Source organism: Zalophus californianus, chromosome 11, assembly GCF_009762305.2.
Source record: "Zalophus californianus isolate mZalCal1 chromosome 11, mZalCal1.pri.v2, whole genome shotgun sequence".
NCBI lineage: Eukaryota > Metazoa > Chordata > Mammalia > Carnivora > Otariidae > Zalophus > Zalophus californianus.
The window spans coordinates 63,996,339-64,240,131 of record NC_045605.1 but is presented as its reverse complement, the minus strand read 5'-3'; the positions used below and the strand labels follow the sequence as shown (position 1 = coordinate 64,240,131).

General features: G+C 42.9%; 2 protein-coding genes across 10 annotated transcripts; both read left to right on the top strand.

Moving 5' to 3' along the window:
• The first annotated feature begins 892 nt into the window (after nt 1–892).
• Nucleotides 893–42,426, top strand: TRIM66 (tripartite motif containing 66). 3 transcript variants are annotated; one of them, XR_003517382.1, is made up of 21 exons: nt 906–1,561; nt 7,721–7,824; nt 9,359–9,506; nt 10,361–10,493; nt 10,813–10,929; nt 12,214–12,328; nt 12,886–13,032; nt 15,175–15,292; nt 16,682–17,583; nt 18,961–19,122; nt 30,157–30,678; nt 30,839–31,031; nt 33,075–33,135; nt 33,554–33,728; nt 34,004–34,293; nt 34,799–34,925; nt 35,253–35,327; nt 35,695–35,847; nt 36,261–36,479; nt 37,210–37,447; nt 42,285–42,417. XR_003517382.1 is itself a non-coding variant. In XM_027578977.2 (20 exons), the coding sequence occupies exons 2-20, from the start codon at nt 7,816–7,818 to the stop codon at nt 37,267–37,269; spliced, it is 3,726 nt and encodes a 1,241-aa protein (XP_027434778.1). In that variant the 5' UTR covers nt 893–978; nt 7,721–7,815; the 3' UTR covers nt 37,270–42,426. The 3 variants fall into 3 exon arrangements, 2 of the variants coding, with proteins under 2 accessions (XP_027434778.1, XP_027434777.1); XM_027578977.2 differs by having other exon boundaries at nt 893–978; nt 37,210–42,426; XM_027578976.2 differs by having other exon boundaries at nt 37,210–42,426.
• A 13,187-nt stretch (nt 42,427–55,613) lies between these two features.
• Nucleotides 55,614–201,973, top strand: STK33 (serine/threonine kinase 33). Of its 7 annotated transcripts, none has more exons than XM_027579009.1 (14): nt 55,617–55,886; nt 55,993–56,079; nt 130,784–131,170; nt 132,285–132,398; nt 136,169–136,282; nt 138,525–138,629; nt 142,975–143,113; nt 145,531–145,619; nt 147,474–147,558; nt 154,204–154,279; nt 159,121–159,233; nt 159,878–159,963; nt 185,730–185,936; nt 201,134–201,973. In XM_027579009.1, the coding sequence occupies exons 3-14, from the start codon at nt 130,946–130,948 to the stop codon at nt 201,344–201,346; spliced, it is 1,566 nt and encodes a 521-aa protein (XP_027434810.1). In that variant the 5' UTR covers nt 55,617–55,886; nt 55,993–56,079; nt 130,784–130,945; the 3' UTR covers nt 201,347–201,973. The 7 variants fall into 7 exon arrangements, with proteins under 7 accessions (XP_027434812.1, XP_027434813.1, XP_027434810.1 ...); XM_027579008.1 differs by lacking the exons at nt 55,617–55,886; nt 55,993–56,079 and adding exons at nt 60,783–60,919; nt 61,248–61,337; XM_027579007.1 differs by lacking the exon at nt 55,993–56,079.
• The last annotated feature ends 41,820 nt before the right edge of the window (nt 201,974–243,793 follow it).

Genomic DNA, 243,793 nt, shown 5'->3' with positions numbered 1-243,793 from the left:
TACTGGTCCTTGAGCCAGTGCCAGTCTGAATGCCTAAGAATCACTGGGGTAACTTGCCAAAAATATAGATTCTTGGTCCCACACCCACACCTGAGAGATTTGGATTTGGTAGATTCAGGATTTCTAACAGACCCTCCAGATTGGTGAATCACTGGTCCAGCAAAGCAGGATGCAGCCTGACCTAAAGAGGCTATGGATGCCAGAGAAAGTAGGGCACATGTGAGACGAGGTTTGGCAACCACTCTCCCACCCTCTCCCCACTCTTACCTCTGGTTCTGACAGCCCCTCCATTTGACTTTCTTTCCATTGCTACCCTTGTTTGGGATCCCACTACTGCTAAACAGGACAAACCTTCTCCCTGACTCCCCGGGAGTCCCCTGTGCATCAAGATAATCATAAAGCCCAGCTCTGTCCCTCTCCAGAGCCTCTGCTTTTAGGATAAAGGTCAAGCTCCTTAGCTTAGCATTCAGGGCCCTTCAGGGAGCTTACTCTCCTGCCAGTCTTTCCAAGCGCATTCCCTGCCATTCCCCACCCATGCTTTTGCAATTTTCCTGTGCTCTGTGCTTTTACAATTCTCCTGTACTTGTAGTTTTGCCTGCTCCTAATGTCTTCCCTCCAACTCGACCCTTCTTTTCCTTCCCTTTTCTCTCCTTGCTTGTGTTCAACTGTATCTCCCCAGGGTGGGGGCGGGGAGGGTAGAGTTAGCTGCCAAGGGACACCTCCAGGACCTTTGTGCATCATAAATGTGTTTCTTCCCCATCCGAAGTCCTAATCCTCCACTTGTGACGGACAATTGGTCACTATGGCAACTGATTGTGACGTCACAGAATAAGGACTTCAGGTGAAGTGGCAGGAGCAGGTGAGTGTGTAGGAGATAGATTTTAATGTCTGTCGAAGGTCTCCCCCCCACACACCCTCCTTCTGTGCCGGGGGCACGGAGGGCTATCTCGGGCTCCTGCTGATTTTTAAAATGATGCAGTGAGAGCGTGTGCCTGGCATCTGCGTGCTGCAGCAGTGTGGGGCTGACAGAGTGTGTCAACTTGAGCTCTGGGTGTGCAGGCACCGCTGCTGCGTGAGCCTGTTATTCCGTTCTGGATTGCTATTTTGATACCCAGATTGCATCATTCTTCCTACGTATAAACAGGGGGTCCCCAGGGCCCTGCAGCTACTCACTTCTCCACCAACACTGTTGTTGTGATGAGCTCTATTTAAATGAGCTACCGGATCGGGGCAGATTCCAGCCATACATGAGCACTGTCATTTTGGGGAACATGGAGGGCTGAAGGATTTTTGGATCGAGTCCTAAAAGGCTGAGAGTGATGGCCTCCTGAGCCGTGCAGAGGGCGGCAGAGCTAGTTCCTGAAAGTTGAAAATCTCGTTTTCTTCCTTCTGAGCTTCTATTCCAAGGCACCCAGAGGATTAGGAAGGAGATGCAGCTAGGAAGAGAGTCGCCTCTTTGAGGTCTCCCTCTTGCTGTTCAGTTTGGGAAATTGCTGCAGAGCCTTCGAGATAAACAGGAACAGGAGGAGTCAACCAACCTTTTCTTGCAGGAGCGTCTCAGGTGAGCTGGAGAAATGCAGCCCTGGCTGAGGATGCATCAGAGAAAGGAGAGGACCCAGGGTGCTCCCCTTACCCCATCCAGGACCCAGTTCCCCAAGGGTTAGGCCCTGCAGCCCAGTTGGCTGCAGCACGCAGGGTGGGTGTGCCCGGGCACTTGGTGAGCGCGGTCCTCTGGGACCTGTGGTGGTCTCACCTGTCGCTCTTCTGACTTCTCTCCCAGGTGTTGCTCTCATCACAGGGCAGCAGGGCCACGGGTAAGCCTGCTGGCAGCCAGGGGCAGGAGCAGCAGTCCCTGTAGGATCGAAGTCTGTCTTTCTAGCAGGGACTAGGCATCTCGGGAATGGGTGCAATGTGTTTCTAGACGGGGGTGCTGCTTTGAGTTACGGGCTAGAGGAAGGCTGCAGGGGCTTGTGTGGTGGGGGACTTAGCTGGTGCCTAGTACCCTGGGCTACCCTTGGGTGGGAGGGCAGGAATGGGTAGTGAGGATGGCCAACATGCCAGAGGCTACCACCAGAGGGTTTTTTTTTTTTTTTTCTCCCTGCCTAGTGACTGACAGAGGCATGAGGAGGTAGAATGTCTTACTCGTGGTTACAGAGGTAGGTAATCAGGGACTGCTCAGTGGTTCGAGGTAGTACCTATATTTTATAAGGGCTCCGTGGCTTTCAGCTAAGTCCCTCCCTCTCTCTGAGCCTCCATGTCACCATCTGTATGGTGAGGGATCTGGCTACATGCAAAAAGCTAGGTCTGTCCAGCTTTGGTTCTACAGGTGAGACCTGGCAGGGAGCGTGTCAGGCTGCTTCCGAGGATGCCACTGCCCTGTGGGTGTCAGAGCTTGGGCCCCAGCTGTAAAGTTCCTTGGAGTCATGGACAGGAGCTGTAGAATGAAGGACTTCTTAACCCTTGGTTGGCTGTGTAGCACCGGGCTCAGGCTTCTGTGTCTGGGGTTTATGGGTCCCTACCTGGTGGGCTGAGCTGACCCAATGCTAGCTTTCTTAAACCTCCTTGGGATTTCTCTCCCAGCCTAGGCCCCTGGTCCCCAGGTTGCCTTGGCGCTGCTTTCCATGTCTAAGGGTGGACTACCCAGTCTTGACCCCCCCTCCTTTGCTGCCCCACTAAGTCCTGAGCTCAGCACACTCTAGGCCCCAGCAGCAGTGGTTGTAGTGCCAAAGCTCAGGCAGCCTCCCAAGCCCTTAGACTGTGGGTCCTTCAGTGGAGCTGGGAGTTAGGGGAGGCAGGATGTGTCCTCCAACTCACCACCAATCCCCAGGGTACCCAGGTATCAGGACACCCTGCTGTCTGTCAGGAATCTGCCCTCTTCCCTTCCCTGCCATAGGGGAGATACATCACAGCTGCATTCAGTATGTTTCCTAACTTTGAGGAGCCTCTTTAAAACTGGGTGATCCAGGCCTTCTCAGCTGCATGGTACGGGGAAAGAGCTATCAGGCTCAGGTACAGGGGCAGGGGATGCTCTAAGGTGCTGGTTCTCAAACATGGTTGTATATTGTAATCACCTGGGGAATTTTAACAACTACTTATGCCTGGATTCCACCTCCTAAAACTTCAATTTAATTGATATGGACTGGAGATCAGGATGTTTAAAGTGCCCCGTTGGATTCAAATATGTAACAAAGTTTGAGAATCACTGGTTCTATAATATGAAACTATCCCCAGATTTAGTACCAGGTGGAAAAATCTTCTTCACCTACCTTTCCTCAAAGATCATATTTCTTAAAACTTGAAGCACAGATGGGGCTGGCTCCCAGCTCCTTCCTTCTGGATCCCATAATCCAAAGTTAGAGTCTGATCATTATTGTGGAATATTTTACTTATAATAAAATTATCAAATTAATTAATTTGTTTACACTTGAATTAGAGAGCTATAGCATAATGGAAAGGGCTGGATTTTAGAACTAGAGAGACTTGGATTCCAGTCATAGCTCTGCCCCTGTTTTGTATGATCTTTGCCAGGTGGCAACTTCTTAGAGCCTCAGTCTCCCCAGCTATGAAATGGGGATAATGCCTGCTTCTCAGAGGTGATTTGACGATTGAATGAAATAACACACATAGAGGTCTGGTGCAGGGACTGGTGGTAAGAGAATCATCTGCCCCACACCTCCCAGGGACCAGAGTGCTCACTCTTATGACAGGCAGACTGAATACCCTGGGCTTTCAGAGCTTCTCTCTCAGTCCCCTAGGTCCCCAGGAGAACTCTGGTGCCTGTGACTCCTTCATTTGGGAGGCAGAAGCCCCACTTCCTATAGGGATGGTTGTGTGTGGCCTTTGGATCCTGGCTCTACATTGCTCAGAATTGATATTCTTGTGTATGAAATAAAAGCGTAAGGCTATCATTTGAATAATCCAAACAGAGAAAGGGAAGTGTATATAAATATTTTATGTAATATGTGATTTAAATATGTATTAATAACTAAGTATTAAATATGAAGCATTAAATATCATAAGCAGATGTTTGGTTATTTTATATATACATCTGCAGCCCTACGGGTTCACGTATTCCAGTTGTCCCAAATAAAACTTTGGGGGCACTTGGGTGGCTCAGTCAGCTGAGTTGACTCTTGATCTCAGCTCAGGTCTTAATCTCAGGGTTGTGAGTTCAAGCCCCGCATTGGGCTCCACACTGGGTATGGAGCCTAATAAAAAATAAAAAATTTAAAAATTAAAAAAAACCCACTGTTTTTGGTATTCATGTTGAAGAATGGGGAACCCTCTTGAAACAAAAGCTCAAAGTTAACACAGCTTGTTGGGGGTTAGGGACATTCTGACGGAAGATAAGCATTTCTGGACAAAGATGCTGTGACCCGGGGCACCTGGACGGTGCAGCTGGTTAAGCTTCCAACTCTCGGTTTCAGCTCAGGTCGTGATCTCAGGGTTGTGAGCCTGAGCCCCGTGTCAGGCTCCGTGCTGAGCACAGAGGCTGCTTGAGAGTCTCTCTCCTCCCTCTGCCCCTCCCACTTATGTGTGCACCCCCCAACATAAATAAATCTTAAAAAAAAAAGAGGTTGTGACCCAAAGAGAGCCCATGTCCTCTGTGTCCACTCTGGGCCCCACAGCCTCCCTGGGACCTGCTCGTATTATCACTGCCATGGTGCTCCAGCTCTGCTGTTCGCCGCAGCTGCCCCTCTTCAGTGGGATGAGCTTTGAGATGTATGCCTCTCCTAAGCCATAAACCTGTCCCCTGACTGGCTCACAAAGGTGATAGGCAGGTCACTGTTTGGCTCTCTGCCCCATCCAGTCTTGCCCAGGGGAATACTTCTGATACTTGGGTGCAGGAAGCAGAGGAAGAGGGTTGGATAATTCACAATTCCCTGCTATTCCCATTCCCTTAATTTTAAGGATGTAGAAAGTAAAGTTCAGGGGGAAAGGGGTCACTTACCTGAGGTTACACAGATAATGCCAGCCCTGGGCCTGGAAGCCACATCTCCCAGTTCACAGCCTTTCCCAAGCACCACAGCCCTGCTCTGGATTGGACCTGATTCTTTATTACACTGGCTGGCTTTTTTTCTCATCACCCTGAAAGCTTCCAGATGACTTTTTACCACTTTCAGTGGCTGTGAGTGCAAGGAATACGCACAGGATACCCAAACCCAAAAGGAGTATAATTGTCCAATCTGCTAAAAATCATGCAGTATCCTTTAGTGCCAATTGTGGATTATTTTTGTATGCAGACATATGAACAGATAGTTAAAATGCAATGTGATATTTGTCATACTAGAAGGATGTTCAGGGTGCTGTGGGAACCCAGAAGAGGGAATAATTAACTCATCCTGAGGGAAATCAACCCTGCTTCTCTGAGGTAGAACATTCAAACAGGTTTGAAAGGATGAATAGGAGTTTATCTGAAAAGGAGGGGAGAGGGAATAGAGTTAGGCAGAGGTTTGATATTCAGAAGACAGCAGAGATAGTTGCCCTGGCAAGGACACAGGGTGTGCGGCAGGTGAAGTGGAAGATGAGACTAGAGAGAGGTAAGTCCAGCTTGGGAGGGGCCGTGAGCACCAAGATGAGGACTTTGGCATTTAAGGCCAGGGGCAGTGGAGGATTTGCTATGAGGCCTTGTCTGATGTCTTCAGTTATTTCTCTTTTTTCATGATGCTCATGGAGACTGATGTTTGGGCATCTGCTGCCAGTGGCTTGTGGGAATCATTTTCAACAAATAGAGCAGCATTTCTGAATCCAGGGTAGATGAGGAGGGTCTCCCCGGGACGAGCCAAGGGGAAGGGAGGGACGGTCACCTGATTCCCCAGGGAAGAGCATTTTTCTTCACCTCTGGCCACTGTTCTTGATAGGCAAGAGACTATCTAGGAGATGGCTCTGTGAAGGCTGGGGAGAGTTTCTTCAGTGGGGAGGTTAAAGGAGGGGTAGGGGAGAAAGAGTATTGAATTATTACTTTGCATGATGTTGTAGATTTTGATTTTTGCAGGATAGATCAGTTAGCTTTTGCTGCATTATGAGACACTCAAGAATTAGTGGTTAACAAAAACTGTATTTTATTGATGATTCTATAGGTCAGCAATTTGGACTGGGACTCTCCGGGTGGTTCTTCAGGGCTTGGCTAGGCTGGGCTGGGCTTGGCTAACCTCGGTTGTGTTCACTCCTGTGTCTGTGTTCGGCTGGCGAGTCAGTTGGGTCTAACTGGTTTATGAGTGAGCCCCTGAGACAACCAAGGCATTGGTCTGGCTGGTCTCTCATCTTACAGCAGATCTAACCTGGGGTTGTCCATGTGGACAATCTTAGAGTTCTGAGAGCAGAGCAGAATCATACAAAGCCACTTGAGGTCTAGGCTTGGAACTTGTGCAGTCTCACTTCTGCTGTGCTCTGTTGGCCAGAGCAGGTCACGAAGGCTGCCTAGCTTCCAAGGGTGGAGGATAGACTCCACCTTTTAATGGTTAGGATTGGACGAGCATGGATGCAGGGGCGGAAGAACTTATGGCCATATTTTCGCTCGACCTCTCCGACTCTGACTTTGATCACCCGGGAGAGTTGATAATTGAGGTCCTGGCCTTGCCCTGAATGGGATACGAGAAGTCTTTTTAATTCAGTCAACATTTGTGGAGGATCAGGTGCATTCTCAAGTATTACAGAATTTAAACCTCAAGGCAACTCTTCTTTTCCCTTCCGATTTTACATCTGAAGAAACTGGAGCACAGAGGAGCTAAGTGAGATTAACTGACTTGCCCAACCAAGGTCACTGGTTGATAAACCTGGTATTTAGACTTTGGTTGGTCTGACTGCAACTGCCATTGTATCATTTTGATGATATGGGGCCGAGAAGATTGTGGTGGTCGTGCTGCATTCGCTACCATAGCCACTGCTTTCCAGGTGGCCCTCATGCCTGGGTACAGGCACCTGGCCCTACTCAGGAGCCTCATCTCCTTGCATGCAGTGGGTTTCATGCTCTTGAGGTGGCCCAGAGAGCACTCTTGTCTCCATGATGCTTATATAGTCCCGGTACCCCCTATGCTGAGGAAAGTGTTGGAGACAGTTACATTTCTCTAGGGAAAGGGGGGGTAGGACAAGATGTTCATGTTCACAGGTGAGAGATACACATGTGCAGTGCATGCAACATGGCTGGATGGAGAAGGCCCAGCGAAAACTCTCTGAGCCCCATGGGGCAGACGGATTGGTATTGACAGTAGTAAGAGAAAAATACCTCCTAGATGAGCAGGCAGGGAGACCTTGCTTTCTCTGGGGAGAGCTTGCTCGAAGCTCTAGCTGTGAGATCCTTAAAGTTGTTCTGCTGTGTGGGAACCTTAGTGGCTGGATCTATGCCCTGGGCTAAACTGAAACCCTGGAACTTAGGCAGTAACAGGAGCTGGGCTCTCAGAGCTGGGGAATGAGGAGTGGGAGCAGCAGGAAGGCACCCAGGTTCTCAGAACCAGAACAGGGCTGGGCCTGTGATAGAATAGCTTGTGAGGAGGGCAGGAAAGTAGGACTAGTGAGGAGGTCTGTAGGGCTGGCCCCTACTGGGATGGTCATGTCCAGAGTACCCAGATGGTAAGTGCAGGCCATGACGTCAAATGTAGTTCATTTTGGCATAAGTGGTATTGGCACATACCTTGGTGTTGTGTGTTAAAAAGCCCTGTGTCTAGGCCTTATGTATAATCTGCCATATTGCTCTGACTCTACTTTTTTGCCCCTCTTCCAGAACTCATCTCCTGTCCTGGATGTAAGCGAGTATACCTTACCAGGGATGTAACTGAACATTTTTTTCTGCAGTGTGTTTCTACTGGGTGATCCAAGATGGCCAGGGTAAGTCCAGACAAGTAAAGAAATAGCTGATCCTTTTCAGAAATCTTTGGGGCCCCTGTTCATAAATTCACCTGTTCACCCATCACTTCATTTGACTTGTTACTCCTCCATCAGTTTGCCTAATCATCCATCCATCCACCCATCGATTCACCCATCCAAAGACCCATCCATCTACCCCTCCATCCATCCACCCCTCCATCCATCCACCCTTCCTTCCTTCCTTCCTTCCTTCCTTCCTTCCTTCCTTCCTTCCTTCCTTCCTTCCTTCTTTCCTTCTATTCACAGAGTATCAAAATATTTGAGTTGGGGAAAGTAAAATGGGGGTATTTTTTCTCTTTCTTATAGCTCTTACTGGAAAATATTAGTACTGAGCTTTTATTTCCTTTTTCTCTCCCCCTGAGTTGAAACTTAAACACCAGCTTAACGAAATGGGTTCATCAATTTTGCCTGTATTTAGCAACTAATAGCTTCTTCCTGAGTTTCTAAAATTTCACATCACTTACTGACTAGCACCTCCTATTCCTCTCCCCTTTGGGGTGCCCTTGCCACTGCATTTGATCCATTTGGCCAATCTACTTACTTGATCCTGTATCTAATTCTTATTGAATGTCTGGTACATGCCGGGCCCTGTGCTAGGTGCTAGGGAGATGGACACCCATGTTCTTAACTCTCAAGGAATTCATAGTTTAATTAGTAAAACTTGTATTTCTCTTCTTTTTTTTCCCCCCAGTGTGGGCTTGTCAGATGCCAGTACGAGGGCACTGTCAGAATCCACGTCATTTTGATGGCCTGTCTTATTTAGGCCCAGACAGGCCAACTTTTTCCAAATCTCCTTTTTTACTCATGTTTTTACATCAGCCCTGCAAGATATTTGCTGACCGAATGAATGAACATCTGGACTAGGAGAGGACCAGGTTCTCTTGGGCGCAGCAAGCCCCAGCTGTGGAAGCACGGCTCTGAGAGTTGGTCTGTACTTGTTCTTTCTTGGCCATATGTGATCATCTCTCTGTACTCCCACAACTGTGGCTGCCCCCTTTTTGCAGGCACACGGAATTTTCTGTTTTGCCTGTGCTCTCCCATCTCACTCTCTCGTCTGCCTGGCAGACTTCCACTTGTCATGCCCTATCCAATCAGAAGTTACCTCCTCATGAAATTAGTTCCTGGCACCTCCGAGGCTGAGCCCCTGGGAAACCCCACTTTGCTCCCTTAGCACTTGCTGTGGCCTTTTATCACAGCATCTCCCACTGACCATGACCGGCTGCCACTCCATGTGGGCTGTATGTGCCTGGGGAGCCCCCCTTTGCCTTACTTACTCGGGTGTCCTCATCTGCAGCATGGGACCTGGGGGGAATAGCCCCTGAGGCCACTCTTGTTTTAGCCACAGAGGATGCTTTGCTTCACAAGCCGCCATGCGGCTCTCCAGAATTGACTGCCCTCCAGGGAACAGCCCCTCCCAGCCCCTCACAGAGGCCGCCCCCCCACCCTTGCCCTGGAGGAGGATCAGGTCAGTAACCGCAGACCTCTGTGCTTGCAGAACTGCTCCGAGTGCAAGGAGAAGAGGGTGGCGCACATCCTGTGCACCTACTGCAACCGCTGGCTGTGCAGCTCGTGCACCGAGGAGCACCGGCACGGCCCTGCCCCCGGGGGCCCGCTCTTTTCTCGGGCCCACAAGGGACCGCCAGGTAGCTCTCCCTGCAGTCTTTGCTGGCTCACGCGCCCCGAAGCAGCGCCCGGACTGCAAACTTCTGGAGAGTGGCTCTTTCTCACCTTGTTTCCCTACTAGGGGTGCGGGTAGGGGTGGCCTCCCAGCCTTTCCCAGAGGACAAGTTCATGCTGGGCTCTCCCTTGGAGGTGGGGGAGGGGGGGTGTGAACAAGATGTGCAGGGAGGAGTAGTCATAAATTATCATGGGAGCTAGCTGAGTTCCCTACTTTCACCTCCATTTAGAGCAGTCATGCCTCACTTCTGTTTAGTGACTTGCCTAATTAAACAGCCCAGATCAGGGCTTATCCATTTGTCCATCCAGTGCCTCTTGTAAATGACAGTCTTCTTGACCGTCTTTGCCCGGGGTCTTTGAACTGTGGGGGCGGTTTAACCTTTGTGACCCCCACAGGAACCAGAGTTAATGATCCATGTGATCTGGCCTGGAGCCCCCCCACTCCGATTCCACCCCCCACCAGCATCCTGGTGAATGAAGAGGTTTAAGTTGAATTTTAGAGGATTCATCACTCTGTAGGAGATCTGTGTGCTGCTGCAGCAGCAAGCACCTTCCTCAGCTGTAGGCAGGCAGTGGGGTGTGTGGGGCTGGGCGATGTGTGAGTTCTGCACAGCTGGGCAAATCCTGCCAGGCTCAGCTCGCATTCTTCCTTGGGCTTCTAAAACCTCACTGGCCCAGAGAGAGGCCTCTCCTGTCTGCACCGCCTTCCTTCCGACTCTGGGTCTCCCCTGTGTCCATTGAGGGTGAGGGCGGCTCAGTGGAGCTTACCTGAGAGTCTTCCCCAGCAAGAGAAGCCCACTTTCTCTATCTTCTCTGGCAGGAGTGAGTGGTGGTTCTGGAGACTTCGCCTTGTACTGTCCTCTACACACACAGGAAGTGCTCAAGCTATTCTGCGAGACCTGTGATGTGCTCACGTGCCATAGCTGCCTCATGGTGGATCACAAAGAACACAGGTGTGGCTGCCTGGCTGCCCAAAGGGGGCTCAGGAGGGCTCTGGGCTCCGCTTTGCTAGCGCTGGGCTCCCAGTGTGTCATGTCAAAATGTTCTCCCTGCTTATGCCAGTCTGGGGCCCTGAGGCTGAAGTTTTTCCTCTGTTCCCGCTGTGGGCCTTCTCTGGAGAAGGCTCGAAGGGCCAAGACTCAGCACTTTCCCCAGATGTAATGCTAGCTTCTGTGCGCCTGGCTGAGACAATACACAGTTGGGGGTTCTTGCTTGGCTGGCATGCTCAGAAGACTCGGCCCTCTTCAGCTTTTTCTCTGTCTCCTTCTTTAGGTGCAGACATCTTGAAGAAGTTTTGCAAAACCAGAGGATGCTTCTAGAAAGTGTGACTACACAGGTGGCTCATAAGAAATCTAGTCTACAGACATCTGCAAAACAAATTGAGGACAGGTAACACACACTAGCCCCTTGCCAATGCTGGAAATGCTACATTTCCTGACATCCTGGATCCTGATACCAGGCTATGAGATGTAGTACTTATGAAGAATGCCGGAGGTTAAGCAGATGTGGGCATATGTCCCAGAAGGCATATGCCTTGGAACTTAGAGGTCTTGTGGCCACTGAAAGGGCTTTGGGTCATGACTTGGTAGATGGAACCAAGCTCAGTCAGGATGATCAGTGTGAGTTTGGGCCTAAGCACATGCCTTCTGAACGTGGCCATGACATAGCCAGAGGTAGGTGCTCGAGAACGAGGGCATAAAGCAGATTCTGGGTTTATCACAAGGATGCAGTAAGTCAGTGGCAATCTGCCCTTTATCCACCCTTTCCCAGTGTGTTCCATATAAATCTACAAGTGGTATGGAACCATTGATATTTAATGTGGGAAAAGGAATTAGTAGGTACTAAGAGCTCTCATCATGTGGTGGGCACTGGGTAGGGCACCTACATGCATGACTTTGTACAATTCTTATAATTCTTTGAGTTGGATTATCTCCATTGCACTGGTAAGGAGACTGAGGTTCAGAGAGGTCAGGTGATTTGTCTGAGATCACACAGCTAGTCAGTGACTGAACTGGATTTGGAAGGCAGATCTGTGTAACTTCAAAGCCCATGTTCTTTTTTAAAAAAAACTTTATTGATATAAGTTATATACCGTAACATTGCCCTTGTAAAATGTACAATTCAGTGGTTTTCAGTATATTCACAGAGTTGTGTAAATCAGTATTACCGTTTACTTTTAGAATACTTTATCACTCCCAAAAGACAAATGATACACATTAGTAGTCCATTCCCCATTCCCCGCAATATCCCCAGCCCTTGGCAACCATTAGTCTACTTTGGTAGACTACTCTAGCCCATGCTATTTTTACTGCATGGCATTGTTTAATGGATATCCACCTTTTTAACACAACAGATGACATGACTCACTCTCTCTGTGCTGTCTCCAGTGCTGTGTAACCAGTGAGCTGCTGGGTTGACCTGAGTATGGACCTGAGCTTTACCTAGAGAAAACCTGGTTGAGTTTCGGGCTGTTGGCCCACTTAGATCGAGTGGGCTGGGTTGTACCAAGGTTAGGATGGTGGAGAAAGGTTCTCATTTCTTTATATTTGGTGCCTGCTGGGCCCTGATCTTCATAGGCAGCCTCTAAGTTGTTGGCTGTTATGTTTTCTCTCTCTAGGCCCTCATAGGCCTGGAGAGAGGAGCTCACCATGCCCTGTCCCGTTCTGTTTATAGGATTTTTGAGGTGAAGCATCAACACAGAAAGGTGGAAAACCAAATCAAAATGGCCAAGATGGTTCTGATGAATGAGCTGAACAAACAGGCCAACGGGCTCATAGAGGAGCTGGAGGTAGATGAGGACAGATGGGTCACATGGATGGGCTGGTGTTCTCCCTAGGTCAAAAACCAGGCAAACTAGTCCCAGGGCTCAGAGATGCCTGAGCTGGATTTGGATGTGCAGTTTGCATAGCTCTCTGCTGTTCCCTATGTCTTAAAGTGTCCAGTCTCATTTGGGGAGCATGGCTCGTTAAGGGCCAGAAAGTCAGTTCAAACTCCCATCAGTGCTATAAGGCAACTGCCTTCCTGGACTGTGCAGGCTTCTAGCCTCAGAAGAGAGGGTCGTGAAACAAGTTATGCCCGAGAGATGTGGACATTTGTTCATGTCCTCATTCATTTATCACCCATTCCCTATTGGCACTATAAAATCCGCCCACCATGCTCCCTTCCTTCCTGCGTCCCTCTGCCGCCCATGGCAGCAGTCTGTCCCACTGTCACCCTCTCAGGGGCACAGTCTTGTCTGACCCCATCAGGGTTCACGCTGAGACACGGGGCCACCAGACTCCCCAGACAGGTGGACTGAAGTCCAAGAACAGGATGAGAGACTCTGTCTTCTCTGTCCACACGCAGGGCATTACTAATGAGAGAAAGCGGAAGCTGGAGCAGCAGTTACAGAGCATCATGGTCCTCAACCGTCAGTTTGAACATGTGCAGAACTTCATCAATTGGGCCGTCTGCAGCAAAACCAGTGTCCCTTTCCTGTTCAGCAAAGAGCTGGTAAGAGCTCCAACTCATCAATCACTGCTTTTGGGTTAGTAAGTGAAACCTATCTTTTACCAAACCCCGCAGTGCCAAGGACAGGTGCTGAAATGGTCTTGCTTTCCGCGAGGCAAGTCAGATGGGAAATTTTGTAGTTCTGTGTTAGGTCATGGATTTGGGCACGAGCCTGGACACTAGCAGTGTTCTGGACATCCCAGGGACAGTTGTTTGTATTTAAATGGGGGCTAAGAGGGAAGGAGGCATGGAGGATGATGTTGAGGTATTCGGCTTGTGAGGGTGGTGAAGACCAGGAGAAGGAGCGAGAATTTTGAAAGAAGTTGGTGGGGTTTATATTGGGATATGTCGAATCTAAGGTGCCTGCAGGGCATCTCAAAGGAGATGTCCAAAATCTGTTTCAACTGATGGGCCTGGAAGTCAAAAGGAAAGTCAGGGTTGGGGATAGTGATGTGGGAGTCACTGGGGTATTGGTGGTGTCACTTCGGAAGAGTGTGTGAAGGAAGAAGACAAGACATCTGGAACCGAGGGAAATAATAGCATTCTCAACAGAGACAGAGGAAGAATAAGAATGAAGGAGGGTGAGAAGCAACAGTCCAAGATGGATTGCAGGAAAAGTAGGAGGGGGTGGTGCATAGAAATTAACAGAATTTCAGATTTCAAGTTGTCAATGTTATCGTTGCTACCTAGGTAAAAGAGGATGAGTAGTGAAGAGAAGCTTTGAGATCTGGGAATCAGGAGGTCCCCGGTGATCTTTTGAAAGAAATCCCAGCAAAACAGGAGGGTGAAAAGCTAGAATGGGGGGGACCGAGGGGAGGGGAGGAAGTAGAAACAGAAGTGAAAAGAAAGGACATAAGGTAGCTTGAGAAGCAGACAGAGTTGGGGGATTGATTTTAAGTATGGAAGACATTTGCACAAGTGCATTTGGGAGAAGAGGTTGATGATAGAGAAAAGAGATGTGTGGTAGAATGAGTGTGCTGAGAAGGCAGGGGGAACCAGTTGACCCTAAACATAAAAGGCACTTCCTCTGAGGAGGGAGGACAGGAAGGTCTCCATATAATGTTTGGAGGTAGGCAGGGTACGAGTTTGGGGCAGTTTGTCTTTTGTGTCTCTTGTCCTTTCTGAAGTAGGAGGTGATGAGAGAGTTAGGCACTGAGTAAGTGGAACTGAGGAGAGAAGTGAGGACTTTAGTCATTGAGGATAGTGGAAGAGGAAGCCAACAAGAAAAGAAATGATAAGAGAAAGGACAGCAGGGTGCCCCCGAGGTTAGTGGTCACTGAAGCGACCCCAGATAGCATGGCTTTGGGATGGCTGGATTGACCTAAGGGTAATGGACAGGCGTGATGCGGAGGGAATTAGGCCCTAGTGATACTGTTACTGGAAATGACGGGAAGCTGGGCCGGCCCTAGGGACTGATGGAGCGGGGCTTGGGGAGTTCAGTGAGGCTGGAGAGCATGCTCAGAAAGAGCGAGAGCTAGTTAGAGTGGGGGTCAGTCGTTGCGGATGAAGGTCTCTAGACGGAGAAGAGGTCTGGGTACGGTACGCGAACTGAAAAGAGAGGTGAAGGTGATTGGCACTAAAGAGATGGAGTAAGAAGAGGCCAAGACGGTGACTGGGACATTGGTTAACTAGATGCTGGCAGGGCGAGTTGGACATTTGCCCAAGTCCTGGATGCATGGGAGAGCTGATGATAGGAGATGGATGCAAGGGATGAGGGGAGAGGAGGGCAGTTGATGAGGATGGGGGTTTTACATGTGGTGAAAGGACAGCAGTGGGGAGCTCAGAGAAAGTCGGCCCCCACAAGCTTTCTCACTGAGGTTATGGTAGAATGAATGGAACTCTTGACAGGGCCGCCAGGCAGGTGATCCTGAGGGAGAATTACCAACCATTCAAGGCCCGAAACAGATAAGAGTATAGGGGATCCAGAAACCTGGATGAGAGGAAGGGAATCAGCTGGTAGGGGGAGGGGACAAGAGCAGGGGAAGGGAAGTGAAGGTACCAAGGTACAAGGAAGTGAACATATGGGGGACCTGAGGCTAAAGAGCCATGGCTCCCAGCCCTTCAACCTGTCCGAAGAGTGACAGAGAGGGAGTTGTCATTCAGATGCAAGACGTCCACAGAAATGACCTTTTGGGCTGTTGTCAGATTGTGTTTCAGATGCAGCGATTGCTGGAGACAAACTGTAACACAGATCCGGGCTCCCCCTGGAGTATCAGATTCACCTGGGAGCCTAACTTCTGGACCAAGCAGCTGGCTTCCCTTGGTGAGCCAGAGCCCACCCTGTGGGCTTTTACATAATTGCTAAAAATGAGTAGAGCGCATCTGCTTAGCTTACTGGGTAGGTCAGCGTAGGCCCAAGAGAAAGCACTCCCTGAGACTGGAGCCACTCACAGACCTCTGCGTGTGTGTTTGGGGAGGAGGGTGTTGGGGAGAGGGGACAACTTCAATAGCAGTGGCAACCCAGGACTCTTGTAAACAGGACCAGTTGAAATCTGAGCTTTCCATTCTGCATGAGTGCCCTGTTACCTTGGTTTCATTGCTGGAGAGGAGACAAGACAGTGGCCCTGTTCTCCAGAATGCTGGATGTGTGTCTCTGTGGTCCTACAGGGGTATTCGTGTGTGTAGGCACAAAATGGGTATCGGCATTAAAGAGAGGGAGGGAGGGAGGGAGAGGGGCCATGTCACCACCCCCACCCCCCCTTGGAGCTGAGAATGTAAGCAGATAATTTCTGAGCTTCCCTGCTGCAGTGATTTCCTGGTGCTCAGTCTTAGGCAGAGTGTAGACAACTTGAGATTGTACCTGTGTGGCTGGCCTGATGTAGGTTTGTTATGCTAGTGGCCACTGGCTGCCGTCATCCGGGTGGTTAATGTCCAGGAAAGTTTCTTGAACTTGACAGAGTGCAGCATAATATTTAGGTTTATTTTTTGCTTCCCTTTCCCCTTTGATTTAATTCAACAGACCTTTGGTGGGCCCCTGCTGTGGGCCCGCACCCCATGCTGGGCGCTAAGGGACCAAAGGTGAATAGAACACAACTCTGGCCCTCAAGTTGCTGAGTCTTCCCCCAAGTAAGCCTCATTAAAACAATGAGCTGAAGAAACCATGAGACTGAGCTGGAGACTCATGCACGAGGGCCAGGAGACCTCAGGACGAAGCTAGCACTTGTCACGGACATGATGTTGGGGCTCCCTGACTCCTTCCGTCCTCCTTGCCCAAAACACAACCCCCCAGACCTATATTTGGAGACTTGGTCTTTTGTCCCAGGGTGGGCTCTCTCTCCTTTGCAGTTTCCCAGCATGCTACCTCCCCAGCCCCAGCTTCGATTTTGTTTGTTTGTTTGAGTCTGTGTTCAAAAGGAGTGGGTGCTGTTTGAAGGAGCCCATGGTTTCTCTAGCGGGATACAAACAGGGTGAAGACTGAGCATCTGGAAATAGCTGAGCTAATTTCTCGAATGCCCTGGCCCCCACAGGTCCACACCCGTTCTCTTGCCGGCAGCATTCTAGGCCGAATCTCGGAGATCAGGGTTGAATTTGCTAATCTCTGCGCCGGGTACAGGTTTATTGGATAATGTCCTTTGGTCCCAGGAGCAGGAAGCGGCAAGCGGGCAACAAGTGCAGATTACTTTTGGAAACACTCTCTGTTCTGAATTTCCAGGCTGTATAACTACTGAAGGCGGACAGCTGTCCCGGGCAGATACTCCTGCTTATGGAGGCTTACAGGGACCGTCATCCTTTTATCAAAGCCACCAATCCCCAGTGGCTCAGCAAGAGCCTCTTAGCCACCCCTCGCACAGGTTCCAGTCTCCAGCACTGTGTTCCTCCTCTGCGTGCTGCTCCCGCTGCTCCCCAGCCTCACCCTCCCTCAAAGGCCAGGTCACCCCCGCCAGCATACACCCAGCCCACGGCTTCAGGCAGCCCTCTGAGATGGCACCGCAGCAACTGGGGTCTCTGCAGTGCTCTCCCCTGCTGCCCAGGGAGAAGGAGCTGGCTTGCAATCCTCAGCCCCCAAAGCTGATGCAGCCCTGGCTGGAAAGCCAACCACCTGGGGAGCAGGAGAACCCAGCCCAGCGGCTCGGGCCGCAGCTGACTTCCCAGCCCGTGTGCATCGTGCCCCCACAGGATGTTCAGCAAGGGGCCCATGCCCAACCCACCTTGCAGACCCCCTCTATCCAAGTGCAGTTCGGCCACCACCAGAAGCTGAAGCTCAGCCACTTTCAGCAGCTGCCGCCGCAGCAGCTGCCCCCTCTACCCCCTCCGCCACCTCCACCCCAGCAGCCGCCACCACCTCTACCTCCACCCCAGCATCCGGCTTCTAGTCAGCATGGCAGCCCTCCTGGGCCTGCCTGTTCCCAGAACGTGGATATAATGCACCACAAATTTGAGCTGGAGGAGATGCAGAAGGACCTGGAGCTTCTCCTTCAGGCTCAACAGCCCAGCCTACAGCTGAACCAGACCAAATCCCCTCAGCATCTTCAGCAAACCATTGTGGGGCAGATCAACTACATTGTGAGGCAGCCAGCGCCCATCCAGTCCCAGAGCCAAGAGGATGCTGTGCAGGTGAGCCTCAGGGTGGCTTGGGGCCGGGTTGGGGGGGCGGGGAACATGTCTCGGCAAACACAGCCTCCCCAGTCACGGGGTGGCACGGGAACATGGTTTCTTCATCTGAGGGCGGCCTTGAACTCAGCACTCACATTTCAAGTCCTCCCTGGACTCCACTGCCCATCTCAGGAAAGCTCCCGGAAACACAGTCGTCCTGGCAGAGATCTGGGCTCAGTACTCTCCATAGTAGCCTGGCTTAGCCCTGCCCTCCTAGATGACCCTAGGGACCTTGTCCATCAATAGAACCTTCTGAGTTGTGCCAGACTCCTGCCGCTGTTGGGACAGAAGGGAGGCTGTCTCTTATCTTTGTAACCTCCCACTTCCCTTGCTGGGAACTTAGGACTCTCAGATGGAAGGGGAGAGCTGAAGGAGGGGAGGGAAGGGGTGCATCAGATACCAGTGGGCCGCATCTTTGTAACACCACACAGCTATAGACTTAACATTTGTTTCAGACCTCCTAAGCTAGGTATGTTTTGTATACACTATATTATTTATCCGACCAACAGTGTTAGGCAGGCATTGCCATTTGTTCTTTATAGGCACAGAAGTGAGGGTTGGAGAGGGCAAGCACTTCGCCTAGAGATCATAAAACATTGAGTGACAGAGCCAAGACTTGGATCCCGGTCTGCCGACTGTAGTTCAACAGGAGAGGCCCCGTTCTCCCCCTGGGGGGGTGATGAATGCTGCTCCTCTCTTCTCTCTGCTAAGAGCCAATTGAGGAGGTGCAGATTGTACCTCTGGGATCTTTGCTGCATTCCACGTCCTCATCCGTAACCTGTGCTTTTCTTTTCTTCCAGAGTTTCCCATTCTAGCCCCTTCTCCCTATCCTTTCTCACTTTTCCCCCCGTGGTGTCTCCTTTAAATCTGTAATCACATTTATATCTTCAAAGCAGCTCTGTGGACTTTTACTTTATTATAAAATATAAGGCCTCCCATTTATGCTTTAGCACCGACAATGTCAGATCGTGCTTCAGATGTCTCCCTCTGAGGCTCAGTTCCTTTGAGGAGATAGGAAATCATCCTGAGGATGGCAGAGAAAGGTCCAGGGTTCACTGAGGACCACAGGCGAAATGTAAGTCAGACATGTTAGGATTACTTTGGTGAATATGACAGAGTTAGCCCAGAATTCTCGGGCTGGGTTCTATCCTAAGACTGTCATATTAAGAGGTAGTCTCACGAAGAGTTTAGAAGAGAGGGTCTTTCTTTCTGAAAAATTTTCCAGCAGTTCACAATGCGTAGTTGGTGACAATAGGCAATGCAGGGTGGGCATCAGCCTTTGCCACCGCTCTTGCTCTTTGAGGGAAAACCCACCCAAGTTCTTATTTGCTCCTTCAGGCTTCAGAGGAGCCCCCAGCATCGGAAGGCCCAAAGCCAGCTGTCCCTCTTGACAAGAATACGGCTGCTAGCTCGCCCCAGGCGCCTGGGGAGGAAACCCCTCCTGGTGCACCCGCACTGGACGGCACCATCCGGCACCCTTCTCCGAATGTGGTGAGAAAGGTACTAATGGAGCCTGCTTTTCCTGACTGCAAGGGACCCACTGCCAGCCAAGACCCCAGGGACCTGGATGCAGATGACTGGGTCGGGGGAGGAGTGTCCCCGTTCCATCCCTGGGTATTACACAGCCCTGACTCAGGCCTTCTGGCCTAATGAGTCAGCAGCATAGGTCCTCCTTCAGGCCCATTTCCACTTCCCCACACACACACTTAAAACGGGACCAACTGGGCTTCATTTAGAGCAGAAGGGGGAAGGAAAAGGGAAAGAAAGCCAATTTATGACACGCTTACACTGTGCCTGGAATGGTGCTGGGGCTTCACGGTTCTGTGAGGGGGCCGTCCCCATTTTCTAGCTGAGGAAACTGAGGTCTGGGGCCCTATAGCTAGTAGATGAAAGGGCTGACATTTATTTAAAACAAGGTTTGTCAGAATCCAAAGACTGAACTGTTTTTTCTCTGCAACACAAATGAGGAAAATATTTTATGTGGCTGCACGACCCAGAGTTGATTGGCTTGAGAATTTGAATCAGTGGAGTTTGTCGGGTGAGTGGTCTGCAGGGATGTCCTGCAGAGTGGCTGAGCAGCTAGGGCTGCTGAGAGCTCTTGAAGATAAGCTGCTGGAGCCCTTCCTATCCACTGATTTACCTGCTTGCTACAGGTGTTCATTTACTCTGGCAATCAGCCAGAACACCACAACTCGTGGGCTGTCCTCCCCTTATCCCTGCCCTTGACCCTCACCCCTGTCACCCTCCTAGCTGGAACCGCACTCTGCCCTCCCTGTCTCCCTTGGCCTTGTTCCACTGTCCTGTTGCCTTCTCCGGTCTGGTACCCTCAGGCCTCCTGGCGCCTCCTCTTAGCCATGTACTTGAAGCTGTGTCAGGTGTTGGGTACCCCTCAGCCTGCACACTCAGCCCTGCACAAGGCTCTGGCTCTGCAGCCCCAGTTCCACAACTGTTCTGTGTACCTGCCCCTCACCGTATTTCCCCCAGCACCATCGCCACGTATATCTTAGTCTATCCCTGTGATACGTGAGAAGAGACTTCAGAAAAGTAAGGGGATGGCAAAGATGAAATTGTAACTTGGAAATCCCTGGTGGCTCTTGAAATCCGGGTAGGCCTCTGGTATTGGTGGGTTTTGGTCTGTGCTGGGCCTGTCCTGCCCTGTAGGAAACGGTTTGGCCTAGAGGCCATAGAGATGCTGTAAATGGGCCCTTTGTGGCTCTCATGAGTTTAACTTCTTATACTTGGGCTACTTACCTATCCACCCATCCAGTTATTTATTCACTCAATATTCAAAAAATATAGATTCGTCTCCTAGTATGTGCCAGATGTTTTCTTAGGGGTCAGGCACGTATCAGTGAATAAGAGCCTCACACTGGAGCTTACAAACTAGTGGAGAGACAGTTAAATAAGCAACAATGTGATAAAGGGCTGGAATAGTCACTGGGGTGTAGAGAAGGAACACATAACCCTGGAAAAACTGTTCACAGAGGACTTCCTAGGGGACATGCATGATTTTAAGCTGAGGTTTGAAGAAGTTAGGCTACTGAAGGGGGATGAGGGAGAGGGCTAGACTAAATAATCAAAGGGAATGGCTCCTAGGAAGGCCCAGAAGTGAGAGAAAGCCTGGGGCACTTAGAGGGGGTTTCAGATAACCTGGCCTGGTGGAAACACGAGGTGGACTGGGGAATGGGAATGGAACCAGAGTACTTGGAAGGCCCTGTAAATTATGCTCTAGGGTTTAGCGTTCAGTCTTGGGGGTTGTGAGGGGTGAAGGGAGGAATTCTTAGCAAGGAGGGGATACAGTTTGAATTAAATTTTAGAAAGGTCACCTTAGCTGTAGGAAGGGAGACCAAAATAGTACAGTGGGGAACCTGTAACAATGGGTATAAGGAGGAAGCGTGGACTTCAAGAGATCAGATCACAGGAGCTTTTGGACTTGGAGTCTGATTGGTGATGGGAAATGAGGGAGAGAAAGTCCTTTGGCTTAACACCCAGCTCTGTCTTGCCCACTGGGTTGCCGTTCGCTGAGATGGGAGCATGGGAAGAAGGGCCTATTTGGGGGGAGGAAAAAGTTAAATTTGAATTGTTGGTGTTCTCCTGTGGAAGCTACATAAGAAGATGCCCAGAAGGTAGCTAGCTCTGGATGTCAGTAGTTCAGAAGGAAACATGGGGATTGCCAGTGCTCAAGGGGTAGAAGCCATGCAGAAAATGCCGCTGCTTCTTTAACGGGACTTGCTTCTCTTCCTATACACAGGACAGAGGAAAGGAGGTGAGCCATGTGCAAACATGGAGTCTGTGCTGCCCGTGCGGGTGGCCCACAGGGCTCTCTGAGCATCAAGGGGATGCCGCCCTACTGTGTGGCTATGGGTTGGCAGTGGGGTTAGTCAAGGTCCTAGGAACTCTTAACTTTTCTTTTTGAGCCGCCCCTGACCCTTATTAACCTGGGCTCAGGGAGAGGTTCAGAGGGACAGGTGCCCTGGCCCTTTCCTGATGTTTTATAGGCCTCTTCATGGTTTGGACTCCCCAAAAAAGGAACCTCAATGTTGCCATCCTGGCCCAGAGGAGCCTTTGGGTCTACTTGGCTGAGAGAGGTACTGGTTAGATCCAAAGCTACTAAAATAAGAAAAAGGGCTTTCTTTTTGAGGGAATTCATTGCCTTGAAGCTGGGTTTGGGTATGGCTGAGGGCGTGATGATTGAGGACACCGAACAACATTTTGAGCATCTTATCATTGAATGATAATACTTTGCATAGCATTTTTCTACCTGTTCCCTTAGATTTTTACATGGATTATTCCATTTTATCTCTTTGTTTATCCTAGAAGTACTATGAGGAAGCCACTTTCATATTCCCCTTTGAAAGATGTGGAAACTGAGACACAGAGAGGTTAAGTGACCCACCTAGGAGCTATACAGCAGAGCATTGGCACAGTTAGGACCAGAGCACGGGTTCCTGACCGTGGCCGTGCCCCAGGGGCTAGGTTAGATTGCCTCTCCTTGAGCACTGCAGTGGGGGAAGCAGGAGGACTCCATCTGGCCTCTCACTTGCTGGATTTTCCTCTTTACACTCGTTGGAGTAGCCCGAGGCCCTGCCAGGGAGAAGGCTTAGGACCCAGCCTCGTCTGGTTATCTCTGTGTGGTCGAAGTGTTTTAGCCTCCAGCCCGCTCCTGAGCCTGTCCTGACCTGCGAGGACCAGGGAAGTCAAAAGTCTGTGTGAAGGCCACGGACCGGAGGAAGCTGCGGCACCAGGCTCCTCTGTGGGTGTTCCTCAGGGACTCCTTCACGCTCTGAGCTGCCGACTGACGTTCCATCTCCATGAGGAGGACTTCAGTTACCGCACAGCAACTGTGCACACGTACTTTCGAGTTGGTGCTAACTGAGCTGCTGGTGAAAAGTGAGATAGGGAAGTTTTCGAATGGGTTTTCTAGTGGCTTGAGCTCTGTAGTCTCAGAAGCAGCTTCCCCCACTACCTTCCCTGCGTTCAGCGGGGTGTTCTGGAATAAATTTTGACATCTGTCTGGCCCTCGTGGTTGCCTCATCTTGGCTTAGCCACTCTGAAGAGAGACCATGGTTACAGCGTGACAACAGAAGGTCTTACATCCCGGGGGAAACCGGAAGACATTTTGATGACTTCATCTGTACTTCTGAACAAGTCAACTGCTGAAAAACACACACTCTCTCTTCCTCAAAGCTTTCGTGGAGTCAAGGCTGTAGGCATCACAGAGAGCCTGTCTGAGCCCTAATTCAGCTGCGAGGGGGACCTCTCTTCTGCTTACATGTGGTCCACATCCTCCACAGGGGACTGAGAGACCACCAGGATACTGCTTATGACTTCAGAGGAGTCTGAGATGTATTTTTAGCAAATGATGCCTAAGCAGTAGGCATTCCTGTGGTCCATGTTAGTAAGAGTGATGCAGAAGAGGTTGGGATAATGACTCACACGAAGAACATTCACATCATTACCAAAGCACTTTGATGCCTGAGCTCATAATCTGATTCTTACAACTCAGAGGTACATTAACCTGTGGAGGAGGAAATTGAAGCCCAGAGATGGGAAGTATCTTGTTTAAACTCATACTCTAAATCCTGGCTTACGTGAGGAAATACAGGGTGTCCTGCCTTCACAGTCTCCAGATCCACGTCTGTGGGCCAAATCATGGCTTCTCAACTCCAGCAATGATCATTCCCTCAAAGCCTGGCCTCAACAGCAGAGCTTGCTCAGAACCCTCCCAGGCCTCGGGAGGCTTTCTTAGGGCACAGCCTGGGTTCTGGTCAGCAGTTGCAGAACTGTACAGAGATCTGCTCTGTCCTGTTCAGAGGCCAGCCAAGTATTCCCCAGGTCTGGCTCCCTGAATTTTACAGCCTCTAGGAACTAGGCTCTTTCTTCAGTTCTAGCCTCATTTCACTCACTCATTTCGCTCACCCATTTCACCAAATCCAAGATCTTTGTCAAGGTCTCCCGGTCCATGAGAAAACAGGTCCTTGTGCCCGGGCCCTAAATTTCCTTACATTGGCCTGGCCAAAAATATCTCTGGTCTCATTCTCCTAGGTCTCCCAGGCTTGGGTTTTGAGGGTTCCACTCATTCTTTTCTCTTCCTTCCCCCTCAGACTCTGGGATCCTCTTTGCTTTTTCTGTCTTCCCTGAATCATCAGGGTGCTGGGCACCCTTCAGTTCTTCTCTCTTCACCGCCCATGAATATTTTCCCATTTGACTCTGGTCAGTTAGCATATATTACCATAGTTGCATCCACAGGAATAGCCTTAATTTGTACAAGAGCTTTTCATTCAGTTGGGGGGAGTGGTCACTGTCATTAAGAACAACAACTTTGCTATTAAAAATCAACTTGTGAAACCACTTGCTAGGAAAGTTAGTTCTTTCCTCAGGTATCTGATTCAGTTGTTTGAAGATCTACTAATGTTCAGCCAGTCTACCTGATCTGAAGCTGTCAAAACACTCAAATATTCCAAGATTTAATTCACAAATCTGTTTACCTCAATCCTTGTCTCCTTATCTGTTTCCTTCAACCAGAGTGAAGGCCTTTAGTGTGTTTCCAAGACACAGTTTCCAAGTCATTGCTCCCTTCTTCTCTGTACGTTTACAGGGTGGTCAGTCTGTGACAATTCTAACTACTGGGGCAAAATCCTAAAACCAGAAGTGAGCGGCGAAGCTTCAGAGCAGCAACGAGAACAGAAGTCACAAACCCCAAACATTCTATTTGGCATGAGATCATAAGTCCATGCTCAGGTGTCTAGTCAGAGGTCTTGACCACAAGCTTAGTTATATAGTTTCCTCTGGAAATTTTCATTTTTCCTACATTAGAGCAGTAAGCAGAGTAGAAGCAAGAAGTCAGGACTTCTGTAATGGCAGCTAATGACAAGGGAGAAGACAGGAAACATCACCTGGACAAGTGCCACTTTGGGAGGTCATTCGGTGAAAGGACAGGCTCAGCCGTACAGGCCTTAAAGCATCACTGAACTACAGCCCACTCCAGCGATAGAGGTCTATCCAAGTTCCTTTATGTCACTAAGGAATGGTCTCATGAGGCTCCCTGTACGCTGTTTATTACGACAAGGTGGTGTGTAAAGTTTTAGAAGTACTCCTATTCAAGATATTTTAAAGCCAATTGCATTTTGTTACTGAAAGAGATATGTTTCAGATATTTGGAAAATTAATTTCTGTGGAACACCACCCTATTTGTGCTACTTTATCCCCAGCAATATTATCTTGCTGTAAGAACCTGGAATTTATATTAAACTCAGGGTATGTGCTTTAAGTGTCTGTGTATTGACTTCTCTATCATGTCTTACTAGACTGCTAGCTTTCTGGCTAATGGCACAAAATCAAGACCAGCCAGTAGATTTTTAAGGCTGGGCCCAGATTCCTAGTCTTGGGCCTATATAAGCTTGGGAAATCTGTGTCATCACTCTGTGTCTCAGTTTCCTTTTCTGTTGAAGGAAGGAACAGTGCTTTCTCTGAATTTTGACAACACCATGCGCCATATATCTCAATAATGTAAGCCCACTGAATTCCAGAACAAGATCTGAATGATGAGGATGGAGAGGGAGGCGGCAGGTAGAAGAGCAAAGGTCAACAGAAGACAGGCCAGGTAGATGAAGTACTGCATAATGACCAATAGAAGAGGTTGAAGGTCTGGCGGTTCAGGGAGGTCACAGGTCAGGCAAGCTGTGGAGGCAGGTGGTTCAGACAGGTCACAGGTCAGGCAGGTGGCAAACAGAGATCAAGGAAGAAAAAGAAGAAGAGGACAGGGACAGAGATAAGAACATACAAGTACGGGGGAAGGAGAGAAAATTAGGAGCAAGTAAGGAGATGCAAGTGAGGAGGGTCAGGGCAGCTCCCCTCGTACCCCAGCGATGACCTGAGCTGATTATCAGAGTGAATGTTTTTGGCATTTTTGACTTCTCTTCCTCCCCTGAACGAGAAAATAGTTTATTTTCACTTGCAAACTTCAAAATACATATTTTTCCCTCATGAAATCTGTAGGTTTTGTATGTGAAGAAGGCAAGGTGTCTGTTATGTAGCTGACAACTTGGAAGTGGTTGCCTGTATAGACCTTAGAGCTGGCCATATCATTTTGCCTCCTCTCATTTGACCTCTGAACAATCCTGGGTGCTAGAGAGGGCAGGCAGCATCATCTCCATGGACTGATGAGCTCCTCCTGTGTGTGCAGCACCAAATGATAAGTGTGGCCATGTTCCCAAGCCTGGCATGCTCTCAAGAAGCCCCATCCTTCCTTCCAGTCCCTGGAGACCCAGCCTCCTTTCCTAGCCCTGAAATTTGGCCCTCCCCTTCTCCCTACTCACCTGGTAGCCCTGGCAGCAGGGTAGGATGGAGGTTCTCGATCCTCTCTTTCCTCCTGCCCAAGAAATAGTTCCTTCACTTTTTGTATTTTGTACCTCTTCACTCCAGAGAGCCAAATGAAGTATCAAAAATACCAACACACAGTGTACCTATGTTCCCGAAATGCCACTGTATTTGTATAACCTGTAGAAATAGGGTGGGGCTGGCACTTTCCTTGCACTTTCTCTGCGATCCTTCTCAGACTTCTCCCATGGATATTTCTCAGGTTCTTTTTACCACTACCAGAGCCTCTTCCCACCTCCTGATAGCCTTGGTCTCCTGGAGGTTGGCTGTAGATGTGGACATGAAGAAGACTAGTCTAGTCTACAGTATCTTAGGACATATGATTGACCCTGTGCTGTGTGCTGTGTGTTATAGGAGCAGGTTCAGCAGGCCCAGCTCAAAATAAACTGTTACAGAATTTCCATAGTTCTTCCATGGCTCAGTCTGCATGCCCTCCTCTATCATTATATTATGTCACATTTCGTGATATGCAATAAGTAATCAGGACAAGGGAATTGATATCCTACAAAGATATCATGCCTCTAATCTGGAGATAGAGGTGGAGACAGCGTACCTCTAATCTGGGGCGTTTTTGTCTGTGGGAATTTAATGTTGTGTATTTTGTGACATACAACACCTGACCATTATTACTTGGGATTGTCCCAGGTAGACCTGGGTGCCCTTCATACTTGGCACCAAGGATCTCATAGAGAGAGTCATCTATGTCATTGGCAGATGAGATGACCACCAGAGCTGCAGGGAATATACATATCAAATGGGGAAAGGGTAAAAGAAACCAGTTCAAAGGATTTAGACTGTCATATATTACAAAAGGGGTTGCAGCCATCACTGGGCATTTGTGTCCATAGATAAGGAAAGATAGTATCTTCGAACAGCTGTGGTGGCATATAACCAGGACAGCGGGGATGCCAAGGAAGGCAGGTCACGGCACGTTTGAGATAGCTCTTCCATGCTTACTCTACCCCATTCGCTCTGAGTAGTCTCCCGGACCTCCTTCTCCTCGATATTCCTTATCTGGGGACTTAGACTGTAGAGCAGATTGGAGCCGTTTTATTGAACACTATTGAACTGCCAAGGAACATAGAAAAGACAAACTTTTCTTTGGGGAGACAAAGGGCATTTATATTTAGCTTGTCTGCCCTTTGAAATTGAGAATTAAGAATAGAACATAGAAACTTTACTAAAACAGTGAAATAATAAGGGAAAAGCGTTGGAAAGAGAGAAAGAGACTGATAAGGAAAAAAAAAAAAAACAGGAGAGGAAGAGGGAGAAAGTCGAGGAGAGCAGGCGAGGGAAGGACAGAGCCTGAAGTGCAGAGTGTGGGAGGGGGGAGTTCGTACAGAGAAGGACCGAGACAGACAGGCCAAGGTCAAGAGTGTGGCGTAGGCGCCGGAGATCTGGATTCTCAACCTGTAAAAATCCCACATCACATGTCATGCTTAGTTGGTGAACTATTGAAAGGAGCCCCCGAGGTCAGGAATGAGACTAGGATGGCTACCATCATTACTTCCATTTGACCTGGTCCTGCCGTACTTAGCCGGCAGAGTAAGGCTGAAAACACATGCAGGGAAAGGAAGAAGTAAAACTTAACTGGTCACGGATGACATGATTTGTGTGCACAGAAATTCCCTGAGCGACTTCAGCAAGGTCTCTGGGTACAAGGTCAATCTACAAAAATCAATTGCGTTTCTATGTGTGAGCACAAATAAAGGGAAATGGAAATTTACGAAGTGATGTGTTCACTTACATAAAAAACTGCGGATGCCTTACTGAGTTCGGGCCACAAGAACAACACTAACAGTCACGATACTGGGGGCAGCAGCAGTAGCTGGGGGTCACTGAGTACCTGCCATGTGGCAGACAGTGTCCTAAAGCTTTACCCTGGATTCATTCTTGTCACCTTCACAACCACCCCTGTAACATTTGTGATGAGGATTCAGTGAGGAAATGTACCTAAGACACTTAGCAAATTTCCTTGCATGTAATAAAAGCTCAATAAATGTTAGCTATATAAAGACAAGCATGATTTTAGAGAGATGCATACACCCTGTTAATAGAACGAAGCTGCTATTTATCCGGTTTAAGATTTGTAGAACAGTCACACATTATTGTTGTGTGTGTGTGTGTGTTTTTTTTTTTTAATTTTAAGCAGCTCATGAATTCATTTATTCAGCCAGGTACTGCTCCTGGATCTAGAAATACAATGGGTAACAAAATAGGTAAAATCCATGCCCTAGTGGAGTTTACAATTTATGGGGGAAAATGGAGATTCATCAAATGGTCTCACAACTATGAAAATACAGCAAAAAAAAAAAAAAAAAGGAGTTAAAAGAATGTAAAAGAGAGGAATGAGGTCTGGGCCACAGAATGAAAAGGGACTTTGATACAAAAAAATCACAGGTGAGCTGAGTTTAGAAGGATGTAAGTGGTACAGGGGCAGGGATAGGAGAATGTTCCATGGAGAGGAAGCAGTCTGTTTGAAGGGGATGAAGGTTGTAGGTGAAAGGAGAGCCTGGCAGGTTTCAGGGTTTGAAAAAAAATGTCTGAGTGGCTGGAACTCAGAGAACGGGAGGGTTGTTGCGTGGGTAGGACAGGGGATGGGTGGTCTTTTTCACAGTTGTCCTAAGAACGGTGGAGTGCCCTGTGGGGCTTCATGCAAAGGAATGATGTGGTCAGATTTGTGTTTTGAAAATATTTCTCCACTGAGGAGGCTACTGCTGTAGTCTGGAAAAATACGGGAGTGTAACCCAGGCTCGGGCACCAGCAATAGAGAGAGGAATTGGGGGAAGATGTGTGAGTTGTTTAAGGGGTAGAATTGATGAGGTTTGGAATTAGCTTGGGTGAGGGAGGAGGGATGCCCCACTAATACTTCCCCTCCTAGCATCTGACTTGAACTGGTGACTAGGAGTGACATTCACTGAGGTGAAGACAGCCTTTTCTTCACCATTAAATGGCTTTGCTAATTTTATAGTGAAACTTGAGAAGATATTTGAGGTATTTACTTTCCTGTGGAAATTTGAATATGTTACTCATAGGGAAAGGCTGAAGACATTGATTTTGGAAGCTTAGAGATGTTTACTCTTTGTTTCCCCTTTGACTTTCAAAAGCTGTCAAATTGTTCTATCTTTAGTCTTAAAAAAAAAAGGCAGGGATATCAAGCTTCTAAATTCCTAAAAGTTACATTTAGAACCAGTCTCTCACTGTCCCCCTTCCATCAAATATATTTCTCCAATCTGAGAAACGGAATGCATCCAGTGCAGAAATCTGTACGTCTTAACTTCTCTTTGTGAACCTTTAGGTCTCTTCTCCCTATATCACCAAGCAGTTAGACAGGAGAAAGTAATTCTTGGGGTTGGGAAGTTATGGCCTAATCCAGTGATTGTCCAGACTGGGCTATATTAAGACCTAGCTGCTCTGATGTTTTCTGCCTCCGGTTAGAAGGTCTTTGGCAGATCGAGTGGGGCTAGGAAAGACTTTCACATCTTCTTGGTCAAAGCCTTCCCTTAATGCTGATGGTTCTGGAGTTGATCTGAACAGGCCTGTGAAAAGGGCCGAGTTGGCCCAGGTTCCCCAGCGCTGATTGGGTCGCCTCGGGCCTTGGCATTATCTTAGAGAAGACCTGAGGCAGATCAGAGTTTGAGCCTTCTGGACTTCCTTCCATTTTTATGTAGCAGAAACTAGTCCGCAGGAATGCCCAAAGGGATGAGAAGGCACTTAATGATTTAGTCAGAGGGGAATGTGAAGTTGGAGGGCAATCCCACAGTCTGATCCTTTGCTTAGGTACTGGATAGGGGGTGAGGGGTGTGGCCTGATGGTGGCTCTTGTGTGTGTGTGTGTGTGTGTGTGTGTGTGTGTGTGTGTGTGTGTGTGTGTACCACCCTCAGGGTCACTCTCCCACAGTTTCATCTCTGTCTCACAAACACACATGCACACGAGTGTCCTCAGTCTGTGTCCGCCTCTCTGTCAGAGCCTAGCAGCCTCCTTGGCATAGGGGAATGGTAATAGGACTTCATGTGTTGTCTGAGTTTCCTGCAGCTCCTAGACTCTGAGGCCAGAGTGAAATCTGAGCATGGGAGCTCTCTCGGGCTGCATCTCTCAATCCCTCCCCCCATCCCCTGCCAAAAGCCTGACTCTGCCCTGTGTTCCTTCCTGCAGCATTCCACTTCGGTGAGCATCATGGGCTTTTCCAACACGCTGGAGATGGAGCTGTCATCTACCAGGCTGGCAAGGACCCTAGAGCCACAGATCCAGAGCACGAGCAGCCTGACTGCTGCCCCTTCCCACATGGTCCCAAGCCTGCTGAGTGGCACGCCCACCACTGTGTCCAGCCTGATGAGCGGTCAAAACCAGGCTATGCCCAGCCTGACAGCCAGTCATCTGCAGACCATACCCAGCCTCGTACGCAGCGTGCCCCAGCCCATGCCCAGTCTGATGAGTGATTCCTCCCAGGCCATCCCAAGCCTAGCAAGTGATCACTTGCAGGCCAGGCCCAACCCGATGTCCGGTCTCACCCAGACTATGCCGAGTCTGGCAACTTGTCCTCTGCAGAACATGCCTCCAGCAGCTGACATGCAACCAGAAAGTGGCTCCAGCTGCAGTCCTGGCTCTGGCCGAGCTGGAGGGAGCCTGTGCCCTGCTGATGTGGCTGACCCCTCTCTTGGGAATGCCCTGTGTAAGGTAAGTCCCGGGGAAATGACATTCAACTTCCTCTGCTCATCACTGGGCAACAGGGTAGCCCCTGAAGGGCTTATCCTGGCCTTAGCTTCATAGCTCTATGACTACTAACAGCAAAACCGCTTGATCTCTTTGATTCTTGTTGGCCTTTCGCTTTTGAAAGTTGGAAAATGAGGATTCTACCCGCTTCACTGACTCTCTGGGACAAGACCTGACAACCCTGGGTCTGGAGGTTTCCAAGGATTTGGCTATGCCTGCAGAATTGGAGGAGCCAATTAACCTCTCTGTGAAGAAACCTCCACTGGTCCCAGCGGTCAACACATCCATGGCTCTGCAGCAGTACCGGAACCCAAAAGGTGAGGCACAAGTCAGCAAGCAGCCTGTCACTTGTGGGGGCCATAGATGTGAGCTCAGCACTCCAGGTCAGATGCAGGTCAGGAGACAGGCTCGAGGCAGGAGGGAGCAGCGTTTCTCTCAGGCTCAGTTCACTTCCTCCCTCCAGAACTGACTTACTGGGACCTGTTCTGTTTCCCTCACTGTGGCTGGGACTTAGCCTTGTGTAACATTTCCATGCAAAAAGTTCTGGAGGTCTGGGTCAGAGGTGGGGGAGGCAGGAAGCACTCATCTCAGAAGGGCTAGCCTTGGCAAAATATTTTAGGGAAAAGAGCATATCTGACTTTGGAGTCAGGTATATGTCACTTAGAAAACCAGTTCTGTCTTTTTATGTTTGACCTTTCTGAGCTGGTTTCCTTCTCTGTAAATGGGGCTAATCATAGCTACTTCATAGACCACTGGGACAAACAACTACAGTGAGACCATTTGATGACTTTCTCTGTAGTAAGGAGAATTGGCCTTGCTTTCCCTCGTGCCCGGCAGTCCCGTGGATTTGTGTTGTGCCCCAGGGTTAAAAGGAATTTGGACCAGTGGACACTGGCTCTGATTCTCTTCTCAGCTTCCCACACCACCTCCTCAAGTGGGGCTTCCTTTCTTCTGTCATAGGCGAGGGCTAGTCAGGGAGTTTGAAAGCAACCACCGAGTGAGGATTTGGGACTTTTTCTGTTTAGTGTATGATACGTGTTTAGTCTGTAATGATCACTCTATTTCCTATACCTTTAATAAACAAAAATGAAATAATTTTTCTCCATGTTTTTTCGCACTGACTGAAAGACCAACTGAACAATATTGATTCTTATTAACTGCATAGTAATGGGACCCTAAATTTTAAGCAATTAAATGTTTTGGACCCTGCTTGCCCATGGAAAGTGCTGAGGACAGGGCCTGGTGCTTGGTAAATGCTAGTTTCCTCCTTCCTCCGCACACCGCCTGCTGCCCATCTACACAGGCTCTACCGCACCACTCAGGGTAGGGCTGCAGGGAACCTTTTGCCTATGGAGTCTGAACTGGACTCTCAGGCAGTACTAAAATCCCAGCACTTGGTTGAAAATGCAGAGGCTGGACAGAACCACTGCTGAGAGCATGTAACACCAGTATATGGAGAACAAGAGATTTCTGAACTCATTTGGAAGGTGAGGAGCTGGCCCCTCAGCACCTGACCCAATACTCATCCCTAGATAGCCTCTGAGTATTATCTGTTTTTTTTTTTATTTTTAACTTTTTATTTTATTTTATTGTTAAAAGATTTTATTTATTTATTTGACAGAGAGACGCGGCGAGAGAGGGAACACAAGCAGGGGGAGTGGGAGAGGGAGAAGCAGGCCTCCCGCCAAGCAGGGAACCTGATGCACGGCTCGATCCCAGGACCCTGAGACCATGACCTGAGCCAAAGGCAGACGCTTAATAACTGAGCCACCCAGGCACCCCGAACTTTTTAAATTTTTAAATATTTTTTAAGTTTTATTTATTTAAGTAATCTCTACATCCGACATGGTCTTGAACTCACAACCCAGAGATCAAGAGTCGCATGTTCTTCAGACTGAGCCAGCCAGGCACCCCATATCTGTTTCTCTTTTTATTTATTTATTTATTTATTTATTTATTTATTTATTTTTAAAGATTTTATTTATTCCCATTTGAAAGAGAGAAAGAGCACAAGTAAGGGACGGAGGTGGTAGAGGAGAGGGAGAAGCAGGCTCCCCACTGAGTGTGGAGCCTGACGTGGGGCTCAATCCCAGGACCCTGGGATCATGACGCGAGCCAACACCAAGAGTTGGATGCTTAACCGACTGAGCCACCCAGGTGCCCCTGTTTGTCTTTTTAAAAGAAGGTGACCTTCTTCCCCTCTCAGGAAGGAGAGCCATGGTAGGATTGCCACCCTTATGAATGATTACAGTGTGGGTAACAATTGTGTGACAGGTGTGTGGCCAACGGTATGAGTAGGACATATGAGTGGAAGGTGTGGGTCATAAATGTACGTCACAGGTATTTGTCTTTCGCCTTAGAGCATGAGAGTTTTGAGCAAGGAGCCCTGGAGCTGGATGCAAAAGAGAACCAGAGTATCAGGTAACAGGCTGTTGGCCCAATCTCCCTCTCTCACCCACCAACTTCATGTCCTGGGAGGTTGGCACAGGAAGTCAGCAGCCTTGATGACTTAACTAGAAGCGGAAGTTTACTTGCAACAATCTTCTTCAACTCCCAGATGCTCGAGTAGGATCTGTGTGGTTGGGAGTCTGGGATCTTGTGGGAGGGTATCCTGGCTCCGGCAGCAGGGGGCATGTACTCCGTGTGAGGTCCTCCCTCTTTAGGAATTCCCCTTTCTTTGAGCAAAGCGCTCCCCTGGGGCAGGAGAGTGAAACGTGGGCCTGTACAGGGTGGGACTGCGATCTGGAGTACTGGCATGTGGGATCATGGAGGAGCTGACTTAGAGGCTGGGGTCAGAGGAGCCTCCTCCAGAGACCCAGGGGTGTCTCTCTTGCCACAGGCCCTTCAGTAGTGAGCCTAAGATTCCCTACGTGCGGCTGGAGCGGCTCAAGATCTGTGCGGCCTCCTCGGGAGAGATGCCAGTGTTCAAGTTGAAGCCCCAGAAGAATGAGCAGGATGGGAGCTTCCTGCTGATCATTGAGTGCGGCACTGAGTCCTCCAGCATGTCCATTAAGGTACCACTCTGCTCTGTCTTGTCCTTGAACTTGGCCCACCCTGGAAGCCCCTCTTCTCCCTCTGCCTCTGTCAGAATTCCGGCTCTGGCACTGGCCCTTTCCGGAGTCTGATGTGCGTGGGGCTGCAGCCTGGCCGGACTTACCCCTGGCTGTGAGGGGGCTGTCCCAGCGTTCCCGGGGCTCGGCTGGCCCGGGGGCCTGGTGAGTCCGTCCTCTCCCACCCTCCACAACTTGTTGGTGCTGTGCTCTGACTGCGGACTCCCTTCTTCTCCAAGGTCAGCCAGAACAACCTGCCTGATGCCGTCCAGGCCCCAAGTCTGGGGGGAAGAAAGGTCACTGTCACTTCTCTGGCTGGGCAGCAGCCTCCAGAGGCGGAGGGTGCATCTCCTCAGGAACAAAGACTCATTCCTCGGACCCCTGGAGCCAAGAAGGGGCCCCCAGTACCCATAGAGAACGAGGACTTCTGTGCCGTGTGCCTCAACGGGGGGGAGTTGCTGTGCTGTGATCGCTGCCCCAAAGTGTTCCACCTCTCCTGCCACCTGCCGGCCTTGCTCGGCTTCCCGGGGTGAGCCGTGTGGGTCCTCGCGGGCCGCTCTTCCGGGAGGCCTCTCCCAAGCCCGCGCAGCTCCCTGGGCTGGGCTTCCTCCCTGGGCTGGGCTTCCTGCCTGGTCTGGGCCCCTGTGAACCGCAGGCTGCGAGTCAGCGGCCCCACTGCTGTGTGCCTTGTGCGCACCGACAGGCGATGTTTGAGATTGGAGTGGCTTCCTTTCTTCCTCTGTTCCCAGCTTCCTCCTACACACACAGATTTGTCCCCATACTCCTGTCGCAGCTCCTTGCTGAGTCCTGTGATTTTCTGGATTCACTCCATCCCGAGTTACTGAATTTCTTTCAAGCTGGTGGTTAGGAAGCCATTCCGTACAGGGCAGGGCTAGGGACCGAGTCTCCAAGCCACTGCGCCTCTGCTGCCCGCCCCCACCACCACCCGCCCCGGGTATCTTGGAGCAGAGGGACAGGGGAGGTGGCTCTGGGCCACGTGCTGAGGCCTCACTGGGCCTCACCTGTCTCTGCAGGGGAGATTGGGTGTGTACCTTGTGCCGCAGCCTGACCCAGCCCGAGATGGAGTACGACTGTGAGAATGCCCGCTATTGCCAGCCTGGGATGCGGGCCACCCCTGGCCTGAGCATCTGTGACCAGAAGGTAGGGAGGGGTCTCTGGGGACAGTGTTCCCTGCCTGCGGCAGCCTCCCTGTGCCAGCAGCTGAGGTCTTTCTGAGGCGATGGGAAGCCTCTCCAAGGTACCTCTCTGCTGGGCAATGCCTGACAGCCTGGCCCGTGGGCATTTGCGGGGAACCCCCTCCTGCCAACTATTTTCCTCTGGTCTGGGAGGCTGGGCCCTGCCTTCGCGTGGGGGCCCATGCCCTGCAGGACAGAGCGGACCCTGCTGGAGTTTCCAGGGTCACTCTCTTCAGTCCTTCTTGAGGTGGGGCCAGGGCGAAGTAACCTGCTGCCCTTCTGGTTTCTGCAGAAGTGTGAAAAGCTGGTCCTGTCGTTGTGCTGCAATAGCCTCAGCCTGCCCTTCCACGAGCCCGTTAGCCCGCTGGTAAGGAAGGCTGCCCATTTCTGCCAGCTCCCGAGGTCCTGGGCCCGGGGCGGGTCCCGGGGGTACCCAGGGCGGGCTCAGAGCATGGCCACTGGAAGTCGGGTTAACTCGTGCCCGGGCTAGCGGTCCCAGCCGTGGCCACCACGGCCCCCCAACCCCCCGGCCGCTGCGCCACACGTGACTGGACAGTGAGCCAGTCCTCCTTTCCCCTTCCCTTTGTCTTCTCTCTCCACTTTTCTTCCTGCTGCTGTTCTCTTTCTTGTGTTCTTTCACTTCTGTTCCACCTCCTTCTCCATCTGCCCCTCCTTATCTGTACCTCCCCTTTTTCTCTCTTCCTGCTTGGCTTCCCCTTCTTTCCTCCCCCAAGGCCCGGCATTACTACCAGATTATCAAGAGGCCCATGGACCTGTCGATCATCCGGAGGAAGCTGCAAAAGAAGGACCCAGCTCACTACACCACCCCAGAGGAGGTGGTGTCCGACGTCCGCCTCATGTTCTGGAACTGTGCGAAGTTTAACTATGTATGTCTTGCCTGTCTTCCCTCTCCCCTATCTCCCAGGGACCCCAAGACTCCTGGCTGGATGGGGATATCAGGTTTGGTCCTGAATTGCCATGAGGACCTGGGAACAGGCTTTCTGGGGCCCCCCCTAGTGAGTGTTTATAAGCGCTCTCCCACGGTTGGTTCTCAGCGTGGACTCAGGAGGAAGAAGGGGGGAGTGCTAGTGGTTGGCCATCTGTGGGTAACTGTCAGGGCCAATTCTGCTTTGAGAGATGATACTAAACTGGTTATCTTGAGTCTTCAGGAGAAAATGTCCCATTCTAGACTTCCAGGAAACCAGCCAGGCTTTGTGCTCTCTGTAGAGCTCTTGAGGGACCGGGTAGAGATGGGCTGGCGGAAATGGGCCGGACCATCACTGCTCTCCTTCCCCTTCAGCCTGACTCAGAAGTTGCGGAGGCCGGCCGCTGCCTGGAAGTGTTCTTTGAGGGCTGGTTGAAGGAGATCTACCCGGAGAAACGTTTTGCCCAGCCAAGGCAGGAGGACTCAGACTCCGAGGAGGTGTCTAGCGAGAGTGGGTATTCCACTCCTCAGGGCTTCCCATGGCCCCCCTATGTGCAGGAGGGCATCCAGCCCAAGAGGCGGCGACGTCATATGGTAAAGAGTTGCTGCCAGGTGGTGGGCAGGTGTGGGGGTCAGTTGGGCAGGCAGGGGGCACCCAAGCAGCACATACAGGGCAACCTAAAGCTCGGGAGGCACAGGAGAGTGGTGACAATGAACCCTTGCTCCCAGCCCCTCAGTCTAAGGGGAAGGGAGGGCAGCGTGCGGCTCAGTAAGTTCGATTACTGCTGAGGCTTGAAACTCAGAGAGGTGGATGTACCTGCCCAGGTCACCCATCAAATAAGCAGCAGAATCAGGGCGAGAAGCCAGGGCTCCCGACTCGCAGCTCAGGGCTGGTTATTCTGCACTGTGATCCCCAGGAAAGGAGAAACACCTGGTCTCAGTGTCTGATCTCAGCTTAGGTTTGGGAGGAAGGAAGGCATATTTCCGGCCCCTTGGTGTAGAGAAGGAGGGAGAGGTGCTGCTCGCAGCAAAGAGCGCTCCTCTGACCGTGGGTCTGGTCCCACGTGGGCAGACTCGAGACATCACTTTGGCGCTGTTTTGTTCCACTGAACCGCCCCGCCTGGCTGCTGGGTGCCAGGCCCGATCAGCCACCCCCTGTGTGTACCGTGCTTGGCACACCGTAATGTGTGGTGGCTGTTGCATTCCTGGGCTAGAGCAGAACACCTGGGCTCTGGGGAGCCCCAGTCTGGACACTGGGCCTTGTCACGTTGACAGGTGTTACACTGGGCCATGTTACTGCCACACATTTTTTTTTTCCTTTCAGGAGAACGAAAGAGCAAAACGAATGTCCTTCCGCCTGGCCAGCAGTGTCTCCCAGGTGTGAGCAGCCTGGCGGCTGGTGCCCCATCCTGTCGACCACTCCTCCCCACCTTTCAGCTCATTCTCTTTGGATCGTGGATGTGAGACGAGTCTTGTCGAGCTGTGCAGTGCTCTTCTTTGCCGTTTGCATCTTACAGCATTCATTTGAGAGCCATAGTGCATCCACTACAGAGAAGATTTCGGTAATAAACAGCAAAGAGGGAGGTGTTCCCGATTACCAGAAAAATCAGATGTGTAGGGTCCACTTGACGAGCCCACGCCTGGTCAGGCTCAGGAGGACCTAACTTCCTTGGTGACTCTCTCTGCTGAGGAAAGCAGACTTTTCTCACCTTTCAGCGTGCAGGGCTCAGGAGCAGTGTATATATCTGAAGTCCTCCTGGGCCCCGAGGGGAGGAAAAGAAGGGAGAGAGGTTCTGACATATGGCAGGCCCGTGAGCCCCGGCCCAGCACAGCCAAAGACTGTCACTGTTTGCCTTTGCTAGGCCTGCCCGGACAGGACGCTGCCTTGCGCAGGGTAATGGAGGCTTCTAGAGGCCAGAGGTCTCAATTGGTGCCTATTTGGGTTCTGACGGTTTTCAGGGTATTTGTTTCTCATGCCCCCTCTGCCAATGTTGACTTAGGTGGCTGCTGTGCTCTAGGTGGTATGGCCTTCTCGATGGGGCCGGGTAGCTGTGCAGGGACCGCTGACAGCTTCAGACTCGGATTTCACTGGCAGGGCCTGTCCTCTGTGCCACTGACTTTGGGTTCATAGATCTTCTTCGATGTCAGAACCTGCCTTCCTAGGAGTGACTGTCAGTGGCCATCTCTTCGGTGTCTCCACTCGGAGGTCTGGACCCTGAGTTCTGCCTGGGAAACCTGAAAGGCAGGGGCTGGCCAAGGAGGCTGACCCAGAACCAGCCCACCCTGCTGGGCTTCTCCTCCCTCTTAGAGACCCTGGTCCCCAGCTTCCCCACTTTCACAGAGCCAAAGATCAGAGGCGAGTGCTCTGACTCGCCTGCCCCCCGGCTGCCCGCAGCCCAGAAAAAGCTGAGACTCTAGTGGTAACCCTTTTCTGTTGGAGGCTGGAGAAGGCCAGAGGGTGAGCCAGGAGCCCTATCCAACCGCTCATGGGGGGATGTTCTGTCTAGGGTGGAGAAGGGGAAAACTGAGAGGTGAGGAGCCAGAGTCCTTCGGTGACCTTGAAGCAACTTCAGGACGTTACTTTTCTAAGAATGCAGAGGGAAGTGTTCTGGAAGCCACAGGCATGGGAATTCCAGGCTGCATCTCGGATGGAGATGGCTCTTCATGGTCCTTGCAGGGTGTTTGGGAGGAGGAGGCCCAGGCAGTTGCTGGGGGTCAGGCTACTTCGCCAGCAAGGACTCGGTTGAGAAGGAAGCTACCGCTGATGATGCTGGGGACGCTGCAGAGCCGGCACTCCCGTGGCCTGGCCTGCAGACGCTGCTGTTTCTGGTCTGGTCACGGCTTGGCTAATTTCAAGGGAGTCTTGGGTCGTGGCTTTATTTTTGCTAAGAGATGAAGTATAAGGAAGTTCTTGTGTGTAGGGCCTTTGTCAATGGGAACATTCTGCTCGGAGAAAATATTTCTTCTCTCCTTGTCAGTTGGTGGTACTGCTCATTTCCTTCGACACCCAGGCTGAGAGGCTGTCTTCGCTTCAGAGCCAACCACGCCCTTGGCCCGCCATCCTTTCATCAGCCCTTGCCAGGCTCTCCTGCACAGACGGGCTTCCATAGTCCTGTTTCCGAGTTTGGGGTAACTAAGTCTTTAATGCGCCTGTAGCCAGGCAATCTTTAGACCTAGCCCTCTGCTCCTTGGGGTGCACATGACTCTCTGGATTGGGCACTGGCTACTTCCCCTTCAATTTTTTAATCTTTTCCCCTGTTTAGTTGACTTGGCAAGGTTCCTTCTGTACTTACCTCACTAATTCATGCTCTTGGTCACCTTTCCTTTGTTTTGGCCCCCACCCCCACCTCCCCTGCGTGAGCATCATGGTGCTATATGCCGGACAGCCAGGTAAGGGCCGTGACAGCCTCAAATCTGATTGAGATCCTTCCACAGAACCAACTAGAGGCCACAGATACGAAGCAGAATTGCCTGGCTAACTGCTTGGCTTCCCTTCTGTTATGTATAGCGTGCTGGGCCAGGAGATCTTAGTAATGTGGCGGAGAGTCACATATTCCTTTCCCATCGCAGAGACCCTGCATGCTGAGAGGCCCACTTTCAGCACCTGAGCAGTCGTAGGGTGTCCTTTCCTGCAAGGGAGCGAGGTCCTGACCCACCACACCACCCCTGCGCTGGTTACCCCACACCACTGCCCCCACCCCCACCCCTGGGCTTTTCCTATGGACTTAACACCAGCATTTTGCGTCATGGTCTTGTTTTGTTTTTGCATGCAGAAAACAGAACATGACATTTTAGAAATTAAAAGAAAAAGCTGCTAGCTGAGTGACTGGCCTCATTGGCTCTTTGCTAACGTCTGAGCTGATCCTGCTTTTGACTTACTCCCGTAATGGCCCCTTTTGAAGTCAGTCAAGTCCTTTGGCCCTTGACTAAGTCATGAAATGGAAATACAGTGAGTTCTGGGTCCTCACAGTACAGAATGTAGTCCTAGTGGAGAAATGGGGCTCCTTGGATGTGCTGAGAAATAGGAGAGCAGAGTGGCTTCAGTGAATATGAAGGGGATTTTCGTGCAAAAACTGGTGCAGGATGAATTGTGGAGTACTGTTCCAGAACATGGGTAGGCTGGCCCTATCTGACTTCTGGCAGTTGCCAACTACACCCCCTCTGCAGGTCCCCTTCCCATAGTGGCAGCTGCCTGACCCTCTGTAGGCTCTGCTCTAAGATTTGGTGGGTTCTGGCTCCCTGTAGCAACAGGTCTTTGCCTTGCTCCTGAGACCTAGACCTCTCCTCGTTTGTTCCCAGGCTCTGCTCTGCTCTCTCTCACTCCATGATGTCATGTCACCTCTAGTCTTCTCTCCTGAATTCCCGAACTGAGACTTTGCTCCTTCGGGGTCACCTCCCCCATGCTTCCTCTTCTCCCACTCCTGCGCTGCTGTTTACTGAAATTGCCTGCTCCTTTAGCCCAGTTCCCTGACCTCCTCTCTTTGTCTCAGCCTTCACCTGGGCTGCTTCCTCTCCCTCGCCTAAACCCGTGAGCCGTCACCCATGGACATTTTTATCAGGATCCTGACCTTTCTTATCCTCCCCAACTCAAACCTTCCCCTAAAACTGTCAACCGTTCTCCATTTTTGGCATCTGCTTATTTTCTGATTCCTCCTCTTGGGTTGCTAAGCATGGCAGCTTCATAGTTGACACCCTCAGCTGGGCTGTCAGCCTTGATGGGTATATCTTTGGCTTGTAATTGCGCTGCTATCTGTCCATGCCCCTCGTCTTTGCTCTCAGCAAGTGACCGACCCCATTGCCTCCTTCACAGAACAGAGTCCCTAAAGTGAGACCCTCCCTGCCCACTTGCTCTTCTCTCCCTCCCGTCTGTGTCTGCATCCCTCCTCAGACCCTTGCCGTCCGCTCCTGTTTGGTGCTCTGTTTCTTGAATCCTGCTCTATGGCCTCCAAGACTTATCCCTCATCCCACCACTCGTACTTCCTGGGCCTCAGCCTCCCTCTCCATCAGTGGCTCCACAAAGCCTCTAAGCAAGCAGAGATCTCCCCCAGACGAAAACAAAAGCTTCTTAGAGTCGGTTGCCCCTTACCCATTTTCCTTATTAGCCAAGTTTCTTTAAAAAAGGATTTTTCCTGTTAATCCTTTTCACTTTTCAACCCTCTACAGCTTTTCCTAAGAGTCACCAGTGACCACCCAGTTGCCAAATCGAAAGAATACCTTTCAATCCTCAACTGTCTTGATGTCTCCACAGCATTTCACGCCACCCACCCTTTGCTCTTTGAGATAGCCCATTCACATGGCTTTTCTGACACTGCAGGCGTCTGGGTTCTTCTCTTACCTCTTGGCCATACAGGCTGAGCCTTTCTTGAAGTCTTGACAAGGGAACACATCTGCAGCTCCTTGCGGTCTCCCCTCTTCAGTCCCTGGGCCGTCAGGAGGAAGCCTGGCTGTTCCTGCCCCCCACCCTCTGTGTCCGCCTGTTTTCCTTGAGTCCATTTCTCTCCCTGGACTCTGTTCTCCCCATGCCAGTTATGTTTATAAGCTCTCCTGGGAGGACAGCATCTGCAAGCCTTTCCCTCTGCCTTTGCCAGTGTAGCATGGAGACAGATTTTAGCTACGTTCACCAAGAGGTCCCATCCAAATCAGCCTAAGAATGTGGATTGAGTCTTATCAAGAAGCAGTTTGGTAAACGGGATTCCCAGGCTGGTGGGCAGCTCATCGCCATGATCCCCCTACCAGTTAGAGCCAGCCACAGTTGGCGAGGCGCTTGGGATCATGATAAAACATGTTTCCATGCATGGGTCATTGTGCTACTGGTCAGGAGGAGAATCCTGGCAGGGGTGGCTGTCTGCCACTGGTAACGGTCTGGTCAAGGGAAAACTGAGAAGTGCTGGGATTCATCCCTTGCTTGGGGCTCAGCTGAGGTCAGCTGGGCCTCTTTTGGCCAGGTCGGTCCCATCTGTGCTGGTATCAGCCCCTGCATGCTCCAGCTGTTCCTTAGAGCTGGACGCAGGTGTCGGGTGTTTTCTTGGAGATGGGGTGAGATAGTAGAAAGTGACGTGATTTGAGATGCTGAACACCTAAATTTTGGCTCTGCCAGTTATGAGCTATGTGACACTGGGTATAGTTTCCCCATCTATGAAGTTGGTTGGGGGAGGGGGTTGAAAACAGTGATCTCTCAGAGGCCGTGCTACTGGAAAGCTGGTGGTAGTGATTCTAACTCTAAAGCTCAGGCCCCACAGGGAACAATTAATGGGGGTAGGACATAGCTGGGGAGTCTTGGCCAAGGTAGGACAAAGGGACTCACAGGCTAGACTGAGCTGCTTTGAGGAAAGCAGCTTTGAGCTGCTTCTGGAGCCATATGCCCATTCCTCAAGCTGCACCTCTTTCTTGGATATCTAGGGTGAGTTCCTCTTGGGCCTTTTCCAGAAGCGGCCATTGGATCCAAAGTAGTTGAGGGCAGGAAGGAGGAATACTGTAAAGGGAAATGTCACTGATCTTAAAAGGACCTACACATTCAAGAACAAATTAAAAAATAGCACTTTTCTTTACCAATAATTGTGTCCTGGAGTGTTTCTTCGGTAATTATGGTCGAACCTACTTCATGGTCTTCTTGCCCCTGGACTCCACATCATGAAGAACACAAGATGGGGAAGAATAGACTGGGAAACCTTCCATCCAGGGAAGAACTCAACTCTCCGCTTCTTGTTGCATGAACACAGCCCATTCCTCAAGATTCAGGCAATGAGTCTGGGGGCAGAGTTAGGGGAAAGCCATCTTCTGAGTGCCCACCACTTCTAGGCACTTCATACCTCAAGAATGTCTTTTATATATATTCCCCAGTCACCTAGCCTGAGCTCTCCTCTCTGCCCGGTCTATGCCTGTGGTTTCTAGCCATCTGGGGGAGAAGGATGTTGTTTTGAATATTGTTCATTCATTTGGACTGCACAGAATCTGAACCCCTTTCCTATTTGGGCGGAATTCCCCACTTCAGGAGTCTTGGGAAGCAGAGCTCACTCTTCACTACTGTAGCTAAATATATTAAAATCTTGATTGATCAGCATGCCCTGTAGCTAGGATACAGGTCTAATGGTAGTCATTAAAAACAAAAACAAAACAAAACAAAATAAAAAAAAACAAAAAACAATAAAAACACCAGGGACCACAGAGACTTCTCTGGTGATGGTATTGGTTGCAGTGAGGCGAGGTTTCCATGGCAGCGAGAGCAGCAGAATGAGCTGAAGCCCCTGGTGCTTGATGGCAGTGCTGGTTTCCACAGTAGACCCATTAGCTCCTAATTCTCTCGCCTTTCCAACAATTCTGTGAAATCTCTCAACAGATATTTTATAGAATCATTTTCTGCTTAAATGAACCAGAACTGGTTTCTTTTCATTGGAAATAAGCGCCCTAACTGATGCAGAAATCTCAGAGAATCTTATCAAGTCAGCGACCCACTCTCTGAGCTCCAGAGTCCTGCGGTCTATTGGACACGTACACTTCGGTGTCTCGACGTCACCTGACATACTAGTCAGTCCCCAGCACCCTTAATGTATTCTTCCTTATGTAGTCTCTATCTCGGAAGCTAGGAAGAAAACCAGGGGGATGTGGTGTCAGAGAAGTTTGTGTTTCAAGGAAGGATGATCATTTTTAAAAAAATATTTATTTGGGAGAGAGAGAGAGAGTGAGAGCATGCACATGAGTGGGTGGGAGGAACAGAGGTAGAGGGAGAAGCAGACTCCCTGCTGAGCAGGGAGCCTGACATGGGGCTTGATCCCAGGACGCTGGGATCATGACCTGAGCCAAAGGCAGACGCTTAACCCACTGAGCCACCCAGGCGCCCCAGATGATCATCACTTTTAATGCTTAAGATGAGACCTGGAAGTCTTTCGGACCCCCACCCTTCCCAGAGTGGCCCAAATACCCAAAACCTTACCCACACCTGCTCCGAGCTTTCTGCTGTTTGTCCTCCAATGCTATCCTTCTCCAGGTCCCAGGGACATACAGCCCGACTACTCCCCACTCCTCAGCTTCCACAACAAGCTGCTATAGCAAGCCCACTCCCCAGAGCAAGCCCACTCCCCAGAGCAAGCCCTACACTGGCAGGCAGGCCTGCAGCAGACCCCTTCCTTCTGCACACATGGCCTGTGGATTGTTTTATCCACTGGTAGTATAGGAAGAGTATGCAGGGCCTGATAAAAATAAGTCCTAAGAAAATTTAAAAATAACAAAACCTAAATAAATACTCAGTATCTAAATGTTAAACCCCTTAATTGTTAATTTTATAACAATTTCATAACATTTCTCCTGCACAGCTGGAGGCCAGGGGTGCAGCAACCCCCAGGAAGCTTAGGAATATCCTTTCAGTCCAGTGGGGGAAATAAAGCTCTGTTTTCAGTATAAGAGTATAGGTTCCACTGGTGTAATGACAACAAAAAAGATCCAAAAGAAGGGGCTTAAAAAATAGAAATGTATTTCTTTTTTAGGTTAGTAGTCCCAGAGGTAAGCAAAGATTAAGGTAGGTAGATGGCTTTGCTCTGTGAGATTGTCAGAGCCCACATTCTTTATAAGTCCGTTTTTACCATTCTCTAGGATATCACTTGCATCTGTGGGATTGAAGTGGTTGAGCAGTAGCTTATCCGTGTTCCTGTCTGGAGGAAAGGTAAAGGGAGAGGAAGTGGAAATAAGCAATTTCATTCAAAACCCGTGTCTTGGAAGTTGTACACATCACTGCTTCTGACATGCAGATTCATGAAGCATTCCATATTTTTAAGTATGAGCTCTGAATCAAGATTATTGTTAGATTTCTTCCATGCATCCACATGTTCCATGCTAATGGGATGGTATTACGATAGAGTTGCATGGATAAAACCTGGTTTAGAAAAGAAAAAACAAACAAAAAACCTGTGTCTTGGAAAGTGTCATATACATCACTGCTTCTCAAAATCGCTTGGTTAGCTCTTATTCATAAGGCAACAGCCAGCTCTAGAGGAGGCTTGGAAACACGAACTCCATAGCCGCAGCCATGCTTCAGCCAAAGAACTAAGGCCTGGGGCTGGTGGAAACAGCTGTCCCTCACTAGAGCTCTAGAGAAAGGCTCTGTCCTTTGTTCCAGTGAAGTCCCAGGTGTGGTCCGCTGACAGTGTCCCTTCATGGCAAAGGCTGGGCCAGGGCAGAGCCTCTGTGACTTTTCAAGTTTATTAATTAGCTTAATGGAGCATTTATCCTCTCTTTCCTGTATGAAATGTATCTCTGGGTAACCAAATATTTGATGAGGGGAAGTGTCTCTTGCAGAAGTATTCCAGCTAATAATTGAAGGGTTGATAGACTGGAATATTGCCATTTTTCCAACCCCTAATGAATGAATGAATCTGGGTAATGACCATGCACGGCCACCCATATCACAAAAAGGAGAGATGTCTAGACATTACATGTCTCCTGATTGAAGAACACATTATCACCTATGAAGTGTTTCCAGACAAATATGTTCTGACCCTAACCAGACCCCTGGGTCTAACTGCCAATTAACAGATGTAGTTCCCAAATGACAGGAAATGCAAAGAATAGAGGAACACCTTGAGTGACATCACAAGGATACAATCAGCAAAATCCAGTCTGTGGAACGTATAGGACAGATGATCCGGTTCCTTCAACGAATATATTGCATGGGGGGTAAAAGTGGGATGGGCAGGAAACCTATAGATTAAAGAGACTTAAAAAGCAGGGCGCCTGGGTGGCTCGGTTACTAAGTATCTGCCTTCGGCTCAGGTCATGATCTCAAGGTCCTGGGATCGAGTCCCACATCGGGCTGCCTGCTCAATGGGAAGTGTGCTTCTCCCTCTCCCACTCCCCCTGCTTGTGTTCCCTCTCTTGCTGTGTCTCTCTCTGTCAAATAAATACAATCTTAAAAAAAAAAGAGAGACTTAAAAACCATATAAACCCATTGCAAAGTATGGAACTTACTTACATTCTGATTTAAACTAGAAATATCACGAGATAATTGGGAAAAGCTGAACGCTAACAGGATATTTGATGATATTAAAAACTTATTTTTTATGTTATTTGAATTTGTTATTTTAAATTTTTATTTTTTAGGCATTATAAAGGTTTGTTATAGTAGAGTATTAGAAACAATGAAAAGCCTGTAGAAGATGGTTAAATAATTAATAGAATATAATTTTAAATGATATTTAGGAGTCTGTAGGGCATATTTTAAATGAGACAAAGATTCTCAAAGTCTTTGTTTGGATTAAGAATCCAACAGAGTAATGGGATGCATAAAGGGAGAAGAAAATTCCAAAGTTCTTATTTCTGAAAGCAGAGACGTCAGTTTAAAAAATTATCAAAAGAGGAATAAATCATTAATACAAGCAAACAGATTTGCAGATTAGATTACCTTTTATAGAACATCATAACACCTTCTGAAGCACAGGCCTCTTAAAAGATGCTTTTGTATGAATAACATTTCCAAGGCTCACTGAACAATCCTGCTCTGTTTTTTGTTAGAAACTCTCATGCAGTCTCTCCCCACCGGACAGGAGGGTAACACTCTCTTGTCTTTAGTGTTAGTTAGACTGGGTTGATTTTCACTAGCAGTTAGAATGGCCTAAATTTTCAAAACTGAGCACTAAAATTCTATCATTTCACTTTAAGACAAAATTTCCTGTCTAAGAAGTTTTAAGTGTATAATATAGAAAAGAACAACTACATAAAATACCTGGTACTTAGATCAAATACCAGATACTAGATCAAAAAACAAACAAACAAACAAACAAACCCAGTTGTAAAGGACATTTTTGGGACAAGTGGGAAAATTTTAGTATGGGTCCGTAACTTGTATTAATATGAAATTTCCTGAGCGTGAGAATTTGAACTGTGATTACAGGGGAGAATGGCTTTGTTCTTCAGTGATACATGCTCAAGTATTTAGGGATGAAGGGTCATGTTGCCTGCAACTCTTTAGGGTTCAGAAGAACTCTGTGTTGTATTATTAAAGGAAATGTGGCAAAAAGTTACCAATTGGTAAAGGTAGATGAAAGTTATGTGGTGTTCATTACACTGTTCTTGGGAAGCAAAGGGCAAATTTAATAAATGAAATATGAAGCATGCCCCTAGAACAGCATCATGGAAAATACTTATGAGATGATGCCAATTTAAAAAAAAGCAGAACACAGAATTACATGTAAAATAAAAGAAAAAAGATATAAATATATTAGAATGTTGCCAGTGGTTGTCTTTTCTCCAAGCTTTGCACTAAAAAGTTATATTATATATATATATATATATTTTACATATATATATAAACTTTTATCATGGAATGTTTCAAATATGATCTTGTGTGTCTTAGCTCAAAGCCCCCTCCTCAGAGAGCTTGTCCTAACCAAGTGGACCCCCAGCACTTTCTCTCACAATCTTGTTTTATTGTCATCCTAGCACTTACTACTATATTATTTATCCTTTTATGTCACTTGTTTTCTTGCTTATTGTCTGGATCACCCCTTATCTGATGTAAGCTTCCCAAGAGCAGAAATCTAGCCCAGACCCTCGAACAGTGCCTGTAGTTGCTCAATAGCTATGTGTTGGATGAATGAGTGACTCAGGTCTTAGTCATCCAACCTCCCATTTTACCCGGCACTCCGAAGTCTTGAGAAGGTGAAGAACTTGTCCAAGGTCCCTCATGAGTTCGTGGCGATGTTAGAACTAGAACTCAGGCTTTGTGACTCAGGTCTCTATAGGCTCCTCTTTCAAAATGTCTCAGGCTGAACTAGCTTCAGGGGCACCAGGCAGGTGGCAGGAGTGAGAGAGGACGCACAGTGCATTCCCCTTGTTGCAGTGTGCCGGAAGTCCCCTAGGTGGCGCCAGCGGCACTCATTTAGCTCTAGGGAAAGGGAAAAAGTGGGTACAGGCAAACACCAGAGGCACACTTGGATGAGAAGCGGGATATTTGACAGTCTTAAGTTGTCTCTCTACCGACTGCTCATTAGTTGTGAGGGAGAAAAAATGTACAGTAATTAGACAGTGGAGAAATCCACGCCTTGACTATGTGATCAAAAAAACATCACGGATGAGGGACAGATGGACGTGTTGTGAGTCCAGAAGTGATACACTGTTAAGGACACAACATCACTTATACAGTATTGAAGCTCGGAATGTACAACCTGAATCTAATGAGAAAAACATCAGACAAGCTAAAAATGAGAAATGTTATATTAGGGCCAGGGGATAGGGGACTGGATTTTTTTTAAAAAATGGCGTCACGAACAACGAAGAAAAATTGTGAAAATGTCCCAGATTAAAAGAAGCTAAAGAATTGACAACAGAATGCAATACCTGAGACTAGACCGGGTCCTGTAGTGGAGGGAGATGCTATAAAGGACATTATCAGGTCAACTGACAAAACTGGAATATGGACAGTAGACTACATTCGTGTATTGCTGTTAAATATACTACAGCTGGTAACTGTACTGTTGTTATATAACGTTATATAACGGAATATCCTTATTTTTAGGGAATATGCACTGGAGTATTTAGGAGTAAAAGGCCATAGTGTATGAGACTTACCCTCAAATGGTGCAGGAAATATATATATATATTTATTTATATGTATATTTAAATATAGAAAGTATGTATTATATATTGGGAGTATATACTTTATATATTGAAATTAGAAAAATATATATTTGTATATATAGGTATAAATAAAGCAAATGGGGTAAAATGTTAATAAGTGAATCTGGGTTAAGATTCTTTTTTACTATTTTTACTTTTTAACTATTCTTGTTACTATTGGATGTTCTTTTTATTATTTTTATCTTTGCCACTTTTCTGTAACTTTGAAATTATTTCCAGATAAACATGTAAGAAGCAAAACCAAAGTGAAGGATGGTGGTTGCAGACACCTCCTCTGCCGCCCTTGTTTCTGTTGCCCGATTCAGAGCTGGCGTCCTGCCTCCCTCGAGCGTGTCTTCTGCTGTCCCTTGCTTCAGTCATTCTCTTCTGAAAGGACTGAGTTTGGCTTCCAGCCCCTGAGGCTGAGGCTGAAGCTGAAGCTGCAAAGGGGTAGAACTACTCTGTGCATGGCTGGGAAAGGCACTGAGGTCTCTGTAAGGAGATGTGGAGAAGCAGTGGAAGGCTCTGAGTCCTGTCTTCACTCCGACTCTGGCTTCTGGGGCCTGAGGCTATCTGTGGGATCAGCTCGTTGGAAGCCATCGGGCTCAGGCTGGGTTTCCCCAGCCATTCTGATGAGGCATCTGGTACCTGGGGGGCTCAAGTGGGCTGGGTGTGGGAAGAGCCTTGGCAGTATTGGGACAGGGAGGGCCTCACGATCCTTTCCCTCTGCCGACAGTTTCTTGGAAGTGACACAATCCGTTTTCTTTCCTGAGTCTGGCATGCTGGACACCCCTGATTCCTCAGGAGTCCTTCCAATCTTCCAATGATCTCCTTTGCATTAAATCGGCAACATGGGATGTCTGGTGATAGGGAGGTAGGACGCTGACCCCCAAGTCTGACCCTGCACTTCTTCCTGGGATGACTTCTGGTGGTGTTTTCCCGGGCTCCATACACTTCAAATGTGAATAAGAGGGCCTTCCTCCCTTCATCCTCATGCTGGGACCTGCCTGGGCCTGACTCTCACCCAGACCTTCTCAGAGGAGAGGGAGGTCGAGTCTGCGTTTTCATCACCATAAAAAGAACCCCATACCTGTTAGCAGTCTCTCACCATTTCCCACCTCTTCACAGTCCCTAGCAACCACATAATCTACTTTCCCTATATATAGATTTGCCTATTCTGGACATTTCACGTAAGTGGGATCATACAATATATGAACCTTTGCATCTGGCTTCGTCCACTTAACATAGTATTTTCAAGATGCATCCATGTTGTACCGTGTATCAGTACTTCATTCCTTTTTATAGCCAAATAAATTCCATTGTATGGATATGCCAATGTATATGGCCTGAAGTACAGGTTCAAATTCACTCCTTTCCATGTAGATATCCAGTTTGCCCAGCATCATTTGTTGAGAAGACTATTTTCCCCCCATTGAATTATCTTGGCACTCTTGTCAATTGACCAGTGATGCATGGGTTCATTTCTCGACTCTCAATTCTATCCATTGGTTCTATATCCTTATGCCAGTCTGGCAGTCTCTCTCTTTTTTTTTTTTAAGATTTTATTTATTTTGAGATACAGAGAGAGAGAGAGAGAGAGAGCACAAGTAGGGAGGAGGATCAGAGGGAGAGGGAGAAGCAGACTCCCTGCTGAGCAGGGAGCTGGATGCGGGGCTGGATCCCAGGACCCTGAGATCATGACCTGAGCAGAAGGCAGATGCCCAACTGAATGAGCGACCCAGATGCCCCTAGTCTGGCAGTCTTGATTATGGTAGCATTATAGTAAGTTTGAAATTAGGAATTGTGAGCCCCCCAACTTTGTTCTTCTTTTTCATATTGTATTCCCTGCTCTGGGTTTCTTGCATCTCCCTCTGAATTTTAGGATCAGACTGTCAATTTCTGCAAAAAAGGCATCTGAAATTTTGAATTTGTAGATAAATGTGGGGATTATTATCATCTTAACAATATCAAGTCTTCCAGTCCATAAACATTAATTTAGTTTTGGCGTGCACTAACCTGATCTTTAATTAGATTTATTTGATAAGGAGTCTGGGTCAGACATCCTCAGTCAATCAGAAAAACTGAGTTAATTGTCAAATGTTTCATTTTGAACCGTGGGGATAAGGTACACTTCTACTTTTGTGAAGGTAGGAGAAGAGAAAAGATGGAAAGACTTGTATAAATTGGTAGATCATACCAATAATTAAAGATAGATCTCATTAAGAAAAAGTTACATTTTGCATTATATACTTTTCAAGGACATGTACCCATTCAAGAAATCTTAAGATAACACATGATGATCTAAACATCTCTGAATTTATCTTATAGAACAGAAAAATTATAGGATGGTTTTTGTGATGTTGAGTGTCTCAGAAATCTTTTGAATAACAGAGATACATACTAATTAATGCATAAAGCAACTCTTCTTGTCTTAAGAAAACTGAGGGCCATCCCTTCCCCCAAGCTTTGGAATTTTTACTGACAGGGCCAGCAAACCCTGGAACAAACTGTACTAATTGCTTCTATGTTTTGTTATGGTGACAAACTTCAATTCTGATTCCTCTTCCTTAAATGACAAGAAACTTGATATTGCACTTTAACAATGACGTTACCACATGGAGGGTTTAAGTAAACAGCATATAATGCTTGTTGCCAGCAGTGACATTAATAATTACTGGAAGAGACTGAGAAAAGATTGTTGTGTAGTAATGACCCCTGCAATAGATTGAGTTCCCTTGGCAGTATCAAGAGTTTGTCACGTTGGTGGTCATGGTGTTGCAATCCATTACCTCACTGAGATCTGATGACTTCAGCTATGGTAACTAACCATAATATTTAATGTAGCTGCCTTGAGCCACTTGAAAGCTTCGAAAAAATTTTTTTCTCTAAGGCATTTACATCAAGTGTTCCTGGGAAAACCCAGTACCTCTATGTACACATTTTAGGGAGTTGTGTTTTATTTCCTTGTGTAGTTTCTCTGAGTCCTCTCTACAAATGTTAGTGCTATTTGCACACTAGAAATGAATATTTGTCTATCTGTCCAGTTTACCTATCTACCTATTTATTCGTCTATATTTTACCATGTTCTACAAAGTCTTCCTCCCTCCCTCTCTCCCTCCCTTCCATTCCTTCCTTCCTCTCTTCCTTCCTTCCTTCCCTCCCTCCTTCCCTCTCTCCCTTCTTTCCTTCCCCTTCCTTCCTTCTTTCCTTCTTTCCATTCCTTCCTTCCTTCCATTCCTTCCTCCCTTCTTTCCTTCCTTCCATTCTTTCATTTACTAATGCCATGATATTTTATTAAATAACTATTAAGTGCCAGGGACTGTCCCAAGCACTGGGAACAAGCAATAAGCAAAGAGGTTGGAGCTTAACTTCTGGTGAGGAAAGAAAGAAAATAAACAAGCTTGTTTTAGGTGGTGTTAAGTGCTCTAAGATGACAACATAGGGTAATGTGATTGACTTTCGAGGTGGGACTACTTTAGATATAGGGATCAGGGAAGGCTTCCCTGAGGAGGTGGCTAGTGGGCTGAAATCTAAATGATGAAAAAGAACCAGCCTTGGGGAGGTATGGGGCAGATCCTAGTAGGTAGAGGAAATAGTACATGCATGGTATTGGAAGCAGCTTAAAATAATACAGTCAATACAAGGAAAAAATACAAAAAGACAAAGGTAGAAATGAGGGAAAATGGAGGAGAGAGAACACAGGGAAGTCATAATGCTGGTGGGGAAGTCATAATGCTGGTACGCAAGCCATAATATTCAGCAAAGTTATCAGAGTTGAGCTGCAACTTTGGTTCCTATCTTCCTGTAAGCCAAGGTGAGACGGGCAGTATGACCGATTTCATGGTATGTTTTCTTCATAAGGAAAAGAGGTGTCAGTGTTTCAAGGGGAAAAAGATTTTTTTTTTCCTGGCACTCAGGATGGAAATATATTTCTTGTGTGGACTTTTCTATAAGGAACATAAAGTGATTGTATTAGTTATCAACTTTATGATAATTTGTTACAACAGCCATATAAAACTAGTATAATTAGATCCATCTTGGATGCAATAACAGACACTCAGCCACTTGAACTAGCTTAACCAAAAGAGGGCACTTTAATACAGAGATTTGAAATATTCCATGGAATTCTAGGAATGCAGCTCATTTCAGGAAATACTAGGATTGCGGATAGAAAACTGTCAAAACTCTTTTTGGTCTCTTTTCCTTTCTCTTTGTGGATATTTTCCATCCTTCCTATTCTTTTCACATTTCTCCTGCAGCCTGGTCTTCTGTATTTCTACAGGTCATGTGGTGGGAAGCATGTCTGTGGACATCAACTGATTTTCTATGTTTCCATGTTAGCTACCTAGAGAAAAACTGAAATCTCTCAGTCCTAATTCCAAATTCCTGGGAGAGAGAGATGATTGGCTCAGCTTGAGTCAGGTACCTACTTGGAGCAATCGACTGTAGCCTAGTGGCCTAGTTACCTTGTCTGAGGATCCAAGGCTAGGTTCCAGAAAAAGACACCATTCTGCTGTTTTTTAAATACACTCATGTAGGGGGTCAAGAAACTGTTTAATGGGTTTAAACCAACATTAAAAAGAGATAAAAATATCAGGGTGCATAGCATGTGGTATGGATATTTTATAAAACATTTCAGTTATTAAAGGTATAGGTGCATATGTATTGGATGATAACATAAAATGTATTTCTTTGGGTGGATTATGGTCTAAAAAGTTTGGGGAACTCTGGGATGGGCAATCTGGTAGGATTCTGTTATAGAGTTATAAAATAATGTCATGAGTATTTTTTTTAACAGCGTTTCTTAATATAAGCAGATGGCATAAGGATAAAGCATGACTTGGTACAGGCAATTTTGCAAGGGTGATGATAAAGTGGTCTTTGTCTGGCTTAATTCAGGCTAAAATATAGTCCAGTGGTTTCCAATCTGGCTTGACATCACGCTCACTTGAAGACCTCTTGAAAATGATTTCATGGGATCTATCGAATCAGAATTCCTGTAAGTGTAACCTTCGAACTTGAACCTGTATTTGAATACAAGATAAAGCAAAACAAACAGAACTCCCCAGATGTCTCTGATAGGTAGTCAGGTTTGGGACTCACTAACCCAGAGATGATATAGAGGAAACGTCATCTGCATACCTTTTAAATAATTGTCCTAACTGCAGTTTCTCTCAACCAGGCTTTTCATTGGGCAGAGTGGGGAGAATTCTGTGACACAGAAGAGAAATGCCATATTCAGACTGGTTTCTCCTGGGTACGTTGACACACCCTCTTGGTATTGCTGAATCTTTATTTGAAGGCAAGGAGTCTTCATGTAAGGTAAATTCTGGAGGTTTGAGAGTAATCCAAACCTTTTTCTCAAAGTCATAAAGTATCCCCAAACTGACATTGACCCCAGAGGATATTCTTGAAACTTTTATTTAATATAAAAAATTATTTTGCTTTATGACAACAACACCTTCATGCTGGGTAAGCTCTGAATATAACACAGAAATTAATAAGTTAATGAATACATAATTGACATTCTCACTGTGGCTAGGTGAATGGGGGTGTTTATGAAATTCAGCTATAGTTTGTTTATTCAAATATAATAAAGAAACTGAATTTGTAAAAAAAGAGGTAAACATTTCAAATGTATTTCTTGGTAAGGATCTGGAATGTAAGGCTTTACCGCTGCTGATTAAAGAGAAATAAATCTGTACACTTCACAGTTAAATGAAACAGATGGCCAAGTTCATCTTCTTTGGTTGGACGTTGTGCCACTACTCATGCTGGGATGGGGTAGCGTTGAGGGGTAAGAACAAAGAGAAAATTCTTGCAGGCTATTCCAGACCCTTGTTAAACAATAGTTCTGTATTTCTCCAGAACAAGGCCCCAAAGTTCTACAGTTCAGGATATGGTGGGGATTATTTACGCTTCCTAAATTTGCAAAACTGAAGTTAAAGTTACCCACCCTGGCCATTTTGAGTTTTCTAACGAACCTGACAGCGTGAACCAGTGGCCAAAGGTAGCCCCACTTCTAAGCAATAAAATGAATGGACCTGCTGTACCAAGTTATTGGCTATTAATCAAATAACTTTTACAGGATGTCTGCCTGAAATAATTAGGCCAGTAGTAAGAGAGTTGCATTTCTCCTCCCCCGCTGCTAGAGAGCAGGACCCACGTCCACAGGAGCCATTCCCAATGCAGGTCAAGAAGTACATTAGCGTTCAGCGGGAGCCCCCACTTCTAGCCACTTCTGCAGGGGGCCTGCATTCAGACGGTTCCGCAGAGGTTTGTGGCTAAAACTTCTCTCTGGGAATTGTCCTTGGGTCAGTGAGGAGCGCTACTACCCTTCGCCCCGGGCCTCCGCGCAGCCCTGACGTTGGGGTCATCTCTCCATCTTTCGGGGCCAGCTCCGCACGCGCCGCAGGGCGACCCGGGGGCCGCCGCCGCCCGAGCTCCGCCTGGGAATAGCCGCTGGGCCTCACCTCGGTACCGGGACGGCACTGTTAGCAAGCTTTCATTTCGTGTGTCACGGGTGGCCGCTTCTCTGTCCCTGAGCCAGGATTCCTTGGCCGGTCCCTGAGAGGACTGCTTGCCGGGCCCGCGGGCGCCTTCCCTCAGTCCGGCAGCCGGGCGAAGAGGCTTTGCCTCTGCCGCCGCGCTGTATCCCCGCGCGGCCCCAGTCCACCTTCCCGCGGCCGCCGGGCGGGCCGCCAAGTTTCTCCAGGGGCGGAATTCCGCGCTCGCCCTCCCCGCCCCCGGCTCCGCCCCCGGCTCCGCCCCCGGCTCCGCCCCCGGCTCCGCCCCCGGCTCCGCCCCCGGCTCCGCCCCCGGCTCCGCCCCCGGCTCCGCCCCCGGCTCCGCCCCCGGCTCCGCCCCCGGCTCCGCCCCCGGCTCCGCCCCCGGCTCCGCCCCCGGCTCCGCCCCCGGCTCCGCCCCCGGCTCCGCCCCCGGCTCCGCCCCCGGCTCCGCCCCCGGCTCCGCCCCCGGCTCCGCCCCCGGCTCCGCCCCCGGCTCCGCCCCCGGCTCCGCCCCCCCCGGCTCCGCCCCCCCCGGCTCCGCCCCCCGCCGGCTGCCCCTCACTCCCCCCCCCCCCCCCCCCGCCCCAGCGCCGAGCGTGCGCGCCCCTCTGCGGCTGGCCGGCCCTTGGGGCCGGGTGACTGGTCCCCCGCGTCGCCGCGCCGCAGGGTCCGGGCCGTTGCTGTGGCAACGCGCCGGCAAACGGGCCGCAGGGCCTCCCGCTGCGGGCGGGCCCGCCTCCCCTCCCAGTGTCTTCCCGGGCCCAGCCGTTGGGACCCCATTTTCCCTGGGGGTCCGAGGTTTGGGGTGGTCCCGTTCAGCTCCACCTTCACACCTCACCCATCCTGGGACCTGACCCTTTTTGGAAGTTTAAAGCGAACTGACTGTAGGGTAAGTGTGATTTGGGGAAAGGAGCATGACCTTACAAGTTTCTCTCTTTTTTAATCTCCTAGCGCCTGGCTCCTAGTAGGGCCTCATTATATGGTACTTCTTACAGCACTGGATCTAGTCTCTTGCACACAGTAGATGCAACTCGAGGAGCTAGTATGGCCTAAGCGCAGCCCCTTACTGGCTAGGTGGAAAGGTAACTTCAGCATCTTCTCTCTTTCCTCGTCCGACAATGTAGATTGTAATTTCTGACAAAGTTGTGGGCTCGCTGGAGCTTGTCTGTCAAACTGCTTTGTGAACCGTGAATGTAAAGCACTTGAGAGTTAGTCATTAGGGATATTTGCATGCTACCAGTGGTTTCATCCTCCTGGTCGCACAGCACCAGCTAAGACAGACTTTTTTTGTTTGACCACCAAACAGCTCCAATATCCAACCGGAAAATAGGGTGATCATGTGTCGGAGGAGGGCTCTGTGAATGGAAAGAAACACCAACAGGTTTTGAACCTAAACTTCTCCCTTACTTTCTGCACTCCGCCAGGCCCATGGCTTCAAGTTACAACCAGTACACAGCTGCTTCACACCTTTAAATTTCTAGCCCCTGTAAATCTCTAGAGTTTGTTTGTTTGTTTGTTTTTGTTTTTTTCATTTAGCAACATTTATTTAGGGTCTATTACATGCTTGGCATTGAGGTTACAATTGGCACTGAGATTACAAAAAAAGTTGGTCCTTTTTAAAAAAATTTATTTTATTTACATTCAGTTAATTAACATATAGTGTATTATTAGTTTCAGAGGTAGAGGTCAGTGATTCATCAGTCTTATATAGTACCCAGTGCTCATTACATCACTCGCCCTCCTTAATGCCCAATACCCTGTTACCCCATCCCCCACTTCCCCTCCCCTCCAGCAACTCTCAGTTTGTTTCCTATGGTTAAGAGTCTCTTTTGGTTTGTCTCCCTCTCTGATTTCATCTTGTTTTATTTTTCCCTCCATTCCTTTATGGTCCTCTGTTTTGTTTCCTAAATTCCACATATGTGTGAAATCATATGATAATTGTCTTTCTCTGATTGACTTATTTCGCTTAGCATGATATCCTCTAGTTCCATCCACATCATTGCAAATGGCAAGATTTCATTTTTGATGGCTGGGTAATATTCCATTGTGTGTGTGTGTGTGTGTGTGTGTGTGTGTGTGTGCGTGCGTGTGCGTGCACGCGTGTACCTCATGTTTCACATTTATCTGTGGGTGGGCATCTGAGCTCTTTCCATGGTTTGGCTATTGTAGACATTGCTGCTATAAACATTGGGGTGCAAGTGCCCCTTTGGATCACTACGTTTGTATCTTTGGGGTAAACCTAGCAATGCAATTGCTGGGTCGTAGGGTAGCTCTATTTTTAACTTTTTGAGGAACCTCCATACTGTTTTCCAGGGTGGCTGTACCAGCTTGCATTCCCAACAGCAGTGTAACAGGGTTCCTCTTTCTCCACATCCTCATCAATATTTGTTGTTTCCTGACTTGTTAATTTTAGCCATTCTGACTGGTATGAGGGGGTATCTCTTGTGATTTTGATTTGTATTTCCCTGATGCTGAGTGATGTTGAGCATTTTTTAATGTGTCTGTTGGCCATTTGTATGTCTTCTTTGGAGAGATGTCTGTTCATGTCTTTTGCCCATTTCTTGATTAGATTAATCCTTGAGTGTTGAGTTTGATAAGTTCTTTATAGATTTTGGATACTAACCCTTTAACAAATAATCCTAAAATTTGTATGGAACCAGAAAAGACCCCAAATAGCCAAAGGAAAGTTGAAAAGAAAACTAAACCTGGTGGTATCACAATTCCAGAATTCAAGCTCTATTACAGAGCTGTCATCATCAAGACAGCGTGGTACTGGCATAACAACAGACACATAGATCAATGGAACAGAACAGAGAACCCAGAAATGGATGCTCAATTCTATGGTCAACTAATCTTCAACAAAGCAGGAAAGAATGAATATCCAATGGAAAAAAGACAGTCTCTTCAACAAATGGTGTTGGGAAAATTGGACAGCCACGTGCAGAAGGATGAAACTGGACCACTTTCTTACACCATACACAAAAATAGACTCAAAATGGAGGAAAGATCTCTAGCGTTTCTCTCCTTTCTTTCTTTCTTTTTCTTTTTCTTTTCTTTTTCTTTTTCTTTTCTTTCTTTCTTTCTTTCTTTCTTTCTTTCTTTCTTCTTTCTTTCTTTCTTTCTTTCTTTCTTTCTTTTTCTTTCTTTCTTTCTTTCTTCTTTCTTTCTTTTTCTTCTTTCTTCTTTCAAGATTTTATTTATTTACTTGACAGAGAGAAAGAGCACAAGTAGGGGGAAGCAGCAGGCAGAGGGAGAAGCAGGCTCCTCGCTGAGTGGGGAGCCCAATGTGGGGCTCGATCCCAGGACCTTGGGATCATGACCTGAGTTGAAGGCAATGCTTTACTGAGTGAACCACCCAGGTGCCCTGACCTCTAGTGTTTCTATCTCAGTGAATCACACCATCCTCCATCTAATTTGCAAGCCAGAAATCTTGGACTCAACCTTCACACCTGCCTTTCCCTCTCCTTCCATCTCTAAATCATCATCAAGGTCTGTTCATTTTTTCTTCAAACCAATCTCAAATCCATCCACTTATTTCTGTCCTTAACCACTGTCACCATAGACCAAGCCACCATTATCTCTTGCTGGGTCTCCTGTGGTAGCCTTCTAACTGGTTCAAAGGTATTCATCCTGTCCTGTTAATATTTCTATCTGTTCTTTGCCCTGTGGCTGGAGTCTTTTAAAAATTAAAATTTGATTATGATACCTCTCTTCTCCCCCAATGCCCCCTGCTTAAAATCCATCATGACTTCTCATTGCTCTTAGGATAAAGATACAACTCCTTAATGTGGCCTACAAATTGTGTGACTGTATACTTTAACATCCAGACCAAGATACTTTTGAGAGTAAAATACAGTGTTTTTATTTGCATGGGGATTGGAACCCTTCCTATAAGGCCCTGGGTACCTTCCTCTTCTCCAGCCCCTGGTTCTCTGGGTTCCAGTTACACCACCTCGTTTTCAGTCCCTTCTCATCATTTTCCCTCCTACCAAGGGCCTTTGCGTGTGCTCTTCTCCTTGCCTCTTCTCTTTAGTCTAGTTAACTCTTGCTCATCCTTCATATCTTAGATCAAATGTTTATTCAGGAAAATTGCCTCTGACCACTTTGGCCGGGGCAGACCCCCTTGGCTATAGTCTCTTCTGACACCAGTTCTCTTTCCTTGCACTTGTCACAATTCCAATTTTATTTGTCTGTGTGACTGGTACATGGTATGTAGTTAATAAATACTTGAATATTTGAATTATAGACATTTCCCATGTCATTAGCTTCTGGAAATATCACGTAGTGGTTTAGAGCCCACACTGCAGAGCTAGACAGATGGATGTTTAGATTTGAATTTCAGCTCCCCCACATTCCCTCATCTGAAACCTGTGGGGCTAGTTGTCTTTTAAAGTTCAGAGTGTTTCTGATTATAGAAAGATAACATGGCATATATACTGTATCCCTTCTGAGTGGGGTCTGGGGCAGCACCATGTAATCAAACCCATTGATTTTTCCTTAGTGAGATGATGTCACTCCAACTGAGAGAAAGGTTATACATAGTTTTGCATCGCTTCAGGTGAGGTTTTGCCAACAAATGAGTTTGCTACAAATTGATGCAAACACTTTTTGGATTTTAGGATTTCCGATAAGGGCATGTGAGTCTGTCCCAGCGTAACCCTGAGGCAATCACTTAACTTCCCTGTGCCTCAGATTCCTCAGCTGTAAAATGGAGAGGGTTAGAGGGGAACCTAATCCACAGGTTCCATTTGTGTTGTTGTGAGGAGTAAATGTGTTAATATAAATTGACCCTTGAACAACATGGGGTTTAGAGGCACCAATCCCCCACGCAGTCGAAAATCCATGTATAGCTTTTGACTCTCCTAAACTTAACTGCTAATAATAGCCTATAGTTGATCGGAAGTCTGACCGGTAACATAAACAATTGATTAATTGATGTATGACATAGTGTATTCTTACAAGAAAGCAAGCTGGAGAAAAGAAAATGTTATTAATAGAATCATAAGGAGAGAAAATACATTTACAGTACTATACTGTATTTATTGGAAAAAATCCACATGGAAATGGACCTGCGCAGTTCACACCTGTGTTGTCCGAAGGTCAACTGTACATGTTAACTGCTTAGAACAGTGAATGGTCTTTAGTCAGTGCTATAGCAGGGTCAACTCTTATTATATCATTTTTATTGACTTCATCATAATCCACATTGTGCATGAACCATTATTTATTTACTTATGGCAATTTACTTATTGTTGGATATTTATATTTCAAGTACAAAAATGAAGAGAAAAAGTCTTTATATTTAAGTCTTTTGACTAGATTTTTGATAACTGAAGATCAGTTCCTAAAAAAGCAATTAGGGTCAAAGTGCAGGATCATTGTGACTGCTCTTGAAACAAATGGCCGCCTTCAGAAAGATTATACCCGTTTGCCACCCCACCATCAGTTTTGTGATACCTGCGTTAGCATTATTATTTTTAGAAATCTTGGCTAATTTCACAGAAAAAACCAGCACCTCCTTATTTTAACTCACATCTTTCATTATTGATGTTTTTAAGCATTAAAAAAATCTTGTTGTTGGCTATCAGATATTTCTTTTCTGTGGATCACCTGCACAAACTCAATGGTGGCTTTTATCTTAGAGTCTCAGGTTTTTTTTTTTTTTTAATCAGTTGTTTGTTTGATTTCTGCCTCCCCCAGCCCAGGCAGGAATCAGTATGCTGGGCTTCGGCTGGAATTTGTTGGGTAGGTATCCCTGGAGGCTGGGACGAGTTCTTACTTGCCTGCAAGCTACGGAGCAACTTGGAAAGCTGTGTTTCAGAGGCTAGGTCCCTGGGGAAAATCTGAAATCAGGACCAGAAACTGACTGTGTGTTTATCTGACTCTTCAGTCTCACAGGACTTGGAAGAAAGAGGGCAGGAGGTAGGAGGCAAATGGCCAAGGCAGAAGAAGGAGGCAGAGTGATTCTGAAATCTGGGAGGGAGAAGCCTTACCTCCTTTTCGTGGGGACCGTGCAATTTCTTGTGAGGCTGAGGAGGGCAATGCTGGGGGTACTGTCTTGGCCGGACACTGATGTGTGTGGGTTCTTGTTAGAGTAAGGATATTAACCCTTGCTTGTCCTATGGGGGCATCCCCCCACAATTGCCCTTTCATTTAATTGATGATGGTTTTTGATTTCTAGAAACTAAAACAATTTTATGTTGTCTACCTAGTAATCTTTTCCTCTTTGATTCATTGTTTTTATGCTTAGAAAGCCCTTTCCATGCAGAGACGAAAGAACTGTCTGCGTTTTCTTAAAAAATGCTAGTTTGTGATGTCAGCATATCAAGGAAGAGTTAATGTAAGTAAGTAAAAGAGGATTGAGTAGTGTGATTTCCATCCCAAACCTAAAAGATGCTGATACAAAGGGAGATCCTCATGTCGTCTTCATGTCTCCTTGAGGAAGACCTACACTGCTCCAGGCGAGCCGAGGAAGACTTTTTCTGACGGGGTCTGTCACACATGGTGAACTTGTAGAATCATATCCTGAGATACTTTTAGAAGTGTCCTGAAAGGAGAAAATGTGATCTCTGAAGATTCTTTCTGCTTCTTTTGTCCTCTATATGATCCTATATAGTATTTCAAGCACTCACAATTGTTAGATACTGAGAAATAATTTCCTTGTTTTTAAAAGAGTCTTAAAAAAAGGAAAATGTAATGTAAAATTAATTGCTGACCTTGATGCTGGTAAATTAGTATGTTTTAAGATGAGTTTCAGAAAGAATTTTCCTCTCTGCCGAGCTTCAGTATGGATTAGTGAGGCAAATTGTGTTTTGCTCGGATCTGTCTTAGGGTTCCAGAATGTAAAGAGTGGACAACTTATTGTTAAACCTCATTGATATATCCTTCCTTAGTTTATTAACTACAACAAATTATAGAGAACCTGATCACCTCACAAACTCCTGCAGTTTTTCACATCTGAAGTTCTTTTATTTCAGAAAAGTTTATAAGGTGAGGGGCAGTGACTTTTATATTTAATCAGAATATCTTTTCTACTTACAATGGACTAATTATCTTTCTTAATAGCCATTGATGTGTCCGTTTGAGTATCAGTGAGAATGTGGTATTACATGAGGAAGATAAAGCAAAAAGAAACAGCTTTCCATTGATGAAGATAAGTTAATTTAGAAATACTGTTACCATTTGCCTTAATTTTTGACCTAAACAATTTGGTAAACATTATTAACTATTATAAATACTCATTCAAATATTTATTGAGTGTGTATGATGTTCCAGGCACAGTTCTAGAATATTGCATTATATTTTCACTTTTACGTAGTGTGTGTACAAAGTTTGCTTGTGAATCAATATTCCTAACATGAGCTGTGCTTATTTGGAAGAATTGGTCATTTGGACTCACGCATGTTCATTCAGGGAATCTAGGAAAAGCCTTATAGAAAATGTTCATCCAGTCTCCGAGGTTGAGATGCTGGTAATTGGAAGTGCTATTCTGTTAACATTGTCGTCACCATGGTGGGATGCTCATCTGCAGCAGCAGAGCTGGTGGGGAGAGAATCGTTCACCATTTACCAAAGGCAGTGCATCTGAGGCTCAGGTTCTTATACCTGAATTCTTTCAAGTCTGTTTGCTGTTAGCAGATCTAACACAGAGGCTCTTCTCTCTGCTCTAGGGAGCTCAGCTTGCAACCAGCTGAGATATTGGGAAGAAAGCAAATATTTATCCTTGGATGTTTTTCATGGAAATCAAATTAATTTTTCCTCCCAACCTTTTTGTTGGTGTTCAGTTTATGTTGGTGTTCAGTTTATGGCAATAAAATTCAATGCTTTTCATATTTGTTATTATGAAAGTAAACACCAATGTGCAGCAGTGATTTTCAAGTTAACTTAATTGCTTTTCTGTCAAATCTCTTTGATGGTACATATGTCACAAGGTGTACACTTAGCTCATTTTTATAGTTGCACCTTTTTTATAGAGATATAATTAACATACTATAAAATTCACCCGTTTAAAGTGTACACTCAAGTGTTTAGTGTATCACTAGGGTTTGCAGCCATCACCACTATCTAATTCCAGAAGGTGTCCTCACCTTAAAAGAGAAATCCCACATCTATTAGCAGTCACCGCCCCCTTCTCCCCTCCCCTAGCACCTGGCAAACACTAATCTACTTTCTCTCTCTATGGTTTGCCTGTTGCATAAATGGAATCATACAATATGAGGCCTTTTGCATTTGGCTTCTCTCACTTAACACAGTGTTTTTCAGAATCATTTCTGTTGTAGTATTTTTTTTTTTTTGGTGAGAGAGAGAGAAAGAGGGAAGGTGAGTGGGGGGAGGGGCAGGGGGAGAGAGAGAATCCCAAGCAGCCTCCATGCTCCACACAGAGCCTGACATGGGGCTGGATCCCACGACCCTGAGATCATGATCCGAGCTAATATTAAGAGTAGAACACTAGGGCGCCTGGGTGGCTCAGATGGTTAAGTGTCTGCCTTCGGCTCAGGTCATGATCCCAGGGTCCTGGGATCGAGTCCTGCATCAGGCTCCCTGCTCCTTGGGAGCCTGCTTCTCCCTCTAACTCTCTCTCTTTCTCTCTCTGTCTCTCATGAATAAATAAATAAAAAGTTAAAAAAAAAAAAAGAGTAAAACACTAAACCTCCTGAGCCACCCAGGTACCCCTTCATTCCTTTTTTATGACTGAGTACAATTCCATTGTATAGGTATACCACATTTTATTTATACATTCATCAGTAGATGGCCATTTGGGTTGTTTCCTTTTTTGGCTCTCATGAATGAAGCTGCTATGAATATTTACATGCGAGTTTTTGTGTAAACATATGTTTTCATTTCTCTTGAGTGTATGTACCTGAAAGTGAAATTGCTCTTCATATAGTAACTCTGTGTTTAACTTTTTGAAGAGTGCCAAGGTGTTTTCCAAAGTAGTTGCACCATTTTGCATTCCCACCACAATGTGCAAGGATTCTTATGTCTCCATATTCTCACTAGTGCTTGTTTGTCTGTCTTTTTGATTATAGCCATCCAGTAGGTGTGAAGAGGTACCTTGTTATAGTTTTGATTTGCATTTTCTTCATAACTGATGATGTTGAACATCTTTCCGTGTGTTTGTTGCCATTTGTATATCTTTTTTGGAGAAATATCTATTTAAATCCTTTGTTTAGTTTTTATTTAGATTGTTGAGTTTTAATTTATATATTCTGGATACTAGACCCTTGTCAGACAGATGTTTTACAACTATCACATTATGTAGATTGTCTTTTTACTTTCTTGGTAGTAGCCTTTGAGGAACAAAAGTTTTTAATTTTATGAAGTCCAGTATATCTATTCTTGCTTGGCTTTCAATGTCATATCTAAAAAACTGTTGCCTAACTGAAGGTCACAAGGATTTACCTGTATGTTTTATTTTAAGAATTTTGTAGTTTTAGCTCTTACATTTAGGCCTTTGATCCATTTTGAGTTAATTTTTGTGTATGTGTGAGGTAGGTGTCCAAATCCGTTCTTTGGTGTGTGGGTATCCAGCTGTCCCAGCACCATTTGCTGCACAACTCACAAGTCAACTTGTGAGTCAGGTTTTGGGGAAACACTTTGGCTGATTCCTTATCTCAATTGGATGCCACCATTCTACACCTTGGACATTTGAGACAAAGGAACACATGTATTGCTAGCTAGGAACTAGGACTTTAGTTCCACGTTTCTATGTAGGTTTGTAACTTGGTGAATTGGCTTGTAGGAAATGCAAGCTTCGGGGCTGCTTCCTTCTCTAATCTCCCTTAAGGCCTCTAAGTAGACCTATGTGGCTGCCTCCTTGCCATCTTTTCTCTGAATCATAACCTGATTCCCATCTGACCTTCTGGGGAAAGGAGAAGAGCCAAGGAGAAGTTGCTTCCTCCCTTCTTTAGAAAGGCCCTAAAAATTTCCTTCAAGCCTCATGCGAGGAACAGAAGAGCCACGTGAACCTTTCCACAAAGGAAAGGGGGGGTGATCCTCAAGGGAAGACAAATCTTGTCACCTCTCTGTGCCTCCCCTTGACAGCTCCTCTTTCTGGAATTATGACCTAATTTGGCCTTGGCTGATTTCGGAACTCCTTTTCCTTGAAATGGAATGATAAGGAAGATAGCTTTGCATTCCTTCCAGAGATTCAGGTGGTATTTTGGGAAAAGCTTAGGATTGGGGTCAGGCTCACCTGAGGTCAAATTTTGGTTCTGCATCTTGAACTTGGGTTTCTTTGTCTATAAAATGGGGTTTATAATCACAGTTTCCCAGGATGATTATGAAAAACAAATCAAATATCATATGCAAAGTCCCTACAAATTTGTAGCCCCTAAGTAAATGCTAGTTTCCCTTCTCTCTTTTCCAAATTTCCTGGGAAATTTGTATAAATCTGTACAAATACAGTTTCTAAAAAAACTCCATAGGATCTAAGAGTTGGAAGGGACCTTCATACTTCTGACTATAACACTTTGTTGAATCTGTCAGAGCTCTTCTCATGTTTATTTACTTGATTTATTTCGTTAGTATCGATCACTTATTTATTTCAGACACTGTTCTCTCTCTGTCTGTCAGAAGTCAGTGGAGAGATGACAGACATACATGACACAGGCCTGATGCATCCTTGTCACTTCACTCATCCTCACTTCTCTCATTTGATTCATCCCTCATGAAATGATGAGCCAGACAGTACCATGGATTCTTGGAATGCAGGGACGCCATCTTTGAGAGCTCATGGTCTCTAGCAGGGCGAAGTACACCAAGCAACGATCCTATCCTGTGGGAGGTGCTGTTAGAGGCACATGGACAGGTGCTGTGGGAGGGGGAGGAGAGCACCCCCAGTCTGCTCGTGGGAGTCAGGGAAGAATGAGCAAAAGGGGAAAGGAGTCTGAGGCAGGAAGACAGCAGGCTCAAAGGCCTGGATGTGGGAAAGAGTATTCTTTGATGCAGCTGACCCCCAGGGAAATAATCAGAGACAGTAACTAGATGGGATAGTAGTGCCCAGCTTACCAAGAGCCTGTTAGGCTGGGCTGAGATTTGAGGTCCGTTTTGATGGGAGAAAACTGAAGCACAATTTGTAGTTAAGAATTAACCTCTATCATCAAAAACTAATGATGTAACGTATGGTGATTAACATAACAATAAAAAATTAGAAAAAAAGTATTAACATCTATCTTGGCTTTGTTCTTATTCTAAGCCTAGCTTTCAAAAAATCTTTTCTTTGTCTCTTGTCTTTGGCATGTTCCCCAAGCATCTGCTATTTTAGGCTTTTGCCTTGGTGAGTCTCTTCATATAGCCTCCGGCTGCTTTGATATCGTCCTGGGTTACCAGCCTATCTACTTTGGAGTGATAACTCCTGGAGAGCTCCCTCAGTGTCAGCATGCTTTCTCTGGAAGAGTCTATCTCCTGTTTGCCCCGGGACTCAGACCCACCCTGTGGTAGAGAGAGGGCTGTCAGAGGAGGGCTGGCCACATGGGAAAGCCCCCGGAACTAGACATACTAGACAAAGCGTCGGCTGACGCTTCTGATGTTGGCAGAACCTCACCTCCCTCCTACTCTTCTCCCATAGTCTCTCACCGACTGACTCTGCTTCGGGGCTGTGGCCCTCGGGCCTCTCTTGCTTTGCCTTATTCTGAGTCACTGAGGGATTAGGGAGTGGCCCCGAAGCTCAGGAATCTTCGCCTTGTCAGTGGCAGTCATACTCCACACATCCAGTCACTTATCTCCTCAAGACACGGTCCAAGCTGGCTTTTCGACGTGAGAGAACACGTCTGAATTTCCAGAGGTCGCTTATGTAGGGGCCTTGTTCGGAGATCCTCCCTACTGTAGAAATCACTGAAGAAACTGGCCTTGGAAAGATTGGGTAGGGGTGCAAGGGAGAACGGAGGGCAAGACAGCTACTGTCAGGTATCTGAAGGGTTGGGTAAGGATAGGGGACAAGGTGCCAGATTTTGGTCTGGAATTCTGGCCCTACCTCTTACTAGCTTTGTTTTTTTTTTAATCTAAATTCTTTTAAGCCTAAAATAATTCTGTGATTTAATAAATGTATCAGGCAGTGCCTCTACTGATTAGATCTGGATTCTTGAGGCAGATTGAGTGGCAGCATTTTAGCATTTTGGGCTCAGCCACTAGTGAATTGAAGTTGTAATAGCTGTATTTATTATACCCAGAATTGAATGAGTTATTAATAAACCATTCCTTAGCCCCGTATTATCTCTGTTTTACAGACTAATTTTTTTCAATAGGATTTCCTTAATTGTATCAAATGTTTCATTCCTAGAATGCTTAACACGTCTGATTGGCATAATCTCCAGGGAAACTAGGCAGTCTTAATTACATCTAGTGTTTGATTTCATTTGATTCTTAGATGAGATTAAAAGTAATTTATTTTAAAGACTATGACTACTCTCTGTATACCTATGCTTATTGTGAATTTAGAAAGCTTTGGCCATATTACATTAGCATTACCAGTATATCAGATAATTTAGATTGTGCACTAGTATAGAGGGTAGTTAACTTCTTCAGAACAAAAAGCCTGATGACACTATTTTTTTCACTACCTTCCCCCCACTTTTCTCATCACTGTCTTTGGATAGCATTGATTTATATTTTCTGTTCAATTAACCATTGCCATAGTATATGTCAAGACTTGCTCCCGAGCAAGTAGAGGGTTCTTGGGGTTGACTCTTCCCAAAATATGTTTCCTAGTGAATAAATGTTGGTAATACTTTGTAAACTATGATTTTTAGTTCTAGATGTCATGTTTCACCCAGAGGAAGGTGAAGGGTCTGGGATGGTGAAGCATCTTTACATGATATGAAGGATGTCTGAGGGTGCTGGAGATACAGAAAAGATGGTTTGCCTCTAGGAAACATGATCAAGGGGACACATACTCCTTTTCTTCATATCTAGAAGACTGAGATCTACTAAAGAGGGACAAGGCATATCTGTAGGAAGGACAGACCAGTCGTGACCTGTAGGAAAATTTATAGGGAAACCATTTTGGCTCAATATGAAGAGAAACATTCCATCATGGGTGGCCATTAAAATGAGGTTTTGGGGAGAGTAAAGAATGGGTTCCCTGTTGTTGGGAAACTTTTAACAGTGTCTATGTCAGCATACATCTGATCTTCCATGAAAAAAAAAATCCCATATACCAGATGTCCTTTGGTGTTCTTTCCAGTTCCTGGATTCTGTGGTTGCCTCCCCCGACTCCTGATACTATGATGTGGCTACTTCTGCATTCTACGTTTTACTTTAGTGATTTGCACGTGATTGAGTTAATCTTCCTGAACAACCATAGCACAGAAGGCTATGATGTGGTAGATATAAACTGCCTGACGTGATAATTCACAACGTGGGTCTATGCCATGTAGGTGATCCACAAAGTGGATCTGTACCATGTAGGTGATCCACAACGTGGATCTATACCATGTAGGTGATCCACAACGTGGATCTATGCCATGTAGGTGATTCACACAACGTGGATCTATGCCACGTAGGTGATCCACGACGTGGATCTATGCCACGTAGGTGATCCACAACGTGGATCTATGCCACGTAGGTGATTCACAGAGTGGATCTATGCCACGTAGGTGATTCACAGAGTGGATCTATACCCTGTAGGTGATTCACAGAGTAGATCTATACCATGTAGGTGATTCACAGAGTGGATCTATACCATGTAGGTGATTCACAGAGTGGATCTATACCATGTGCACATATATACTTATATATCTGTTTTGTATAATGGAGAGTTATTATACTTTCATGGTTTTGTCCTCTGTTCCTATTGTTATAAAATATCATGTGCTGTAAAGACCTCTGAGTCTCAGAAGAAGCAATTTTTTTGACATTTATTTATCAAATTGACTTTTAAAGAATACAGCTCTGTTAAGTTTTCCAAATAGAGCTAATGAAGAGACTTCGTGGGAGTAGGAATTAAAAACTGGTGGTTTTATTGTGAGATTATTTGAGAAAGATCTACAAATAAAATTGTATGGACATTCAATTAGTGTCTTAGAGATTCAAGAATAGGAAGTGAGAACACTATAGTCATTTTGGAAAATTGTGTTTTTAGACTTACTTATTAATTGGATTGTTGAGTGCAGCATTAGTGGTTTCAAAGGGCATCACAATTCATTACAATTCTGACCTAGGGTAATAGATATAGAGGTAAAGTGAAATCCATTTTCCTTAAGAACTACTGGCTTTATGAAATGATTAAATCTGATTTTAAAATAAAGCACTAAATGCAAACCACTAAGAGTTCAAAAAACACTTACGGGTCCCATGAAGAAGATTTAGTGCATTTAGCTTTCAAACAGTTTGCTCATTGTAGATGAAATGCCTTTAAATTGATGCAAGTTATCATGCCAATAAATTAATAAACTATGAGAAGATACATATCTAGATTCTCTTTGGAATGGGCTCATTCTCCAGGGACGGATGGTTCTCCTTCAGACTAGGCTTTCTTCTGAAGTGGTAAGGTGTTAGAGAAGTCTGTTTTCTGCATGAACTTAAGCTCAATGTGGGTGCTATTAAAGCTTTTGATTTGATATTGTGGAAAGGAAGTCATCATGCTGGGAGAATTTCCCCACTGAGAAAGATTTACATTTTATAGGACTTTTAGAATTCTTTAATACTTTTCATTTAAAGACCCCAAAGCATATGATTTACAAATACATCTCTCTTCCATGAACTCCTATGCAGCCCAGGCCATTGGTATTAGAGAATATGGGGAATGTCCTTAAGTTCATTGGGGAGCAAGGTAAAGCCTCGGCAGTCTTAGAGAACGAACAGATCTTCTGACTCTGCTAAATCTAAATCTTCTATTGGGTAGCTTCTTCTTCTAATGGCAGCCTGAATACTGTGCAATGTAAATAGTGATATTTAATGTCAAAATCATGATTTTTCAAATATTTGAGTATCTGTTACAAATAGTGAGCAAATGAATTTATCCGTTTATGTTTGAACATTTTAGAGTCACATTGCTAAGTGAAAATATAATGAATTTCTGTTGAAAATATCCAACCTTTTTTCTCCTCTTAATAGCAAAATATCTTCATGCATCTTTCTCAAAATATTATTAATAAGATTGGCCATGAACAACCGTTTTTGAAGTATTTGAATCACTGTGGCCTTTAGACACGAAGCTGGGGTTGCAGAGCAGCTTTTTTCTTTTCTTCTTCCCTTTTTGGCCTGCCCCCTTTTTATCGCCTCTGTGCTTTTACACAGGATGTAAAAAGAACTGCTTGGGTCATGATCTCAGGGTTCTGGGATCCAGCCCCGCATCAGGCTCCTTGCTTGGCGGGGAGTCTGCATCTCCTTCTCCCTCTGCCCCTCTGCCTGCTTGTGCTCTCTCTCTCAAATCAATAAAATCTTAAAAAAAAAAAAAAAAAAGAACTCTCTACGGAGATCCCTACTTCATAAACTTATTTGTAGGGTGCCAATGGGATGAGACTGAGTAGTCATTGTTGCTGTTATTAATTCCTAGTAATAACTTTTAAAAAGTGCACTGAATTATCTGAATGTTAATGCTCAGCAATTTCACCTCTTTCAGCCCTCTTTTCCTTACATCTGTGGGACTTCTCCACCACTTCCACTGCTACCTTTTGGCTTATTTGTGTAAATAGGTTGCTCTTTCCCTTTCTTTTCTTCCCTCCCTCTTTCTCTCCTTTTCACAAACACTGGATACCTACTAAGTGCACTGTGAGAGCCTGAAGGATACAATGATGAATTATGATAGGATCACGGTCTTCAAGAGCTGGTCTGGGGGTGGAGAGGTAGGTAAGTAATATGATGGAGTGTGATCAAAATAGTACACTCTGACAACTAGGGATACAGTGCTGCAAAGTATGGAGGATAGAGAAACTTAAGCTCTGTGTATGGGGGTGGGGAGAATAAGAGAAATGAACATTGACTGGTAAGGCAGAAGTACGATTGAATATTTATTAATTTTTTTTGTTTAACCTGTGTTGTTTAATCTGCATGAATTTTTAGGCATTGATTTGAGGCATTTCAGTTCAGTGTGGTGGAACTTATAGTTGGCCATGCATTTTATTTTATGTCCTTAGAACATCTCCTACAATAGATTTTTTGTTTGTTTCCAGAGGCTTTGCAGGATAAGTATTACTGCTCATGATTTCTGGGATTCTGAGAGAGAGAGATAGACCTGTGGTTACCAGATGCAGAACAGCTTCTGTGAACCAGGTCTTGGTTTGCATAGGTAGGAGCCTTCTAGATGAGGGAAGCAGTATACTTGATGACTTCCTGGTAAGAGTGGACACCTCCTGGTGAGAATGTGGGTGAAGGGCGCCTGCGTGGCTCAGTTGGTTAAGCGACTGCCTTTGGCTCAGGTCAGGATCCTGGAGTCCTGGGATCGTGTTCCGCGTCAGGCTCCCTGCTGGGCAGGGAGTCTGCTTCTTCCTCTGACCCTCTCCCCTCTCATGTGCTCTCTCTCTCTTTCATTCTCTCTCTCTCAAATGGATAAATAAAATCTTAAAAAAAAAAAGAATATGGGTGAAATGAGATCTGAATTCTAGGCATTTTTTTTCTTGTCAAGCATGTGACTTTTGGCAAATCACTCCTCGTTGGCTTTCATTTCATTTATTTATTTCATTATTTTAAAATCATTTAAATTCATATTTAATAGGTTACATTTCAATTGAAAATGTTCATCTATAAAAGAATAAACATATCTGCTCTGCTTGCCTCATAGTTGTTGAAAATTAGAATGTCCTGTCATGGACCTTCTGTTTCTGAGATTCTTATTGTGGGAATTAAACTCAAGTGTTTAAACATACTTTATCAATGGTAAAGTAAGAGTACAAATATGAATTAGTGGCCCCTGGTATTTTGTAGAGATTATGTACGTGAGTCTATAGATAGTGGCAAATGTGCAATGGCTCCTGATTGTTTTGCTCATGAAATTCAAACTCCTGAGCTGATTCTTTGGGGTCTGGGCCTATCTCTGGCAGCTACAAAACAAACAGAAATGATCGGATGTCATAGATTTTTTGAAAGAGGAACTAGCCAAATTTGCCCATTGAAAATAAGAAAGAGAAAAAGAGATTGGTGATGACTGTAACTTTGTGATTTCCAAGTCCACAGTACCATTTGAAGGAGAACATTACGTAATAATAATGATTTCTAGGGCCTGTGCGAAGCGATTTATATACTTGACTTAATTCTCACAGTTAACTATCAGTACTCCCATTTTATGGATGAGCAAACTGGGGCTTAGAGAACTTGCCTAAGGTCACACACTGGTAAATGGCAGAGCTGGGATGCAAGCCCACGTCTTCTTATCCACAGAGCCTCGCATGTAACTAGCACACTATATATTCTTTTGGTTTAAAGTTTAATTATTTTTGATTAGATTATACTTATACATGGTATAATTTAAAAACAGAAGGGCATACAGTGAAAAAGTCTTCCTTTTGACCCTGTCCTCCGGATACTCATTTCCCTAAAATGAGAGTCCTTTCAGAGATGTTCTGTATGTATGTGTAACTGTAAATTAAATATATAAAAATATGCATATATAATATCCATGTGGTATATTACATACAAATAAAATGTCACCCATTTTACACAAGCAGTAGTATACTATAGGCCTGCTCCTTGATTTTCTTTCTTTTTGCCTAATAATATCTAGGAGATTATTTTAGTTAAAAAAAGGGGGCTCTTCATTTTTTAAATTGCTGTATAATATTCCACTGTATGCATATACCATTAGTCCCCTATTGAAGAACATTTGAGTGTTTGCCAATATTTTGCTATTACAAACAATGTAGACATAAAGATATAAAGAACTTTGAATTGGAGTTATTTTGTGCATGTGCGAGTCCACTGTATATGCTAAACAAGAACCTAGGGGGTTGCTCAGAGTATGGTGAAGTTCTCTATAGGAAGAGTTATATTTTCTTACTAAGATGGAAGGTGTTTTTTATTCCAAGTATACAGGTGTGTGATAATCACTAACTATGTGACTGCTTTTCTGTCAGCAGGGCTCTACATCAAGCACTGTAATTGTATATATGTAAGGGCTTGTAGACTTAGAAAATGAGAAAAAACAAGCTTATGGCATAGTTGACTGACTCAGGGTGAGAGATGCCTGCATATGAGCAGACATTTACTCAACAGAGTGAAAATTTCATTCCTAAAGAAAAATGGCTCATTACTGCATGGAAGAACTTCCCCAGAGATGCACTGATGCATTTGACCCTGAGTAGGATTATGGTACGATTCTTGCTTAAGAAAGTTGCCATATAAAATGGCTGTAATGTCTCTGTTGCCATTGAGTATATCCAGGAAATGGGCAAAAGGGAATTTTTAAGATCTATATGTAAAGTGAAGAAAACTAAAGTAAGCTTGTGCATAAAAAACTGCAGAGCTATAAGATGGAGTGCAAGTGGTTTATATACTTACATCTTCATAGCTTCTGCATTGGTAGAATATACTATGAATATGGAGGTAAACATTAATACAATTACATAGTACTTTGTATTTTTCTGAGTTTTGAGTGGGCAGTTACTATTTTCAGGAATGGTTCTAGGTATTCTAAAGTGAACCTGAAGAGTATAGAAAAAATAATACATTTATATGTCTAAATAAACTTAAGGAGGGTGACATGGCAGAATCAAGAAACATATTTAAGATTATTCTTCTTATAGCACATTACATAAATAGTAAATAATAAATGAAGTTTGTGAAAAGCCATGTAGTTTTTGAAATTTGGGTCACAGCTGAGTTTGATCTGTTGTCCTAATACTCTAATTTATTAATTATGCATTCGTTGAGTATCTTTGTTGGTTTTTCTTTCTGGCTGTTTTCTGTTTCATAGTTATTAGCTCTAGAATCTATAGTTAATGGACTCTAGAATGCAGACCAAAGTCTCTTTAATTAATAAAAATGTGAAATCTCTTATAGCTTCTTAGTTTATTCATATTGCATTTGGAACATAATCATTATATGCAAAAGAGTGATACCACCATATTTTGGTAATTGTATCATATTAGTTACTAAGTATTAATTTCTGTTAACTCCGAACTGGATCCGTCCTGGAGCTCCTGTCCTGCACTTTCCTCAAAATGGAGGAACCCCCACAACCGTCTTCCCGTCCCACAACCTCTGTTCTGACACATCTGAGTTCCTGCCATTGCTGGTTTGAGGCCCTCCCTCAAAGTCTGATTACACCAAGCTTGGCTAATTGACATGTAGGCTTTTCAGCAATTTATGATCTGTGTTGCTTGACTTGTTCTCATGTGTATAAGACTTGACTGTCAGTGTCCAAGAACTCCTGTTTCCCACAGGTTTCCACAGTTTGTTGATACGAACTCTGAGGTTACCTGTGCAAATTTCTGGTTCAGCTGGGCCCAGCCTGGCTATGTCCTTTTTTGGTCCCACCTTGTTTGTATCTTCACTTTTCACTTTGTTCTGTGCATTCTCTCTGCTGGAGAAGGAAGAAACAAAATAGAAGTGAACACATTTTTAGGATGCGATCCTACATATAGCTCATTACTATTTCATTCTTTTACGGGTTGTGGCGTTTTATGGAATGCTTATGTTTACGTGTAGTTTGATATTACAAATTAATCCATTCATAAAAGCACCATGAAACGAACTATTTTTACAAAGTTACCATGTCTCTGAGTCAGGCATTCACTTTTAAATGTTCTAGTGATAGTATTCTGATGGTATTCATCAGAGCTTCTGACAATGTTCACCCATGGGTTTGGAGATGAATTTCAAAGCAATAAGAATTTGGGGTTCACTTCGGTACTCTGGGGGATTATCTCTGAGTAAGAACTGTTGGGTTGGGATTGGGTTGTGGGAGCTTGGACACAGCATCTTACGTGAAAGCTTCAGCATCCTTGTGTACTAGTTGGCAGGTGTCATGATTCTTATGTTATGACTCAGAAGATCGAGGTGTGGAGGTTAAATAGCTTGCACGGGAACACTGAATGTTCAGTAGCACTGTAGGAGTGGGATCTGAATATTATTCCACTCATGGGCTCATACATCTCTGAGTCTCTCTGATTAAGTAGTTTCAGATAATTCCCTGTCAGTCCATTCTTTGTTCACGGCCATTGATTGTTAATCAGGAGGGGGAAGGGATCATAGTGATATATAAAAATAGTTGATCATTTAAAAGTTATACCGTATGGTACATTCTACTTTGGTTGTTTCTCATAAATTTGTCAAAATGGTGTGGGAGAATTCTTTTAAAAACAGGAGATTCTAGGCTTATTTAATTTCTTTTTTTTCCCCCAATGTTTTTTTATACTTTAAAAGAATGTAGAGTGATAGCTTATACATTCTGAAGCTCAGGAAACATTTCCATTTTAAAATTAAATTAGCATCTTTGATTTCTGGTTTCAAAAATGTGTTTTTTCCCCAAAAACATATTATTAACATTGTTTAATTACAAAATACATACAGAAAAACTGAAATTGTTGTTGCTTATATTTACTTAGTATATGTGACTTGCTTCCTTTTAATACTGTATGTTTATTTCCCGAGTCTTAGTTTGAAAATGGTGAATGTTGAAGTCATTTATGGTTAGGTCACAGTTTGAGATTACAGATGCCTCTCCTATGAAAAATGCACATTTTCTAATTTTTTGGTTTATAAGCCTCAAAGTCTATTTTACTCTTTGATGAGAACTAGTTCTTAAATTAAACCAATGAATGGATTAGTGCATGAAATTTGTTGAAAGCTGTTTCTTTGCAATATTCTGATACTTCCTAAATAAGTATCTGGTGTTCACCCTACATTTTTAAAATAACTTCTTATTTTGAAATAATTATAGAGTCACATGCTGTCATAAGAAATAATAGAGAGAGAGAGAGAGAGAGATATCCTGTTGGACTCTTCATCCAGTTTCCCCCAATGGTAACATTTTACATAACTATAGTTCAGTTTCACAACCATGAATTGACATAAACACAATCAGCATACCTTATGTAGATTTCACCGGTTTTTACATATGTGTGTGTGTAGGATCCCTCATGCCACAACCACCTCCCCCTCTTCTCACCTAACCCCTGGGTACCACTGGTCTCGTCTCCATGTCTGTATAGTGTTACCATTCCAAGAATGTTATATACAGACATCTTCCTTCCCCCCTCCACAATGTATAGTATCTGAAAATGAGAACAACTACAAGAAAAAAGGTGAAGGATTCTTAATATTTGTGCCTACGTTATTAGGTGTTCTAAGGTTTTCTTTGAAAGAAGGGCAAAGCTATCACCTTAATGTTCACTAGGTAAATTATTTTCACTGGGCATAAATTATAGTTTTCATATAGTAAAATGCTGAGTTACTAAATCTGTATACTTGACATATTAAAAAATGCTTGCAATTCAGCCTTCCACTTAAATATCACCTTTCCAGAGAGCCTGTTTTGATGATTCAAACTACAGCGGTTTCCAAGTTACTCAATCTCATTGTCCTCTATTTTCATGATAGTACACAGGCATTTTATGATTTGTTTGTCTATCTCTCCCTCTTTACCCTCTTAAAATATAAGCTCCGTGAGAGTGGGGACCTTATTTGTATTTTTCATCTTATATTTCCAGTGCCCAGAGTGGTGCCTCTACATAAAATGTTGTTATTGCATGACATGCATTTCATAGGTCTGAAAACATATCTTCTAAGCCCATATTTGTTTGTTTACTTTAATGATAAATTTTAATTTTTAATGATGCCCCGACAGTGCCTGAGTTTTGGTGTATAGTGCTGAAATGTTTGAATCATTTTACTATAATTTAGTCAGCCAGTGACTTTTTGGGAATATTAAATCCCCGGGAGGTAAAACAATTCTTACATTCCCTAGTCAGGTCTGTTTGAAGGCATCCAGTAGTCTTCTGTAAATAGATGGAAGCCTAGAACATTGATCACTTGCTTCCTTTCATAGAATTACTCTTAAGAGTTTGGTCTGATACGATGGACTCCGAAAAACAAACTGAGGGTTCTAGAGGGGAGGGGGGTGGGAGGATGGGTTAGCCTGGTGATGGGTATTAAAGAGGGCATGTTCTGCGTGGAGCACTGGGTGTTATACACAAACAATGAATCATGGAACACTACATCAAAAACTAATGATGTAATGTATGGTGATTAACATAACAATAAAAAATTAAAAAAAAAAAGAGTTTGGTCCGATAGTGGATTTCCTGGGTTTGAAGCCTGGCTCTATCATTTATTAGCTGTGTGGCCTTGTGCAAATTACCTAACCTCTCTGTATCTTGGTTTCATAATCTGTTAGATAAGGATATTAATAGGACCTATTTTATAGAGTTGTTATAAAAATTAAATGAGACAGTATCCGAAAAGTACTTAGACTACTTCCTGGCACATAATGGATGTTTAATAATAATGCTAGCTGTTATTATTCAGTGTGAGAAAGTTAGTGTCTGTTTTATTCACACATCAAGCAGTTGAAATAACACAATTTATGGCATACATCTAATCAGAGAATAGTGTATCATAAGAGTTTTATCTATAATCAGAAAATGGATTTCAGGTTTATTTATTTCCTCTTATTACATTAGATGGTTTTGTGAACATCAAATAGTTTGGAAAGTGCTGAAAGGAAATGAAATCTGAGAGGTCTGGGAACATATTCTCTTGATTGTTGGTTGTAATTTTTGCTTTGAATGCGAGAAGTCACCTCAGAACATAGACTGGTCTTTTGTTGTCCATGCAAATTATGATCACTAATATGAGTTTCCCAGACATTGGTTAAATGCTGATAGTGAGAGGCAGTCATGAAGAGGGTTAGGAAGCTACTGTTTGGTTTTAGCTCCCCTCACTCCTCCTCTTAGAGCTCTCTCTTCGTTTTCTGTCTCAGCTGCCTAGTTTCTTCTTGCTAACCTCTACACACCATCCTATAAACATTTTCTATACCATCTACAAAGGTAAGTTTGCTACTGATTGGCTAACTCCTTAGATTGAGCTAGTCCCTGTAATAGCTCCCGCCCCTGTAGCAATAAGTTTACAAGAAGTTTCAAAGAAAAGTTCAGGGAGGTTCCATCTACCTTTTACCCATCCTGCCCTAAAATTAACATCTTGAGTAACTGTAGTGTAATGGCAATACCAGGAAATCGACATCGGTACAACCCACAGAGCTTATTCCATACATTTATTTGTGTGTGTGTGTCTCTGGTTTGTGGAATTTTTTTTTATCACATGTGTAGTTTTGTGTAACCATCACTACCTGTAACCATCAAGATGCTGAACTGTACCATCGCCATAAGGCTCCCTGTGCTACTCCTTGATGGCCACACCCCCTGTAATTCTTGACAGTTTGTTCTCCTCTTTATAATTTTGTTATTCCAAGAATGTTATGTAACTTGAATCATGAAGTATGTTACTTTTTGAGATTGGCTTTTTCCATTCAGCTTAATTCCCTGGAGGTTCATCTATCAAAGTTTGTTGCGTATATCAATAGTTTGTTTTCTTTTATTTTTTTCTGAGTCGTATTCCTTGGTATGGCTGCATCACAGTTTGTTAAACTATTCACCTGTTGGAGGACATTGGGGGCATTTCCAGTTTTTGACTGGTACTAATAAAGCTGCTATGAACATTCATAACAGATTTCTTTGTGAACATACATTATCATTTTTTTGAGATAAATGCTCAAGAGTACAATAGTGCTAGATTATATGGTAAGTCCATTTTTTAGTTTTATTTATTTATTTATATTCATTTTTTAGCTTTAAAAGAAGCTGTCAAGCTGTTTCCCAGAGTGGCTATATCATTTTACATTTCCATCAACACTGTACGAGTAATCTCATTCTTTCTTTCTTTTTTAAATTTAATTAATTTATTTAAGTAATCTCTATAACCAGTGTGGGGCTCGAACTCACAACCCTGAGATCAAGAGTCACATGTTCTTCTGACTGAGCCAGCCAGTCACCCCTATGAGCAATCTCATTTTTCACATCCTCACCATTATTTGGTGGTGTCACTGTTTTTTTATTTTAGCCATTATGATGGTGATATATCATTGTGATTTTAATTCACAATTCCCTAATGGCTAGTGATGTTGATCATCTTTTCATGTGCTTATTTGCCACCTGTGTATCTTCTTTGGTGAAATGTCTGCTCATGTGTTTTGCCCATTTTCTAATTGGATGTTTTAATGTCGAATTTTGAGAGTTCTTTATTTTTCTAGCTATAAGTTGTTGTCAAATGTGTGATTTGCAAATATCTTTGCCCAGTCTGTATTTTGCCTTTTTAGCCCCTAATAGGGTCTTTCACAGAGGAAAATTTTTAATTTTGATGAGGTTAACTTACTAGTTTTTCCTTTTTATCTATTTTGTTTTGAAAAAAACTGGCATGCAGTTTGGAGTTTGTTGAAATTCTTGGATCGGTGGGTTTGTAGTTGTCATCATGTTTATAAAAATTCTAACCATTATTTATTTTTTTCTCCTCTCCTTTTGATACCATTTATATGTATACTAGATGCTTGATATTGTCCTATGGGTCACTGCCGCCCTGTTTATTTTTACTCGGCTTTTTTTTTTTTTCCTCTCTGTGCTTCATTTTGGACAGTTCCTATTATTATGCTTTCCAATGAACTAATCTTTCCTTTGGAAGTGTCTATATGCTGTTAATCCTAGCTACTCTATTTTTCATTTCAGGTATTGTATTTTTCATCTGTGGAGATTCCATTTGGATTGTTAAAAAAAATCTTCCATTTCCCTTTTAATCATATTCATGTATTCCTCTCTCCTTTTAAACATGTAGGGCATATTTATAATAGTTGTTTTAACATTCTTGACTGCTAGATCTATCATCTCTCTCATTTGGGAGCCATATGCCTTCCAGCTTTTAAACTGGATGTCAGACATTGTGACTTTCATGTTGTTGGTTGATGGATTAAACTGACTTTCCTTACATAGTGTTGGATTTTGTTCTGGCATGCAGTTAAGTTGCTTGAAGGCCTTTGAAGCCTTTTGAGATTTGCTTTTAAGTTTAGTTAGGGCAGTTGTTTGCACAGTATTTGTTGAGAAGACTTTTATAATTCATTGAATTACTTTGCCACCTTTGTTGGAAATCAGTTGACCTCTGTTCTGTTCTATTGATTTGTTCCTTGCCCCAATACCACAGTATCTTGATTATTGTACCTTTATACTGAGTCTTGAAACCAGGTAGTGTGACTCCTCCAACTTTTTTCTTTTTTAAGATTGTTTTGTCTTTTCTGGGACCTTTTCTTTTATAAATACACTCTGGAAACAGTTTGCCAATTTCTATAAAATATGCAGCAAAGTTGAGAATCACAGAACAGACCTTGATAAAATCCATGCCTTCTGATGTTTCTTAGAAGTTTTTGTGGGCCTTCTCTAGAAAATACTCCTTAGGAAGACTGGGCTTCATTCTACTTGAACTTCTATATCTTTTAATTTCTAAAAAATTGCTATAGTATATATACTGTCATATATTATTATTATATATACTAATAAATACTTTTCTTTAGGTCTTTGCCTGAGTATATTTGTTGCCTTGTCTATTTTAGTGTCTCTAGTAGTACTGAATTGTTATTGTTTCAATCTTGAGAATATAAGTGTTGATTTAGTAAGAGAAAAACAAGAAAGTAACATAGCACATCATTGATTAAATCTGTCAACAAAGGATGTATAAGAGAATTGAGCTTTTTCCTCTGTGGTATCAGAATTGGTCTTCCTTCTGCTATGTTACAATTTCTAGACAGATATTAAGGAAATATTCAGTTTTTATGGCACTGTAATTAATGAAATATCAATACTATAATGAAGTGGCATTATTGCTTTTATATTTCCAAATGAGCTAGAATTTTCCAAAAACTTCAAATAAGCTATTTTTTTGGCTGCTATCTTGAAATATATGCTTTAATAGTGTTACATTTCTTGTTACTTTAAATGATTTTTTTTCTAGAATTTACCTAACCAAATTGCAGTATTCATTTTCACAATTATTTTCATTTTCACAATTATTTCTGAGTTGTGGTTTTACATATATAAAACATTACCCACAATTTATGATTCCAGTTACATAAATTGGTCATTTTAGTCTCCTGTAGTAAATACATGTACATGTTATGAATAAGATCTTACAGGTACTTTTATGTCATTTTAATGGGTTCATGTTTGTATTGAATAACTGAATTGCAACTTTTAATTTCAATTTGGAGTGTTCGCAGAATAAAATACTTGAATTAACTGAAATGAATTAGGGCACCTCAGGACAGTGATGGCAAGAACTAAGAACTATATTCATTTTATTAGAGTGATCATATTGTTTTATGAGAAAACAAGCCATTTTGCTCTGGATGGCAATTATTTGCGGTAAAGAAGTACCTTGGAATTATAGATCATTTTTCAGTTTTATGGGCATTTCTGTCAGCTGAAAATAATTGCTGATTTGGGCTTTCCTTGGAACAAGAGGTGGAAATTATTTTATTAACTTTGTATGGAGGCATCTTTTAGTCATTAATTAGATATATTACTCTGGAAGCAGTAGAATATTGTTTCTTTAGAAGTTTAGAGTTCTGTAATAGAAGCACAATACAAGAATAAGTCAGTTGTAGAAAAGTGCCAGATACATGGTTCAGAGAATCTGAGGCTGAGGATGATTTAAGAGAGCAGCCAAGTGCTAACTGTAGGTGCTACAGACATCAAGTCAAAAGGAGTTCAAAGCCTGAAAGATCCTGGTGGGCTTGGTTTTTGTTTTAAAAGATAGTATGTGATGTTCTTCATCATGCCCATATTGGGACCACAAAAAGACTTTCCGGTATTTCCCACAAAATGATCATCAGGTAGTGTTCCCTTGCGTCTGATCCCCCTCCCCCATTCTGTCAGATACAGGCAAAGCTCGTGTATTTATGGAAATGGGAGGACTAGCTGAACTGGTGGTGTATTGTTCTGTTATAGCTTCATCCTGAAAGAAATGTGTTCCTGCCAGGACTCTTGGTTTTCTTCATATCCTCTGAAATTATGCCCTGCCTTCAATCATACGTTGTTCCAGCTACAAGTCATAATCAATAATTTTATGTCACTGAACTAGGTACCACATAGTGTTCTAGATATTTTCTGTGTATTGGCTCATTTGATCCTCACGTCAGTTCTGTGAGATAGGGTAATAATTATTTTCTTCCATTTCACAGATGGAAACTGAGACAAACATTGTCAGCTTTGCTGACAGAAGGTAGCTATGAACCAGATTCTCTGCTCTTAATCCTATTCTTTTCTGTCTAGCTTGAATTGATTAAGAAATCCCAAGTAAATTTGTATTATCAGTGTTTTAACATTATTAACAATGTCATAAGTTTGACAGCTTCAACTAGTGCAAATATTAGACACCCCTCCAAAAAGCTTGCTTGGTAATTTCTTTAATTTCCACTAGAGGTCAGTCTATCACCTGGCAATGTCAGTATTGTCTGCCTCCTGGTCTCAGAAGTGCAAAATTTCAAGTATACTAAGTTAAAGAAGTATGCTATGAAAGAGACTTGGGGAGCAGAATAATTTTTGAATTAGAAACATAATCAAAGAGTCATCTTTATAGTAATAAATGCATATATGACTATTAAAAGACCCGGTATTGGCTGAATAGATTATATTTGCAGAATTTAATCAAGATATACTGGAACCAAAAAAAAAAAAAGATATCCTGGGAGATGATAACTGGTGTAGAAAAGGCTAACAACCTTACCCTTTCTTTATTGCCTCTAAACTAACCAGACATTAAATATTAAACCAATTTTGCGTTGCTACTACTCCAAGTCCCATTTAATTCATTCAAGGACGTAGAATATACCCTGAGAGTAATGAAATAGTGAAATTACTTAGTGTTCACTAATAGATACTCTCTGGTAATTTTAACGCAATATGGGTCTGAGGATTTTTTTAAGTAGCCTAGAGACTTTTATTTCTCAGCTTTCAAGTTTTAGAAGTAACAAGGTATTGAATTACAATGCAAAAAACCAGGAGTCTTCATTTAGAAGCAACATTTTGAGGCAACTTCTGTGGTTGGAAAAGAGGAGCATCATATTTTGGAGGAATCCAGGTAGTTATTTGGAGACTCTAGCACGGTCCTGAGTAGAGAGTAATTTAACCAGCAATGTTAGTTATATGTAAGAAATGTTCTGGCTCCTGTAGGTTAAATAAAATCTTTTAGGCAGCCTTCAAACGAATGGAAACAATCTGACTTGACTTCAGATTTGTCACACGGGAAATGAATGGCGACACACAGAAGAGGCCAGGCCAGGGAGGGAAGTTACCCAGGAAGGTGGGTCAGCAGAGTTTGTAGGTCTGGATAGAGAAGACGTTAAGTACGGGGGACTGTTGGAAGAGAGAGGAACAAGAGAGTCCTATACATAGAGAGAGAGAGGGAGAAGCAGACAGGATACTGGGCTTCCAGGGAGACAAGTCACATCTAAGACCTGAGACCACTGAGCATGAAGGTAAGAACTGGTGATTCCTACCTTTCCCTTGCTGTGTACTTAACACATGTCAGGTACTGTGCTGAGACACTTTGTATATATTATCTCAATTTCCTCTTATTTTATAAGGCAGATTAGAATCCCCTTTCACAGGCAAGATGACTGAGGCCCAAAGAGTTTCAGTAACTTCCCTGGGGTCATATAGCTTGTGCATGGCCAGACTGAGATTTGAACTCGGGGCTTTGTGACTCAAGCCGGAAAGCTATGCTTCCTGATGCAGAAGGCATTTCTTTTCTGCCTCAGTTTTATGCTGCCTGCAGGGTAGGCATAGTCATAGGCTTACATCCAATGGGAAATTAACCCCATAGTTAAACCCCAATTACAGCAAAAGTAGAGGGTTATAACTTCCAGGGAGGTGGGAGTAGGGATATTTTTGTTAAAAATGTGAAGTTTCTTCACCTCTTCCTATATTCACAGTAAAGACCTATATTCTCCATGTAGCAGTGATTAGGTGGTGGGGAATCTATCCCTTGTACTTCTCACGACTTTGTTGTGTTTTTTTTTTTCCCTATCCTAAAATCCACTAATTATCTTACTAGGTGTTCTCTCTGTTGGCTTGATTTTTCATAAATGGCACTACTGGAGGTGCCCTCTCAAGGACTTTCTAGAGTCTTAATAGGAAGAGTAGTGGGCCAACCTAAAAGGAAGTTTAGGGATCACTAATTTGGTCTGTCAGTATACTTTTGTCACTTTATTTTTACACCTGCAGGCAGCAGTGCTTCTGAGATCTTTTGGTCCTTTAAAGATAGCTTTGATCCTAGATCTCTTTCTGCTTGGGATATGTTTTTGAAGGGCTGAGGACAGAATGTCAGCTTTCTTCTCCCAAAGGCACCCGTTGCTGAATTTCCCCTATAATCTGGGGCTTTCATCATTTCTTCCATGTTGATGGTGGCACCAGACCTGGAGAATAGCGTTTATCTTTTGTTTTTTGACCTAAGTGACTGGTTAATGGTGAAAGGGCCATCAGCTAAGAATGCTTTTAATAAGGCCCTCTTTTTTTGTGGTCTAGCCAGGGTCTATCTGTGGTCAACTGCAAAAAGTATTCCCCAAGTTCTCTCACTTTTTTCATCTGAAGTTGCTTGAAGGTGACTCTTAGGAAGAGTACATCCACGTACTGTACGAGGGCGAGCAAAAGCTGTATCTCTTTATATAGCTTTTAATCTCTTGGTTAAAACTTTGATTTATTTTGACAAAATAGTATAGAATTCTTAACTTAGGGGTGTCATGTGACATTGGACCCACAAGTGCCGGAACCCCCTTCTTAGTCTGTAGCAGAATTCTATAAGGCTGAAGTGCCTACTTTCTTCCAAGAGGCTTTTGGGATTGAATTTACTCATTCGTTTTCAATCCATAAATGCCCCAAGCGAGTTCTCTCTCCTACTTGCTATTTCATAGAGAAAGAAGACATTTGATGGGAATTTCCCTACCAACCAAATTTGCAAACCTACTTGCACCCATCCACTCTTCCTCAAATAGTTTCCCAACCCACTTTCCTACTGGTTTCCACTCTTGATTCTCTTATATCCTGCAACTAAAGTCATATTTTACAAAGACAGATCAGATAATGTCATTCTGAAAACTTATATATTACTTCTCACTGCTCTTATGATGACGGCTGAAATCTTTAATGTAGACTACAAGGCTCTATAGGAGATGACCCCTGGCCTCCCTCACCATCTTGGACTGACAATAGCATAGCCCTTCTTCACAGTCCAACCATTCTGGTCTCCTTTGGTTTCATCAAGTCCGCCACGTTCCTGCCTGGATCCTCCTTATGGAACACATTCTTTGCTTCTCCTAGTTAACTGCTCATGGTCCTTCAGATCTCTGCTCAAGTGTCATTCTTTTTTTTTTTTAAAGGTTTTATTTATTTATTTGACAGAGAGAGAGAGACAGCGAGAGAGAGGGAACACAAGCAGGGGGAGTGGGAGAAGGAGAAGAAGGCTTCCGCTGAGCAGGGAGCCCAATGCGGGGCTTGATCCCAGGACCCTGGGATCATGACCTGAGCCGAAGGACTGAGCCACCCAGGCGCCCCTCAAGTGTCATTCTTTAAGAGAAATCCCAATGTAGTCCTATCATTATCAACTTAATTGCATTTTTTCCCTACATGTTTTTATTGTCAGAAAGTTCAGTTTGTCCCTGATGAGGACTTTCCCTTCACTTTATGTATTGCCTAAAAACCTGGCGGTTCCAAAGGAGTGTTAGTTTCATGTACCAGATAGAGAGTGACCTGGATATCTGGTTAAGTACGATATAGCTGTATAAAGATTTGCTGTTGAAGACTGATCCTGCATAGCCCAAAGGGGCAAATTATCTCTGACACTGTGTTGACCTGCCAAACCACAGAATGTGTCATTAGTTGACACTCAGACACAAGTCATCGTTCCTCAACACATCATCTTGTGTTGCGGTGATTATAGGCTGGGCTAGAGTCAGTCATCACTCTTCCTTCATGAGCACTTGAGTTGAGCTTGAGGCACCAACTCAGACAGCTCCTGCCTAGCAAGTACTCTTTCAGTGACTTCTGCTTCCCTTCTTGCCAGGAGACTTTGGTCATTGCCATGTCAGATTTACCCCAACATGTTTCCTTAATTTCCAATCCCAAGGAATACTCGCAGAAGGCCTATGGGCTTTGCATTCCAAGAAAAAAGGTAGTTATTTTTAGTTTCTATAGCTAAAGAAAAATTCTATTACATCCAGATATAGGGTACTTACTCATCTTGCATTCTGTCACTGAGGGAGGCAAATCTAAGAGACTCTTTACAAAATAAAGAAAAATAGCCTCAAGGATGCTTTTGCCTCTCCCCATACTGAGAAGCACCACAGAAATTTCTAGCTAAAATACTTTAATCCATACCTCTTGGGCACTCTATTTAATCTCTGCTTTAACAACCACCCCTATACTCACTTATTGATCTATTATCCTTGTGATTGTTTAAAACCCAGCTTCCTTGCTATAATATAGGTTCCTTGAAGGTAGGAACTATTTCTGTCTTCTTCATTGATACATCCTCAGTGCCTTTCAAAATGCTTTGCACATAGTTAACATTCCATGCATATTTGATGAGTGAATGGATTGTTAGTTTTTCAAGGTAGATTTTAATAGTAACAATGACTTCTAAAGATTCAGGAGACATTTAGAAAGGTAAACCATGTTAACCATATTCCCCATCATGGAACTAATTAAAACTCAACAAGTATAATGAAACACAAAGAAAAATTCCACAAAACTAGGAAAGGGCTCAGTTCTAGGCTGTGGACTGGTATCTAGGAAGTATAGTGAAATACAGACCAAATTTAGGAAGGATGCTAAAAGCTGATACACACTTCTCTGGTTTGTAAATGAAGTATGGATTTCACTGAAAGGAAGGGGAGGGCCTTGAGTGCCCATCATATGAGGTTTAGGAGTTGGAGCAGGCCATGTGAAAAATTGGAAAATCCCCAGGGGAACTAGTTCCATATCTCAGAGTAGTGGAAGAGGTGAGGATAAGGGAACAGGATTTTTTTTTTTTTTTATACTCAACTTCTAACCTAAAATGAAGTGAGGGGGGAAGAAAGAGGAAGAAATGAGCTTTGCAGAAGTTGACCAGACTCAAATGAACAGAAATGAACAAGCAATAAATTAGCAAACCAAAGTTGGCTAAATTGCTTTATTCTAATTACACAGATGAAGTGCATTTCAGGTTAAGAATTATTTCAGGGAAAAAAAAAAGAATTATTTCAGGAAACAAAAATTCCAGAAAAATGCATCTGTGCTCACTCAAATAATATGAAGGGAACATAGGATTTTTAAAAATTGGAATTAAGGAAAGGAAGGCAATTCCTTTCTAGTGATGAGAGTCATGGGATGTGAGGCTTTGGAGCTGTTGGCAGCCACATTCCCTGCCTCATGAAGGAAGTTGGTCTGTCTGTGATAGTAAGAGCAAGTGAACACATAGAAGCAGAAAAAAAGACAAGAGAGAAACCATCCTGGTTGAGATAAAAAGGCGTGGTGATAGTGACGTTTGAGTGTTATCCCTGAGGTCCTGATGCTTTTTATGCATTTCCTAAAGATAGGTGAGGTACTCCACTATCCTTCTAATACATTGCTTTTATCTGAGCTAGTTCACGTTAGGCTTCTGCCATATGCTTGCAACTAAGAGTTTTGTAAAATATAATATAGATCTAAAGACAGGCAGAGAAGATCCAACATATGCATTATTGGTGTGCCTGATAAAGAGAGCAGAACTGGTGGACAGAAAAAATTTAGATAGGTAATGAAAAAAAAACCTTTAGAAATTGAGGAAATTCGTAATATGTAGAATCAAAAAGGCACATGGTTCTAGGAAAAACTGAAACAGGATGATCAATACCAAGTAAACACAAGATAGTAAAGTTAGTGTGCTTCAACTTTAAGAATCTTATAGGCATCTGGGCAGAAAAAGTGAGTCACTCAAAAGGTGGAATATCAGAGTCCCTCAAAGGTCATGGTAATAGTCAAAGTCAGGAGGTGGTGGTTAAGGGTTTCTAGAGGTTTGGTGGGGTATGTGTGGGAAGACTTGATACCTGGTCAAGCTATGGTTTATGTTTATGTTTATGGCTTATGATTAAACAATATTCTCAAATATTCAAGAACCTAGTTCCTGAAAAACTGCCTCATGAGTTAAATTAGTCATTTATGTCACAAATAAGGAAAAAGAACTTAGGAATGGAGAAGCAGATAACTCTTTGAAGGGATTGGCAGGGCATGTGGAATCCTCTTAAATATTGAACTAAGTCAAATTTAATAACTGCATTTTACAAAAACAGAAGAAAATGTAAGGGCTATACAATTACTAGTGAGGAAGGATTTATAACAAATGTAAGGTGGGGGAAGGTGGAAGAGGTAAGGGTATATGGAAGTGGGTGAACTCATTTTTCTTAGTGGAGAGAGAGTCAGTAGATCCAGCCTCGGGTTGATGAATTTACTGGTCTGAGGTGAAATCTTGGCGCTGCCATGTACCAGCTGTGTAACTACAGATAAGTTTAAATGTCATCTGTAGTCACAGAATCTTCATCTGTGTTATGGAGATAATGACACTACCAAACTACTGAGGTGGTAGCGAGGATTAAATGCAATAATGTATGTGAAGCGCTCCGACCAGTGCCCAGCCCAGAGTGAGCAGTCAGTAAAAATGACTATTATTTATTATTTATATATTTTTTTAAGGAGAAAATATGGGCAGATAGTTTTATGATCTTAGGACAAGGGAGTCTTTCTAAGCATAACTCTAAGCCCAGAGACCAAAAAGGGAAAGATGAATAACTTGACCTCGGAAAAAGTAGAAACTCTTGCATGGCAAAATCACCATGGTGAGAATCAATGAACAAATACTCAAGTAGGGAAGAATAACAGCCATCTATTTGACAGAAGAAGGGTTGATATTGTTAATATTTGGGGATACTGATAGATAAGTCAACAAAAAATATAAATAACTCAGGGTAAAAACAGATAATCTAAATGAACAAACATTTTAGAGAAAAATAAAAAGTGATAAAAATTTGAAAAAAATATTTAGTCTCACTTATAATTAAAGAGGAAGAAATTAAAACGAGATGCCATGTTTTCACTTATCAAATTCACAAAGATGAGAAAGTTTGAAAATATTTAATGATAGGGCATGGTGAAATAGGCATTATCCTACTCTTTTGAGGGCAATTTGGTATTTTCAAAATTAGAAATGTTCATACCTTTTATCTCTGCAATGCTACTTTTAAGAATATATTCTACAAATATATTTATTTTAGATTACAAAGATATATGTAAAAGGATATTGTTTTATAGCCTTGCTTAAAAGAGAAAGGATTTGGAAACAATTTACTTAACTATTGATATGAGTTTGTTGAATAATTTAAGGTTCTTATATACCTTGGAATATTATATAGCCATTAAAACAAAAGATATATAAATATATGTACTGATAATGGGAAAGTGGCTAGGCTATTACTAAAAATAATACATAATTTATTCATATAAATTCATAGAAAAGTTCTAGAATGGTACTGAAGAGCCATTAAAAGTAGTTGTCTCTGAGGTGGAGAATGGAGATGTTATGAACTTTCGCTTTCATTTTACACTGTCTGGAGTTTTCCAATTTTTATTGCAGCAGTCATCTTTTAATTTTATAGTAATTAAAAACAGAGAAAAATAATCTTCCATTGATGGTGACTGGTGACTATCTTGGTTTTGAAAATGGAATTTAATATTGTGGGAATAAAATTATGTGGGGTAAATAGCAAAACAAATCAAGTAATGTCAACTATTCAACAAAAATTAAGTAAGTCCTAACTTTGCATGAAGCACTGAACGGACTTTTCCTGATGCTTACAGTCCTTGGGAACAGAAAATGCATGATAAATGCTATAAAGAGAGATTCAGACATTTCTCCTAGAGGTTGTGTTTTCCCAGTTAAAACCAGATGAAATGAGATCTGTTTGCAAAGACTATTTTCACTACATGACCGTTGTTGTAATACCAGTCTAGAAACTAACACCAAGGACAAAAGCAGTGCTTTTGCTAAGCTTTGTGAATCCAGCTATGCCAGTTTATTGGCTTTGGGTTTTAGTTATCATAATAATGGCTGCTGATGGGGTAGAGAAAATGTGAGCAGGTATGCTGATGATAATACTGATGGTGATAGGAAAAGAAGATCCAGTATTTCAGAGCAAAAACTAGGTTTGATCAAATCCTATATTTATCAGGGATGTTTAAATCTTATTAAAATTCTTATTATTAAAATCTTATAAATTATTGCTGTAAAGGCAATGTTTTTATGAAGAAGATTGTACTTTCATGGAGCCAAGCAGATCCTAGCGTTTCCTAGAGTTTGGCCATATAATTTACACAAATCTATTTAGAAATTGTGACTTTTTTCTATTAGAGACTCTGTGATTTCTCAAAATCTTATGATTTCATTGAGCTCAAGACATTTGAGTGATAGGAAATGATTACAGTATCCAGCTGGCATTGGCTGTTTGATTCTAAATATCCACATAGTTCTGCTATTTTTATTTTTATTATTTTTTTAATTTTTAGATATTTTATTTATTTATTTGACAGAGAGACACACAGCAAGAGAGGGAACACAAGCAGGGGGAGTGGGAGAGGGAGAAGCAGTCTTCCCGTGGAGCAGGGAGCCCGACGCGGGGCTCAATCTCACAACCCTGGGACCATGACCTGAGCCGAAGGCAGACGCTTAACGACTGAGCCACCCATGCACCCCTCTACTATTTTTAAAATTTTATTTTATTTAAATTCAATTACTTAACATGTAGTGTATTATTAGTTTCAGATGTAGAGTTCAGTGATTCATCAGTTGCGTATAACACACAGTGCTTATCACATCATGTGCTCTCCTTAATGCCCATCACCCAGTTACCCCATCCCTCCCTCAGCAACCCTCAGTTTGTTTCCTAGAGTTAAGAGTTTCCTAGAGTTAAGAGTTTCTTATGGTTTGTCTTCCTCTCTGATTTCATCTTATTTTTTCCTCTCTTCCCCTATGCTCCTCTGTTTTGTTTCTTAAATTCCACATATGAATGAAATTCGTAATTCTTCTATTAATGCTTGTTTTGAAAACCTGAATTTGCTGCAGAACAGTTGATATATTAGGAAACAATCTGAGCCTAAATGAATTTTGTATTTGCTTATGCACAATTTTGTCAGCAAGAAACAGCAGGTGAACACAGAATGCTGCACCTAGTTGAACTGAGCCGTGTAGGAATACACAAAACGGCACATGCACAGGCCTGGGATATCTACCAGCTACCTCACTTGGAGTGTTATGAGCCACACCCACCTGCAGCTGGTGTTACACCTTCCCTTCTGATTTCCCATAGCCTTCTTTCTGTGACTTAGCAATTAGCTCATAAACTACAGCCTTCCAAACACTCACATTCACAAGCAAATTTCAGGTCTTTTTCAAAATAAGGTAACATATTTATGAATTTCTTAACCAATCACATATATAAAGCTGGGTTACCATTTTTCTTAGGTCCCTATCTTTTGTATGCGTGTCACTGACAAAGTTTTTGAGTATTGTGTCCCGAACTGCATTTCCCTCATAAGTCCTGTGTTTTCTATTGTGTGATTGTTATAGTGTACTGATTTTTAGGAACATAGATGTCTCTTTATAGCAAGAATAACTACCTCCTTGAACAAATCTATGCTGATCTTCTTTCCTTTTCCTTTTGTTGCAGGTGCTCCACTGTACCAGGTTAGCTCAGCATTTCCAGGGTTAAGCCAACTTCTCTAGTTCCTTACTGACAATTGGTTAGGCCTTCATAGTTCACATATAGTGGTGAATTAGGTGATTTTTCTAAATTAAAATTTTGCAGAGGCCTTCATCTTGGAATAAGATCTCCAATGCTACATGTTGAACTCCTTTGGACTTCTCTAGACCTCTATGACTTAAGTTTCATTACACTGCTGATTTTACATACATTTGTTATTATATGAAGAAAATATCATACCAAGTTTGTGGCGTGAAATACAGAGATACAAGTAGCATGTGATTGAAAACCACATATTTATTATTTGGAAATGATTTATTTGTGAAGAAGCTTAGCCATCTTTCTTTGAGGGTTTTGTCTACTTCAGTGATGATTTAGGTTAACAAAAAATCCTTCATGTTGAATGTTGAAGTTCTTTTTGAGGTTTTAACATGATATGCATAGATCCAAGGAGTCACAACAAGTATATAGTCACCTTCTTAACATCTGACTTACAATGCTTACCCTGTACTCAGATTTTGTTCCTTATTCTAGTTCACTCAGTAGTTGCCTTATGAATTATTTCTGTAAGAATATGAGAAGTAGGAATGTATGGTTTGGTTTGAATACTTGGTTTAAGATTTACTTTGTTGAAGTATAGACTTTTTTTAAAAACAGATTATTTATTTATTTATTTGAGAGCGAGCACAAGTGGGGAGGAGAGGGAGAAGCAGGCTCCCCGCTGAGCAGGGAGCCCGATGTGATGAGGGGCTTGATCCCAGGACCCGGGATCATGACTTGAGCCAAAGGCAGAAGCTTAACCGGCTGAGCCACCCAGGCGCCCCTGAAGTATGGACTTTTCCTCTAACTTTAGAAAACAAGAGTGTGGCCTTAAGTTGCAATTTAAGAATTCTTTTAATTTTCTCTTTGAAAGAAAGTATCTTTGCCAGTTTAGCAGAGGGGCATTACAGCCATGACCTTAAAGTCTCCTCTTCTCTTCTTCATTCATTCTTCAGAGAATACATATTTGTTAAGTGCCTACTAGGGGTTGTGCTGTTTTATATCTGGAGAATGTAACGATGAGTAACAATAGTACTGTCTTTCCTCCCTAATCTAGTGGGGGAGATGAAACATTAATCAATATTGACCAACATATGTAATTATAAATTGTGATAAGTGCAACAACAACAACAACAAAAAACACAAGTTCCTTTGGAGGAGAAAAAACCAGGGAGACCTAATTTGGATAAGTGATTAAAGAAGGCCTTTCTGAGGAAGTGACATTTAAACCGAGCCTACAGGATAAGGAGTTTACCGGAAGGGAAAGGGGGTGGAAGGGTTTCCAGGCAGAGGCAAGAGATTTTGTGATATCATTTTATAGTACTTATGACCTTTTTAGATGCTTATATAATTAGGTACTAGTCTATGAGCAAGACAGTTTATAGAGCTGTGTTACTGAAAAGATGCATATAAATTACATTTTTATAAATGAATTCCTGAATTCCTGCAGGCTTACATTATACTCACTGTGCTATATCATCTGCATTTGATTGATGTTCAGTTACTTCAATTACTGCTAGATTGATCTTTCTAAAGCACAACTTTGATGATGCTTTTTCCTGCTCAGAAATCTTTACCAGCTCCCCAATTACCCAATAAAGTCCAGACTTCTCAGCCTTGTGGCCAAGCTATTCCAAATTGGTCCCAGTCTCAATGTCCTCCTTCATTTTTAATTACTCCTCTTTGGGGAGTACTCTGTGTTAGCCAACAGAATTTCTGGATGAGCATGGATGCTTTCTTTCTGATATGTCCACCTTCACTTGTGTTGCTTCTCTTTCCTTGCGCTGTGTTTACCTCCTTGCAAGCTGGTCCAAGTCCCATGCATATTTCTAGGCCCATCTCAAACGTTACTATCTAATCTCAGCGTCTTTCTCTGATCACCCCAGTTGTATGTAACTTCCTTCTCTTCTCACTTCTTATGACATTTTATTTTTACTGCTCTTGAGGCACTTCTCCCTTTTTACTTTGTTTAGAAGTTATTTCTAGGCAGGCATGTCTTATCTTCCCAGCTAGACTGTAAGCTTCTTGAGGCCAAAGCCTGTGATAGAAAAGTCTTTGCTTCTCTCACTGTGTCTGACATAGTCCCTTGCAAACGTAGGCTCCAGATAAAATTTTTGGAAGGAATTTGTAAGTTAATTGTTGGTTGCTTGATTGTCCTTCAAAAGTAGTTAATGATTTCTAAACAGATGCATCTGGGGACTGACATATAAAAGAATCTTTTGTAATGTTAGTTGTCCTAAATTCAGATTTTCTTACAAAGGGATTCTACTTGTTTGGGATGTTTGTATGTCTTTTTGTCCATTTCAGTGACATTGATTCACAGAGATTATTTTAGATTCATAAGTGGTGCTGTCATTTCCATTTTTGCCTCCCTTTTGAAGGTTTGCATGCTCGTTTAGCCGTAAAAAAGAATGAAAAGAACAAATCAGCACCCTCTCTGGTTGTTGATACCCAGCGGGGAGAATAGATTTGAAAGCATGTCTAGGTAATATATTTATTTTGATTATTTTGGGTCTTCCAAGTGAATGTGGCTTTAAATGAGTTTGGAATAATCCCATATAGAATTTTGTTATTCATTGGTTCATTTGGACCTATACCTCTGGTAAACAACTTCCTATTTATAACTTTTTATTAAAACCCATTTCCCTTTGAGAAGTTGTACCCTTCACTTCTGTCTAAATTAACATTTGAACAGCTTTTAGATTGCTCTTCAACATATGACTGTAAGACCCATGTTAAGGCTTTAGTTGATGTAATTCTTAGAGTATTTTTTTTTTACTGAAATAACATTATTTCAGGTGATATTTAAATATACAGGATGATGATATATTTCTCATAGAAACATTTGTCTCCAAGAACAATTAAAACAAAGTATAGTTGCCGAATAATGTGTAAATATCTATAATTGATTCAGTATTTGTGATTAACATTATTGTTTTGGCTAGAAGCATTTCTTCATAAGTCTCAGTTGTATTCATTTTTTTCCCCTTTTGTAAGTGGTAGTTGTTTTTGTTTTTAAGAAAAATCATTTAGGAATTCCACATCTTTATGATTAGCTCTGTTGTTCTTAAAATTTAGCCCTGGAATAGTATATGATTCTGTTTAAGTTAATGAGTGTATGTGAATTATCAGAGGGTCTTTTTCCTTGACTATATTATTTATTTTTCATATAAAATTGTAAAAAATTTTTTAAATTTTAAAAAGTTATAAGGAAAAAAATGAAATGTATCCATAATTCTCCTTCAGAAACAATCATCATACTAGCTGTTTGTTAATAAAAATCAATCTCTAGCTATGTAATAGTTAAGACTATGTATAAATCTGGGTTAAAAAAATAAAAATCTGATTTCCTCTCTGGAGGCAGTTTTCATATTAGATTAAGTTGAGAACCCTAGAATTTTAAAAAGTTCTTTAAGATTATTTTGGTGTGGATATTGTGAATTACTATTTAGGAAGATCATGTGACATGAACCTTCAAAATTTTTCTAGTTACATTTTTAACATGATGAGTATTTCTAAAGACAATATGTTTTACTTATCTAGTCTTATAAATTTGAAATACCTTGTTTTATCAACAAATGTGGCCAAGTAAAATAATAGTGTTTTAATTCCCATAGTTAAAAACTATATATTTTTGAGCTGTTAATCACTGAAGGCATTTGAAAATGTTTTAATCTGCTAATTTGAGTGACAGTTAAATTGTCAATGTAGTGTCTCTCTCTTGGATTCCTCGGATCTATGTCATAGGGCAAGATCCTTGATAAACATGTGATTTTCATTTGGTCATATTTGACAGCATGGAGAGATCTAATGAATGACTAGATAAAGATCTTGAGAATAGACGTAGAGTCTGTATTAGGCAGCATCAAATTGAAGGAGGTAAGAAGAAGATATAAAAGGTGGAAACTAAGTCATTTTGTTTATAAAGATTCTTTCATTCATTCAGAAATTTGATTTCATTGGTTTATATACTTGATACTGATTTAGGGTTTCTCAGCCCTGGTACTATTGATATTTTGGACTGGACAATTCTTTTTGAGAGGTCATCCTATGCATTGTAGATGCATCAGTGGCATCTTTGCTGTAGTGCTCTCCCCAGTAGAGACAATTAAACATGTCCCCAGACATTGCCAAATGTCCCCCAGTGGGTAAAATCACCTCTGATTGAGAACCACTGTTTTAGATGAACATTGTAAAAGCAAATTTTTTGGAATGCATTTTGCATTGTTTCCCTATATCAAATATTGTACATGTTCCATGTGATTTGGTTTTTCAATATTTCCCAGGTCGTGCCCTGCCTGAAAAAAATGGCTTAGGTGTTACAGTGGAATATGGAACTAGCCATATTAGCTATAGAACTACTGAAAAACCTTACATTTGAAAATTAACAGTTGATTTAATCATGATTCTATAGCATTTATGACATCCTGGATCAAAGAATCTACTCTTTTTGATCTTTTGAAAAGTACTTTGGAGCCTAAGAACAAATTTTTACAAAGAAACCTTCTAATGCCTGTTATTTTTCCTCCTTTAAGAATGATCCTATTCATCTTTTGTTTTAAAGGCTCTGTAACTTATTGGTACTGCATAAAAATCCCATTATTATAGAGACTGTTCTCTTTGCTTCTCTGCTGCATCCTTTTCTGAAGTTATGAGAGATGTGAAACATATTCTGAAAATTCATTCAAAGCTTTAAAACTTATTATATCCAGTAGAGACAGATTTAAGATTGCTGAGGTTTCTGGTTGAGGTACTTCAAGTAGAAATCCATACTCCATTAGGCTCTCTAAGACTGTGACCTTAATTTTCCAGATATTTTGTCCTTTAAATTGAAAGCAGTATTTTAATACTATTTAAGTCTTCTGGAGGGGCTTGTAATATCACAGACTTAAGTTGTGAAACATTTGAAACAAATGAAAGATAAAACAGCAAGTGACTTAGGTCTGTATAATTTTATACATTTTTTATTCCAAAATATACAATGATAGAAAGATATGCATGGAATGTACTTAATGCACTGAAGTTGGTGAAAAAAGAAGCTATTTAGTAAGGAATTGTTCAGACTGTACTTAAGCAGAATTTCTTTCATGGGTTTTTTTCTTGGCATTGCCTAAAGAGGAATAGTTGTTAAGTTCTCTGAAGTTAGGAAATTTACTTTGTATAAAACTATGGTCTGGGTGAAATGAAAATCTACTTGGACAATAGCTACTGAGTTATCTTGCTTCAGCAGATAAAGCAGAAAATGTAAAACTGTATTATGCCGTGGAGTCAAGAAACCGAGAACTATTTAAGAAAAAAAACAAAACAAAAAAACCTCTATGGAAAAGGAGAGATGAAAAGCCTCTTGTTCTTTCATTAGTAAATTAGGTCAGTTTTTAAATAATATGCTCATTGAAAAATGTACACATTTCTCAAGTAATTGATATAATTTAATCCAATTCATATCTTAAGGTATAAAACTGAATTCTTTAGGGGCTCTTAATTGCTTCGTCTATTTTCCATTGTAAAACGTTGTTTAGAACCTAAATTGATCATATAATCTTTTCTTTAGTTTGTGGCTCACTGAAGGATGATACATCAAATATTCTTTACTAATCTATAGAAGCTTAAAATTTATTTTAGTCTCTGTGTATTACTTTAGTTATGAGTTAGCTATTGAGGGGATACGATAACCTCCCTGAGTTCCTTTTACACATATTCATGTTAGTTAAGTGCCAAATAAATTACATGATTATGTTAATGTCAAGTAATTATTCCATGGGTTGCTAGGGGGCATTCTTTAACGTAAAGAAACAATTGCAGGTAGATTCTCCAAATCTCTTACTGTCCTGTTGCCGTCAAAAATTAGAGTAGTTTACCTTTATTGGTATTGATGTTTTATGGGTGCTCCATTGCTTTAGGCTAAAGGTGAAAAGATTCTTGCCTGTTTGTAGGATGTATAGCCTGTTTGTTGCTGAAAGTTTTGTTCACCGAGTCTCCAGGTCAGTGTTTAGTCTTCATCTTACTCTTACTCCTTCACCTTATTCAGATAAACTATCTCCCAGATGATTACTAATGGCCTCATCAGACTAGGGCAAGAGAGATCTATCACCCCCACTGAGAGAACAACTTTTAAGATTCAGTGAACTGTCCTGTGATGGCTCTCAAGCCCCCCTAGCCCCCCAGAAGACTGGCCTTGATATTAATATATGAATGTCTTTTCTAGGGGTGCCTGGGTGGCTCAGTCTGTTAAGCATCCGACTCCTGATTTCAGCTCAGGTCATGATCTCAGGATTGTGAGATTGAGCTCTGAGTGGAGCCTGCTTAGGATTCTCTCTCTCTCTCCCTCTGCCCCCTCCCTACTTCCTGCCGCTTGTACATGTGCTCTCTTTCTCTTTCTTGCTCATTCTTGGTCTCTCAAAAAAAAAAAAAAAAAAAAAGGATGTCTTTTCTATAAACTTTGCTTATATCATTCACTAGTAAAATCTTCTGGCTAGATCTGACATTTCTTGGATAGGCTGAGCATCAAAGGGAGGACAGATTCTAGATGACTCTTAAACTTACTCATCCCAGTTTATATCATCAGTATATTTGGAAACATTCCTTTTAGTTTTCATGTACTGTCCTCCAGTCAGAATGGTGAACTGGCCAGACAGCAGTGGTTCATTGTCCCGTAATCATCACCTGAAACATTTCCCAACTCCTTACTTCTAGGGGCTCTTCTGTTAGGAGATTGTAGCTCTAGATTCTTCCCCTCTTTAGCACCTTTTGAAAGGAGTAGACACTCTGCTCCTTGTTCAAAGTTTGTAGAGACGTGCAAACACGTGTGTTCGTTTGTTCATTCATTCATTCATTTGGCATTTGTTGAACACGAGACACTAGTGCAGGACACATGTGTCACTCAGCAAAATTCATGGGAAATTGCCTATGTTCCTGAGCAATTCATTTTTCCAGAAAACTTCCTGCTATTGGCTTTTTTCTTCAGTTAGTGGCAACAAAGAAATCTATAAAATTATACTTATGATTGCTAAAATGACAAGATTCACCCTTAATATTTCCCTTAATAGAACATCTCAGCATAGGAATAGAGGACATAAAGAAAACCAAATGAAATTTTAGTCCTGAAAAATACAACAATTGAAAAAAAATCACTTGTATTTAGATTTAGGCTTAATTAAATTCTAGTTCAACTGTTAAATAATAATACTTCATAGACGGTGCTATGTATTTCCTCTTGTATCACATAATGAGCATCACACCACATCGTCAGAGACAGCATCTGGTTGTCCCGCTTTTGGTGAGGCTTTTGGTGAAGCTGGTACTGATAGTGGGCTCAGGTGGTGTTAGCCTGACTCCCACCCTGTTGTAGAGTCCCCTTACCAACCTTTCTTTTCTGTATTCTAGGTGTCCTGAAATTTTATGATTATCGATGTGGATCATTTTTCATTAATTTTGCTGTGAACTCTGTGGAACTCTTTCAATTTGGAAATTTATATTCTTTACTCCTGAGAATTTTATTTGTATTATTTGTTTGATAATTTCTTCTCTTTCATTTTCTTTATCCTTTTTCGCTTGAACTCATTATTCAAGTGTTGGACTTCCTGCGTATATCATTTAGTTTTCTCATCTATTCACTTTCATTTTCCATCTTTTTGTCATCCTGGTCTATTTTCTAAGACATTTCTGAAATTTACCTTATAACTCTTTTAATTTTTTTTAAAGATTTTAAGAACTCCCTCTGGTTTCTGAATGCTCTTTCATTGTAGCTTCTTACTTTATGGATAGGATATCTTTTAACTCTTAGGGAGTATTACAATATGGCATAATTCCGTTCCTGGCCTTCCCTCTGTTTTCTTTGAGTTCCTTTTCCCCCATTTGTTTTTGCTCTCTTCCACTTTTGTGTCGCTCATGTATAGCTATCCTTGCCTGTGTTTTCCTACTTAAGAAGGAGGTATCAAAGTTGCATGCAGGCTCTGTGTCGGCTAGTCAAGGTGAGCAGGTGAAGATCTAAGCCTTTTTTGCGGGGGGGGCTGCAGGAAAGGAATCCGTGTATGTCAGTATCTGTACATCTGGTGTGTGTGTGTGTGTGTGTGTGTGTGTGTGTGTGTGTGTGTGTGTGTGTGTGTGTGTGTGTGTGTGTGTGTGTGTGGCAGTTTCTCCAGTGAGGCAGCCCCGGTCCCTGTGTGTTAGCTATAAGCCTGGCTCCCACATAAGCAGGGGATGACAACTGGGGAAGCTCAGTATGGCGCTTCACTTTTGATCTCAGATATACTTGCATCCCAAGCCAGAGAAGGTACCTGCCAGACAGGGTGACTTCTGGTCTTTTGTGGGTTGGGAGGAATAGTGGTCTGGCTATGTAGAATATAAGGGACACTTCTGAAGTTTTTGCATTGATTGGGACAACTCAAATCTGTAAAGTCTTTTAGCAACATTTTAGACAATAAGCCAAATAATTCAGTGCTTGGACCATTTAAGTTTCTTGTGTTGAGGCCCCGAAGAGAGTAGAGAACAATACCAGACACTGGTAACTGGGACGACGGTGACACCCTCACACCCAAGCAGTCTTGGCAAATTTACCATATTTTTCTGTCTCTTTTGTATAAAAGATATAATATTTTTTCTAAAACTCATTGCTGGGGGTGCCTGGGTGGCTCAGTCGTTAAGTGTCCGCCTTCAGCTCAGGTCATGATCCCAGGGGTCCTGGGATCGAGCCCCACATCGGGCTCTCTGCATTGGGCTCCGTGCTCGGCGGGAAGCCTGCTTCTCCCTCTCCCACTCCCCCTGCTTGTGTTCCCTCTCTCGCTGTGTCTCTCTCTGACAAATAAATAAAATCTTAAAAAAATAAAATAAAATAAAACTCATTGCTGTACCAGGTTTAGAGGTGAGTTTCCACACTCTTCCCTTCCTGAATATCTTCCTAAGGTGCTTAGAGGATTCTATCCTCCCAGGGAATTATTTGTCCTCTTCTCTTCCTAAACATTTTATTCAGTATTTTACATTTTCTCTGAGACGCCCAGTATGCGGGGTCCTTTCAAAGGCCACTTCTTCCTAGTTGTTGGTCTTAAGATCAATAGGACCTTATGGAGACATACTTTTATTTCTGAGTAATGCAGATTATAGTTCTTTAATAATAGCAATTTCATTTTGGTGGATCAGGTGTCACTCAAAACAGTAGAATGCCCACTGGAACCACACAGATCACCTAATTGTTTTCAATGGGTGATGATTTAATATGTTACAAAATTGTATATAGCCATTTCTCATGCCTTAGAGCAGTGGCTTTCAAACATTTTTAACCCTGACCTCAGTATGAAAAAATTCATCTTGCTGCACACACACAGACACATGTACATTCACACATATACCTGAAGCCAGTTTGAAGACATAATACCTTTAGGACAAGTGTTAGACTCTCATATTTTTCTATTCTATTTAATTTTAGAATGTTGTGCCCCACAAATGACTTACAATTTGAAATCCCTGCACTTGTGCTTCTTAGTATTTGAGGAGAGGATGACAGATTGTGGACCTTTTTGGCATTCTGATGAAAGTATCGGTATCTCTTCTCAGAAAAAAATGCACATACACACATTTTTGCATATATTTTCAGGGGACTCACAGTCTTTAGGCATAAACATGGACTCCTTAGTTCTAGAAGCTTCTTTGCTTAGATAAAATTTGGAATTATCTTGCTTTCCTGATAGATTTCACCCAGCATGCCAGGACAAATATCAACTGCACAGCAGATATTCTGCCCTTCCTCCCTTCCTCTTTCTAAATATTATTAATATAGGTTTGTAGACCAGAGAAACTATGTGACAAATAGAACTTACTCTTGCATATCAAGGTTAAAAGTCTCAGAGGAGCCTCATTCTTCCTGGGCCTAGAGTTGTCTTTGTAGTATTTAGAGTCAGGGCATGAGGACACACACTGGTATCTGAAAGGTCAGGAGACATTGTGTCCTTTTCAGAGCTGTCCCTTTGCTAGGAACTTCACATATCAGTCCCCTAGCAACTGCAGGCTGATTTCTGGCCATCTTCATTTCTGGTGGAGAAACTTATTTATCACCAGTCACCTTCACCAACTGTTCTTTATAACCACCATCTGGTAGTTAGAATGGAGCCACGGCTTTGTGGTGTGAACTTCTGCCTTCTCTCCCTTTCGCCTTTCCTGCTTTCTGTCCTTCCTTCCACAAATATTTATTGAGTTCTATGTGCCAGGCTTTGTTAATGTGAGGAATAATACAATGGTGAGAAAATCTCCATGTCTGGGTGTGTCCAGCTGACTTTGCCCCATTCTTCTGTGGTTCATTCTCTTGTGCCACCATTCTTAGACTCCGAGGGGGCCCTGCTCCTTACTTCCTGCTTCACTGGGATTTAGCATTTAACTGTTTCCTGCCCACACTGGAAATTTTCATCTGCAATTTTTCTTCTGCCTACAACAAACACATGTATTTTCTTATGCAGTTTTTCTTTTGCCTAGTACCACAAATTCATTTTTCCCTTTTAAATAATAATGTAAACATGCAAATCTTAAAATATTTCTGTTGTTAATATGTTCTGGGTCACTATTTTGGAAATAACATCATGGGAATATGGTGTTAATGTGCAAAAATCACCCCCTGGGTTGAGAGTTAGGATTTTTGAAAGATGTCTTAATAATGGGGGCTTTTTCAACTGATAAAATATAGTCTCGTAGCATTTGAAACATTATTAATATTCTTTCAAGAGTAGACATCAATCTCAGAAATCTTGTGTACAAACATGACAAAATTGGTCTGTATTACACTCTGATAAAATCACAAAATGATTTTATTTTCTTCTCTTGTTTATGAATGTGAAATATTTGCATATTATTACAATAACTTCCACAGTAGTTGGAATGAAATCTGATACATTGTTAATGGTGTAGTTAAAAATGTGTGCATTGCATCCATATTTTGTGGCAGTTTTCCAACAGTTTTTTGAAAGGATTCTTAAACCTTGCATGTTTTACAATCAGGCTCTGCAAATAGACACCATCCATGCTTCAGGTTACTTCTTTCAGGGCCCGTGATAGATCACAACATTTTGTCTCCCTGAGCTTGGACAGTCTTATGTCCCCTTCAACATAGTGATCCGGGCTGTTGCTAACTAAGTGCAAATAGTGAGATGCAAGCTATGTGTCATATCAGTTTTGCACCCTAACCATCAGAATCAGCAGAGGATACCAAAACGTCTGCCGAAGGCAAAGGTTGGCCCATCTGGGAGGCAAAGGGCCAGAACAGTAAGTATGTTAGGCTTCGTGGGTCATATGGTCTCTGTTTTTCCACTGTAGTGCCAAAGCGGCCATAGGCAGTATGGAAATGAATGGTTATGGCTGTATTCCAGTAAAACTTTATTTATAGGAACGGGCGGCAGGCCACATTTGGCCCACAAGCCAGAACTTGCTAGCCTCTGGTTTATTTATTTATTTATCTATTTATTTATTTTAAAAGATTTTATTTATTTATTTGAGAGAGAGTGAGCTAGCGAGAGCAGGAACACAAGCAGGGGGAGTGGGAGAGGGAGAAGCAGGCCTCCCGCTGAGCAGGGAGCCCGACGCAGGGCTCCATCCCAGGACCCTGGGATCACAACCTGAGCCGAAGGCAGACGCTTAATGACTGAGCCTCCCAGGCACCCCTAGCCTCTGGTTGAAATCACTGCTACTCAAAGTGGACTCTGTGGACAAAAAGTATCAACGTCATCCATATGCTTATTAGAAATGCGATTCTCCTTCTACGCCCTACACCCTACACTCACTGGATCAGAATCTCTGGGGATGGGGCCCAGGAATCTGCATGTTTACTAGCTGGCAAGGTGATTCTGATGCCTACTAAAGTTTGAGAGCCCCTAGATTAATTAACATGGCACTTCTCTTCTTGAAAAGCTGTGTAGAAGTCAGCTGTGAAACCACCTCATGCATTTAGATCTTCGACTACTTTTCCTGTCTCTTCTATGGCATTTGATCTATTCAAGCTTTCCACTTCATGGGTCATTTTTGGGAATTCACATTTTGCTAGAAAATGAACCTTTTCCTCTTGGCTTCAGATTTGTCGCTGGTGGTGGTTTTAAAGCATTTCTGTGAAACTTTTGACGTTCCTATTAAGACATGGATTTCTGTTCACTCCCCTGGGATCTAGGCAGGCTTATGACCGTTTCAACCAGCAGAGCTCTGGCTGAAGCAATGCCATGTAACTTCCAAGGCTGGTTCAGACAAGGCGACGCAGCTTTCACCCAGTTCTTAGAGGTGCTCACTGTGGGGGAAGTCTGCTGACTCGGGCTCCACCCTGCGGGCGAGGCCACGTGTAAGCTCCCAGTCGTCAGCTAGCACAGTCAAGTGAGCCATCTTGGACACACAGTCCAAATGAACCCTCAGATGGCGGCCACCTTGCTGGCGTCTCAGTGAAGTCACATGAAAGATGTTCCCCCAGATGAGCCCTTCCTCACTTCCTGACTGATACAATCTGTGAGCACAGTCCCTGCTGTTTTAAGTCACTAAGTTGGGGGGTGGTTGTTATGCGGCAATTGTGCCTGGGAAAGTTACCCTAGACTTGCAAGTATTATTGCTTTATAACGATCTTCGTGTCCTTATCTGTGCTTGTGATTTCTTTCATACTCTTTTTTTTTTTTTAAAGATTTTATTTATTTATTCATGAGAGACAGAGGGAGAGAGAGAGAGAAGCAGAGGGAGAAGCAGGCTCCCAAGGAGCAGGGAGCCCGATGCGGGGCTCGATCCCAGGACCCTGGGACCATGACCTGAGCCGAAGGCAGACGCTTAACCATCTGAGCCACCCAGGCGCCCCATACTCTTGATCATATATGTTTTGCTCTCAATTTTCTTTAATTAGAGTTGAAGGGGTTTTATTTATTTTATTAATCATGTCAAAGAATCAGTTTTCAGATTTTTTTATTCTACTATTTGAGATATTTCTATTTCATTAATTGAAGTTTTACCTTTATTCATTTCTTTGTTCCTACTTTCTGCTTGTTTAATTGTTTTTTCCTAGTTGCTAAAGGTGAGTAGGAGGTTAATTTCCTTTTTCCTTTTTCTTCTTTCATAGGAAGTACATTAGAAGCCATAAGATTTTTTCTGAGTATAGCTTTCACCTGTGTCCCATAAGTTTGGGAGGAAATATTTTCCTCTTCGTAGTTTTCTGGCAAGTTTGTAATTTTAATTTTGATTTTCTTTTTATCAAAGCATTTTGGAGAGTGTTTCTAAATTTCTAAGCAAAGTTTTTCTTGTTTCTGGGGTAGAGGGAAGATCTTCCATTTTTCCAACATCTATAATAAGGACATACTTCTCTACTACAAGAAAACAAAATTCCAACTATTTTCCCCAGCAGGACCTTCCCTTCTTCCCTTACCAGTAAGTTTGCTTTGCGCTTCAGAGTGCTTTTACTTACTGACTCCCCCACGTGAGTGCTTTAAATGCTTTTGCTTCTGCTGTCTCCCTATGCCTGACTTCACAAACCCTAAGCTGGTTTTTTCCCCAAAAGTTTAGTAATATTTGTTTCAGACTATGATTAGGTTCTTATCTATTATTTAGCTCTGATATTGTATGTTCTCATTCCCTTTACAAGGTACTGTGTGATGCTCCTCCATTCTTCTCTTCACAGATGCAAAAGCTTTCTTTGAACCTAAGGAACAGTCAGGACTTAGGACACCTTTTCATCCCCCACTCCCACCAGACTCCAGACCTCCTGGAAAATACTTAATAAATAATATGCTCATTTTAATTCTACTCCTGATTTATCTGGGTGTATTTTATAACCCAAATGTTTTGTTTAGAGTGTTGATTTCATTGAAAACTTTGGAAAGAAATATTGCTACACATGCAAAGTTACAGGATGGAAATCAGCTACAGTTACATGGAAGGTTTCCATTAAAAATGTCTCTTGCTATATATCTCAAAGAGATAAAGGTTTAATAACTCAACCCTTATCCTTGAAATGAGAAGTATACTTAAGGTAGATTGGATTAGGGGCGCCTGGGTGGCTCAGTCGTTAAGCGTCTGCCTTCGGCTCAGGTCATGATCCCAGGGTCCTGGGATCGAGCCCCACATCGGGCTCCCTGCTCAGCGGGAAGCCTGCTTCTCCCTCTCCCACTCCCCCTGCTTGTGTTCCCTCTCTCGCTGTGTCTCTCTCTGTCATAAATAAATCTTTAAAAAAAAAAAGGTAGACTGGATTATACCGTTTAATGTTTGAATATGTTGTAGTAAGTGCCATGTAGATTTGTCTGGGATGTTGAAGGTCATTCATTTTAAGCTCCTATTTAGGGAAAAATCCATCCTCCTCATTTCCCAACTCCTGTGTAGTAACTTCTGCCCTTTTATGGAGTTAAATGGATTTCCTTTCCTGCTTCCTTGGGCAAACAATGCTTTCCCATGTCTTATAATATTTTTCCTTAAGTAACCTCTTGAGACATTTTGTTTTCCAATTTCAAAGGTATATCAACTAATTTTTTAATTAAACATGATCTAAACTTTGGTAAATCAAAAATTGGGATTAATAGCATTTTTTACCGAAGTTGGAAAAGCTTACTCTTTTTATCTTGTCCTTTATACTTTTGTTTTTTCTGCCTTGCACTAAAATTATTTGTATTCATGCTACGTTATTTCCTTTTATATAAAGGGTCAAGGACCTCACTATTTGTTTCCTTCATAGGGCCCCAATAATTCCTTACACGTAGTGGGAGCTTGACCAATATTATTAAATAAATGACTGAATAGATACTTGTAACTGCCATTGCGATAATAGTAAAGTGATTTTAGTAATGGTCCTACAATTTTGCCGTGGTAACTTTTTTTTATTATATGGAATATCCTGTTACAGCAAAATTATTTTCTGTATATAATCAAAATATAGTACATAGTACATATACACAGAAGGCAAAATTCTGAGAAGCCTGTTCATATATGGATCTCAAAATCTTTAGATACTTGATAGTTCTTCCACTATCCCGATATGGCAAGAGCAATGAGGTTAAGTAATAATTTAGCTATTCAGCAAAGATGAAACATGCATATGTGATAGAATATTACTTCTTTTACCTCTCCAAGGCATCTAGAGCAGACTTTGACCAAGTTTTGATAATTCCTACCAATGCCATTTGGTGTTGGGGAAGTGGGGAAATTATATGACAGACGTAGGGCAAAATTGGGGACTGGAGAGCACTCAGTACCTTGGAAATCCACAGAGGCAGGTACTTTGGACAATAAATGGATTTAGTCACTGGGCACTGGTGATTGCATGGGATTGACTGTTCATCCCAGAGGAAGAAAGCAAATAAGGACAAGAGAAACAATAATATCTAAGCAACAAACCAGATAACTTTCAAATTTATGTCTAAGCTTTGCTGTTAGTTGATGTATCAAATATTTTAGCAGCTTGTCTTCCACCCAGACTGGGTAAATAGTAGGAAAAAGGAAACCAATTATGACAAATTCTTCTTTTTTTTTTTGTAGTTTTATGGATTTATTAACACAAATACTATGTGCACGTAAGCTTTCTATTCATTTTCTTTGCTGTGCAGCCTGGCATTGGGAATTGGTGACTCCGTTGACCAGCTGGTCTGCTCTTTCCCCAATGGCTTTGTGGTTCTTAGAGGAGACAATGTGAGCAATCTCTGCACAGTAAGATTTGTTGCACCTCACCAGCACTTCAACCTCCTTGACGTTATGGACTAGGAACTTCCAGAAGCCACTGGGCAGCATGTGCGTTGTTTTCTTGTTGCTCCTGCAACCAATATTGGGCAACAAGATCTGGCCTTTGAATCTTCTGTGCACTCTATTGTCAATGACTCTGGGTTTCTGCCAGTTGCACTTAATTGTGACATATTGGTCTGATTGGTGCCAGATGAACTTCTTGGTTTTCTTTTTTTTTTTTTAAAGATTTTATTTATTTATTTGATAGAGAGATACACAGCGAGAGAGGGAACACAAGCAGGGGGAGTGGGAGAGGGAGAAGGAGGCTTCCCGCTGAGCAGGGAGCCCGATGCGGGGCTCAATTCCAGGGCCCTGGGATCATGTTCTTGGTCTTCTTTTTAACAATCTTGGGCTTCACCAGAGGTCCGAGGGTGGCCATCATGCCGAATAGGAGATGGCTGTCACCTCTGAAGGCAGGGCAGAGGAAGAGAGCTATGACCAGTTCTTAATTTGTATTGTTTGAATTTCCATTCAAGTCTATATTTGTTTTGTTTTGTTTTGTTTTTTAAGATTTTTAAGATTTTGTTTGTTTGACAGAGAGAGACACAGTGAGAGAGGGAACACAAGCAGGAGGAGTGGGAGAGGAAGAAGCAGGCTTCCTGCGGAGGAGGGAGCCCGATGCGGGGATTGATCCCAGGACCCTGGGATCATGACATGAGCCGAAGGCAGACACTTAACGACTGAGCCACCCAGGCGCCCCCAAGTCTGTAGTTGTATGCGCTGGATCCTGGATACCCTAATCAAAGTTATTAACTTTTTCTGTGTTCCCACAGTATCAACCTCTATTGAGCATTTAATTATTCTTCCTTGTGTTAAAGTTAGTTGGTCACATAACCAGATTGGCATTTTTCAATACCAGTTTGGTCAAACTTGGGACCATGACCATTACTGGGTAGTGAAATCAATTTAGTGGAGTGGTGGTAGGGTGTTGTGACAAGAATATTTATATATGATATTTTCAAGGTTAATTCACATTGTACGTATGTCAGTGGCCAAATAATATTCCAATTATATATGCCACATTTTGTTTATCCGTTTATCAGTTTATGAACATTTGGATTGTTTCCAACTTTTTGGCTACTATGAATAATGCTTCCATGTTCATTCATGTATAAGTTTTTGTGTGAATATATGTTTTCAGTTCTCTTGGGTCTATACCTAGACATTGCTGGGTCATATGGTAACTTTATGTTAACTTTTGAGGAACTTCCAAATTGTTTTCCAAAGCAACTACACCATTTTATATTCCCACCAGCAATGTGTGGGAGTTCCAAGTTCCAATTACTCCACAACCTCTCCAACACTTGTTATTTTATTTTTTGTTTGTTTGTTTGTTTTATTATAGCCATCAAGGTGAGTGTGAGGTGGTATCTCATTATGGTTTTGATTTACATTACATTTGATTACATTTCCTAGTGACTAAAGGAATTGTGCTTATGTTCATTTGTTTATTGGCATTTGTATATCTTCTTTGGAGAAATTTCTATGCAAATCCTTTGTCCACTTTTTTTTAAGATTGTATTTATTTATTTATTATATATAGAGAGAGAGTGGGGAGGTCGAGTGGGGAGGGTCAGAGGGAGAGGGACAAGCAGACTCTGTGCCAAGCATGGAGCTGGATGCAGGACTTCATCCGAGGACCCTGAGATCATGACCTGAGCTGAAATCAAAAGTCAGACACTTAACTGACTGAACCACCCAGGCACCCCTGTCCACTTTTTAATTGGGTTGTCTTTTTATTCTCAAATTTTAAGAGTTCTTTATATATTCTGGATACTAGACACTAGTGTAGTTAATATACAGTGTTATATTAGTTTCAGGTGTACAATATAGTATTTCAACAATTCCATGTATTACTCAGTGCTCATCAACCTAAGTGTACTCTTATTGTTCTTTATAGTTAAGAATCTTGTTTTTTTGATTTGCCTTTTTTCCCCCTTTTGTTCATTTATTTTGTTTCTTAAATTCAACATTTGAGTGAAATCATATGGTATTTGTCTTTATCTGACTGGCTTTTTTGCTTAGCATTATACTCTCCAGATCCATCCATGTTATTGCAAATGGCAAGCTTTCATTCTTTTTTATGGCTAAATAATATTTCATTGTGTGTGTGTGTGTGTGTGTGTGTGTGTACCCCACATCTTCTTTTTAAGTTTTTATTTAAATTCTGGTTAGTTAACATACAGTGTAATATTAGTTTCAGGTATACAATATAGTGATTCAACACTTCCATACATTACCCGATACTAATCACAGGCGCACTCCTTAATCCCCATCACCTATTTAACCTATCCCCCCACCCACCTCCCTTCTGGTGACCATCAGTTTGTTCTCTATAGTTAAGAGTCTGTTTCTTGGTTTGCCCCTCTCTCTCTGTATTTCCCCCTTTGCTCATATATTTTGTTCCTTAGATTTTATTTGTTTATTTTTTTAAGTAATCTCTATACCCGATGTGGGGCTTGAAATCACAACCCTGAGATCAAGAGTTGCATGCTGTACTGACTGAGCCAGCCAGGTGCCCTGTTTTGTTTCTTAAATTCCACTTATGCATGAAATCATATGGTATTTGTCTTTCTCTGACTGACTTTTTTCACTTAGCATAATACTCTCTAGCTCCATCCATGTTGTTGCAAATGACATGATTTCATTCTTTTTAATGGCTGAGTAATATTCCATTGTGTGTATGTGTATATATATATATATATATATATATATATATATATATATATATACACCACATCTTCTTTATCCATTCATCAACTGATGGACACTTAGGCTGTTTCCATAATTTGGCTATTGTTGATAATGCTGCTATAAACATCAGGGTGCATACCCCTTTGAATTAGTATTTTTGTATTCTTTGGGTAAATACCTAGTAGTTCATTGGATCATAAGGTAGTTCCATTCTTAACTTTTTGAGGAAGCTCCATACTGTTTTCCAGAGTGGCTGTACCAGTTTGCATTCCCACCAAGAGTGTAGAAGAGTTCCCCTTTCTCCACATCCTTGCCAACACCTGTTGTTTTCTTGTTTTATTGATTTTAGCCCTTCTGACAGGTGTGAGATGATAGCTCATTATAGTTTTGATTTGCATTTCCCTGAGGATAAGTGATATTAAGCATCTTTTCATGTGTCTGTTGACCATCTGTATGTCTTTGGAAAAATGTCTATTCATGTCTTCTGTCCATCTTTAAATTGGTTTCTTTGATTTTTGGGTGTTGAGTTTTATAAGTTCTTTATATATTTTGGATACTAACCCTTTATTGGGTATGTCATTTGCAATATGAGTAGGTTGTCTTTAATTTTGTTGATTGTTTCCTTTGCTGTGAAGAAGCTTTTTATCTTGTAGTCCCAATAGTTTGTTTTTGCTTTTTGTTTCCCTTACCTCAGGAGACATATCTCGAAAGATGTCATTATGGCCAATGTCAGAGGAATTACTGTCTTTGTTCTCTTCTAGGATTTTTATGATTTCAGATCTCACATTCAAGTCCTTAATCCATCTGGATTTTATTTTAGTGTATGGTGTAAGAAAGTGGTCCGGTTTCATTCTTTTGTATGTAGCTGTCCATGTTTCCCAACACCCTTAGTTAAAAGACTGTCAGACTGTCTTTTCTCCATTGCATATTCTTGCTTCCTTTGTGGAAGATTAATTGACCACATAATTGTGGGTTTATTTCTGGGCTTTCTATTCCATTCCATTGATCTGTGTCTAGTTGTACCAGTACCATACTGTTTTGATTATTACAGCTTTGCAATATAACTTGAAGTCTGGAATTGTGATATCTTTTAGTTTTGTTTTTCATTTTCGAGATTGCTTTAGGGATATTTGGGATCTTTTGTGGTTCCATACAAATTTTAGGGTTTTTTTTTTCTAGTTCTGCGGAAAAGGCTGTTTGTATTTTGATAGGGATTGCATTAAATCTGTAGGTTGCTTTGGGTAGTATAGACATTTTAACAATACTTGTTCTTCCAATTCATGAGCATGGAATATCTTTCCATTTGTTTTGTATCATCTTTAATAATTTCTTTCATCAATTTCTTTCTAGTTTTATAGTTTTCAGAGTACAGGTCTTTTACCTTTTTTGGTTAGTATTTTATTATTTGTAGTGCAATTGTAAATGGGATTGTTTTCTCAATTTCTCTTTCTGCTCTTCATTATTAGTGTATAGAAATGCAGTGGATTTCTGTATATTGATTTTGTATCCTGTGACCTTACTGAATTTATTTATCAGCTCTAGTAGTTTTTTGGAGGAGTCTTTAGGTTTTACTATATAGAGCATCATGTCATCTGCAAAAAGTGAAAGTTTTGTTTCTTCCTTACCAGTTTGGATGCCTTTTATTTCTTTTTGTTGTCTGATTGCTGTGCTAGGACTTCCAGTACTATGATGAAATAAAGTGGGACAGTGGACATCCTTGTCTTGTTCCTGATCTTAGGGGAAAAGCTCTCAGTTTTCCCCCATTGAGTATGATATCAGCTGTGGGTTTTTCCTATAAGGCCATTATGTTGAAGTATGTTCCCTCTAAACCTACTTTGTTGAGGGTTTTTATCATGAATGGATGGTGTACTTTGTCAGATGCTTTTTGTGCCACTACTGAAATTATCATATGGTTTTTATCCTTTCTCTTATTGTTGTGATGTATTATGTTGACTGATTTGCAAATATTGAACCACCCTTGCATCCTGGGAATAAATCCCACTTGATTGTAGTAAATGATTTTTTTAAATGTATTATTGGATTCAGTTTGCTAATACTTTGTTGAAGATTTTTGCATCTATGTTCATCAGAGATATTGGCCTGTAGTTTTCTTTTTTAGTGGGGTCTTTATCTGCTTTTGTTATCAAGGTAATGCTCTCCTTACAGAATGAATTTGGAAATTTTCCTTCCTGTTCTATTTTTTGGAAAAGTTTGAGAATAGGTAGAATCACCTTTGAAACTGTCTGGTCCTGGACTTGTTTGTTGGAATTTTTTTGATTACTGATTTAATTTTGTTGCTGGTGATCAGTCTGTTCAAATTTTCTATTTCTTCCTGCTTAAGTTTTAGTAGGTTATGTGTTTCTAGGAATATATCCATTTCTTCTAGGTTGTCCCATTTGTTGGCTTATATTTTTCATAATATTCTCTCACAATCTTTTGTATTTCTTTGATGTCAGTTTTTATTTCTCCTTTCATTTCTGATTTTGTTTGAGTCTCCCCGCCCCGCCCCCCACCTCTTTTTAAAGAGTCTGGCTAGAGTTTGTTGATCTTTCAAAAGAACCAGCTCCTGGTTTCATTGATCTGTTCTATTGTTTTTTTTTTTTTTTTTAGTCTCTATATAATTTATTTCTGCTCTAATATTTATTATTTCCTTCCTTCTGCTGGTTTGGGCTTTTGTTTGTTCTTTTTCTAGCTCCTTTTGGTGTAAGGTTAGGTTGTTTATTTGAGATTTTTCTTGCTTCTTGAGGTAGGTCTGTATTGCTATAAACCTCCCTCTTAGAACTGATTTTGCTGCATCCCAAAGGTATTGAGCCATTGTGTTTTGGTTTTCATTTGTCTCCCTGTAATTTTTTATTTCTTCTTTGTTTTCTTGGTTGGCCCATTGATTGTTTTGTAGGATGTTACTTAACCTCCATGTATTCATGCTCTTTTCAGATATTTTCTTGTGGTTGATTTCTAGTTTCATAGCATTGTGGTCAGAAAAGATACGTGGTATGACTTTGGTCTTTTTTAATTTGTTGAGACTTGTTTTGTGGTTTAACGTGATCTATTCTGAAGAATGTTCCATGTGCACTTGAAAAGAATGTATATTCTGCTATTTTAGGATAGGATGTTCTGAATATGTCTTTTAAATCATCTAGTCCAGTGTGTCTTTCAAAGCCACTATATCCTTGTTGATACTCTGTTTGATCTGTTTGTTGATATAAGTGGGGTGTTAAAGTCCCCTAGTATTATTGTATTACTATTGATTAGTTCCTTTATGTTTGTTATTAACTGGTTTATGTATTTGGGTGCTCCTCCTTTGTCTTGTTATGGTCTTTGTTTTAAAGTCTATTTTGTTCGATATAAGTATTTCTACCCTGACTTTCTTTTGACAGCTATTTGCATGATAAATATTTCTCCATTCCTTCACTTTCTTTTCTTTTCTTTCTTTTTTTTTTTCCATTCCCTCACTTTCATTCTACATGTGTCTTTAGGTCTGAAATGAGTCTCTTGTAGATAGCATATAGATAGGTCTTGTGGGGTTTTTTTGTTTTTTGTTTTTTGTGGGTTTTTTTGGTAAAGATTTTGCTTATTTATTTATTTGAGAGAGATAGAGAGAGAGAGGGGAACAGGAGGAGCAGAGGGAGAGGGACAAGCAGACTCCTCGCTGAGCATGGAGCCCAACATGGGGCTCAATCTCATGACCCTGAGATTGCAACCTGAGCCGAAATCAAGAGTTGGTGTTTAACTGACTGAGCCACCCGGGCATCCCAATAAGTCATGTTTTTTTATCCATTTTGTCACCCTATGTCTTTTGATTGGAAGGTTTAGTCCATATACGTTCAAAGTCATTGTTGATAGGTATACATTTATAGACATTTTGTTACTTGTTTTGTGGTGTTTTTGTAGTTCTTCTCTGAACGTTTCTTCTCGTGCTCTCTTCTCTCATGGTTTGTTGGCTTTCTTTAATGATGTACTTGGATTCCTTTCTCCTTATTTTTTACATATCTATTATTATTTTTTTAAATTTGTGGTTACCGTTAGGTTTGTAATATAACATCCTCTGCATATAGAAGTCTATATTAAGTTGATGGTTGCTTGAGTTCAACCTGTTTTTACTCCTCTTCCCCCTATATTTTAGGTATATGGTGCCATACTTTACATCCTTTTATTTTGTGAGTTCCTTAACTGATTTTTACAGATATACTTATTTTTACTGCTTTTGTGCTTCCTACTTTTCTTACTCTTACTTATGGTCTTTCCTTTCCGCTCAGAGAGTCACCTTTAACATTTCTTGTAGGGCTTATTTAGTGGTCATGCACTCCTTTAGCTTTTGTTTGTCTGGGGAACTCGTTATCTCTCCTTCTAATCTGAAGAATAGCCTTGCTGGATAGATTATTCTTGGCTGCAGATTTTTTCCTTTCAGCACTTTGAATATATCATGCCACTTTCTCTGGCTTGTAACATTTCTGCTGGAAAATCTGCTGATAGCCTTATGGGGTTTCCCTTTTATATAACTGTCTTCTTTTTTCCTGATGCTTTAACAATTCTCTCTTTATCATTACTTTTTGCCATTTTAATTACTATGTCTTGGTGTGGACCTCCTCGGGTTGATTTTGGGGGACTGGAGTGTCTCTGTGTTTTCTGGATCTAGATATCTGTTTCCTTTCCCAAATTAGGGAAGGTTTCAGCTATTATGTCTTCACATGAATTTTCTGCCCCCCTTTCTCACCCTTCTTCCAGGATCTCTATAATGCATTGTTATTAGCTTTGATGGAATCACTGAGTTTCCTAAGTCTATTTTCATTTTGCATGATTTTTTTCCTCTCATCTGCTCAGCTTGATTACTTTCCATTACTCTGTCATCCAGGTCACTGATTCATTCTTCTGCTTTCTCTAACCTGCTTTTTATTCCATTTAGTGTATTTTTTTTCCATCTAGTGTATTTTTAATTTCATTTATTGTGTTCTTCATTTCTGATTGGTTCTTTTGTTATCTCTTTATTAAGGGTCTCACTGATGTCTTCTGCTCTTTTTTCAAGTTCAGTGAGTATCTTTATGATCATTACTTTAAATTCTCTATCAGGCATATTATTTATATCCATTTTACTTAGGTCTTTTACTGTGGTTATGTCCTATTCTTTCATTTGGGAAATATTCCTCTGTCTCCTCATTTTGTCTAACTCTCTGTGTCTATTTCTGTGTTTTGGGAAAGGCAGCTACCTCTCCTGCTCTTGAAAGTAATGGGCTTATGATGAAGAGGTTCTGTAGGGCCCTGCAGTCCAGTGTTCCCTGTTCACCAGAACCTGGCACTTCAAGAGTGTTTCCTCTGTGTGTTGTGTGCACCCTGCTGTTGTGTCCTTGCCACTTACCTTCAGTCCAATCATCTGCAGTAGCTCTGTTTGCCTGTTGTGGGCAGTGTTTGGTCCCCAGCTGGGGTGGGGTGTGAAGTTTTAACAAGGCTTGCCTTAGTCTTCTGTGGGGCCACTGTCTTCACTAGGACCGAGACCTCTAAAGTGTGCAAGTTGGGAGATGTGGTATTGGCAAGTTTTGCTCTAGTCTTCTCGGGGAGGGGACCCACAGCACCAGGACCGAGGCAAAAGTGACTGGAAAGGGCGGATCTTGGTGTAAGCAGGTTAGGTAGTGAATTCTATGCCACACTGGTTCCTACAGATGGCTGTGTGTTTGTGTTGGGGGGGGTAGGGCAGGGAGATGACACCTGCCAGCTTCCTTGTTCCTAGAGGGGTCTCCCTGCGAAAACTGCCCTTCCAGGACACGCTCTGAGATGAGTAAATAAAGCTCCCTCCTATATGCCCCAGGCAGTTTTCAAACAGCAGCTTCTATGCTGTATCTCCATAGCCTGTTTGTTGTGCTGTTTTTTTAAGGGTGGAGACTCAGCTTCCTGTCATCTTCTAGGCTCTCCCAGAACCAAGCTTGCTGATTTTTAAAATTCTAGGCTTTAAGTCCTGCTGGTTGTAAAAACTCATGAAATTTGGCCCCTGTTCCTTTTAAAGCCAAATGATTTGAGGATCTTCTTCCCTGTCTGAGCTCCCTCTTGTGAGAGTCTTTTTCTCTTCCTTCTTCACACCCATGGCTCCCTCCCTCCTCTGGGCAGCCATAGTCTTATGTTTAGCTCTCCCCCCTCCCCCACCACCATGTCTCCTACCCCTTTGATATGACCTTTTCAGTACCCTCAGTTGTTGAGTTTGTTCTGCCAGTCTTTGGGTCATTTTCTGGGTTATTTACACTGATGTGAGTGTTATCTAGCTGTATCTGGGATATGAGGTGAGCTTAGGGCCCTCTTACTCTGCCATCTTCCCAGCCCTGCTTCCCACTGTTTTCTGTCCTTGGCTGTCATATGTTTTCATTCCACACATCCTTCTTGGGTGATCTCACCTACACCCATGATTTCAGTTGCCTCTTCTATGATGTAAGTCTTAAATCCAAGTTTCCTTGTTTTTTTTTTAAAGATTTTATTCATTTATTTGACAGAGAGAGCGAGAGAGCACAAGCAGGGGGAGCAGTAGAAGGAGAGGGAGAAGTAGGCCTCCTGCTGAGCTGAGCAAGGAGCCTGATGCAGGGCTCAATCCCAGGACTCTGAGATCATGACCTGAGCTGAAGGCAGACGCTTAACCATCTGAGCCACCCAGGCACCCTAAATCCAAGTTTCTAACCTAGATTTCTCTTTATGTCTGGGCTTATATATCCACTACCTCTTAGGGATCTCCCTTTCAGTGTCCTGAAGGCAAAACTAACTTAACATATCCCAAACCTACCTGATTATCTTACTCCAAATCTATTCTTCCTCCTCTCCTTACTATCTTGGTAATTTGGTCATCATCCACCTCAGTATTCAAGGTGTTCTTGACTTTTCTCTTTTTTTTCTTTTAAAGATTTATTTATTTATTTGAGAGAGAGAGAGCACCAGTGGGAGGAAGGGGCAGAGAGAGAGAGAGAGAATCTCAAGCAGACTCACTGCTGAGGGTAGAGGCCAACGCAGGGCTCAATCTCATGACCCTGAGATCATGACCTGAGCTGAAATCAAGAGTTGGACACTTAACTGGCTGAGCCACCCAGGTGTCCCAACTTTTCTCTTTCTCTCCCCATGGTCATAACTAATCATTTACCAAGTTCTATCACTCTATTTCCTAAGTATCTCCAGAATTTGGCTATTTTCCCCATCCCTAATGCTGCTTTCCTAATTAAGGCCACATTTATATCTTTGCCTGAACTATTGTAATACTTTCTTGTGTTTCCATCTCTAGTCTTGTCTTATCTTTCATACATTTTCTGTACTGCGGGAAGAATATGCTTTATAAAAAGCACACTTCCTTTTGTCATTCTCTTGCCAGGTAAACAATAGCTGGGAATACAGATGCCATCCCTGCATTCAGGGAACTTGGGTATAGTGAGGGATACAGACAAATAAATGACCAAGTACGATTCAGAGTGTGATAGAGCAAGTATAGTGCATTAAAGAGATTAGCAGACATTCAACTGAACTTGATTCAAGATATCAAGAAAATTTGAGAGGAGATGATGTCTAAGTTGAGATCTACGGGAAGAGTAGGAATTATAATGATGAAGGGAAGAATGGGAAAGAGGGTTCCTGGCTGAGAGTGCATGAAGGAAGATGTAAAGAAGGTAAAGGATTGTAGGAAATGAAAGAAGTTTTGTAGGTTAGAAAACTTTAGGTTGGAAATGAAGAGGTACACCAGAGCCACATCACATAGGCTCCTGTTTGTTGTGTTAAGGACACTGTGCTGTTGGGAACCACTGAAGTGATTTTTGTTGGGGGGAAACATGATCAGATTTGAATATTAGAAAGAACACCCTGGGTATAGTGAGGGAAATGCTTTGGTTGAGAGGGCTGACTTGGAATCAGGGTGACCCGTTAGCAAGCTCTTGCATTAATCCAGGTAAGAGATGATATTGATGTGGACATTTGGAATGGAGAAAATTGAATGGATTTGAAATTGTTTTAAAGTAGAATGGACTTGTCATAGTTGAATACAGAGGTTGAGGGAGAGGAAAGAACTGAGGAAAATTTTATATTATTCAGTTAATTAAGCTATTTCAATAGTTATCTATTTAGAACATAAAGTTATTGTGTATTTATGTAAGTATGTATGTACATTAGTGACAAGAAAATGTATGGTGTTTTGTAGGTTGTTTGTTTGTTTGTTTGTTTGTTTTCCCAAATAATCTACTTCTGTTGTAGGTCTAAAGATCTAAACTCCCTTGAATAGACTGTACTGTTTACTTGGTAAAAGCTAGTAAATGTAGACCTAGTGCCTGGGTCAATTTATTTCTTTCTATGAGCCTAACTTCTCATTTCCTACTAGGATTCATGATTAAAATATCTCACTTCTAGTCAACATTTTTTTCTACCCTAAGCATAAAACTACATGTTTGGTTCTATCAGCTTTCCTTAGCTACATAAGGATGTTTCTACTGTGGAATTTGCACTACAAAGCAATTCAAAACTTTCGAATTTTCTGTTTGTAATGTAGTAGATCTCAGTAAGGTAAAAGGACTTGCTGATTTTAAGTTCAGTTTTATTTGGTCACTTTCTATCAAATGAATTTATGTCTACTGACTAAACATGTCAGTTTACTATCTGAATAAAAAACATACCATGAAAATAGCATTCTTTGAGTTTGAAGATCTGATTTAAAAGTTTATCATTTCATCACTAAGACATGAAAAGAGAATCATTGCTCATTTTTGCAGAAGAGGTTTGGAAACTCATATTTTTGGACTCTCATATTCTTTTATATGGACTTTGCAAAAATATAATCTTACAATCACTATTCCCTAAATTATTTCTAGTATTTGTTAAGTTGATATGTGGTTGGATATAGTATTGTTAAACAAAAGTAGCTTTATTTATATTTTAGGAAATCAAGGAAAATTTAATATTAATTTTTTATGTGTTATAGAGTACATTTTAAATCTTCCTCATAAAAAATTTCTTTTTAATTGAAGAAAAAAATTTCTTCTCCCCCCTCCAAAAGAATCCTCTCTGTTCTCAGTTGCTTTTTAAAATCTTGAACCTGTCAGTGAAATTGTGTAATCTAGTAATAACATGCCTAAGGCTTACTGCCTTTTCTTGGGCAACAGTATCAGCAAATGATGTGCTCTATCGATTTTAATCACATTGTTTTTACAGTTCCATTGCAAGGTTTTGAAAACTCACCAAGTAAATAAATCTGTGGATACAGATACCTCCTTTCTCTGAAAATCTTAACTATTTACATATTATTCCGTTTTGATCAGTTGTTAAGGTAATATGTAAACTAGTAATATTTTGAGAGATGATTTGGCCCTTGCTAGTCTAAAACATTCTGCCTGATACTCAGCGTTACCTATTTAAAAAATAAAATTCTTATAAAGGTGATATTTGAGTGCCTGTAGAATTCAGAATTTAACATAGAACTAATTGTGTATGGGCTACTCCAGCAAGCCATTCCCTCAACAAGTCAGCTGCATACATTTAGAGCAAGCTCTTGTAATTGTATTCTAAGCTAGCTATGAGCTAATTAGATGACAATTTGTATCTTGGAACCCATGTAGAACAATATTTGGAGCATTAGACTGAGAGATTGCTACTGACTGATAAAATAATTTTCTGATGCTACCATCCATTGGGTTTTGACGGAGTTTCATAATAATAATAAAAACTTCCATTTATTTAGAGCTTACAGTGTAGCAGTACTTTACATACATTATATCCTATCCTTATAACAATTCTGCCATGTGAGTATATAAACATCATCTGTGTATATACTTCGCATATGAGGAAGCTGAGACCAGATATGTTACGTCACTGGTGGGGAATTGGAACCTTGGTCTAATAGTAAAGTTTGGGTTCTTTTTCATTACCAAGGGCAAACACATTTCATCTGAAATTTTCTGTACAGGTAAAATGGAATCATTCTGAGACTTGTGAGATTTTAATGCTTGTAAATTGTTTAGAAATTTGGGGTCCTTAGACCCCAAATGGTGGAATAGTGGTATCCTATTTTTTGGGTCTGATATAGCTTTGTTTGTAATAGTGCTAAATTTGGTATAGGGTGTGTGTGTGTGTGTGTGTGTGTGTGTACGTACCTGTGTGTATAAAATAAATAGCTTAATATTTTATGTGGGATTTATACTGGGAAACTTTCTTTGGTGTTTGTTGTTACTTTGGAACTAATTAGATCTATGCTATTTACACTGCAACACTGACTCTAGTGAATTTGTCACTAAATTCTAATTTGTTCATATGGCAGTAGATTTTGATTGATTATACTGACTGGAGCCTATTCTTCATTCTTTTGAGCTTTATAGTTTATATTTTCAGCATACACCACCCTGTGTCCCCACCACTGCTGAGTTTCATATGGTTGCTGGAGGAGGTAGTGTTGGCATTTTGGCCACTCTCTAATCACTCCAGATCTGTGGCCAGTTACTGTTAGGGGTGGAAGTGCTCACCTAAGATGATTCTACTGTAGCAGTGCTTTCTTTTTGGCAGCTCTCTCAGAATGAGAACCTCGTCTCCCACTCTACCCCATCTGTGTTTTGTGCCTGGTGGAGCCACTATTCTTCAGTAAAGACACCTTGTTTAACCCTGATCTTTTCTGGAAGTGCTTTTTCTCTCTTCTTGTCTTAACCTGGATGGGGCTTTCTCACTCCCATTGTTCTTGCCTTCAAATGGAGATCACCTTTTTCTATTCCTCTGGAACTGGAGAATCTGGGCCCTTGCATATGCCGTTGTCTCTGTCTGGAAAGCTTTTCCTTGACTTGTTCACCGGGTGAACTCCAATTCATTCTTTAAGACTTAGTTTGAATACTACCTGTCCCATGAAACCTTCTGTGACCTTTCCCTCAGCAAGTCAGTAATAATGATTTTTAAAGCAATAACGTAGTATATCTACCAGGCAAAGTACTAGACATTTTACAAGTGTTATCTAGTTAGTCCTCACAAAAGTCATTTAAGATAGTTAGCCCCACTATTATTTCCACTTTACATGTGGAGGAACTGAGCTAGTAAGTGGTGGAAAGTAGAGTTTGAATTCTGATCTCTCTCATTCTAAAAATTTTTGTTTCCCACTAGACTATGTTACTTCCTTGATCACTCCCTCTTTTGTATCACTTTTGTACTTTGTACATACCTATCATTATCTTTATCATAATCATTGTGAGGCCCATGTCCTGATAATAGCTTCATCCCCAATATCCAATACAATTTTTGATATGTAATAAGTATTCAAAAAAGTTTGCGGGATACATACATAAACTATTAGATGATTAGATTCTCAGTTGGCCTGTTCTCCTACTTGGACCCCTGGTGCTTTTTGCTTATTGCCCTTTGGATACTCTTTTTGGCCAGACTTACAGAACCCTAGCAATTAAGTACCTTTTAGGTCTTATTTCCCCAATCTTTCCTAGCTTACTGGAATTAACAGCCATGACACATTGATTCCTGAGATACGATATTCTAAATGCTTTTGTCTGGCTATGAATCTGGGGTTTGTGTGCTACAGATAAATGGCTCATCCCTAGGAGTAAAGAAAACAGATTCTTCCAGAAAATAAATATCCTTACCTGAGCTCATTTGGCTAGGGATCCTGAGGTTAACATATTTCATATGATTTGTTTGTTTGACTGTGACATACATGTTTTATTATGAAGGAAAGAATGAACCCGTTATTGCTAATTGTACCATCTGCCAAAAATAGTGATCTTTTGTTGAATATAAGGATCTTAGTAATAAGGTTTATTATGACCAAGGACTATAGTTGTTGGGAACTGGCCTTAGCTAGTAGAAACCCTTTGCATTTGACAATATGGTCCATCCCTCAAATAAATACTTATGTGTTTATATCCTTTCAGACTCCTGAAAACCACAGTCTTGAGTAGAACATAAATATGGGAGTACAGTTATAACTTCTTGTCTGATGGGGAACCTTTTAGAAGCAGGTAGAAATTTAGAGGATTGGGGTCAGGCCTAGTGTGGGGCTTTTGGTGTTTTGCTCTAGAAAGAGAGCTTCAAGGTAGAGTGAGAGTTTGGTTGTAGTACATTTTTTGGCCAGGAGACTTCCACAAAGATTTTCTGATTTTGTTTACATGACAGGTCACTGGTTCTCTCACACTAGGTAACTGCATTGGATATTCTATTTGTAAGCTCTAAGACATTGTTTCCTTCAATCAGTAAATGACTTTCAATCAATAATCCTTATTTAATGGAGACCTTCTACTGGACACAAGATGACAAGGCGAATCGAACATAGTTCCTGCCCTGGAAGGGCTCACAGTTAAGAGAAGTAGTCTTTGTTGTTGTTTTCTGTTATTAAATTAATATGATTTCTGCAGAAACTTGAAATAGGGATCATGGAATCTGTTGTTGGTGTTTTGTTGTAGACTGTTTGGAGTTGCTGAGTTTGCAGAGATCTGACCACAGGACGAAAGTTTCCCGGATACGTCTAAATTGTGTTTCTGGTACTGGAACATGATCTTGAGGGTCAGAATGCCTTTTCTAATATGGTCTGAAACATCTGGGTTGGAGCATTATATCACATGTTTTCTTAGCTAACTAAATAGTTTCATGGAAAGTTGCTGGCTTTGGAAACTTCCTCTTTTTTAGGACTTCTGGGAATATTTGACACACAGGAAAGACACTCTAACCACACAATTGTATTTGTATTAACATATTTTATTAATGCAAAGTTATTAATTACTGCTTGATAAATGAAGCTAGCAAACTTTCACATTTACCATCAAATTCTTAATCTTATTGATCCATTGCTAATTGGATTAAGATTGCCGAATACATATTTACTTTTTTTTAAGCTCTATTTTCTTATAAAATTTCAATTATATAACACAATGTTATCAACTATAGTCACCATGTTATACATTAGATTCTCAGACCTTATTCATCTTCTCGGTGAAAGTTTGTATCCAATAAGTGAGGTGATGGATGTGTTAATTAACTTTATGGGAGAACCCTTTCACAATGTATAGGTATATCAAATTATCACATTGCATACTTTAAATATCTTCCAATTTTATTTGTCAGTTGTACCTCAGAAGAGCTGGAAAAAAACATTCCTGAGTACAAGAAGACTATTTTCTCTTAAGCATCCTGGATGGAGCACAGCTGAGTGTTCATGCCACAATCCTCAGTGTGGTTCTACTTCTCTTCTAGAGTCTGTTGGTAGCATTGTGTATTTTGACTGCCTTAGCTACACATGGGCCCATTTACTAACTCTTCACCTGTTATTCTCTGATTTCATGAGTGGGAAGGAAGTCTTTTTCCTTTTTCTTATAATACCTTTTCTTCTATACTTTATTTAACTTTTTCTTTCTTAGCCGGGGCCACTACTCCTTAGCACATCCAGCCTTCCAGCACATCCCTTTCCTTTTCATTATTACCCTGAGTCCATGGTAAATTCTGCTCTGTTACAGGTGAAGTTCAGATTGGCTGAGGTGAATTTGGGGGCTGTAAATAGTTTGGCCTGGTCTGTGATAGGAAAACCCAGGATCCCCATTATAATATTGAACCTCCCCAATGGAGGTGAGGTCAACTGCCTCTTGGTTCCTTTAAATGTCTGCTTCACCTCTGTTGATCATTAGGAGTGATTCATCTTTATAGACTTTTATGGCTAGAAGGAACCTGAAGACATCCTAGGCTATGCTCAAAGACCTTCTATGGTTTCCTGCCAGCTGATCTTCTAGCCTCTTCTTGGACACTTCTAGTGACTGAGAGATAGTCTTTCCTTTTATCTTTGACAGTTCTAAATGTTAGGAAGCCCTTTTATATTAGATTGGCGTGCATTCCTTTTTTGAATCACACAGAAGCCTAATTCCTTATGCCTAATCAGTCCTCTTCATATTTATAAAGAGAGCCCTCACATGCTTTTTCAGACATCCCTCTTTCATATGACCCATCTCTTTACTTTAATGACTCTTCCTATACACCTGCCTGTTTTTCTGCCTAAGTGATTTGTGATTCTGGCTCTTTCCCACAAAATGAACACTCAGAAATTTTCATTTTGTACGAGGATGGGCCTGTGCTGGCAGAAAGGTACCTGACTTGAGGTTGCTTATAATGTACAGGGAAAAAAGACACTGGATAACAACAGGAAAAAAATCAGGGAGAGGTTTCTTGGTTTTGTCCAGGCTCTTTAAGCCAAACTTTCTTAGTGAAATCTCTGTTCGTAACTTAAACTGTCAGTTGACCACATTTAAGACTGTCTTCCAGATCACAGCTCAATCAATGAGGTATATTATGCAAATTAAAATAGGAAAAAAACATAATAGCATACATCAGCTATTAAACACTTTTTAAACATCTCTGTAATGATGTAAATTTTGAACACACTGTAAATCTTCTTATTAGACAACATAGACTCATTTCCCTAATCATGCCTTTAATGGAAATAGTAAACAAGTGCTAGTCTCCTTTAAAATATAACACTATGATCTAGGAACCTCATTTGGCCCCTCTTTAGGCTCTGTAAGCATGTTGGGAAAACAAGTAGTTGAAAGTGAATATACAGTCATTCAGCTTGGTCTGCATAATGTCAGACAATCCATAGTTTTTTTTCTTCACTTGAATAGAATACATTTTTGACTGAATTGACTGACTGTTTAGGTTCCTTGTAGACACAGTGTTAGCAAAGAAAACTAAAAATTGCTTTTGGGGAAGAAAATTGTAGCTAGTTATATCTCATAAAACCATTCTTGTGTTCATTTTCTTGAGGAAATTGCTGTGAGTGTATCTTCTAGGGCCAATATGTAAGAGACCTTTTTATGCTTAAATAAAAGCTCAGAGATTTTCTGTATCAGAGTTGTTCCATTGACTTGTCTTAGTTCTGAGAATAAAATGAAAACCTCTAGTCAAAAGAAAGCTCACACTTCAGTTAAATACTGACATAATTTGAACTTACTTTATTTGTTTATATTATTAGCCTAATACCCATGTTGTCCAGTCTTTGGAGACACAAAGAAACACTATTACTGCAGAAGCTTCTTTGGTTTTTCTAACACATCTTTTTATACCTCAGGTCCTGTTTAAACATAAGTCCATGATTCCATAGAAAAAGTTATTCATCTTTGAGTTTACATAAAGATAGGTTTGCAATGCTTGATTAATTTTATGCCTCTAAAATATGAATGACATCATTTGGCCTGCTAGATAGTAGATTTATTTTAGTAACAAATCTTTCAGATCAATTCATAAATGAGAAAGAAATAAATTTGAGTAAACATTTGTTCTATTTTGGTTTTTAAGCTAAAATGATTAGAATCCAGCCAGCCAAAAAGAAATTAAATTTGAAATGTAATTCTTGTCAAGAAATTTTGCATGCAGCTATTCAACCCATTGTTTTAGAATCGCTGTGGTGAGAAAGTAGAACATTACTTTGGCAGATGTGGTGGCTGGTAGGTTGGAGAGTGGAAAAGAAACTCAGTGAGTAAACTCCTGTGCCTTCTGAGTATAGCTCCTAAATACATGTAAGGCAACGGATAAATCAGAAACTGGAGCAAGAAAGTACTCGGAAGTCTACATCAGTGTCAGTGATATGATGAAAATATGATTTATTTTGAGAAATTGAAGGAAAAATTTAAAGAAATGCTTTCTGAGCAGAGCTGAGAAAAAGACAATTGTTTTTAGATCCACAAAAAAAGCCATCTTGAAAATGGGAAATTTAATATGTACCAATATGAAGATAGATATATAGTAAAACTTGAAGGATATGGTAAGCATGCTTTTAGGAGTACTGTTTATAATGAAGGAACTCCGATACACTTTAAATAAACCTTCACATTATGAACCCTTCTTTCAGTTTCTTATACAAAGTACTATAAAGTCAGTATTCTTAATGCATGCATAAAATAATGCCTTACACAACTTACATGGGACTTTTCTACACCTGCAGAGAGAAAACACTGTTTTTCCTACACAGAAAAGCTGTTATTTGCAGATCTACTCGACTGCTCTGAGTCATTGATGGTTACAGGCTTTATATTTAACTTGAAATGCAAAACACTTTCTTCTAAGGCCTGAAGTTAAATCATTTTGCAAAGTGTATGTAGGTACATTCTGAGTTTTCTTTGTCTTGCTACCCATACTTGAAAAACAAGGTCTGACATTTGTAAAAGGTGTGTGTGTGTGTGTGTGTGTGTGTGTGTGTGTGTTTTAGTGGCCTCGGTTGCATTCTTTTTTCCCTCCACCTGTCGGGAGGGTACTTTTTATATATCTTTTCCAGTGTTTGCCATTGTGAGTTTTGATCACAGCAGGAAAATTTTTTCACACAACTTTGATGAAAGGTCATACTTATTGGGATGACTTGCCCATTTTTTCTATCTAAAGTCTTAGAATATGCTGTACACATTACCTGGGGTAAATATATGTATAGCATTTAGGATTTTTGCATCTATTCACAAATAAAATTGGCTTGTAAGAATGCCTTTTCCTTTTTTGAGAACACTGCCCCAGTCAGGTTTTGGTTATTCTTGCTGAGTGAAATGAACTGGATGGCTTTTTATTACTCTGAAATAGTTTATATAGGAACCATCTGGTCCCTAAAAGTAGGAAAGAACTCTGGTAGAGAACTTCTTGAATGAAATGACAAGTGCTGTGAATAAAAATGAAGTGAAGTAAGAGGGCAGAGTGAATGGGCCTGCGGTTTCAGATGCGGTGGTTAGAAAAGTTCGCTCAAAGGAGCAGAAAGCACCATGAAGAGAGGGGGCAAGCCAGGCAGATGTCTGCAGGAAGAGCATCTTGGGCAAAGGAAACAGAATGGCTAAAGCCATAGGAACAGCATAGGGTTGACGTATTTGAGGAACAGCAAGAATGCTAGCATATCTAGAGCAAGGGAGATGATGTAAGATATGAAATCTGAGCGGCAGTGAGGAGTCTGTGTATTTGGGGCCCTATAGGCAAAAGTCAATGAAAGTGAAGTTCTTTGTTCTGTTCATCTTAAATTTATCCTTTAATCATGTTTTTCTGTATTTGATTTGACTACTTATGTAAATTTTTATCCTTTTTCTGTTTTTTAATAAAGGTTTAAGAATATAAATTTTTTTTTAAGTACAGCTTTGCTTTCACTCTGTAAGGTTCATGGTCATAAGTCATATGGCCATCTCTAAGCTACATAAGAGGCTGGGAAATGAAGGATTTTTAATGAGTACATCCTGGTCAAAATCAGGATTCTCTTAGTAATGAATAATGGAAGAATAAATATTGGATAAACTATTTAGCAACATTTTTTGTAAAATCCTATGTGCCTGGGAGATTTTCCTGTAGATTCTATGCTATGCAAATTGTTACCAAACATTGTGAGATGGAAGATACCCAACTTATTTTATGAAACCAGCCAGAAACTTGTATCCAAACCTAACAAAGACGGCTGAAAGGAAAATTATAGACCAGTTTAACTTATGAATATAACTGAAAGCTCAAAATACAAATGTCTCCGTTTTTCACCATTAGAAGAATCATCCATTGTGATTATGTAGGGTTCATCCTGTAAGTGCAAGAATGCCTTAGTATTAGGAAACCTTTTTAAACAATGCAACATATCAAAAGATCCAATAAGAAAAAATATGACAATCACAATAGATAAGAATTGACAAAAGGTAGCACTCATTTCTGATTAGAAAACTAGTCTTATTAGACAACTAAAACTAGAAAGACATTTCTTGAAGGACATAAAGATATCTAACTTCCTCTTCTGGTCAAGTTTATTCCAGTTCAAAGGGCAAAGGTATATTCCATATATCTCTAGCCTTATCAATTGGGGACTGCAAAATATACTTTTACGTATTATCTGAAATAGTATGGTAAAAAACCATCTTAATGTACTCCCAGTTACTTCTGGAAGTTTCTCAAAGTATTGTCTTATATGTACTGCAGAACACATTTCTCTCTCCTTCCTCAGCTCACATCTTTCCAACTTGTCACCAGATAGCTGCCAATAACTCTAATAGTTAGGCAGAATGTTGGGCATACTTGTTTCTATGCTCAGGGAAAAATAGCACCCAAGAGTTCCTTTTTTTGCTATTTGAATATAAAAATAAAGACACTTCTAATATTGCCTTTGAACTTTCAGAAGTAAGTAGTTTTATAAAATAAAATTACTCCTTTGTGAAAGGCATTAATATTAATTTGCTCTAATAATAAGCCGAGTAAGGTTTAAAATTTGAAACCCTAGTAATAAATGTTTTATACCAGTATTTTTAAGCTTTTATTATTTATTTATTTTTTATTTTTTGCCGCAACCCACAACTCAGATTAAGAAGGAGGGGGTAAAGGGGAACCCTCCTACACTGTTGGTGGGAATGCAAGCTGGTGCAGCCACTCTGGAAAACAGTATGGAGGTTCCTCAAAAAGTTGAAAATAGAGCTACCATATGATCCAGCAATTGCACTACTGGGTATTTACCCCAAAGATACAAATGTAGGGATCCGAAGGGGTACGTGCACCCCGATGTTTATAGCAGAAATGTCCACAATAGCCAAACTGTGGAAAGAGCCAAGATGTCCATCGACAGATGAATGGATAAAGAAGAAGTGGTATATATACACAATGGAATATTATGCAGCCATCAAAAGGAATGAGATCTTGCCATTTGCAACGACGTGGATGGAACTAGAGGGTGTTATGCTGAGCGAAATAAGTCAATCAGAAAAAGACATGTATCATATGTCCTCACTGATATGAGGAATTCTTAATCTCAGGAAACAAACTGAGTGTTGCTGGAGTGGTGGGGGGGTGAAAGGGATGGGGTGGCTGGGTGATAGACATTGGGGAGGGTATGTGCTATGGTGAGCGCTGTGAATTGTGCAAGACTGTTGAATCACAGATCTGTACCTCTGAAACAAACCTTATATGTTAAAAAAAAAGATAGCAGGAGGGGAAGAATGAAGGGGGGGGGAATCGGAGGGGGAGACGAACCATGAGAGACGATGGACTCTGAAAACAAACTGAGGGTTCTAGAGGGGAGGGGGGTGGGAGGATGGGTTAGCCTCGTGATGGGTATTGAAGAGGGCACATTCTGCTTGGAGCACTGGGTGTTATACGCAAACAATGAATCATGGAACACTACATCACAAACTAATGATGTAATATATGGTGATTAACATAACATAATAATTAAAACAAAAAACAAAACAAAACAAAAAAACACCAAGAGTTCATAATGATAGCCCCAATTCTGGTCCAACATCACAGGATTGATTTCAGTCTTTGCCCTTCCCATATTTTAATTCACTTCTCTGGCAGTGAGAAACATGGCTTTCATTATTCTCGATATATTTACTTATTTGTTCAACCCTAGAATACCCAGAAATTATTTTCAGAATGACTAACCTATATCATTTTGTAAAACAAACCAATTAACAATGGTTCAACGTAGGCTTATAGATAGTTGGGCTGTACAGAATATTGTGTTCCAAGTTACTTGGTTCTTTTTCTTCCTCTAGAGTATGGTTATTTACTGGAAATATAGTTAGGTTTATTTGGTTATCTTTGTTACTAATTTTGGGTTCCCTTCACCCATTATTATTCCTTTTTTTGGATATGTAAAATATTATAACATGGTTCCAAAGGTGTAAGCTGTACAAAAGAAGTGTATGCAGAAAGGTACATACCATTTCTTTTTATCCCATCCCCACCATCTCTTGTGGGAAACCCACGTCATTAGTTTCTTGTAAATTGTTGGAAAAAATTAAGAAATTCATATATATTTTATTTCCCCTTCTTATAGAAAAGGCGACATACCATGGATGCCTGGAAATCATTTTATATTAGTTCATAGAGGTCTTCCTCATTCTTTTTTAGAGTTGCATAGTATTTCATGATGTAGTTATATTATTCATTTACTCTCATGTATGGACATATTGATTGTTCCCCGTATTTTTCAACTGCAAACATTGTTGTAATAAAGGAATATATGAATATAAAAAAAAAGAAGGAGGGGTAGTGGATGGGTAAAACAGGTGAAGGGTGTTAAAACAAACCTCCAGTTACAAGTCACAGGGATGTAAAAAAAGTATAACACAGGAAATATAGTCAATAATATTGTAATAAATGGTGACAGATGAACTAGACTTATCATGGCAATAATTTTGTAATGTGTATAAATGTTGAATCATTATGTTTTATATCTAAAGCTAATATAATGTTGTATGTCAATTATACTTCAATAAAAAATGCCTTATACTGTGACTGAGGACATACACATACACAAACGTTCTCCACCTATATAGCTTTATGATTAGAAGTTTCATAGAAGTTACCAAGGATCTATGCAAAATACTCATACTATCTTCTTAGAATTAAAAAAAAATTGATATCAGCCCACCAAATTGATTTCCTTAGACCATGCTTTTCAGCAATTTTATGGTTCTGAACAGAAATGATTCTTTCAATTGTTAAGTAAATAAAATGTCTGGAGTTCAAGAATTAAATTTTGAAAGATGACAATCCATTGGTTTTTAGAAATATGTCCTAATTTTGCTGTAAATATTAATTTTTCATGTATAGGCAAGATGCTTTTGGTGCTAGTTGCTAGTTTTTCTCTGATTTATAGGAGTGTGATAGAATAAGAAAGAACTTTCTAAATTATGTTTTCTTTTCTTTCTATAGCTCTCATGTGTGAATGTAAGTGTAGTGCATCATTCCACTAAGGACCTCGCCAACTGGAAGTTACAGTTTTCACCATCGGCGTACCTTGTCCCTTTTGGTCTGGTTCTTTTCCTCAAAGAGTAGAAAGTTCTTTCAAGTTGCTTTTGTTGCAGAGTTAAGCAAATGGCCAATAGTGGCTTTGGTAAAAAATCCACAAAATGCTCCAACTGTTCATCTACTTCTAAGAAAGGTGCATTTATTGTATGTGCCTGTAAAACAAGGCTTTCTCCAATTTCTGTGGTGGAAATGTCCCAAGCATCAAGCATTGGCAGCTCAGAATTTATGGTTTCACCAGAGAGGAAAAAAGAAAACCAAACCAGCATAGATAGTTCCTCTGGGAAAAATATGGTAAATATTGAAGCTTCTCTATCCCAGCATAAGTTGGAATCCCATTTCCTAATCCCATCCTTAGATTCATTGGTATCCCTTGGGCCCTTGTCAGCTAATTCATTGCCTTCTTAACTATTAAAAGAACATTCTGTCTTATGTAAGAGGTGAACAAAATCGGTTAATAATTTCTTTTATGATATTTCCATCCACTGCCAAATTAGTTATTTGCCAGGATCATGTATAGTTTGGAATGTTATTCCAGCTTCTTTATTTTTTAATGGTATATACAGAAATGAATTGGTTTTCAAGTTGGATTAAATCTGAATTTTGGGGCATTTTCTTCAACTGATGCAGAATGGGATTTATGGTTGTAGTTAAATATAGGGTGATTATTATTTAAGACAATTCCTGGTTTCTGGATGGGATATCCAATATACTTTGCAAAACCAATTTACATTAATTACAATCTATGACTACCTGGTTGGACTGGTTTGGGTGTATTCTACCTTTATAGAGAAGAGGCAAGTGTGGAAGATTGTAGTTGATACAGCACAACTTTGGAGACAGACAGCAGTAAGTTTAAGAAAAGTTGGGTCCCCAGTCCTCAGAGTTGCACCTTTTTCAAATTTTCACCTTAAACTGTTATTTTTTATTTGTATTATGGTATAGTTATTGCCATATAGACATCTCTGAGTGTCCTGTTACTATATTGTTTTCATTCAAAGGATATTTTGTGAATGTTTGGTCAATAATTTTTTATATATAACCTACTGGGGATGATTGTTGTGTTTTGAAACAAGGGTGATTGAGAAAGCTCTGAAGTTGCCTTCTCTTGTGATTTTAAAGAATCAATAGGTAAGTTCTATTAGATTTGTGATGCAGGTTATCATGTGGACTTGCCTGGATTCAGGGGATTAGATTGAATGGCTGGTTTCTTGTGGTCCCTTTTAGCATAATGAGCCAATGAATCATATAGGGCTTGGAATTTGGAAAAGACAATAAATATCATGGCACACATTAAAGATTTGTCAGATTATTGAAATTAGAGTTCTTATTTTGTCAAGACACAAGCACATTATATTTGTACTACAAGTATATTACATCTTAATTTTTTTATTCCTTTTGGTGTAAGCCCTCAAAAACCTCAAATGTGGAGAGAAAAACATCTCAGCAGCAGTGGAGTCGGGGCAACATTACAGAAGGAAAGGTTCCTCACATAAGGATGGACAATGGAGCTGCTATTCAGGTAATAGAAAGCAAAGTGAAACTGCTAGGAACATCTAAGTCAATGGTTAATGGCAAAAATGATTTAAAAATTAGTCTCTAAGGAAGGGAAGAAAAGAAGAAATTTATGGATTTCAAGTATGTCAAAGTCTTTACAAAAGAAAATGCAGACTAATTATTTTTTCTGTTTATAGAGGACCAAATAGACTTTAATTAAAGCAGAGGGCATTTTTATTAGCAAAATGAGAACATTTTGGTCTTTAGGTCTTGCCCATTGCTGAGAGCAATCTTGGAGTCTTTGTGTAGACTTCTTCAAGACAGATGACTTGAGATGGTTTGGCTTTTCATTTCTTTGATGACTGGTAGTGAGGCCAGAATTTCCCTCATGGACCCCTCCGTTTTTGATTGGATGTATACCAATATGGTACCGATCGACTCTTCCAAGGACTCTAATTATTATGGATTGAATGTTATTACCCTTTTAGAAATTAAAATGTGTTCTTTTAACATCAGATTAAAAGAACCACAACAAGAATTACTACAAGAAGAAAATTGCATTCATGTTAAATAACTTTAAAAAGTTGCTTCAAGAGATATTTGACAATTGAAGGGATCAGAAAAACTTCCTGAGTAACTCTAACTTTTTATAACTTTAAATAAAAGGCTGGATTTTTTTTTATCCACATATTTACTGAGTTTTAAATTTAGCCATAGAGTTTTTATAAAAATAAAATCTACTCAATGTAAAATAGTAGGAAAATATAGATAGAAAAGTGAAAAAAAAATCATGAGCCAGATAGAACCAATTTTAACATTTATTACTTTTATTTTTTCTGTGCATGTATGTTATTCTATTTTTTTCTTTTAAGTTTTTTTCTGTTTTAAATTATAAAATATTTCAAATATATACAGATTTTTAAGAAATAACCTTAACTAGCATAATTGAAGTTTTTCTCCTCCCATTAAATGGACAGGCTCATTGTAAAGTTTTTAAACATTTCAGAAGAGTATAAAAAAGGAAGTTATAGTCATCCAAAATTCTACTATCCAGAGATAACTACTCTTAATATTTAGATGAGCATCTTTCCAAATACCAGTGTCAGCACCCTCACACGCACACGTTTTCATAATGGGATCATATCATACGTGCTTCCACACTCTACACTATATCATGGACTTCTATATCAATAAAAATAGATCTGCATTACCATTTTTATAGCATCCCCTTAAAATTATTACAAATAAGAAGTCATTTTCTCCTTATTTTCACCACGATGTAATGATGTCAAAGCAGTTAGTTGAAGAAAAAGATTAGTTTATAAAACTAGTTGGGCAGTTGGGCTATTTCTATATCCATTCCTCATTTAAAAAGTCCTATTTAAATGGTATTAAAATACTGTGTCCAAGTTGTGGTTCTATATGTTCACAGAGCAAATGGGAGTTTTGTTTTTAAAGGTCAAGAAAAATTGGGGAGATGGTTATAAAGTTTAGATCATTTTGTCCTGTGGAAAACAAAACGGGTAAATGATCATTAAAATTGGGATTTTACTCATTTTTCCTAATATGTTGTTGGGAGTTGGATATGAATATGATAAAAAATAAAGTGTTTTGTCTTATTTTAGTCATCTTAGTTTTCTGACTTTGATTCTCACTATTAAGTGGCAGTAGGAAGAAGGAGGAACCAAAGTAATTATAAATCATTGAAAGTAGTGCTTTGGGGACCATGCCTTGGGCAGGATGTACCCTGTGTGAGTCTAGGAGTCGCCGTTCACAACACTCAGGACCATTGATCTAAAGCTCTTCCTCCAGGATTCAACTCCACATAGCCAGTCTGTCGCTTCTGTTGCAGGTGTATATATGTAGAGGGTTCCTGATTGGCTGGCTTGCTGACTGGATTTATTGATTGATTCATTCATTTACCAATTCACTCATTCATTCCATATTTGCACTATTCCTTTGGAATGCCTTCCTTGCTTTGCTTGGATTATAGAAAAAAAGTTCTCAGTTATTTGCCTTTGTTCCCTCACATGCCGTCTCAGAAGCTACCTCTTTTGTAATGTTTTCACCTATTTTCCCAGCATTTTAGCTGTGGTCTCTGGCCCCAGTGTTGTTTTGTATTTTTTTTTTAACTTAAGACTTTATGACTTAAGTGATAATCTTGTCTCCTGAGCAGATTACAAATTCTGAGAAAATAGGAGTTGTGTTTTATCCATTTTTGTACAAAATATATATCACAAGGAACTATCTAAGGAAAGTCTAAGATGTTGAAGCTGAACATTTCTTCCTTCCTTCCTTCCTTCCTTCCTTCCTTCCTTCCTTCCTTCCACTTTCCCTTCTATGTGCCAAGCATGAATATTTTACCTGCAAAGTTTCAGGGTAAGCTTTTTAAAGGAATCAAAAGGAAAAGCTTCTTAAGAAGTTTCTAGACCATCTTGGGAGAAAAACATGAACCAAAGTGTTTGTAAGAAGGAAAGTAATAATAGTGTTTGAGGACCAGTGCATATGTGCTGAGGGAAGTCAAAATAATGGAACAATCACCATGGTGCGGAGTCAGTCAGGGAATCCCTTCATGAAGCAGGTGAGAAATTAGTTGGGCATTGAATCTTTTCTTATGAAAGTAAGACGAGAATGTAAGCAGCAGCAAAAGATATGAAGACTAGCAGCTAATTTATCTGTTGTGTGGTAAAGGTGAAAATGGTTGCTGAGAGAGAGTTGCATCTCCAGGAAACGCTTTGGCTGCTAACCCAGCAGAGGCTTCACCTAGTGACATTCCTTCAGCTCTTCTGTCCTGTTCTAATCCCCAGGCATGATGTGTCCAGAAACTCTGCTCTTATTAATGCTCTGATATTGATTTGGATCAAGGAGACTGACTCCCCCCAGCCCAACCAAATTCACAAGAAATCGAAGTATAAATGTGTTAGTTGTTTGTTATTTTACAGTGTGAACCAGGGTGCTGGTGTTGGCAAAAACAGTGCATTCTTTTTTTTTTTAGATAATATTAACTTTTATTGAGTGCTTATTATGTCAGGCACTATGCTTTTTTTAAAAAAATTGAAATATAGTTGACATACAATGTTACATTAGTTCCAGTTGTACAACTTAGTGATTTGACAATTCTGCTCATTTCACTATGCTCATCATGGTAAGTATAGTTACCATCAGAAGTTAAATAAGTGGAAGGATTCTTGGTCTGGATAGTGTTACTAAGGATGGTTTTTATTTTCTTCCCAGGGCTGATTTATATTAAAATTTCTGTCAGATATTGCTTTTTCTAAAACAAAAGGAATAAAACAATAAAAGCAATTTTTGATAGAAAAATTGAAGATGAAGTGTTACTTGGTAAACAGAAAAGCAAGAAGTATTCAGTGGTTAATATGTGTTGATTCTACAGTATAGCTCTCAGAATTTGGGGATAATTTCTTTGGTGAATGTATTTTATACACATAAACACACAGATATGTATGCATTAATATTCCATTCCTCCTTTTTCTTATGAAGACATTTCCTTAATATTGTAGTTCGTTTTTGTACTTTTGAGGTTTTCCATATTTCTCCATTAGGATTTTTATGGTTTTCTTCAAAAGACATTTAATGAAATTTGTCAAAACTTATTTTTGGTTAATTAAGATGTTTTTATTAATATTGAAGCAAAGATGTAGTATCTTCTACTTGATTTTACCCTGGAGCAGAAACACCATTCCCTTGGGTGGATATTTGTCAGTATGATATATTCATTTTTAATACCTGATGAATGTCAGAAAGAGACAAAGGAGCTCTTATTTTTTTATCCAGGAATTCTATACCTTTGGAAAAATATTGGGACAAGGGAGCTTTGGAATGGTCATTGAAGCCACAGACAAGGAAACAGAAACTAAGTGGGCAATTAAAAAAGTGAACAAAGACAAGGTAAGACTTCTTAGCCGCACCACACTGAGGACACAGCGCCAGGGCTGGGGGGGTGGGGTGGGGTGGGGTGGGCAGTATGGTTTCCACACTGGTAACACAGCTGACCCTGAGGGCAGGGCCGGGGCTGTTGCCCTGGGGAAGTGTGGCCCTTTCCCTGGCCTTCTGGGAAGGGACCAGTTCTTGAACTCAAGTAGACAAGCACTATCTGGGAAAAGCAAATGAAGCATTAACTAACATAACCAATATAACCAAATAAGGGTAAAGTTTTCCAGAGTGAGTTGAAAGTTAGGGCTGATTCTCAGTCTGTAGTTATAGGGCTGGGGGCTAGAGATTGCTTAGCTAGATTAAGTCTTGGCACTATCTCCTGATGTATGTGGTTCTGAACGACTTTTCTCCTATCCTTTCTTCTCCTTTGATTCCGTTTCCTCCTGTGATTATTTATCCCACCTGCTCTGATTTCTCCTGGAGTGGACAATGACTGGGCTTCTCTTTAAGGGAGATTCTCGTTTACATCTTGATCATTTCATTAACCTTAAAAAAAAAAAAAACTTCTGTGCCTGGAAAAAACAAAAGACAAAATACAGTGTTTTTTTCTTGGGCTTGTGATGATAAATATTACATTTACAGAATGAAATAGTAAGTTTTATGTATTCTTTAAAACAAACTATAGTAAATTACATACCATTTCTTCCTGAAGTTTAATAAGGTAACATATACGTCTTAATAAAGGGAGATCTAGAGCCTTACTAGAAATCTTTAGAATTCTAGAATCCTGGTGCTACATGGGATGTTATTTCCTTTGCCCCGTTGGTGTCAGGTAGGGTTAGGGGCTAGGTTTTAGGTTTACACAGCCAGGTACCTGCTTGCAACTTTAGGAATTCATCATCTTGCACACACATATTGATGATGAGCATTTACAAACACCAATAAAGTCAAATAAATTTATATAGTCAATATATGAATTGGATAATATACTACTGCATTATATGCAGGTCAAGCCATTTGGGAAGGGAGGTAGGAACAGAATTGAGACTGATATTAGGAGAAATTGTGATAACTTTCCACATCTAGTCTAGATAAGAATTCACACCTCACAGTTTCCCTTGACCTTCTAAGATAACCTTAAAATGTGACTTTCATCCTTCTTGGGCAGGGTATAGTGGGCAGGTGGTTTCCTACTCATTCCTGAGATAGTAACAGTAGAAGGATAGAGGTCATTGGAAGCAGGGATGGCCCAAGGTAAAATGTTAACTAGATAAATTTGCCCTGTGATCCATCCCTTTCCAGTCCTTTAGGAACTATTATGTATTCTCCAAACTTGCTGGGGGCATGGGGAAGGGAGAGGAGGGATAAGACCTCTGTTATCCCTTCCTGGGATATTTTTATGTGGATGACGGCAATGCTTTTCTTCAGATAAGGATGTTAATTTCGATATCAATGGGGTGATGATTGGGGTGGTGGTAGTGGTGCTGAGGGTAGAAAAAGCCCTTCCAGAATTTCTTAGATGACTTTGGAGAAAATCAGTTGCACTCTGATTTGTGCTCCCTGGGGTGTGCCTGCCTTTATCTTTTGCCATCAGGTATGGTTAAGGGGTACATGTAAGGAGATAAAGCTAGAGTTAGATTGATCTGAAGGCAAGATCTTTCTCTCTCTCTCTCTCTCTCTCTCTCTCTCTCTCTCTCAGGTAATTTTGAAGCTAAGGGTATCAGGAAGTGATAATTGCAGGGCTAGGTGTAGAATCTCACTGCCTATTATTTCTTTTATATATAAATATATATACTTTATATGTAAGTATATATAAATACAATCAAAACAAAACAATAACAAAGCAGAAGAAAAACATTTCGTTTTTATCTTCTCCAAATGATGTCCCTGGAAAGTAGATTTTGGTTTTATTATGCTAACATCAAAGGATGAACATGATTTTGAAGGAAATACTGAAAGGCATATTCAAAATTGGAATAATCTGTCAGGGGGACAGAGCCCATGTTGTAGTTAATTTATAGAAACAGTCCAAGAAACAGATGTGGCTTGAGGCCAAATTATATATAACTTAAAATTGGACAAAGGAAAGAAGGACCATAATTTAATCTTATCATGGAAATAAATTGCATGTTATCTTTTGAAAAAGGAACTTCTCCAAAAAATGTAGGAAAAAAATGTAAAAATAACTGGAACTTTTATATTGAGGTATGTAGTAGTGACATTCATATGTGGAATCTATGCGTCCTCATTATGAAAGGCTGGAAGCTCTGCTGTGAAGTTACTCGAACGGGAGGTGAACATCCTAAAAAGTGTGAAACATGAACACATCATACATCTGGAACAAGTGTTTGAGACGCCTAAGGTAAGGCTTGATCAGGTGATGCATTTCAAAGTTGTTATTATCACAAATGAACATCGTTGCCTTCTGAAGTCACCCCTGTAGGGCACAGTTGCTCAAGTCCTTGGCATGTGTCTGTCACTGGAGATTGATGAGGGCATTCTGGAGGGCTTTTATTATTGATTATATAATTAGGTGTCTGATGATTAGATTGATGTCTTTGGTGGTATTTCTGGGTGGCTTGTTGCAAACAAATGCTTAGAATTGAATCAACTTCATGCACAACCAGATAGTGATTAGAGCTTCCCTAGAGATGGCTTTCCTTTTGCTTTAGTTTTTGGTTTCTCTGTTAGAGTCTTCTGGAATATCATCATCATTTTGCAAGGTTAGCTTTCCAATAAAGTTGGCATGGGTATATTTGGCACTGTGCAGAAGATATTTTATCATCTGTGTTTAAACCAATGCGTTTAATTGTCCTTCTTCCCTAGAAGTTACATTCTTCTCTTTAAATGCCTGTAATTTTCATTTTCAGTTGTTGTGAAGCCTGGGTTATTTGCCATTCTGCCTCCGGATTGTTTGGTGCCTGAGGGTTTGGGTGTTTCTCTGCTTGGAAGCAGTATAATATGTGGTTAGGCATGTGGACTCTGGCATCAGATTGCCTGTGCATTTGAATCCTGGCTCTACCACTTATTAGCCATGAGATTATGATGTTACTCAACCTCTCTATACTTCAGTTTCCTCATCTAAAAAATGGGTTTAATATCAGTGTCAACCTCATTTGGTTGTTGAAGGATTAAATGGAAAAATGGATATAAAGATCTGTCTCTTTAATTGTTAGCTAGTCTTCTTTGTTTCCTTTGTCAGTGTCTAAGGTAGAAATAGTCAGTTTGATTCATTAGGAGTGCTTAATAACTATGAAAGACCAGTTATCCTTCATGGGAGCAGCGTACGGGCAATGGTGCCGAAGTCTACTCAGTTCAGTCTTAGAGTTATTTTTTTTTAATCCCCAAATCTTCTTAGAATAGTGTTGCTCTTTATCCTCAGTTTTAAGCAATTTGATTTCATACACCTCGCTATAGTTTTCCTCATATTTCTTATGCTTGGGGTTCATGGAGCCTCTTGGATCTGTGAGTTTATGGTTTTTCTCAAATTTAGAAAATCTTTGGCCATTATTTGTTCAAATACTTTCTCTGCCTTCTTGCACTGTGGGGACTCCAAGTACTCGTGTTAGACTGCTTGGTATTGTCCACAGGTTGCTGATGCTCTATTAATTTTTATCAATATTTTTTCTCTCTTTGTTTCATTTAACAGAGTTTTCATCGCAATGTCTTCAGATTCAGTCATCTCTTTTCCTGTAACATCATGTGTGCTGTTTCTCTTTTCCAAAAGAAATTTGATTTGATTCTTTTGTGTATCTTCCACCTTTTTATTCAACATGCTCAGTATTTACTCTTCCTTATTAAATATAGTTATAATAGCTTTTAATGTTCTTTTCTACTAATTTATCATGTGTGTCATTTCTAGGTCAATTTTAGTTGATTTTTTTTTTTTTTGGTCCATTATGGCGGTTATATTTTCCTTCTTTTTTATGTGCTTGTTAGGTTTTGATTGGACGCTAGATATTTTTATAATCTTATAACTACTCTTGAGCTTTATTGTAGGATATAGTTATTTGGAAACAGTCTGATACTTCTGAAGCTTGCTTTAAGCCAGAGCAACCTTTGATCTAGGGCTATTTTTTTCTTACTAAAGAAGTAGGACCCTTTGAGAGTACTCTACCTGATGTCCTGTGAATTACGAGATTTTCCACTCTGGCTAATGGGAATACAAGCTCTTTCTGGCCATGTGTATGCTCCAGTGATTATTCTCTCTCTTCCTCTTGCATGGTTCCTTATCCAGCTTCGGGTATTTCCCTCATACACATGAACTGAGCAGTACTCGGCTGAAGACTTGAGGGGCAGCCTCTGCAAATCTCTATAGAGTTTTCTCTATGTACAGCTTTCTCCTTTTTGATACTCTGTCCTGTGAACTTAAGTTGTCTTGGCCTTTCTGGACTCCCAGCTCCCTTTCCTCAATTCATGGAGACTGTGGGGCTATCTTTGTATTCCTTCTCACTGCCCCGTGGCCTGGAAACTCTCTCCGGACAGTAAGCTGGGATGATCATGGGGCTTGCTCCGTGTGTGTCCTGTCTTTCAGGAATCATCGCCCTTTGTTGCCTGATGTCTAATGTCTGAAAATTGTTGTTTTATAGGTTTTGTCCATTTCTTAAGTTGTTTCAGGAGGGAGGGTCAGTCTAGTCTCTGTTACTCCATCTTGGCACAAGTGGGAGTCCAAATCTAGAATAGTTTGAAGGCAAAGGAAATCATCATCTGCGACTGGCTTGCTGGTTTATTTATTTTAATGGACTGCTGGCCCTTGATTCACCAGATCAGATCTGTCTTCTCCCAACGCTAACTCACACAAATGCCTAGAACTTCTACTGAAGCTATCTTAAAGATGAATGGAAATTGTTACTTGATTGGGTAGGCCATGGTATTAGTACTATCATCTAGTCAGAGTTTGTTATGGTTCCTTGTGAGTCTAACTGTTCTGATCTATGCAATTATTTATAATAATTATAAAAAGACTTCTAAAAAATTTTATTGATATAACTTTTATCAACTTACATATTTAAAATTAACATCAATTTATATTGTAAGCACTGCTAAAGTCACTTTTCTTTCCAAATAGTTCACTTACCATTTTATGTAAGCATGATCCCTACAGTGCTACCAGTGGAAAAAATATGGCACAGTTCAAAAGCTTATTTATGTGTTAGACTTTGCACAATTCTTTAGTTACTTTTGAAATTCCAAAGCATCCTGAGGCTTAGTGAACCAGAATTTTGACTGTTAGAAGAAGGGGTGTTAATCTTCTGTTCCTGTTTTCATGCTTGCTGATTGAACACAGAAGTTGCATTAATAGTGGCTATAGAATAGAATCAGACCCCAAAATCTTAAAAAACATTTACAAAAATTTAGCAGCAGAGGATGAAATGGAGACGTGGAGGGTAGTCTATGAAAGGTATGAAATAGGTATGAAAAAGGCTTGTATTTTAGTTGACTGTGAATCTTTTTGACTCAAGAAATGACTTGACTTTGGGAAAACCTAAAGTGATCTTAATTTACATCAACAGAAACAGCAGATATGGAAGAGACATTTCATCTGTGGCTTTTTCCCATATATACCTAATTAGTTACTAAGTCCCACTGTTTCTTCCTCTTAGGCATTTTTCACGTATTTTTCCTTCCCCTTCTTGTGTACATTCTGTACCTCATATCTACCCTCCATAAATAGAGGTCAGCGTACTATAGCGTGCAAGCCGAATCTGGCATGCTGCCTGTGTTTTTATGGCCCACAAGCTAAGTTTTTTAGATTTTTAAATGACTGAAAAAATTTTTTAAAGTAATATTTGATGACACATGAAATGTATATGGAACTAAAATTTCAGAGTACATATATAAAGCTTTGTTGTATTGTTTATAGCTGCTGTTACGCTATAACAGCAGAGCTGAGTAGTTGCGAAAGAGATTGTATGACCTGCGAAGGCAAAAATATTTACCATCTGGATCCGGCCTTTAGAGAAAAAGTTCACCAAGCCCTGCTGCCTGTTACTGTTGGAGTGTTCATTTAGAAATGCAAAATTGATCATAGCACACACCTTTCTCCCTGCTCCAGACACCAGCTTAAAAAACGTCAGTGGCTCCTTACTGCATATGGGGAAAAAATCCAGCTCCTCTGCATGACATCCAAGAGTCTTTACAACCTGGCACCAGCCTGTTTTCTTCCGGCCTCACCCCTCACCGCTCCACTCTTCTCTGCCCCACCGAACTCCTAATGCTGTTAACACGGAGATACTCGTTATTCTTTCAACAGCCAGGGCTGTGTCAGTCTTTGGAATCTTTGCAAATACTATGCGTTAAGCCCGTTCTTACCCACGTCCTCTACCCATAAATCCCTATTCAGTTTATCTAGACCGGCCTTTAATATCACTTCCTCGGGGAGCAGACTTGGAGCAGAGGCTTCTTTCCTCGGTAACCTCATGCCATTTTGGCTATAACTCTTTTGTTGGCACTCACCACACGATACCGTATTTATAACTCTACTGTGAGCTCCTTGAGGGTAAGAACTATGCCTTATGCCTCCTTGTTCCTCTAGTATCCTGCATGGTATCTTGTACATGATAGGAAATAAATAATTTTGAATGAGTAGATTGATGATTTAGGTTGGGATTGTATTTCTATGATACATGTGCAATATATAATATTTTTAAAATTCTCAACTATATAATTTGCTTGCTCTCTCTCTCTTTATAAATCTGTCATGTCAGAAAATGTACCTGGTGATGGAGCTTTGTGAGGATGGAGAACTCAAAGAAATTCTGGATAGGAAAGGGCATTTCTCTGAGAATGAGACAAGGTGGATTATTCAAAGACTTGCATCAGCTATAGCCTATCTTCACAACAAGGGTAAGGAGAGAGTCATCCAGCTCATTGACTCCATGAATGCATAGCCTATCTTCACAACAAGGGTAAGGAGAGAGTCATCCAGCTCATTGAGTCCATGAATGCATAGCCTATCTTCACAACAAGGGTAAGGAAAGAGTCATCCAGCTCACTGACTCCACAAAGGCAGATGGTGCTTTTGTTTAAGGGTGATTGTATTCAGGGTTCAGAGTCACAGAAGTGATCCCTACTAACTTAGAAGATTTCATTTGAAAATTTTTCTGAATTTTTTTCTCTTTAAGACTCTAATTAAAAATAATAAGTATATTTTAATTAGAAACAAGGCAGGTATACAATTAAGGATGAATATTTCTATTCAACAGTTTGAAAAGCAGCTAATCTTGTCAAATCAAAAGTAGACTAAGTCAATAATAAAAGTGAAATTTCAAAACACTTATATTGTATGGAAGTGTTGAATCACTAGGTTGTACACCTGAGACTAATATCATAATGTATATTAACTGATTGGAATTTAAATAAAACTAAAAAAAAATCTATATATTCTAGGCATTTTTTTGTTTTTTTTATTTTTTTAGAGTTAATTTTTAGAGCAATTTTAGATTTGCAGCAAAATTGAGCAGCCATTACAGAGATATCCCATATACCCTTGCCCATACACACACAGCCTCCGCCTGTTATCAACATCCCCGCCAGAAGGTACATGTGTTCCAAGCCATGAACCGACACTGACACGCTGTTACCACCCAAAGTCCATAGTTCACATTAGGGTTCACTCTTGGTGGTGTATATTCTGTGGGTTTTGACAAAATATAGTGACATGTATCTACCATTATGGTATCATACAGAATAGTTTCACTACCTTAAAAGCCACATTTAGAAATTATTCTAATTCCTTTACTGTTTTTGGTTGTTATTGCTGCTGCTTTTCCTCAGGCTCGTTTTTTTCCTTCAAGGTTAGTTTATCTTATGTGTGACTTGAGCACCTTCTCATTTTACACATGAGGAAAAGTTAGTTCCAGAGAGGTGAAATGACAAGGTGAGGTGTGGCAGACCTGGGCTATAGAACCCAGCGGCCACCCCACAGACGTTTCCCTAGCCCCGCCTGCATGTGGTCTGTGTTAGAATTAGATACAAAGACAAGGCCCCCACACCTCAAGAAATTCAGGCTGGTGGGAGATGGAGGATAGAAAGCAAACTGTAATTCAGTGTGATAATTTCTCTAATGGAGAGTCATATAAAGCACAAGGAACATTAGGAGCGTCAGTGCCTTGTTTGATTTGGAAAGTCAGGGAGGGATTCACAGAAGAAAACAGAATTTGGGCTGAGGAATACAGTCTCAGACAAAAAAGAAGAGAGGGTCTTCCAGGCAGGGGCAGCAACTTTTGCAAGGTCAGGAAACCCAGGGCTTCCTATGATGCTAATGTCAATTCTCCCACAGTAAGCTATAAATTCAGTAAAATGCCAACCAAAATTTCAGCAGGATTTCTTCATGGAACTTGATAGAAATATTCTGAAGTGGGCAAGAATAGCAAAGAAAACAATGAAAAAGAAGAACAATGGAGGCAGAAGGAAGACTTGCTGTGCTGTACTTACGTAAGAAGAGGTCAGCAGCACGCATCCCACAAACACATTCTGGGAGCTGTGTTAGGGAACTGTAAATGGTTGCGTAGGGTCGCCAGTCCAGGGCTCTTCAGCGGCATTTTTCCAGCAGCGATACATGTAACTTTTTATGTGGAGGGAAATGATTGCTATGGATATGAACGGAATTAGTTATTTGCAACAGAAGTGCTTTGTGCGTGATTATTTGCACGCGCGTAAAAATCCTACCTGACGTCTGACATGTTCAACTGGAGATTTGGTGTTTCAGGGTTTCCATTTGTTTGTTTTCATTTTTTAACATATAAAGACTAGGAAAGTATGTGCTCATGTTATAGAAATATATATTGAAATAAGTGTAGTGTGTATACGAGTAGTCAAGTTGCAGTATGTTAAATGTGTAGATTGACAATAACCTACGCATGGAAGTAAGTAAGTAATTCTCTTTATTTGAAGACCTAAGGATATAGGAGACCTTACTGGGTTTGTAACTACTTTTGTCTCCCTCTGCCTGGAGTGCTCAACCTTGGGCATGATCCTCCTCCCCAGTCACCAGGCCACTGGTCACAAAGAGAAGCCTCCAGGGCAGCAGGGGGCTGGGGAAAGAGGAGGGAGTCAAAGAAAAGGCCTTCTTAAGGATAAACCTGTGAAGAAAAGGGATTGGAATAAAAGGGAAGGAAGAGGGCAGAATTATGCTTGGCCCTCCTTGAAGTTTTTAACAGTGGGATATTAATTTGTCAAATATATTTATTTGTTCTATTTGTGTCCACTCTGTTTTTCCATTATTCACTATTCATTTGATTTGTTGTTTATTTTCTTGGTAGATATAGTACATAGGGATCTAAAACTGGAAAACATAATGGTTAAAAGCAGCTTTATTGATGATAACAATGAAATGAACTTAAACATAAAGGTAAGGTATTAGAAATCATGGTAAATATTTGCCTATAAACAGTTTGATAGCAAAGTCCTTCCTCTTTTTAGATACATTTTGGAAGCTTTTGAGCAGCAAAATAAGTGGCTTGTGCTAGAAAAAAAATAAAATTTTACAAAAGAGGTTGTAACTGACAAGAATAATTTTACAAGTTAAGTGGTGCTATTGAATCTTTTTTAAAGTACATATTCATTTGGATAGTTCTAAATCATTAGTTAATAGCAAGCAAACAGATGCTCTGAATTCTAATTAATTTCAAAATTATGCCTGGTAATTTGATGTAAATGTGTTACAGATTTAGAAAAAAAACACACCTTGGCTGTGCCTTTGATATTAAATTAATGCTAAAGTCTGTATTTCTCATTGAAAATTTTCCTGGGTATTAATATTTATGTCCTAAGCACAATTAATGTGCCAAGTGTTTATTCTTCAAGACTTTATTCAAATTAAGTGTTCCTTAATGTCAAATAAATGATAGGATACATTATTTATTACTTAGCACTTTAATAGTGGCTGCTTTCAAAATATATGAATGTGTTAATTTAGGAATAAAATGTCGTCTGTGAATAACTCGCTCTGTTGTAGAAGCTAAATCCCTATGTAATATAAGTGAGTTTAACAGCATTGTTGTCTTACCAAAGCAAATAAATATTCTTGAATATTTTCATTTTAAACTCTATGAGGGCAGGAATTATGTATGTTTTATTCACTGTTGGTACCTGGAGTAATGCCTGAAAACATAGTATGTGCTCACTTAATATTTGGTAAATGAAGAAATAATTGCTCTCTAAAGAACTGAATTGATCATGAAACCTTTTATATATTTGATATCTGTGTAGATTTTCTGTGGAGAACGATATATATTATAATGCTCAAAGTGGGGTAATTGTGAAAACTCCTGGAGAAATTGATTTTTCTATTTAGAAAAATAGTGGTATCACATATTGATAGAAACATTTTCGTATTCCAGAAGGCCCTGGAAACTTTGCATTCAGTGTCTGTGGACCAAGAACCTATCTTTGGTTGTATGATCAATAAATGTGCCTGTTTTTCTGCTTTCAGCCCAAGGCTGTTCCAACTTGGGAGACAAGACCAAGGGCACATACTGAATATTTAATAACCGAATGTGTACTGGCCCCGATTTGGAACTGAGCAGAAAGAGTGCAGTTGCAGCAGCAGGCCTCCAGTGGATTTGTAGCTCTACGGTCACTTTTTTCCCTATTAATTTGCTTCTTGTAGTTTTTAATAGTGTAGTAATTGTTTTAATTAGTAAACTCTAGAAACACAAAGGAAGTCATAGTAAAGAAAAGATAGTACTTACCAGAGATAGTGTCTTATAAATAATTATAAAAAGGGGCAGTTTCTGTGAGTTCTGACAAGGATAATGATTGCACTCATAACAGTGCTTTAAACTGGAACATAGCTTGAGTGTCAGAAAAAATAGACAAAAAACATGCAATGGCCAGAATGTATTTTACGATGAAAGAGGTTTTTAAGAATAACTTTTTTATCTGTAAAAGTTAAATGCTTTCTTTCAAAATATAACTTCCTATGTTGAACTGGTAAGTTTAATTAGAAGGAATGAGCAATCAATATCATGGATGTTTGCTCCAGGTAGGAGAAACCAAGCTTCTCTTTACCACAGATTTGCTTCTTCTTCACAAAGAGGGGTGGATGGGAAGCAAAAGTCCTTAGTAGTAATACAAGGGAATCCCCTCCATCCGCAGGAACCTCTGAATTAAATACAGAGCAATTACAATGTGGTGGAACTCCTACGTTCAGAATGAGTAAACTCTGGGACAGGAAAACAGGTGACTGGGTTTTTTCTTCCAGGTGACTGATTTTGGCTTAGCAGTGAAGATGCATGGAAGGAGTGAAGCCATGCTGCAGACCACATGTGGGACTCCTATCTATATGGGTAAGTTAGTAGATTTAAAATGATCTTTCTATATAAAGAGGTAGAACCACTAATGTAGATTAAAACTTGAACGACTTGAAAGAACTTCTAAAACTCAATACCAAAAAAAAAATCCAATAAAAAAAATGGGCAGATGACATGAACAGACATTTCTCCAAAGAAGACACATAGATGACCAACAGACACATGAAAAGATGGTCAACATCACTCATCATCAGAGAAATGCAAATCAAAACCACAAGGAGATAACACCTTACTCCTGTCAGAGTGGCTAAAATCAAACAACACAAGAAACAACAAATGTTGGCAAGAATGAGGAGAAAAGGAACCCTTGTGCACTGTTGGAAGGAATGTAAATTGGCGCAACCATGATGGAAAACAGTGTGGTGGTTCCTCAAAAAGTTAAAAATAGGAATGCCACATGATACAATAATTCCACTTGAGTATTTATCTGAAGAAAATGAAGACACTAATTTGGAAAGGTATGTGTACCTTCATGTTCATTGCAGCATTACTTACAGTAGCCAAGATATGGAAACAACCTAAGTGTCCATCAATGGAGGAATGGATAAAGAAGATGTGGTATGTATGGGTGTGTGTTATTACTCAGCCATAAGAAAGAATGAAATCTTGCCTTTTGCAACAACACAGATGGACCTAGAGGGTATTGTGCTAAGTTAAATAAACAAGACAGAGAGAAGAAAATACCATATGACTTCACTTAAATGTGGAATCTAAAAAAATAAAACAAATGAACAAACAAAACAGAAACAGACACTTGTAGATACAGAGAACAAACTGGTAGTTTAGGGGTGGATGAGCAAAATAAGTAAAGGGGATTAAGAGATATAATCTTCCAATTATAAAATAAATAAGTCATGGGGATGTAAAGTATAGCATAGGGAATATAGTCAATAATATTGTAATAATTTTATATAGTAACTAGACTTTTCATGGTGATCATTTAATAATGTACATAAATGTCAAATCACTATGTCATATACCTGAAACTAATATAATGTTTATGTCAACTACAATTAAAAAAAAAAACAGAAAAAAAACTCAAGCAATTTGATTTTGCCACAACTTGACTTACTGGTCCTGATCAAGCTAATTTTTCTTTTCTTAGGTCAAATAATTTTATTGTTTTAGCATTTTTCTCACAGTTCTTATCTTTAAAGATTGTAGTTTTTATTGTTTTTCTGGACTCTTCTTATAGTAGTTTATATCTCTTAGGTAATCATACCCCAAACTTAATTATTGGTTTTGTTAACTCATGCTGAAATCATGTGTGTGTTTTACTTCTTTCCATTTCTTATCCAATTTTGTTGCCATCAAATGGTACATCCTAAAGCTACTGATTAAATATATTTTGTAAAGTAACCATTTACCATTTTTCTAAGTTCAACTTTTAACAGCTTTACCGAAGTACAATTTAAATGCTGTAAAAAATGTACTATTCAGTGATTTTTCTACATTCACAGAGTTGTGCAGCCATCACCACAATTCAGTTTTAGAATAATTCTACCCCAGAAGGTTGCCTCATGCCCATTTGTCCTTCATCTCATTCCCATCCCAATCCCCAGGTAACCACGAATCTATATTTACCTTTCCTGGACATCTCATCTAAACAAAGTCATACCATATGTTGTCTTTTATGTTGGCCTTCTTTCACTTAGCGTAATGTTTTTGAAGTATCTTCCTCTTGTACCTATAGTCTATCCCTTTATATTTCTGAACAGTTCTCTGTTGTATGGAGATGCCACATTTTGTTTATTGTTTCCAGTTTGGGGCTATTATGGATAATGCTGCTATGAACATTTGTGTACAAATTTTAACATGGACACGTTTTCCTTGGGTAGCTACCTAGAAGCGAAGTTGCTGGGTCGTAAATTATGTGTAACTTTTTAAAAAAGATTTTATTTATTTATTAGCGAGAGAGCACAAGCCGGGGGAGGGAGAGGCAGAGTGAGAAGCAGGCAGAGGGAGAAGCAGGTTCCCCGTTCAGCAGGGAGCCTGATGCAGGGCTCAATCCCAGGACCCTGAGTCATGACCTGAGTTGAAGGCAGACGCTTAACCGACTGAGCCACCCAGGCACCTGCCCCTTTATGTTTGACTTTTTAAGAAACTGCCAAATGTTTTTTTCAAAGTCGCTGTAGCATTTGACCTTTCTACTAGCAATGTGTGAGGGTTCCAGTTTCGTTGTATCCTTGCTGACTTTTTTTTTTTTTAAAGATTTTATTTATTTGACAGAGAGAGACACAGCAAAAGAGGGAATACAAGCAGGGAGAGTGGGTACAAGCAGGGGGGTTGGGGAGGGAGAAGCAGGCTTCCCACGGACCAGGGAGCCCAATGCCGGGCTCGATCCCAGGACCCTGGGATCATGACCTGAACTGAAGGCAGATGCTTAACGACTGAGCCACCAAGGCACCCTTCCTTGTTGACTTGTGATAATTACCTTTCTTTCTAATTATAGCCACTGTAGAGGGTGTGAAGTAGTAGCTTATTGTGGTTTTTAATTTGGTAATTTAATATTCCTAATGACCAATGATGTTGAGCATCTTTTCATGCAGTTATTAGTCGTTCATAATCTTCTTTGATGAAATGTTTATTTAAATCTGTACCTATGAGATGATTATATTTTTCTCTTTAAATTTATTAGTGAAATAATTGCATTAATAGGGTTTGAAAATGTTGAACCATCCTTGCACTTTTAGATTAAACTCCACTTGGCTTAATAAACTGCTTTATTCAATTTGTCACCACTTTATTTAGGAGCTTTGAGTGTAACTTTCTTTTGTGCTGCCCTTGTCTTTTTTGATGTTAGTGTTACTCTAGCCTCATTTAAAAAATAGCATGCTCATGAATCACTTAAGTAACAGAAACTATCTGTTATATTAATAAACTATTAGTTTGATGAAATTTCCCCTTAAAATTTTTTTGGCCCTGGTACCTTTTGGTAGATTAAGTTTCTATTATATTTTCAATTTATACTGGGTTATTCAAGTTTTCCACACCTTTTTGAATCATTTTGATAATTTGTTTTTCTAGAAAATTGTTCATTACATTGAGATTTTAAGTTCTATTGACATAAATATGCATATATTATAATTTTCTGATTCTCCTCTGTATCTGTGACTATCCCCCTAACTATTCCTAATATTTTTTAAGATGGTCATGTGATGTAAGATTAGCAATATGGCCTGTGACATCACCTGGCTAACTCAGGATTCCAGCTCTGTCACTTAGTCTGGTGAGCCCTTGGCAAACAACTAAACTGCTTTTGTTGTGGTTTTACATCTGTACAATGGGGATTATGTCATCCATTTATCAAAAAATTTTTGAGGGTCTACTTTGTGTCAGGCCTGGTCTGGGTATTGGGAATATGACAGTGAACAAAGTATAAAAATGTCATGTTGGTGCAAACATTAAACAAGTAAAAAAGTAAAATGTCTGCTATTACCTGGAATGTTAGAGAGAAATGCTGAGGAAGAAAAGTAAAACAGGGAAGGGGAGAGGATATACTTAGGATGGTAATAATAAGATCTTTCTTACCAGGTTGACATGAGAATTAGATGAGAAAATATATGTAAAGTGCTTAGCACAATACCTGACAGTGCTCAATTTAAGCTCTTGTAATAATAATAATCATTTTTTTCTTGATCAAATTTGTTAGTGGTTAGGACAATTTATTGGGCTTTCAAAGAACCAGCTCAAGTCTAATATTATTTGGTTGACTTTTTTTTATTAATTTCTACTTTTATTTTTCTGGATTCCTTCTATTTTCTTTTGGTTTATTTTTTAACTTCCATAAGTTAAATGGTTATTTATGTTCAGTCTGAGTATTTCTTTCTTCTCTCTGAGTATTTCTTTGACCATTTTTTTGCTAGACAGTGTTCTTTCTATTATTCACTTCTTAATAGTCTATCATTTTAGTTTTAGTCTTCTTTAATCTAAGAATTATTTAGAAGTGCTTTTAGAATTTTCCAGGTTGTTAGGATGTATTTGATTTTCATGTGAATATGTATTAGTTTTCTTAGCCTTTTGGTTTTTCTGTCTGGTTTTCTTCATTGTTCTAGGCAATTGTGACTTAAAGGTTTTCAACTTCTAAAATTGTTTTTTGTGATTGAACACATGGTTGGTTTTTACAAATGTTGCATTGGATATTTAGGAAGTATGTATATTCCTCCTTTGTTGACCACAAAAATTTCTCTGTGTGTGTATTTATAAAATCGAATGTGATACCTTTGTGATTTAAACTTTCCATATTGTTAATTTTGTTTGCTTCTGTGGATTTCTAAGAGAGAGAGTTATTAAAGTCATCCACCAAGATAGGGCTTTGACAAATCTTTTTCTACCTTTTGTAGATTTCTTTAGAAAAATATCTTACTTTATTGAAATATAATTTGCATACAATAAAAGCCCAAATTTTAAGTGTACAAAGTTTGATGACTTTTGACAAATGCATATGCTTATATAATCACCACCTCAATGAAGGTATAGAACATCTCTATCACCCCAGAAAATTCCTTTGTGTTCCTCTCTGTTAGTCTCCCACCCAGACCGCAGCAACCACTGATGATTTTTATCACCAAAGCTTAATTTTGCTTGTCTAGAACTTTATTTAAATTGAACCAGACAGTGTACATTCTTGTGTCTGTCTTCATCTGTTCCATGTCATGATTTTGAGACTTACCCATGTCGTATCAGTAGTTTTATTCATTTTTATTGCTGAGGAGTATACCTAGTTCTGTTTTTGTTTTTTTGTTTTTTGGGTTGGTTTTCTTTTTTTGCCTCTTTGATGTATTAAGTTTTGAAACTGTTTTATCTTATTTGGGAAAAGGCTACTTTAGATTCTGTTCATATCCTCCTGTTGGCAAAAGACATCTGGTCTGTCGTTACATGAGGAAAATATATCCAAGCACCCTGAGTTTTATGCTTGCTTATTAGCTGTCTACACTGATAACAAGTGAGAGAACAAGAGAGAAGACAGATGGTTTGTAGAGCTTTGCTGACTTCCTAAATGGCTCCTTGGCACTGTTACTGTGGCCTCTGCCTTCCTGTGAGAACTGTGATGGCAGCGCACGCGGAAACACCCCCGGTCATTAAGATGGCTCTGAGGGACCGAGGCTGCCATCCCGGCCCCCACTGTGCGGGGCACCCAATGTGGACACGAGTCACAGACTTGCCTTTGTCAGTGACTCGCTGTTCAAGAGCCACTTGAACTTTAGGGATTCAGTATTTAAAGAGTTTAAGTAGAGGTAAGGAATAATAGTTGCTTAGAGGAAAATGCTAAGTAATTTTCAATGATATGGAAACGAATAACTCAGTTTTGTTAATTATCTATAGTTGAGCCTTTGCTCATTGTTTCTTCTCTTTACTTTTGGTTCCTTTTTGTTGATTTTTAGTTCCTTTGACAAGAGCCAGAAGAAGTGAAAGGCCGTTTGCTTTTAGTAGTTATAAAAGGTGTGTGTGAGTGTGTGTGTGTGTGTGTGCGTGCATGTGCGTAGGGCGGGAGAATGAAACTTTTCTGAAATAAAAACACCTTTTATGTGGGAGGCACTCTGTAGCTGTGTCACTTGAGGCAAGTCACTTCATATACCTGAACCTTAGTCTCCTCACTGGCAAAGTGAGCCAAATGCCTACATCCCCATCTCACAAGATTCTTCCCATGATTTACACAAATAACATAATTTATAAAAAAGTGCTTTGTAAACATTAAAGTTCTATTGAAATATATACACCTATATTTCATTTTTATGTTTATATCTGTTTTATTCTTTCTTTTTCCTTAAAGAAAGATATTTGACCCCTAGCCATAAAGGCACAATAGACTATTCCTGAAATACCATATGTGACATTTTAAAAGCCATTCAAAAAGCCAGCCATTATTAAGTAATCTAATCATTAAAATGTCCTACCTTAAAGTAAAACAAAACAAAACAAAACAAAAAACTCTACACACAGACACACACACACAAGTACTTTGAGAAGATTGTTTAGAGGAACCCTATTGTGAACACATTGTAAAGTATGGAGCACAGAGCTGGGGAGTCAGGAGTACCCGGATCCTAGCCCTAGTTGGCTTTTTTAATCCAGTTATGTTGTAGAAGTTCTCTCTTTGTCTTAGTTTTCTCATTTAGAAAATGTGGAAAATAATTCACATTCTGTCACAGGAGTGATGTTATTATTATTATTATTTGACTAAAATGATTTATAACCATTTATCTTAGTTTCTCTGTGAATCCAGATTTCCACATATTGGGCTTGCTTTAAATTATATCCACTTAAGGCATGTATTCAATTCTATTTTGGGAAAAGAACTGAGATATTGTTGTCTTCTACTATAACTACACAATCTTTGCAAAATCATTTCTTAACAATTTCAAAGGAACGGAGAGCAGTACATTTAGTTACACAGTTTATGCCATCGTTCCATTAGAAGCTAAATGACAGGAGTGAGAGTACAGTGACATCAATTGTTAAGGCCTGTACATTATTCATTTAACATCTGCTGTTGGTTCTCTTTTTCCCTGTGGGGGAATAAATTACAACACATCAGCACATTTTTCATGCTTTGTGTTTAAGCATTTAAACTTCATTTATTGTATTATTAATATTATTTCATTTCTGCTTATTTGGCAGCCCCTGAAGTTATCAATGCCCACGACTATAGCCAGCAGTGTGACATTTGGAGCATAGGTGTCATAATGTACCTTCTGTAAGTAACCTGCTAAATGTGCAGTTTAAAATGAATTGATAGTCTCTAACAGCAGACTAGAATTATATAGATTTTATTTTTTTATTTTTTTCCTTTAAATTTTATTTTATTATGTTATGTTAATCACCATACATTACATCATTAGTTTGTGATGTAGTGTTCCATGATTCATTGTTTGTGCATAACACCCAGTGCTCCACGCAGAACGTGCCCTCTTTAATACCCATCACCAGGCTAACCCATCCCCCACCCCCCTCCCCTCTAGAACCTCAGTTTGTTTCTCAGAGTCCATCATCTCTCATGGTTTGTCTCCCCCTCCGATTTTCCCCCCTTCATTCTTCCCCTCCTGCTATCTTCTTCTTCTTTTTTTTTCTTAACATACATTGCATTATTTGTTTCAGAGGTACAGGTCTGTGATTCAACAGTCTTGCACACTTCACAGCGCTCGCCATAGCACATACCCTCCCCAATGTCTATCACCCAGCCACCCCGTCCCTCCCACCCCACCCCCTAGAATTACATAGATTTTAAATGAAAACTCGGCAATATAGTTTTTAAAAAGTGACTGAAAAAACAATTGGGAAGCCATTCTAAAAGCTCTCTTATTAATTGTCAGCTACATCCATTAGATAGTTTTTTAATACTATAAATTTATAACATACAGGTTTGCTTTTCATGGACCTATAAATGCTACAATACCTGAGCCAAGTGAAAAACTTGCTTAACACCTCTCTGATCTTTTGCCACAGACCAGAAAGTTTCTTTGTATTTTCTACAGAGATTCAGTTATAGCCCATCAGATAGAGAGAGTGTACTGGAGCCTGGCACTTAGCTGCCCTATGGACCGGGCATATGTGAGAAGTGAACACTAACTAGACAGGGGTTCAGCCCAGGATCTGGGGACTATTCTATAGTTTCCAATCCTCTGACTGCTACTGAAAACATTGCTGTTTCTGGCTCTTCCTTCTGTCTCACTCTCAAGATTCCATCAAACCCCACATCCTGTTCATTTTTCCTTTGCAGTGTCCTCACCTCTTCCTTCATTTCTCTTTACTTGTATCATTTCTCCTGATGATCCATCTTCTAGAATATTACAATGTCTGTCTGACTGTTCTCCCTGCCTCTCCAGTCTCCTTCCCCAGTTCATCCTTCATATGGCTGTCAGGATTATCTTTCTAAATCACCAATCTGATTGTACTACTTTTCTGATTCCCAACCTCTGATAATTCTGCTTTGTTATAGAAGAATGTCAGAGCCTCCCAACATGGCATGACGGCAAGTAACCTGGCTCCAGCATGCCTTTCCAGTCTCGGGCTAGCTGTGTATCCCATGCACCTGCTGTGTGCTGCAGCAACTCTAGGCCGTTCTTCATGATTCACATACCCTGGATCACATGTCTCTGAGTCTTTGCTCATGCAGTTCCTTCCGCTTACAATGGTTTTTACTTCTCTCCTAACCTTTCTCCTGGGCCCTCCAGCTCAAACATTAATGCCTTCTGTTTCCCTAACTCCTATCTACCCCAGCAGACTTACTGCACTCATTATGTATTTACATTCCCACTTCCACAGAGGATTTAAAGCAACATGCCAAAAATGCCTGCAAAACAATAACACTGAAAGAAAAACAGTAATATTTCATCAGGAAAGTTTGCACATGTGTGAATTTGATAGACTTGTTCACTTTCCTGTGTTCTTATAGCCCTTTTAAAAATTAGATTATACTATTATAATATAATTATTAGATTATGTATATTTTTTCTCTGTTTTTGTTTTCCTTGCTCTAAATTCCATGAAGGACAGAGATCTTATATTATTCATCTTTGCATCCCTTGTATCTGGTACAGTAGTAGGCATGTAGTCAGTGTTCAATATATGTTTGTTAAATTGAATTAAAGCGAATTGTCTAAGAGGTGTTCTGAAAAGTTAGTGGCCATTGTTCTGCCTGGTGGTGAGTATGAACATTTTTATGCTGATGCAACATTAATTTTATGGTCATATTGAAGATTTCACTGTGCACTACCTCTTCCAGATCATTTCTAAATATTGACATCAGAGTAGTTCCATTTTCACAGTGCTGTGAAATGGAATACACAGGCAGTAGAAATTGGAAGATGTGATTGTAGCTGTAACTCAGATGGTCAACACACATCACTGCTTAGATTGCATAAAGTATAAATGTATTCACAAAGTTTTTGATCATTGTCTTGTGCTAATTAGAATCATACCGTAAAAATTCTGAGCCTTAGTTTTTAATTAAAAATATCACTATTTTAATTTAGTGTTTTATACTTGTAAGAATTTCCAGACAAGTCAAACATAATATACGTAATCTATTATTACACAATTCATGTGGTGTTTGCTGCTGCTTAGTTTGAATTTGTTGTTAAAGAAAGTGATAGTGTAGTACATATCTAAAATTTTTTCCCCTTCTTAAAGATATAATTTTAATTTTTCTGCTTCAGAGCACGGCTGCATATCATCATAATGACATCTTTTTTTCCTTTACGGTAGACTCTTACTTAGCTAATCAGTGCCTATTCATTAATTTGCCTGAGCCCGGTGTTCTTATAGATAATTTCTTTCACCAAGGGCACAAACATATTACCTTCTCCAGGGGGGTTATTTTCTTGTTTATCAGTTACCCCTGATTTATTTCTGCTTAATTGGACAATGATAACATATTTTCTCAAGGTGAAATTAACATAAATACTCTTCACGGGTACTATCCTCTGTTGTTGTGATTCCTATGACATAGGCAACAGAAAATAATAGAAAGGCTTTAGAGGCATTTTTCATGTCTTGGATTCCCTTTTCTGGATGTGCAGAAAATTGCTGTCATAAAATTTCATATGCTGCTGATTGACCAACCATTAGATACATTTTGTGAAAGTAAAATTGCAAAGGACAGAAAAAAGTGGGATTTTTTTTTTTTTAAACACAGCCCTTAAGCTATAGTTGCATGCTAGTCAGGCAATGCAGGAACAGCTAAGAAATTGGTGAATGTGCATATCACTGGTTGTTAACAGACTCAATGAGCTGGGCTTTTGCTGGCCTGTACTTGTTATAATAGATAGTAATTGTCCATAAGACCATTTTTCTGGCTTTTTTTTTTATTGCATTTTAAAACTAAACACTAGTGAGGCAAATAAGATCAGAGAGAGGAGGGTCAGAACGAGCTGGAGAAATAAAAAGTATTAAAATAAGAGATTGCAGAACAATTTGATAAATACTGATCTCTTAACAAGAAGCTACTGCAAATGAAAAACTCTGTTTTCCAGCCTAGGTTGATAAACTACAAGGATAAAAGCAACTTTTTTCCCTAGGAAATCGTCATCATCTTCCTCATTATCATGTAAAATATTTATTAAATTTAGATTAATTCAAAAAATGTTCATGGCAAAGATTTTAAAAGAACTTTAAAGTGGAACTTTAAAAATCAGTAAAAATCTAAGTGCTAGGAGGCTTAGAGATCATATACTTATGTACATAATAGGCTAGCATTTGGGAAGTATAATGGGATTATACCATTTTATTCTTTCAGCAATAAAGTGGAAAAATCTAATCCTGAAAGTTGAAGAACAGGCATACAGTGTGGCCTCTGTGACGAGCCCAGGTCCAGCTTCTGTCTGGTTGTCATTGGGAAAACCTGGTTGTTGGCTACAGAATTGTACTCAGCTGTTGGGGTAGACAGTAAAGATGATGGCTAACATTTGTCCAGAATGTATTATGAGGAATTGAACTCGACTTTTAAGCAAGTTCTTGTAGTTTTGGACTGGATTACTTACTGAAGCACAGTCTCGCCATGCCTTTTCTAAGATATAGTACAATATTTCCTTTTTTTTAAAAAAAAATTTATTTATTTATTTATTTATTTATTTATTTATTTATTTATTTTAGAGAGAGAGAGAGCACACACATGTGCATGAGGTGGGGAGAGGCTGAGGGGGAAGGAGAGGGATAAGCAGGCTCCACACTCAGTGCAAAGCCATCTCTGGGCTCAGGGCTCAATCGCATGACCCTGAGATCATGCATGGCCTGAGCCGAAATCAAGAGTCAGAGGCTTAACAGATGGAGCCACCGAGGCACTCCAATACAGTACTTCCTTTTACAAGATTCTGAACACACACAGTCCCTGTATTACGGAATGTGCCTCAAGCCCAAGTTTACTTTATACATACTGCTGGTGGTTTTACTGATATTGGTCATTATGTATGCTCAGCTTTCATTCCAGACTGAAGGGTCAAATCATCATCATCATCTGACTCTCCTCATCTAGACTGTCTTCATTTTGTATACCATTTTTGAAGAGTTGTGGCCTTTTTAATGGATTTTTGGCTTTGACTCAGAGCCTATAGACCCCAGGGTTATTCTTGGTTTATTCTTACTAACATTGGTGTAGTATTTTACCATGGATAAAACCCTTACATGGTCATTAGACTCTGAAAACTCTCACTGGACTCTGATAACTCAATATATTTTCCCCTAAGTCCAGTTTGACTTATGTACCTTAAGCACTACCTTACCTTTGCTCACATTGAAGTGTATCTCCACTATTATTTGTGCACTTAAAATCACACACCTGCTTGTATTTTGGCCCTCTTTAAGTTTAGTTTTCCCCATCTGGAAGACCTTTGGGTCATGTGCAGGTATGGAGATTTCGATGTATATAAGGTCCAGCACTGATCTTGCAAAACCTCCTTTGCTCCCATTTCTACAACCAGAGAGAGATACCCACCTCTAGCTATCCTTTACTTAAATTTGAAGCACCACTACTTCCAATTTTAATAGCTTCATTTTGATTATTTAAAAAAAATCTAAACAAAATGATTGCCTTTGTTGTAGATTATGTGGAGAACCACCATTTTTGGCAAGTTCAGAAGAGAAGCTTTTTGAGCTAATAAGAAAGGGAGAACTACATTTTGAAGATCCAGTCTGGGAGTCCATAAGTGATTGTGGTAAGTATAGATCTGTCATTATTTACTAAAGCAAATGTATGTAATATAAGAAACTTGGCCAATAATTCAAATACTCTCAATCTCTGTTTCATCATTAAATTTACCATAGAAATAAACACTATTTACTTGTGGAATAGTGATCTCTTCATTGTGATTGTTGTAGTCAAAACTTCCAACAAAAACAGAAATTACATTAATAAAAATTGAAGAGGAAATTGCTGATCATCTAACCCAGTTTTACTGTAGATCATAAACCAGCAAATCCAGGCAATCAAACCTCACCTTAGGCCTGAAAGTTTATTAGCCATTTATTCTGATGATATTTATTTTATAATTGGAATCTTCCCTTCATGTCATATAGACCTAATCCTAAATAAACTGGAAAATGTATGGTATTAATTGTAGTTAAAGGGCGCCTGGGTGGCTCAGTTGGTTAAGCGACTGCCTTCAGCTCAGGTCATGATCCTGGAGTCCCAGGATCGAGTCCCACATCGGGCTCCCTGCTCGGCGAGGAGTCTGCTTCTCCCTCTGACCCTCTTCCCTCTCGTGCTCTCTATCTCTCATTCTCTCTCTCTCAAATAAATAAAATCTTTAAAAAAAATTGTAGTTAAGATAAGATTTTCAGGATTTCCCCTTATTTGCAGCTAAAAGTGTTTTGAAACAGCTTATGAAAGTAGATCCTGCTCACAGAATCACAGCTAAGGAACTACTAGATAACCAGTGGATAACAGTAAGTTACAAGATTACTTCTTTTTGACATGCTACCATTGCTTTTTTTTTTTTTTTTTGGTCTTGTAGTTTATATATAGTCCTAAAACAGTCAATTAGTTTCATCTTCTGACACGTTAAAAAAATTATTGAGTCTTAACACATTTCTGAAATGGGTATTTTCAAACTATTAAAACTATTACCACAGTTGTTTATATATGTTTATAGAGGCTTAAATGAACTCCTTTGCTCCATGCCATGACGGTATCAAGTCTGGTAGAGGAGAGCTGGGAAACGCCCAATATGAAAACTGTAATATTGAAACAGTCTGTTTAGATAAGTGACGTAAAGCCTGGAAGAGTCCACTTCTCTTACAACTCTTTGGATGCAAGGAATCTTTGGGGACTTAGAAAAACCAAGATCTTCGAAGAGTGGCTGTTACCTGGCCTGAAATCTTGAGTAATTATTCATTTACATATTGCTTCCCCCATCACGCGTACTGCCTTCAGCATAGACCCTGTGTCTTACCGAGCTTTGTATGCCTGTACCAGAGCATTACCTGGTCACAATAGGAACCTTGGAAGAAGCTGCTACTTACCTCTCCATAATTATCCTCCTTTTGTTCTCTGGTAACGAGGATCCTCACTTGTAGCTGGAAACACTGCTATCTAGTCTTCATTGCTGGTTATCCCCAGTTTTTGTTAGTTATCATGATGGCGGAAGTAGGAGCAATTTTCGGGAAGTGTCCTTGAATGGAGGGCATATGGCATTCCTCAGTTGCATCTTCTTTCCCGGTGAATGGAATACAGATGGGATGGCTGGAGTTTGACTAGCCATATTAGACCATAAAGTGGAATCCATAAACTGAGGATGGCAGAGCAACAGGATGCAAGGAAGCAGGGCTTTTAGCTCACAGAGCTGCCGTGCCAGCCCTTGACTGCCCACCTCCAGACTTTTTCATGAGCAGGAAACAAACTTCTGTCATCTTTGAGACACTGTCAGATATGTTATTGGGCCTAATACCATTAATCTATACTCAATAATTGTTGAAGGAGTGAATGATTCAATAAGTGAATAGGTCTGTAGGTATCTCAGAAAATTTCCGAGAAATGAGTTTGGAGATCTCTAAAGACGGATGGGAACTATTGCCAAGCAGTATTCATCTATGAAAAAATTCTTGTACATCTATTATTTGCTAGATACAGTGCAACACACTGGAGATACCTGGTATGCTTACATTGCAGTGGAATTGTTGCAAAATGATGGTGGCTTGGATGGGGTGGTAGCAACAGAGTTGGAGAGTAATAAATGCAGTATTCTTTTAGATATAGTTGACAGGACTTGGTGGTGGCTTAGAGGAGGAATGAGGATAAGGGAGGAATCAAGGATGACTTCCAGATTTTGCTGTAATAGCTGGTGGGACCATGATGGTGCCATTTACTGAGATGTGGAACCCTGTGGGAAAAATAGGGTTTTTTTTCCAGGGGGAGGGTGGTAGATCAAGAGTTCCATACTAGATATGCAAAGTCTGAGATGCCCGTGTGGCATCCAAGTGGAGATATTAAATAGATAATCGAATATATGAGTCTGGAACTGGGGAAGTCCGAGCTGGAGATATAAATTTTGGAATCCTGAGTGTACAGACGCCATGTAGAGTCATTAGGCTGCAGAGATAAGTTAGGAAGAAAAGACAGAAAGGAGGAGAGGCCCCAGCAGCCTGCCGTTGGACACCACAGCATCCAGAAGAGGAGAAGCCAGCCACGGGGACTGAGAAGGGATGGCTGATGTGAGGAGAAGAAAATCGAGAGAGTAGCGCCAGCAAAGTTAGGTGAGAAGAATGTTGGAGAAAGTGAGAGCAGTCAGCTCCTGGGTAAGTGCTGCCAAGAGGTCAAGACGAGATGAAGAGTTTCCATTAGACTGGCCGACAGAGGGGTTGATGGTGATAAGTTTAGATACAGATCAGAAACTTACAGTGATATCACTCCTCTTTTCCACTCTCTCGTTTTCCTTTGGCAATTTCTAATCATTGTTTTGAATAATATTTTTTCCTTGAAGGGCTAAAAAACCAGTCTTCACTGAAAGCTGGGTTATATCTGCCCTCTTCTGTGAATGTGTTGATCTCTGAATGATTCTGTGCAATAAGTCTTTCTGGGCTAAAGTAATTGTGCAAATGAGCTAGCAGCTAGATCCTTGCAAAACCATTCTGAGGAGATTTGTAGTACAGCAAAATCAAAAACTGTAAAACAGATGGTGTGCCATAGAAATCTCTCTCTTTTCAGCAGCACATAACATTTGGGTTTGGCCATTTAATTATTTGTTTTCTAATTAGTACAACTTTATTTCTGGCTTTGGTCATTTTTCCAGAAGTCTCCATTTTTGAGCCTCTGTAACATTTGTCTCTATGTAGTCTTTGCCAAATGGATAGAGAAGTGACAGCGTGTACTATATCGGACTACCCTAAGGAGTTCAGTGTATGAAGTTTAGAATACTGGCATTTTATAAACTTCTGAAAGGCAAAACTCTTTTCTTCTTAACAACTTGAAGCCTTCCTGTAATTCATACCCTCTGTTTGAAATAATCTCAAAAGAATACGTTACTTCTCTCAGTACCTGGCTGCTTTATAACCAAGCTTATCTTTTGCAATATCTAACATGTAGTGACATTTTTTCAAAGAGCTTTATTGGATAAAAAGTTTTTATGATTCAGCCTATGTATTGTGCATTTTGAAATATGGTATATATCTGCAAAGGGTTCTGAGAAAAATAGTCATAGCTTCTCTGTGTACATTTAAGTGAATGGAACTTAAAATAAACACATTTGTCATCCTGATTTCAAAAGTCAAAGATTAGATGTAAGGAAAACCAGCCAAGAAATGACTTTCCTTCAAAGGGAGAGTTTGATGATGACTCCCAGGGCCAGGAGTGTGCCTGCGGTCCTCTCGAGTCTGTTTCTTCCTTCCTGTCCTCTTTCCTCTCAACAGTGGCTCGGGAGTTTATTCCATCTTATTAGGCAATTACAGTTGCTTCTTGGTATTCCTTCAAGTCCCCTTATGACAACTAACACCAAGAATTTGCATGTTTAACAAGTTTCCTAGGTATCTTTAATGCCTACTTATATTTGAGAACGCAGCTATAAATTAAGGAAATATTTTTCTTCTATGGCTTGTCATAGTTTCCAGATTTGAGCTCTTTCGGTTTTATTTATACATTCGGTAATTCCTTTGACAGATTGTGTGTGTGTGTGTGTGTGTGTGTGTGTGTGTGTCTACCATGTTGTGCTAGGTAATAAATAAAATATCATTAAATATATATAGGATATGGTCTCTGATATAAGGAACTTATAACCTGGCAAGAGAGACAAGCTATGTAAAAGATACAATCAAGGAAGAAAATGATAAATGACATAAGAAGACCAGAGATACAGAGGCAAGCAAGTGTAAAATCAGGAAGTTCAATCTGACTGGCAGAGAAAATGCTCGAAGGAAAGAAGTGGGAAACGAACTTTTAAAAAAGGAAAGAGAATTGTGAGAGGACTTGAATCTCAGGCTAAAAAGTTGTAACTTGCTGTCATAGATGGTAGAGAACAACGTACACTCTTTGAAATGAAGGAAATTATTGTTGTAGCGCATCAGTCTTGCAAGGTGGCTTATTTTAAATGGGACAGAAGTCATTTAAATGTCTATTGATTTTAACAAGTATCTTTGGATTTTAATCCATCAGGCACTATTGGGGTTCAAAGATGAATAAAACGCAGTCTCTCTCCTTAAGTAATTTACCACAAAGTACAATGTACTTTTTTTTATGGTCACACTTTATGAAGGCACTTGTCATCAGGGTGTGCGTCTAATCTCAGAATGGTCTTTCCTAGTGTGTGAACAAGGCCCTTCTTTTTACAAGTTATTATCCACGTTTTTGTCATTAGCTTTTGACCATTAACCTTAACATATACACTCTACATAAGGGAATGAAACTTTTCTGATGCCTAATTGTGGGGCATTTTTTTCTGACTGTATACTTTCATCCTAAATATGTCAAAACTCTTGGCTTTATTTCACTATTTTTAGTTATTCTTAAATTGTGAATTATCTTGTGTATATGAATATGTCAAGGTCCTATTTAATGAAGGTTTCTATAAAAATTATGTTACAAAGCAGCTCATGAACCAGGAACCTTGGAGATTTATTCAATATCCAATGATAGGTAGATAGTTAATAATCAGTAAATATTTATCGCATAACTACTATGTGCTGCAGAGGACACAGGGATGAGTTTGGCACAGCCTCTGTGCACAGGTTGCCCACAGCCTAATAGAGGGTTTCAAATAAAAATACAGGCAGTGAATGAGTATACCATAATGTGTGTGTGTATATATAAGCATAAATGATATGTAAAATACACTATATGTTATATATAAGTATACAATGACATGTGTTCTATAAAGATAAAAATATATGTTTTATATATAATGTGCTATATAATACTGTATAATACAATATGATACAATGTACCAGAGAGTGCTATATGACATGGAACTATATCATGTAGTAGTAGTGCTAGGTTTTCAAGAAGAGAGCTATCATTTCCTTTAGGGGATTACAAAAACTACTTAAAGTGAAGGTAATATGTGACCTGGCTCTGAAAGAGCGGGTAAAAGTAGAAATTAGTGTTACAGTCGTGGTAAGAAGGATGGGGATTCTAGATAAGAAGAACTTTACAAAGATATATAGAGAAAAAGATGTGCAATATATTCAGAGAACATGAAGCACAGTAGTAATTCTGTTTCTCTAGAACCATAAGAAGACATGTAGGGAGGTAGTGGGAAATTAAGCTGTAAAGGCAGGTTAGAACTGTTTTACTCTAGACCTTCACTTATCTGGAGGAGATTTTATGTCCAGCTTGTTTGACAGTGGGTTGCTACTGGAAGGCTCTGCAGGACCCTGATCACAGCTGAACCTACTCGAGTTTCTCCTTTGTCCCTCTGACCCTTAACAGGGTGATTTGGGTGGACTTGGATGAGGTCTGTGGGCTAGACTCTGAGACGAGAACACCTATTCTAATGGAATGTCCTGCCTGAGAGAATAAGAAGCTGGAAAACCCCTTGCAGTAAATTTGAGTTGAAGGTCTTGAGGGAGCTTTACACACAGGTCATGGCTTAGGGGCAGAAGCAAGATCTTGATGGAGAGAGTAAAGTAGGAGTCAGGGTCTTAATGGAAACAGGATGGGCATTGGAACAGGTTGGGGACAAGTAGCAAGTGTCTGAGACTCCTCACAGGTCAGCTCCATCAGTTAGTGGGCTGGTAGATGTATTGCTGGCAAGACAGACAGAACTTCAGGGAGAATAATCTGGCAACAGTGTGTGTGGTACAGCTTGCTTGGTGGCAAGCAGAAGCTGGAGCACTGGGGCACCTGGGTGGGCTCAGTCAGTTGAGCATCTGACTCTTGATTTTGGCTCAGGTCATGATCTCAGGGTTGTGGGATCAAGCCCCATGTTGGGCTCCACACTCAGTGGGGAGTCTGCTTGAGATTCTCCCTCCCTCCCTCTCCCTTTGCCCTTCCTCCCCACACCCCCCTGCCCACATGCTCTCTCTATCTCTCTGTCTCTCTCTCAAATAAATAAGTAAATAAATATTTTTTTTTTAAAAAGAAGTTGGGGCACTGAAATAGGACTTGGGTGAGATGATGAAGACTAGAACTCGGGCAAAGAGAGTGGAACAGAAAGGAGGGGGAAAATCAGATGTTAGGAAGAGAATCAACAGTTTTTCAACTAAGTAGAAATATTAGATAAAGGAGTACAAGGACTCAAAACTGTTTTTCAGGTGACTGGGAAAGACAAAAAGTCTAGAAGAATTGCTGGTTTCATAGATTAGAAAAAGAGTGAGGTGTTTTTTGGAACAGTATATTCCAACTTTTATGCTTGAGTAATTCCAAAAAGAGTATTGAAAAAATGGTGAATCTCCTAGGATATTTTTAGGTAGAGCTTAAAAAATTTTCACCCTAAATTTAATTAATTGCAAAGGATATAATTTCCTTAATATTGATAATTAAAAATAAAACTAATATTGTTTTTACATGAATAGGACATTCGTCTTATCCATTTGTAAAAATTTGTGATCAATCTCTTCTTTAACAGGAACTATAGGTTATTCATTCTTTTCTTTGAATTTCTGTTTCTATTCCACTTCTTTCGCAAAATTTTATCCTAATATATATTTTTGCTTGAAAGGTTTTTATTAATCATCCTATAATTTGTCTTATCTTACAACAAAAAGGTTCAAATACATATTTAATTTTGTTTTTATTTGCTGTGATTTTAAGGTTCTAAATGTTTAAAAATTACCTAATGATGATTTATCATTATGATTATTAGTACATAACTGATCAAGAGAACATAATTATAATCTGCTATAATTATTAAGTATCACAAGTACAATTATATTGGAAATGCATCTCTGTACTGGATAGATAAGGGCTGCATTTCCCCGCCCCAAAAACTTTATTCATCTATGATTGACCATTACTTATTGTTAGAAAGAGACAGCATTCAGTTTCAATTGTATTGTTGTTTTAGTTTTTAAAGATGTAGGCACCTAGAACCTTATGTAAATATGTAGATGGGAATGGAAGGAGTTTCAACATAGCAGTGTCACTCAGCTCTTTAATCTCTTTCAGTTAATTGTCAAAAACCACCCAGGGAAAGGCCTGCTAGAGAACGTTCTGGTTCCTGCCAAGATGCTGAATTAGCACAGATTACTTCATCTTCTTTGAAGATTAAACCTAGAATAACTTTAGAGAAAAACCTCATGATACCAGGATTCAGAGAACAGTGTGAAAAGCCCTTGGGAAGATGAAGGATTCATTTTGAGTTGCTGCGTATGGTGGGTGAGGCGACAGCCTGGAGCCAGGACAGGATGTTAAAATAGGAAGACAAAAAAAAACACGTTCCCCTTTTGCTTGTCTTCCTTTGCATTGATGACATTGATGCCTGTCCCCTCACAGGGGTCTAAGAAATAAAATCAGAGCAGCACTGAAGCCCTGTTTTGAGTAAGAAGCTAAGGAAAATGGGTGGGAATTGACTGGTTTTTGGCATTGACTCCTTAACTGTTGAACTCCAAATGCTAGGACTGGCGGGTTGTGTTTTTAGGAGTGCCTCATCTGAAGGTTGTTTCTCCTAGGAGAAAGTTGATAAGGATGAAATCCTAGACTGTGGAGTAGCTTGGAGGGTGCAGGTTTGTGGTGCCTAAGGTTCTTACCCCTTACTCTTCCTTGAGTTCCTGGGCTGAGGGCCTGGATTTCACCTTAGAACCATGCCCTGTCCTCCCAAGGAGCCAGTACTCCCTGGGGAAGATGAGATCACAGGCCAAATTTCAGACACCATTAAGAGAGTTTAGAATAGACAGTCCAAAATTTAAAAGTCAGCAAAGTGAGCATACTAAAAGAGATAAGGGGAAGATGTTAATAATATGGAGGAAGAATATGAAATAATACAACAGAACCAAGTAGAACTATTTAGGTGTAATAGTTGAAATATAAAATGCAACTATATAGGGTAAAGAGTGAAATGGGTGCAGCTAAAGAATGAATTAAAAAACTAGGCGATCAGATTATGGAATTTTACAGAAGGAAATGATAAATTGAAAATGTAAAAAAAGAGAAAAATTGAAAATGTAAAAAAAGAGAAAAAAAAGTTAAGATATGTGGAGTTAAAAGTAAAAGTGCCCGAATACCTATAATAGGAGTATGAGAGAGATAAGTAAAAAGGAGGAGGAGAAAATCTTTAAAGAAATAATAGAGATAAAATAATCAGAATTAAAGAAGAAAGTCTTCAGCATTCAACAGATGATAGAATACTAAATAGGAGACATAAGGAAAAACTGACAAAAGAGGCATAATGAAATTTAAGAACATTAAAAACAAGGAAAAACACTCTAAAAGCTCCCAGAAAGAAATAGTAAAACATATAAAAAAGAACAAGAATCACCTTGACATCTTACTTTTGGGGAGCAACATTCGGTACAAGCATAAATAGAGTAATACTCTAAATATATTAAAAGACCAAGAACTTTAAACTTAGAATTTTGAATCCATCCAAATTATCATTCAAATGAAAAGGTATTATAAAAATATTTTCAAATATACAAGACCTCAGAAGGATTGACACACAAATCATACACGTAAAACACTTGGTTGAAATAATTAAATAGGAAAACCAAATCCAGAAGCTGCTACCAGAGCTATGTGCAGTAAGAGTCTTTAAATACCTTGATAAAGTTTGTTGGTGTCAAAAAGCAAAACTAAAAAACCACAAAACCAAAGAATAAGAGGAGAAATTATCTTCATAATAATAAGAGTTAACATGCGAAGCAATATCCGTATGATAAGCACTGAGAAGGGAGAGAGAACATTGGTCCACTGAGAGGGTGCTAAAATGGGAGATGTAGACATCAGATTTTTAAAGTGGGAAAGAATTAAAAAAACAAAGAATGGGGCAAATTGAACTAGTAAACATAAATGATGGAAACAAGTCCAAATATAAAAATAATTACAAATAAATGGGTTAGAAATACCTATTAAAAGACATATTGTCAGGTTGAATTTTTGTTGACTCTAGCTAAGTGCTATTTACAAGAAACACATTTGAAGCATAAGGACAGAGAAATATTGAAAAAAAGAAGAATGGAAAAGGACATACCAGGCAAACACTAATTGTGTCACTAAATTAAAGCCTGTGTAACTGAATAAATACCAGTTAATACCTTAACACACCTTTACACAGAACAAATCATTACTAGGGATAAAGAAGGTCACTTGATTATGATAAAAACTCAACTGAACCATGTATGCAACTAATACATGTTATTTCAAAACATGTATGCAATTAATAAAGTAACCTGAAAAACATAATATATCAGAAGTTGACAAAAGTAAACATGGAAAAATTGGCAAATTCATCCTAGTGGGAGATTTTAATGTACTTCTCTCAATTACTGATAATGTAAAGCAAATGAAAACAAAAACAGTTAAGAGATTTTAACAACACAATCAACAAGCTTATCCTAGTGGACACATAAACAGTTCTGCACCCAACAATTAGAGAACATATAGTTTTCTTAAGCCCATGTGGAACATTTATCAAAATTGCTCTTACACTAGTCCATGAAGCAAGCAAGCCTCAATGAATTCCTCACAGATCACGTTCTCTAACAATATGCAAACACACGTCAGAAGTCAATAGCAGTTAGATTAAATATCTGCGTGTGTTTGGAAATCATATCACATGCTTCTAGAGAAGTCCTGGGTTAAGAATAAATACTAACAAGAAAAAATGAAATCCTTAGAACTGAAGACGATGAAAACACATCATGTCAAAACTTGTAGGATGGGGGGGCGGAGCAAGATGGTAGAGGAGTAGGAGACCTAGATTTTGTCTGGTCTCAGGAATTCAGCTGAATAGGGATCAAACCATTCTGAACACCTACGAACTCAACAGGAGATCGAACAGGAGAGTAGCAACAACTCTCTGAACAGAGAAGCGACCACTTACTGGAAGGTAGGACGTGCGGAGAAGTGAATCCGAGGCGATATTCGGGAGGATAGACGGCGGGGGAGGGGCCTCCGCCGGCCGCTTCTGGCGAGTGATAGAGCCGCGGAGCACAAAATCGGACCTTTTAGAAGTTGGCTCGGCGGAGGGACGTCGCTGCAGTGGCTAAGCGGGGGGTGGAATCCTCCCGGGACAGTGTGGTCTCAGGACCCTTGGGGTCACAGAGAGACCAGGGGTGCCTGAGTGCGCCAGAGCTCCCAGGTATCAGAGCAGGGAAGCCGGCTGCAGAGACGGAGCAGAGTCGCAGGCTCTCAGCTCGGGGTTGCCATAAACTGTGATCTGTGGCCCAGTCGGGGCACGGCTCCCCCAGCAGGGACCCAACAAGCAGCAGATCCGGGGAGACTCCCCTTCCTTCCCGGGGAGGAGCGGTGCGGGAACGCACTGCAGGGATCTGCTGGGTTTGGAGACTCCGTGCGGGGTCGGGTGCCAGAGATAGCAACGCTTGATCACAGGCCGGGTGAGCACGGAGTGTGGCCGGAGACCGGGGACACGGAAGTGACTGCTTTTCTCTGGGGGTGCACTGAGGAGCGGGGCCCTGAGTTCTCAGCTCCTCCGAGTGGAGATTGGGAGGCCACCATTTCTGCCCTGGTCCTCCAAAGCTGTACGGAGAGCTTGCAGGGAACAAAAGCTCCTGAGATCAAACCCGAGCAGCTTCCTTAGCCCGGACCGACAAGGGCGGGGCAATCCCGCCTCCGGCAAAGACATTTGGAAACCACAGCAACAGGCCCCTCCCCCAGAAGATCAGCCCAAACAGCCAGCAAGCCAAGACCAAGTTGATCGATCAAGGAGAATAGGAGAACTCCAGCGCTAGGGGAATACTGCACATAGATTCATGGCTTTTTTTTTTTTTTTTTTACCATGATTCATTATTTCATCAAAGTTAATTTTTGTTGACTTTTTTTTATTTTTCTTTTTCCCTTTTTCAACCAACATCTTATAAATCCCTTTTTTTAAAAAAAAAAAAACATTTTTTATTTTTTTTTCATTTTTAGAGTCATATTTTATCCCTTCATAGTAGTTACCCTTGTTTTTGGCATATATATATAAGTTGTTCTCTCTTTAAAATTTTGAGGTACAGTTTCTTCTAACAGATCAAAATATACCCTAAATCACTAGTGTATGGCTTTGTCCTAGTCTCCTGCCTGATCACATTCTCTCCCTTTTTCCTTTTTTTTTTTCCTTAAATCTTCTTTCTTTTTTCAAACAACTTATCTTACCAAGTCCTTTTATAAAATCTTTTATAATTTTCATCTTTACAGTCATCTTCCATCCCTTCATTGTATCAACCCTTATTTTGTACATATATGTCTTTCTTCCTTTAAAATTTTAGGAGGCACTTTTTTCTAACAGACCAAAATACGCCCAAAATCTAGTGTGTGGCACTGATCTATGCACTAGCCTGATCATATTTGATCATATTCTCCTTTTTTGAATTGTTTTGTTTTTGTTTTTATCTTTTTTTCTTTTTTTTTTCTTTTTTTTTTCTTTTTCTCTTTCTTTTTTCTTTCTTTCCCTTTCTTTTCCCCTGGTTTCAGGTCTTTTCTGATTTGTATACAGTATATTTGCTGGGGACGTTGTAAACCTGTTAGCCTTTTGTTCTCTCATTCATCTATTCTCCTCTGGACAAAATGACAAGACGAAAGAAATCACCTCAGCAAAAAGAACAAGAGGTAGTACCATCAGCCAGGGACCTACTCAATACGGACATTAGTACGATGTCAGACCTAGAGTTCAGAATCATGACTTTAAAGATACTAGCTGGGCTTGAAAAAAGCGTGGAAGTTATTAGAGAAACCCTTTCTGGAGAAATAAAAGAACTAAAATCTAACCAAATCGAAATCAAAAAGGCCATTGATGAGGTGCAATCAAAAATGGGGGCACTAAATGCTAGGATAAATGAGGCAGAAGAGAGAATCAGCGATATAGAAGACCAAATGATGGAAAATAAAGAGGCTGAGAAAAAGAGAGAGAAACAACTACAGGATCACGAGGGCAGAATTCGAGAGATAAGTGATAGGATAAGACGAAACAACATTAGAATAATTGGGATCCCAGAAGAAGAAGAGAGAGAGAGAGGGGCAGAAGGTATATTGGAGCAAATTATAGCAGAGAACTTCCCTAATGTGAGGAAGGAAACAGGCATCAAAATCCAGGAGGCACAGAGAACCCCTCTCAAAATCAATAATAATAGGTCAACACCCCGACATCTAATAGTAAAACTTACGAGTCTCAGAGACAAAGAGAAAATCCTGAAAGCAGCTCGGGAGAAGAGATATGTAACCTACAATGGTAGAAACATTAGATTGGCAACAGACTTATCCACAGAGACCTGGCAGGCCAGAAAGGACTGGCAAGATATCTTCAGAGCACTAAACGAGAAAAATATGCAGCCAAGAATACTATATCCAGCTAGGCTATCATTGAAAATAGAAGGAGAGATAAAAAGCTTCCAGAACAAACAAAAACTAAAGGAATTTGCAAACACGAAACCAGCCCTCCAAGAAATATTGAGAGGGGTCCTCTAAGCAAAGAGAGAACCTAAAAGCAGCAAAGAGCAGAAACGAACACAGACAACAGACAGTTAACAGTCACCTTACAGGTAATACAATGGCACTAAATTCATACCTTTCAATAGTTACCCTGAATGTAAATGGGCTAAATGCCCCAATCAAAAGACACAGGCTATCAGATTGGATTAAAAAACAAGACCCATCAATATGCTGTCTGCAAGAGACTCATTTTACACCCAAAGACACCCCCAGATTGAAAGTGAGGGGGTGGAAAACCATTTACCATGCTAATGGACACCAAAAGAAAGCTGGGGTGGCAATCCTTATATCAGACAAACTAGATTTTAAAACAAAGACTGTAATAAGAGATGAGGAAGGACACTATATCCTACTTAAAGGGTCTATCCAACAAGAAGATCTAACAATTGTAAATATCTATGCCCCGAACATGGGAGCAGCCAAGTATATAAGGCAATTAATAACAAAAGCAAAGAAACACATTGACAACAATACAATAATACTGGGGGACTTTAACATCCCCCTGACTGAAATGGACAGATCATCTAAGCAAAAGATCAACAAGGAAATAAAGACTTTAAATGACACACTGGACCAAATGGACTTCACAGACATATTCAGAACATTCCATCCCAAAGCAACGGAATACACATTCTTCTCTAGTGCCCATGGAACATTCTCCAGAATTGATCACATCCTAGGTCACAAATCAGGTCTCAATCGGTACCAAAAGATTGGGATCATTCCCTGCATATTTTCAGACCACAATGCTTTGAAACTAGAACTCAACCACAAGAGGAAAGTCGGAAAGAACTCAAATACATGGAGGCTAAAGAGCATCCTACTAAAGAATGAATGGGTCAACCAAGAAATTAAAGAAGAATTAAAAAAATTCATGGAAACCAATGAAAATGAAAACACAACTGTTCAAAATCTTTGGGATACAGCAAAGGCAGTCCTGAGAGGAAAGTATATAGCAATACAAGCCTTTCTCAAGAAACAAGAAAGGTCTCAAATACACAACCTAACCCTACACCTAAAGGAGCTGGAGAAAGAACAGCAAATAAAGCCTAAACCCAGCAGGAGAAGAGAAATAATAAAGATCAGAGCAGAAATCAATGAACTAGAAACCAAAAGAACAGTAGAACAGATCAACGAAACTAGGAGCTGGTTCTTTGAAAGAATTAACAAGATTGATAAACCCCTGGCCAGACTGATCAAAAAGAAAAGAGAAATGACCCAAATCAACAAAATCATGAATGAAAGAGGAGCGATCACAAGCAACACCAAAGAAATACAAACAATTATAAGAACATATTATGAGCAACTCTATGCCAGCAAATTAGATAACCTGGAAGAAGTGGGTGCATTCCTAGAGATGTATCAACTACCAAAATTGAAACAGGAAGAAATAGAAAACCTGAACAGACCTATAACCACTAAGGAAATTGAAACAGTCATCAAAAATCTCCCAAGAAACAAAAGCCCAGGGCCAGATGGCTTCCCAGGGGAATTCTATCAGACATTTCAAGAAGAATTAATATCTATTCTCCTGAAACTGTTCCAAAAAATAGAAATGGAAGGGAAACTTCCAAACTCATTTTATGAGGCCAGCATTACCTTGATCCCAAAACCAGACAAAGACCCCATCAAAAAAGAGAATTACAGACCAATATCCTTGATGAACATGGATGCAAAAATTCTCACCAAAATACTAGCCAATAGGATCCAACAGTACATTAAAAGGATTATTCACCACGATCAAGTGGGATTTATTCCTGGGCTGCAAGGCTGGTTCAACATCCGCAAATCAATCAACGTGATACAATACATTAACAAAAGAAAGAACAAGAATCATATGATCCTCTCAATAGATGCAGAAAAAGCATTTGACAAAGTACAACATCCTTTCTTGATCAAAACTCTTCAGAGTATAGGGATAGAGGGTACATACCTCAATATCATAAAAGCCATCTACGAAAAACCTACAGCGAATATCATTCTCAATGGGGAAAAGCTGAGAGCTTTCCCCCTAAGGTCAGGAACGCGGCAGGGATGTCCACTCTCACCACTGCTATTCAACATAGTATTAGAAGTCCTAGCCACAGCAATCAGACAACAAAAAGAAATCAAAGGCATCCAAATCGGCAAAGAGGAAGTCAAACTCTCACTCTTTGCAGATGATATGATACTGTATGTGGAAAACCCAAAAGACTCCACCCCAAAACTGCTAGAACTCATACAGGAATTCAGTCAAGTAGCAGGCTATAAAATCAATGCACAGAAATCAGTGGCATTCCTATACACCAACAACAAGACAGAAGAGAGACAAATCAAGGAGTCGATCCCATTTACAATTGCACCCAAAACCATTAGATACCTAGGAATAAATCTAACCAAAGAGGCAAAGGATCTGTACTCAGAAAACTATAAAATACTCATGAAAGAAATTGAAGAAGACACAAAGAAATGGAAAAACGTTCCATGCTCATGGATTGGGAGAATCAACATTGTGAAGATGTCAATGTTACCTAGAGCAATCTACACATTCAATGCAATCCCCATCAAAATACCATCCACTTTTTTCAAAGAAATGGAACAAATAATCCTAAAATTTGTATGGAACCAGAAGAGACCCAGAATAGCCAGAGGAATACTGAAAAAGAAAAGCAAAGCTGGCGGCATCACAATTCCGGACTTCCAGCTCTATTACAAATCTGTCATCATCAAGACAGTATGGTACTGGCACAAAAACAGACACATAGATCAATGGAACAGAATCGAGAGCCCAGAAATGGACCCTCAACTCTATGGTCAACTTATTTTTGACAAAGCAGGAAAGAATGTCCAATGGCAAAAAGACAGTCTCTTCAACAAATGGTGTTGGGAAAATTGGACAGCCACATGCAGAAGAATGAAACTGGACCATTTCCTTACACCACACACAAAAATAGACTCCAAATGGTTGAAAGACCTAAACGTGAGACAGGAGTCCATCCAAATCCTAAAGGAGAACACAGGTAGCAACCTTTTCGACCTTAGCTGCAGCAACTTCTTCCTAGAAACATCGCCAAAGGCACGGGAAGCCAGGGCAAAAATGAACTATTGGGATTTCATCAAGATAAAAAGCTTCTGCACAGCAAAAGAAACAGTCCACAAAACCAAAAGACAACCGACAGAATGGGAGAAAATATTTGCAAATAACATATCAGATAAAGGGTTAGTATCCAAAATCTATAAAGAACTTATCAAACTCAACACCCAAAGAACAAATAATCCAATCAAGAAATGGGCAGAAGACATGAACAGACATTTCTCCAAAGAAGACATCCAAATGGCCAACAGGCACATGAAAAAGTGCTCAACATCGCTTGGCATCAGGGAAATCCAAATCAAAACCTCAATGAGATACCACCTCACACCCGTCAGAATGGCTAAAATTAACAAGTCAGGGAACAACAGATGTTGGCGGGGATGTGGAGAAAGGGGAACCCTCCTACACTGTTGGTGGGAATGCAAGCTGGTGCAACCACTCTGGAAAACAGTATGGAGGTTCCTCAAACAGTTGAAATTAGAGCTACCGTTCGATCCAGCAATTGCACTACTGGGTATTTACCCCAAAGATACAAATGTAGGGACCCGAAGGGGTACCTGTACCCCTATGTTTATAGCAGCAATGTCCACCATAGCCAAACTGTGGAAAGAGCCAAGATGCCCATCGACAGATGAATGGATAAAGAAGAGGTGGTATATATACACAATGGAATATTATGCAGCCATCAAAAGGAATGAGATCTTGCCATTTGCAACGACGTGGATGGAACTGGAGGGTGTTATGCTGAGTGAAATAAGTCAATCAGAGAAAGACATGTATCACATGACCTCACTGATATGAGGAATTCTTAATCTCAGGAAAGAAACTGAGTGTTACTGGAGTGGTTGGGGGTGGGAGGGATGGGGTGGCTGGGTGATAGACATTGGGGAGGGTATGTGCTACGGTGAGCGCTGTGAATTGTGCAAGACTGTTGAATCACAGATCTGTACTTCTGAAACAAATAACGCAACATATTTTAAGAAAAAGAAAAAGAAGAAGATAACAGGAGAGGAAGAAAAGGGGAGTATGTCGGAGGGGGAGACGAACCATGAGAGATGATGGACTCTGAAAAACAAACTGAGGGTTCTGGAGGGGAGGGGGGTGGGGGGATGGGTTAGCCTGGTGATGGGTATTAAGGAGGGCACGTTCTGCATGGAGCACTGGGTGTTATGAACAAACAATGAATCATGGAACACTGCACCAAAAACTGATGATGTAATATATGGTGATTAACATAACAATAAAAAATTAAAAAAAAAAGAAAAAAAAAACTTGTAGGATGATGAAAAGTGTGTTTTGGCAGAAGTTTGTAGCCTAAAATATTTATATTAGAAAAGAAGAAAGCCTAAAAATTAATAAAGTACTATCCAACCTAAAATGAGGGGAAAAAATGCAGCGGAATATACCCAATTAAAGTAATAGGGGAAAAAAATAAGTGAAAATAAAGTAAATAGAAAGCGAAGGTAGAAGAGAAAAGATAACAAGAACAACATTTGAGACTTCTTTTTTTTTTTTTTAAGATTTTATTTATTTATTTGACAGAGAGAATACAAGCAGTGGGAGTCGGAGAGGGAGAAGTAGGCTTCCCGCCGAGCAGGGAGCCCGATGCGGGGCTCAGATGCGGGGCTCAGATGCGGGGCTCAGATGCGGGGCTCAGATGCGGGGCTCAGATGCGGGGCTCGATCCCAGGACCTGGAATCATGACCTGAGCCGAAGGCAGACGCTTAACGACTGAGCCACCCAGGCGCCCCAACATTTGGGTTTTCTGAAAGACCAACAAATAGAGAAAACTTTGGCAAAAGTAATTGAGAAAGAAAAAGAGAAGACAAAAAGTAGATATTACATATGAAAAAGAGAATTCAGCCACAGGTAAAGCACAGAAAAAGGATTGTGATTTAAAAGATAAGAAATTTAAAAGACAAGGGAATCCTACCAACAACTGTATACTAATAAATCTGAAAACTTTGGCCAAATGGACAAAATCTCTCGTTCCAGAAAAATTTTACAGCTTCATAAAACTGTCTCAAGAAGAATAGAAAACCTGAATCGTCCTATAGTTATTAAAGAAATTGAAGTAGTAGTTTAAAATCGTCCATAAGAGGGGCACCTGGGTGGCTCAGTCGTTAAGCATCTGCCTTCGGCTCAGGTCGTGGTCCCAGGGTCCTGGGATCGAGTCCCACATCGGGCTCCCTGCTCGGCGGGAAGCCTGCTTCTCCCTCTCCCACTCCCCCTGCTTGTGTTCCTGCTCTTGCTATCTCTCTCTGTCAAATAAATAAATAAAATCTTTAAAAAAATAAATAAATAAAATAAAATAAAATAAAATCTTCCATAAGGAAGATGATGGGTATTAAGATGAGCATGATGAGCACTGGGTGATGTATTGAAGTGTTGAATCACTGTATTGCATACCTGAAACTAATATAACACTGTATGTTAACTACACTAGAATTAAAATTTAAAACTTTATATATTAAATAAAAGTTATATATATTAAATAAAAATAAAATCTTCCATAATGCTTAGAATTCAGATGATTTTACAGATTAGTCCTACAAGACTTTCATTTCAAATTTGTAACTCACCTCCCACCCCCAAGAGGGAATTTTTCTTTACTTATTCAAAAAGTCTAATATAACTCTGTATACTGTAGTATAACAAAACTAGACCAAAGGAAACTAAACCTATGAAAAAGGAAAATGATCCATTTCACTTATTAATATAGATATGAAACCTTAAACAAAATATTAGCAAATTGGGTCCAATTGTGTATATGAAAAGATAATACATCACGACCAAGTTGGATTTTTGCTCAGTATACAATGATGGTTTAATTTCAGGAAAACAACTATAAATATAAATTCCCACATTAACATATTAAAGGAGAAAAAGCATATGATCATTTCAAAAGAAATACTTATAAGACTCAACATACATTCACAATTTAATTAGAAATAAAAGGAAACTTCTCTAACCTGATATAAAAGATTATAGCAAATATCATTCTAAATAGGAAATATGAGAACTTCCTTTAAAATAAAGCTGTAGTCAAGGAAGTCAGCTTTCAATATTTCAATTCCAAGATTGTGGGTTTTAGTTAACTTGAGATAAGGAAAAGATATTAAAGGCATGGGAATTGGAAAGCAGAAATAAAACTTTTATTATGTATCGTAATATACAAATTATTAGACACATTATTTGAAATAATAGGAAAGCTGAGTAAGATAGCTGGATTTATTATTGATATATAGTTAACTCTTGAACAACATGGAGGTTAGAGGTACTGACCTCCTGTGCAGTTGACTCCCCAGAAACTTAACTACTAATATCGGACTGTTGACTAAAGTCTTGCTGATGACATGAACAGTCAATTAACACATATTTTTATGTTATATGTACTATATACTATATTTTTATAATAAAGTAAGTGAGAGAAAAGAAAATGTTATTGAGAAAATCATAAAGAGAAAATACATTTACAATAACCTACTGTATTTACCAAAAAAAATCTGCATATAAGTAGACCCACACAGTTGAAACCCATATTGTTCAAAGGTCAGCAGTATATCCGTATAGAAGTGTATCAAATCAACACGTATACACCTTAAACTTACACCGTGTTATTACATGTCAATTTTATCTCAGTAAAGCTGGACAAAAAGATTGGTGTACAAAGTTCAATTACATTTCTATTCACAAGCAACCAACAATAGAAAATGAAATAAAAATGAAGACATGTAAAGCAGTATCCAAGAATATAGAATATCCAGGAATAAATCTAACATAAGATTCCTAAGACGTCTTTGGGTAAAGTTAGGAAATTTTATTGGAAAACATTGAAAAAGACTTGAATAAATTGTGGTATGGTCTAACAATGGAATATTATATAGCAATCAAAGTGATTAAACTACATGTAGTAATATCTATGAAGCAATGAAATTTATCTTTAAACTCATCATAGTTTTGTTAAGATATAATCTGCTCACTCTAAAATACACTGATTTTAAGTATATAGCCTGATGAATCTTTATATATGTATGTAGTTGTGCAACTACCCGCCAGAACAAAATATGGAACATCTCTGTCCCCAGTCAGAAAGTTCCATTGTTCCCTTTTCCAGAGTGATTGGACCATTCACCAGCAATGTGTGAGTTCTAGTTTTGCTCCCCGTCTTCTCCAATGCTTATTATTGTCGATATTTTTTATTTAGATACTCTGGTAGATATGTAATAGCATCTCATTGTGGTTCTAATCTGCATTTCCTGAATGACAAATGAAATTGGTCACCTTTATTTATGTTTATTGGTCTTTTGGTTATCTTCTTTTGTGAAGCACCTGTTCAGATCTTTTTCCCCACTCATTTTTTCTATTTGGTTTTATGTCTTTTACTTATTGATTTGTAGGTGTTCATTATTTTAGATAAATGAGCATTCTGTGACACACAAATAAATATATATACAATAACAAGAAATGGAAGAAGCTGACTTAAGGAAAAGAATATGGAAAGGATTACTGCAAATCCTTGCTCAAGGAGGTGACTTTTGAAAAAGAATAGGTCATTGGAAATTGGGGGTCTTGAAATGGATTCCCTGCAAACTCTATCTTTGCCCACACATCCCTTTGAAAGTCTTCATGTACAGCCAGGTGTACACAATTTGAAAAATTTTGGTTTGAATATATTGAGTTTGTTTTTATTTTTCCAGCTTTATTGAGATATAATGGATGTATAACATTGTATAAATTTCAGGTGTACAACATAATGGTTTGACATATGTATATATTGTGAAATGATTACCACAATTAGTTTAGTTAAAACGTCCATCAGCTCACATGCTTACAATTTTTTTTCTTTTGATGGGAACTTTTAAGATCTGTCTTAGCAACTTTCGAATATACAATACAGTATAGAAGGCTCCACAACACCTCTAGCTAGAAATTCTTGGCAGGCAACTGGAAATACACTTCTGTAGTGGGGTAAATTACTAAATTTCTCAGGCTGCTTCCCCCTGAAGAATAGGAATATCAACACTAACCTTTTATACTCATATAGTTGCTACACTTACGAAAGAAAATCACCGAGACGACTTGTAGGAAAAACTTTAAAGTGGCATGCAGTTGCTTACTTCAGTGGTCCTTATTACCTTGATATGCTGCTGCCTAGCACTCATCGAGGCCCATTAGGGTGAGTTTGGTGATTTTACTGGGTGCCACCAGTTCATGTGGGTATCTGCAACTTACATTGTTTCTCTTCCTACTGTAATGTACATTAATTACTAGTCATATAAAGATAATAGCTGAGATTACCCTGGTAAGTGATTTAAATGGTAAACAAAAAAGGAAGAATAACTTTTCTTCCTCCATCCCCTCATTCCCTCATACTAAATTTTATTGGGCCTTTGTTAAGGCTCTATGCATTCTTTCAAAAGTAATTCTATACATTTTTATGTATATACCTTACACAGGTGGGTTCATATTGTGCAAGCTATTCTTTTCTACCTAATGTATCTTGGAAAGATTTCTTTATTTTTTAAAAAGCAGCATTGGATCCCAAATTATGGATACACTATTACTTTCTTAATAGTCCCCTGTAAATATGGAACATGTAAATTGTTTCAGATTATTTCTATTATAGCAGTGGTACAACAAATGTTCTTATAAATATATGTTTGCATGCTGTGTTATCAGATAAATTCTTAATAGTGGACTTACTGGTCAGAGAGGATGTGCATTATATATTTTGATAGGTTATTGCTAATTTGCCTTCCTAAAAAGCAAGTAAATGAGAAAGCCTGTTTGCCCACACCCTCACCAACACAGAGTATTACCAAACTTAAAGTTATGTCCATCCATTAAGTGAAGATTGGCATCTCATTGTTTTGATTTGGGTTTTGTTAACTTTGTGAAGTTGAGCAGCCTTTTATGTTTTTTTACAAAGTGATTATTCCATTTTCCTATTGAGAAAAATTTTATTCCTAGGTGTCAACTATACTCGAGTTAAAAAAAAAAACAACAACAACTTAGGAATATTACAAAATAAAGAGTTCTGGCTATTTACAAAAAGTGGAAATGATGACCAGAAGCTAAAGACCTAGAATGTTTCCTTTTAGCTTTGCCATTTTTTAAAAAAGATTTTATTTATTTGTTTGACAAAGAGAAAGAGCAAGCAAGAGAAAGCACAAGCAGGGGGAAGGGCAGAGGGAGAGGGAGAAGCAGGCTCCCCGCTGAGCAGGGAGCCCACATGGGGCTCAATCCCAGGACTCCCGGGATCATGACCTGAGCCGAAGGCAGATGCTTAACCAGCTGAGCCACCCAGGTGCCCCTAGCTTTGCCAATTTTATGTTTCATACCACTTCACCCCAGCTCATATATATCATTCATTCATTCATTCATTCAAAACTGCTCATTAAATACTTATTGTTTATAAAATACTGATAGTCACAGTCCTTGAACAGGCAAAGTATGTTAGATAGGGACATATGTTTAGATCTCCAATTTTGGTCTCCACTTAATACTAAGGTATCAAATCAAATCTTAGTTTTTGCCAATGCTTCTTCTCCATGAGTATTCATTTTTCCATGTTTCAAAATAAAATAGTTTCAACCCTGTTAGTTAACCAAGTAGAATGTTGGTGTTCTACTTTTGAAAGCCCCAGATTATTGACCTGTTACTGCTGCCTTCTTGCCATTTACTACTTCACAGTTGATGAGTTCAGTATCTGACTCTGATTACAGCCAGTAAAAGGAATTCAGAGGTTAGCGTCCTGATAGTGAAATGACATACACTTTCCAGTGTCTGCCCTAATAATTCTACCCATTTTTGTTTGTTGGTTGGTTCATTTGTAATTTCTGTTGAACCTAGAAGGCTCATGACACATAGCCCTGGCCCACTTATTCATTGGTCAGTCCAAGCATTTGATACAATTTCTCCTCCAGCTGCTAGCAAGCAAGAAGGGGGTAGTCTAGTAAGTTATTGACTGGACTTTAGACTTTGTGCCCTGTTTGATATCACACATGAATGTAGGAAGCAAACAGTTAAAGATTTCCAAATAGTAGGGTGTTTCTGAGGGGATAATGTCCTATTCTGAATCCTTTCTCTTCTTCACAATCTCTGTGGAATGAGAAATAGGGTCATTTCTTTGAGTACAAAGGCACTCTACTTTAGGCATATAGAGTATCAGTCATCAAGCTCTTACGTGTATTATGAGCATTTGAAAGATTGCTAGAGATGCAGATTCAAGATAATACAGGGAATCCTTCCTTTGTATAGTAGTGCAGGACCATAAAAATAACAATGCAGGTTGAAACTGCAAAAGGATCTTAATAATCATTGGGGAAATCATGATTGTTCCATGCCCTTTAAAAATTTTTGTTAAATAATAAAACTAACTGTTGGTTGTAATCCTTGGAAAATGGAACAAAAGGAAAACTGATTTTTCTTAGTGCATTGTAATTTAAAACATTAGAAATATTAAGAACTAAAGTGTCTTATTTTTTTCAGAAAAACTTATCAAAATTAGTTTAAACAGTGCTTACCTTCTTCTCCTTGTCCTATAACTTACAATACAGATGGGATTATCTTTTTTTGTACTTCAGTGAGTTCTAATACTATTCTCTAAGTTTGGATCAACTTCCAACATCTTATTCTTTGTGCTTTCAATGTCATGAACTATCTCTGAAAATCCTTTAAATGACACCTTCTTTGCGGGCATCACTTTCTCTGGGGCACCTCTGTCCTTTCTGTACACCACTTTCCTCTCATTTCTGTTCATAAGTTTGCCTTCACCAGGTTCCTTTGGTTGCATATCTAGGTTCTCTCAAACGGTGGCAGTGGCAGTTTCCAAGGTCAGCTACTTCTGTTACTCCATTGACATTTGATTCAGATTTCACTTCCAGCATGATCACTTTTCATCTACTTGATGCACTTTCATCTTAGCTGGCAGATTCCTGGGGAGGCAAAGAGGCAACACGACTGCATACTTTGCTGTCTGTGTGTGTACTGAGTAGCGGATGCCCAGTGTCCCATCACCAACAGACCATGAAAGAAGTGACATGACTCATCACTGATCACATTGCACATCTGTAATTTACATGGTGATTGTGGCTGGAAGAGCTAGCAGTGAAGTTTGAACTTTATGTAATTATTGTTAATATACCACGGTGACTGAAATTTGAACTGTGTTATTGGGGGACTGAGATTATTTAACTAAGTCATGATGACTGAAATTCATGTATATCAGCACTGTGCAAAGCAAGGACTGCCTAAACAAATGGGCTGTCACAGGGTACTAATGGGATAGGATTTCTGTAGTAATTACAGTTTTGTTGGGCATGCTGATTGTACATTGGGCTCACTCTTTTTAAGGGCTTTTTGGAAGTGATTACAGAATGCAAATGTTTAGTTTGCTGTTTATATCAGGATAGGCTAAATTATGCTGTGGTAACAAATGACCCCCAAATCTCAGTGGTCTCGATGCCATGGCACAGATTGGCTGGGAGGAGGGGAGGAGGCTTTGTTTTACTTTGTCCTCACTCAGGGACCCAGGCTGAGGGAGGCTCCATCTCTGTGCTTCTATAGTTACTAAGGTAGGGATAGGGAACATGATAAATTGCACACTATCTCTTATAGTTTCCACCCAGAAATGATATATACTTTTTCCAGTAACATTTCACTGGCCAAAACAAGTCACATAGTCATATCCCAAAAGATATAGAGAACAGAATTCTACAACATGCCTAGAAGAAAGGAATGTTAGGTGTGTATCATTAGTGACTACTACAGTATCCAAAGAGTTACCTTATGGAAAGTTTATCAGGGGAGGGCAATTGAGGACTGGAAATACAAACACAGACAATATCAGATTGTCTGCTAGTGAAAGAATCAAGTTGAGGTTTTGTGTACTCGTATTCCAGGAGCCTGGATATTGTGATTACATGAAAATTAGGGACAAAGGTCAGGATGAAACCAGAAAGTTGTAATAGAGGCTAGATGGATCATAAGGATCAAACAGGGCTATTGGCCGAGCCCTGGAGGTCAGAACTCTTTCAGATGAGCGATCGGAGACTCTACTATTCTAGACAATTCCAACTCTTTTATGGTCTCAAGACTCAATCTATATTTCATCTGAGTTTAAGTTGACAACATTTTTTAAAGTTCTGGGATGCTTGACAGAGATGACTCTCAAATTGAGCCTTGGAGGAAATGTAGGCTATTGGTTGGCAGAAGGCATGGTAAGGGCATTCTGGGAGTGAATGGGTAGAGGATGCTATGGGTAGATGTAACCAAAAGCAGGATGCTATGAAAGTAGTAAGAATATAGACCTTCTTAAAACAAGATGAAATAGGGATGCCTGGGTGGCTCAGTCGTTAAGCGTCTGCCTTCAGCTCAGGTCATGATCCCAGAGTCCTGAGATCGAGTACCACATCGGGCTCCTTAATGAGTGAGGAGCCTGCTTTTCCCTCTCCCTCTGCTGCTCGCCCTGCTTATGCTCTCTCTCTCTCTCTAACAAAAAAATAAATAAAAATCTTAAAAAAACAAACAAAACAAAAAAAACCAACAAGATGAAATAGCAGAACCACGAGGAATTAATTGCATAATGATCCTCAGTCATTACTGTTCTATACTTAATGTGTGTCTGTCTTTAACCACAAATATGTTAAACTCTACAAATCCTCAACGATGTACTCAGATGTCTGCCCTTAAAGTGCTCTGTTTCATAGTATTCTGTGTCACTGATGTTTAATGCTTCAATCCACCCACATACCAAATTAACATAGAATCACTTCATAGCTGTGCCCACACTTGAATGTCCCATTTTAATCTAAATGTGATCTAAACTTGTCTAAACTTTCTCTACTAGTCTGAGCTAGGAGCAAAAATATTTAAAGCATACCTACTCTCTCAGGAGCCATTTGAGACTGCATTCATGTATTTCTTGGCATTAAGTGGAATATTATTTTTGAGAAAAATATTATTAATATAAAACAGTCAATTTTGGTATGGTATGGTCACATTTGGGATTAAAGCAATGTGCTGAATCAGTTATAATCATGACCACTTTATATTTAAATCTTCCAGTCAACTAAAAAACTTTCAAATCAAACGTCTCTCTTCTTGGACACCATGTTTAACTACTTAATGAGTTTAGCTTTCCTACCTGGAGATTTTGATGTTATATAAGCTTGCCCTTAGTTGGACCCACTAGACTGGGGGCAACTTTTTTCATTCTTTCTGCTTCCCTGTTAGTTTTCTAAGAGTCGCTCTATAAGGGGGTCTTCGGATTCCAGGGAATTCCCATGTCTAGTGTCCTTTGCATGAGCATGTTGCATTGTTCTTTCAAACCCTAATATTTCCCCCCAAACCCTAACCTGTTGCACATGATCTCAGTCAAGAGGCATGAGTCATATCAGCACAGGAAGGGTGCTCCAAAGGGCAGCAGAAGTTTTGCTGTTTATTCAGCATTTTAGTTTTTCCATGTGACTTACTGAATTTAGGAAGATGTATTACTAGAAGTTGTAAAAATCTTTTCAATTTTCTAAACTGTTTCTAACACCAAAAATTCATTGTTAATATTAGGGCAATACGCTTTCTTCAGCAAGGCCAACCAATGTGTTAGAAATGATGAAGGAATGGAAAAATAACCCAGAAAGTGATGAGGAAAATACGACAGATCAAAAGGACAACTGGTCCATTCAAGAGAAGTTGAAAGATTACCAACCCGGCAGCCCCAGTGGAAATGTCCAGGATATCAGTAGCACCTCAGATGAAGAGGAGGAAAAACAGGTAGGAAGGACCAACAGAACAAGTAGGAAGAACAATTGTTCCATTTCTCCAAACTGTAAAATATTTTCACAACACTTGGAACAACTTTTGCAACTCTGTCTTTTTTTGTTTTTGGTCTGTAAGGAAGGAAATACATGACAAAGCAAGGAAAGTTCTCACCTCTCTTAATGCTATTGTGATTTAGCAGGTAGCCTACATGTTTATTCTAAGATCTGTGATTATGTCGGGCAGGGGTCTGCAAACCTTTCCCATAAAGGAACAGAGAGTAAATATTTTAGGCTTTGTGGGTCCTAATAGTCTGTGTCACAACTTCCTCACCTCTGATGTGACAGTATGAAAATAGGCATAGACAGCAAATGAATGAGCATGGCCACGTGCCAACAAAACTTTATTTACAAAAACAGATGGTGTGTGATATTTGGCCCATGGGTCAAAATTAATAATTTTGTGCTTTACCAGGCTATACAACTTGGAATGATTTTATGTATTACCTAGGAAAAGATTTATTACATTATCCAGTTATTTGTTTCCAATTTTCTGATAACTAAAACTATTTATATAGGTTTATCATTTTGCCTTATTAGATCTGAAAGAGCTTTATTCTTTTTGGTGAATATAATTTAGTAACTTTGATTAATTCCAGACAGTGTTCTACTAACCAGATAGCCTAGCAATTTACCCAAATGGTTTTTTCTTTTGTTTCTATGTTTATGGAAAAATTTTCCGTGGATTTGTTCTCTTGAATATCTTGAAATATCTCAAGGTATTGCTTTTTTTTTAAGATTTTATTTGTTTATTTGACAGAGAGAGAGACAGTGAGAGGGGGATCACAAGCAGGGGGAGTGGGAGAGGGAGAAGCAGGCTCCCCGCTGAGCGGGGAGCCCGATGCGGGGCTCGATCCCTGGACCCTGGGATCATGACCTGAGCCGAAGGCAGACGTTTAACGACTGAGCCATGCAGGCACCCCATCTCAAGATATTCCTTATCTTGAAATCTAGTGAACATATTTGAATTCTTTTTTAATAATTTAGTGTCCTGCCAATGGGGGCTGTGTTCACCTCAGGGAAGCCCCGACCCCGTGAGGAGCTGTTACTTTCTGGCTCTCTGAGGTGTAGCGTAGGCAGAGTGCTGCTCAGGCCTGAGAGGGTCGGTTCTGAGCTGGGCCCAGGAAGGTGCTTTGCTGCCCGCCCCTCCCGTGCTAACAATGCCATCAGAAACCTGCAGAGAGAGACTTGGTAGAGTGATCTGGAGTTCTCAACTTACTGGTTGAGAACTTCTTCCTCTACTTGATAGCAAATGTCTAGATAATAAGTTTAACATTTAATGACTCAGATATTTTGAAATAATCATATTTTTATCATAATATAAACATAAGTATGTTGCATTCCCTTTATCCTCTCTGGTCTGTTAACAACTCCTGAAATGCTTAGCAGCTGTGTATATTTTATATTGTTAAAAATAATACCCTAAAAACCCATGTTTGCATTCCTTATTGAAAACAGTTTGAAGATTTTTCTATTAGCTGACTTGGCATTTTATACATACATATTCATATGCACACACACATACATAGACCTTCTCACATGTATACGCATGTACCATATACATATATACAGTTGATCCTTGAATTACGGGGTGGGGTTAGGGGCGCTGACCCCCCATGCAGTTGACAATTTGCATAGAACTATTGATTCCCCCAAAACTTAACTACTAATAGCCTATTGTTGACTGAAACCTTTCCAATAACATTAGTGGCCGATTAACACATATTTTATATGTTATATGTATTATATACTGTATTCTCACAATAAAGTAGGCTAGAGAAAAGAAAATGTTATTAAGAAAACCATAAGGAAAAGACATTTACAGTACTATGCTGTACTTATCCAAAAAGATCCATGTGTAAGTGGACCCACACAGTTCAAATTACCGTTGTTCAAGGGTCAACTGTACATATACTCACACTCAGATGTGTGTGTTACAATAATATACACACGTGCATCTATATATACGCACATATACACAAAAACAAATACACATACACCCCATACATCCACATTATCTTTTGTATTTTGTAGTCTTGGATTGTACCTGTGTTTGTCACTGAATCTGACATAAAATATCCTTGTGAACCAAATATTTGGTTGGTTGTCTTCCATCTCCTTTTCCATGGCTCTGTCACACCTCTCCCCTCCCTTCCCCCACCCCTGCAAGTCATAGAGTGATGGGACTTGCTCTGTTGTTCTCAGCTACTACTTCCAACTTGGGAACAGAAGAGTTGGAATTCGAGGTGCTTATGGATGCTAGAACTATAACCAGTGGTATAAATTTTATACCAGTTAGGTGGAAATTTTAAGAACATAGATCAACAGGAAGAACTTTTCTACAGTCAGAGCTCACCTGCAATAAAACGGGCTGGACCATGGATAGTAAACCCCACCTCCCAGTTAGTGGAAGTATTCATGGAGACTCTGGAAAGCTACTTGTCAAAACTGCTGTAGCAGGAATTCCTGCAAGATGGGTAGGAGTTTGCCCTGGATGTCCTCTAAGGAACTTACCCATGCTTAGGTTTTGGCTGTGATGTCTTGGGAGGAATACATTACCTTGTGTGGGAGTTTTTCTGAAAAGTGTTACCCCTTAAAAGAAAGACTTCTTATACATTTAACATATTAAGTTCTTTCACGGGTTTTTATGAATAAGCACGTTACTTTGTTAATTATATTGAAGCTGAGCTTGTGCTAGGAAATTACTTCTTTTCTTTTGAATCTTCATTAGCAACAGTAAATAGTGGAGTATAAAGTTCTCAAGTGATAACTGAAAATAGAGCTTGCCATTTACTCTTGAGTCCACACAGGATTCACATAGTAATTAATATTCTTAAGAGTGAAATTTTTAATTTTATTAAAATTATTCTATGAATATTAAAATATTTGCCATGGGGAAAATTTTGTTTGTTAAAATTAGATTATATGAACAATCTGATGTGATAACATAAATAATTTATACCTAATAAATTAAGTAAATTCTTTTTCCATTAAAAATTTTGAAATTTGGCTTTAAGTGGAAGTCTGCCATCAGTTCCTGTTTTCCATTGTATCATGGTTCTCTCTTCTGGAGAATCTGAGAAATCCATTTGGAGCTCTGATTTTGTATTTTTTACAAGCCAGGGTCATCATGCTTTTTGGCTAAGTGGCAGAGCTCTTGGAAGACTAGCAGAGAAAGTGAGGATTTGTTATAAACAAAATCAAAACACTTGACCTGAGCATTTACCTCTGTCACTGAACAACCATCCCTTCGTTCCAAATGCTGTGGTCATCATGGAAAAATATAGTCTGCATCTCCTCATTGTTCACGTTTGGACTGAGGTATCACACTACACTTTTCCAGACTTGTCTTCAAATAGTTGGCATTTGGCCATGTCCTTTTTTTTTTTTCTTTCCGATTTTTAGCCTAATTTGGGTAATCGTGTTCTTTGAAGGTAGAAATGTCCTCTTGTGTATATCTCATGTTTTATAGGCTGAGTACATCTAGGTAATGTTTTGTGTCTTTAGTAACCCTCTAAATTCCCCACAGTAGGTTCTTAATCCATTCTATCAGGTAGACCCAAGACTTCAACTCCTACAACAGCATTTACTCATCTTCAAATGAGATGCTTGGCAGACCATTGCTTATTGAAAAAACATGCCTTTTAACATTATGTCCTTAGTGATTTCTGATAAGTAGTACAATACTTTTGTTATTTGTTAAACTCAGAAAACAACTGAGAAATGAATGTCTGGTAATTAAAGTGCACTTCCCCATAACCATGGAGGGAAGGACTAAAAATTCCGGATGTATATTTGCATTACAGAATTCTTGCTTCATAAAGGACATACTTCTTCATTGTTAAATTATTTATTGAACATAGTGTTGAATGTACTTGTTTAATGAAAATGGAAGATTTTTCTGATTGTTTCCTTTTGTGATCATTTTTCGCCACTGAAAATGTGGCCTTTACAGTGTCACAAGAGACAGTATATGTAGCAGATACTTTCGTCTAGAAAGTAGATATTCAAGGTTGCTTAGAAACTTTGAAAAGTTATTTTGATCAATGAAATGTATTCATGTAGCAGTTCTTCAAAGACAAGAAATGTTTGAATTTAAATAACATTGAAATTAAACAGTTGAACTGTGGTATGTTGATATATTTCTATGAGAAAGAGTCAGGTTTTCTTGGTATTTTTGTTGAGTAGGATAAAAATTTTCTTCTCTTGACAAATTAAACCTTAGCTTTCTGAGCCCATGTGAATCATGTGCAAATTTGGTGGTGCTTCCACAACTTTGGCACACTTTTGTAGTCCAATATTGAAGCCTTGCAATCTGGCATGCACTTAAAATATAATGGTTAAAAGCACAAGCTCCGGATCTAGGCTGCCTGTATTCAAATCCTGGCTTCACCGCTTATATGCTTTATGACCTTGGACAAACCTCTTGGCCTCTGGTTCCTCATCTATAAAACGGGAATAATGATGGTATCAACCAGGGATTAAAAAAAATAATGCCTGTGACATTCTTGACATGGTAAGCACTTCCTAATGTTAGCTTTATTGCTTCTACTCTTATATTGCTAAAGAACTTGCATAGAATATTACAAAAATTGCACATTTTTTTCCTGTCAGCTTCAAGTCTTCTTGAGGTATATTTCCTTTTGGGTATGAACAAACCAAGAAATATCATTTTCAAAGGTGATAAGGTGATGCTTCCAACCTCATTTGCCCTCTGAGTTTCGTGAGGTCCCTAGGATACTATGGTAGATTAGATTACTTTTCCCAACTATTTAATCCCTCTCTGTAAGCGATTTGTACATTCACAACCTTTGCCATGTGACATTGCAGTTCTCCCTACTAGAGTAGATGAAGGATATTTTCTCACCCCACTAATGCTGGTTTTAACCATATGACTTATTTTGGCTGATAGAATGTTGAGGTGAGATGTAAGTAGAGACCTTAAAAGCGTTCACGTGATTTAGCTTGTTCTCTTGTATTTCTGCTACCTGCTTTGAGAAGAACATGCCTGCAGGAAGCCACAGTTCCTGGAATTATGGAGATCTATGGAGCAGACTTGAATCTAATACAAAACCTGGAGTCTGGCCTAGCCTAGCATGCCAACCCCTACAGCTAACTGAGACTTTTATAGTCATTTGTTATGTAGTTGTACAGAAAAGTGTTAACATAGCAGACCTAAGCTGCTCACCTTGAAAAGGCCCGCTTGCAAGGTTGGCCCTTGGCTGGCTTCTGGGAACTTGGATTTGGTTGCTATCATTATCTGATTAAGAATGATTCATTCTGCCTGAACTATGCAAACAATTCAGTTTATGCCATAACCTGCTTTTCTTCTGGGGGTCCGGGATTTTGGTAGGTGCTAGGCAGAGACTGCCTACATGACCAGTTCCCCATAATAACCTAGGATTCCATCTCTAAGACCTTCCCTGCTTGGCAGCATTTGACATGTGTTGTCACAGCTCATTGCTGGGGTAATTAAGTGCATTCTATGTGACTCCTGAGAGAAGATGCTTGGAAGCTTGAGCCTGGGTTCTACTGGACTTCACCTCAATTACCTCTTACCTCTGCTAACTGTGCTTTGTAATAAATTGTAGCAATGAGTACGACTATATGCTGAGTCCTGTGAGTCCTCCTAACGAATCATGGAACCTGGGGGTGATTTGAGGGACCTCCCAAACACTGTAGTCTAACTGCAGCAATAGGTGACTAATACAGGTACAAATAACTGTGGTAACATGAATCTCGACATGTTGTTCTCTGACTCATGCTTTTTATAATGCCAATGCTAGTTTGGATTCATAGCATTTTGTCCCTACTACTCCCACTAGAACCTTCTGTGTAAGGCTTAGGTTTCACCACAAGCTTAGCCAGACTTCCACAATTGAAGGGAAGTATTAGTGAAACCTTTCAAATCATTTCCCTCCTCTCCCAAGCCTGGGTTTTGCTCAGCTCCCCTTAGAGACTATAGCTGTTAGGATATGCTATGTATCTTTTCCCTATGGAGAACCAACCCATTGGGTTGAGTCATAACAAATATTGCTTTAATTCCACATATATTAATTTGGGTCTATTCATCTCTTATCCTGCCTTCAGGCTATAATTGTCACATGTATTATGGCTACATAATTATAAACCCCCCAAAACAATGTTTTAATTTTTGCTTTAAATATTCATATATATTTCTAAGAAATTAAGAGGACATTTTGTCTGTTATATATACCCAGGTTTTTACCATTTCTGATGTTCTTCTTTCTTTTCTGAAAATCCAGTTTTCCATCTGGTATCATTTCCCTTCAGCTGGATTCAGTCTCCATTTCTCTGTTAAACCTACCTGGTGAATATTTAATTTTAGGTATTATATTCTAAAATTCCCATTTGACCCTGTTTTATTATTTCTACTTCTCTTCAGAGATTTCCTTTATTCCTCAAAGAATATTTTCCTTTGCATCATTGGTAATAGTTATGATAACTGCTTTAAAATCCTTGTTTGCTTAATTCCAACATCTGGGTCATCTCAGGGTCTGTCTCTATTGATTATCATTTCTGTTGAGTAGTCTGGGATTGTATCCTAGACATTGGAAATGTTATGTTGTGCTGATTCTGGATTTGACTATGTTCCTCCAAAAAGTGTTGATATTTCTGTTTTGGCAGGCAAGTAGTTGGTTGGAGGCAAATTGTCTCTTAGCCAGCAGTTCAAATCTTAGGTCAGTTCATTTCTCTTTAGCTGGGCAGGATTTAGGATGCCCCTTCTCTGGCTATCTCCTTTAAGGGATTTCCTCTTTACTTTCTTGTGTCTGTGGTTGTTTTGAATTCTGTCCCCTAATTCTTTAGACTAGAGAGAGAAAATCGTAAAAGTGTCCAGGGTTAGGACAGTGGAGGTGAGGAACACATTGCCATTGAAGGAGCAACATTTGATATATCAACAGAAATAATGGAAGCCAGAAGACAATGGAGTGACATTGTTAAAGTGCTAAGTGGAAAATAAAACTAAAAAACTGCCAACTTGGAATTCTGTATCTTGTGATAATTTTCTTGAAAAACAAAGATAAAATAAAAAAATATTTTCAAGTATGTAAAAGATGAGAGAATTTGTTACCAACATTTCTTACTATAAGAAATGCTAAAAGAAATTTCTCAAAGTAAAAAAAAAAAAAAAAAAAGATCCCAGATGGAAATCCTGACTACAGGAAGGTATGAAGGGCAGTAGCAGCAAGGGTAAATATGTGAATAAGTGTAAAATAATGTTGACTGCTTGAAACAATAACAATAATAATGAATCTAAGCTTTCATCTCAATAAGCTAGGAAAAGAACAACAAATCAAGCACCCTTCCTACAAGAGGATATTGTGTTGATTTAGTCCCAATAAATTAGAATATTTATATGAAATGATCGGATTTCTTTAAAAAACATCAAAGCAGATATACAAAAATACAAAATCTGAATAATTTTATATTTACTTTAAAAGTTGAATCTGTAATTAAGAACTTTCCAGTAAAGAAAATTTCAGTCTCAAATGACTTCACTGGTTAATTGTTTAAATATTTGTAGAAGAGAAAGCTTGTTACACAAACTCTTGAGAATATTTCCCAACTCATTTATAAAGCAAGTCAACTTTAATACCAAAATATGACAGGGATATTGTAAGAAAAGAAAATTGTTAGCCAGTATCTCTCATAAATATAGATACAAAAATCTCAAACTCAGTATTAGCAAAGTGAATCCAGAAATATATAAAAGAAATAGCACATTCTTGATCAAGTATACAGTATATTCCAGGGATGTATGTTTGGATTAACATCCAAAAATCAACCAATGTAATTCACCATATTAATAAGTAAAGGAGAAAAGCCATATTACTATCTCAATAATTGTGAAAAAAACATTTGATGAAATTCAACACTCAAACATAAGTAATAGACTAGGAACAGATGGTAACTTCTTTCATAGATTAAGGGATTTTTATATTTAAAAAAATCCTCTAAAGCTAATATCATTCTTTTTTTTAAGATTTATTTGTTTATTTATGTATTTATTTGAAGAGGGGGAGAGAGAGAGGGAGAAAGTTGGGCGGGGAGCAGAGGGAGAGAATCTTTAAGCAGATTCCCTGCTGAGCGGGGAGCCTGATGTAGGGCTCCATCTCATGACCCATGAGATCATGACCTGAGCCAACACAAAGGTTCAGATGCTCAACCAATTGAGCCACCCAGATACCCCAAAACTAATATCATTCTTAATAGTTATATATTGAACACTTTCCAACTGAAGGTAGGAGAAAGGCAAAGAGGCCCATTTCTACTTCTCTTTAATATTGTACTAGAGATCTTAGCCAATGCAACAGGGCACGTAAAAGAAAATTTATATAGGCTGAAAAAGAAGAATAAAACTCTCTATTTGCAGATGACATGATTGTGTACAAAAAAATCCCATGGAATCTACAAAATGTGAATTAAACAGTTGCAAGATCTGTATACAAAAATAAAGTGTATTTTGATATACTAGCAATGAATAATTAAAAAACAAAATCTTAAAATACCATTTAAAATATCATGAAACGTAAAATACTTAGTCTTAACTCTAACAAAATATGTGTAAAATATGTATACCAAATCCCACAACACATTGAAATTGAAGAAGACTGAAATACTTGGAAAGAAATACCATGTTTATGGATCGGAAGATTTGATACTGTTAAGATGTCAATTCTCCCCAAACTGATTTATATCTTTAAAGCAATCCCAATTAGAATCGAGGGCTTTGCTTTTCTGTTAGAAATTGACAAGATGCTTCTAAAATTTGTTTGGAAATATGTAAGACCTAGAATAGCCAAAATCGCTCAAAAAAACAAAGTTGGAGAACTTACATGATGTGGTTTCAGCACTTACTATATAGCTACAGTAATTAATACAATGTGGTATTGATGTAAGAATAGACAAATCCAGGAAACAAAATACAATCTAGAAATAGACCCACCCTTAGGTAGTCAGCTGATTTTTGACAGAGATTTCAAAGCTATTCAATAGGGGAAAAGATAGTTGTTGTGTTTTTTTTCCAGTAAATAGTGCTAAACTAATAAGATATCCATATGGGGAAAAATGAACTTTGACCCCCCAGCTCACGCTGTACACAAAAATTAGTTTGAAATGGTAGTAGACCTAAATCTAAAAGCTAAACTGTAAAGCTCGTAGGAGAAAACGTAGGAGAATATCTTCCAACCAGAGAGTAGTCAAAGATTTCTTAGAACACCAGGCAGCATTTTAAAAAGTCAGATCAAATGGACTTCTTCAAAGTAAATACATTTTCTCATCTAAAGCATATTAAGAAATGGAATAGGCAAGCCACAGACAGGGGAGAAAAAAATTTTAATAGATATATCTAACAAAGGACTTGTTTCGCAAATATTGAGACAGTTCCTACAACTCAATAATAAGGCAACTCCACTTTTAAAATACGCGTAAGATTTGAACAGACATTTCAGATAGGAAAATATACTAATAGTCAATAAGCATATAAAATATGCAACATCACTAGTTATCAGGAGAATGCAAATGATAATAGGAAAAGCTACAATGATATATCACTGTATCCTTTCTAGAATGGCCAGAATTTAAAAAGACAAGTTCATATTTTAGCAAATATTAGAGCAAGTGGAATTTTCCTATATTGCTTGTGGATTGCAAAATGGTACAGTTTCTTTGGAATACAGTTGGGCAGTTACTTATAAAGTTAAACATTTACTTACCATTTATCCAGAAATCCTAAATTTGAGTTCAAAAAAGGACTTGTAGAATATATTTATAGCAGCTTTATATATAAAGAGCCCCAAACTAGAAACAGCCCAAATATCTATTAATAGAAGAATGGATAAACAAATTGTGGTATATCCATACAGTGGAATACTACTTGATAATAAAAAGGAAGGAATCATGAATACCGGGGTGAATCTCGAAAACATATGTTGTAATACCATGAGACTCTATAATTATCTCAGTAAAAGTTTCTTTTTTTAGAATCTCAATACAAATTTCAATTTAAAAACATGTTAAGCAAAAGAAGTCAGACACAAGAGTACATACTCTATGTTTCATTTACATGAAGTTTCAGAGAAGTAATTATGTTGAAAAATATCAGAACACTGGTAGCTTTAGGATGGGAAGGAGTTGAGTGGGATGTGGCCCCTGGGAAATTTGTGGGGAGTTGTTCTATTTCTTGATTGGGGTGTTGGTTCTACAGGTCTGTGTATTGTCAAAACTCATCAAACTGTACACTTGAGATTTGTACATTCTACTGTATGTAAATTGTACTTTAACTAAAAAAGAAAAGAGAAATTTATATCTCTCTAATTTGCAAGTTAGATTTTATTTTCATTAACTCCCTACAAGGCCCAGCTATTTATGTAGGTAGCCTTATAAAACAACTCTATATATTTGGAAGTTAATTACTCTTCTTCCCTTTGGTTTTTCTTTCCCTTCCTTCTTCCTTCTGAAAACCATAGGAATGTGAGAGAATGTGGGTGACCATTGCGAGCAAAGATGGAGCTGAAAACTTGTATCAGAATGTTCTGTCACTTGGACCTTGTGCAGGCCTATAATTTGAATGTGTGACTCTAGAAATGGTTGCTATGGTGATAAACCACTTTACTTAAATAGCATGTATTTTACTCAAAATTCAGAGAAATGGTAACAGTTTCTAGTAATCATGTACTGGTATTAACTTGCAGGGATATGCCTAGAGCTTACAGGTTTTGCATCCATTATCCCCAGATGAGTTCATCAGGTTGAAGTTATGCCAGTGAATAACGAAATATGTGTATTTAGCCCAATTTTCTTGTTACATATCTCCCCTTGCACACATGGAGCCCCTTTCCAAGATGAATAATATAAGCTGGAGAAATCAGGCCAAGGGTGCTGAGTTACTAAGAGATGAAACTGGAGGAAACTTGTAAGGTCATCTTTTCCATCATCCCGCCTCCAGAAGGACTGACTATTCTTCAACCGTCCCAAGTGGTAAGAGTCTGTCAAGGCTGAGGAACAACTGAAATGCTGCTTGGGCCAGCCCCTGGTGTAACCATCCTGACTGCAGCACTCAGAGACGCCGTCTAGCTCCACAGAGCTGAGCTCTCTCCCCTTCTGCATTCTACAGACTGTGATTATATATGTCCTCTTAGGCTTTCTATTTCTAGACTGAAGAGCTCTCTCGCAAAGAAACCTCCATTCATTAATCATATTAGTAACCTGTCTGTAAACCTTCTCTGCTTCCTTTATCTCTGTTCAAGCTGATTACAGTGTTTCAGGTATGAATTCTTCATGATTTTATATAAGGATAGAAGGATTTTTTTCTTTGTTTCTAAGATGCTTTCTGATGATAGCCAGGTTTTCTTGATCCCCGTGCAATGGGTATGTTACACCAGTTTCTTCAGAGAACAATCTACAGTGATTTGTAGATCCTTTTCTTGGACTGATAATGATGGCCAACAATCTCATAATGATCATTTAGATTCTTTTCCCCCAGACCAGAATATTGAAATTCCCCTCTCATCTTCCTCCCCCTCTGCACAATCTTACAGGAGATCCTCACCTTCTATTTGCCTTTTATGACCTGGGAGATCTTAGTAATTCCTATAGCCTTGGCAATTTCACTTTTCATTTTTCTGTCATGTTACTTACAAAACTGTAAATTGCATTAGTGACAGCATAGATCCCTGAGGAATCCCCTCAACTGTGAGAGAAGAAAAAGAGAAACGTAAAATTTAGATAACCTGTAACCTGCAGAGGAAACCCCTGAAACATTAAGATTTGTTTCTGTTTCTAGAGAAAAGCCTAGAAGCTGGAATTTGCCTTGGCCTTTTGTGTTCAGGGAGGTGAGAGGTGTGGCTCTTGGTGAAGAAAGCTACAGCTCAGTCTGAAGGACAGACACCATGAGGGCCAGCCTGCACCCGTGTTTTGTTAATGTCAGAGCACAGTTTCAATGAGGTGATATTTAAGAGGGGAGACTCAGAGTCTTCGGGAAAGCTCTTACAATTCTGATTCCTAAACAGTGGCATCCTAAACTTAATGCAACTGCAAATTAGCAAAGAGAAACGGTACAGTGTACGTGTGTGTGCACACACCCACACAAACACACACAAAACATCTTACAAGGTACACACATATACACAGAAGCTTCTAAGCGTTTGCAGTAAACATTCGCATAAAGGTGAGTAGATTTACATTGATGTCACCGGAGAGTAGAGAACAAGTATTGAGATTTGCTGCAGTGTAGCCAGTTTTAGGCCAACTTGGAGTTCGATTAAAATATAGATGACTGTATTAATTTGAATATGTATTAAATACCAAATTGAGAAAGAAATAAGAAAACAGGCACTCATATGTTGCTGGCAAGAGTATAGGTCGGTACAGCTGCAGTGGAAGGCGATACGGCAGTAGCTTTCAAAACTACAAATCCACTACAAAACTTCAAAACTACAAAACTACAAAACTACAAAGTATGGATTTGTAGTTTTGACCCAGGAGTCCCCCTTCTAAAATATATCTCCTGTAGACATACTTGCACACCCACAAAATGACACAAGTGCAAGATTATTCACAGCAGCACTATTTGTACTAGGAAAAGTTTGGAAACAACCTGAACGCCCACTGTGAAGGGATCGGCTAAATGAATTGTAGTCCCTTCAAACAAGAGAAGACTGCATTGCCGAAAAGAAGAATGAGCACCCTTTTTTACGTATGGACACAGAAGGACCCTCAAGACAATCATTAGTTGAAAAAAATCAAGATGTAAAAGAGTGCTTATAGTGGGCTACCATTTGTGTAAAAAAAGGGAGAAGAAAGCATGTCAATATATGGATTGGACTGAACCATATACAATTGCCATTATTAGGCTGTTTTTGACCTGCAGAAATGACTACCAATTCAGTTTGGCTCCACTTAATATTTGCTTGAAGGTGCATGACCTCTCTCTGGAAATGTACACTGTAAATTGATAATATTGGTTGTGTTTGATGTGGGGCAGAGCTGAGTTAACTGGGAGGCAGGGAGGAGATTTTTAACACTGTGAATATTAAATCATGGGGGTGTGCCATCTATTTTAAAAATATATCACTAAAATTGGATATGAATAAATAAAATAAAGAAATGTAGGCGAGGAATATCATTTTCTCGTCTTGCTCTGGAATGAAACTGAGAAATATCATGTTTCTGCACTGAAGTAAGCAAACATTTTGGTTTAGTTTCCTCTTCCCTTCCCCTTTGCCAGGAAGTTCTGAGGATTATCTTAAGATATCTTATCCAAGAAGAACACACCAGAGCCTCTAGTGATTTTGGAAAAATTAATCTGCATCACTACCCCTGCCCACAGAGACTGTTTCTGAGTATTTCTTCCTGGTGATGCAACTTCTAGTCTACTTTCGTCACTCAAGTCCACGAACAAATGGAACCATGGAGAAGAATGGAAGTGTTAAGCCAGATATGAATTTGCACGCATTAAAAAGAAAACGCCAGAGTCTCTGTTCCTACTCTAGAGAACAGTAGTTGCAGTGGACACGTTGAAAAATATTTCCTCGACTACTTTTGATAGCTCAAAAGGTGGAAATATCAAAAGGGAGAAGGTTACACTGAGATTCGCCTTTTAATAGGATTTGTATGTCAAGTGAATTAAACTTTCATGAATTGAAATTTCCAAGATAGGTTTCCTGTCTTAGGGATCAGTGCTGCATTCAACAAAGCAGCTTCTCTCCACTGGACGTGGGAACATCGGGGGAGTTGACTCTCACCCCCTTTTGGCACGTGGGCATTCTCAGTGAGAGGGTATAGGCTGTATTGCCGAACGCTAATGCATTTTCAGTATTTTCTGTTTCGTGAAGGCATACACACGGAAGCAACCTAGAAATTTTGTTGGGAAAAAAAATCTATGGAGAAAAGGACTTTTTTACATTTCCAAATGTAGACTAATTTTTCAATATACAAATATACGAGCTCAAGAATTAGCATACACTGTTACGAAGCCAAACACGAGTGATGTTCTGAAGAGGCACATATCTCAGGGCTGTCTGCAATACAGCAGACATCAGGTGAATTTTCTCTTTCTCTTTCTCTAAATATAGCTGTCCAAAATCATAAATGACCTGAAGTTCTGCTGGGGCCCTGGGAGGTCACTTGTTACATCGGGCAAATCTATATTAAGTGCCTACTACCGTGTATAAAACATGGCCACTGGTATCACAAGAGCCTGAGTGATCAAAGAAACCAGGTTTATTTGTAGTGTGTTACCTGTAATCTTTTCACATCCTTTGAAAATTGCTAACTTGATTATCAACTTCTATGTAGAGTAACTTTGCATTCACCAGAGTGTTAAACATCTGAGCCCTTTCCAGACAGTTCTGTGTACGTGAGGCCTACTGCATCTATTCTCCGGTGTCTCATCCCCCGCCCTGCTGTGTCCCCCTCTCCTAAGACGTTCTCTGCTTTCTGTTCTGTTCTGTGCTCACCTTCATTTCAGGAGAAGTGATCACTTCTAAAATGGGTCTAAGGGCAAAATGGACTCTGCTTCCCTCATGACAGCAGAATCGAAGACCATTGAGGTGAGGTGACCTGAGAAAACACAATTGCCTATTGAGATCCCTCCTACTTGGTTTGTACTTTAAAGAAGCACTTTCACGGCCACCATCTTCGTGCATTCTCAGAGTGAACCCACGTGGGAAACGTGCAAATGCATGGTCCCCGTTTACCCGTGTGGCATCGAGACTCTGAGAGGTCCGTGGACCTGCCCGAGTGGAGTGACTGGGATTAGAAGCCAGTCCCCGGAGTCAGCACAGAGAACGGCGTGGCAGAGCTGGCCTAGAAATCTGGTAAAGATGCAGTGGGTGCGCTTCTGTCCCGGCCAACTTCCCTATGCACATGTTGTAGACATTTACTTTGATTTTGTGTGGCAGACGATCTGAAATTGTGCTACACCAGACACTAAACAAGCCTCTTTTCTTGAAGGCGCTAAAGGACCTTACTCTGGCATTTAATAGCAGCTTTGCGGTGTGATTATGTCTCCCCTCTGGAGAGCGCTCCACCTTGCAGATCCTGGGCAACTTTGCGGTCCCTTGCTTCTTTGAACTGGTGTCTATTGCTTCCTGTCTGAAAGTTAATCCAGGCCTTTTCTTTTATTTCCAGTCCACGGCTTATGTAAAGAAATTCCCTGTGACCCGTAAGAAGGAAAACGCGGACAACTTGGACACGAAGTGTGCACGTTCCACATCTAGCAGACACCTTCCAGGTGGCTTCAAGGCAGAGCCAGAGAAATCCCCCATGACTTCAAGCCAAGGGACAGCAAACAAATACATTGCCAAATCCAATGCCGTGCCTAGAACCAAAAAGAAACTCTAAGTGTCCTTCACCGATGCACGGTGCAAACACAGATCCGCTCCTGCTGGCGCTAAGACGAGGCGATGGGAGGGGAGAGGACAGGACCAGGAGGAGCCTTTCGCCGCTTAGCCCCGCTGAGCCCTGCCATGTGTTTGCACCAGCTGCACCGCGAAGGCAGGCCCGTCCCCGGCAGCCTGCAGTTAAAAGCCAGCGGCCACCCGGCTCCATGGAGGGCTGCGGCCGCAACCAACCCAAGGGGTTTTTCGAGAGTTGTTTAGAGGAGTACAGGTCCTCAAAGCAAGGCGGTGGGCATGCTTGCTCTGTTTTCCTTCAGATTCTTATATTTAGGCACAATTATTTGTAGGAGAAAATGAGAGCCGGATATGGTGGTGGAGGTTCTGAATAATTATGTGCACTTGGCACTGGAAGATTTTGTTAGGAAATCACTAATAAACTTGCCAGAGGCATAACAGCAGAAGCGCTTCAGCCATTCCCATGTGTTCTTGTGATTTTAGGTTGCTATAGAGTATTTAAGACAATTTATTTTAAATGTAGAAAAAGAGTAGGAGATTTTGTAACTGCTTGCCATTAACTTGCTGCTAAATTCCCAATATATTGATTGAATCAATAAAAAACAGATGTTACCCATGCACGTTAATTTTTATGTTAACAAGAGGTGGATAGAATAAGGTCCTTGAAGCCCTCGTGCAAATTAAGAGTTTGGCCTGCTTCTGCGAGGGTAGGCACATAGCTTTGGCGGGGAGGTCATGAAGCTGGGTACAGGGGAAAATACATCATTACCCTGGGTGTCATTAGGTATCTCCTTTCCACCTGGGCAAATAACTTTGTCATTCGAGGTCAAACTGGGTGAAGAGATGCTTAGCCTGGCCCTCCAAACAAATTCTAAAGAAGGTATTTGCATTTGCTTTTACCTCCCCTTAAAGTAATAACCTAGTTGCAGCCCACCTCCCCCCATGGGATTGTCTTAGACCTCCCAAATGACGCAAAACTGGCCTGCGGAGCACGTACTAGTTGCATATAAATCCACGCAGCGGCTGACGGTGATAGAAGTACTTCTCGGGATCAATGTGGACGACACTGTTGCACTCGCGAACCGGGCAAAGCCAGCACCCGCCTGCGTTGGCCCTGGCTGAGCAGCTCTGTCAGGACCTTCTTAGTGCCTCCAGTGTGCTTCCCTGGGGAGATCCGCCTGCTAAAGTGTACCTGCTTTAAATGCTTTATTTTAAAACTGGAGTTGGCATAGCTCCTTCCCGGTCTTTCCCCCTTACTAGTTATTACCTCCAGTCCTACCAGGAGCCCATAAGCCATCTCCTGAGCTTTACGCCTTCTGTCAGGGTTTAGTTGAGCCAGTCTTCGAGGAGTATGTTCTACTTACCTGCTGAGAAGCCCAGCCTCATTAGCTAAGTGGAGATTTCCCTTCTCTAATGGTCCTCCCGAAGGCAGGGGTAAGAGCTGACCACTGCTCTCCTCGCCGAAAAGCCAAGTGACACAGTGGCTTTGATTCTGCTCGTCCCCTGAGCCTGAAAATGGAATATTCCCTGTATCTAGAATGCTCTTACTTTCCTAGCGATACAGTCTTTTGTATCACGTATTAGAGGAGTCTGATGTTAACTTTAATATTATCCAAATTTCTGCCCACATTTCTCTTTGGCCTTGAATTAGCGATCCTGCTCGGTAAGTGTGGCTGAGGGGCCAGAACTAGGCACTGAGTGAAAGGTGAAGTTGATTAATAACTTGTCCTTGTGTCTGCATATTTTCTCCCCAGCACCAAGCCAGGCCAGCCATCTTTCCCACCATAAAATCATTCTGTCAGCCCTCACCTGTCTAGACCTTCATTTTATTTATGGAGAATCATTTTGATAGAAGCTTAGCTCACTCTTTCTAAAGGGAATTTTCACATTATTTTGATTTGTTATTTATTTGTATGGAACACCTGGGCCAGGCCATATCTGAGCTTTCTCCCCCAACTGTTGTGCCTCTTTACTATCTGGGGACATGTGGCCTCGCTCTCTTCATTTGCTTTCATGGCTGTGAAAAAAAAAGCAGCTCTTCTGGTGCAGAATGGTTTTCGGTGACCAATAGGCCAACTCCAAGGCATTGGCCGCCATCGCTGAGAGCTCTCCGGGGCACAGCGTGGAGGGACGGGCTTTGCAGGACCCAGAAAGACACCAGGACAGGACAGAGCAGGCGCCTTGCCAAGGCGTGCAAATGCCGATCACACGGCGGCTTGAAGAGCAGACACGTCAAGGCAGGAGATAAAATTGATAAACGCAGGCTTGGGGCTGACGACAGGTTCAGCTGAGGAGAACAAAAGATGCTATCAGAAAAGGGCTTAAATCAGAGGGGCAAGGGAGATGGGTTGGGGGGAAGGGAGCAGAAAGAAAACAAAGTATAATTACTCAAGAACCCTGGATGCCAACACTTGGTTCTGCCAAACCAGGAGCTGGTGTCAGAGGAAGGATGCGCCGCAGGGTGCTGGCCCCGGGCCCGGCTGAGGGAGAGCCTGCCCTCCGTGGCCTGTGCCCCGACACACCCAGATGAAGGCGCAGGCCGAAGAGACGAAGACCGGGGGGATGGGAGCTCAGCGAGGCTGCACTGGTGGCCCCAGGGCCGCCCTTCCCTTTTGAGCAGGTATGCTATGGGGTGTTGCGAGGGGAAAGGAGCAAGAGACCAAAACCTGTTGTGCTTATCACTGAACTGCTTTGTTTAAATAATTCCATTTGACTCCAAATTGTAAGTTCCAGGTTAGACACATCAAAAGCAGCCAGTCTTGAAAATGAAGCTTTTTAAATTCCAGCCCCACTGTTGGAATAGAGAGAATAAAGGCTTTGTTCAAACATGCATTCCCAGCAGTAAGCAGAGCCTTGAAATTGGCCGGGGAGGTTGTGTCCTATAATGGTTGCACTTGGCTGGAGACCAAGAAGCTGTGGCCTCTGGGAAACGCCCCTGGACTGGCTGCCTTCCATCTGCCCCCCCAAGCCGCTCTGCCCTGCTCTGCCCTCTCCGCTCTGGGAGGCTCATCTCCAGGGACCGCACTCATGGTCTCCCTGGCCTTCTGTCAGTGGGAGGCCCCCACAGGACATCAGAGGGCGGGAGAGCGGGCGGCCAGTCACCGATTCCCCGGGGCCGTCCATGCCGGGCTGCTGGGACTTCACTGTAGTCCCTTGCTGTGGGCCCCTGCTGGCCTCTGGTCCAGCGAGGAGCAGGGGCTATTGCCCTGGGTACTATGTCTTACTTTGTGGGTTCCCCTAACTCTCTCAGTCCCTTTACAAGTGGTCTCTTGGTTAAACCCTTGACGACCCCATCTGAGTGTACCCTCGGTCTCTTCCTGGGACCCAGAGCGATCCAGGCCCTCTCCTTGCTGGTTCTGTCTTTCCTTGTCCTTCGACCTGGGGCCGTGCTATCTGCAAATAGCAGTCAAGTGAAGAGCGGAAAGCCTAGCTGAGTTCTTCCTGAAGTACGCGGTGCCCCTGGGTGGTCCCGGGGGGTTGAAGGAGGGGATGGCAGAGGAGATTTCCCAGGGTCGAACCTAGACAGAGCAAGATAAATCTAGCATGACCCGACTGAATCCGAAATTGTCTAGACCCCTAAGGTTCACACTGAGGTTTAAATTCCAATCGTGGCTTCTGGAGCCTCAAGAAAGCAGCACTTGTAACAGCTGGGGGGACCTCTGGCCTGGGACACAGCCACCCTCGCTCTCTCCTGTGGGACTGGAGGGCCTGGCAGAAGCTTCCAGGGCACCCGGAGCGGCCAGGAAGCACATGCAACCCGAGGACAAGCCTTCTCCCGGGGCCGCGCGTTTCATCTCCGCCTGCGCTCCAGTCACTTCACAAAGCATTTTCAAGTAAAATGTGCACTCTCCAAAGGTCTCACCTCGTTCAGTTCTACTCTTCAGGATTCTGTATTTTTCTTGAGTGAGCTGGCTTAGAATTGGTTTTGATTTCTGTGCAGTACATTATTATCACTTAATTCTCATTGGTGAGCCAATTTTCTTGGCTTTTGTTCTTCAAAGGAAGGCCATGTTCAGTGTCTGTCTTGCATTTTTGTGGTTCCTTCCTCAGTATAATCAGCTCAACTGTTTCCTCTCTGCGGGTTCTTCGCGTTGCCCTGCAGGCCGTGGAGCAGCCCTCGCCAGAGGGGTAGGGGTTCCTGCTACTGCCCCAGCGGCTTCACTTCAAGCAGCAGGCGCACGCGGGACCGCGGGACGTTGGGAAGACTACGAGGGCCACTCCAGTGTCACCACCCACTAGCCCAGTGACTCCCCTCTCCGTTGCCTGGTGCCATCCCAGGCATGTCAGGTGGACCCAGTGAACCCAGGGTGAAGACCTCAGAGGACTTCCTCCCCAAAACCTGCAGCAGTTCCTGGCCCAGCCCAGAGGACAGGGCCACGCACCAGTGCCGCCACATCCCCCTCTCCTAATGGGTTCTGCAGCATCTCCAGCTCATTCATATCCCTGGCGCTGATGCAGAGATTGCACCGAGCTCCCTGCCCTTGGGGGACGGACACACAATCTTTGACCCTCCCACCCATGACAGGCTCCACCAACGAGATCCTGACACCATGCTGTCGTTTCGGAGAGCTTTTTCTCATCGGCACAGGAAGTCCTCTCCATCCCTGGGGCAAGTGCAAGGTCCCAGTGTTGGCATCTGCAGTCTGACCCCGGAGCAAGGCAGGTGGAAGATGAAGCAAAGGACACCTTCCCTGGACCCTGAGGAAGAAGGCCTTGCGCAGAGGTGGCAACTAGAGGTCCGGGCATTGGTTTACACTGAGTAGACCAGAAATCAGAGTCCTCCTGGAAGGTGGACTTTGAGCCATATTAGTGGGTGGGGTCTTGTCTTTTAACAAAAGCCCATCTTCCGGGAATGACGTAAACTAGCAGCAACATTCACAGAGCACTTAACCACATGCCAGACACTCTTCTAAGCATTTTACATGTGTGCTTTTAATCCTTACGGCAACCTGTGACGTTGGTACTGTTGTCCCTACCGAGGAGTACGTTAAGGCACAGAGAGGTTACGAAACTTGTCCAAGGTCACACAGCTCAGGAGTAGCAGAACAAAGGTTTGAACCCAGCCGGCGGGCTCAAGTAGATCACCGTTGGGCTACATGCCTCTCAACGTCTTTGTAGTTTAGGCGGAGACTGCTGTCTAGTTTGATCTCAGGGTTGCAAAAGGTCAGTGGCTCATGAACACCTCCATCTCCCAGCAAAAGCCTAGAGTCGTCATGTTGGCAAAGTTGGGGTCCGAGGTTTCAAAACGTAGTAGGGTTCTTTTGCGTATTGAGGAATTTGAGTAAAGTGCAGCCACACCGTACCACAGAGAGCCGCATTCTGAAGGGCTCTGCGTGACAAAAATAAATTCTAAATGCTTTGACCAGTCATTGTCAGGAGCAGTCTTTGGAAACCTTTGAAGTGTTTTTGACCAAAGAGGGAAAAGAGGCCCCGTGGGCGTCTGGACAGCCCTGTCTTTGCAGACCCGAGAGACGGATGCTCTCCGGGGCCGGGAGCTGTAGCTCCCACTGCACCTTACATGTGTGGAGCTAAGGCTCACAATCACGGTTCCATTTCCCGCACCGCGTCACCAAGTAGCGGGCGCAGCTGTGCAGCAGCAAACAGGTGCAGAAGTCAGCAGGGGCACACTGCTCCACCTTCCTCTTGCGTGTACTTTTAGCTTTTGCCATCCTTACTGCTTTAAGCTTCTGTTTTCCTCATCACACCGACAGCACCTGCTTCAGGGAGCACAGACTGTTTCCGGAGGCTCGGGCCCACACTCTGGTGCAGGATGAGGGAGACCTCTGCTCTGGAAAGAAGCCCAGCAGCCAAGGATGGCGCCTCCTGCCCCGGCTGCTATCTCTCAGGTCTGCTGTCCACCACGTGGCCCCAGGAGATGAGAGGCAATTCTTATCCTGGGTCCTGCTCTGGAGCTTTGGAAGAAAGGCTTCCTCCCAAAGCCCACGGACATGGGTGACGTTTTACAAGAGTGTCTTCCCTCCAGAAGAGTTACTCAGTTGGCTTAACCCCCTTCCTCCCATCAGTGGAAACTTGGTCATGGAACCTTGATGCTTCGGCCACAGGGTCTTGTCCGGGCCGGGCCCCATCCTTTCCCCGCCCCAATCTGGAAGCTTGTGGGATGTCTTGCCTATGGGACACTCTGCTTGCCTGCAGGAGAATAAGTCCGGCCACCACTGATGTCTCCAGGGTGGCCTCACCACACTCTGCAGCAAGGAGCAGGACTTGCACAAAGAGTGTTTACTAAGTAGAATGGGATTGAGAGATTCAGTTGTTCATTCAAGAAATACTTATTAATTGACCCTTCACTATTGCCAGGCACAGTGATAGGCACTGGACATAAGAGGAGGTAAGAGACAGTCAAGGTCATTGTCCTTGAGGAGCTTGCAGTCTTGGTGTGGGGCAGATGATCATGATCTATACAAATATGTAAAATAATTATGTACTGTGATTAGAGCAAGAAAGGAAGTAAATAGAACACCAAAATAGATCACAACAGGATAGGAGCCTTCTTGGGAGCCTTTCTGAGGAGGCTTGAAAGCTAAAGGAAGGGACGCTTTAGGCAGAGGGAACCGGGGCAGAGCTAGGTAGACTCCAGGACGTTGACCAAAGGCCAGGATAGTGGGGGGCGGGGGGTGGGGCCAGGCCCTGCTGGGCCTTGAGGGCCACAGGAAGGAACCCATTCATTCTAAACACGACAGGTTTCCAGCTGGCAAATGACATCTGATTAAAGGTTCACTCTGTCTTCTGTGGAACAAATGAGTCCAAGGGGAACCAAAAGGGAACCAGGGAGATTGGTTAGGGGGCCCTGAGTAAGATGGTGGCAGAGAAGATGGGGAGAAATGGGTGGAGGTGAAACACAGTTTGGGGATAGACTGATAGGATCCAGTGAGGGATGAGACGTGGAGGGTGAAGAAAAGTGGGCAGAGGACCAAGAAGGACTTTCGGCTTCAGCAACCAGACTGATGGTGGTTTCACTCACCAAGGAAGGCCTAGTCGGGGGCTGGCAGTGAGATGGAGAGCTCCTCCAGGTCATCCTAAGTTGAGATGCTATCAGACTTTGAAGTGGAGCTGGCCTCTTGAGGTGGATTTAAAGTCCGGAGTGGGTCACCGTGGCTGGAGAGGAAGGGAAAGGACGTGAAGGGAGAGCCAGGGTTAACAGGCAGTTGTTCACGAGGGCTTCTGGACACGAGGCAGGGCCCCGGGGAGACCCAGGCATCAAGGTACCATCTCGGTCACGCCCTCACTCAGGGACCTGGCTGTGCTTGGGCAAGAACAAGCATGGGGTGACACGGGGTGACATGACATGAAATGCCATTTGGAGAAGTGTCCCTAAGAGATGTGGCCAAACCTCCTTATGGTTGATGAATCGAATCTGAATAGTGACAGGTAACAGGTCCTCACTGGCTCAGAGTTCCATAGCCTCCCTTCAGCATAAACCAGAAAATGGTGGACCAGATACTTTGCTGAAGCCCAAATTTGCAGAATCATGGACTATCTGCACAGTTCCTTCAGCCCAACTCCCCCGGGGCAGGGACCCCCCCCCCCCAACCCAAGCTGCTGACGAAACGCTCCCTGGGATGGGAGCTCACTAGAACAGTCTTTCTATTAACTGATACCTGCTCCTCACTGGCCCCTCTTGAACTCCTTCTGTCACATAAAGGTCCCTCGAGAGTTGGGGGTGACCCCACAGCCCCAAGAGCCTTCCCTGGTTTAAACATCTCTGCTTCTCTTGGACTCCTCCTCAGATGACATGTTTCTTGGGCCTTTGTTCTAGTTCATCTGGGTCTTTTTCCAAAATGAACCCAGGCCTCCAAGTGTGGCCTGCCACCCCCAGTCCCCTGGACACTAGTCCCTGTCCCAGGGGCTTGTCATGTTCCTGTTAGCAAAAATTTGTGGACAGTCTGGTTTGAGTTTACTAGCAGAGCCTTTAATGATGATGCAACCCTGAAGCACATTTCTTTTCCTATCGATGGCCTTGTGGCAGACTCTCAGTGACCACAAAAGAGCCCTCTCCCAGCGAGATGCCAGCAGGGAGCAACAGAACGTGCCTGGGTTGGATCTGGGGCCCACAGTCCTGGGATCACCCAGGAAGACAGATGCATTTTCCTTCAGTGTCTGTCCTTCTAACCACCGCTGAGCTACAGAGAGGGGAGAAGGCACCACCTGAGTCACAGGCCTGCTCACCAGGGAATGCACAGGTGGCTTAGCGGCTGCAGGGGTGGCACTGAGGACCCTCCAAACAGGATGAGCATGAGGTGTCCTCTGTGTCTGCCTACCCAGATGTCTGCTAGCCTCCCCTGCCACGGGGACACATCAACATCTCTGCCTAAATGAAACAGCTCTGAGCCCTCCCCGGACGTTACTGGCAGGCATCTGAGTCTTGTCAGGGGATTCTCTCCCCAGACCTCTCTAGCCTTCCCAGGCGTGTTCGCACATGTCATTGTTCACGTGCTGCTCTTGGCCTGCCAGGAAAGGCTCAGATAGGACACTTGAAACCAAAGCATCACTTCTGATGTCCTCGCCTCCCGCCTTTATCTCCAGAGCTTCTGCTTCCCCAGCTTCTGTACAGCTCCTGGGGTGCCGTGTGTCCAAAGCAATGAGGGCTGGGCCCAAATCCCAGGTTCCACCAGGGTATGACAGAGCAGCCAGGCCTCGGGTCCTCGCATGGCCCTCACTGTGGGGCGCCTCCTCTTCCAGCCCCTGATGTGGGCTCAGCTCTGGGTTGGGGGTGGATGTGGCTGGCCAGGGGGTGCCGAGGTGCATGTGCTGTAGGACGTGGGGTGGGGGTGGGTGGCTATGTGGGAAGGAAGGTCACGTGCGCTGGAGGAAGCGCAGAGGGACTGGGCTAGGAGGGCCCCCGCGGGATGGTTCAGGCCTTCCCTGGCCCTACTCCCGGGTCTCGGAGCACCCCAGCTAATCCTGACACACACCCCAGGTCTGCTTCCTCTCTGGGCCCCAAAGCAAGTAATGGGATTTGCAGGCAATTTTCGAATGTCAAGGAACGTAATGGAAAGAGCCTATGAGCCTGTGATGAATGGCTCTGACCACACTCACACCTAAAGTGTTTGGTTGACAAAATCTTTCAAAAGGCAGAGTCCACAGAAGCAATTTTAAAAGGCATCTTTGGGAGTGCAAAGGGTAGGATGTAGCCCGACCCCTCACGGCACAGCAAGGCTCGGTGAAAGGGCTGTTCTGGCTGCCGGTGCCCGCTGGACCAGAAGCCAGGAGGTGGATGCTGAGTGGTCTCTCGGGATCCCGTGCCCAGGATGTCCACTGTGGGATGAACCTTCTGGATCCCATGTGGGGGCAAGGCAGGCGCCACGCCATGACCTGGTCACCCACAGCTTTAGCAGCCCCTCACCCCTAGTAGCTGGCCCCCTGCCCTTCTGTCCAGGGTGGCAGCAAGAGCCTAACCCTAAACCACCGTGAGGGCAAAGGGCCTGGCAGGAGACCCTCAGCGGCCCGATATCTCGGAACACCCTTTATCCATCATGTAGGGGTCCCCATCCCTGCCTCTGGGGGATAAGAGATAGAGATGTATTTTAATCAGACGGTGCTTATGGGGGTTTGCTGAGGACCAAGGTGAAGATGGAGGGGACGCAATGGGAAGAACCACATCAACCCAAGACCCTGGCATATTTATTGGTCAGTCTTGGTTAACGAGGGCACAATCTCTAGCTTCTCCTTTTTGCTTTGGCTGTGACATAGTTGAAGGAAAATTGAGAATTTTACAAGGTGCACAGAGGCACAGTTGAGGTTCCTGGCTTTGCTGAAGGGACCGTTATGGAGGATATAGGACCAGCCCGAAGGAGAGCTCAGATGCTAGTGCAAACAGCTCAGACTCTGCCACGGAGGACCCTTTCCTTCCCCGGGGAAGAGCGTGGGGAACTTCAGGGAAGGCAGGAGCCCAGGGCGGCGGCCGGAAGATGTGATCTTGCTCATTTAAAAGAAATGCAAAATGAGAGCCTGCTGGGACCAGGTGTTATTTTCGAGGTGCTTCTTAGCTCCCAGAGATCCCAGCTGATGAAGAAAGCACCAGGAGAGACAGGAGGAAGGGGAGCTCTGAGGGCCAACTCTGCCTCCAGGGTCCTCCCTTCTCCCGGCTGGGGCTGAAGGTTCTAAATAACACCCCTCCCACCCGCACACACGTGTGAGCACACTCGTGTGCTCCTTCACAGGCAGGTAACTGATTTTGAAGCAGCAGGGGTCCCGGCTGAGATGGGGGGGCACACATGAGTATGGGTGTCAGTAAGCGGGAGGCGTACAGCAGGGGCTGTTGAGGGGGAGGCCCGCGATGAAGGAAGGAAGACAGGGAGGACGGGAAGGGCGAGGATCTGGGAAAGCACGTGGGCCTGGCGGCGAGAGGGGGACCCTCGGGCTCCCGGAGCCCATCTTGAGAACCACCGCTGCAAGGCGGGAACCAGCTTGCGTGTCCCCTGGGGCCTGGTGGCGGTGATGAGCCCCCCTGAAGAGGGCTCACGTCCCCAAGTCCCTGGCTGTGGAATGGAAGGTGAAAGCCCAGGGATGCTTCCTGTCTTGATGTGACTGCCTGACATGCTGGGGCCGCAGGGGCCTCCCTGGGGCCAGGGGAGGTTTGACCTTAAGATGAATGGGAAGCTGCTGTTCAGGAGGGAATCGGCAAGAGGTGGACTGGGCCCCTTGAGGAGGGGGGCCAGGCCCCCATGGGGGACGCGGGGCTCCAGAACTGGAGGGGTTAATTAAAGAGGGCTTGAGAAATCCATAAACACCCAGCAATGACTGGCAGGTGCTAATTTCTTCTTTGGTATTCACAATGACTTTCTGTTAATTAAGGAGAGAGCCCAGGGGAGGGGCAGCCAGCCAGACATTCTGGAACAGGCGGGCCGGGCAGGCTGCCCATCCGGGGCCTTCTGAGGGTGAGGGGTGGCCAGAACACAGCTTGACTTTGAGGCCCCGACAGCAGGGCAGACCGGTGCCCAGCCCAGGACAGCCTGGCCCTCAGGGAGCATCCCTGGGCAACAGGCAGCATTGTGCATGGGCAGGCCGTAGCGTTTAGGTTTCTCTTTGAACCCCCTGAGGAGGACTGGGGACACACAAGGCTTGGATGGGGACTTGGGCTCTCCCATTTCCCGGCGAGTCCTTTTCACAGGCTTGGGCAAGGTGGGCAGCATTCGCCCCTCGCGGAGATGGAGGAGATGAGGCTGTACTGCGGTCTGCAGAGTAGTTGTGCTTGCTTGGGTGTGGTGAACGGGGGGATCCTGCCCTCTGTTTGGGGCCTGCAGGGGTATGGTTACAAGGTGGAGACCACCCCCAGGTTCCTGCTTCTGGTTCCCCTTCACCCCAGGCTCACGCCCCTCCTCCCCTCCCACCCCCCATCCAAACAAACCCAGGGCTGAGCTAGAGCTCTCGGGCGGGTCAGTCCAGACAGCTGGGGCCCCTGGAGACAGCCTGGGGATGTGTGTATGTGTGTACGTGCCTACGTGTGTGCTTGGCATGCCTGTGTGATTGGGAGTGTGTGTCCGTTGCCTTGTCTACATGTACATTGTGTCTACCATTGTGTGTGCAAACGTGCGTGTGACTGTGAGTACATGTCTGCTCAAATCCTGATTGTACCACTTTCAAGCTATGAGAGTTTTGGGCAAGCCACTGGACATTTCTGACTCATTTTCCTCATCTATGAAATGAAAATAGGATAGTGCTCACTTCATAGGCTTGCTGTGAAGATCCTGTGAATGTGTGTGACATGCTTGGAATGTTTAGCCCAGAACCCCTTTCTCACCTCTACGTCTCCAATTGCTTGGTGAACTCTTACTTATCCCTCAAAACATAGATGACAGCCAGGCAGCATCAGGTCCACGTCAAGGGCAGGATCTACTCTTAGAACCCTGGGCTGAAGGGCAGAACCCCAGTCCCTAGAGCAGTAGGGAGGAGACTGCTCTCTACCCCACACCCATGCAGCAGAGAAAGCACTCTACTCGCCAGGGCTCCTCACGCTCTGCACACAAACGTCCAAGTGAGCACACTTCTACATACGGGTGTTTTGCATACACCTGGGCAGCGATCCAGGTAGGCACAGAATGGTGCACCCACCTATTCACACGCAGTCCACATGGATACATGAGCTACGAATACTTAGTGTCCTCAGTGTTCACAGACATAGGACTCACACGGTCCGTGCACACACACACAATGTACATAGATATAAGCGCTACATGGTGTACAAACATAATAGAGAAGCATAATTTATATGCACATGCTTTGTATACATGTAAGGCACATAATTAGGACACACAGTACTTTGTTCACACATATACAAGATTTACACTTTGTACACCTAAGTGTGTGCATACACACAACACATATATACACAGAGTGCATCCACAGGTACACACAGGCATATACCAGTCAAGGATGAACATGCTCTTTATACACAAGGCAATGCAAGGACGATATGCACACAACAAGCTACCCTAACAGGACTGTGACTGTCATCCTGGGGACAAACCATGCTGAGCCGGTGCCCCTCCCTTTAACCTTCAGCACTGAAGGCTGCATGGGACCCACAGATGGGGAATTAATTGGTGTCATTAACATGTGATGATGATAATGACATCCCATCGATCCCAGTGGCAGACGTATGGCACCCCCAGGTGGAGCTGGGAGCCCACGATTGGGGGCCAGACCTCCCTTGCAGAGCCCTGACCTTTGGTGGCCATGCCAGGAATCCCTGTTCCTCCACCCAGGCCACAGTTCCCACTGGTTCCCATCGAGCACAGAGGGGAGGGGAACTGGAAATCCAGGGGAGATTAGCCACTTGGCCCCAGGCCCCCTGGGCTGCTGGAGACTGGAGCCCTGGGGAGCAGAGCTCCAGTGCCCCCATCGGACTTTCCTCTCCCTTCTTGCCCCCTCCCATGGCCATTTCCTGTTCTCTACTCCTCCATCGTCTCTGTAGGAAAGGCCGCTCTGTCTCTCCTTGCAGCCTCCAGGCCCTAGCTGTCTCCCATGGGGCTGGCTCTGTTCCAAGTGTCTGTTCTCTGTCTTGGAGCCTTTGGTGGGCCCGACACCACGAGGTGAAGGGACTCAGCTGTAGGGAGTGGAGGCTGGAATAGGTGGTCAAAGGAAGAAGAGACAAACCAGAAAACTCCTGTTCCTCCTTTAAAGATGCTGCCTCCTCCAGGAAGCCTCTCCTGACGTGCCCCACCTCTGAGTCCTGGGGCCCCTCTTCTGTTGCTTCCTGTTTTTACTCCATCCCATCCCTTATCTCATGGAAGTATGTCTGACTACTCAATTCCTCCCTTGCTGTGGCATGAGCCAGTTACTGACCTAGCTTTGTAACTACTTCAGACTTAGTCCAAAACAGGCAAATAGTAGATGCCTAACAAATGTTGGATAAATGCCGATACACTGAGATGGACACACATAAAGGCTTAGACCAGAGCTGGAGAGACAAACAGAGAGGGATACTGGAGAGCATGCTGTCCAGGACACAGCAGATAGACAGGCAGACACTCTGGACATCGGACATCGCAGGATGGCCTGGTGCCCAGGGTTGGGCAGAGAGCCTGGGCTCTCTGTGGCCCCCTAGAGGCTTTGGGGTCCCCTTTGCTATCTTGGAGCCAGGCCACCTCCTTCTATTTGGACCTTGAAGGAGAGGAGGGTAGCCGCAGGGTCCTGCAGCTGGGGGTGGGGCTGGAAAGCGGCAGTGGGCAGGTTGGGGCAGAGGACATTTTAATGGCATCCAGTGACTGGGATTCAGACTCTGAGGATTTGGGCCTAGGCAGAGAGGCTGAGCTCATTCCCAGTAGCCCCCCAGAAGCCCAGCCTGGGTCAGGCCTCTGGGGACACCCCAGACTGCCTGGTTGCACTGAATTTGTTACTGTCACTGCATTTCCAGGGTTTCTAATGAGCTGCTAATGAGCTGTCAGCTAATTATGAAAATTAAATGGGGCAGCCAGGCCAGGCTGAGCTTCTACTGAAAGCTTCAGGAGTATCAGGAGGAAGGAAGGTTCCTGTCATCGGTCTCCTGGCACCACGTGCCTGATTTGACTTCAGCCTCCCTGTGGAGAGGGTGGAAGTATTTGCCCAGGGAGAGAGAGGGAGAACCCCAGCAGCCCCAGAATAAGGCTGGTTCCAGCCTCACAGCTGGGAGGGGCTGTACCCTGGACGGCAATCCTCTGCAGGGCGGGCAGGCCCCAGAGGTCTATGTGTGACTTCCGGCAAGGCCCTCTGGGCCTAGTGTCTATTTTCCTATCTGTGAAATGGGTCTGGGGTAGGAGAAGGGGCAAATTTGATGATCCCTGCAGGCCCTTCCTCCCATCTCAGTCCAATTATAACCCTGTGAATCCTCTCCTTTACAGTTGTGGCTCTCTGAGGGTGGGAGGGGGGCTGCCTGGGTCATGTGAAATCATTGGTGAAGCTGAATAAAGAAATCTTCAACCAGGGGCACCTGGGTGGCATGGTCGGTTAAGCGTCTAACTCTTGGTTTCAACTCAGGTCATGATCTCAGGGTCGTGATGTTGATGTCTTACAGAAGAAGAGGTAAATAAATTGTGATATAGTCCTACAATGGAGTAGTACACAGCAATGAAAAAGAACAGACTCCTCAGACAGTCTTTATTTTACATGGTTCTGATATGCCTGGATTTCAGCTACCACAGTTGAGTTAAATAATACTAGTTTCCCAGCAACACAGTTCACATTTTAGTTATGGTATATTAACCATAATTACATAAAATTCAGACTAACCTACTAGCTTTTCAGTCCACAAGTCACTACATAAACAGCAGATGCACATATCATGATCTGTGACCAATCATGTCACTTCTGTCAAAGTCCGTCGGTGACTGGCCACCGAGCACCCGCTCTTCAGTTCATGCACAGACAGCAAAGGATGCAGTTGTGTTGCCTCCTTACCTCCACGTTATAAACCCATGTGACATTTTACAAAATCGACAAGCAAAAGAAGAAGTATAGTCCACAAAGATGTAAGTGCAACAAAGAAATAAAAACCAATAATGATAACATTGAAATGTGAATCCAACATCAATGGAGCTGCAGAAGGAAGAGCTGCCTGGCACTTTGTGACCGAGAACTCAGCATCATAAATGAGGCACGCAGCTGTGACGAAAAGGATGAAGATGTCTCCGAGAAAGTGAGGCTCACAAAATAACTTCCCATGAAAGGAACTTTCAGAGATATTTCACAACATTGACAGCACAAAGGATAAAATGTTGGAAGCTGATCCAAACATAGAAAACAGTAGGACAATTCACCAAGGCACAGAAAAGACCAGAAAAGATGCTCCCTCTGTATTGTAAGTTACATGACAAGAAGAAGGAGGCAAGCACAATTCCAACTGCTCTTGATAAGTTTTTTACAAAGAAATGAAATTCTTGGATTCATAATATTTTAAATTACAACATGCTAAATGAATATTAGTATTACCATTTTTTTAAAGATTTTATTTATTTATTTGAGAAAGAGAGAGCGCGTGAGCAGGGGAAAGGACAGAGGGAGAGAATCTCCAGCAGACTCCCCGCTGAGCACGGAAGCCGAGGCGGGGCTCCATCTCATGACCCTGAGATCATGACCTGAGCCCAAACCAAGAGTCAGGTGCTCAACCCACTGAGCAACCCAGGCGCCCCTAGTATTATTATTTTTAAATTTCCCTGTACATTTTAAACCAACAGTAAGAGAGTTTTCCTGTTTTGATTACAAAATTTTAAGTCACAGAGCAGTCGTAAGTTCCCCACTGATTATTAAGATCACTTTGCATGATTCCTGCCTACGCAGTATGCACAGCCTCTCACTGCCGTGCAAAGCAAGGGTGCTGCTGGTACCAGCAATGATGTGGATGAGCCTCGCCGACACGAAGCTGGGGGACAGAAGGCAGATGCAGCAAAGTACATACTTTATAACTCCATTTCTATGACACGCAGAAGCAGGCAAAACTAATCTACGAGGACAGAAGCCGGACTGGCAGTTACCTGGGGGCAGGTGGGGTGTTGACTTGTAGAGGTCGTGAGGAAGGCCACTGGGGTGCTGGAAATATCTGGATTTAGGTGGTGATTACAGGCATGTATAGATTTGTAAAAATTTCATCAAGCTATACACTTAATATTCGTGTACTTTAGCGTGTATAAGATAGTTTTAAATAAATAATATTTTTATGGGAAAAATTCCGTGAGTGCCTTGGAGATTTATGGGGCTCCATCTTCTAGAATTTGGCAGTATTTGACACGACTGATCTTTTTCTCCTTCCTCAGGCTCTTTCCTGTCTGACTTCTGTGACCCAGCCCTCCTGGTGTTCCTCCTTTCTCCCCGGCCACTATTTAGTCCCCTCTCCCTGGCTTCTAAGTGCTGCTCATCACCAGCCCCCACCTTGCCCATCACCTGCTGTGCCTGTTCTACCCAAGGGGCACCGCCTTCCACCCTGGAGCTCAAGCACGCTCAGAGCCCTTCCTGCCCTCGCTTTTTTTTTTTTTTAAGATTTTATTTATTTATTTGACAGAGAGACAGCAAGAGAGGGAACACAAGCAGGGGGAGTGGGAGAGGGAGAAGCAGGCTCCTGGCCGAGCAGGGAGCCCGACGTGGGGCTCGATCCCAGGACCCTGGGATCATAACCTGAGCTGAAGGCAGACGCTTAACTGACTGAGCCACCCAGGCGCCCCTCCCTGCCCTTGCTTTATCCAATGTGGTCAGTGGTTTAACCCTGACGCCCGTCTCTTCACCCTCTCCTAGGAAGGAAGGAAGGAAGGAAGGAAGGAAGGAAGGAAGGAAGGAAGGAAGGAAGGAAGGAAGGAAGGAAGGAAGGAAGGAAGGAAGGAAGGAAGGAAAGAAGGGAGGGAGGGAGGGAGGGAGGAGGAGGGAGGGAGGGAGGGAGGGAGGGAGGGAGGGAGGGAGGGAGGGAGGAAGGGAGGAAAGGAGGGAAGGAGGGAAGGAAGACAGGTCTGGCTGCTGGGGAAGAGGCAGTGTGGGAGAAGTCATAAGTAACAGGAGCTGCTCAGGGCGGATTTAGGCCTGATCCCAGCTCTAAAGAAGTGATGCCCCATTAATGTCTTCCTGGCTACTGACATGTCTCCCTGATTGAGCCTGGAACTCCACACTATTAGCCACAAATGGCATTTTGAAATGGCCTTTTTTGGGGGGGGCAAACCCCAAAGACATTGCTAAGATTTACATTTTCAAATATATGCTGACCTTTTTTTCCTCTTTCTTTGAGTTCATTTGTCATCAGTGTATAATTGAATCAATATATTTCCCGATCAGCCCCAAGATTGAATAAGGTCACGGGGAGCCGTGTGTGGGCATTAGACATCATTATTTCACTCCGAAAGAGCGGCCATGGCATGGAGCATTCCAGGCGCCAAATGAAATTCTATTAGATTCTATTACACTTTTACAATTATAGAGACGTTCCAATATTACAAGGGGAAATGAAGTCATAATAAAAAAGCCCAGAGGTGTATTACAGAGAAATGGGCACACTATTTTTCTAGTTAAAAACTTGATGGAAGGAGCTTGACTGGCTTTCAGTTGCTGAGATGTGACCTTGTTCTCAAAGCCCCTCCGCCGCCTGCTCGGGCCCTCCCTTCCTGAGCCTCTGCCAGCCGGAGGCTGGTTGGAGCCAGAGCCCAGGGAGCCAGCAGACCCTCTCTGTTCAGACTGAATCCAGCTCCTGGGCCCTAGGAGGCAGAGACATGCTCCACAAAGATGTTCCACCTGGGGAAACGGGCAGCCCAGACACTGAAGTGTTCTGGGAGGGAGTCCCAGTGTGTGAGGGGGAGCAAATGGCCTGAGTCGGTGTGTAAGAGGGTGACATGGGACCCCCTGGGGGCTACGGGGCTGTGTGGGCTTGGGGGCAGCTGCCCCTGCTGGACCCCCTTCATGTAGGACTGGGTAGCCAATAGTCACATGGGCAACGTTGGTATTTTGGGGTGCTCCCTCCCTCCCGTGGAACACTCCCCACATACAACCGTGCTACAGCAAGCTAGGGTCTCCCCCATCTTATCCTGACTCTTCCAGGGAGTTCTACCAGCCCTGAGCAGAGAGAGGACAGGGCCCAGTGGGTAGGCTCCTTGGGCTTCCAGAGGAACCAAGCAGACAAAGGAGGCCTTGAAGCGTGAGGAGGATGGGAACAAAGGCATCAGAGAGGAAGAGCCTGAGGCTCAGCGGGGAGGAGGGCCAGTGTGATGGAAGGCCCAGAGGTTGGCACTAGGGCGGGTGCCTGGGGATGGAGGGGTAAGAGAGTGGAGGGCAGGGCTGAGAGCTAAGGCTGCACAGTGGGCACATGACCTGGGGGGTAAGGACGAAGGGGCTGGACCACAGCCTCCGTCCCTGAGCTGGAGGAGTGTCTTGGGAGATCTGAGGGCAGGGTAGGGTCTGGCCACGACCGGTGGTGGCTGCCCAGGAGGGGCTAGCTGTGTGGTGCGGTGACAGCTGGACAACCAACCACAGAGACAGGACAGGGAGCCAAAGGAAGGGGCTCAGGAGGGTCCCTGGTGGCTAGATAGGGCTCAGACACCAGATCCAGGCCCAGGGCCGTGGTGGGAAGTGGACAGTGATAGAGCAGCTTGGGAACAGGCCCAGGGTCCTCCCTTTCTCCCATGCCTGCCTAGGTACTGCTGAACATTATCTGGTGGACAGATGAATGGATTTCAGAAAGGGTTTCCAGAAACACCGTGATAATGGTTTGGTAACTTTTCACACTTCTCTCTCTCTCTGAGGACATGCCTTTCTTCCCACCCACACATGTTGTGCTTAGCCATGTGTGGTAAGCAGAATTCTAAAGATGGCCCCGCAAGATTCCTGACCCCTAGTTATTCAATGAACACCAATCTAGGTACCGCTGTGAAGGGGTTCTGCGGGTGTAATTAAAGTCCCAATCAGCTGCTCTTAAAATGCAGCAATTATCCAGGTGGGCCTTTTTAAAAGGTGAGTCCTTTAAAGGCAGGGCGATTGGTCTGGTTAGCAGCAGAAAGGGAAGTCAGAAATGTCCAAAGCACAAGAAGGATTTGGGGCACCGTTACTAGCTTGAGGATGGAGGAGGCCTCATGACTAGGAATGTGAGCAGCCTCTAGAAGCTAAGAGCCCCTCTGGCTGAGAGCCGGCAAGGAAGCAGGGCCCTCAGTTCTGCAGGCTCAAGGAACAACCCTACGACGGCAACAGTAGGAATGAGCTCGGAGGCGGATGCTGAGCTCTAGCTGAGCACCTTGTCAGCCGACACCTGGACTTCAGCCTGAGCGGAGACTCTATCACACCAAGCCTGACTTCTGGCCTCCAGACGGTGAGCTACCAGTGCGTGTGGTTTTGAGTTGCTAAGTTTACGGTAGTTTATTATGCAGCAGGAGAAGGCTAACCCGCCCTGTGACTTGCCTGGATGGTGGAAGTGACAGTGCGTGGCTCTGGGACGAGGGGCTGTGTTCCTGCTCAAAGCCTTTTGCCTTTGGTGGTGTGAGAAGCACGTGTCCGTCAGCTGCCCCCAGACTCCGGGGCTGTGGGCCATGTTCCCTTAAGGAACTCTGATGCCCTGGCAGCCCTTCCCACCACTGGGGAAGGGAGAGGAGGTGAGCAGCACTCTGATCTCCCCAGAGGAATCCTGGCTTCTCCCTTCTACCCGCTGGAGGCCAGTGCCTGGGTAAGGGGCCCGGGCCAACGTGGCCTTCCTCTTGCAAGCCTGGCCCGGAGCATCCAGCACCTCCCATGGAATGTGGGCGACTGTGCTCTGATTTTTCCCAGCTTTGGGCCTCAGCCCAGACCAGGACCGCCCCCTAGTCTTTTACATTTTATTTTGAAATAACTTCAACTATACAGAAAAGCAGCAAGCGCGGTACACATAACTGTCTTTTTTGCTGAACCATTTGAAAATATGTTGCCTACAAAACACCCCATCACACGTCCCCAGGTGTGAGAGTGTATTTCCTGCAGAGAAGGAACTCTCCTCCATACCCACTGGGCAGCCAGCAGTCTCGTCGACGTTCTTCCGCTCCCGCTCGGCGCACCGGCTGTCCCACTCATGCTTACAGCAAAAGGATCCAGGTTTTCTGATCACATGTCTCACTTCATCCTTTATTTCCTCTCCTTCGACATAGGGCAATTCTTCAGCCTCCCCTCACCTGGTCACCTTTGAGACGGCAGGCCAGGTGTTTGGCAGACTGCCCCTCAATCCGGGTTTGTGCAGTGTGTCTTGAAGTTCGGTTCAGACTGTGCGCTTTGGGCAGAAACCTGACAGAATTGATGTAGGGTCCTTCTCCCCAAGTCCAGTCAGGTGGGCCACGGTTTTGATTTGTTCCATTACTGATGTTCACTTGGATCCCTTGATGAAGATGGTGTCTGCCAGGCTTTTCCACTGTAAAATGGCTCTTTTCTCCCTTTATAATTAATAACCATGTGCAAAGATACTCCAAGACTGTGTAAATATCCCATTCCTCATTACATTTCCAATTTATTCATTTATGTCAGGGTGGATTCATGGTTTCCTATTTTATTCAATGGGTTATAAACTGCTACAATCATTATTTATTTTGATGTTCAGATTGCCCCAGATTTGACCAGGGGGAGCCCCTCCAAGCTGGCCTCTCTTTCCTGTTGCTATATCCCCTTCACGGTTTGAGCACACGTTTGCTTTTTGGCACAATCAGGTGTCTTGGGTTCACCCTGTACTTTCCCTGCCTCCGTCCCAGAACCTGCCCTCACCCTGGAATCAGCCGTTTCTCCATGGAAGAAGCCCTGCTCCATTTAGGTGGGCAGTTCCATCTCTGTCTCTATTGAAAAGTCCAAGTTCACATTGATCCCTCTAGTCCTAACCCAGAGATCATTCTAGTTCACCCATTTTCCTAACTGTACCTCGCTTCCCCCATGTTGTGAAACCCGGCTCCCATCAGCCTCAGCCTGTTTCTGTGTTTGGTCAGCTGCCCTGGAGGCAGGCAGGCCCTACTGCCACCCACTCTCGCACACGGCGCCTGCCTCACCCCATCCGTGTTCTGACCCACATGCCGGACCACCTTCCCCCCGGGGGGTTCTGCTCTGGGCCACCGTGACTTCCCCTGGCCGCTGGTGCAGACCCTGACCTTGCTTGACCTCACCTACTGGCTTTTGGACAAAATTGCTCATAAGAGGAAGGAGGAGGTGGCGGGAAGGAAGAAGAGAAAGTGGACACCCTCTTGCAGTCCCTCTCACTTGCTTATGATGGGAGGCCACTTCCTTTCCTGTACGTCCCATGTGGCACTGCCATCTTGCAGACCCTGGGATATCAGATTGGGGAGTGGCTTTGTTTGTGCTCGGCCTTCCTTTCTATACCCTCTACTTAACCTCTCTGGGCCTCAGCTTTCTCATCTGTGAAATGGAGAGAGCCTCACACGTTAAGAGGATGCAATGAGGGGCGCCTGGGTGGCTCAGTCAGTTAAGCGTCTGCCTTCAGCTCTGGTCATGATCCCAGAGTCCTGGGATCGAGCCCCGCATCAGGCTGCCTGCTCAGCGGGGAGCCTGCTTCTACCCCTCCCTCTGCTAGAGCGCACACGTGCATGCACGCTCTCTCAAATAAATAGGTAAAATGTTTAAGAAAAAATAAAAAGAGGATGCAATGATCTAGGCCCAGAACACACTGGGCCTTCTGGCGGGCCTGGCCCATGGCCTCGTCACAGCTCCTGCCTTCCCTTCCCTGTCCCGCCTGCTCCTGGCCACTTCTCAGGCAGAAGCATACCTGGACAAGACTCCAGTCTACCCTTTCATCCTCCAGGTCTTGTTCAGCGCCTCTCAGGCCACTTCCCACCCCCACTGGAGCGAGCTGAGTCCTGGCAGGTGTGGACCTTGGCTGGAGGGCAGAGAAAGGCAGACCTTGGCTCCTGCCCCTGGTTGGGCAGACCTAGCACCGAGCCAGTGACCTCCTGGGGCCCCTTTTGGCAACGAGGGAGTCTATATAGCTGCCCTGGGTGTGCGCTCGTTGCCAGGGCTCAGACCTGCCTTCCCCCTCCACCCTGGGCTGTGGCTCCTCCTGGGCTCTGAACCCTGAAGTCTTCCCGGTGTGAAGTCGTCAGCATGGCCCTGCGGCCCCTGGCAGGCAGTCCGTGGTTTTTAGGGTATGGAGAAGGCTTGGTGGCAGCCGCGTCACCATGGAGGACATCCTGGCAGAGTCCGGGGAAGTGAGAGAGGGCTCGGGAGAGAGGCTGAGTGACACCCTTGGGGCAGGGGCTGGAGTCCCTCGGGCCACGTAGGCTGGGCCCTAGGAAGCCAGCTGTCAGAGTGGAGAGCCACCACGCTGGGCCGAGTCCCTACACTCTTCTGGCTTGAATCCCCTGTATCTCTAGATACTTCATGGCGTGAAGTTTGCTGACACACTGGACCTGAGCCCTCTGAACTGAAGCCCCATATAGGCACAGTGTGGGTGGTTCAGATGTGACTTTTGGGGTCCACCTGAAGGATGTGGATGCCCGTAATTCCTGTGGGATTCCTGGAGGGAACTGCGGGCCCCTCTCCTCTCCCTGGACCTCTCCTGGTGGGGAAGGCTCTCAGGGCAGAAGCACCCTGAGGAGGTGCGGAGCCTTTCCTAGGGGCCGTCCCCTACCCCTCTCATGGTTTGGAGCCCAGGCCTGGCTGTGCAGAGGCCTGGAGCTCAAGGCTAATTGTGAATTAGGAGCCCAATTACGCCTGGCAGAATTGGCTCCACGCTGCCTCCTCTTCCCGACAGACATGTATATTAATAGTTGGCACTTATTGAACCAAATATGAATATTCATCTTCATTTATATTTCAAGGCCTTTCCTCCTGGAGGCCCGCGGGGCTGCGACCAGCTCCAGCCCCATCACGGAGCTGACAGCTCGCACTCCTGGGCCCTGACTCCTGGCTCGGCGGGGCCGCGGTGGCGGGCCTGGCTCCCAGCTGTCCACAAACACTCATTAGGGGGCCGGACCCAGCGAGCTGCGGAGAATGTGTAATCGCGCCGCGCGCTGCTAATTAGGGAGCTGATGGGGCATTGAGGGCGAGAGGACGAATTCTTTAAACAGAGGACGGGAAACTTGAAGAGCTGTAATTACTTGGAGCAGAGTTCATTTCAGAACTTGGGAGCCAATGAGTCTGATGACAGCCCGGCTCGAAGGAGGGCCGGGTGGCGGGGACAGCGGGGGAGGGTGGGGTGAGCAGCTGCCCGGGCACCCCAACTGCAGCCCTCCACGATGTATTTTGTTCAGTGCTGTCCTCCTGGGTGGGCGCCTCCCCGCTGGGGACAGCTTCCTCCTCCTGGGTGGGGCGGCTCAGGGTCTGGCTCCTCTCTCTCCGGAGTGCTCCCCTGGTTGGGCCTCCAGCTCCACCAAGGGCCTTGGGTGTCCATCGACAGCCACCAGAACGGTACAGTCCAGCCATCTGACAGCCCATGTCGCTCTTTCCTAGACCCAGCAGAGATGGTCGGGGTTGGGGGGGGTGGTTCCGGGTCACCCCAGGCCTCAGACCCTTGTAGAAGATGGTGATTTCTGGGTGCTCCCCCACTCCTCATTGGCCTCCCCAGCTCCAAGGCCCACGGCCCCACCACGGGTCTCCTGTAGACCCCTGGGTCTGAAATTCCCCCCTCCCACCCTGCTCTCAGGACACCTTGCCATGACTAGTGGGGAAAGGATGCCTGGCTCTGTGTCTGTCTTTCCACCCTAGGGCAAGCACCGCACACCAGCCATTCACTTTGGAGCAGCTCGGAGTGGGGGGTCCCCACTTCAGGTCCACTGCCACCCAGGTTCCCCAGTACAGCTGTGGGCAGGAAGAGCGCCAGGCCCCTGTCACCAGTAGATACAGGAGCTTCAGGGTGGATCGTCCTGTCTCTGCTCCCACTGGGGTGAGCTTTGTGCCTAACCCTGTAACTACTGACAGATTCCAGCCATCACATGCATACCCAGCCCCGGCCCCCACCTAATTGGCTGCAATCATTAGGTCTGAGTCCCTACTCTGAGAGGACCCATTTCCTCAGTTAGCAACAGGTATTGCCTCCCACCCCATCCCCCCCCCCCCCCCCCCCCCCGCCCATGTTTGGGTAGGCCCGTGTTTGGTTTCTCTCCTGGCGGCCATTACTGTTACTCGAGAAGCTCCAGACTCAGACTGCAATTTAAGGTCTGCAGCCTCCTTCCAGAAGACAGTTGTCAGGCCTCGTTCTACACCGAGCTGCTGCTCACCGCCTGCTAACTAGTGAGGGCAGGGGTGACGATGTGGGTGGCTACAAAGGCCTTGGCTTCCCAAGCGCTTCCGTGTGCCAGGGGCTGGTCTCAGCGCCTCACAGTCAGGCCTCACAAAAGCCCTCGGTGGACCGTGGTAGTATTTGTATTTCTCCTGCCCCCCACACACACCGTTTTACAGATGAGGAAATGGAGGTTCAGAAAAACTTGAGGCTTATTGGTAAGTGGCAGAGCAGGGATGATTTGAACTCCAGTCTGTGTGGCCCCAAGGGCTGCGCTCCTCACCTCGGTCCCTGACCGCTCCTGGAAGCCCAGGCCCACGGCGATCGGGGCTCCCAGGGCAGAGGCCCGGACCGGACGCAGGGAGGAGGGAAAGCCCTGTTTCGGTGAGTGGAGAGAAGAGGGTCGGGAGACAGTCCTGTTAGTCCTCAGGTTCCTCTCAGGGACCTGCGGGGAGTCTGGGTAACGGTTCCCTCACTTCTGTCTAAATCTGTGCTGTCCCGTGCTGTTAGCCACTAACCCCCTGTGGCTATTCAAATGAACTACAATAAAATTACACATTGGGGGGCGCCTGGGTGGCTCAGTCGATTAAGCATCTACCTTGGGCTCAGGTCGTGACCCCGGGGTCCTGGGATCGAGCCCCGCATCGGGCTCCCTGCTCCGCGGGAGGCCTGCTTCTCCCTCTCCCACTCCTGCTCATGCTTGTGTGCTCTCTTTCCTCTCTCTCTCTCCAAAATAAAATCTTTTTAAAAAAATGTTTAAAAGAATTACACGTCAGGCTCCTCAGTCATGCCAGCCACATTTCCATGTTCAGTAATCAGATGTGGAGCGTTAGTCTCCACTGTTAACTGCCACCCCACACGGAATGCCAGCAGCCTTCCCATCCCTAGGTAGAACCTGGAGCAGGAAACCTTCAGGAATCTTCTCCCCAGGGCTGCCCTTCAGGGCCTCAGAGCCCTGAACAGACGCCCGGTGGGGGCGGTGTGGGAACCCACCGTTACACCTGCCTGCACAGCCCCATTCAAGCACCAGAAGCTGCAAATAGCAGGTGGCCACCGTCGCTTGAACCGGCTGTTCCCCCCTCCCACACGGAAGCCATGGAAAACCCCGCAAGAAGAGATCAGAAACAGAAGACTTCAGTCTGTGCCTGGTGCGCTCGTGCGCGCTCTCTCTCTCTCTCTCTCTCTCTCTCTCTCTCTCTCTCTCTCTCTCTCTCGGCCTGAAGTCTGCCCAGCCCTGCTAGGCACGGCTTCCAATGAGAGACACAAGGCCATGCTGGCCACGGGGCGGCACCCAGCCAGCACCCACCCGGCCCCCTCCCCGCTAATCAGTGCCTAACTGACGCAGGGTGGGGGCTTGCTCCGCGGTGCTCCCCTTGCTTCCACGGGCCCAGGTGCTGCTCCTCACAGGAAGGGGCTCGGCCTTTTGTCCCAGCAAGTTTGAAACCATCTGGACAGAAGTTGGCAGCCCCGTGTTCACAGCATTCTGGACTTTCTTCACGCCCCCAGGCAGATTGCTGGGAGGGACCGTTCCCGCAACCTGTGCTGAGCTGGGTGGGACTGAGCAGGATGTGGTGCACCCCCGGGGTGTGGGGGGTGTGCTCTGTGTCCTGAGTTCAGACTTGGACACGGAGGTACCCTGAGGCCTGTGCCTTAGGATATTCCATCTGGGAAGTAAGGATGGGGGCAGGACTGAGAAGGGGGCTGGGGCACAAGGTGGGGAGAGGAGGTGGGAGCAGGGGTAGAGAAATTGTGGGGGAAGGTTGCAGAGCTCAGGCTGGGCCTGGCAGGGGTTTTTCCTCACTGATGCTGCCTCGTCCTAGGAGCTGATCCACATGGAGGGAGGGGACACAGTTATGGAGCACTCTCATCTTGACATCTCGAGCTAGTTTATAAAGAGCTTCCTCTCCATTTCTCCCTGCAGCTTTGGGAAGCAAGCAGTGCAGGACGGTCATTGGCATTCTGAGAAGGAACAAACCGAGGCCCACGGTGGGGAACAGGTTTGCTTAAGGTCACACAGGTCACAGGTGGAGCTGCAACCTGACCGTAGTCCTTTCCCCCTCGCCCAGGGCTACGACATCAGACATCCGGCTGTGGTCCAGGGCTGCCAAGAGAAATGTCAGACCTTCACTTGGCTTGGGGAATGTTACTTATTGCTCATGTGGCCACACTGGGTTTCAAATGGCCTGGATTTAGAGCTGTGGCTGTTTTATTTGGAGTTTTCAGGAAAATGACACAGATGATAGAGTTCAAATGAGCTCTATTAGACTTTGAAAACCACTCCAGGGTCATGTGGTCCAGGCTGCAAGGGTAAAGAAGTAAGAACCCTAGGTGGCCCCCCCTCCAAGGAAGGCCCCTTCTGTCTGAGACAGCCAAAAAGCAACAGGGAAGGGAGAATTCCGGAGATGGATTAGCATATGGAAAGGGATTTGGTTTGGGACATTAATTTCTCTGTAAGAACTTAATGATGGGAGAAGGGTATGAGGTTCAGATTCGGGGGACTTTGCCGTTGCTGCCGAGGTATAGTGACGTTCTTTGTGCAGCCCTCAGTTGAACTAGCTGGTACAGTGAGCCTGGTCATAACTAAAGGTGGGGAAATAGAAGGGAGGGGGAATTTTTGGCCTAAGCGTAGGACAGCCTTGGGCCAATCACTTACCACCCTGTTCTAACCGATTCAGAGGCTTCTGGGGGCTGCCGCTTTCCAGCAGGTATTGATGGGTGGGCCAAGCTAGCTAGGAACAGACTGCATCCACGGGCGGCGGACTGTCCCCTAGGGGAGGCAGCCCTGCCCCTGCTAGGCAGACCAGAAAGTCAGAGAACAAAAACAAAGTGGCTGGAGGGAAGGAGGTGCTTCACTCTCCCCTCCTGCTTCCCATGTAAGACCTTCCTCTGACCACTGTCCTCCCAGCTCCTTCCAAAGGAGGGCTTTGCCAACCAGCTCCATCAGAACCCAAGGCATCCACGGGGCCTTCGTGGACCCCACTCTGGTTCTTGGCATCTTGCTAACCCAGGCAGTGCATGAGCCCTGAGTCCTGTGGCAACCTCTCCTCTCATCCCTTCTGGTTCCATGTCCTGGGAGGGAGGTGGGCCCAGGGCCTCTCCTGGGACATCCCTCTCGCCCCACAGGCCCTCCTAAGGTATTGATGCCACATGTACGTTTGGGGACGTGACGGGCCCCGCTTGTGCTGATGCTCCCGGTCCCATGGGCTGCAGATCAGTTGCTCAGAGCACCGCCCTGGGGCGGGAGGCCCCACAGGGCTACTGGCAAACCAGGGCTCTGATGTCCCCTCTGCTTCTGCTCCCTCAGGATGCCCTCCGGGAAGAGGGGTGTGCAGGGTAGGGTGCAGCCACTCCTGGGCCCCTGGCAGAAACCATTTCCGATGGCACCACCATCTCACCCTCCACCTAGAATGATTATTAACATATTAATTAATATTTAAAAACTCATTACGCCTTGATGATGGCTTCCTTAAGCTGCTTTTATATTCATTGCAGCCACCCAGGAGCAATAACCATACTTACGTGGCAAAATGGAGTCATTCTACTTAATTACCAGGGAGGTTTTACAGGCAATCTTCTCAGCCTACAAATAATCAGAGAGTTGATGTGATGTCTTCTTTTTTGCTTTTCTTTTAAATCAGATGCTGCGATGGTTAGAAAGTTGTTCCTACATTGAGATTAAATTTTCCCACCAATACTCTACTTCCCTTGTGCTGGGCCTGGGGCCCAGGGAGAGCCTCTTGAGGCTGTGGACCCACCCCGCACCTCAAGGCTGCTCTGCCAGGCAACCCCACAGACTGAGGTCCCAGGTCTGGAAACCCTTCACCGTCTCCTCTTGGCAGGGCTCTGCCTCTGAGCCTGAGGCTCAGACCCTAGCGCTCTATGTGAGCTGTGCCTTCAACTGCCTCTGTTCCCCGGGGGGGGGGGGGGGGGGGTGTTAATCCTGCCAGGCTCCGGCCACAGCTTCCCTCCTTCCTGTTGCCTGGAGGCTTCTTCCTGAACCACTTCTCCCCAGTGCCCAGCTCCGCAGCCGCTCTTGCAGCGACAGCGTGAGGCAGCTCACATTCAGTCTGTCAGGACAGTTGCAAATGGTCCAGGGGATGGAAGAGAGGCCACAGGCCCTGCTTACATCCTTCCTGCCTGAGCAGCTCTGGGGATCTTAGGAGTTCTGTCATCTTCCAGAGGGGCGGAGGGCATGGCTGGGTGGGCAGCCGTGGTGGCATTTGCCTTAGCCGCCTCCTTCGGGCTCCAGGGAGGTGCTCCTGGTGGCATCAGGCCCCAGATGAGCCAGGACTGGGTGCTGAGGCCCCGGGCAGAGGGGGCCCCACGGGGTGTCTGTCTAGGCGGCCAGTGGAATGTGTGAGTGCTGAAGCCCGGTGCCTACCAGGGTCTGGGCATAACCATACTCGCGGGCCACCTCCTCTGGGTCCTGGCCCCGAGGAAGCCTCCGGAGACAGGAATGGAGTCAAATGGTGTTGTGAGAGGGAATCAGCTGACTGCGCCTTGGAAATCACGGTAAAGCGACAGGCAGGGAAATCAGCAAACCCCTCCCTCTGTGCTGATAACGCCACAGCTCATCTGTCACCACGCAGGGATGGCCAGAGCCGTGCAGAGCCCAGCTGCTCTAAGAGGTCCCCTGTGGCCCTCAGAGCACGGCCGGCAGGGGGCAGCAGCCCCCACGGGGCCAGCACCGTCCTCCTGAAAGAATAGAGCTGGGGCCCTGGACACACGTGCTCGTGCGGCCAGGTCACGGCCAAGGTGGCAGGGTTGCAGCAGCTGTTAAAGGTGAGGATGGGGCAAGGCGGGGGGAGTGACAGTGCAGTCTGGGGTCAGTCAAGGTAGGTTTGAGGTCAGGGGTCAAGTGAGAATTCCATCTAAGTTTAGGAGAGGGGTCAGGATCGGGGAATCGAATTGGAGTTTGGTTTCAGGGGGAAGGTATTTTGTCCTGGACGAGGGTATAGTTGGGGGTTACGTGTGCATCATACTGTGGGGGTTCCTTATCTGCGAGATACTTATTTACTTATCATCGTATCTGGGGACCCAGACATGTCAACCCAGAGTCCGCTCCACCTCCCCGTGGGGAGCACCCAGGGATTTCCTTCTCTTGTTTCCAGCCTAGTGCTCTGTGCTCTGTCTCTCCTGCCCCCGTCCCAGAACCCCCTTCTGTCCCAACTATTTCTTGAGACAAAGGGTGTGGGGTGGCTAGTGGCCTGTAAGCCCTGAAACTAAAGACCCCCGTCACTCACCCTGCTGCCGGGCTTGGGCGGTGTGGTGTCATCTCCAAAGCACAGTGATTCTTGGGCTTCCTCTTCTCTCTCCCTCCCTGCACACAGCCGTGGCCACCAGCCCACACCTGCCATTTAGCTGCAAACCCTGTCCCCAGCTCAAGCGGGAGCTTGGCTCCAGATCTTAGGAAGGGGAATTTTGGACTCTTGGTTGGCTACATTTGACTTTAAAGCCTTTCCTGTAGCCTCCCAGAACTCAGGCAAAAGCTGCTCTGTGACAGGTTCCAGATGTGGGCCACTCCTGTCTTTGCTCTCCCCTGCTGACACGCCCAACACTCCCCACCCCATCCAGCTGAGGCCCATGCCCTTTGCCCAGCTCCCTCATCAGCAGCTTGATCAGGGTGATCCCACCCTTGAATTGAGATCAAAACTTGTCGCCTAGTGGTTGTGTCTCCAAACTTAACCCATGACCCTTTGTGAGCACATCATTCCTGCTCTCCATGTCCCACATGGGCCTATCCCTTTCTTCCTAAAAGCCAGAGCCATGCTGGGGGTCTTATGGTACAAGATAAGGTGTCTGGAGCCAGGAGAGCAGCATGGAACAGACCAGAGTCCCCGCAGAAGAACGGTGTAGTGTGAGGTGTAACCCCTGAGCTTCCTGGCAGGTGTGTGTCCTGTGGCAGGTGCACGGGCCTGGGGGCTGGCTCAGTCCAGCGCGTTCCCAATCCCATGTGCTAATCCCAGGTATGGGTCTGCTTCTTGACACATAGCCCCACTCTGAGGCTCTTTCTGTTTGGTTCTTCCATGATTTCTCCAAAAAGGATCTTGTTCTTCCCTCAGATTACCTTGCCTCCTGCCATGGGAATCTGGGCCATGTTCACTCATTGTACATCCTGGGGTGGGGTGGGCACTGGGAGGGGGGCACAGGCTGTGGAGTCCCGAAGTCCTGGATCCAAATCTTGCTCCACTGCTTACCAGCTGGATGGCCTTCAGCGAGTCAAATGACTGCTGTAAGCCTTGGTGTCCTCATCTGTAAAGTGGGAATAATGATGTGTCCTATGGGCAGTTCTCTGCTGAGGATGAAGTGAGACGAGGCCTGTGATGAGCAACGCGCATGACAGGTGCTCAGTAAATAGCTGACACTCTTAGCCTGCGTGCTCACAGCCTTGGGGCAGTGAGCTCACAACCCTTGGCAGCAGCCCCTGGGACGAGGATGCATGCTCAAGTGGTTTGTGAAGGAGGTGCTTCCAGGAGAAGCCTGTGAGGAGTGGGCAGGGCGCAGGGGAAAGCCTGGGGTGTCAGGGGATGAGGCCTAGAATTTCAAAGAGTTTCACTTCCCCAGAGGGCAGTGTCAGTCCAATCCGAGTAGGGAACTCTGGGGTGAAACACTGCTTCTGGTTGTCCCGACCAGGGGCAAGGGAGCCGGGCCTTCATAGTCCAGCCTCAGCTAGGCATTGGCCAAGGCACATGTGATGGTTAATTTTATGGGTCAACTTGACTGAACCAATGGATGTATAGAAGGCAGGTAAAACATTACTTCTGGCTGTGTCTGTGAGGATGTTTCCAGAAGAGTAAGTGTTTGAATTGGTAGACTGAGTAAAGAAGTCTATCCTCACCAATGTGGGTGAGCATCTTCGAATGCATCGAGGGCCTGAATAGAACAGAAAGGCAGAGGCAGGTGCATTTGCTCACTTGCTTGAGCTGCGACATCCATCTTCTGTAGCGCAAGGGCCTGATGCCTTTCCCCAGCCACCATGAGGGATGCCGGCCAGCCTCTGCAGCCTGAAGCCATCTTAGGAAGAAGGAAGTAGAGGGAAGATACACAGAACAAGAGAGAGACAGTCATGATAGCTTGATTCTGAAAGACTTGAGTATGAAAAAGTTGTTGAGTTAACCTGAAAGAGACTTCCAGGCTGGACGAGGCTGAACTGCCTTTCACTGGGAAGCCAAAGGATGTCCTACACTGGTCTCCTTGTCATCTGCGGGAATTCGGGCTCAAGGGCCAGATGAGATGAATAACAGAAACTAAACATCTGTGATTTTGCACATCTGAATGTATAACACCCTGCAGTTTTGCGCTTGCCCAACTCAGTTCTGTCTTCCCAGCCTGTCCCTTACTGTCCCCAAATAGCTCAGGTTCCCTAAAGTTCTGCCCCCGTGGAGGGAGGTTCCCCAAGGGGCCATGTGCCTGGCCTAGAGTTGTGGCAGCAGGAAAGATGACAGCTGGGTTGGAGGAACATGAGGAGGCCATTTCATGGAGCTGGTAAGTCCTTTGTTTTAGAAATAGACAAAGGACAAAATGAGGCCTGTTCCCCGGGGCACAGAGCCCATGCCAACCACGGGGGAGCCTCAGGGTGGAAGCAGGGGCCTTCCCTCCCTGACAGTCTGCCCTCCCTTGTCTCGGACTCCATCTCAGAGTACCACACTACCAGCTTCGCCCCACACCTACACCAGAGACCTATGTCACCCTTGACCCGGCCGCCTCTGCACTCTGGCCCACCGTGGGCTGGACCCGCCAGGCCCCCTGGCTCAGCGGCTGGTTGCGTGAACTGCCTTCACGCCCTCGCTGCCCTTCTACCCCCGTCCCGTCCCTGCAGGGTCACCGCAGGCTCACTGGGTCCCTTAGCTGAATCACAGCACCTCCTGAGTGGCACCCCACTGCTCTCCTCTCCCTCCCTGTTTCCTTTCTGGCCTGGGGTGGGAGTGGCTCTCCACCATTCCAAGCTTAAGGTGTGACCCCACTCTTTAGACCTTTTCTTAACCCTGCTCCCCGGTGAGGAAACAGCCCCTTGGTTAAGCCCTCCTCACAGAACTCAGTTGGAGCATGCCACCTGCTTTCTGCCCAGATGCGGCCGCTTGGATGGAGAGAATGGATGTAAAGCACAGAGATCCAGCACCTAGGACAGTTGTCACTCCATACCCGGAAGCTGTACATACCCTTCTAAGTACTGTGGAAACCTCATTTATCTCCATCCCCACTGCCACTCTCCTAGGCCAGGTCACCGTCGCCTGGCTCCTGACCATCTGAGTTGTGCTCCTTGTCTCCCTGCTCCAGTCTCTTCCTCTTCTGTCAGAGCTCCCTCTCATTGCGACCCCCCTCATGGAGAACCTTCAGCCCCTGGCTGCTCAGCCTGGCCCACAGGCCCCTCCTGACGGCCCCTGCCTGTCACACACACATGAGCCCTGCAAGTGGGGACTGTGTCCCCAACTCCCTGGGCTGCCCTCTGCCCATGCTCTCAAACCACAGGCCACAGATGGGTTTTCCGGGCCATCTCTCCCTCTAGACTATTAACTCCATGAAGATCAGTATTCTGTCTTTCAGTATTTCCCCAGCATCCAGCATAGGCCCTGTTCCAATAAGTGCTCAAAACATATTTGTGGAAGGAAGGAAAGGAGAAGAAAGTTTAGTGGTGTCTTCTCTGTGCCAGGCCCTTGGCACATTACCTTCTGTTTGCTAAGAGTTGCCAGCCTTTAACCATGCTATTATAGACACAGTGGTCTTATGACTGATGTTAGCCAGAACTTTCTAAGTGATGTTAAGATTAGAAGGTTGGGCTTGTCAACAGCTGGAATTTGGATGATAGCAGGACAGGCTTAACTCGGACTCTGCAAGTCCTCTTAGGGAAGCTTCTAGAGATGCCTGGAGTCCTGTGGCTCCAACCTCACCCATCTCTGAAGCCAAACGTGGTGGAGGGTGGAGGTGGGGCAAGTCTCCAGATGGGCCCTTTTCCTGTGTACCCTGAGCTGATGGGGGGGGGGGTAGGGAGGGGTGTCATGTCCAACCAGGCAGCCCAGAGGCACATGGGAGATGTGACAAGCCAGGTGCTAGGTGAGAGGGAGAAGAGAACCCCACCCCTGGAGGCCTCAGCCAGCTGTGGGATTTGACTCGCCGCTGAAGGGTATGCAGTAACATGGACCTAGGCCTGAGCACTCCTCTCCACACCCTGGAAGGAAACAAAGCCTATGACTGAGCCAAACCTGTGAGAATAAAATAATGGTCAAGACTCTGGAACCAGACTGTCGAGGTTTGAATACCTGCCCCAGGCCTTACTAGCTATGTGACCCCAGGCACGTTCCTTAATGATGGGTACTCAGTCTTCTAATCTGTGAAACAGGGCAGATACAGTATTTACCTCACACATTGTAAGGGGGAAATGTGGAAAGGTGGAAAGCTCTTGCGACAGTGTGGGCACATACTAAGTGCCGTTGAGGGGGTTGCTGCTGTTTTTATATGTATTTCCTGGGTGCTCAAGAGAGGAAGAGAGGGGGCTGGAATGGGCTGCAGGGAAGAAGGTGCCCCGGACTGTAGCTTTGAAGGATTAATACAATCTCCTGTGGAAGAGAAGAGCGTGGAAGCATATTCAATGCTGAAGGCACAGCCTGAGTTTGTAATTGGGGTGCCTTTGGGAGATGGTAAGGGTGCTAGGTGATTGGGGCCCAGGCAGGGAGAGGGCCTGTGGTGGGAGATGAAACCACATCTCCCAAGGTTGGGAGTGTTGTGCTCTGTCCTCTGGTGCTGAGAAGCCCAGGGGCAAGGCATGGGCACCCCTGTATTCTGGCATCAATCTGGGGTAGCAGAGAGGATGGGGCCATTGGGTGGGGGGATTATCAGGTGGACGGGGAGCAGAGAGGCCAGTTATGAAGCTGGGTCCCCAGGCTTGGTGGGGACAGGGCCAGGAGTGAGCGGTGAATGCAGCCCCCTGAGCTGGGATCTGGAGGGCGGCTTAGTGCCCAGGCCTGACCCCTCTCCCTCTTCTTCCTCCCTTTGTCCAGAGCCTGCCCTGCTCTGGAGGGCCTCCCTCAAGGACTTGGGCCTTCATCCCTTCCTGGGTTGCAGAGTGGCAAACCATCTGTTTCCACACCTTCCACATCCATCAGTGGCCCCAGCAAGACCCCCAGCTCAGTGTACTCTGATGGCTTCCCTGCAGAAAGCACAGCAGAGGCAGAAACATGTTCCTGGGGCCCTGACAGGGTGTCCAGGGCAGGTGTTCAGGGCAGGTGTCTGGGGCAGGTGTCCGGCTACAGCGCCGAGGCCCTCTGAGGTGGCAGCTGAAACCCCACTGGGCTTTGGCTTCTGCTTCCCTCTTCAGGAAAGGTTGGGACCCATCTTACTGAGACACTCCTCTCTGACCCACAGAACCCCCCTGGACCCATCTTACAGAGGGCCACAGACCCTGTGTCTAACAGGAGGAGACCCCCCCCCCAGTCAGGATAGCAGGGACCTTCTTGTGCCGAAGAGGGTATTCTTGATGGCTCTGCCTTTGGGCTGGGCTCCACCCAGGTCTGTAGGCTTCAGCCCGGCCGTGAAGGAAGCCATGGGTGTATTGGCTTGTGTGGAGGGAGGCAGCATAGAACGGGGGCCTCAGCGTGTGGACCTGGGGCTAGGCCACCTGATACCACCACTTCCTGACAATGCGATGCTGAGCAAAATAGCCTTGCTGGGCCTCAGCTTCCCCATCTGTCAAATGGGGATAGCAATACTGGGTTAACCTGTCATGAGGCTGTGAGTGAGTCAGTGCCTGCACAGTTGTGGTACACACCATCCCTATGTGTTAGCTCATGTTTACCATCATCTTTTTGTGCTCTATGGGTATCTGTGTGCCTGATGATGTGTGAGCAATGAATCTTTGGGGCAGAAGAGCATTAGGTGGAAATTGGGCATATCTGAGCGGGGAGGGGAAAAGAAAGGGGGAGGCAATGAGAAAAAGGAAGGCTGAATCAGGAAGGCTCATTTCACCCCTCTCAGGACAGGGCACAGAGATTTTCTGCAGCATCCCTCGGGGCAGTGGTTTAGCCTCTACTTGCATCCTTACAGGGCTGGGGAGCTCATTCCCACTCTAGTCTGCTTGGTTTGTTGTTAGACCCTCTGAAGTTAGCGAGTCTGCTCTTAAGGGACCTGTATGTCTCAGGCCTCAGCAAAACATTGGCATCTCCATGGGCCTAGCCCCAGCTCAGATCTTTGTAGACCTTCCTTTCCCAAGTGTTTTGGGTGATTACCAGAAGTACCTTGCATGAGGGGCAGCCACCTGAGCCAGAATCCTGGTCAAGCTTTCACTGTTACTGCCACCAGTGCCCCAGAGCTCACTGTCCCAGGCATTTTCTGTTGCCTCTACTGCCGGTAACATGGCAAAGGAAACCCATGTCTGCAGGATCCCCCTCTCAAAGTGGGGGTGCCTCTCCCCATGTCACACCCAGTTAGAGGTCCCACAGCTGGGTGGCTTCAGGGTACTGATGTATGACTCCGTCTGTGGTGATTTCCTCCCTGCAAGCACATGCCCCCAGGATGGCCAGCCCCTCCAGCTGCAGGGCCGTATCCCACTTTCCTGCAGGGGCTCTGACCCGGCTAGGTTTGCCTGCCATGTCAGCCACTATCACCCTTTGGATGAACTGTCACCTGGGGACTGTTCTCCACTGGGGCCCTAGAGCCCATATAAAAGGATTGTATGTGGTTCTAAATTCAAGTCTTTTCACAGTATATGGCTCTTATGTAAATCTTGGATGTACACGCTTGCATAGGGAGGGGACTTAATGTCTCCATCGGAAGTATCAGAGGCAGGGGCGCCTAGTGGCTCCATCTGTTAAGCATCTGACTCTTGATTTTGGCTCAGGTCATGATCTCAGGGTCCTGGGATGGAACCCTGTGTTGGGCTGTTTCGGGCTCCTTGCTCAGCATAGAGTCTGCTTGAGATTCTGTCTCCCACTCGCTCTCTAAAATAAATAAATAAATCTTAAAAAAAAAAAAAGTATCAGAGGCCACTCTTGCCCCTACATCCCTGCTCCATTCACACTCTCTGCCACACAACTTTCCGCCTTGGTTCCCCCCAGTGGGCCTCATTCTACTTTTTGGACTGGTACAGGGAAAATCAGGTCTTAATAATAGAAATGGTAATATTTATTGAGTTCTCACAGTATGCCAGGTCTATTATATCTGTTGGAAGAATGCCTACTAGCTATGTGGCCTTGGGCAAATAACCTCTCCTTGTCTCATTTTCCTGATCTGTAAAATGGGGAAATAATATCTATCTCACATGTTTGCAGTGCAGATCAAATGAGTGTGAGAATGTAAAGTGTTTAGAATAGTTATAACAAGTGTTCCAAAAGTGTTAGATCTCATAATCATACAACTTAATGACTTAGGTTCTATTTATCATTCCATTTTCCAGACAAGGAAAGCATCTGTGAAGGTGGTATGACTTTCGGGACCCACACAGTTGGTTAAAAGAGGGGCAGGGGTTACAGTCAGATCTGACTTCAGGACTCACCCTCCCTAACCCCTCTCCTAAGCCTCAAATGCCCCACTGCTTCCCCACGGCCCTCTCTGGAGACAGTCTCCTTGTATCTGGGTTTCCTCAGGCTAAAAGCCTCCAGTTCTTCCAGCTGTAGGCTCGGGCTGTTATTGCTCAATGAGGTATTACTTCTTCTCCCTTTAAGGTAGAAGATGAGGCCACAGTCAAGAAATCAAGAAGGAAGTTAGTGGGTGGGGAGGCGACTGTGGACACGTGGAGAGTGGCTCTGGGAGCCCATGGATAGGAGCAAAGCTGAAGGTTTCAGGGAGGCAGCGGGACTGGCCCCCTGGTGGCCCAGAAACTGCCAGCGATGCATTGGGGCAGGTGAATGAGGAACCAGAACCCAACAGAGGCAGCCTCCCTGCTCTACGGGGTCACTGTCCTCTAGGCAACACGGCCTTGCTAGATACAGCGGCCTGAGCACTGAGGCTCCCAAGAGGACCAAAGGAGGTGATGGGGTGCCTGGCCTGAACTCCTAGGCTGCATATTAATACCTAAGGGCCTGGGGAAAGCCCCCTCAAAGTATGACCTGGGGTCTCTGGGAGCCTCAGTTTCTTTGACTGTAAAACAGAGATGCATAGCCAAAGGTGCTCTCCTAGGACCTGCCCCCGGATAGGGCTCTTTGGAATGTGTTACCACTCAGATTGGAGCCAGGCTGATGTTGGGAGGCAGCCTGGACTCAGGAATAACCCAGGTTCCGCCTCTGCTTCAGCCTGGGAGCTGCCTTGTAGTTGGGGCACACAGTGTCTCAGTGCTCATCTCCCCAACTGGAAAAATAGGGAAGATAATTAATCACACGTGAGGGTCTTTCCAACTGATGTCCTGTAAGCTCTACTTTGCTCAAGGTCTGAAGAAAGGCTGGAAGCAGCAGCTGAGAAGGCTTCTGCAGAGGATGAGCTCTCCAGGGAGTCCACAGCTATGAACGACATTTACTGGACACCAACTCCGGGCAGGCACTGTTGTAGGCACTTGGATTCATCAGTGATAAAAACCAAGACCCCTGGTAGTTCTCAGGTAGGCCACAGATAGATTTGAGGGCACTGAGGTACACTGTACATGGAAGGGAGGAGCCTTGTTCTTCAAGAAAAGCAAGTTGGAATCCCTTTGTAAATCAAGGGAAGTCCCTTCATTCCTCTCCTGAAAAAGACCCCAGTTTTTATAAACTGTGTTTGCTTAAAAGGAAACGATCAGAGACCAGCCAGTTTCCAGGCTGTTGGAGGTGCTTATTTGCATATGGATATGCTATTTATAAACGTACTTCTATTCATTAAAGCAGGTTCCCCTAGGCCCTCGGCTGCACAACAAGGTGCGGCGGCTCGCTTGCGCCTTCTGCGGGGGAGGCCCGCCTGCCCCCGGCACCGCTCCGCACCAGCGCCGCCGGGCGGCGGGACGGGGGCGGCGGTCGGGGGCGGTCGGGCTCGGGGCACGCCGGCCCGGAAAGCCGAGAAGAGGGCAGTCCGGGCGGCGGCGTGAGGTGGCGGGGTCGGGGAGGCGACCCGGGAGGAGAGGCCTGGCTCCCGGGCTGCGCTCAGGCCCAGGCGGGGCGGTGCCCAGGGCTGGCCGGGAAGGTGTCGCCTTCCGTCCTTGACGGTGGCCGTGGCGGTGGTGAGCGTGGCCGGGTGACACGGCCCGGCCCAGCCCTGCAGCGCTCCTGTAGAGGAAGTGCGGGTGGTCATGCCCTGGTCATCCCGGGAGGCTCCCGGCAGCGGCCCGGTCAGGGTGAGGGTGCTGCGCGCAGAGCTAGCCCTCCCCGGGCGCGCCGCGCTCCACCCTCCACTCTGCACCCTCTAAGCGCACATCCTTCTAATGGGATTAGGCTTCACACGGGTCAGGGAACAATTTATTATTCTGCTGGCTAGAGCCAAGTTTCCCTTTGAAAAATGGTTACTCCTGGAGTCGGCAATTACTTCAAAATAAATTTACCAAAGACAAAATTGTGCCTCTTGGGTCAGTAAACGACTTGCCTGTTTGGGGCTGAGGAGACAAGGTGTTTATTAAGGACCGCCTTCGTTTTCTGTGCAGGTTTTTCAGTTTGAATAATTGTCCAATTAAATATAATTTGGAAGTCAGTGCTAACCCAGTGCCTGGATTGCAGGAGGAAGAATCACTCGGAGGCGTGCATTAATAAATCCCTCGGAGCCCCATCGCTCCCCAAACCCCTCCTTTGGTTTAATTTTGAGAAATTTTTTTTGTCTTCCCATGGCCTCTATGCCTACCGTTTGGAAATGAGCTTCTTTCCCCAAAGAATTCCTAGGCCTCGCTTGCTTCCATCTGTCTGTCCGCTTCTCCCCAGCAAGCAGATGCATGGGGTTTCTCAGTGGGGCCCATGTGCTGGGTGGGGCTGGGGCTAACAACCTGTTCTTTGATGAGCCTGCGCACTTGTGGGTTATTCTATTATCCATCTAACTCCTACTGAGAGCTTACTCTAGGCCAGGCCTAGAGCTGGAAAAGCAGAAAAACCAGACATTGCTCTGGCCCTCAAAGATGACTCAGACCATTGAGAGAGAGGGACCAGTAAATGGACAGGCATAGAGCAATGTGGTTGGTGCTGTGTCCTCCTCCCATGGGGACCCTGGGAGCAGAGGAGACCCCTTACCCACCCTGGGCAAAGGGGGCTTACCTGGAAAAGGGAACAGACGAGTGAAGCCTGGAAGACCAAGAGGAAACAGGCCCAGGAGGGGAGAGGGTGCAGAAACCCAGAAGTGGGGGAGCACGGAGGAGAAGGACCCCAAGTGCTTCGTGGTGTGAGGCGCAGGGGCATTGGGGTTTGGGTGGGAGATGAGGCAGGAGAGGGCTGAGGCTGGGGTGTCGTGGGTCCATTGAGCCAAGTGAAGGAATATGGAGTTTATCTGGATTTGAGGGTGATGCAGGGTGGGGACCACGGCGAATCCAGCCGGGCCCCAGATTTACACAAGATCTGGCACAAGATTTACAGAAGCACTGTAAAAGTCATTTGTAAAGAAGGACTCTGCACTTGGCGCAACTCGGGGAGGGAGCGCCTTCTTAAAGTTTGTACCCTCGTCTGGGCCCAGGGGCAATGCGAGCTTTCCAAGAGGAGATACAGGACCAGATTTTTAAAGAAAGATCATTGGCGGCTGTGTGCTGGAACCCATCCTCCCAGCCCAGTGCAGCCCAAGGTTTAGGGTCCGGGTCAGGGGGCCAGTTAGGAAGTGACTGCAAGCATCTAGGGAGAGGAGGACCACACTTAAATCAAGGGAAGAGCAAGGAGGACGGGGGAGGAGCTGTGCCTGGCATCATGGCTGGGCAGACCGAACAGGCAAGAATCGCTCATTGGCCTCTCTGGGAAAGTCCATAGACTGACGGAGAAAAACGGGCCTCTCAGCGGCTTGGAGGGGTCACCATGGATGGAGCTACCACCTGCTTGGCCTACAGACGAAGTCTAGGGGAGATGGATGCAGGCAGGCAGGCAGCCGTGTTCCCTGAAGCTCAGCTCAGCAAGGAGACCGGCAGCCCTGAGGGTAGCACGTGTACGGTCACAGGAGGTCTGGGCTGGGCCTGGTGCCAAGGTCAGGGTCAGTGACAGGGTCAGCCTCAGGGCTGAGCTGGTGACCAGGATTCTGGTCAGCGCATTTAAGCTGGGAGAAGAGGAGATCACAGTGGCGTGAGCCCTGAGTCAGAGACTCCTGGCCACTCCTTCCTCACTCCCACCACAAACATGAAGAATTGATCAGTGCAAAGTCTCCTTGAGGCCTGAGGTCGGGTTTGGTGGCCTTCTGATCCTCACAGCCTGGCTGCCTGGCCTGTGGCTCACTTGGGGCCCAAGAACCGGGCAGGAGGGGGAATGAATAATGACTTGGGGGGCCTCCCTCACTGCCACCCTCTTACTTGTCCCTTCTAGGCCTGGCCCCAAGGTTCCACTCTATCCCATGCTCTCAACCCACCCTCCTGCAGCCCAAAGATGAGAAGTGACCCGAGCTCATGGGGTGGGAGTTTGCCCTGCGTGCAACCCCGGCGCCTCCAGCTGGTGGTTTGGATTTTCCCCAGAAGGGGCCAGGGGCTCTGATGATCAGGCCTCCAAAGCGGTCGTCGGGGTCCATGTTGCATGTGGGAAGACTGAGATCAGGGGATGGAAGGAGAGTCCGTCGGGGACACACTGAGAGACCCAGTTCTAGCTCCAGGGCTCCCGTCATCCAAGCCGGGTTGTTTGCCCATTGCTGTAGCCCATTAGGACGGCTATACCAAACACCAAAGATGGGGTGGGTTCTAAACTACAGAAATTTATTTCTCACAACTCTGGAGGCTAGGAGGCCAGGAGGAGGGTGTCACCACGGTCAGGTCCAGGGAAGGCCCTTTTCCATGTCATAGACTGCTGACTTCTCACTGTGCTCTCACATGGTGGAAGGGGCTAGGGAGCTCTGTGGGGCCTCTTTTATAATCACTTCCCAAAGGCCCCATTTCCTAATACCATCGTCTTAGGAATGAGGATTTCCATAGATGAATTTGTGGCGGGGGACAGAGGCGGACACAAACATTCAGACCATGGTGTTTGGCAATTGTTACACCTACTTGCCCAACCTAGAGACATAATGGGGGAGGTGGTCGGCAGCCCTGGGGTCCCCACAGGGGGATCCATCCTCTGGGAGGGGCTTGGAGAGGGCAGCTGAGGGCCCAGAGAACTTCTGTGGCACTGTCCTGGCCAGCTAGATCTGATGGGGTGAGACACCCTCACACAGAGACAGAGTTTAGATTTTAGTTGGGCCTGGCAGGGGGGAGATAGCCACACAAGCAAGAAAAGCGTAGAATATGTCAGCTGTAAGAAGTGCTATGCGGAAAAACAAAGTGCGGGAGGGGGCTAGGCAGTGGGGCGGGGGGCAGTGCCATTTTAAGTGGGATGGCCAAGAGAGTTTCACTGAGAACTTGACATTTGAGTGGAGACTTGAAGGAGGATGTCTGCGGGAAGAGCTTTCTGGGCGGGAGAACAGCACTGTGAAGGCCCTGGGGCAGAAGCTTGGGTGGCCTGTTGAGCAAGGAGTCAGGGCTGGAAATGGGGTGACCAGAGTGGCAAGGGCTTGTGGCTGGGAGAATCACAGAGGATGAGCAGAAGGAAGGACAGAAAACGAGAAAACAGGCTGAGGGCAGAGGTGGGCATGTTCAAGAGTCCCTGGAGTTGTCCTACTACCCAGGAAGGGCAGGCAACGCCCCATGTGCCAGCTCCCCAGGCCCAAAGCCTCCCCGCAGGCGCAGGGTGCCTCCCCGGTGCCCCCGAGGGAAGGGGGGCTCTCAGAAGTCCCGTGGGGAGGCACACGGTGGGTGGCGTGGAGGGTGCGGCAGCGCCCGAGCATGCTGGGTCCGCCTGGCTGCCGCCCCCATTCTTCCGCGGCCCCACCGGTGAGGAAGACGTGGGATTTGTCAGCCCATATTCACAGCGATGGAGGTGATCCAGGTTGAAAGAAAATCAATAAGATGTGTCCATTTATGTGGCACAAAGGAAGAAAGGTCTGCAGACAGAAATAGGCCGGGATTCACACGCAGGTGACTTAATAAGACTTTTCCCCAGTTTGAAGAGGACGGTAATTTAGATTTGCCTTTGAACGTCTCCTTTTTTGTGCCTCAATAACTCTCAGGATCAGCCTGCTTAGGAAGCAAGGGAAAGGAGATTGGCCGCCTTCTTAGAAGACAGGCCCGTTTGGGAAGGCCGCTTGCTCGGAGAAGTTCAAACACCGGCCTTGAGAAAAGATGAAAGTGCCTTGTCAGCACATCCTCGGCCCATTGATCATGATTGAGGCCTGGGCCTGGTGCATTTGGGCTGGAGCAGGACAATGAGAACAAGGCCGGGC

What these genes read in the sequence shown, in the direction of transcription:
- TRIM66 (XM_027578977.2), top strand. An exon ending in GCAAAACAAATTGAGGACAG is followed by an intron (nt 10,930 to 12,213) that starts GTAACACACACT and finishes TTCTGTTTATAG; the next exon opens with GATTTTTGAGGTGAAGCATC. An exon ending in GCAGTACCGGAACCCAAAAG is followed by an intron (nt 31,032 to 33,074) that starts GTGAGGCACAAG and finishes CTTTCGCCTTAG; the next exon opens with AGCATGAGAGTTTTGAGCAA.
- STK33 (XM_027579007.1), top strand. Translation starts at nt 130,946, where the DNA reads ATGGCCAATAGTGGCTTTGGTAAAAAATCCACAAAATGCTCCAACTGT. An exon ending in ACAATGGAGCTGCTATTCAG is followed by an intron (nt 132,399 to 136,168) that starts GTAATAGAAAGC and finishes TTTTTTATCCAG; the next exon opens with GAATTCTATACCTTTGGAAA. An exon ending in AAGTGTTTGAGACGCCTAAG is followed by an intron (nt 138,630 to 142,974) that starts GTAAGGCTTGAT and finishes CTGTCATGTCAG; the next exon opens with AAAATGTACCTGGTGATGGA.